Source organism: Sorex fumeus, unplaced genomic scaffold (assembly GCF_029834395.1).
Source record: "Sorex fumeus unplaced genomic scaffold, SorFum_2.1 ptg000014l, whole genome shotgun sequence".
Classification (NCBI taxonomy): Eukaryota; Metazoa; Chordata; class Mammalia; order Eulipotyphla; family Soricidae; genus Sorex; species Sorex fumeus.
The window spans coordinates 38,788,323-39,076,680 of NW_026606071.1; the positions used below are offsets into that span (position 1 = coordinate 38,788,323).

The following is a 288,358-nucleotide window of genomic DNA, read 5'->3' on the forward strand; positions in this document are numbered from 1 at the left end:
AAGGAGCAGAGCAGTTCGTTTGTTTGGATACATTTCCCAGGGACAATCCAATTCCGGTATATGTGCTCCAGATGTGAGTGGGCAATAAGGTAGATCTTTCCAGAAAACCAAGGTGGAGATTTTTCCTGGCGGGTTTTGTCCAGTTCATTATTTGTATGCCATATGTTCTCTCAAATTCGCCCTTCTGCTCTATCAATTAAAACCTTTCCCTTTGTGTTGCTGTTATGAAATTGCAATTGTTTCTATCTCCAAGCATTTTCATTGAGATGTTTATTGTTTGAAGCAGCACAGCTCCTGAGCTGTACCCACAGAGAGAGGTCGGAGAAAGAGGACATCAATCTTACCGGCTGGCTTTATAGCTTCATTGTCTGCTCTGATTTTGTAAGAAAGCACATGGTGGTAGGAGAGAGAAACTGCCAGGGGGTAAACGTGTCCTTTGAAATGCCACTCTTGGCTGCCTGACAAGGTAGGAAGAAAAAGCCTATGGTGGGTTTGTTAAAGTTCAGGGATGGAAAAGACGCTGGGGCTGACTTTTTTGGCAGGGAACTGATTTTTCCCTTCTCATGAGAAGGTTGCCTTTTGCACAGGACTGGCTCCTTCATGGGAGAGTTAAGGAGCCCTTGTCAAGAACACACTCAGAAATAGAGGATTTTACTGCGTACGTGGTGCCACTTCAAAAGAGGGTTGGCTAAAGTCCAGGTCAGGCCAGAGATACACAGCGTGTCATGGATGAGTCAACTGGCCTGGCTCATTATCACCTCTGTAACCTGAACATGAAATCCAATTCCCAATGTCCAACTGACCCTCTAGTTATTGATAGTGGGCTCAATAGCCAACCAGTTCAGTGTTCCCTCGAGGAAGGAGAATAGGGGGCATAGTCATGTGACTGTAGGCGATGCACTCTGAATTCAGGTTACGTTAACTCTTCCATATCCCTTGCTTGTTGAGTTAGGTAGCTTTCTCCCTTTGCTTAAATCCCAGTTTCCCATCCAAATTTAGGATGAAGATGGTGCTAAAGAATGATCGTTTATGTACGGAGATCTGCATAGTGTTCAACCCATGTTGAATGCTCAATACCTCTTAGCTTTTGCTTTTATTTTTTTAAAAGAGATCTTCAAAAACAATAAGAAGATGAGATGCACACAAGGACATGACCAGGGAATCCAGACCACCCCCTCAGCAAACATGTCTGAGGGACGCTGTGTTGTGAAGGCAGAGTGAGGAATTCGTGGTAGGAAACCAGAAGTTTGTTTTCCTTTGATGCTCTGATACTCCTGAAGTTCCATTCCTTATTCATGGTGCTGACATGGAATCTGGGGTTTTCTATGTGAAAAGCCCCTTTGCTGCTGGGATTCTGGGAGGGCTGAAGCATAAGGAAACACATTTCTGACTACTTGAGCTAATTCTGAAGGTGGAGCGAGACCAAGAGAACCTTAAGGTGTCTGGGTGGTCATAAACAGGACCAGAGTATCTGAAACAGGTAGTTGAAAGGAAGCTCTGTAGACTTGAGACCCCTGTAGGCTGACCAGGAAGTGCATTTCTGTCTCCCCTCTTTGGATTCTGTAGAATTTGCAGATGAATGTCATGATCATAGCTAACCTCAGGTATAGAAAGATTGGTTCTTTTCTGATTGTTAAGACCTACTAATGGCAAACTAGAAAATCCAGCTGTTTCCTGCAAGACTTTCTCCTGTTACATCTCTCTGAAACCCCACCCATGTTTCATTGAGTGATACATTGGGTCTGTGCTGATGTGGCCACTCTCCTCCCACAGTGATTGCTGGACCTTGCATTGCAGGTATCTGAGCAAAGCCCTGTGAAGTGCGTGCACATATTCACCACCCCAAGCTCTGTACCAGAGCAACAGGAGGGGATAACTCAGTATTTGAGGAGCTGAACTCATGTGAGTTCAGCTGAAGTTTAGATTACCCATTGGTCAAGAGGAATCAAATCTCTGTCAGCACATCTTTCTCTTTTTTTTTTTCTTTCCTCCTGACATACTATTTTCTCCCTAGAAGCCAGCATTCCTATCCATAGGATGCATTGCAGTCTCCTCCCTACTTTCTGTGCCTGGGTCCTATGCTTCTAAGCATTTGCTTCTTAGTTTCCTCCATATTGACCTATTTTGGGGCTTTTCTGCCTCCTCAAAGTCTCACTGTTAATGAGAATCTTGCAAACTTGTTCGTACAGAGATAAAAAATCAATAGCTATGGAACTGGATGGAATTTGCTGTTCTGTTGAGACTTCCTAGGATGCTACTTGGCTAGTTGTCTATTCCTCATGATAGTCCTGACTCTCCTTGATCTCCCTATTAAGTCAAACAACTGGCCCCCATTGTTTCCTTGGGCTCACTTCAATGAGCTTCAATGAGGTTGTTCCCTCAACTCCTTCAATGAGCTTCCTGACTCGCATCAACACAAGGTTCTGGTCACTTTGGCAGCATCCTCAATCCCTGCATCTCTCTGGATGCTGGGACTTCCACAAGCTCTGCGTCTCTGTCTTACCAGTTCAGAGTCGAGTGATTATGGCATATCCCTTGGTTTACCCCTTTTCTTTGATCAGATTCACTCCCATTCTCATGGTGTCTCTCCCACAGACATCATCCTCAAGTACTCTCAGAGAGTTTTGCTTTCATGCCTTGGATTATGACTTGCCCTCTTCATGGGGTTCCCATTTTCCTTCTGTTCATCCAACACCCATCCCACCCTTGGTACAGAGCCCCTATTCTCCTTGCTGAAATCCTGGCTCCCCTCCATCCCTCTCCCCATCCTAGCGATCTATCTGGCCTTTGGGTGACTCTCATCCTTCTCCACATTTATCACTGGCAATTTATCACACACTGGCCTTTCTTGTGACATTTCTTGTACAGCATTGAACTGCTATTTATCTCCTGTGTGTTCTTTCACTTGCCTTGCATTTACGTCTGACATCTTCACGCTCCCCAGGAGCGCAGAGCTTATCTTTGGAGTTCACTTTTATTCCCCTCAGTGCCTTGTTTGCTTGTCATAGCTGCCCTATAACTATTTCTGGAATATCAAGATTTCACCTGCAGTTGAGCCCTACATTTCTTTTATAATGGTGGACTGAAAGGCCTTGAACCAGATAGTAACTCTTGTAGGAAAGACAGCAGGTGTGTGCTTTGACCCTCAAGGTCTATGAAGACTCTTTAAGTTATCCTATGACAATAAGACTGGCACATCCCAAGGGACAGCATGTGATGCTAGACTTGGTGCTGTTTCCTCTACCACAGTATTCTATTTAATCCCCCCAAAAGTCCTAGGTGTTGATTGTAATGATAATTTCAGTTTTATAGATTCTCGTATAAATGGAGGTGCAGAGGGATGATTTTTCCCAAGATTTACAATTCAAATGTGTAATGTGAAATGATTTGAATCCTGTGGTCAGACTTCAAGGCTTGATATTCAAACCACTCTTCAGAGCATGCCCTGACCATCTATGCAAATAAACAGTTCTTCTATTTGTACATCAACATCCCATTTTCAAATAATTTTCACCATCAACTCTTACTTAACAAACTCCTCACCCTTACAAAAAATTGGGACCCTTTCACTTTATTCCTGTTCTTATTTAGATATGGTTCTCATTGCCTTCCATAATCTTCAGAATTTTATGCTGCTGTGAATCTCTTCTCTTTTTTTTTAATTTATAGAGCCACACCCAGTGATGCTTTGGGGTTACTCCTGGCTCTGCACTCAGGAATTACTCCTGGTGGTGCTCCAGGGAGCATATGGGATATCAGGGATCAAACTCAGGTTGTCTGTGTGTAAGGCACATATCCTTTCCCGCTGTACTATCTCTCTAGCCCAAATCTCTTTCTTCTTAAGTCTGTGTCTCTTGCTTGACCCTGCTTATTATGTCATAGACACTCATGTTTATTAGGAATGTCTTTAGCTATGAGTAACAAAATACTCAACTTACAGTAGGTTAAATAAATATGTTTCTATTTCTTAATAAGACAAGAATTCTGAAGGTGGGTGGTGCTGCTGTTGGCTTAGTGGCTAAACCACATCTGGCCTGGCCTCTCAGCAATTCTCTCAGGCTTGCCTCATACTTGACAACTCATGTTGGCAGGATGGTGGCTGTATTTCCAGACGTCTCAGTCCTTGAAGGCAAAGAGATGGAGCACTTATTTCCAGCACTTCTACTCTGTTTCTTTGGCCAGAAGATGTCTCTTGGCAGTTTGATCCTTCAGGGATGGCAGAGAAAGCATGCATGCAGCTTGGAGTATTGAATTTCTAAAGATCAGGGTTATGTTAGTTAAGAAGTAAGGTAGGGACAGATAGAGAAGAAATAACTATATGCTCAAACCCTTGTCAAATCCTAGGTAAATAAATCAATCATAAAATGAAATAATTTAAGTTATGCAATATGTAAATGAATTATTTGGGGAGGGGGTGTGCAGGGAGCTTCAAAGCAGTGCTAAGGGGCCCTGGAGGGTTCTTCCAAGGATCTTGAACAGTGAAGCCAAACACTCAATGAAGGAGCCTGGGGAATGCAGCGCTGTTGAAGTCCTACATGTCGGATATTACCTGAGTCTCCCCATCAATATTCAGGAGCCTCCAGGGTCACACCTAACAATGCTTGGGGTGACTATCTGATGTCAGGTATTGAACTGGAAGTGGCCACCTGCAAGGCATGTGCCCTAACCACTATACTATCTCTCCGACCCAATGCACTAACAAATTCCCTTTCCTTTCCCTCTGTTGGTGGTACTATGATGCCTAGGGAGTCCTGCGCATGCCCGGTAGCAGTGCTCGGTGGGGTCTGTGCCCTGTGGGTTGTAGGGCTCACTCAGTGCTTGTTGCAGGTCCTGCTGCTGGTCAGAGCACTGGCCTCTCTTTTTAATTGACCTGCTTACGCCAGCTGGGCTGTTCTGTGACTGGAAATCACTTGTAATGCTTGGGAGCCGACAGTAGAGCTGCCAGTATTGCATTGGGCATTTGGGGACAGTACCAGGGACCAAACACATGACTTTATATGTGCAAGGCAAGCACTCGCCTCTGAGCTATCTCCCACGCCACCCAAATGCATTTTTTAGTGTTAAAAAAATCTCATGTAGCAATGAACACAGGAAAAAAAACAGCAGAAAGAGAAAATGTCACCTAACCTATTTCTCTTCCCTGGAGAGAATTATTATCTATGTGATGAGCATCCTTTCAGATGTATATTTACGCAAGGACAAGTATTGCAGACATTTACTACAAATATACCCCCACATGTTCAGAGATTCATATAGATTTAAATCTAAATGTGACTTTGCTTTACTTCCTCCCTCTCCTCCCCAGTGTGTCTTCTAGGTTTGGATGCAGTAATTTTCTTTGATTATTATTAATTTTGGGGGGAGGATCACACCCATTGGTACTCAGGGCTTACTCCTTGGTCTGCACTCAGGGATCATTCCTGGTGGGGTTTGAGGGACCATCTGAGGTGTTGGGGATCAAATCTAGATTGGTTGTGTGTAAGGTAAGCACATTACCTGCTGTACTGTCTCTCCAGCCCCTGATCTTTCTTTCTTTCTTTCTTTCTTTCTTTCTTTCTTTCTTTCTTTCTTTCTTTCTTTCCTTCCTTCCTTCCTTCCTTCCTTCCTTCCTTCCTTCCTTCCTTCCTTCCTTCCTTCCTTCCCTCCTCTCTCTCCCTTCCTTCCTTCCTTCCTTCCTTCCTTCCTTCCTTCCTTCCTTCCGTCCTTCCTTCCTTCCTTCCTTCCTTTTTTAAAATAATTTATTAGCATCTCTGGGAAATGTTTCCACTCCAGCATCATGGATGCTCTTTGTCCTTTGTCCCCATGCCAAAACATTCCATGTCCTGCATGTGCACGTGCCATTGCTAATGCAATCTTGCCCTGTATTTGAAGGTTGCAGCTGTTTCTCCTGGACTAATAAGGCAGCATTCGAATGAGGAGAGTGCTCCAGCAAGGTTCTGTGACTTTCTTTGGTGCACACACCCTGTGAGAGGGCACACCGCAAGCCAGGTGTCAGGACTCTCGCCCTGTCCATTTCCCAGGGCAGCCATCTGGCAGCCTTGTGGGACTCCACGAGCAACACTAAGTGGGCTGTCACAACTCCCTTGGCAATACCAATTGGTGTCAAGATCACACAACCTAAGCCTCTTTCTTAACCATCGAGTTGCTGGAGACACAGAAACAGCTTCATCCAGAAATCAAACAAAAATACTACCTCTGAAGTTTTCTCCCCTGAAATGATGTATAACAAACAGCTATGATTTCTCAGAAGAAAGTGACTTCGATTCTGTCCCGGAGACTGTTTTCTAGTTAAAAAGGCGACAACAAAGCCGAATTCTTTGGGCTTCATGCCCTTCTGAAGTTCACAGTGGGAATGATCATGCCACATTAGGGCAGTTTCAGCGAATCTTCAAAGTATTTTTTTTTCCTTTTTTTTTTCTCTCTCCTTGCCTTGGAGATGGGGGAAGATTTGCAAAATGGCTCATGTTTGAAAGTGTAACACCTCCGTTAACACGTGGGAAAGGCAATGGGATCACATAATGGTGCATTAAAGCCTCTGAAAAACCAAATAAAAGCTCAGCAGATCTGTATTTTCTGGGGGTTGGCAGAGAAAGAACCACCTGCCAGAGCTCTCTGGCAGTTCTCATTGTGTGTCTACTTAAAATGAAAGCAAAGTCTCAGCCCTCTGTGCAGGAATGCTCTGATTACCTTTAGGGATGAAATGAGCCTTGGACAGCCAAAGCCGTGGTTTGTCAGCTGTTCCAGATATTAGCCAAGGTCAAGGGAAGGTGAGTGTGGAGAGGCAGGAGAAGGATTTCTCTTGACCTCAGATGGTACATTAAACCAGAAGGAGGAAGTTCTGTTGCAAGAATAAGAACACACACACACACACACACACACACACACACACACACACACACACACACACCCCACATCCTTTCCCCTTCTGTTTCTTTCAAAGGCAAGGCTTATTTACATAGACAAAATGTTAATTTTCTCAGAAGTAAAAGCTGCTGGCAGACGATTAGGTAAAATTCATGTGTGCATGATTAATATTGAACGCCCTCTTGCTCCGGTAGAACTTTAGTTTTTCGAAAAGACATATGGAACTCATTCGTGCTTGTATTACACGTATCTCTGTGTTCATATAGATGTTTGACTCTGTGTTCAGTGAAATGTCATAATTTCTTTTACAACAGATTCAGAAGAGAAAATGCTGCTTAGAGCAGAACGTTATAAATGGGAAAGGAAATGAAAGCGTGTGTGTGTGAGTGAAGTGAGAACCACGAAAGTGACCTGTGTATCAAAGAAGCAATTTCATATAGGATGGAAAACTTTTAATAAAAACTGGAAGGCCAGGAGAAAATTTTAGAAATGGGATTTCACCATTGATTATATGGTGTTCTCAGGATTGGGGCTGCCAAATGAAGCCCTGTTGATGAATGTTTGCTTTTATATCAGCATTTAATAGAGGAGTTTCATGTGCGTAGGAGCTACTGGCCTTGTTAATTCATTTCTTACAAATAAATCATAGAGGCTCAGTTCGATTTGGGGAGACACAAATACTAGTTTCTCTTGAGGGCCAGTAGGAAAACAAAACGTCAGAGTCATTTTATGGGTGAGTCTCGATGGATGCATTTAGAAAATTATATAAAAAGTCCAAGAATTTTTTGGAATTTATTTTCACAGTAATTACCCTGATATCAAAAAATAAATCAAATAGTTCCACTCTCAGAGCATTCTCTGATTGTAGAGTGTAGGATTGCATAATTTAGTCAATGGACATTCTTAAAAACTGAAAGGAAGCAAACTAATGTTGGAATAATTTGGTGGTCACTGGTAATTAACTGTCCTGGTAGATTAGATAGTTGTGACCCCACAGAGGCCTGAGTACTGGCCAGACAGGTGGATAAGTGGAAAACAGAAGCCTTAAGAGCAGAGAGTGGTCTTGGAGGTATCCAGTCTTCTCATTTCTTTGTTGCTAAAATTGGTGCCAAGCTTTGTTTCTTAATTTTCTGGTCAACTCTCTTTTGCTGATCTGATCCTTTCTCAAGTTTGTGACCTCTAAATACTGGAGAGCACCCTCCCTCAGCCCCATCCTTCCAATAATTTCTCCTTTCTTCCAACACTTACCCCCCCCACAGTTGATCTTACCCAGTCATATAGCTTTAGTACCATTGTCTACTGGTGGCTCCCAGATTCATTCTCCAGCTGGTACATCTCAGCTCAACTCAGACCCACATTCCAGCTGCCCACTTGACAATTGCAGTTGTCTGGTAAGCTCTTCCAACTGAACATTTCTGGACATGACCTTATAATAACCTCCTGTAACCAGCTGTACCAGCAATATTCTCATCCCAATTAATGCAATCTCATCCTCCTAAAATCTTGGCTCTATTCCTAACCCCTTTCTTTTGCTAACCCCTTCATCCAGATCATCAATATATCCCAATGACTCCTCCTTTTTAGTTGCCACGTTCCTGGGTTGAATGGCCCTTATTTATGCCAACTTACTGGCCCTGCTGTATTTACCCTCCATTCTAAGTCAGCAATCAAAATGATCTTCTTAAAATATGTCACCATTGTTTTGCATTCCATTCAGAATAAAAGCTAAAGTCCTTATTGGATAAGCCCAAGCTTGCTCCATGTCTCTTATATCTCTTTCCTATTTTTCTTTCTAATCCATTTCGTGTGACTTTTATGGGCTCCAGAACATACCAGGTGCACTAATGATATGAGGAGTTTGCACTTAGGCTACTCTCTTCCTAGATGTTCTGCCCTAGATAACTGCGTGTTTCACACTCACTCACTTGAGCTCTTCTGGTCCCTTACCTGACTTTACTCTAGAAGACTGTCTAAGTTTGAAGCTTTGTCCTTATAGTCAGTAGCTGTATGACTCTGTGAAAGAAATTTAGATGACTTAAATTTTCCATTTCTTAAATTGCAGTGATAATAGCATCTTGGTGAAGCATCAGGATTCCAGGATGGTAGGTCAAAATGGTAGAATATGGGTACACATTTATTAGGGTTCAGTTGAACCCCTATCTCAAATGATATGGATTGATTGGTCAAGTGAAATACAAAGGACATGGTCTGTTTATTCTAAACCTTAAACTGTAGGTTGTCAATACAATAAAGAGCATCCCAGATGGTCACGCATGACATTCCAAAATCTGGACCCTTTTGCTTGTCTACTTTACTATCTTTTATAGTTTGTCTGCTTTGCAAATCAGACTTTGACAGTGAGTATCTTGCTGTTTTTCCCAAGTTAAGTGATGATATCCTTTGAAATGGATTGCTCTTTCTTGAATGTTTTTTCTCTCTCTATTCCTTGGGATCTAGCACCTGTATGCCTTTCTTCTCCACCTTATTGTAGATGTCTGTATTTCTCCCAGTCAGTTTTACCTTCTCCTGTGCTATTTCTGAGCTGTCAACAAATTCATTGTGTGTCATAATGATTGATTTATATCTCCCTTCTTTACTTGACCCTGATTTCCTCAAGTATGAGGGTGGTATCATCTTCATTTTGCCTTCAATATTTTAACCCTCTGATGTCTAATAGTGACTGAGAAATATTTGGTGGCTGAAAAAATAAATACTCCTATACCATGGAAATTTATTTTAAGGCAGGATTTTTATTTGCTTGATTTTGATGTCACACATGACTCACTCCTGGCTCTGCACTCAGGAATCAGTTCTGGTAAGCTTAGGGAACCATATAGGATGCCAGGATCCCAAGGTCAGCTGCATGTAAGGCAAGTGCCCAATCTGATGTACTACCTCTCTGTCCCCTTAAGACAGCACATTTTGGCAGAATATCCTGCCCCTGCACCAGGCCGTCATCACTGCATCCCCTCAGAGTGGGGTAGATTGAGTTTCCCTCCCCTCTCCAAGCAGAATTCCGTCAGTCGAAAACCTCCACAATCCAGCCACATCCATCCCTGCTCAAGGCCACTCTCCACATGCTCAGATGAGCCTCACGCATGAAGGAACCGGCAGAGGAATCCAGGTATGCGGGACCCGTGGCTGAGATCTCCAAGTCTGCTCGGATTGGGACTGGGCCTCCTCCCCCCAGATCCCCAGTTTTCCAGTAGCTTGGCAGTCACACCCACAAACTGCCCTCAGCGCCATGTAATCTCATCAATGGCCAACATCCAGAGACGATAAAACAACCCTCCCCGAAGAGAGCAATGTAATATTTCCTGGAGTGCGTGGTTGCATCTGCGGCTGTGTAACCTCTTAAACACTAGCCCACTGATGTACCAAAGGTAACACATATTTGTTTGATTTTAACATACTTGCTTGTATTCTCGTATATGGGCTAAAATGGCCCCAGAATGAAATACAACAACCTTCACACACTTCTCTCTTACTGTGATGGGAAGATGCTCACTTGTGGAGTGGGCATTTGAATATTGTCTGTAAGAATTATTGTGAACTACTTTATGAAAATAAAATGCACAATAATTGCAAAAAAGAAAGACAGCACTTTTTTTTCTTTTCTTTTTTTAAATTTTATTGAACCACCATGAGATAGTCACAAGCTTTCATGTTTGGGTTACAATCACACAATGATCAAACACCCATCCCTTCACCAGTGCACGTTCCCCACCACCAATATCCCCGGTATACCCCACCTCCCCTTTCCCACCCTCCCCCTGACCCCATGGCAGACATTATTCCCCATACTCTCTCTCTACTTTGGGGCATTATGGTTTGCAATACAGACCCTGAGAGGTCATCATGTTTGGTCCTTTATCTACTTTCTGCACACATCTCCCATCCCGACCAATTCCTCCAGCCATCATTTTCTTAGTGATCCCTTCTCTATTCCAGCTGCCTTCTCCCCTTTGCTCATGAGGCAGGCTTCCAGCTATGGGGCAATCTTCCTGTCCCATGTATCTAATATATTTAGGTGCCAGCCTCATGTTATGTTGTTTTATACTCCGCAAATGAGTGCAGGAAAGACAGCACTTTTATATAAGTGGTCCAGGATGACATCGCAGGCCACTAAGAAGACCTGCAGACCTTGGAGAGGTGGTGAAAGGAATGCTTTCAGAAATCAAGGTGACTAGAACCTAGCAATTTAACAGGGCTGCGAGAAAAGGCAGCAGTGGGAAACAGAGCTACTGACATGAATTTGATCTGAGAGGATGGCTTCTTGCCTTTTGGCCTCTTTATGGTCCTGATGGTGTGGCTGGCTTTGGTCCCACGGATGACTGTAGGAAGCAATTTCCTGCCAGAGGGTGAGCTGGAGGCTTGCAGAGCTGAACCCTCGTTCTGAGTGATGTGCCGCAAAAACCCTGGATGGCAAACAGGTTCTCACAGCTGTCCTTTTAGAGGCCCCAGGCTACACTGGCTTAGGAACAGAATCTCAAATGATTTTTAATTCAAACAAAATAATGGAGGATAATTCCCGTGCACAATGGTGCATTCTGGCTTGGCTTCAATGCCTTTGGACCTCTGGAAACACCTGGGTTATCAGACAAAGAGAGGCTGGTGGCTGAGGGTGAATTGGGGTAATTGGGTCTGAGGGTTGTATCCGAGAAGACCCTGCCATGGCTGGTTGAAATGATCCAACCTGGTTCCTTTCTGTATGGACCATTGACCTTCAGTCTGCAGAGGAAACAGGCTGGTCTGGGGGAGAAAGCAGATTGTACGACATAGCTGGGCTTGGCTCCAGTCCCCGGGAATGAAGCGATGATTGTAAAAAGGATAAAGTGAAACGACACTCATATTCTGCTCAGTTAGATTCTCGACTCTTCTAGGTGTTTCGTGACCAGAATGCATACGCTTAGTGAGTAGCCAGGCGATGTGTCCTGCAGCTCTGTGAACAGTGCTCGACTCGTGGGCAGCATTCAATTAATTGTGCTTTATAGTCACAGGAAAATGATCCAGGAATTCAGCTGGTCCAGTCTGTGGGAACCCATCTAGGATAATAAGACCAAAAGGACAGAATTCTGCTGGCTTTCTATTAGAGCTTGCTTGGGAGAAATGGGGCTACCCAAGAGATTCAGGTCTGGTCTGGTTTGTTGGCCCTTCAGGTATATGGGATCATGCACAAGGGGATAACTGTGACTTTGTAACACACTGGCAGGAAGGGATATGCTTAGATCTGACATAAATTTTTGGTGAGAAAGTCCCAGCTTTCCAATCTTGTCTCAGACACAGTCTAGGCAAGATTAGGCAAAATTATGTGGAATTTTCTCCACCTCTAGTACAGCATCCAGGACATCATCCATTGGGTGGTTTGCTGTTGGTGAGAGGGCAAGGGGTTCAAGGAGTAACTCACCTTTTTCTTCACTAGAGATTCCCTCAGGCTTTGTAGAAATCGGCTTGCTCTGTTTTGAGGATTATAGCAAGGATTTCCTAATATACACAAGACTTTACAGCTTTTAAACTGCTCTGGATAAGAAGCTTCCCAGAGTGACAATTGACTCATGGCACTTGCAATGAGACCTTTCCAGAGTGCATTTGTCTGTTTTTTTTTTTCCCCCAGGAGGAAGACTTTCTTCACCACATCAGAAAAGGAAGGGCAGCAAGAGCTATGGAAGCCGGGGACCCAGGGATGGCAGAAGCCCAGGGATTAGTTTTGGGGTCGGACTACACTGTAGTTTTAGGGTCTGATCCTAAAACTCTGCCTGGTTCCACAGGTCTGGTCAAGGTCATTTCCCAGGAGAACATGAGAGTCTTTAGGGAGAAAAATATTTGAGGTCTCCCATACAACTGATGTTGGTAAATCATCTGCTTCTGATATAAAAAGTGCCTGGAACTTTACCCTAACTTTATATATATATATATATATATATATATATATATATATATATATATATCACACCCAGCGATGCACAGGGGTTATTCCTGGCTCTTCACTCAGGAATTACTCATGGCAGTGCTTGGGGGACCATATGGGATGCTGGGAATTGAACCCAGGTTGGCCGTGTGCAAGGCAAACACCCTACTCGCTGTGCCATTGCTCCAGTCCCAGACTTTATATATTTATTTTCTTTTGGGGTCACACCTGGCGATACACAGGAGTTACTCCTGGTGCAGGCACTCAGGAATTACTCCTGGCCGTGTTCAGGGGACCGTATAGAATTATGGGAATCAAACCCGGGTTGGCTGCATGCAAGGCAAATGCCTTACCTGCTCTGCAATTGCTCCAGTCCCTACCCTAATATTTCTGAAGCTGACCACCCTCTGGCTTTGGATATTAGCCAGTCTTTCCTTCGTGGATCCAAGGGTCAGGGAGATTGCAAAGTGGGGCTAAGAAGACAGAAGCTCCTAGAGACCCACTTTGTCACTGTCTAAAAGGGCCCAAGGGGAGGAGAGGGAAGATGTAAATGAAGGGAGGAGGAGTTTGCCTGTATGGAAGAGTGACGCCTGAAGCCGGAACCCATCAATAGTTCAAATGTTCACAGTGAGTGGGGAGGTTCTCATGAAACTCCCAATTCTCTTGGAAATGAATCGAGAGTGTCAATAAGCTCACAGGATATTATTATTTATTGGAGTGACCTTTGTTGCTAAGTAACAGCATGATTTTCAGACAGTATTAAAAATTATAATTGGCATGAGCTTAAAATAATGTGCAGGGCACTGGAGATATTAAGCGGCGTGGTGAGCATGTAAATTAGCCAGAAAGTTTCGGGGAAGAGGGACAAGGGGGTCAGTGCAATTGTCAGATAATACTGATATACTTCAAATTAATTTCTAATAATTTATTGGGGGGTTGGTCAGCATAGAATCATGAAGCTTCCAGAAGCTTGTAGAAATTATAAAGTTAGATGTCACACTAGAAAGATGAGACCTTACCCAGGCCCCCAAAGAATTAAAACCAATAGCTGGGATTCAAGGAATGACATTTTCTAAGTTCAGAACTTAATCGTATTACAAGTCCTATTTTCATGATTTTTTTTGCTGGGCAGAAAATTCAGTAATGACAGAGGGCCCAAGAGTGTCTCTTACCCCCAGGCTGTCCTGCCTGGCTGCAGTGTTTGAATTTTAACCAGGGTTAGAGCACATTCAAATGTCAGCAACAGGTTAAGTGCTGAACTGATCATTAAGCTAGGTGCAATTCCTTCTCAGCAGGCTGAAAATCTAAATAAGCCAGGTCGGCAGAACACCAGGCAAATGAAGATACATCTTATCCTTTCACCCCACTGTGAAATGGAATCTTAATGTACAGCTGCCCCGGTGGGGAGGAAAGTAAACTCTGGCCATGGAGTTAGAGTGGGCACGGGGATGGGGTGGGTGCCTGCAAGGAGCAGGAAGGGAAGTTGAATGGGCTTAGTTGCCTGTCACCAGATACAGACACTGGGAAAGGGAGAGCAGAAAATGTATCTGCTGATGAATTCTTTTGACCTCCTAAAAACCGAGAGATGAAACTGAGAATGGAGAGACTAGGGCTTTGGGAGAAGATAGATGTCATCTCATCCTGGACCGATGGGCAATTCCCCCTTCTGCTGTCCCCACAGATAAGCTTGGGTTGGGAGTGGAGCTGCAAGGGGCAATGGGAAGGGTGGCGGTAGTAAAGACAGGGGGTCATTTCAAATCTTGCCTACGGGGATAGCCAGTCAGATAGATAATAAAAATGGCTAGGGCTGGAGATAGTAAACCTATAACAGGGGCCCTGGGGAGGGAACTTCCTCTGACTCTGTACCTGTGTCCCAGCAGATGACAGAAAGCAGCAATTCTCATACATGTGGTCAGAGACACAAAGAAGCACAGAGCATCGGGGCAAAGGGGACTTGAGATGCAGCTGTGGGACCCCATTGGCAGTTATTAGAGCAGCAGACTTCAGACCAGGAGGACCGTGGAAGGCACAGGGCATCTGGGGGTGGCCAGGAACAGGATGGATGGAGCCGGTTCACCAGTATGGCCAACTAGGGGATAGGATGAGTGACATACAGGAGGCAAAGAAAGAGAGAGCTGGAGATCAGGGAGGAGACTCAGACTTTCTACTTAAACTTTGCAGTAAAGGTACATTCACATCATAAACATCAGTGCCTTGGATGCTCATTGTACACACACCACTCCAGGAGTTAGCCAGGTTTGCAATAACAGGGTAGCTTTGCAGAGGAAAAGTCCCCCGCCCTCTCTCTCTCTGGCAGAAGATGCTCCATGGATTCAGTTCCCTCTCTTTTCTCTTGGGCATAGATATAGCTCACATTTCCCCGTATTGGCAAAGCATCAGCTCACGACAGGAAGAGAGCTCCATCACCCAATGGCGTCTTTGGATCAGGATTTTTGAGCCACATAAAAGCACAGTGGGGGACATTATTATTAAGTACTAATAAGAGCTAAGATTTATTTTTCAGTGACTTTCTTAAGTAAGCTGGGTCTATCTCTGTGTCTAATTAATGAGCTTGGAGAGGCTGAACTTGGTGGGCCGACAAATCTGCATTCACAGCTCAAGCCACCACTTACTTAGCTATTTGATCCTGGCAAGTTACTTAAATTCCTTAGAACTCGATGTCTTCCTATCTAAGACAAGGATGGGAATGGACTTGCCCCGGAAGGTTGCCATGAGTACTAAACCATGCTGCTCAATGCCTGGCATGAAATCAGTGCTCCATAAATCTTTTGTTCCCCTATATAATCATTAGTGATCATTATAGAACACAGAGACCACAAAAGTACTCATTGGAAAGAAGAGGATTTGACAAGTGGAATACTAGCTCAGAGCTTGTTTTGTGTCCTCTGGGGTTTGCAGATCTGTACTGTTAGCTTAGGATAGCCAAGAAATGCTTGGAAAGTGCTGGAATAAGGCAGTTTAGACTTCAGATGGTCAAGGAGAGGGTGCGGCATAGGGCAGGGCTGCAGCAGTAAGCTGGTGATGATTTTATCAGAGAATGATTCTGCTCCTTGGAACTGCCCTGATGTTGAAATCAGACAATTTGATTAAAACCTAGGCCTGTCAGTTACTAGCAGTCTTTTTTTCTTACACATTTTATTTTATTTTTATAAAATTGTTCATGGTGATTTATTACATTAAATATTCCAACACTAATCCCACCACCATTATTCCTTTCCACCACCATCATTTCCTATTTTCCCAACCACCACCCAAGCCTGCTCCAATAGCAGGCCCGAAATGATTCCCTTTTTTCTTTCTGGGTCACACTTGGCATTGCACAGGGGTTTCTCCTGGCTCATGCACTCAGGAATTACTCCTTGCAGTGCTCAGGGGACCATATGGGATGCTAGGAATCGAACCCGGGTCGGCTGCGTGCAAGGCAAACACCCTACCCACTGTGCTATGACTCCAGCCACCCCAAAATGATTTTTTGTATTGCTAGTTATGAATAATTTACTAAAAATGACCAAAAAAGATTTCCTTAGAAGAAAGTGTGTGAAGATTGTTGTATCTCATTCTGAAGCCATTAAGATATTGTATAAGAGATTACTAACCTGCTGTTACAGGTTAAATCTCATGTGTTAATATTTGTTTTCGTCGAGATTGGAGTTACCAGCAGTCTTACCATGCACAGGTGATTTGATTTTCTTTGAAGCCTAGGTCATTTTGTCTCTAAAAGGGATGATGATTCTTTTGCCACTCAGAGGAGCTACTTATAAAACAAATGAACCACTGACTTGGAGCTATTCTGAGAACACCCAACATGTAATTTGAGATCGATAGAAGATTACAGGATTTTTTTTTTCCTTCCTGTTTTCTCCTTTTGTGGGTGTTAGCTCCAGCCAAGCACATTTAACATTTTATTCTTCAGTTTCTAGGGATTTAAGATAATCTGCTTTAAGTCAAAGATGTATTTTCCCAGCATATAATGATGCGTGCTCCTTCTAGAAGTTTTGGAATGCAAAACACACAGAAATGCAAAGGAAATGAGTGGAAACATAATGACAGCAACAGCAAACTAACTGTGGTCAAGAAATTCTATGCAGAGGTGTTCCCATTTGCGGTGCCATTCCCCCCAGACTTTTGGATTTGCTCTTGTTTGGGGGCCACACCTAACTGTGCTCAGAGCTTACTCCTGATTCTGTGCTTGGGTTTCGCTCCTGGCAGGGTTTGGAGGACCTTTTGGGATGCCTGGGATCTGACTTGGATTGGCTACATGCAAGGCAGCTGTCCTGCTGTACCATGTTCCAACTATCATCCCAGGCTTTCTATCATTAGAGTACATTTAGAATCATTTTTATATGCTTAGTTGTTTTTTTCTTGTTCTCTATTTTTCTTTTTCTTTCTCTCACTGTCTCTTCTTTTCTCTGTTTCCCTCCCTCCATACTCCCTTCATCTTCCTTCCTTCCTTCCTTCCTTCCTTCCTTCCTTCCTTCCTTCCTTCCTTCCTCTATTTCTTCCTTCCTTTCTTTTTGTTCTTCATTTCCCTCCCTCCCTCCCTCCCTCCCTCCCTCCTTCCTTCCTTCCTTCCTTCCTTCCTTCCTTCCTTCCTCTATTTCTTCCTTTCTTTTCGTTCTTCATTTCTCTCCCTCCCTCCCTCCCTCCTTCCTTCCTTCCTTCCTTCCTTCCTTTCTTCCTTCCTTCCTCTATTTCTTCCTTCCTTTCTTTTCGTTCTTCTTCATTTTCCTCCCTCCCTCCCTCCCTCCCTCCCTCCTTCCTTCCTTTCTTCCTTCCTTCCTTCCTTTATTTCTTCCTTCCTTTCTTTTCTTTGTTTTCTTCCTTCCTTTCTTTTCTCCCTCCCTCCCTCCGTCCCTCCCTCCCTCCGTCCCTCCCTCCCTCTCTCCCTCCTTCTCCTCCTCCTCTTCTTCCTCCTCCTCCCTTTCTTTCCTTCCTTCCTTCCTTCCTTCCTTCCTTCCTTCCTTCCTTCCTTCCTTTCTTTCTTTCTTTCTTTCTTTCTTTCTTTCTTTCGTCTTCACTTCCTTCCTTCTTGTGAGGGCACATCTAGTGGTACTCAGAGCTTACTCTTGGCTCTGTCCTGAGGAATCATTCCTAGTGGTGCTTCGGGGACCATAGGCAGTGCTGGAGATCAAACTGGAGTTGGCAGCATGCAAGGTAAGCCCCTTAAGAGCTATACTACCTGTTCATTTCCTAGATTGTTTCTTAGTGATAAATAACACTTTGAAGGAACCATCTTTTTGATTTTCTCTACTGTTTCCTCTTCTGCTTTCTGTCCCAGGGAACTCAGTTCCATGTTTAGCTCAAATGTCCTTTTGCTGTCTGACTTCTAGTTGGTATTGGCCAACTTCGGAACCAAGCAACTGAATAATCTAGTCCCTGAACTCAGTTCCTGCTTCGACTGAAGGACACAGTCTCACTCAAGTGAATTCTCTACAGGTTTCACCTTCTTTCTATACCTCTTCATCCTAGAATGTAACAGCCACCTGATTCCTAACCTACTCTTTTAGTATTCTCTACACCTTCCTCAGCTTTGAAAATATTCCTTTGTTAAATCTCTTCTTGACTATTTTGAGTTTGTGATCTAAGCCCTGCTAGAACCCTGACTGATGAAGCATCTTTATATGCTGTCGCTGTAATGGAATGTTGAGGCTCTCTTTATACGCATGTCTTACCTAACTTTCTGGTACATTTCTATAAGCCGGTTAAAAAAATCTCCGACCCTCAGTTTCCTCCCCTACAAATGAGATTAATAATAATATACAATTTACAGGGTTGTTGGAGGATAAATGTGATAATGGAGGAGAATTCTTTCTGACCTATAAATTGCCTTACACATATAAGACACAGGTTTTTAACACACTACCTCCTTAACCCCGAGGGGAGCTTGAAGGAGTCTGCTCTGGTTTCAGATTGAGGTTTTGCAATATTAATTTCTTGAAACATTCCGAAAGGCTCCAAGTAGCTCTGCTTCATAGATTTCTTTGCCTCACCACCATAAACTTCACATTTTCGGCTTCTCTAGTCACTAACAAGTGACCTTAGGGCCTGTTCTGTTTTGTCCACATACTTGGCAGGCCGTTACTTCTGGTCAGTATTTAACCAGGCTATGGATTTCATGGTGCAGCAGAGCAAATATGTGGTCTGAAGCCTCGCTGACCCAGGAGAAATCATGCACCTCTCCAAAGTGAGCGAGCAGCCTCTCTGGAGCTCTGGGGCTCATCTCATCCACTGCATTCCACACCGATCTGTTTAAGAAGAAAATCCATTCATGGACGTAAAGTAAAAATTGCCTTATTGGCTTTTTGTCTGAATTTTTGGCAGAGCAGAGACAGATTTCAACATTTATTGCCCTTTGAGTGATTTCCAGCTTTGTTCCAGGAAAAATACAATTAATCTTGCCACCGCTGCTCTATTAATCTACAAAAGGGCCGGTGTATCAGAGATCAAGCAGGGTCGCACACTCCTTTGTCAGTGCTCATCTTTTGGGTGGAGGTGAGGATGATGCAGTGCCAGGCCAGCCTCTTAGCCACTATTCATAGGAGTGCTTGTAGAGCCTCCAGAAACTTGGAAATGGAGGGATTGGGGACTTTGCATCCAATTGTATTTTGTCATCTTAGGGAACACATATGGGAAAATAGATATGTGTGTGTGTGCGTGTGTGTGTGTGTGTGTGTATGTGTGTGTGTGTGTGTGTGTGTACAGGAAGTACTGGAGCTACACTGTATGAACCAGGGGGGAGTGTGAGCACTGGCTGACTAACTCATCCTTGTCCGCACTAAGACTCTGATTCTGTGACTGGAGAATGGAGCAGGACTATGGTCCTAAGAACTGGAGTCAGGGCTGTTGACTCTCTCTTTAGGTGGTATTTGTGTTCATGGAGGTATGCTTTAACACAAAATCTTGTCAGCTCCAGACCAAGCCTAGAACTCTAGGCCACTGGATACGTTTTCTCCCTTGAGACAACTTTGCAGAACGAGGTTTAGTTTCTCTCTACTGGCCACCGGACAGAGTGTTTGAGAGCCTACTTTGTCACAGAGTAAAGGGTGAGCTTAAACAAATTGCTTAATGTCTCTGTGTCAGGATGAATTTATCTGTCCCATTGCCCTGGTTTTCCCTAAATACAAAATTTTTGATTTATCTATTCTTATTCTCTGGTTTCCACTCAAAGCCCTTTAATGAATGCCCTGTTCAATGGAGTCATTGTAAGTGCTCATTTCTGCCTGTGTCTATAGCCAGGCGACTTGTGCTCCCTTGGTAACCCCTAATTGTCTCCTGATCCTTCCACATGTGCCCTGCAGCCAAGTGCTATCCTCAACTTCCCTCTCCACGGGGTCTGCCACCCTTTAATGCTTCCCAATCCTCAAGTGATAAAGTTCAAAATGTTAAGTGGGTGACCCACAGGCATTGATCTGGCTCTTCAGTGTCACCCCGTGTCATCTACTCTTCTCTTATTCTCTGAGATGGCCACCTTGGCCTGAATCCAGTGGGACCATGGTCAAAGCACTTTCCTCTCCAATAGCTCATGGGCCAATTTTCCACTGGGAGTCAGAAACTTCTGCTCCCGGATCTGTAGCTGAGTTCCCTCCTTTCACTGCATAATTTCAAGAGATCTTCCTTGGGGTCTTCTCCCCAGTTGTGAACTGCACCAGACTATCCCAACTAATATTTTATCCGGAGCCTGGTGTGTAGTGGGTAGACCTAGATCAATATTACAGGGAGAAAGGAAAGGAAGGAGGGAGAGAAGGGCGGATACTCAAAAGTTATTTTCAAAGAAAAATATTGTCAGTTTCTGTTGAATCTATGAAACAGTGGGTGCACCAGACGTGTCTCATTTCCAGGCTGGTGAAGGTCAGATAAGGGGCCATTCTGGATACTGACCGAAGGAGGAAGGTGTCTTTCTCATCTTCCACTGCTGCCTTCCCTTTGATTTCTGCTCAAAGTGGTAATGCCTCTGCCAGAGGCAACCTATAATCTAGTTCCCTGATTGAGGCACTGGTAGGGGTTGGGCAGAGAAACACACAGGTCAGCATCGGGCTCAGAAATCATAAGTTCAGCAGCAGACGTTAATGGAGAGGATGACCCCCTGCTGTAGAAGAGCATAGAAATCTTCCAGCCCAACGTTTCTTCAGTCAGTTCTCAGCATCTTCTGGGAATTGTGCAAAAATACTGACCCCAGGTCCAGTGCACCCATTCTAATTTCAGGGGTCCATGAAAATTCTGATCTGTAAAGTCTATGGGAGGATTTAGACCTCTATATTACTAGCAAGGCTCCCTTGGGCATCAGAGTCTCAATCAGGTTTGGGATCTAGAGCAAACATCTTCGGTTCTACTGGGTTTCTAGAATAGCTTTGATTGTCCTATCAATGTGAAATCCTCATGACAGATTTTTGTTTTACTTTTTCCCATTCAGAAAGATGATCCCTGGGGCACAAGATCAGTACAGTCGGTAAGGCAAAATTTACCTTGCATGTGGCTGACCCATGTTTGATCCTTGGCTTCTCTTCTCAGGTTAACTGAGCCTGCTAGGACTGATACCAACACTCACCTCAAAATAAATAAATAAATAAATAAACGATTCTTCAGGGGCTGGAGCCATAGCTCAGCTGGTAGGGTGTTTGCCTTGCATGTGGCCAACCAGGGTTCGATTCCCAGCATCCCATATGGTCCCTTGAGCACCGCCAGGAGGAGTTCCTGAGTGAATAAGCCGGAAGAAACCCCTGTGCAACAGCGGGTGTAACCCAAAAAACTAAAAAAAAAAAAAAAAAAAAAGATTGCTCCATCTGTTGTTCTCACACCATATTTAATTTTTTCCAGGGATGCTCACCACTCCTATCTCATTGAATTTTCATAAAGCCTCTAAGGTCCATGAGACTTCCACTGTGCCCCTCTGTGACCTGCGGGGGTACTGAGGCTGTGGAGACTGAGGGGGACTTACAGAAAGGTCCTATAACCTATTGGTGTCACTGCAGTCTCCACACTGGCATTCATCCCTGGGAGATGCCTACATTTGGTACCAGAATGCCACACACCTTTGGTTTATATTTTATAATATTTAATTTCTCTGGTAGACGCTTGCAATTAGACTTAAGAGAAATGATTGATGGCCTTTTCTCATTTTTAAAAAGGGCACTTTACAGACACATAAAGGTAAGAAACTGCTCCGGGAGGTTTGATGGCAGATGGTTCTTGGCAGCAATTGCTTTTCTTTTATGGCAGTCTGGAAATTTTCCTGGGTAATAACTTTCTTTTCTTTTTAACAGTCATAAAATACAGAGGTTCTAGATAGTTGGATCATTATCAAATGATTTTCCAAAGACAATCATAAATTGTCAACACCACTGAGGTAAAAACAAGAGGTTGTCTACATCTGGAAATCTAATATCTGAGTTTTGGAATTTTCTCCTTTTGTTGGGAATGCTATTTGGCTACCTAAGCTGTTATTCCTTAAATAGCGATTAGATTGGAGAGCTGAAAGAGAGAGGTCTAGGAGAGGTATTTCTTCCACTTGCCCAAATGGTCGTATTTCTCTTGTGAATGGAGAAATGTGCATTTGGTCTTGCACTCCCTGAAGACGGAAAACAAAGCAAGCTTCAGTTTAAGCTAAAAAGGCAGAATGTTTTAGCGGGACACTAGCATTGAGAGAAGTTGATGGGACTGTAGCTAATGCCAGCTACTTGTGTTCAGTAATTCACTTGATGAATAGTTTGGATCTTGTTTATAGGATAACATGCCAGGCTATGATACGCACTGGAGAGTAAGATGATAAAGAAGTGGATGTGAATTACGGCGTCACAGAGGAATGGCCTTGGATAGATGCCTTGAGCTGTTCCATGTCAAGAAAGCATCAGTACTAATTTATGGAGTATTTACTTTATACTGGGCACTGTGCTTTATAAACATGAACTCTCTTCACCCTCACAACCATCCTGAGATGTGGATGTGATTGTTAAGCAGGGGGATTTAGATCTATCAGTTCAATTCCTAAACCCGTGTGTGCCCTCAACAGGGTGGACAGACCCCCTTCACCCCCTCACAACAATCATGGTGTGAAGCCATGAATGAATGAAGTCTCTGCAAGTATGGTGGGACTTTTCAAAGAAGACACATGATCTACCAAAAGAGTTTATTATTAGTTTGGTGTTTCGGTGACACTCAGCAGTACTCCAGGCCCACTCCTGGCTCTGTGCTCAGGGATCACTTCTGTGAATTGAACCTAGCTGTTTGCAAAGCAAGTGCATTACCCACTTTATTAGCTCTCTAGCCCTGATACACCAGAGGGTTTTAAATAGTTTGTATCTGGGCTCTTAGAGAGCTAGTTTTTTACAGAGTCCTGGGATAGGTAATTGGTTCAACATCAGTTGGGAATGGTAGAGGGTGGAGATCTTGAGCCAGCGAAATCTATAAAATTTGTTTGGTACAGACTGCTCATTTCAGGAAGATAATGGTGGAGATAGGAACGTAGAGAGGTGTACTGACCAAATCAGAACACACCCAGAAAGAGTTAACTAAAGTAAAGGTAAAAGGTAAAGGCCCTCCCGTTGATCGTCGATTTGCTCGAGCGGGCCCAGTAACGTCTCCATTGGAGACTTTGTTGTAAAGTAAAATTAGAGATTAAAAGAAAAAGTCCATTACTGTAACACCCTTAGGCTACAGCCAGACTTCCTGAATTTTTCATGTCATGGCACCTTGAGAAAATAGAGACATTTGGATGGTAAAATTTGGTTGCCTGAAGGCAATGGCCAGGGTTCTGTGTGCTTCAACGTCTGCTCCCCCCAAGTAACCCCCATCCCAATTTCAGACAGCTGAGCCCATATGTGACCAAATCCACATGGTCTCTCTTTCTATCTCCTTTCTGAAAAATTGAATTGCAGGCTGGCAGAACTCGAGAGATTATCTTCAGTGTAAGGGTAAGAGAGGAACCTGAGCTGTTGGCGAGTTACACAAAACCTGAACTGAGAGACGTAGCAGCAGGCACCAAATTCAGAGGTGAGCAGGTGGAGATTTCCTGCCTGCTTGCAAATTGTCCTTTGCAGCCTGCGAACGCCTGTGTGTGTGTGTGTGTGTGTGTGTGTGTGTGTGTGTGTGTGCGCGCGCACTGCTAGATGCCCTTCCCCTCTCCCACCTCCCCCTACCATTCTCACCTCTCTCATTTGCCACTTTGAGATGGTGGTTTCGACTTCTGATTGATAAAGACGTGTCCGACCCTGTCTCTGTCTGTGCATGGACTTGTCAGATGGGGCACACACAACTCATCCTGATAGAGCTTACTCCAGGCAATTAAACGTTCAGGTGACAGCCGCCTCACAGAAATATGATTTCTCTTCAGACTGTGGATCTGGCCAAGAGTTATCTCATCGACAATTTGGGTGGTAAGGCCTTAGGTGGAGGGCAGGGTAGTAATTAGTCAACGATTCAGCCTGGCTGCACTCATATGATGTAAAGTGTGAGGGGTCTCTTGTCACACCTACACAAGAAGGGCAGCCCCGCTCCCATCATGCTCTGCAGTCTGAGGCAGTAGCACGAATTCTGGAAGACCCAGGGGCTTACTCAGCTGGGGCTCCCATAGGTGGAACTCAATGAAAGCTTGGAGGAACAGAGGAAATGTGGACTTATGTACCAAGTGCTACTGTTCTAGTTTTTAGAACTAGAAACCCCTTGAGACAATCATATGTTTTTAGTTTATATGATCGCAGGCAAGCAATGATCTGGATTATTTAAAATGAGATGTCATCTCCCTTCCATTTTAACAAAGTTTGTTTTCTTCCTGGGTATGTGGATTTAGTCACTGTCTTAGTATGAGTCCTATCAAGTCAGTGACCTCTAGAGGGGTGGGTTTTTCTTCCTCCTCCTTTTCTCTGTTCCTGACTTCCTTCGTCTCTATCCCTCTCTCCCTCTGTTCTTTCTCCTTACTCAATCCCCCTTTCTCTTCCTTTCCCTCCCTCCCTCCCTCCCTCCCTCCCTCCCTCCCTCCCTCCCTCCCTCCCTCCCTCCCTCCCTCTGTCCCTACTTAACTCCCTTCCTTCCTTCCTTCCTTCCTTCCTTCCTTCCTTCCTTCCTTCCTTCCTTCCTTCCTTCCTTCTTCCTCCCTTCCTTCCATAAGAAATTTATGGGCATTTGGGGTCTGAGAGATAGTACAGGAAATAAAGCACTTGCCTTCAAGGAGCCTACCATGTTTCACACCCCAGAACCATATATAGTTCCCTAACATCTCTAGGAGGGGTCCCTGAGCACAAATCCTGAGGGAGTCCTAACTACCTCAGGTTCCTAAACAAAACAAAACAAACAAATAAATAAATATGTAAATTTTTGGACATTTGATCCTTGTACTGCCTAGGAGGAAGGTAATATCTAGTATTAACTTCCATTTACAAATGAGAGAAGAAAGGTATTGACCAAAGAGAAGTAGTCTGTGAAATAAATTATGAAAACTCAAAAATCTCATGTTTGCTGAATTTCTGCGAAAGTCTTGCGTATCCTCTGGCCATTTCTGTATGATAAGCCATTTTAACTATCAGGGGATAAAAATAATAGCCTCTAGCATGTTTTCATTGTAGATATAGGAACGCTATCCACATGACACTATTATTGTGGATCATGACCTTCCACATTACTGTGGCTCATCTAATCTTGACTAGGCTTGGCTGGGTAGCTCAGTGATCATTACTGGCTGACTCAGTTACTGTAAGATGTGGTGAGCCAGATATCTTCTCTTCTGGGTAACTAGCACTCATACTCCCCTTGGATGGGCAGGCTAGCTAGGACAAGTTGCGTACATGGAGACGAGAGAAGTGAAGAGAGCAGGCAGAAACCTGTGTGTATTTGAAGATTTGGGCTTGGAATTGCTGTGCTCCTGTGTCTACTATACTTTTTTTTTTTTTTTTTTTTGGCCATTGAATCACTTGACTGAGTTCGAATCACAGGGACTGAGGAGTGAAGAACTGTGTTGAGAATCCAACCAGACAGAAGCTCATGTTCTTTACTTGGTGGAAGTGTAAAGATAGTTCAGGGATGCAGGTGAGAGAGGCTTCTTTTGTTGGCTACACACTAGGATATTAAATGAAAATGAGATACAAACATTTATAAAAGCAAACAAATTAATCTTCCTACTCATTTACAGAAATGCCTCTCATATCCATTCTCCCACATAATGCCTTTTTTTCAATGCTTTAATTTCATGCTTTAATTGTTACCTTCACTTATCTAGTCAATTAAAAAAGAGAGAGATTAAACCATGGAAAACTCTATCATCGTTGAGTAAGATTTTCTCTGGGAAGGGGTGCATGTAATTTGCAAGTGGGTTAGCTGTGGACTCTCTTAAAATGACGTATCCCGGAATGCTGTTGGTTTTATATAAATGTCTCTCTGGTGCTAAATGGGACCATGTTTAGGATTGCCTTGTATAAACGAAAAAGCTGCTTATAAAAAAAAATCAGAAGACAGGTTCCTTTTGCCTGGGGAGGTTTTCAGAAAAGTTTTTTTTTGAGATGAACTAGAAAGATAGGCTGTAATCCCAACTGGCTCTTTTAGCTTGTAGAAAGGTTTATTTAAATGTGTTTTCTGGGATAGGCCCATGCTCTGAATACAATGTTGTAAGTATTAGCCTACAGGCAAATTGGAAAAAAACTAAACAAGGCCCATTTGTGGAAGGACAGGACAAAGCAAAATTCCTTAAATGGATTTTTGAGGCTGCTGCAAATTCCTTTGTCTGTCTTGAGCAAGTGTGTTACCCTCTAATGAGATGGTTTTGATGTTTTCACCAGGTTTGAGTGCAACATGTAACAAAGCTTTCTTTCTGCTCCCCTTACCCCCCCGCCCCCCCACACCCCCAAGAAATGTCTTTCTGTTGGGCTAACAGCTGATAGCCAAATGATTAGACCCAATTGTTTTGATTTATACATTCCACATCTGCAGGTGGATTTTATATTCTGAAGCCTCAGGGCTCTATCCCATGAGGTGACTGGATCCACTGCCTTTACATTTTTTCTGCCTTTTCTAGAGTGGGTTGGAAACCTCCTGCTTCAAGCGCTGGGGAAGAAGGCAGTTGGGATAGAGAAGAGACCATTATGACAAAGATGGTTGGAAATGATCACTCTGGATAAGATAGGTAAAGGAACAAATGGGATAGATTTTCAGTATTGCAAATGATAATGCCCAAGAGTGAGGGGAGCCAGAGGAAAGAATGAGAGAGAGAGAGAGAGAGAGAGAGAGAGAGAGAGAGAGAGAGAGAGAGAGAAAGAGAAGAGAGAAGAGAGAAGAGAGGACAGAGAGAAGGAAAGTGTATCTGCCATCAAGACAGGCTGGGGGCCGGGTGGCAGGAAGAACACTGGGGTCATTGGTGGTAGGAAATGGACACTGGTGGAAGAATGGATGTTGGAACGTTGTCTAGCTGAAACGATCATGAAAGAAGCTTGGTAACTGTGTATCTCACAGTGATTCAATTAAAAAAATCTAAAACAAAGGAACAAAAGTGAAAGTTTATTGTGCAGTTTTTAAGTAAATGGGTCTGGGTTCTTCCCTAATGTCCAGGCCTTTTACCCACGTGTGGCATCTCTCATCCAGTCCCACGTTGCACTGTCCAGTGTATGGTCTTGTCCTGTCCCTCCCTCTCAGCTCACCTCCACTTACCTCCAGTGTTTGTGACCTGATCTTGTCCCAGTGCTGCTCTCTAGCTAGTGAATGTTTTCCTAGTCTGAAATCATGTGACTGGGTCTTTCACAAATTATGCCCCATTGGGAGGGGTGGGACAGGGATTTTCTTTTTATCTGCTGTCATCTCCCACCCCTAGCCATCCCATTATCTATTTTGATCTACTACCTTTTCAGTGGGTTGGAGCGATAGCACAGTGGGTAGGGCAATTGCCTTGCACGTGGTCGACCTGGCCGATCCAGGTTCGATTCTTCCACCCCTCTTGGAGAGCCCGGCAAGCTACTGAGAGTATCTCACCTGCAAGGGAAAGCCTGGCAAGCTACCCATGATGTATTCGGTATGCCAAACACAGTAACAAGTGTCACAATGGAGATATTACTGGGCCTCCTCGAGCAAATCTATGAACAACGGGAGGACAGTGACAGGACCTTTTCAGATTTACATTGGCGGACTAAATTCCCCCAATGCTCCCCTCTTCCACTCCCTCTGAATCAGAAGTGGGGGATTGGGATGAGGACTTCTTAGTCAAGAGAACTTCTTCCCCTCTTTCCTGCCTCCAACCATGACTTACTCCTTTGCACATGCCCCATACATAGAAAGTCCTATGCACACACTTGTCTCATCTTGACCTGAGTCATCATGTTTTGAGGAGCTTGTGAGTTGCTTGCTAACAGGATGTGACCTTTCCTATTATTTTCTCCAGAAAACCATTCACTTACAATGGAGCATCCACGATGTGAGGGGCCCCTCTGCTAGTGCTGTGGTCCCAGTTTGTTGATTTGGTTTGGTTCACAGCGGGTGGTGCTCAGTGCTTACTCCTGGCTCTGTACTTAGGGATTACCAGTGGTGAGACTCGGAACCATAGGGGTTTCAGGGAAGGTACCTGGGCTGGGCACCGGCAAGGCAAGCACCTTACCCTCTGTATTATTGCTGTGGCCCCCAGGGACCCAGTTGGGAATAGGAAGATTAAAACCTGTATTATCATAGAAGCTGGAGGAGGCTTTAAGTTTAAGAAGGGGGTGAAACTAATTCATCTCTGGTGTCAGGTTGCTTGTGCTTTAGTCTTCTTTTAAAATGACATACTAGAAAAGATGGACATGACTGGAAATAGACTCTGATGGTGGCATTATGTAGCATAGCTGCAGGTATATACTGGTATATATTGATCCTATTCCTCATGGCAAAGCCTGGCAAGCTACCCATGACATATTTCATTTGCAAAACACAGTAACAACAAAGTCTCACAATGGAGATGTTACTGGGCCCACTCTAGCAAATCAATGGACAATGGGAGGACAGTGCTACAATGCTACTGGTCCAATTATTAGAAAAGTCATTGGAAAAATAGACATGAGGCAAGATTTGAGTCTCTGCCTCTAGGAACTTGTTAAGCTTTGCAATGGGGGAATACTCTGCCTTGTATGACTCCAACTATTTTACCATCCACAAACTATGTACATATATATATGTATGCATATATGCATAGGTGTTGCAACTATCTAAATGTATGTATGATGTTTATATCAAACACATGCATATATTTATATTTATACACATATTCACATATGTGCTTAAAGGTATAGGAAAGTACCTATGTGTACTTATTTATACATGTACCTACGAATATGTATAACTTTCTATGTGATTTTGTATATTTGTATATATATGTACACCTATGTATGTGTATATATGAATATTTATTAGTATTAATACTGATGTTAATAAGTGTATGATGTATTTATATAAATACGTATATATTCTGTTTTATGTATACATGTGTGTATATGTATATATGTATCAGCATACCTCAGATATTACAGTCTAGCTTTCAACCGCATAAAGCTAATATTACATTCAAGTGAGTCACATGAATTTTGGCTTCCCAGGATAGCTGAAACTTATGTGACTTTTTATGTGACTACTATTGGATTTCAGTCTATTGAGTATTAGTGACATTATGTATAAAGACGTGTACATGCTTTAATTGAATGGTACTTTATGACTCAAAACTGTCAGCCATCCTCTGAGTCATAAACTTTAACAGAGACTCTTCTTACTACATCTGCAAAGTGCAGTAAAGCACAGTACAACGAGGTTGGTCTGTCTGTGTACCTGTATATGTATCTCAGGAATTCTGACACTCAGCGAAGCGTGTCACCAGGCCTAACATTCTAGTCCTAAAAAATTCTTGCTCAGCAACACCCCAAACTCTCTCAGTCTCAGTTTGATTTCAGACAAAAGGGTTCTTGATCTACATCCTCCAAGAATCTTTCTATAACTTCTGCCCTATGGGAGATCACATTCCCAGGACCCAGTGATCCTTTCATGAACAGATTCACAAGGAATGCCAGAAAAGCCAAAATACCCAATGAATTATTTGTTTTCATTTCCCTCCGAATGGCCATATTTTATCTCATCTAGATCAGTAAATAGTTTTCTCCCTCTCAACACCTGTGGACCAGCATTTGACCTGATTAAATTTCAGCAGACCAACGCTGCTGTGTGGACCAGCAATTAAAAACCATCATTGACTGATGTTACTTAGTTTCATGCCATGGAAATTTCCTACAGTTGTGCCAAATTCCAGCAGAAAGTAGAGGTCCATTGTGATAGAGCCAACTCCCTACTTCCCACTGGTGACTTTGCTCCCAGAATCCAGAGATGCTTGACTTATCTCCCATATGGGATGGTTTTCTCAGGGCCGAAGAATACATTCTGTGTCAGTAGGTTTTGTTTTGCTTTGTAATTGAGGTTTTTATACTTAATTGGATAACATAACTTACTCTTTTAATCTCTAGAATAAAGATAATAGTCTTTATTGTCTTTATTAGTAGTGGAATTTCCTTGCAACGATTTAGTGAAATGATAGTTGTGAAAGAATTAAGCCTAAACAAGAGACATAAGAGATGCTCTACAAATATCATGTCTAATGTAGTGACAAAAAAATCTTTAAATGCTTCTATACAAAAGATGAGAAAATCCAAGTTTGACTCCCTAATATGACCTATATTAGCACAACCATGACCTTGATTTAATACTTGGCACATAATACAAGGTTCTTGTATTATATGATACAAGGATACTTAATACATATTACAAAAATAGAGTATTCTTGCTAACTTAAACTTACTTTGTCTTCATTTCTTCATCTGTAAAATGAAGTTAATATTCACTACCTTATAGGATTGTTGTGAAAATGAGATGATGTATGTAAAATACTTAATAGTGCTGGGTGTTGGAGTACACGGAGCTTAGGTTTATCAGGTTGCACCCATCACAGTGCTCCCGAGTCACTCCCATTACTTTGTCTGTCTGTAACCTCTTCTATGCTCTCTTCCCCAACCAATTTGTAAGGTCTCATCCTGCTTAGACACTGAAGCTGTACTGTAAGTTAATATTGCCTTTCTCCTCTCCTTATGTCTTTTGGGCAGTTTACTTTAATGCAATGTCCTTTTGTGTGGATACAGGAAGACAATTAATTAATATGCTCCGTAACTTAGGAATTGATTGGCTTTGAATATTATTCACTCCTGGGCATCTGCCTTCTCAACTTAAGCCTCAGTTGCCCTCACTTCCTAGCACCCCAAGGGCAGGGTCCCGACGTGGGACTGGATGGAACCAGGGCAAGCCGGTAAGTTATGTGCTACCCTGGCATCGCGATGGGCCAGGCCAAGGTGCCATGATTCTTAACTATAAGTTAAGAGGTTGATCATAGGCAAATGATGTCATGATCCAAAAGTAACGACGAGACTAGGGCCCTGCTGCTAGGAATAGGAAAGATATCTGGCCTGAGCACTGCAGTCTGAGATCGAGATGGCCCTAGGAGAGCAATTCTATAAGCTCAAAGTATTTCTTACTGTGTCCATACAAAATGATTAATATTATGTATGCTTATATGTTGGTTGGACAAGGAGAGGAGAAACACATCCTAGAAGCAGTTTTCCTGTGTGTCCTGACTAGCTTGGATGGGACTGCTTTCTCCCCTTCAAACTGCCTTCAGTAAATGATTTCAGTATATTGAGGTAGTTTCTCTTATCTCACAGGAACCTAGCTGGCCTTAGGTATACAGATCCCAGGTGCTAAGCCAGGCCTGGTCTTTGGGATGTAGATGCCTGGCTCTAGGCTGGCTGATTTTGGAGATGTAGATTCCAAGCTCTAGCAGACTGGTCTTTGTTGTGCTAATCTAAGTGCTTGTAGTTTGTAAAAAGGTGAGGCCAGGATTACTGGCCTGTGGATGTAAAGAAACAATGTATGTTTGCTGCCTCAATGTTCTTTCTGTAACTCCTTTTGATGACATCACTATATTGCGCCCTTTAGAGGTACTATGATCTATATAAGGGAGATTTCAGGGCTCTAGGGGGGACACATGCACCAGAGAACCTGGGAAGATGGGGCTGAGGACAGAAGCGGAGAGAACAAAGGTGCATGTGCTTGAGGACTCCTGAAGCCTCCATGACATACATCTCTTCCATGTAATAAACGGCTGCTAAGACCAGCCAGCTTGGCCTCGTTTCCTTCCTTCGCCTGACCATCGCCATCGACCTCCGTGGAGTGGGGAAATGACCTGACCGCCGGCCCTTTTTATTTTTTGTGTGTTTACACACTGGGGACAGTAGTTAGCTATTCTCATTCCTCTAAGTTTTTGTCTTCTTTTATATGCATACTTACTTATTGTGATCCCATTTCCTGTATAACTTGATTCCTGAGATTTTAATTTGAACACATTTGCAAGGAGGCATCCATTTTAATGGTTTTGTAGAATGTCCATCAAAACGTTCCAAGTACTGCCCCTGTATTTGGGCATTTAGGTTGTCCTATATTCCCCTCCATTTTTAAAGTAATAGAGATAGATTTACAACTTAATGCACTGAATTTTACTTTATTCATGTATTGAAAAATGGCCTTAAAATAAATTCCCAGAAATGGATTACTGCTTTATTACATATATTTTGGGGGTGGGGGCTCCCAAGTAGTGATCAGGTGGCCTGGGGTCCAGTCCTGGTTATTAATAACATCTGTGCTGGTAGTTTAGTGTTAGTTCCTGAGGAGACAGTGCTGCTTAGGCTCTGCAGTGCTAGGGATTACCTGGATCACTCTGGTGGTACTTTGGGTCACAGAGCTACCTCTGAAGTGCTTAAGGGATCAGATGATGCTGGAATATCAAACTTGAGTTGGTAACATGCAAGGCACATGCAGTAACCCCTGTACCATCTCCCTAGTCCAAAAGAGGAATCAATATCTATGAATCATCTATTGCCATATAAAATGGGTTGAGCCAGTTGCTTGGTTCTTTTAGAGGTCAGAAAATTTGAAAGAGTTTTGGTAATTTAGGGCTGGAGTGATAGCACAGCGGGTAGGGCGTTTGCCTTGCACGAGGCCCACACAGCCAACCTAAGTTTGATTCCTCCGCCCCTCTGGGAGAGCCCGGCAAACTACCGAGAGTATCTCGCCTGCATGGCAAAGCCTGGCAAGCTCCCTGTGACATATTTGATATGCCAAACAGTAACAACAAGTCTCACGATGGAGACGTTACTGGGCCTGCTTGAGCAAATCGATGAACAACGGGAGGACAGTGCTAGTTGTTAATTTAGTCACCAGATCTGGGCTTTTAAGTAATCACCATCAGATCATAGTGACACAGAGAGTGAGCAATGTATGTTTTTGCCCTCTCTTTCTAAGCTGTGTGACTCTACACTTGTCTTACTTACTTACCCTGTTTGTTTCTGAGTATATTCTCAGGCTGTTTTCTGTCCTGAAAGTTCTGTCTTCAGATTCTCCATCCTGGTTTCCTGCTTTGAGCTTTTCATACCAACAATATTAGGGATGATGTGAAAAATCTCAGAATTTCTGGCCAAAGTCTCATTCACCTGTTACAAGGAGGATCCTGAAATTATACTTTCAGCTCTGAAGAATCCCTCCCATGCTTCCAGGAGAGAGAATAAGCTCTTAATTTGGTTTTGGCATGGCACATCTGTCTCAGCAGGTATAAAAATAGTTCCTCCTGACCACCTAAAGCAAATACAGAAAGGCCGGGCTGGAGCGATAGCACAGCAGGTAGAGCATTTGCCTTGCATGCGGCCAACATGGGTTCGACTCCCACCATCCCATAGGGTCCCCCAAACACCACCAGGAGTGATTCCTGAGTACAGAGCCAGGAGTAATCCCTGTGGATTGCCAGATGTGACCCAAAAAGCAAAGAAGTCATGAATATCTAGAAATTTTATTTGGGGCTGGAGCAATAGCACAGCGGGTAGGGCATTTGCTTTGCATGCAGCCAACATGGCCGACACAGGTTCGATTCCCAGCATCCCATATGGTCTTCCGAGCACTGCCAGGAGTGATTCCTGAGTGCATAAGCCAGGAGTAACCCCTGAGCATCGCCGGGTATGACCCAAAAAGCAAAAAAAAAAAAAAAAAAAAAAAAAAAAGAAAGAAAGAAAGGCCACTAAACCCAGAATGATGAGTGTGATGAGTGCAGGCTTTGAGGCCAGCTTCTTAGAGCCTACAGGGTCAGACTTCCCTGATGAACTGCCATTGCTCCAGAATACGATCTTTACAAACACAGATGGGATCCAGCAGTTCTACACTCTGATATCTATCCCAAGAATGGAAGACATTACTTAAAAAAAAAAAACCAACAACCCTCCCCCTAAACATACAACCTTACACACACCTAAGTACGCTGCAGCACTGTTTACAATAAACAATATCTGGAAATAATTGAAGTGCTCATCAAATTACTGGATAAAGGAGCTGTCGTGTATATACATAATCGAATGCTTCTCAGTTAAAGAGTAAATCTTGCTCTTTGCTGTAGCCTGCACAGAACTGGAGGTTATCTGGTTAAGCAAAGTGAGTCCAAATGAGAAAAGCAAATACTGATGATCTCACTCTTCTGTAGGATATAAAGAATCAAAGGAAGGGACTAGGTAGACGGCTGTTGATCTGGTCAGGAGGTGTGTTGCACTAAAATAACATGCCTAAAACATGAGGACTGATTCTACTGCAAATAAATGTTGTTTCTAGGAAAAAAAGAACTTAAAAATGTGGAATAACATTTGAAAGATGACCTAAACGAGCATATGCTAGAATGTTTATAGAAACATTATTAATAATACTTCAAAGTGAAAAAGACAGAGATATCCATCTAGGGAGAATGGATGAAAAAAGTTGTAAGATATTCATCCAAGACAGTTTTATTCAGGATTGAGAATGAACTGAGGCTACATGTAATCACATGGATGAGTCAGATAATGATGATGATGAGTGGAAGAGTTTGATAGAGAATATGTTCTCTAGAAATCCTTTCAAAATCACACAAAGCTATCCTGGGGATAGAATGTGGTTGAGAAGAGTATGGGAAGGTTATTTGTTATCTGGTAATGTTTTCTGTTTTGATACTGACAAAGTATTCCATGGGCTCTACACTTTTTATTTTGTTTTGGGGCCCTATAACCAACAGTGCTCAGCGTTACTCCTAGCTCTGTGCTCAGGGATCACTCCTGGCAGGGCTTGGGGCACAATATATGGTCCTTGGGATTGAACTCAGCTAGGGATAGTATAAGGCATTGTCTTACCTGCTGTATTGTCTCTCCAGTCCCTCTTTGAGTTCTTCATTAAGTCTGTGCTCTTTTCTGCAAAGGGAGTTGTCAAAGAGTGTTCTAAAATGTAGCCTCAGTGACTATCTACTCTTTATTTTCCACATTTTAGTAGTAAGGTAAAGGTAAGGTAAAGGCCCTCCCGTTGATCGTCGATTTTGCTCGAGCGGGCCCAGTAACGTCTCCATTGGAGACTTTGTTGTTACTGTGTCTGGCATATCGAATACTCTCGGTAGCTTGCCGGGCTCTCCGAGAGGGGCGGAGGAATCGAACTCGGGTCGGCCATGTTGGCTGCTTGTAAGGCGAACGCCGTACCCGCTGTGCTATCGCTCCAGTGGTAGGGCATTCGCCTTACAAGCGGCCAACATGGCCGACCCGAGTTCGATTCCTCCGCCCCTCTCGGAGAGCCCGGCAAGCTACCGAGAGTATTCGATATGCCAGACACAGTAACAACAAAGTCTCCAATGGAGACGTTACTGGGCCCGCTCGAGCATTTTAGTAGTAATTTTAGGATATTTTTGCCACCACTTCTCACTAGTTACATGGAAAGGAGATGGGCAGTAAAGGCCCTCTTACTATCTTCTCTTGGTCTTGGCTCTTTACAAGAGCAGTGTTGGGTCTTAGGCTTCTACTTCCAGAGCCTGGCAGATCGAAGTTGATAGATAAGTTTAGATAAATGATTGGCCTGAACAGGTAAAAAGCCTCTCCTGAACATAAGTAAATAAGAATTATATATATATGGGGGTGGGGGAGGGGACAAAGTCATAAGGAAACAACCAGAAATTTCCTTGCAATGTGCTTCATAGTGGCTGTAGGTATGGTGGTTCTCTGGCAACAGACTGATGGCTCTCATGAGTTTGATAAACCAGAAGGAACAAGTCCCTTATTATTCCCATCAGGCTGTGAGGAAGGAGAACGGGGAGAATTTTGGGCTGGAGCCTGTGAAGCAGCAGAGAAGGAAAAGGGATCGCTTGATCAGGCTGCGGTAGAGGCAGGCTACGCGTGTATCCTGACGTGAGGGCAGTGGTGAGGAGTCTGGAGACCAGTTCTTGAGGCCAGTTGGCAGCATGGGAAATGGAAAGTTGTTGCATGAGAGTGCTGAAGGCGTGGGGATTAATAAGGGCAGGGTTTGGAAATCTTGAGAGTCATATAAAATATCTAAGGAATTTGTAAGTATTTGAAGCATGTTTGTTTGGAATACCAGGGTAATTTAGCAAGAATTTTACTATGAGGCACTGTGCTAAGGGATTTTTAAATACCTCATCTTATTTACCTTCTTAACAAACTTTGGCATAGATTGGTTTATACCCATTTTCCAGATAGGAAACTGAGACTAAACAAGATAGAAATTAAAAAAAAAGATTTTATAGTGAATGAAAAAAGTCTGGTTGTAGATTCTGGCTTTTTCTGATCCCAAAGGTTTGCTTCTTATGATGTTGTTTTATTTCCCAAATTCTGCAATAGAATTCCAGGTTTTAGGTGGAAATAAGAAGATCAGAACTTGGAGGAGGACACTGCTTGATCGGGATTTGAGTTCTTAGAAAGTGATCAGACTAAGGTTGGCAATACGATAAAAATTAAGACAGGGAGACCAGAAGAGGTAGGGTACAGCAGATAGGGCACTTGCCTTGCATGCAACTAATCTGAGCTTGATCCCTGACATCCTGTATGGTCCACTGAACTCTGCCAGGAGTAATTCCTGAGTGCAGAGCCAGGAACAAATCCCGATAATAGCTTGGTGTGACACCCCCCCCACCCGAAAACAAAACAAAAACAAACAGACAGCAAAAATAAAAACCTTTTTTTGTTGTTGTTGTTGGGAATTCATCACCCACCCACAAGGCAGTTCTTGAGTATGTCTGTGGCAGGTCTCATCATGACCAACAGGAGTGCCGAGGAGATGGATGCATGGAACTCAGGTTCTTAGCAGTAGTGCAAAATGTAGGTACATGGGTTGAAAATTATTTACAGCAAGCTGAATTAATACTTATGCATTTATTTTTAACAATTCAAGTAGACCTGTTTCAAAGCCCAGGGAAAAGGTGGCCTTCAGGAAAGTTATTAAATAGGATTTCTAGCAAATTGAGTTAATACTGTTTTTAAAGAAAAAATTCAGTGGAACACTGTTCAATGCCTGGGGGAAGGTAGTCTTCAGGTGGGATTTAAGTGGTCTTGGGAGGAATAAAGGTCAAATAGAATAGGGCTACTCTGGGCTTACCTTGGGAAACTGCTCCTTCATTGGAAGCAATCTTGGGGATGTCAGACAAATTACTCCACCCTTGCCTGCTATAGAGGTGGTGATGATAAGCCTAAGGTAATTAAATTACAGCATGGTGTGACAAAGGCTGAGTATAGGTAGAGCCATTCACTTAGAGGGTTCAGTATATCAAAGCGTGTGCTGGTCAGTATTTTTCCTATTCTAGAAACTTGTGAGGGATCTGACTCTTGTTCTTACTTTTTTTTTTTTTTTCATTTTGGGACACACCTGGTGATGCACAGGAATTACTCCTGGTTCTGTACTCAAGAATTACTCCTGGTAGTGCTTGGGAAACCATATGGGATGCTGGGAATCTAACCTGGGTTGGCCGCATGCTTGGCAAATGCCCTACCTGCTGTGCTATTGCTCCCTGACTCTTGTTCTTTCTCAGATATTTTCTGTGCTTTGGCATTAGATTTAGTGAGCTGTCCCTCATCATCTCTAAGACTCCTAAATGCATAAACAAGCTAGAGAAAATTTCAGTTGTGTATACATCCCAGATATTGACTCATATAAAGGCAAATATGACAGTAGTGAAGTTTCTTTTCTAGATAATTAGTTACTGGTATGAAGGAACACTTTATCATTTCCTTTGAATTCAAATGTTTGAATTCAAAATTTGTTTATCTATGGTTATGATCAACAAATGTTGGCCAAATAAATTCATAAGTCAGTGAATGAATAAATAGTTCATCCTACATCATTCAGCCCACCATGGCCATATATACATGGCTTGCAACTGGTGAAAAAGTCTGGCAATATCTTCAAATATTCATGCCAATCATTATTTAATCCTGCCAAAAATGCTTCCTGTTAGGCAAGTAAAACAAAGCACATCTTCATTTTACAGCAGTCACCATTTCTCTTGAGAGAAATGGAGTTATTGTAATTCCAGCTTAGTTGAAATATGTAAGGCTTACTCATCTTGTGCATAAAATTGATAACTTGTGCATCTGGGACTGTCTATTTCTTTCCTATTAATCCATTTTAGACTTTATAAGTCAACTGAGCATTCAGCTTTTGAAAAGAGGTTCTGAAAAATTATTTTGCATAAGTACTAGTAAATACTGGCACGGGTTCTTGGCAGGGGATGGAAATATTCCATTTAGTCTCTGGTGACTCCCAAGGGCAGAAGTGGCGGCTGGAGAATTGGATGGGCTTGAGTGGTAGCAAAGCGTGTGCTGGTCAGTTGTAAGTTTTGAATTTAATTTCAATTCATGAGGATGATGTATTTAAAAGGTTCACAAGAGAGAATCAACTAGATAAAGGCAGTGCAAGTCAGTAGTCAAAATAATTACTAGTGGGGAAACTTGGCATTCTTCTTTAGGCTCAAGTAGTGGACAGTGGAAGATTTTAACGATGCCATTAAGTTTATGTTCAAGACCTGGAGAATGGCCACACTTAGAATCTTTTTATAAATTGTAGCTTATAAGCAGAAATCTTAATTTTTTAATTGAATCACAGTTATGTATACAGCTGCAACGTTGTTCATGGTTGGGTTTGAGTCATATAATGTTCCAACACAAGGCCCTTTTCCAGTGTACATATACCACCACCAGTATCCCCAGTTTCCCTCCCTCCACCCCCCCCCGCCTCTATGGTAGGCACTTTTCTTCTCTCTTTCTCTCTCTTTCTCTCTCTCTTTCTCTCTCTCTCTCTCTTTCTCTCTCTCTTCTCTCTCTCTCATTTTAGGCCTTATGATTCGCAATACAGGTACTGAAAGGTTATCAGGTATAATGACTTTACCTATTTTCAACACTCACTTCCTGTCCAATGATCATTTCCAACTATTATTGTCATACTAGTACCTTCTATAAGAGGATTTCTATAGGCATGAGATGACCTGCTTATTTGAAATTCCATTCCATTTTAAACTGTGTCTCTTTAGAAACGGTCTGACATTTTATTTGCTTGAAAGATATTTAAATCTTTATTAGTTCATCAGCAGTGATGATGTTTGGAAAGAATATGACTGCCCAGATTTTGAGGTGAAGACTGTGGATCAAGGAAACAATCCAATTTGTCTCCAGTACCAGGCTTCTCCCTCTGTAATGGCTCTATCCAAAGAATTGATAGACTGAGAGTCTGATGGGTTAGATATGTTTGGTCCTGTCTGAGTATCTGATATTATAGGTCTATGTTAACATGGCTAAGCAAGGACTAATGCAATTAATCCTAGAATTGAAGACAAAAATTTTAATCTTCATTTGTATTTATTTTTATTTATTCATTATTTTATTTTATGTATTTATTTATTTTATGGCAGAGCCTGGCAAGCTACCTGTAGCGCAGTCGATATGCCAAAAACAGTAACAATAGCGGGTCTAATTCCCCTGACCCTGAAAGAGCCTCCAACATGGCAGCGTTGGGAAAGACGAGTAAGGAGAGGCTGCTAAAATCTCAGGGCTGGGATGAGTGGAGACGTTACTGGTGCCTGCTCCAGTAAATCGATGAACAATGGGATGGCAGTGATACAGTGATAGTAGCACCTTTCTCCCGTTGTTCATCCATTTGCTCGAGTGGGCACCAGTAACGCCTCACAACAAATTGTGAAACATGTTGTTACTGTTTTTGGCATATTGAATATGCCACAGAGAGCTTGCCAGGCTCTGCTGTGTGGGCGAAATACTCTTGGTAGCTTGCCAGGCTCTTCGAGAGGGGCAGAGGAATCAAACCCGGTTCAGCCATGTGCAAGGCAAATGCCCTACCCGCTGTGCTATTGCTTCTTAGTTGATACAGTGATACAGTGATATATTTATTTTTATTATTTAAGTAAATAATATTAAGCATGGCTGTGGCTGGAACCAGAGGTCCTCAGCTCCTGGGGCTCTGTTTGGGGTGGGGAGGGAAACTCAACCCACTCTCCTCCAAGGGGTCCCGGTGAGGACAGCCAGGCGAGGAGGCAGGAGACTCTGCACTGTTATCTTCTGGGAGCTGGGTTTTATAGTTTTTGGACCTTGGTCATTGATTGGATTACACGTCACCAGGGGCAGTTGGTGGGTATAACGTCTACATACTGGAAGATGGGGGATCTTCATGCATGAAGGAACTGGCAAAGGAACCCAGGTGTGTGGGACCTGGGGCGTAGGTCTCCAAGTCTGCTTGGATTGGGACTGGGCCTCCTTCATCCAGATCCTCCATCTTCCAGTATGTAGGTGTTATACCCACCAACTGCCCTGACACCGTGTAATCCCATCAACAGCCAAGACCCAGAGACTATAAAACCCAGCTCCTGGAAGTGCGTGGCCACACGGCATCTTATTATCTAGTCCTTACTCTGGAGAACCTGGCAAGCTACCAAAAGTATCCTGCCCCACACGGCAGAGTCTGGCAAACCCCCTGTGGTATATTCAATACGCCAAAACCCAGTAACAATGATGGGTCTCATTCTCCTGACCCTGAAACAGCCTCCAATGTGGCACTTTCTAAAATCTCAGGGCTAGGACAAAAGAGATGTTACTGGTGCCTGCTCGAGGAAATCGATGAACAGTGACAGTGGTACAGTGAAGTAAATAATATATTTATTTATATTATTTATTTATTTAATTTGTGTTTGTATTTTTGGCCTAATAGGAATTAATTTATTTGATATTTTCTTTGAAGTATTGACTTCTCATAATTGGCCTGACCAGTAGTTATTGCATCTATGGTCTGATATAAAGTAGGTTCACTTTTTTCCCTACTTCTCAAAGGGGTTTTGAGAAACTATTCAAGTAGCTATATATATATATGTATATATATATATATATGTATATATATGTAGCTATGTAAATCTGGGTAAGAATTACAGGTGACAGAAATGGAGCAATTGTTTGAAAATTATGAGCATGATCTTTAATTGGAATATATAGATAGCAAACTGAGAAAATTTGGCTTTGAAGTCAATATTCCAGTAGGATTTTGCCAGTTGGGTTCTAGAAAAGAGCTACAGTCAAGTGTGTGGGAGTGGACTGGATCTGGGGGGGTGAACAGGAATCTAAATTAGAGCCAGAGTCTTTGTACTGGGGACAGGTCAGTCTGTGTCTCTGAAACCATAATCGTAGCCTTAAAGTCTGGATAGTCAGACACATGCCAATATTTTTCAGTTGTCTAATTTGCTAAGAAAAGCAGAAACATAGGTAGAAGTCCTTAGGGAATCTGAGAGAGGGTTTGAAATCAGTTCATCAGAATTAAGGGAGGCTGGACTCTATGCAAAGCTAGAGTTTGAAGTCAGAGTATTTTATGGACTGACGTATGCCCTGTATCTTTAAATATATCTGTTTGTCTATCTTTCCTTGTCCTGGACCTGTTTGGGGAAGCCATCTGAGAATCAGGCAACTCTGAGATAACATGGTTTGGTGAAAGTGACATTCCACTGTTTCTTTCCTTGTCCTGGACCTGTGACATTCCACTGTTTCTTTCCTTGTCCTGGACCTGTTTGGGGAAGCCATCTGAGAATCAGGCAACTCTGAGATAGCATGGTTTGGTGAAAGTGACATTCCACTGTTCTCAACCACATGCCCTGTAGCTGTGATTCTTCTATGGGTTCTTCTATTAAAATCTCTGGGTTCTTCTAATAAAAAGGAACAAACTGGTAACACAATACCAATCTCCAAATAATGCAGAAAGAACATTCTTATTTACTCTGGCTTCCCACAGCTGCCAAAAGGTTCTTAGTATTTGTCAGGAAAACAGAAGAAAGCAATATTTTTGAGTCCTTTGCAAAAATTTCCTTTGAAATGAACATTTTCCTGATTTATTAAATTCATCACCACTGCCAAGCAGCTACTTCTCATATAATAGAACTTTGCCTCAATGAAGGTTCTTAAATATGTTGGCTTTCAAGAATTAGCTGTGAAGAAAATATGAATACATTTTTTCCCATTAACATTGAGGTCCATGTCATATGAGTACTTTCTGAGAATATTAACATTATAATATCACCCTGAAAGTTTTCATTAAGGAAACATCACTCTTCATATACCTACAGCAATTAATTATTAAATACTACAATAAGCTATTCTAACCTTATTCAAATAAGCTCTGAAAATATCAACTTAATGTTAGCTTATTCAGGAAAGATTCCCCAGGAATTCAGAGAACATGCAGTCCTTTGAGAACATGATTTCAAACATCTGATAGGGTGAGAGTAAGAATTGTTTTACAACTTTGTCTTCTGACTTGCTGGTTTATAGCAGTCTGGACAAGACTTTTAATTATCCCAAGCCTCAGTTTTCTAATCTATAAAATAGAGCTGATGGTAATTCACAACCGATAAGAATGAGTAAGATCATTAAATGAGTCTCCATGAGCAAGAAGTAACTGCATGCCTGCCATTGCCGTCCACTTAGCTTTAGCTTTTTATCAATATTTTATTTTCTGTGTTATATATAGAGTTTTCTGTTATATATAGAGTTTTCTATTCAGCTTCACCTGAACAAAAACTTAGCTTTTAAATATCTCTGTGATAATCTATAACTTGGGCTGGAGCGATAGCACAGCGGTAGGGCATTTGCCTTGCATGCAGCCAACATGGCCGACCCAAGTTCGATTCCTCCGCCCCTCTCGGAGAGCCCAGCAAGCTACCGAGAGTATCTCGTCCGCATAGCAGAGCCTGACAAGCTACCCGTGATGTATTCGATACGCCACACACAGTAACAACAAAGTCTCCAATGGAGACGTTACTGGGCCTGCTCGAGCAAATCCATGAACAATGGGAGGATAGTGGCACAATCTATAACTTGTGCTTAATAAGAGAAGCTTTAATGGTAGATTCATTTATACATAGCTAATCATCCTTCATTGGCTCACTTATTAACAAACATTGGCTGAAAGTCTCCTAGGTGCCAGAAGACTCCAAATAACTTGTGTGAACTTGGAATAAACTTGACAAAGCTTTGTCCCTCATGGAACTCCCACTCAAGTGAGAGAAGTTAGTTGGTAAAGAAGAAAAACATTTTGCATGTGCTCAAGTAGTGGCAAAGGCACTGAGGCAAAGACTAGGAAGGAAGAAATGAGTCTTGTTCTTCAGTGTCTGTATTCAAAGTGTTTAGGGACTGAGGATTTGACATTTTTGTGGAGATTAGAACAGTGAGTCGTGTGTGTGTGCCAATGCACAAGGACAGTATCCTAGGTACTTGAAAATCCCATTGGAATGAATTTGGAAATTCTGATTGATGGGGAGTAGTTTATGAATGAAGGCTTCAGCAAATTCTGTTCAGTTCTTTTAGTTCTAGACACATGATTCAAGGTCTGAACCCCGAGGTCTGAATAGAGGGGTATGAACTACCGGCTCAAAAAAGTCTGCCATCCCAAGTGACAGTTTCTGACTTAACTTTTGTCCTCCAACAGTCTTTTTACAGGAAGCACTTTTTACCCCCTCAATTGGAAGGGATCTTTGAACTTGGAGAGGTATGTAGATAGGGCTCTTGAAATCCAAACATCAAGTGGTACTGTGGTTGTTGTCGGCAGAGAGTAGCACTGTAGCACTGTCCTCCCATTGTCCATTGTTTTGCTTGAGCGGGCCCAGTAACGTCTCCATTGTGAGCCTTGTTGTTACTGTGTTTGGCATATTGAATACGTCACGGGTAGCAGAGAGTATCTTGCCTTTTTTTTTTTTTTTTTTATAATATCTCCTTCTATAAAATATCTAGAAGGTCTCTCTAAGATGTGGAGACTTTGGGGCACTAGAAACAGCAAGGAGAAGCAGCAGGATTCAAACAGCAGTTCAAAATCAACGAATGAGCTTAAGAGTCACAGAACCAAGATTCAAAGCAGAATTGAAGCAGTTATGGTAGCACTATAGCACTGTCCTCTCGTTGTTCATCGATTTGCTTGGGCCCAGTAACATCTCCATTGTGAGACTTGTTGTTACTGTATTTGGCATATCAAATACGTCACGGGGAGCTTGCCAGGCTTTGCCATGCAGTTGAGATACTCTCGGTAGCTTGCCAGGCTCCCCGAGAGGGGCGAAGGAATGGAACTCGGGTTGGCTGTGTTGGCCGCGTGCAAGGCAAATGCCTTACCCGCTGTGCTATCACTCCAGACCAGTTATTGTAAGAAAGGAAAAGTAGGCACCAGGGGGTGTTTGGGAGGAGAACAAAGCTGGGGTAGGATGTAGGGATAAATTTATTCACAGAACCCCAGACTCAAATAGAGTGTCTACTGTCTGGGGGTTGGGTGAGGATATTGCTATTTAGTCACTCTTATTTTTCATGAGGGTAGTCTTGGGACTCTACTAAGACGTTGAACAATTAAAGGGAAAGAAAAGATTGGGGTTAAATTGTTTACTTGGTGGGAATGTGTGTGAAGGCTCTTGGGAGTAACTTAGATTCAGATAATTTAGAAAGGATAAAGTGAATGTGTACTATTTTCTCCAAATAATGCTAAATATTGTGGGGCAACATATCCATGGCACACATAATGGTACTTGGGGATGACTCTTGGCTTTGGGCTCAGGCATTACTCAAAACAGCACTTAGGAGATCATATATGGTGCAGGAATAAAACCTGAATCAGCTGCATACAAGGCAGCTGAATATTTGTGCTATCTCTCTGACCTTCATATTCACATTTGAGAATGTAATAGAATCCCCTAATTTAAAATATAAAGGCCAAGTGGTCTAACCATTGGGACCCCTTTCTAAAATAATTCTGAACTAAGTTTCACTATTTATAATGTTAACCATGAGGCCATTACTTGACTCTTGCGAAATGATTTATTCCCTGTAAATTGTGCAAAATCCCTGTCCAATCTGATAATGTGGATGTAAGTACCTCATAAATGATCACAGAAATTAGAAACACCAGACTCTTCTTGTTGCAGGGAAAACACCATGGGAATAATGAACTGGGATGGAGGGTACAGCACAAATGTACCAAATCAGGGTCTTACCAGTGTCAAACCCAGATGAGTTGACTCCTTACTCACGTTTGGAAATCTGGAGTCCTCAGATTAGGTTTTGTCACTTGTCATTGAGTTCATACAGGTCAGGTCCTGATTCTCAAGTTCAAAGGTAAAGGTAAAGGTAAAGGCCCTCCCATTGATCATCGATTTGCTCGAGTGGGCCCAGTAACGTCTCCATTGGAGATTTTGTTGTTACTGTGTTTGGCATATCGAATACATCACGGGCGGCTTGCCAGGCTCTGCTGTGTGGGCGAGATACTCTCGGTAGCTTGCTGGGCTCTCCGAGAGGGGCAGAGGAATCGAACTCGGGTCGGCCATGTTGGCTGCATGCAAGGCAAACGCCCTACCGCTGTGCTATCGCTCAAGTTCAAGAGACTGATATAACCAGGTCACCAATGGTTTATTCAAATGTCCTCCCATCCTTCACAGGCTAAACTCCTTTGAGTTTGTACTAATATTCAGTTTGTAATCTAATGAATTTTATTGATAACAGATAACCTAGTTTGGGATAAGAACTGGTAACTAATCATTTGTATTGCTTAGGTTTGAAAATTTAATCAAGCCCACTTCCTCCTTTTGTTGATGGAGAAAAGTGGTCCATGCAGGTTAGGTATCTTTCTGTTGAAACTGGCGTTTTAAGGATGTGGAGGAGAAAGCAGTGGGGAGACACCCACCATCTCTCTTCTCCCCCCACCCTGCAATGTTTTTACCATTTCTTGGGGAGGCCTAGTTAAAGAAACTAATTTTAGATCTCTTTTACTAGCCATTGTTCTCCAATTAAGTGGCTTCAAAAATGCCTTTACACAGCCTCATTCAGACATTTATAAGGTGTTGGTTTATTTTTTAAAGAATACAATTGAGGAAATAAATTTAGTTTGCTTGTTAATATTTGACTCATGGTGTACTAATTTGTTTAAATTCCCTCATCTGCCCTCATTGCCATTTGGATGCCTACCTGCCCACTAGACTTAAAATTTTCCATCGATCAAGAGGGCAAAATGAAATGTAAAAAAAAAAAATCTACCAATTACCTCTTTACTATAAAAAAAAGTGCATAGAAATCCCCAGAGAAAAAGAAATGAACTACTAACACGCTTTAAACGTGAAGTTAGATTTCCCTTTATTTGCCCCAGGAAACACAAGGGACTCCTTTGTGTGCTAATTTAATAATATCCCAGAAGTCTACATCTTTGTGCATATCCAGAAATATGGAGGTATATTGCTTCTGCAGAGGGAGACTCCTGCTGAACTTAGTTTTGATGAAACATCCAAAGGGAATATGGGGACAGGAGAGTTATCTTATCCCTAGGGTTTGATGGATTAGTGTGGCAATGCCCGTTCCCTCAATAGTGGGTCAAACAATGCTAATCTCTTTCACACTCTGCTTCTTATTAACAACAGCAATTTTATTGTATAGCACCAATTCTAAAAACACTCTCACGTGGAAAAAATTATACTTAATTTCTTGAAGATTTGGAAAGTAGAAATAATCATTTCTTCATTGAATGAGATGACTGAAGTCCAAATAAAGTTATCTAGCAGATGAGAGAAAATGCTGCACTCAGTCTGATGTCAGTGGGCCCCACCCATGGGTGACTTATGTGAAGCAGAAAGACAGTCACTTTCTCCCCAACCGCCTCTGCCACCCGGGACCCAGGGTTACTGGGTTTTTGTCTTGCCTCTCAGAAAGGAATTTCAGGAGTAGACAAGCAGTGAAGTAAATAGATTTAATTTGGAGGGTTTTTTAAGGTGTGGAGGAAGAGAGAGAGAGAGAGAGAGAGAGAGAGAGAGAGAGAGAGAGAATAACCCACTCTAGAGAGAACCCGGGCTTCTCCAAGGGCGGAGAGAGCCCCTACACACATGAGCATTAGACATGACAAGATGATTGTACAAATCTCAAGAGGGGAGATGAGGGCACCACATGTACTCAGGCACCGCATGTGCTCGGCCATGTGGGCGCAAGCAGCACATGGGATAGGGGAGTCCATGCGTGCACTTCCTTCGTTCAAGGTGGCCTTTATAGGGTTTCTCCAACTGCCCCCATGTGGACTTGTACCTAGGTAAAAGTCCATTGCTAAGTTGGTTACCAGGGGAGTTGGGAATGGTGATGGTCTTCTTTGGGCTGAATCACTAAAGTTAGGGTATTTGAGGAATTTTCTTCATGGGGAGGGCTAATTTCCACAGGGTCCCCTTGCTCCTCAAGGTCTTATCAGGCCTTAGTTCCTGCTTTTCCTGTTTTCTGCAAGATTGGCTTTTGCCATTGCCTTGGGAGGAGGCCTTCTCTATCCTGCCTACATCAAGACCCAGTTTTTCTGCCTCTGAACCTTCTTTTCTTGTCGACATTGCTATGTGTGTTGGGGGTTCCTTGTGCGATGAGGAGTGAAAGCACGTTCTTTAAAATGTTGGGAGGCCGTACAGAGTGTAGAATGTTTGCCTTGCACACTATCGACCCTGGTTCGATCCCTGGCACTCCATTTAGTCCCCAGAGCACAGCCAGGAGTGATTAGTGAGTGTAGAGCCAGGAGTCAGTCCTGAGCATCGCCAGGTGTAAACTTCCCTCAGGAAACCTAATTTAAATTCAAATTCACAGAAAAGATAAATCAAGGTTTTGTTTGCTTTACAAAACAAAACAAAACAAAATGCTTTAATTCTCAGGCTGCTCGGTGTATTTAAAATATAATCCAATTTACAAGCCACTTCTGATATCATTTCAGAAAATACAGCCCCAGCGTGGAGATATGTTGTCTAGGGGACTGAAATTGGTAGGGGAAACTATTTTTGTTTTCTTTAATGGAAAAACCCGGCAGATCTCTGAATAACCTCTTGGGGGCGCCATTTGACCAATCCCTTTCTTGTGAGGGTGTGACTTTTGTTAAAGACCAGAAACTTAATTGTCCTGATGCAAAGAAGTTCAATTCTCCTGGGAGTTGTTTATCTTGTTCTAGGAATGATGGGATACTTCAGGAGGGATTTGAGTCTCTTTCATGTTGCTGTTGCGAATGCTGCCTTTTGAATGCTGCTGAAAGAAGGTATTTCAGTTGTTCAAGTTGGATTGAGTCAGGGACTGTGGCATTTGATAAAAATCAGGCAAGATCACTGCTTTCCCAACATGAACCCAATGGTAGATGAATAAAGAAAACAGAGAGAAGATATTCCACTGGGGTGAGCTGTCTTGAGACACAAGCATTTTAGCCCTGCTCACACAGCCACATTAGGGAAACTGGCTTCTTGAAGGTTGTAATTAAAGCTTTGTCTATTCTGTAGGAAAGAGCCCAGCTCAAAAAGCAAAGATTAAAGGAATAAATTAATTTTTTTTCCGCTAAGAAGTACAGAACAACTGGTCCAACTGGTCTTGCAGCATTTTTCTTAGTTTATATTTTTGTGTGTAATTTTTTTTTAAAAAACTTAAAAAGTAGTTCACAATATTTGATTACATTTAATATTTAAATACCAGTCCCACCAACATTACACCTTCCCACTACCATATTTCCATCCTGAACCACAACCCTGCCCCCAAACAGAATGGAACTAATGTATTTTGTATTGTTTGTTATGAAGTAAAGTAAAGTAAGTAAAGTAAAGGCCCTCCCGTTGATCTTCGATTTGCTCGAGCGGGCCCAGTAACGTCTCCATTGGAGACTTTGTTGTTACTGTGTTTGGCATATCGGATACATCACGGGGAGCTTGCCAGGCTCTGCCGTGCGGGCGAGATACTCTCGGTAGCTTGCCGGGCTCTCCGAGAGGGGCGGAGGAATCGAACTTGGGTCGGCCATGTTGGTCGCGTGCAAGGCAAACGCCCTACCACTGTGCTATCGTTCCATTTCTGAAAATGCTACAAAGAAGTTTTCTTAGAGGAAAGAGTATGAAGATTGTTGTATTTCACCCAGGGGTAATTAAGCCCTTCTATAAGAGATCACTAACATGTTGTTAAAGGTTGAAACTTGTGTGCTTATATATATATATATATATATATATATATATATATATGGAACGCTTCACGAATCTGGGTGTCATCCTTGTGCAGGGGCCATGTTAATCTTCTCTGTATTGTTCCAATTTTAGTATATGTGCTGCCGAAGCAAGCACATATACTAATATATATATACTAATATATATATATATATAACATTTATCTGTAAAAAAATATATCCCTCTAAGATTGGTTGCCTCTTACTTTGAACCCCATCAAATGTGGTACAGTACTCTTTGAAGTATGAGTGGTGTAAGGTATGAGCTGTCACGCACCCACATTTGAGACCATGTGGTCTGGGAATAGGTTCACTCCTGGATGAGGCTGAGGCATGGGCCGAGCACGTGGAGAGCAGCTATGGGCATTGTGGCAGTTGAGTTCTGGAGATTTTGGACTGCAGGGGTTGGGTCCCTTGGAGCAGGAAGGGTTCTCACTTTCCCCCCTCTGGGGCGCCCCAAATGAAAGAGCCTGGCATGGGGTCTGGTCGCATCGTTATGGCATGTGTTCTGTTATGCTCCCTCCTGGGAGAGAAGGACAGCATTTTCCTTGTTACGTGAATTCAACCAACCAGCTGGTATGGTATCAAAACAATATGGTCTTGAAAATTTCTGGATGGCTTCTTCTTTTGATTTTAAAGATGCACTGGTGATTCACCCCCATTTCTGACTTTACCTTGGCTCCTACAATAATCTCTAAGTTTTATAAAGACACCACTCAGAGGTGTCCTTGGATTTCAGGGCAGCTAAATTAAATCTTACCCAAGTATCCTGAAATGGATCAGTTTGCTCAGTGATTATCACAATTTCTTCACTTCCCAATTTTCGCTTAAAAGGATCTCATCTGTGAATCTGAGGACCACTGTGGGTGGGAAATCCAATTACATCAATATTTTATTTTCAGAAAAATAGCATGCAGGAAGGTCCACTGAGACCCATTCCATTTTCGGAGTTCAGTACAATCGAGTGCTAATAAATAAACCATTGGCATATAATCAACTGTCATTTATTTGAGTGCGGAATGATCTGGTACAGTAGATGGGAGCCATTCAATAGCATCGACAAACAGATAGCTCATAGCCTTAAATTAGTTAGCCTATTTTCTGTAATGAATAGAGACTTAATTCGAGTTTCCTTATCCTGGGAACATGAAACAAAATTATATCATACAGTGAGTAACGGTTTGAAAAATTTTAATTTAGTTCAGCACCACAGGTTCTTCTAATTACTGCTGACTCTTCACACAGCAGATACAGTGACCCTGAGCCCAGGAGCAAAACAGCTGCTTCTCACCTGCAGACTCATTATCGAACTAATTATTCTTCAAATAATTTTATCATACTCACACTGAACCTAATTCTGGACTTAGAATATAGGTTTCAGTTCTTACGAGGGTCCTCTCAAGTCATCCTCCTGATGTCTTCCCCAATCCATGTTGGATTTGTAAGCACCAAGGGCAAGAGATTCCTTTGGTTTCCTATCTTGAAGTGAACTGGCCTTCTGCATTTGCATTTCCAAGTCCTTTATGACTCTAAAAGAGAACTTATTAAAACCTTATATCACATGTAATGTTTGGCTGGGGTGGGGTAGGTTTGGGTGGGAGATGGTTTGGGGTGTTGAAGATATTGTAAGACATTTAAGACCATCCAAATACGATCTCTCTCGACACATTCCACATTTGAAGGTGTCATTTCACATTGAATTAATTTTCTTTGAGTTAGAGTTGGCTAGTTTATTACATAATATATTTATAGCCCTTTAATTGAACCATGCAGTTATTTTGAGATGTTGCAGCTTTCTTTTTTTTCTTTTTTGTATTTGGGAGCCAGTGTGTCCATTTTCTTTAGCTTTAGAATGAATTCCTTTGCCCTTGACATTCTCTTAGGCCTGCCTGAAGTATGTTTTCTGACTCATAGGTATTGCACCGCTTCTGTAAACATGCTCATTGTGGTTTTAGAAAAATATAGGCTCATGGTGTCTCTGATATTTTATAGGATTTCTGGAAAGATGGCACATGGTTGACTCTAACTTTCTAGAGCTCAGCTACGTCTCTCAGGTTTTGGTTGAAGACATGCAGAAAGATGTGTTAAGTTCAATAGCACTGTAACTCCCCACCCCCATTGGATGAATAGGGCAGATGTGGGGGGACTTAGAAGAAGGGAAAATATTTCCCAGTACTCCTCCTGTTACACAACATAGTGTTGACTGTGGTACTGCTGTAAGCAGAAACACTAAATAGAAGAACTTCTTTACAAAGCAGGTTTCTATCCATCCCATATATACTAAAGTTTTAGGTCATGAAGAAATTCAGGATACCTTTTAACATAATGGCTTAAGAAATCTCCAATTTTTCATCCCTAATTCAAATACTCGGAGAGCCCGGCAAGCTACCGAGAGTATTCGATATGCCAGACACAGTAACAACAAAGTCTCCAATGGAGACGTTACTGGGCCCGCTCGAGCAAATTGATGATCAACGGGAGGGCCTTTACTTTACTTTACTTTACTTACTTCAAATACAGTATTTTCGCTGCCTAAAGCACAATTTTGAGCTGTCGATAGACTTTTCTAGGTTGATGAAGGATCAATGTCACAAATCCAGTTAGGAAGTCTGAACTGGAACTAAGACTGGGTGATAAACAGATCTACTCTTCAATGACCAGAAGAAAGAGACTCCAGGCTGAATGTTTTAGGGAGAAGCCGAGGCCCACGCTCCTGGGGTGGAAAGGGGCCTAGAAAAATTAAGAACAGAAATAAGCTTAGAAACAGGATATAAAAAATGGAAGTAGATCGGGTTAGTGGGCAGAGTAGGGTTGTGCATATTGTTCCAAATAACTGAAAGGAATTGAATGTTATACAGTTATACAATGATCAAGTACCCATCCCTCCACCAGCACCCATCCTCCACCACCACGGATCCCACCATCCTACCCACCCCTCGTCCCCCCATCCCACCCTGCCTCTGTGGCAGGGCATTCCCTTTTGTTCTCTCACTCTCCTTTTGGGTCCTGTGGTTTGCAAGAGAGGCATTGAGTGGCAGTCATGTTTGGTCTATAGTCTACTTTCAGCATGCTTCTCCCAATCTGGGAGGATCCTCCCAACACCCTTTATTTGGTGCTCCCTTCTCTATCTGAGCTTCCTTTTCCCCTAGCATGTGTGGCTGGCATATTTCTTAACTACAAAAATGTCTTCATTCATAGAAAAGTCTATAATGTGGACTGGACAAAAATAGGCATGTATATTAATAAATAGAAATTTAGAGTTCAGAAATACACCTTTTTATTTGTTGTCAATTTATTTTCAACTCTTGTTGAACAAATTCAGTAGATCAAAAAAAGAACCACTTTAACAAATGATGCTGGACTAGTCACATATTCATGTGGAAAACTATGAATTTGGAATCTTTCCTTATCCCATACATAAAATTTAACTCAAAATGGATCATAAACTGAAATATAAGTGCTGAAACTATAAAACTCAGGAAAAAATCATAGAAATAAATCTTCATGACTGGATTCGAGAATGATTTTTTAAACCTTTATACCACCAAAGTCTCCAGTGGAAAAAAAGAAAAAAAGAGATAAATTAGATTTCATCAAAATTAAAAACTTGTCAAGAATGTGAAAAGGCAACCCACAGAGTGGAAGAAAATGTTTGCAAAGCACATGCCTTAGAAGGGATGAGCATCTAAATATAGCAAGAACTCTTACAACTCAATATCAAAATGACAAACAATCCAATTAAAAAATGGGCAAAGGATCAGGATAGATTTTTCTCCAAAGATAGTATACAAGTGACCAACCCACACATGAAAGAAACTTAACTTTTCTAGCCAGACATAAAAATGCAAATCACAATGAGATCCCACTTCACACCAGGATAGCTATAACGAAGATGACACAGAATAACAAGTGGCAGTGAAAATGCAGAGAAACGGAAGCCAAACCCGCAGACATTTGTTCACTGGGAAAGTAAAATGGTGAAACCCCTTTGGAAAAACAGCTTGGCAGTTTCTCAAGAAGTTAAAGAGAGTTGTCATATGACCTGGCAATTTCTCTTCTTGATATCTATCCAAGAAAAATGAAAGCATATGTCTATACAAAAATTTGCGCACAGATGTTCATGGTAGCATTGTTCATAAGCACCAAAATGTAAAAGTGTTCTCAGTGCCCAGCGGTTTGTGGATACAAAAAACAAAATGAGCCATAATCACACACAGGAATACCACTGAACAATAAAAAAGAGTGTGATGCATGCCCCAACTTGGACGGATCTCAAAAACATTGTGTTGTGTTAAAGAATTCAGTCAAAAAAGACAACGTGCGGTAATATTTCATGGGGAGACCAAGAGAGCTAAGTAGATTAGTGGTTTTCTTGGACTGGGAGTGTGGGAGTAAAAATGGATAGTAACTTCCAATGGGTAGGGTATTTCTTTATGAGGTGATGAAAATATTCTAAAATGGGATGGTTGATGATGAGTACAGAACTCTGAAAATACTAGATCCTACTGAATTGTGCCCTTTATATGGGTGGATTTTATTATACACTTATTTGATTTCATTTAGGTTTAGGGCCATACCAGCTTTGCTCAGGGCTTACCCCGGCTCTGTGCTTAAGGATCCTAGTAGGTCCTGGGGATCATATATGGTGCCTGGGGATTGAACCCAGGTTGGCATATGCAAAGCAAACACCATAACTACTCTACTATCTTTCTGACCCAAATAGGTGAATTTTATGAAATGCGAATAGGGTCTGTTCTAAGGAAAAATCACAGAACCAGAGAAACTATAAGTTAGAAGTTGCTTCACCAGTCAAGAAAAGAGGTGATAGCGATTTGGATTCAAGGATGGTAGGAGATAGAAAGAAATGAGTGGGTTTGGGACCTCTAATACTTCAGCAGGAGAGAGTGATAGGCAGGAACAGAGTCACGAGGGCAAGAGTAACCTCAGAGATGGAGCTGGCACATGCCTCAGTGCTCCTGTTTCTCCTCTCTTATATCTGCCATGGAGTTTTCTATAGACACATCTACCAGGATCATCTGACTTTAGATTAGTTCATGGCACAGGGAATGTGAGATCAAACTACAGGTATGTGCTTGGTGGGTGATGTGGCATTTATTTTGCTAGGAAAAAAAAAGAAGTGGGCTCATGAGTCTAGGATTCATTACGAATAATGTTTCTGTATTTTCTCTTCAATTCTGGAAAAGTTGGCTATTTGCAGGGCTCTTGACGAGTAGTAATCCCTTTAGTCCCACATGTTCCTATATAGGTCAAAAGCATCTTTCTTCCTCATAAGCATTTCCTCTTAGTGTCGAGGGGCTGCTTTCAACTCTCAAGCAGCTTTTCAGAGGTATCATCTCTTTTAAAACTGGATCTGAAGGTGAATGTTCTGGAGAGACTGAAATCACCTGGGTAACCATTATGAAAGAAACACATGCGTTTAAAGACCACAGTGCTTCGGAGATGTGGAATGTTCAGTGCAAAATTCAGTCCAAGCTGAGAACCTTTATTTTTGCCCTCTGGATTTTTTTTCTAATGAGAAATATGAGCAGATATTTGAAGAGGTGGAAATTTTATATTCGGAAGATTTTTTTTTTTTATCAGACCTTGGCTTGAATATTATTCCCAAGACACTTGTGAAATGCAACCATACTGAAAGAAGATGCTGGCTTTGCTAAAAATGGCAAGACCCTTGTTTTAATTCATTTAACTTTGAGTACTGTCTAGGGCACGGACCCTGGGGAAGAGAGCCACTGTGAGTTCATACAAGAGACAATAAGGCAACCAAAATGACTAGTAAAGCATTGGAGTAGATCTCATTTAAAGATGGTTGCCTGGACAGAGTGTAATATTTGACTTACATGAGGGTAGGCTGGAAGGAGGAAAGTACTCAAAATATCTCCCTTTATATGTTTGGATGCTCAGTCACTTAAGTGATGACTGTGAGTACTACCTAGTGGTTATAAGCACTAGCTCTTTGTCCATATGGCCAAGAGTTAAATCCCAAGTTCTTTGCTAATGATATCTAAGTTAGATGGCAAATCACATGACTGGTCTATGCTTTTGGTTTTATATAAATGGAGCGATAGCACAGTGGTAGGGCGTTTGCCTTGCACGCAGCCAACATGGCCGACCCGAGTTCGATTCCTCCTCCCCTCTCGGAGAGCCCGGCAAGCTACCGAGAGTATCTCGCCCACACGGCAGAGCCTGGCAAGCTCCCCATGACGTATTTGGTATGCCAAACACAGTAACAACAAAGTCTCCAATGGAGACGTTACTGGGCCCACTCGAGCAAATCAATGATCAACGGGAGGGCCTTTACCTTTTACCTAGTTTAGATTTTATAGATCATAGAGACAATACTACCTCACTTGTAGTAGGGCTTTGAGGATGAAATGAGATTATGTGTGTGCAAATCTCTTACAACAGTGCTTGAAACACAGTCCACGCTTGATAAATGCTAGCTATTATCATTTATTGGGTGCCGGTTATGGGCCAGTGGATGTACTAGATGGTAGTGATGATGAAGCTGATAAGACAGAAAATGTCCCTGTACTTCACAGAGCTTTCAGTCAGTTAGAATCTTATTTACACAAACATCCTCAAGGCACATATGGTTCAGAAGCAAGTGATATCATTCCAGAACTGTTGGTACTTCCACCCCCTGCCATGATAGGGAGTTTATTTATAACAAAGATGTGAAGCCTAAATGCATGCCCATAAAAGTTAAAAAGTGATTCTCAAATGTGGGCAGTGCCATAGCTGCCCAAATGCATTCCTGTGACTGATGGGAGTCTTTAGGAGTGGAAATAAATCTGTAAATCGCTGACTTTAAATTATAGAGATGTACAAACTGTTCCAACTTGCCTGTTCTTTGGGCGTGGGGGGGTTGGGAGGGTAGGGCTCTCCCAGGAGAGGGGAAGGAGTGAGTCAAAAGGGAAAGAATTTCAAGGGGGATGACAGTTTGGGAGGTAAGCTTTGGGTTTTTAATCTCCTCTGTTCCAATGTATTGTTCCCATTTAATCCCTACTGGTGATGGGGAGTTAGCATCACTGTCCACTCATTAGCATTTTGTCATAAGAAGGTGACCTTGTTAGCCAGAGGAGACTTAATTATCTGGAACACCAGGAAGCAAGCCTGTTCCTCTTGAAGGCAAAATTACTGTGGGTGGACAATACATCATCACCTCCCAATTGTGGAGTGATAGTTTTCAGAATTTTGACCAATAGCCCTCTTCCAGAGGGACTCAAGGGTCACTCAATAGAAAAAGTAATTATTTTTCTGACTCCATATATACTTTTCATCAAATATTGGTCCAGTACCCCCCTTTTTTGGAGAATATCCTATCTTCACACACCTGTTATGTTGGGGGAAGGATAGAAAGGTTAATTCAAATCTTGATTGAATTCTGCTGGCTACAACCTACTATCTTCTGCCAGTCCCAGTCCAGAGAAATTGAGTCAATTACCTGTGATTACTCTCAACTCCCTAAGGAACTAGAATCATCCCTAAGAGCAGTACTTAAAATATACCTACACACAGATGCACACTAATGTCCATGCCTCATATGGAGTCTGCACTCATTCTGAGACAGTCTGATGCTTATATACATGGGAGTCCTTTGCACATTTTTTTCTAGCTACTGATAATGAAACTTTTGGGGACACCTATGCATCTTATCATACAAATGGAAGCAGAAAATAATTAAATTCTGCAACCAGAAAACTTCTGGGTTTAATTATTACTCATTACATGACATTGGGCATACTCTAACACCATCAACATTGAAAAATGAGGATAATGATATCTGACTTGGGATTTTTATGAGCGTTATGAGATGCTTTTAACATTTCCTGATAGAGTTTTTTTCTTCTTTTTGTGTTTTTCCTTTGGCCACGTCTGGAAGTGCTCAGGGATTACTCCTGGTTTTGTGCTCAGGGATCACTTCTGGTGGGCTCAGGGGACCATTTGGGGTACAGGGGATAGAAACTGTGTCAGCAGTGTGCAAGACAAAAGCCCTACCCACTGTACCATCACTCCAGGCCCCTCCTGATAAGCTTTGAAGTTCCCCATGAACGAATGTCAAGGATTGTTAGGAAATGTCTCACAGGATTTCATAACCCAGTTTCTCCCAGCATATTCAGGGAGGCTGAATTCAGGGGCTCATTGCTGGTAGGCTGAATTGAATTATTAGTAAGATCTGGTTCTGGTAATATTGTACATTTTCTTAAGCTTGCTTCTTTTACAAAGGTAGTTTGCTACAGTGTAGTTCAAGTGATCTATCTAAATTATTACTGGAAAATGTGAATGTGTGGTTCCAGCGTATTAAAAATCACCCATTACTCCTCATTGTGCCCTGAAGAGAGTTCTTCCCCTATCTTATGGCACTGAATTCCTTTTCTGTCTTTGTCCTTATGTACTGAGTTTAGTGGTTCCTTCCTGCTTCCGTTCTTATCTATCCCCTTCTGCCATGTTAATCCCAACCCCAGAAACACAGGGTATTTGAGTTCATTCTTTAGTGCAGTCAGTCATTCATGCTTCTCCCTCTAGCTAAAGGTCCTTGGAGCAAACGTTTAGCTGTCTAACTCATTCTTCAGGGTTCAACTCAACCATCATCTCCTCTAGGAACCTTCCCTAAGACTCAGACCCAGTTAGTGAGCCCAGCTCAGTTTTCCCAGAGCCCTGGGCTTGACCCTGTTATAAGATCACGTATGCTTGCCACAAGCCCTCAAAATTATCTCGTCACTTGACTCAGCTCTCCCTGGGGGCAGAAACAATACCATACACTGTAGCTCTCCTGGCATGTAGCACCCCCTTTCATACACTAAGGAGATGCTCAATAGAAATAGAAACTGAAAATCCATCAATTACCGTCCAATCCAAATATCCAAGAATCTCCAAACCTCAAAAGCATGGGACTTTGAATTTGGGGAATTGGTTGTACAGACACTGGAAAAGTTGAGGCGGAGTGGGAAACAAGGGGGCAAATCAGAGCATAGCATGGGCGGGACATTGCTGCTCCTTCTAGTGTTGCCAGAACCAAACAGTTGGGATCTCTAGATAGAAGCAAGAACCAAGGAGGGACTCCCTGGTCAGACCTGACTTCCTTACAGTGATGCCCAGAAACACAGAAACAGGCTCCATAGGTTCCTGCCACCCTCCCAATCTTCTATTCTCTTCCCATTTGTTCTCTTTGATGAGAAGTTGGATATCAGCATAGTGAGGACAACCTGGAAGTCAGCTTCTTCTTGATCCACAGCAGAACAGCAGAGGGTGATTGGAGGGCCTGGGGACTGAACAGGCTCCGGAGACCACTTCACACTGGACACAAGTAGAGGTAGAAAAAAAAAAGAAACTACCCACAGTGTCGTGAACGTAAGCTTCTCTTCCTTTCATCAGACAGACATGTCCCGTAATCACCGTCCAGCCAAATGATGAACCTCATTGAAGATGCTGGTCCCAATACACTGTCGCCTAATATAGGTGTGGAACAGGCTACACTGACTGGGTTTGTGAGATGACACTCCATGAGGTTTCACAACAGAATCACCCCAAGATGCCTTTTTTCAGTGTGTGCTCCCTGGGGAAAGGATGCAGGGCTGTCTCACCTTTGTATTGCTGAGACTGCTGTAAGACCATGACATTCATAGACGAGGTGGTGACTTGAAAGGGTTCATTCCCATGGGTAGCAGACATATATGCAGAGGATTCAGCATTGCCCTCACACCTCTCCTCTCCTTCCCCACAGGGACCCGGGGTTCACAGGAGTGAAAGTGGTATTGTTATGGGAGGCGGAGAGAAGAGTTTTCAGTGCAGATAAATCATCTGTGACAGAGAGACAAGCACAATAACCCACCCAGATGTGACACTTTACTAGTGGGAGGGGCAGGAGAATCATAAAGCCTAGTTAGAATATTCTTACTTCGTGTATGAAAGGGCAAAGTAATGTCTAAAATCAGTGAAAAACTGAAAATGGATTCCAAAGAAATCATGTGAGGACTCTTGCCTCAGTGAGTTATATATTTCAGCTTCAAGGAGTCTTTTTCATGGAATGAACATTTTTGAACAATCACATTAAAGATGAGCTCTGACTTCTGCGTAGTCATCATCTAAATCATTCTACAGTGATAACACAATCTTCAGGAAAATGAGGTGTCCTAGAAAGCTTATGCTCCATGAATAGTTCGATGAACATACATCTAGTGAGCTATTTCATGACTCTGATATTCCCTGGAACTATTTTACTATTACGGGTAGGTTTTTTTTTTTTTTTGATACAGGATCATTTCTGGCTTTTCCCCTTTGTATTAGAAAAGACATATTTTTAGTGAGTGTGAATCTTGGTTATTATAGAACTCCCTAATAGTTCTTTTTAAAGTGTTAAGTCCTTTTAAATGGTTGAATTGCTAACAATACCCATCCCTCTTCAGAACTGGCATCTTAAAGCATTCACAGAAGGAAAGAAGGGAGAGCATAAAAGTAACAGAGTGTTAGTTACACCAGGGATTATTTAATTGTGTGGATGCTGAGTACATAAAATATCACCTATTGTGAAAATCCCTATTTGTCATTTAAAAATACACCAATCCCAGAGAACTCTATTTTATCTCCAGCATGGTACCTTTAAGAACTTGACAGTATTTTATGTGCTTGTTTGCAGGCCCACTGTCATTCTCTACTTGCAGGGATTGTGAGTGGGGGGAGGGGGCATTTGGTTTTCTTCCCCTGTTCTATCCTCAGCTCCTTGAACAGTGTGTGGTACATAGAAGTGACTCTTTTGCTTTCCTTTCTGTGTTATTCTCGAATGAATTGGATGAAAAAAATGGCCTACTTTCTTGGCTGACACTTTCCCGGGAAGATGTTGGGTAGATTTTGCCCCACTTCACAGAGATGGTCAAACCTTCCACAACCACTTCCGTGTGCAGCCACTGAAAAGAAATGGGAGCCTATTAATTGCAAGCTGTTTTTCAGTGTTGCCAAAAGGTCACTGCTATCAATTATGACGTATATTTGAAGAGAAGGAAGTCCTGTCTATATGGCAATATATTTCACAGTGTCTAATTTGTTTGCTGTAATAAGGCCAGGCTCAGTTATTGATGAATCAATCATCCGTGTCTTGTATGTTGATGGCACCACCTAAGTCTCCTTCGCAAGAGAATGGTATTGCATACCGAGATCGGTGCTGGGCCGTATATTATTAAACTCCATAAACATGTTGAACATTAATTGCTACTGCTGTGCAAGAAAGCATTTTTTTTTCTTTTTGTAGTAGAGAGTTAAGTAATTTATCCAGGATGACTCAAGCCATGTCTCTAGGCAGCCAGCGAAATGCTGCTAAATCAATCCATATGGCTGGTCTCTGCGAGAGAATCAATGGTGTGACCTGCATGGGTGAGTGGCATAGGGCGTCTCAGCCATGCTGAGTTCTTTCTTGTTGCAAATGGACAAGCCCTGGAGGTTAGATTGCCACATACCTCATGAGGGGAAAAAGTAGAAACAATTACAGGGTCAATTTAAACAAAAAATAAATGCTCATCTCTATTAATTCAGATGAATTGAACTCTTCCTAGATTTTCTTTTCTGTGGGTGTTCTCCTTTCAGTATCCACATAATGATCTTAATTCTCGTCTCACTTTTCCAGAACCAACTTAGAATTGGTTCAGAGGAATGAACAGCTTCTTATAGGCAGGACTTGAGGCCAGGGGCCAATTAGTTCCCCAGAGACCTAGCAGATAAAGTTGATGTCATACCTTGAAGACTTTCTTTCTTTGTCTGAGATGCTGACTTTAACTCTTAGACTTGAATTCTTTTTAAGATGCTGTTTCTAATATTTGATTGCATTAAAAATTCTTTCAAGGGATAAATCTATGAAGAATGTGATCAAAGTAAGCAATTCTTCTCCCAGTTCTTACATTCTATCTAAGTCCCTGATTTGCCAGCAGCCTGGTGTGTTTGTAATACACTGAAGAATGATAAAACCTCCCTTAGTTATGAAGGCTCACCTGTGTATTCTAAACAAAAAGACATCTTTCATGGCAGAGTCAGAGTTTAATTTTTCTTGTGAACCCACAAGTGAAATTTCTGCAGAGTAGGATACTAATGAATACTCTGACACCAAAAATTGACAACTCTTAGTTTTCAGCAGAAGTCTAATTGAATAGTCTCTTGGATTTTCTTTCATGGGAAGTGAACAAATGAACAATATAGAGTGCAATACAGTTGTAAGCTTCTTGCGTTAATTTCTCAGTCATTGACTTTCTATCAGCAAGCAGGAATTGGAAAAATCAGAAGGAACCACATATTTACTCTGTCTTATAGAAAATACTTGTTATTTTCTGAATTCTTTCATACAATCCTATTCTGATAGCCTCATTCCCTCTTGTAATGGAAGGAGGATATTTTCTCGGGGATTATTGTATTTGACTCTGGTGGTATGGACAACTGCAGTGACCCTAGTTCCTAGATGTGACCATGTGATCATGGCCTGATGAATCACGGTGCTCCTTTCCCTTGGTCCCAGTGACCAGCCTGGACATTGGGCATGCCTGTGAGGTTTAAACCAAGTGAATGAATTTTTTAAATAAGATTTTATACAGAGGCACATTCTCTCTCCTGTTTCAGATTGTTAGCTGTGGTAAAGTTGATTAACCTTCTTCTCCAGCATCCTTGGTCCATGCTCACTAATGAGAAAGTTGCTATAAGGAAAAAGGGCATGTCATGAGGTCAATATATGCAAAGCAGTGTGTGTGTGTGCATGTGTGTGTGTGTGAGTGTGTGTATGTGAGAGATGGAGAGAGGAGAGAGAGAGAGAGAGAGAGAGAGAAAGAGAAATAGTGACTATTCTTTCCCATTATTCCTATGAACTCCCTGGTAATGTGGGCCCATTACACTTCAGCAGACTGAGTTATTTTTCTGTTCCTTGGAACTGGACACGTTCAGAACTAATATATACAGCTTCCTTGAAGCTCCATTCACTGCTTTTAAAGTCTCAGATTCTTATGAGGCCCTGTATTTCCGAGAAAATGGAATGACTCTGGGGCTTAATACGACTGTGGAAAAATTTTAGGCAGCTGTGAAGCAGATACAAAGAAGGAGGCTGGAAGGTGCATTTATGCTCCAACCTTAGATATAAATAACTTGCTATTTCTACTGGCAAATGGTATTCTTCTGTCAATTCCTTCCTCTCTTTGGACACACCTTTCTTTTGATTCCTGTTTATCTTTTCCTTTCTATGTACAAATACCAACACTTGCTTCTTTATTTTCTTGCATGTGTGTAATTTTTGTGCCCCATAATTTGAGAGCTATATGCATAAATAGCAGTTATCACCAGGTCATGTTAACTTTAAGATGTTGGCTTAAAAAATGCACAATATATCTCCTCTAACTCTAGGAATGTGGGAGATGACCGGCTGTGATCATTTGATAATTTAGTGTTCAAAATTTTGGTTTCTCCTGCTGATCTCTGACTTCTACAGATTTATGACCATGGTTTGGAAGATTATATGGCTTCTCTGCAGAAGTCTAGGGTCTGAGCTTCGGCTTATATTATGTTCTTGGAAACATGAATCATGGCTGGGAGGTTTCAAGAAGCGAGGAGGTGACCCGCTTTTCTTCCCTTTACCTCCGCAACTCTAATCACCATCTTTCAGATTTTTCAAGGTCCTGCTCAGTGTGCACTGGATTATTTCTTGGCTTTGTAGCCATTTTTTGGTAGCTAGTGAAAAGGAATGCAGAGGAGAGAATCTTTCCTGGTGATTTTAAGTCTGAGGTTTCCTATTTAAAACCTTTGTTGTTGGGAGGATGGGGGGTGTGGAGGGATGCTGGGATCAGGGGTGGTGGAGAATGGGCACTGGTGGAGGGATGGGAACCCGATCATTGGATAACTGAAACTCAAGCACAAAAATCTGTAAGTCTACAGCTGTACCTCATGGTGTTTCACTAATAAAAATTAAAAAAAAAACACCTTTGTTGTTCCAAGCAGAGTTTCATGATAACATTTATTTGGGAGGGGAATGGTGGAGAGTGAACGGAGTGTTAAGTCTGAGAAAACTCACTTACAATATCAGCTTTGCTCTCATGAGCTCAGGAAGCCTTGGACCTGTTCCTTCTATTGTCCAACTCTCAAATCTGTGAAATAAAGGAGATAGCAGTACCCGCTTTATAGAGTTGCTGTGTGAATCAAAATTAAAATGAGGTAATAAATATTAAAGCAGTCTGAGGAAGTGAAGGGCTCAAATTCAAGCCTATGTTCTCATCAAGATGCCAACTTTAGAAATTGCACCTTCTTGGAGTGTAATACAAAATAAAAATCAATTCTGTTTGGTGAAAGATGTTTATTTGTTTAAAAAAAGTCTTGCCAAGAAATAGCACTTTGAAAAAAAGGGGAAATGTATTGATCATCACTGTAGAGTTGTAATAATAAAAATCTATATGTCGTACTAGTGGGACAGATGAAATCTCCAGATTGAACTGGTAGGTGCATTCATGTTATGAAGTGATCATTCTGTTTGAAATTTGTCAGTAGGTATGTACAGTTTGACACATTTAGAATTGTTGACTTAGATTCTATAGTTTCAGAAAACTCACCGTTTATGTATAAACTCTTACAGTTATGGCCATTGTTAAAAAGGTTCTCCACAGAAAGACCTTGGGATATTAGTAGTGTTTTGTAATACATAGTTCTACACACACACACACACACACACACACACACACACACACACACACACGACAATAGAGGGGGTGTTTTGAAATTTTTGTAATATGAATTAGGGTCCTAATTGGAGAAATTTCTCTTTTGGATTCCAGCGATACTCAGGGTTTACTCCAGGCTTTTCACTCAGGAATTACTCCTGATGGTGCTCAGGATTACCATATGGGATGCTGGGGAGTGAACCTGGGTCCACAACATGCAAGGAAAACACCATACCTGCTGTACTATTTCTGTGACCCCCTAATTAGGGAATTTTCATATCCCAGACCCTGCCTTTGCCTTTCCCTTGAAGATTGCCACTTCAGCAATTTCCTCATCTATGTCCCATAATAAAGCTAAAGTAAGATATAGATGTTTAGAGGTACCTTAAAGGTGCATGATGTCTTCTGTTTTGTTTGGCTTAATTTGGTTTGATTATCTGACAATTTTTTTGCTGACAAATAAATATCTAGGTACCATTCACAGGATACAAGGAAACTCAATTCTTTCTATGCTCCTGATATGATGAGATATCAGGCCTCAGAAATGTTCATTGGTCCAAATGTTCTCATATTGTCCTGACTGCAGAGTCCAAGTTAGACTTTCAGGATATAAGGTTCTTAGGTGACGAGTGGCCTGCCCCGGCCCAAATTTTGAACAGGTCTATAGACTCTCTGCCAAGTATTTTCCCATCTAACAACACTGGGCTGCTTCAGAGTGTTTCTCGGGGCTCTGAACAACATACTTTGCAAAGCCTAACCCCTACTCTCCATCTCAGCTCTTCTATGGGGTATATAGAATAGATCTCACACGTGTTCTAATGCATTTGGACCACATAGTCTGAGAGAACAGACTGAACTGCAGGATCTTCAATATATGAGGAAAAAACTAGAGTCAACATTTCCATGTCCCCCAAGAATCAAAGCCCAGTGCAAAGGTCACTGATAGTGTCTACAAGCAAGCGGTTGGCATGAGGAGCTCTTAGAGAGCCCAGAGGAAGGTGAGTTCTGTGCCTTTAGAAGTGGGATGGTTTATGTAAATTATATAACTAGGGATGTTCAATGAAGTGTGAAAACCAAAAATGAGCTGCCAAGAGTTAGAGATTAAGAGAGAAAGAAGTCAGAGCAGAAGCAGCAACAGTCTTGAACCTCAGGATACTCAAACTTTCACACACAGGGTATAGGGACAGCCTTGTAGAAACCCAAAGCTCCTCTCCCAGAGTTTTCTAACTCCAAGCTGGGAATCACATGCTTGAAGATTCTGCAGATGCTTAAGAAGCAAGGATGGTACAAGTGTGATTACCATCTAGATAACAAACAAAAGTCCCTTTTCTACCTATGCTATCAGTGTTCTTTGTATCAGGAGGAGCTTTTCCTTGCAGAGTCTTCATAGAGGGAGGAAGAGTGTACCCTACTCATCTCATTTAAAGTGTCCTGGTAAGTCAAAGACACTTTCCGTTGTGCAACAAACCATAACATTTCTATGGCACACTGCAAGTGGAGTCTAGAATTCCCACACAATTGCCATCATCCCTGGATAACTCACTATCGCTTGTGTGAATCACCTGGTCTCCTGCTATCTCCCATCTGGAGTGTTCTCCTTTCCTCTCTCCTGTAAGGCTTTGCAGGAGAATGGATACTTGCTTTCAGCATGGCAGAGGACACTGGTCTATTGGCACCAGTTGGGAGTTCGCCATCTATAGGTTGTGAAATCTCAAGCCATGACAATTCCAGCAGCCTGAGGACCACCTCTTTGACCATTATGAGAATTCTGCCTGAGTGCTTTGTTTTTCCATAGCGAAGGATGCTCCTGAGGATATGGTAGTTTCTAGAGACAATGATTCTCATTGACTCTTTTGCTAGGAATCCTGCTCATCCCATCATCCCACATATCCTGAGCTTCCTTGTTAAGGAAAAATAGAAAACTTACTGTTACCTGGACTGGAGTAATAGCACAACAGATAAGGCATTTGCCTTGCATGTGGCCATTCCAGGTTTGATTCCTCCGCCCTCTCAGAGAGCCCGGCAAGCTGCCAAGAGTATCCTGCCTACATGGCAGAGCCTGGTAAGCTACCCGTGGCGTATTCAATATGCCAAAACAGTAACAAGTCTCACAATGGATACATTACTGGTGCCCGCTCAAGCAAACTGATGAACAATGGGAGGACGGTGTTTCAGTGCTACAATGCTACTATTACCCAAAGAAAACTCAAGTACTCTTGTTTCCCTGGGAGTTCTCTAATTCCAGGTGGTTAGAAACTAGATGATGGAACAGAACATCGGAAAGGAACTTCCTTGCAATCCTCAGGAATTACTATGAACAGACACTGAGATGAGAAGATGAGCACACATCTCTTTTGTTCCTGACTGGTGGCGATACTTTAATTTCAAAAGTGCAGTTTGGGGCTGGAGCGATAGCACAGCAGGTTGGGTGTTTGCCTTGCATGCGGCTGACCCAGGTACCATTTCCAGCATCTCATACGGTCCCCCCTGAGCACTGCCAGGAGTAACTCCTGAGTGCAGAGCCAGGAGTAACCCCTATACATCGCCGGATGTGACCCCCCTCCCCCCCAAAAAAAGTACAGCTTGCCTAAAATTATACTTTAGGTTTACACTATCCTCAATTCCTTATAATCCAGTGAGGATATTCTTAATCATGCCTCGATGAAATGAGGATCAGTGAAATCCAAAGCTGACCGCTGGCATGGATGAGGCATATTTTAAGAGCCACTTCTGTTTCAAGTGAATTGGCTTCCAGAAACTGTGGAACTTGGGATCAAGAAAGGCCAGGAAGACTTGAGAATTGTCTACTTAGTGAATTAAGTGGAGATCCTACAGGTATTTTAAATGTATCGGGGGGTTCGTTAGGGGTGAGAGGAACATTTAATAGAGGGAATAAGATCTACAGAGTCTCCTGAGTGAGTGTTACTAGGCTGGGTTCTCTGAGATGAACTCTGTCAAAATGAGGAATGGAATTATCTTTGAGTATCCATGAGCACATGGGATCCAAGAATCAGAAAGCTGGAATCAAGAAATTACCTTTGTGTTACCACCTCTCTGTGATGTCCAGGAAGCAGGAGGATGGACCCTGGAACTCCTCTGCAGAAAGGCTCACATTTCCTGGATTGCGCTTACCAGGAGGAAAGCAGCCAAGAAGGGCAGGTGTGCAGTTTTCATTCCCCTCTGCTTTTGAAACCTTATAAGATTTCATCGAGGCTTCAAGCATCCCTTGCTGTAGGAGACTCTGAGGCCAAAGTTTTCAGGCTCTCCAACTGAAAGATGGCACCATAGAGCTTTAAGTGGCTGCATCACAGCAAACACTTCTACTGTTGATGGACTTTGATCATTGATTTTATAAATTTTCAAAGCTACACTCTCATTGCAAAAAAACATATTACAGAGAGAGTCACTCTGACAGTGATAGAGATAATCACCTAATTTTACAGGTAGAGAAGCTATAAACCACACAGATCTTGGCAAAGTTTGGGCCAAACTCTTCGTTGCAGTTCACTTCTAATTTAGTGTCTTGCATGTAAGCATTGTGGGCCTAAAGTGAGATTGTCCTGAAAATTCATGGAAGAATGATGTAAACTTTATATTAATTTTATTTGGAGAACATGGAATTTAATTACATGTTACTGTACATACAATAAAATCGTATGCATGAAAAGACACATGGGTCTTTCTTCACAGCAACCAACACGTGGAACATCCTAAACACGCATCAACAGATGACTGTATAAACAAGCTTGGTTATATACTCAGTAGAATTCTACTTAGTGCCATTAAAAGAGACAAAATTATGCCATTTGGGAAGAACTATATGGAACCTGAGGTTATTATACTTAATGAAATAAGTATGGAAATGATAGAGAACTGCTGGGTGATTTTATTCATATGTGGAATATAAATAAAACAAACTGGCAAAATGTTACAATGCTAATTCCTAAATTCAGTAAAAACTATGGTTCTGAGAGAGAAATGTGTGTGAGTGAGAGGAATGGGTGTAGAGATCTTTTAGTGGTAGCTGACACTGGGATTTTGGTGGTGGAATAAACCTTTACACCTATGAAGAAGTTAAGCTATCGCCACTGAGTTCTATAATATTGCCAACTAATAGTGAATCAACAGAAAAGGGGGAAAATCAAAAGATCTATGTTCTATGCATTTGTGTTATGTGTAAGAGATTTTCTGCAAAGGTAAATTGAGGCAGGCAGTCTTAGGATTTTCTTCCATCATCTCCTCACCCCCTCTGCAATTGGGGATCATTCTGGAAAAAATTCTGTGGAGTTCTATAGAACACTATATGGCCTATCCTGCCTCAGATATTGTTCTAATATACTTTTCTTCAGCAGCAAGTAGAAATTAGTTTCATTTCCATTCAAATGCTACTTTTTCTATTAAATCTCATATAACCTCAGTTGTAATTAATTGCTTATTAGTTGGTAGTACCAAAACCCTGTATTTATTGCTGGATTAGAGTCCAAATCACAGCATGCCTTGTTTTATTGTCAACCCTATAGTCCCTGTATCCTTTACAAGTATGTGAATTCTTTCTGAGGAGAAAGTGGAATTTGTTCGTGAATCCTAGGGACCAGCCCATTGTCTTTGCACATGTAATGATGGAGTGGCAGAGACTGTGAGGTTTCTCATCAACTTGCTTTTTGGGCTATAGACACTTCTCTGCTCCCTGCAGGTAGGCAGGGTTATTATATGACAGCATCTTGTCAGTGATATGAAGGACAATGACACGTGCCACTATGAGAAAAGGTCAAATATGACCTTGAGACTGCATGTTGAGATGGCAGAGTTCCAAAAAGAAAACAAGACACTTACCTAGAGAGTCGATCCAACACAAAGAGAACTTTGCATCAATCAGCAGGAAATAACTTTTGCTACATTCAGCTACTGAGACTTTGGGGTTGGCATGTCCCCCTCCCACACACACACACACACACATGCTTGTCTTTCCTGATGAGTACAGATGGTTGACAATGTGGGATTGCAGAGAGAGCCTAGATATCTATAAATGAATCATATGGAACGATACCATTTATTTGCACCTTTCATTTTCTTTCTTGAATATAACCCCACGTAGAACTTGAGAATTCTGAAAGAGAAAGTAAAGCAAGTTGTTTAACTTTGCAGGGATCCTGGTAGCGATTGGGCAGGAGTTGTTACCTGCCCAGTTGTTACCTGCCCAGCTAACAACACAACCCAATTCAGATGTGTTTTTAGCTAGCCTAGAAAGGACAGAGTGGGGCTGGAACAAGAGTATAGTGGATAGGACGTTGCTTTGCACGTGGCCGACCCAGGTTTGATTTCCAGCATCCCATATGGTCCCCCAAGCACCACCAAGAGTAATTCCTGGGTGCAGAGCCAGGAGTAACCCCTGAGTATCGACGGGTGTGACCCAAAAAGCCAAAAAAAAAAGAAAGGACAAAGATCATTTGGAAATTAATATCCACACTAGATGAGAAGAGACCGTTTCTCATTTGGGAGTTGTCCTTTTGATATTTTAGGAATGTTTGCAACCCTAATAACTCCTTGTTTCTACCTTGGCTCATTTCATTGCACTTAATCTGCCTCTACGTATTTTCTATATAATACAGCAAGATTCTGGTTTAGTCAATGAGCTTTCCCTCTCAGTCAAACAATCTTATTTATCACATGTATCTTATTTACATGTGATAGACAGTTTAGTGTACTTATAAAAAATGTATAGTTTGTTTTGAATGCATAAGTTGTAATGACATATATGCAGTTTTAAAGATCATTTTTATTAGTGTAGAAACAAACACAAGATTTTAGGTGTTTTCACTGACACTATCTTTTGCTGGAAAAGTCTCAGAATATTTGGCTGACATTAATGGGATTTCTATTCTGGATAAATCTCAGACATGACCTTTATCCTTTTCATACATCCAATTTCTCCTCTACAACCTGGGAACAGTATTGTCCTTCAGATTGTGTGGAGATATGAGAAAATCTAGCTCACTGCTTGGCAATTTGTAGGTAGTTAATAAATAATAACAGGAAATCATTCTGTGCATGTACAAATTTTATTGTTTAAGAATATACATATGTTTTAAAATTTATTTCATTCTGACAGTGGCTTTCTAAAAAGGTCTTCCCATAATTTTGTTGCAGAACGAAGTGGGGCTCAATTTTGGCATAAAGTCACTGATTAGAAGAGGACAGAGCTGGGGTAGAAAATCAGGTCTTTCTCTTGGTGCTGTAACTAGGAGGCACCTTGAGACAGTCTGGATCAATAGCACAGTGCCTGGCATAAAGGAGTTCAACGAGTGGACCCTATGATTGTATTACAGGTACCAGTGGCCATCAGTCATGTCTCCAAATTTATTTATCTTCAAGTGATTCATTAGGAACCCTTTGGTCTCATTCAAGTGACTTCTGTACAAAGAAAGCTGATGTACTATTTGGTATATACTAAGAAAATGCTATCTATAGGTAACCAAATCCTTGAGCAAACTAGGGAAACGTTCCCGAAATCTGCTAAAAACAGTTATGCTGTGCATAGTTACTCACTCCACCAGAAAGCTATCCTCTGTAGATTAAAATGTTCGAAAGAAAATACAGCCCTTCTCTGGGGTGTAACAAGAGAATCAGAGACTTGTCCTTGAAAGTTAAGATGCATCACAAGCTCAGAAAACTCTGTTTCTCCAATATGCTGGAACACCTGCATGTAGACTGAGTTCAGGATGAAGAATAATAACTATGCGCCTCAGTACTGATCCTCTCCCAATACTCAAATTAGCTCCTCTAATAACTGAAAAGCCCACCCTCCTTAGTACCTGCTCTTCAATATATAGCTCTCTTCGGATATAGTTATTCATTTCAATTAATGCAAAAGCAGAGGGGATTGAGCTGCCCATTCATTTGGCAAGGGATTTGGGAATAGGATCAAAGTTGGTTTTCTTTCAATGGGGTCCCCAGTGAGCTGTTAATTACTTAGGTTTCAAATCAGATGGCATTTGAAATAGAATATTGAATTACACCTGTGTTTGAGGGTCAGTTTATCTTCTGATATGAAGTTAGATTTGTGGCAGGAAGGAACAGGAGGAAATGAAGTTAGTTTTCTTCCTGTGTTTGATGGGGGAAGGTCTTTGTTGCTGAAATATTCCTTGGGGCTTTGCATACTGGGTTAAACCAATGGGGAAAATTATGTTTCAGGAACTTTGGGCAAAAGCAGACCTCCAATTATCCCTCAAACAGATTAAAAAAGTGCAATCTTAGACTTGTTAATATGAAATATGACTGGCATAGTAACACACGCTTTGGTTTTGAGTATTTAAGGTGAATTGAAAACCACTTTGGTGGGAAACTAAGCTGTGGAATTAATCATGTTTCTGATCTGAGCATTCCCATATTTATCATAAAAAAGATTTCATTTTGTTTGTTAATGTACACTGGACAGAGGATGAGGTCCTATTCTGGAATATTTCACTTTCTCACGAATCTGCAAACATTCCTTCCTCCTCTCTGCCTGGGTAGTGCTTGCTCTTCACTCCATCTGCCTACCATGTTCAGTTCCAAGTTCTACTTTTCTTTTGTCTTTCCCTGTAGGTTTCAACTCCAAATCCCATCCTTTTACAAGTTTTTCCTTTGGCAGATTCTGCTCCATCACTATTGAGTCCTATTCAGCTTTGATCAAGGTTTGATAAGATCACTGTATCACTGTCATCCCAGTGTTCATCGATTTTCTCGAGCAGGCACCAGTAACGTTTCCATTCGTCCTAACCCTGAGATTTTAGCAAGTGCCACATTGGAGGCTCTTTCAGGGTCAGGAGAATGAGACCTATTATTGTTACTGGGTTTTGGCATATCGAATGTGCCACAGGGAGCTTACCAGACTCTGTCGTGCAGGCAGGATACTCTCGGTAGCCTGCCAGGTTCTCCGAGATCAAGAACTAGAAAATAAGAGGTCTCGTGGCTGCAAATGCAGCTGCATGTGCTTCTGGGAGCTTGGTTATATAGTCTCTGGGTCTTGACCATCGATGGGATTACACAGCATCGGGGGCAGTTGGTGGGTGTAATGCCTAGTTACTGGAAAATGGGGGATCTGGGTGGAGGAGGCCCAGTCCCAGTTCAAGTAGGCTTGGAGATCTCAGCCCCGGGTTCTGCATACCTGGGTTCCTCTGCCTGTTCCTTCATGCGTGAGGCTTGTTAGAGTGTGTGGAGAGTGGTCTTAAGCATTGCTGTGGCTGGATTTCAGAGGTTTTCAGCTGCCAGGGCTCTGCTTGGGGCAGGGAGGGAAACTCAACTCGCCCCCCTTCAAGGGGCCCCGGTGAGGATAGCCAGGCGCGGGGGCAGGCGATTCTGCCATAAGTCAAGAATTAATCTTATTTATCCATGGAACTTAGAAGGCATTTTGCCCATGTCAGCAAGAGGGTCCTGGGTTGGCACACATACCTAGTGTATTTAGTACACCACCTCTGGCACACTGAGCTTAGCATCTCTGATTCATTTATGAATGGATTCATCTCTGATTCATTTATGAATTTATGATTGAGCAAACCATAGCCAACCTCTTCATTTTCACAGTGCAGTGGTCAAACCTTTAGGAGACTACAATAATCAAGTTGGTTGCCTCTAATTGAAAATATAATTTCATGATACTGGGCAGTAACTGCAAAACTGTAACAAAAACTATGCGTATAAATTCCACCATTTTGAGCCGAGAAAGTTTTGACAACAAGTGTGCATTTGGGAGCTGGGCTATTACCACAGTGAAACTGCTGGAGTTTCTCTGGGTTTCAACACATGTGAATTTTTAAAATTTTGTTTATTTTTTCCCTCCTTGTGCCTCTTGCCTCCTTGGCTTCTGTTTCTCTCTTTTTTATATTATACCTTTTGCCATTATATCTGTCTCACAAAAACTGCTGACGATTTTCCCAAGAGTCAGCTAAGAAATAAATACAAGCTATCTTTCTTTTTTATCAAATTCATAATGGCCATTACTCGTAAACCCAATGGCAGCAAAATAAAACTGACAATGGCTAAAACAGCTCATGGTAGAATTTGTTATTGGTTAAAAAGTTGACAGCAAAATGAAATCTTCTTGACAAAATTTAGACGAACAAAATTTGATCTGGGAAAACCGAGCTTTGTGGAAATAAAGACAACTTAAAATGGCAGAAGTCATAACGGTTACAATTAGATAGGGCTAGAAAAACCTGATTTGAAAAATATTTTTATAACATTTCTCAGGGAAAGGATTGATGCTGACTGAATAACATCAGTAAAATAAAAATAATGACAAGATAAAAGCATTCACATTATTTAATCAAGGGGAGCTACGGCTGGGAGAACTCAATCAATAAATCTTAAAGTACAGAAAAGACAATTTATTTGTATTGAGGAATGGACAGCTGTTCTTTTCCACTGATAAGAGAAAGAGAGAGAAGGAGAGAGAGAGAAAGAGAGAGAGAGAGAGAGAGGTTTGATGTGGAGCAAAGAGCTTAGAAAGACATTTCTGTCAAAGATAGCTAGGAGGTCCTTCAGTGAATTACCAGGAAGGCAGGTGGTTATGGGATGGGACAGTAGAATGGTGCATGTATGCATGTGTGTACATTCATTCATGTGTCTATGCATACATGTATATGTGTGTGTGCATGTATGTGTGTGCATATGTGTGTACTCTTGGTAAGGGGCACAAATGAAATAAAGAATTCATTTTGATTTATTTTATGAATGAAGAGAACACAGTGAACTGATTTTTCCTTGGGATACTTCTTTAAGCCCGTATTTGTATGATTTCATCACATTTTTCATTTCTCCCCCCAAAATCAAGAAAAATTATGCTACTTAAAAAATGAATAGTAAGATTGAGAAGCCACTATACATCTCAGCATTAAAACCTGTGATTTTTGTTTCAGTGCTTTAAAAATGTTATGGTCCCATGACTTATGTTTTATAACTCCAGTATTTTTTAAGAATTAGTTTTATGTTCATGGAATGCTATGAATAAAATGGTCAGTGTGATTACCATTACGCATCGTTGGCTTCAATTTAGAATGAGAGAAGTTTTCATTCCAAAGGTGAAAGAATCTAAAAGATGAGGAAGTAAATAGAAAAAGTTTAACTGTTGACTTTATGAGTGAAAATATACAGACCATGTAGCAAAGAATCTTTGATGAAAGCCTTATATGTGATGAAAGGAAGATGCAGAAAATTATATGGCTGGTTTCTGAATGATAGACTGCAATAAAGGTGGAGCAGGATACTAGGACATAGAACAGAATGGAGTAGAAAAGCGGAAGGAAGTTTCCCTGGACACCCCAGAGGATAGAATTATCTCTGATTGTAATAGGAAAAGTTTTTAACATAAGTAGACACAAAATGGTGACTGTTGATAATATGCTGAGATTGTGTCCTTTGGTGAATGGGAAAGCTGTTCAGATTTCTCTGCCTCTGGTATGTGAGCAAGTGTTATTAGGAAGGCCACAAAATCTGAAAAGAAAAACACCAAAGCTATTTAAATATGGAAAGAGACTGTTGATTAAAGAAAGTCTCAAAGGGAATTCTAGGTAATTTCCATGTCATTGACGTTTTGGAAATCCTGGGAAATACTAGGAAATTAACTATCAGTGTGAAGCCACCATAAACTTCTCAGAAAAGCAGTAATAAGACATCAGCAATTTTAAGTGGTTAATAGATTTTTTTTCATTCTAAAGCACCAGGAATTCCAAGCTAATCTTGCTATCTCTCGGTCTTATGCTAGGTACTGCTGATATAACCTTCTTTTAAAATATAAGGTTGTGGTAGGAATATTAGTCTTTATTTCCAACAGTCTGGGAGAGGAAAGAATTTAAGTCACCTGTCAGTATTCTATGAAGCAGCCTACTTGGTAAATTCATGATGTTTTGCACATGTTGTAGATCCCTTCAGAGAGACAGCAAGGAAATCAAGTAGCGCTGGATGAAACTGTTAGTGTTATCTATTAAGATGCGTAGTTACTAAATGAACCCTCAAACCACTGACTATTCTATACCTGTTTTTCCCTTTCTATGTGGTTTTCTTGGATTTAATATAAGGATTAGTAATGAAATATTTTTAATTTTTTTTCTTTTTCTTTTGTTTGTTTTTTGAGTCACACCCAGCCGATGCTCAGAGGTTACTCCTGGCTCTGCACTCAGGAATCAATCCTGGTGGTGCTTGGGGGACCATATAGGATGCGGATGCTGGGAATCGAACCTGGGTTGGCTGCATGCAAGGCAAACGCCCTACCCGCTCTGCTATTGCTCCAGCCCCCATTTTTAATTTTTTAAAATATAAAAATGTTGGTGTTGATGACAATGCTTGTGTTTTTAATGACATCATCATTCAGCAGATTGTCACTGTCCTCCCTTTGTTCATTGATTTGCTCGAGCGGGCCCAGTAACGTCTCCATTTTGAGACTTGTTGTTTCTGTGTTTGGCATATTGCATATGTTATGGATAGCTTGCCAGGCTTTGCCGTTTCGGGCGAGATACTCTCAGTAGCTTGCCGGACTCTCTGAGAGGGGCGGAGGAATCGAACCCGGCTCAGCTAGGCTGGCTGTGTGCAAGGCAAACGCCTTACCACTGTGCTATTGCTCCAGCCATTCAGTAGATTCCAGTCATTCAGTATATTAGACATTTTATTTGCTATCACTACTTTAACTCCAAGTCAAAACTCTGACCTTGTCCATCTCTTTGTGATGGCCTTTCTCAGCATTTTTAAGTCCAAACTCCTCAGATGACTGTTTATGTCATGATGCTTTTCCTCAGTAACCTTTGTATAATTAATGTTTGATCTGAAAGAAAAAAAAAGTAAGAGAATTGACCTTAATCAAGATATTTCATAATATATTTTCTTACGTTAATTATGCCAGAGTCCTGGACCATCAAGCTAATATTCTAAATATAGCATTTATAAAGCGGCTTATTGTAGTCATTTAATTTTAGTAAGTCCAATCAGAGGTGACTTTCTGAGCTTAAATTTATTTGATGGATTAAATATTTTTCTCTGTACTTCATGCTGAATAGATTTGTTCGTTTGTGGACAATTTGAAGATAGTTTTTTTTTTCATATAAAACCAATGTTGACAAGTCAATCCATCATTGATAGGATTATAACCTCTGAGTATTTTTGACAATGGAGCATCCTTGGTTGGTTTTATTGTTGTCTGCTAAAGCAATCTCCACTCTGGAATATTTTAATCATGTAGGAAAGAAAGTTTTACCACCAATTCTGTGCCTCAAACACAAGATAAGATGAACAGACGTCTGCTGCATTAAAAAAGGACATAGGCATGCATTAAATCCCTTATGTCTTACTTTTTAATGATGCAATTGTGAATTATGTTCTTGTTGCATTTGTAATTAGAGGCTGCAGCAGATGGCACAGACTTATTTTAAAGTGATGTGTCTATTAAAATAAGCCACACTGCCAAATGATTGTTCACTGTAACAGCATCTTTACGCCCCTAAAACACTCCGTTTCTTTGTTGATGTGCAGTTGATTACCACAGCTGATTACATATGTGCACATATTTGCTCGGAAATGTATCAGGGATATTTGATATGTGCAATACTTTATTTCAAAGTGTGTGTTATCACAATTATAGATAATGAAGCTTTCAATGAATTATTCAGCCGCACCATCTACAAAGGGAATGTACTGATTTCCCTTTTCAATAAAATTAGGCATGAATCTCTCCAAACCATTGAGGCTAATTCTCTCTACACAGTGGGAAAAGCTTTGAATGGAAAGGGGGGGGGGATTTCTGGGTATTGAAAGATTCTCTTATGTGTATTATATTCTTCTAAAAAATGGTTTTGTCTAGGGGTGAACTCAGTCCATGGAGAGTGGAGTAAGAGTGAGAATACTGGGTTAAATTGGGTTAAAGAGATAATATAGTGGGTAAGATGCTTGCCTTGCTTATGGCCAGCCTCGATTCAAACCCCAGCAAACATATGGTCCCTTGAGCTCTGTCAGGAATGATCTCTGAGCATAGAGTCAGGAGTGATTCCTTTATCTTCAGATGTGGCCCCCAAACAGAACAAAAGAGTAGAATGAGGACAAAAACTGAGCCAGAGCCAGATAACAAGGAGATGTGCATTAGAATAGATTTGCTGTGATAACAACCCTTACATATCACTGGATTACAACAGCAGGGATTCTTTTTTATCTCTGTTTGCCATAGAGCATAAAAGGGAAACTTTTTAAAAAAATTTTTGTTAGTGAAAGTGATAGCACAGCGGTAGGGTGTTTGCCTTGCTCGCAGCCAACCCGACCAAGCTGGGTTCGATTCCTCCTCCCCTCTTGGAGAGCCCCGCAAGCTACCAAGAATATCTCACCCGTACGGCAGAGCCTGGCAAGCTACCCGTGACGTATTGGATATGCCAAACACAGTAACAACAAGTCTCAAAATGGAGACATTACTGGGCCCGCTCGAGCAAATTGATGAACAACGGGAGGACAATTAGTGAAACACCTTGAGGTACAGTTGTAGACTTACAAATTTTTGTGCTTGGGTTTCAATTATACAATGATCAAGTACCCATCCCTCCACCAAGTGCCCATTTTCCACCACCACTGATCCCAGTACCCCTCCCACCCCCCATCTCTCCCATCCTACCCTTTGTGGCAGGGCATTCCTAAAAGGGAAACTCTTCATCCTACTCCTTTGGTAACCAATAGAACAGGATGACGGATGCTGCATCTCAACATGGGCTTCTAAAAATCACTATATTATGTGGAAAAGAGATGGTAGTTTACACACTAGTTTTGCAAACATCTCTATTTGCCACATGATACACTCACTAATATTTAATTGACCTGATCAAGTCAACTTCAGTTAGACCACATAGGGTATAATTCTGCAAGACTGTGTCATCCTGAGATAGTTCTTCTACCTGTCTACCATGACGACTCTATTTCTATTGCCCTAGTTCTAAAATATCAACAGATTAACCTCTTTATCATGAACAAGTAGGAGGAAGACTTTTATAAAGAGATTATATAATATCTGGTGAGGCAGAGAAGTCCTCCAATTTAACATTTCCCAGGTGTTAATGCAGAAATAAGAATTCTTCTGTCAACAGAGTCCAGGAATTTCCAGGTACATTATCCAAATTAATTTTCAGATTCCTTAATATGTTAATATCTCTGGACCATTATAGCATGCGGAATTTTTCAGTTCTAGAGTATCTTTTGGGGGGAACTTCTCATGGGACAGTATTCTGTGAGAACACACTTAGGGTCATGCTTCTCAGGACCCTCTCATCATTTGCTGCTTATATGTTTGGTTATTATTTTGATCTAGAAGTTGAAATGGTAGATTGTCTGACGATAACACAAACCTGACCTCCAGACCTCATTTTACCCATTTCTTCTATTTGACTATTTTTAAGTTATGCCATTTATAATGCCAGAAGACCTATGTAAATATTTCTCTTAGTTTTTGAGCTGTTCTAGTAAAGGATTGAACCATATGAAGTGGTTATAAGAACTCTGAATTTCTAGCAATTGATTAGAATAATAGATGTCTCAGGACTTGCAAATGGCATCTGAAGTGGGGGAAGTATGTGAGACTGGATACCTTCAACAGAAAAGTTGTTGGAAGTGTGAAGGTTGTTGTTAGCATTAGATAAATAGTGTCAGAACTGAATTATGTGTTTGATCACCTAGATAGTTTGGAGAGTTGGGATCGTTGGTATTGAACAATTCTAGAATTGTTGGTGGTTAACATCTGAAGGTTCAAAGAGCTTCCATAGTTTCGTCTCCCCAGTTTTCACCCATTCCTTCAATTGAAATGATAGAAACATGAATTTGAGGGATGTGGGGTCAGAAGGGAATACATATACATATACATAGATATGTACACACATTCTGTGCAAGGCAGTGTGCAAATGTTGCTGCTATTGTGTTGTAATTGTGTTGCTGTTGAGATAATTATTAGGCTAATAAAATGAAAACAATGATAAAAGAGCTAACAGTTGAGCATTTTAGAATTATTTTTGTACACTAGTAGAAGTGGTAGCTATGATTATTTTCATTTTATAGATGAGTTTGCTCTGATTCATTGACTTAAATTGTCCAGAGAAGAAATAAAGCAAGGATATACATCTGGGCAGTTTGATCACATCCTTAAACATTCTGCCACTGTAACAATTATTCCTCACATTTTGGTTAACAGATTTTGATACACAAAGCATTGGTAGAGTTAGACAGTTAATGTAGGGATATTTTAGGGTGCCTGCCTGCAATGCATGGAAGCTCAGCTTGATATTTAGTATCACATGGCTCCTTGAATATGATGTAGTATAACTTTGCTAACCCTGGAGCACCATTCGAATGACCCTAGTGGTTCCTGCCACCACAAAGCCCTGAATACCATTGCATCCTTGGACCCTAGCATTCAATTGCAAGAATGTGTTGGCAGAGTTTTTTCAGGAATAGATCCTAGAACCAAAAAGCATGGCTTAGGAGCATGCCACTCCAGCCCCCACTAAAAAGATATCCTCCCCGCTTTTTTAATAGGTTTTTTTTTATAGGTTCTCCAGCAATGTGAGTTATGATCTCACATTTAGAAATAAAGAAATTAAGTCTCCAAAAATTAGTTGAATAGTCTATGAAAAACATGTAACTTGGATTCTGTTTTGCTCTTTCTTATTCTGTTATTTTTTCTTTCCCTTAGTTTTATTCCTTTTTCTCTGTTTATTCATTTTTTTCTCCCTTCTCCCTCCATATTTCAATCTGGATTTGCAACAGGTAAACAACCAGGAAATAATTTATTGGGACAGTCTCAAAAACAGTGCAGAGAAATACTAATATAAACTGTCAATGATGTCACCTGAGCCCAAAAGAAAATTAATGCAAATTTCATCACATTCCATCCAATTTAATACGTTTTCACCCAATGCATTCTGTGTGTCAGGTCTTTGTGGCAAAGACTGTCCAAAACAAAACACATACATACATACGTGCACATACACATCCCAAGGAAAGATCTAAAAGTCCAGTGACTCAACCACTGCTCAGTGAACATTCCTGAGTGTGCTCAGCCATGGTCAATGTGATCACACAGTTACTCTTTTTCCATCATACGTCCCCTACTTTTCTTTAACCAGCCTTTTTCTAATTAATAAAAGAGCAGGGGAAAGGGACTAGATGGGAAACTTGACGGGAAAAGAGAGCAGGAGACCTTGAAAAAAATGTAACAGGGGAGAGAGGTTGAGGTGCATGAACAGGGCTCACTGAATATTTGCGGTATTAGCTCTCTTGCACATATTCAGACTCATGCAAAAAGGGCACATGAGGCAAGAAGGGAATGGCTTCACTGCTTCTGCCACATAGACAAAGGGTATCTTGAATGTAATAGCAAGCAGCTGTCCTTTCGCTCAAATGTCAACATGAAAGGGAAAGCCCTGAATTTCAGCATTTGCCACCACTATTTAATGCGAGGTTAAGTGGCAGCTGTTTTTCATCCTGGGTCAGAAATTGTATGTGAGAGGCAGGAAAACCCCAGGGAGCAGCGGGAAGCTGGAACATTCAAAACACCAAAGAGCCTCCTAGCTGTGGTTCTTCTGAGTTCCAGTCTTTCACGTTAGCCACGAGGTTGCACTTTTCTAATTAGACGAGTCACCTCCAGGTTGAACAGTTATTTTAGAAAGGCTGCACCTGGGTCACAAGCCATCAGGTGATTTTGAAGATGACTTTTGTTTGAGTCGGCCTGTGTTTATAAACAGTTGACTTTGAGTGCCTTATTAAATATGTATGAAATCTCCAGGTAGGGCCTTTGTCTGGAAGATGCTTGGGAATATGCTTATGGTGCTCTAGAAGTTTACGTGGGTTTTCTGGGTGCAAAAGGGAGTCCATGGATGGTTTTAAAAAGTAATATTAACAGTTATAGACCACACCTGGCTATCCTCAGGGCTTACTCCTAGCTCTGTGCTCAGGAATCATTCTTGAAAGGGGAGTATATGGCATGCCAGGGATCAAATTCAAGTTGGCTGCATGCAAGGCAAGTGCCTTACTCATTCGTTGCATTATCTCTGTCTTTTCCTTTTGGATTCTTAATGTTGCCTCCCTGCTGATGTTTCTGAAAACCCTGCAGGCATTTGAGGAGGAGTCACTGGGAGTATCTAGCAGATTTCAGTAGGCCAGAGAGGGCTAAGCAAGAGGGTTAAGACTTAGCTCGTGCTAAGATGTGATTCATGTAAGGGCTATTCATCCAGCATCTGGACTTTAGCTCTGGCCCTAAAAATGCTTATATTCTTGACAGAAGGAAAGAACATTAGGTACTTAAAGTCTTCATTGATAGAAAAAGTTAAACCATTCAGCTTTCTGAGCATTATTGAAGTTGGTGGAGTTTTAGTCAGACATACAGAGCTGCTTGCCAGCCTGTATTCTTTTATATTTTTTAAATTAAAAAAATTTTTTTTAGTGAATCACCGTGAGATACAGTTACAGAATTACAAACTTTCTTGCTTACATTTCAGTCATACAATGATCAAGTATCCATCCCTCCACCAGTGCTCATTCTCCACCACCAATGTTCCCAGTGTCCCAAGCACACTCCCCTTTACTCTCTCTTTCTCTCTCTCTCTCTATCTCTCTCTCTCTCTCTCTCTCTCTCTCTCTCTCTCCTTTAGGGTACTGTGGTTTGCAATGCAGTTATTAAGTGGCCATCAGGTTTGGTCTATAGGCTACTTTCAGCATGCATCTCCCAGTCTGTATTCCTTAAGTGGCCGCTGTATTTTCCTCAGGAAGGACAAACCAAGGTGGATTCTCAGCTAAAAGGAAGAAGGGAACAGGATAAAGCTGAATACATATGTTGAGCTTAAAGACTTGATTTCATTTTAATTTTGGCTTTGCCAATAATACATCACTTTGGGAAATTGCTGATTACCTTTAATTTTGGCTCCCCGTTTGGAACATGTGGAAGTTGGTGAGATGATCTCCCATGCCCTGCTCAGCATTAAAATTCTCTGATGCCAGGAATATGGTTTGCCTATCAGTGAGAAGTCATTTAGCTGACATTGGAAAATGCTTCATGCCAATGAATCTCCTTTTTTCCTCTCATGGAAAACAGTCAGAAAAAACAGTTTCATATTATGCATTATAAATGTTTCCTTGTCACCCCTCCACTCTCAAAAAAGAAAGTGTCCAAGATTCATTTGTGCCTGAGAACTGTACTAAAATAAACCAATTTTTTCTATGAAGTTAATGATCAAGATTGAACTTGTGGACTAGTGACCTGTTTCTTAATTTATTACCAATAAGACTAGGAAGCAATAAGAAGAGGTGGGTGGGTTCTGGAGTTGTTTTCATGTTTGTGATTTTTTTTAAAGCAGCCCTATGTGAAAGTCACTTTGATCAGAGCAAAAAAAAAAAAGAGAGAGAGAGAATTGGTTTGGCTGTTTTCATACTGCAGAGCTCCTGATGGCATTCTGGCATTCAAGAAAATGGATACTGCTTGCTGGACACCATCTTGGCTTGAATTATACCCAACCAAAATCCTCCTCAACATAACCTTGCCCTCCCTCCCCACTAGACCTTAGTTCTTTTTTACTGAAGTTCTAACCTTGAATCACTCAGTGGCTTCAGTCAGTTCTCAATCTCAGCTCTCCTTGGGAGTTTGGGTTTTTTTAGATGGGATGCCAGAAATTCAATCTGAAAGACTCACACACTTTTGGAAAAACGGTTGGGTCCTATGACAAAGAATAGTCTATGAATGCAGCTTTCAATAATCTCAGAATCCAACTCACTACTCAGTGGGATTATTTCCTAGAGGGTCAGCACTTCTGGCACTAAAGAATTTCAACCATTAAGTCGGGTTCGCTCTACCTGTGGTGATTCTGTGTCCTAGGTTTTCTTAAGTTCTCCAAAAATATGCATGGTAATCATGTCTAGAAAAATAACAGGTGGCATGGTTGATGTAACAATAAAGGATACTTATAGAAGAGGAGATGTCATAGGGGTTAGGAGGTGACTAGACTGGTTTGATTCTTGGCACCACATGGTTGCCTTAGAAACTCAGTTGTGGTCTAGTAGTCCCTGGCAATGCAGGCTGGGCATCATGGACTCTGCAATCTCCAGCCTTTAAAGCCCGGTTTCTTATCTGAGTATCACTGGGAGTGGCACCCAGGCTCCCTGAACAATTAATGGAATTTCCCCTTCAAAAAGTTTACATAATTTTACATTATTAGGATGTTTTTCATGTCCAAATTGACATTCATATATAAGGGAAAAAGTTTTCTTGTTGAGCAGAACATGACTTTCTGGTTTCGGAGAGAGGAAATCCTGTTTATAAGTCTGTATATCACTAAGAGAAAAAAAAAACAGGTTCAAGTGGAGGTTAAAAAAAAAGGAAAATAAATATATTTCAAGAATTGACAAATTAACAACATGGCTTATATATCTCTATAAGAAACCAGATAAAGAAGAGTGATGAAAGCCCAGTCACTTTGAATGACTATTTACATGTGGATTAGTGACTTGATTGTATGTTGAGCTTATAGTTAATTAGATTCGCTTATTTTCGTGTATTCCTGATCAACCTATGTAGATCCAGACAGACAGTGAGGGTACTTTTGGATAGCAGTGTGTTAACCTGGATGGGACTCAGTGTCAGAGAATGAAGTTTCAAGCACTGAAAAGACCTGGGTTCTATTTGGATGGGGTATGTGGATGGAATACCCCATGATGAAGTAAAAGAACTAACATGGACACAGTCAAACAATATCACTCAGTGTTAGGTTGATAGGCGGCCTTCGGAGAGCATGTAAAGTTACCATGAGAAATTCTGGAAGGCCTTCTTAGCAGAGCTGAACTCACAGCACACTTTGGAAAGCAAGTGGCAGAGCCAAGGAGGTGGTTTCAGGGAGAAGATGGGAATTGGATATTGGAGAGGTTAAAATGTAGAAAGTGGATATAGATGCTGAAGGAGAGGTGGGCATTCAGGTCAACTTAGGAATGGCCAAGGAAGATGGTGATGTCCTGTGAAGATGTTCTAATAGATGAGAGGGAACCTGGGGACACTGGTGCGGGAAATGTACACTGGTGATGAGTGTTGGAATACTGTATGAATGAAATTCAATCATGAGCAGCTTTGTAAATATATATATATATATATATATATATATGGTAAAGGTAAAGGTAAAGGCCCTCCCATTGATCGTCGATGTGCTCGAGCGGGCCCAGTAACGTCTCCATTGGAGACTTTGTTGTTACTGTGTCTGGCATATCAAATACTCTCGGTAGCTTGCCGGGCTCTCCGAGAGGGGCGGAGGAATCGAACTCGGGTCGGCCATGTTGGCCGCTTGTAAGGCGAACGCCCTACCGCTGTGCTATCACTCCAGCCCTATATATATATATATATATTTTTTTTTTCTTTTTGGGTCACACCCAGCAAACTCAGGAATTACTCTTTTTGGGTCACGCCCAGCAATGTTCAGGAAAGGCTCTGCACTCAGGAATTACTCCTAGCGGTGCTTGGGGAACTTATGGGATGCTGGGGATCAAACCCAGGCCGGCCACGTGCAAGGCAAACACCCTATTCGCTGTACTATCACTCTGGCCCCAATAAATAAAATTTTAAAAAATAAAGATAATATGAGGGAAAAAAAGAATTCAGAGTTTAAGATTCAGATTGAAGATTCATTTTCTTAGCTGAAAAGATGGAAACCATGTGGGAAAGAGGGAGAGTCTCTCTAGCCCTGTAGAAAACCCACAAACCTGATATAATTGGACTCACCTTAGAACTTTTCCTTTGTTTGCTTCTGGGTCTAGTTTTGAGGGCATATTCAGACTTACTGTTGCTGAAACTGCAGTTCCTCTCTTTCTGTGTCAGTTCCCTTGACTGAACTCTGCCTGGGAATTAGAACCAGCAGTGGAAGGTCCATCCTCTTGGTGGACGTTGCAGCCAGTCAAAAGTATAAGTTGTAGGATCTCCCTCACCGGCCCTTTCATCTCTCTCTGGGGGCCTCAACAGGCAGATTGGCCCGAAGCCCAGGACCTGTTCCCAGGGTCACATCTGCCTGCATTGACTCGCCTGGGAAACCTCCCAGTGGGGCCCAGAAACCAATTCCTATTCCTGCACCAGTCATCTGCCTTTCCTGGAGAGAGAGGGGAGGGCAGGTTTCATTTATACTGACACAGGGAAATGGTTTCATGTCCTTCTGAGTAAATGTTTCTGCACAGTCAAGGGTGGGGCTAGAGTGAAATACAAAAGCCTGGAACTGTGTTTCTCACATACCAACCTGTGAAGTCCCCAAGGTGAGCTCACTCCTTTTAATGACACCTTTGCAGTAGCCCAGCCCATCTTCTTTGGAATTCTGGGTCATCACCCTTCTTTTTTTTCTTTCCTTTTTTCTTTTTGTTTTGGGGACACATCCGGACATGCTTAGGATTTACTCCTGGCTCTGCACTCAAGGATCACGCCTGTTGGGATTAGGGAACAAATGAGATGCTGGAGATCGAATCTGGGTTGGTCCTCTGCGTTCATCTTTCCAGCCCAGGGTCATCATCTTTTGTAGTTGTGCCTGGAAATCCACCTCTTTTCCTGCCAGTCGGAATCAGATGGAATCCCTTTACGATCCCTTCAGATAGAACATGTGTAGATTTGTCTGTCATTAACCTGCATCCGATTGATGCATGAATTTCAATTCTAATTAGAACCGTTTGCTAGAGAATTACAGATAAAAACGCATGTTCTTTAATGCCGTTGGAGCTGGTGGCGACGATGTAGATTTTATTTTCTATTTTATCGTTCATTTTAAAATTCAAACGATAAATGTGAATTACTTTTCTGTCTGACTCCTCCGGTGCAGGTTATTGTTATGCTAATTCAGGTGTGTGTCTTCTGAAACCTTATAAGTACATAAATCTTGTGTTCTTTTGAACAAATTGGGTGGTTAATCCTTTAATCAGTTATTGAGAGATTGCTACAAGCACAGAGCAAAGGCCAGACCTCTAAGCTCAGCAGCTTGAAGGTCATCATTGTTATGCATTTGGTGTTTTGCCTTTGTTCCCACCCCCCCACCCCCACCTTCTATCAAATAGCAAAGTGAGTCTAATCCGAGAGAGATGCACTTTGCTTCAAAGTGAAGAGAGGGAACCATAGGGGAGAAAGAGGGTCTAATGATTCAAACAGTGGGTAAGGTTGCAGATGGATGGAAGCAGTGTTTTACACCTCCCCATTTACTATCCAACCCCCAGCTCCCTGCTTTCCTCCTCGCTATTTGCAGAGAAGAGATTGCTATCACCAGCAGTTTGCCTGTATTTGTCATTTAGCTTTTCCTTTTTTTTTTTCTTAACAAAGTATTTATATGTACACTGTGGATAACTTTGTTAGCATAAGTAAGTGTTTCTTTCCTTGATCTGTCCCTGGAAATATTAGTTGAGGCTCCATGCATTGCTGGAAAATGACAGGGTAAATTCAAACTCATTATCACCCATAGGCTGCTGTTTCTGACTGCAGTGGGGGAGGAGGTGGAAATTCACAGGAGCAGTTAAGGCTGACAATGGAAGGCCCAAAGGACAGTTTTCCAGAGGGTTCTGTGCCAGAGGCTGTACTTGAACCCTGCACTCCTTATATGAGTAGATAGAGACCTATGACCAGTGTTCTGAGGATAATGGCATGTTCCCTCCTTTGCTTACAGATTCTTTGAAGCTGACAAACAATCAAATAAATGTGAGAAAGACTGGTAAGGGCACAAAAGGCAACATGTTTAGCAGATGGGAGAAACCAAGTCATCCCCCAATACCACTCATGCACATGGAGGCTTGTCCATAGCCAGGATAAGTTCTGAGTTGATTTATTTTTACAGGGACTGTGTCTTCCTTTCTGAGACTCCAGCTGACCAAAGCATATCATTTTTGTAGCCTCCTTTATACCAGTCTCATCCAGTAGATGATAGGGAGGACCTTTAGGGATGCTTTTACAGTGAAAAACTCAGCTAGAAATAGTATGATTGCCATTGACTCCCCTGGAAAAATGAAGACAAGGTGCGGAAATTGGAAGGAGAGATAGAAACCAAAATCCTGAGATCAAAAAAGAAAACAATTTCCTGCAAACCTTTTCCAAGTAGATGAGCAGAATCCAATTCAGAATCTAAAACACTCCTGAAATTCACTGTAAAATGAGGTTTTGAATTTTCGTGACCTTCAGGATTTTTAATTTTTTTGCTTCCTATTTGAATAAAGTCATTCTCTCAAATCGATCTCAATCTAGATGACTTTGTTTGGGTTGGCCCTTGTCCTCCACACTGGGCCAGTTGATGTGATAATAACCCTTTGCTCTCCAGGATTTATGTTGAGTGGAAAAGAATACTTATGGTGTTGGGTCATAATATAACAAAGGGAAACAGACAGCAATTTCCTATGCTGAAAGATTCAGTCAATTGTTTTAGGAACATAGGTCCATAATGATGGTGATCTGATTGCCATAGTTGTGATCATAGGAGGAGGATGAACTCCTCTGTTACACTATGACACACTGGCTATCACTCTCTGGTCATTGTATAGAGAACTCTGAGACTCACACCAGTTAAGTAAGTTGGGATCAGCATTACAGGGGAGACTCAAGTCAATAATTGTCACTGCAGCACTTGGTTCAAAGTTGATCATGTGACCTAAGCTAGGCCATTGGCAGTTTTTAGGAAAAATTGTTGAGAGATCCTCATCTGGGAATCCTGAAATGTTCATGCAAATTTGAATCCTCTTAGGGAAGAGAAGTTAGAAGAAAGTTTAAACTGAGGGAAGTCCAAAAAATGGCGAAAACTGGGTCTCAGAGGACATGATTTCAGCACCTGGAGATAGCTGTGTCTGCAGCCAAATTCTTCTGTCTTGTTTAGTTACATAAAATAATATATTCCTTTTATAGTCTAAGAATCTTTATTGGAAAAGATAGTTTCTTTCATATTTTCATCAAAGGAGTCTTTTGACCCCCTCTTTGTTATATAAACAAGGACCTTGGACCTGTGACATTTCCTTGCCAAAGAGAATGCTTCTAAACTCTACTGGACTTTATATGAGAATCTCTTTCTGTGTTTCAGACTTGATATGGTCTTAATGCCAGTGGTTCATTAAAGTGGGAAGTGAGCGGGGGGAAGGAAGACTCAAGAGTCACCCACCTGGAGGAAATACCTGTCTTGGGTCAGGACTAGTAAAGTTGGCTGTGAGCACCTACATGGCAAAGATATTCATGTCCTGCCAGTCCCATGAAACAGCCGGCCAACTGTCTGAATTCTACTTGTTCTGCCTGGTGTGGGAGATTATCTCTGCAACCTGATTTCTCCGGGAGTCATGGACTCAGGGATTGCTATTTGCAGGGAAAGAAAGTCAGTCCTAAACTTGGCACAGGTATGTCTTTCCGAACAGAAATTTCAGGAGGAGGTAAAATATGAAGTTTTCTATAGCAAGATGTTTTTCACTAAATAAAATTTACTTGGAAAGACATGAGGGAAGAGGAAGAAAGGAATATGTATTCAAGAGAGAACTCAGCTTGTTCTGAGCAGAGCAAAGGAAGCAAAGTAGACAAAGTAAACAAGCAAGTCAGATGCATGTTCAAGGGAGAACATGGGCTTGAAAAGTAAGCCTTGAATGGCTTTCTTAGGACATTTTATATTATTTATCCAGAAGCGCTGGAGCTATAGCACAGTGGGTAGGGCGTTTGCCTTGCACACGGCCAACCCGGTCAACCCTAGTTCGATTCCTCCACCCCTCTCAGAGAGCCCAACAAGCTACCGAGAGTATCTTGCCCGCACGGCAAAGCCTGGCAAGCTACCCATGACGTGTTTGATATGCCAAACACAGTAAAAACAAGTCTCACAATGTTACTGGGCCTGCTCGAGCAAATCGATGAACAACAGAAGGACAGTACTACAGTGCTATCCACAAGGGTATTTCCAGGAGTTCTCTGAATATGTAGAAGTTAATCTGGATGTTGGCACAGGTGAACTGTTGATGATTCCTTCATAATCTCTTGGTGATCTTTTCATAATCTCATAGATTCTTCTGTAGTTTCTCCATTTCTGAGGGATCCTCCCTTCTCTGGGTAGGTAGGGTCTTGGATTTCTTAGGTGGTGCCTCAATTTTTTTTTCTCTCCAAAGAGCTCAAGATTTGTCTTCAGATATGATGTTCATGCTTTGGCGCTACTTGTGGGCTAGGCAATCTTCTTTTGATTAATAAGATTTATTTTCTTTTATATTTTGGTTTGAGGGCCACACCCAGCTGTGCTCAGGATTCAATTCTGATTCTGTGCTCAGGATCACTTTTAACAGGGCTCTGGGGTCTATATGGAGTTCTGGGGATTGAGTCTATATTGATGGCATAAAAGGCAAGTGCCCTATCTCCTGTACTATCTCTCCAGTTCTGTAGGCAATCTTTTCTTAGGTTTTTTTTTTTTTTTTTTAACTCCCTGCCTATCTTCCTGCAGCTGTCTCCTTGGCTCTATTTGAGAGTGTCTGTCCTTTGATACCTATTGAATCCCATTCCTGTATCTGTCTTTGACGTGGAAGAGACCAGGTCTTTGTATTGTAGTAAGAAGGGTGCTTGCAGACCAATTGTCCATTATTGCAGCTGATCTTTCTCTCTTCCTTTTCTGGGTGAGTAAAGAATTGTCCATCGTGTGCCTGTCTATGTTGTATTTTCCTTTGATGCTAAGGTGAAGTGGACAGAAGTGTTTGGAGTACTTCACCTGATGGTAGACAACAGATGTTTCTGGCTTGACATGCTTTCAAATGCTTTTTGGTCCTGAAACTGAAAACTTAAAGACTATTGGGCCATGCTAGTTCCCTTGTCAAACCTTTTCTGAATCTCCCAGGTAAACCCAGAAATTTCTTTTCCACTCTTCTCACATATGAATCTACTGTTATTCTGATTTCATGTGAATAGTGGTTAACTTTTTATTTCCCTCCCACCTCTCTGTCCTTCACAAGACTGAAAAATTCTTCAGTTTGAATAATAATGCTGAGTGTGTGTGTGTGTGTGTGTGTGTGTGTGTGTGTGTGTGTGTGTGAGTGTGTGTGTGCTTAATTCTAGCCTGTAGGCCTAAACCGGCTAAAAAATGCAAAGTAATCTTTAGGATTTAGACAGGAAATTCTTTAGGTAGCCTTAAGCATCAAGGTATAGGTTTTCCAACCCCTCGCCAATATAATATAATAATTCCTTCCATGCTTCTTAAATTGTAACATGCAAACAATCATCTGAGGGTCTTGTCAAAAAGGTAGATTCTATTTCAGAAGGTCCAGGGTGGGACAGAAATTCTTATTTCTATAAGCCCTTTGGTATTTTGAGAAACAAATTACTGAGTATGAGTCTTTAGTTTTCTTCAATAAGATGTCAGGTTAGAGCATGTAGGAACATTTTGATAAATCCCTTTCTTGTTAGGTGGTGAAGATGTGTTTGAAAAGAGTTAAACTCAAATCCTCTCTTTACATCAACATAGATTAATTTATTTGATTTTTTAAAAAAATATCTTTTATTGAGGTAGCATTGGTTTACAAGAGTGAAAATGTGTATATGTTTTAGGGGTAGGTTCATTGTTACCTACCACAATGTGTTTATCATCAGAACATCAGCAGTGCCTCCACCAGAGGCCTCTGACATCACCCCACCCCTAATCCCTCCTGTTTTGGTAACCCTCAGCTCTGAAGTCAGAATTCAAGGGTTTGAATGAATACAAATTCCATTTGTTTCCATGAAAATGAGTTCTTCTTTTGATTTGTTTCTTTATAAACCACAATAGAATGGGATCAGCCAGTACTTGTATTTCTCCTTCTGACCTAGCATGATTCCACTTAGCATGATCCCTCCAGCTCTATCCATATTGTAGCAAGAGTAAGATTTTGTCTTTTCTGACTGTGCATTTTTCATCACTGATAGTTGAGTAATATTCTACCATGAGTATATAGCACATCTTTATCCACTTAATTTGTTGTCAGTACTTTGGTTGTTCTACATCTTGGCAATTGTAAAATAGAGCAAAAACATAGCTGTGCATATATAACTTAAAATTAATTTTTATTTTGGGGATAGATACCCAGAAATAAAATTTCTGGATATATAATAGTTCTATTTTCAATTTATTTTGAGCATCTCCCTACTTTTTTTCCCCAGGGTCTGAGTCAGTTTTCATTCCTAACAGTGAATAAGGATTCCCTTATTTTTCATCTCTCCACTAGCATGTATTACTTCTGGTCTTCCTGATAATCAGAGTCCATTCTCACTGGTAATAAGGGATTACATTTTCTTGATAATTAGTGATAATTAGCATTTATAATGTGCCAACTGGCCATTTGTCCTCTTCGAAGAAGTGTCTATTCATGTACTCTTTACTTTTTCTTTTTTTTTTTTTTTACGTGGGATTGTTTTTTGTGCTTAAATTTTGTACTTCCATATCTTGAATATTCTTTCAAGTGTATGGCATGAGAAAATTTACTTCTACTCAGTATTTTATGTTGTTGTTTGTCCATGCCTGGAGGTGTTCAGGGACTGCTTATAATTCTGGGCTTGGGAGTTGCTTCTGGCAGTGTTTGGTTTGGGAAGTGGTGTAATATGGTGTCAAGGATAGAGTTCATTTCTCTTGTATGCAAAGTATGTTTTACATGCACTTACATGAACTATCTCTTTGGCCCTGGGTGAATTCATTTTATTGTTTGTTTGTTTCTTTCATAGTACAGAAGTCTCTAAGTTTTATATTTATGTTTGCTTTTGTTTTTCTTGCTAATAGTGGAATTACTGAAGACACTTCTGGAACCCATATTATGGAATGCTTTGTATGTTTTATGTACTTGGTCTGTTTAAGGTCTCTAATACTTTTTATTAGACTATTTTGTATAGTATGATATAGTTGTTCATTTTTTTATGTGACTACCAGTTTGCTCAACACAATTTGCTGAAGTCTTCAATTTATATTCTTAACTCCTTTATAATAAATCAAATGATAACATATATCTGAGAATCTACTTCTTGACTTTCAATTCTACTCCACTGGCCTGAGTGTATGCTCTTCTGACAGTTAGTACCACATTGTTTTGATTACTGTAACTTTCCAGTTGGGAAAGCTATAAAGTTGGGAAAATAATGATTTTTTTTTCTTAGTATGCTTTGGCTATTTGAAGGATTTTGTGGTTTCTTACAAATTGTAGTAATGTTTGTTCTATGTCTTTTAATAATGTCATTGAAGTTTTGGTATAGATTATATTAAATCTGTATAATGCTTTAAGTAGGATGGTTATTTCAATAACGTTCATTATTCCAGTTCACAAAGATGTAATATTTTTCCGGTTTCTTGTGTCTTTTTTTATTTTGATGGCAATTTCTAGTTTTCAATATTTAAGTTTCTCCCCTCTCATTAATTTCATCCTAGTTAGGCACTCAATTCTTTTTTCAATACAACAGAACTTATTATTGTTTTCTTGATTTCTCTTTTCTTTACTAATTGTTAATACAAATGTAAGATTTTGTTTGTTTATTTTGGATCCGAGAGTATCCTGCCTGCACGACAGAGCCTGGCAAGCTCCCCATGACGTATTTGGTATGCCAAAAACAGTAACAACAAGTCTCACAATGGAGATGTTATGGGTGCCTGCTCGAGCAAATCAATGAACAAAGGGAGGACGGTGCTACAGTGCTATTTTGAATCCACACCTGATAGGTGCGTAGAGATTACTCCTGATTCTGCACTCAGGGATCTGTCCTGGCAGTGCTCAAGGGACCATATGGGAAGTTGGAGATTGTACCCAGGTCGGTCACTTACAAAGCAAGCACCCTACCTACTATACTAGCTTTTCAGCCCAAGAAATGTAAGAGCCTTTTTACTTTGAACATAAACACACAGAATGACTAAAAGCAAAATAATCAGAGGATACTATACCAGCAGCAGGCCAAAGCAAACTGGTTTACCTACTAGTATTGGACAAAATAGATTTTAAATCAGAAGCATGACTAGGTAAAAATGGCAAATTGAGTTCTTACCTTATATATTAGAAATCTTCAAAAAGGCAGACAAGTTAAAAGGAAAAATGATAGAAGGAAAGAATGAAGATATGATCAGAAATCCATGAACTATAGAATAAATATGCAGTAGACTCTGTAAACCAAAAGTTGGTGGTTTCTTTTTGAGTAGAATAACAAAAAAAGAACTTCTGAAGAAGACAAAGAGAAAATATATTACCAAGACAAGAAGTAAAAGATGAGCAAATCATAGAATTCCTATGAACATTAAACTTAAAGTAAGAAGAAATTATAAATAACCTTATCCAATATACCTTAATGTTTAGAAGAAACAAAAAAATTCCTAGAAATATATAACAAAACTAAAAGAAAAAATATCTGAATTTTGTTGTTGTTACAGCGGGTAGGGCATTTGCCTTGTACAGGGCTGACCTGGGTTCGATTCCTCCGCCCCTCTCGGGGAGCCCGGCAAACCACCGAGAGTATCTTGCCCACACAGCAAAGCATGGCAAGCTATTCGTGACGTATTCAAAATGCCAAAAACAGTAACAACAAATCTCATAATTTGTTGTGAGATGTTACCGATGCCCGCTTGAACAAATGAATGAACAACTGGAGGACAGTGCTATATATATAATTATAATTTTCTATACAAAGGAAACTCTGTCTTGAGAAGGGACAGAAGTAATTTTTTTCTAAATATCTAAGGAAGAGTTGATGCCAAATTTTTAGTTTTCCAGAGAATGGAAAAGAAAGATTCTTCTCAACTTGTTCATATAGAGCATGAAATTTGTGCCAAAGTTTGATCAATACAAATAACAAAACTTAAAGATTAACCTTTACTTTGTATATATTGATGCAGAAATCATGAACAAAATACTAAATAACCAAGTGCAATGATTACCAATATATCATGTTAATACATAATGCCAACTCAAATTTATTTTTTAAATTATTTTTTATTTACTTTTAATTTTTTGGTTACACCTGGCAACGCTTAGGCTTTATTTCTGGCACTGAACTCAGGAATTGCTCCTGGTGGTGCTTGGGAGACCATCTGGGATGCCAGCAATCAAACCCTGGTTGGTTTGCAAGGCAAATGCATGCAAGGCAAATATCCTACCTGCTATACAATATGCCAAATACCAATAACAATGATGGGTCTCATTCTCCTATCCCTGAAAGAGCCTTGAATATGGCACTTTTTAAAATCTCAGGGCTAGGACAAAGGAGACATCACTGGTGCCTGCTCGAGGCAATCGACGAACAACAGGATGGTCGTGATTGTGATCGTGATACAATCGCTTCAGTCCAAGAGGTTTCTGATTGAACCCTCCACATTACTGTGTTAGATTATATGGATTTCATATATATGTAGTCCTCCACATTATTGTGTTGGATTATTGTTTCTATTGTGTGTGTGTGTGTGTGTGTGTGTATATAATTTTCAGGATTAAATTAAAATGAGTCAAACAAAATGGTAATTTTTAAGTCAATCAACAAGTACCTTTTGAACTCTGATTTGAGTCTAGCTCTCAATTACGTATAACAACTTAAAAAATAAATACAGAAGAGTTCAAGGAAAACACATTTAAACTGAAACAGGATTGAGAATTTAGGAGTAGTACCTAAGTTTCTCAAACAACTGAACATCTTTCACTGTTGTCTTGAGATTGCTCAGCTTGACATTGTAGAATAATAATAAAATTCTAGAGTCTATCATTTATTCATACCTTGACACAAATTAGCTTACTCTGCCTTTTCAAAAGAAATATACTAAATAAAGCAATGCAAATTTTATTCTGGTGAGATAGCTAATCGTAGAACAATGGGATAGCTCTAGAGGAAATCAAAGTAGAGCCATATCAGGCAGAATTATGTATTTCTTTAAAATGATGCTATGAATGCAAACTAATTTTCAAAGCATGTTAACCAAATATTAGCTAACATAACCATGTTGACCAAAAAAAAATGACACCAAATATTAGATGAGGTTTACTTATTTTGAAATTTTCTATCTGGACCATATGTATCACCAGTGATTTTGGAGAGCTCATTGATATCCTGGTCCAATTCTGCCACTTCATTAAAAAAGGAAACCATAAGTCCAAGTAGTATTTGACCCAAATATACCCCTAGAGCAGGGTGGGAACTGGAGTCAGTTTTTTGGGGTTTGAGTCCTATATCTAGTAGCTTATCAGCTGAGTGAGTATCTAAGTCCATTTGGCTGTCTCAGTTTCCTTATTTATGAAAGAAGTAGAGTGGTAAACCATTGGGAATTTCAGCGAATTTCTATGTCCTTCAATAAAAAAGATTTGGTCCCTTCTTTGAAAAATGAAATAAGTTGTAGGTAAAGCATGGATAGAAAGCACCTACCCATAGCAAATACCCAGAAAATATACATAGCTATTATGATATAATCACTAAATTGCCTTCCATGGTATTATTAGTGTTATTGTAAGGCAAGTATATAAAGAATTTTCTATTCTATAGTTTTAACCTTAATCCTTAGTTATTTTTCTATGAACTTTTCTCCTCAGACTCTATTACTTAAGTATTGTGCCTCTCTGCTCACAAAATAGCATTAAACAATTGATAGTATGACTTACAATGTCAGTACCTTTGAGAGAAGATTCAGGATAATTCATTCCCATCCTACCTTAGAAAGAATCAACTTTGGAACTTTCCCTGGAACAGGTTTACTTAAGCCCAAGTTTATTATCAGCACCTTTATATTAATGATCCATTCTCAACCATTCTTCTCTCTAATTCCTTCCTTTTGGTTCCTGAAATGGATACAATAGTGTATCAATTTATGATCCTGTTAGATCATAAAGCTCCAAAATTTGGAGCATTTTCTTTCTTGTAAATGGGGCAATATATCAGGGTTGATGGGCTCAGACTTTCTCAGGGATATTTTTTTCAGGCCAGTGTTTCTCAACTTTGTTGCTGTTAGTTTGAGGGCCTGAAGCATTGTAGTGGGGTCTGCCCTGTGCATTGTGGGGGATTCAGCATCATCTTTGACCACCACTTACCAGATAGCAGTGGTACTCTTCTCTGCCAGGTTATAATTTCTCTGAATAGTATCAATTGTTTCCTGGAAGCTAATTTTGTTCAGGTCTCTGGGACCAAGACTTCTACTTCCATATAGACATCGTCATCTGCATCCCCCACCCCTACCTTCCCCTAAACAAAAATTTCTGTTTTTACCCTTTTGGATCGGGGAAGAACAATTTTTTCCTGGAACAGGCACTAGTGGAAGACAGAGCTTGTGATCCTATATGAAGAAAGTGACTTCTTGATATCCATCACCCTAGTTGGGAGCTGTGGGCTCTCAGATTTTAGTCTGTTTTCTTGTTGTTGTTGTTTGATGGGGGCCACACCCAGTGGTGCTCAAGGATTACTCATGGCTCTGTAATACATGGATCATCCTTGTATTACCCATGGAATCTTATGAGGTACTGGGGTCCTCATGAAGGCACAGGAGAAGCACCCTCCCTCTGGCCCTGGGCATGCAGACTTTGTTAACCAAACACCTTTGTCAATCCAAACACCTACAAACCCAAACAAGGAAAGTTCTATTTGTCCCTCCTTCTTCCCCTTCCCCAATCTTGTTTTTCTGCAAATCTCCAGAACCCTCATCTTTGTTTTGGAGCTCAATATCCAGGTAGGCTTTCTCTAGTGGTCTCCTGTCAGCCAAGGGAATATTATGTGACCCCAGGTGTATTTAAAATCATAAAAAGTTAAAAAGGTGTTTAAAATTGTCATAAAAGCACACAGTTACTGTGACTGAACTACAAAGAAATTTACTTTGAAAGTGTTTCTTAGAAAGTTTTGTTAACTTCTGGTGTTACGGAGTGACCCATAGATAAAAGAAGTTAGATTCAAGGCTCTATAGACCAGGTAGCACTGTAGCACTGTCCTCCCATTGTTCATCGATTTGCTTGAGCAGGCACCAGTAATGTCTCCATTGTGAGACTTGTTATTATTGTTTTTGGCATATTGAATACTCCATGGGGAGTTTGCCAGGCTCTACACTGCAGGCAGGATACTCTTGGTAGATTGCCAGGCTCTCCGAGAGAGATGGAGGAATCGAACCCGGGTCGGCTCCATGCAAGGCAAATGCCCTACCTGCTGTGCTATCGCTCTAGCCAGGTAATAAAGCTTAAATTATTTTAAAATTTACTATCAAAAAGTTCATCGGAGTAATAATATTCAGGAACTAGCTTAGAAATATTTTCTCAGGCATGCCTTATATAACAAAGCTCACCAGAATAAAGTAGGTGTGAATTTAAATTAAGGGCTAGGGAGTTAGCTGAAGAGGGACATATCTAGAAGTTTCCTTTGGGGGACCCAGCAACTTGGACACCAGCAGGCCTGAGGAGCACCCTATGTCTGGGCCTCGTAACCAATCTCACACTGATTCACATTGCCAGGCCGAGAGTTCTATTGAGGCAAATAATAAAGAAGTTTGCTGAGATATTAAACAATGCCATTCTTCTCACTAAATGATTTGGAGAAAAAGTATTTTTTTAGTGAAACTATATTATGCAAACATATAATAGATTTATTGTGACTATTTGAGTCAGCTTGACATATTTAAGAGTGTTCAGCTCTAGTTTCTAGTAAGGAAAATATAGGCTAATATAATCTACATACATAAATGTTCTTTGGAGTGAGAACTCACTCTTTTTCAGATTTATAAAGGAACCCTTAAATAAAAAAAATTGAGAATTACTACTTTGAGGCAACTTATCTCTTTGGCTCCTATCTCAAATCTGTTACACAGATGGGTGATGTTGTTGAACAATAGACTAAATTCCAGACACTCCATTATGTCTTGTGATGGAACTTAATTATTGCTAGCTCTGGGAGGTAGTTATAATCACATTCATGTTTCTAGTCAAGGCAATAAGTTCTGAGAGATAGAAAAACGTCTGCATCGTCATCCGCAGCTAGAAAGTGTAAGGCAAGTGACAGGAAGAATCTAAATTTAGGTGTCTGTCTCCAGAAGTCTCCCTCTTAGCAACTTTACCACCTAACTCATATGAAAAATAAGCAAACAGCACAACAGAAGGTAAGTATCTTTTTTTTTATTTTATTGAATCACTGTGAGATATAGTTACAAGCTTTCATGTTTGAGTTACAATCACAGAATGGTCAAACACCCATCCCTCCACCAGTGCACATTCCCCACCACCAAAATCCCCAGTATATCATACCCCCTTCCCACCCTCCCCCTGCCTCCATGGCAGACAATATTCTCATACTCTCTCTCTACTTTTGGGCATCATGGTTTGCAATGCAGATACTGAGGGGTTATTACATTTGTTTCTTTATCTATTTTCAGCACACGTCTCCCATCCTGACAGATTCCTCCAACCATCATTTTCTTAGTGATCCCTTTTCTACTCCAGCTGCCTTCTCCACCCCCCTCACCCCCCATGAGGCAGGCTTCCAACTATGGAGCAATCTTCCTGGCCTTTGTATCTATTGTCCTTGGGTGTCAGTCTCATGTTATGTTATTTTATACTCCACAAATGAGTGCAGTCCAGAAGGTAAATATCTTTTCATGAACATATTCCACTAGGGCTGGAGCGATAGCACAGCAGTAGGGCATTTGACTTACAAGCGGCCAACATGGTCGACCCGAGTTCGATTCCTCCACCCCTCTCGGAGAGCCTGGCAAGCTACCGAGAGGATATCGCCTGCGCAGCAGAGCCTGGCAAGCTACCCGTGACGTATTCGATATGCCAAACACAGTAACAACAAGTCTCATGATGGAGACGTTACTGGGCCCGCTCGAGCAAATCGATGAACAACGGGAGGACCGTGACCATGACCGTGAACATATTCCACTACCCTTGAAGAGCTTTTAAGGTTCATCTAACAGGCTTTGTTTCTATTTGGGCTCTACTCATTTCTCTGCTCTCCCAGCCCACCTCTGGTTGCTGAACGAAGCTGCTTCCACCCCGTCTCAGGCTGCATCCTGGCACATGAAGATCCCGAGTATGTTTTAGTTCTTAATCCACACTCAGTGTGGGCACCATTTTTAGCACAGTTTGTTTTTTTCCAAATGTGTATTTCTTGGTTCTCCAGGGAATGCTCACCTCTCTATCCAAGGCTGATCCTGAATAAGCACATTGAATGTGAGGATTTGATGGGTTGTGCAATCAGCAGCAAGTGAGACCAGAGTGGACATTAATATGGCACTTCTCATTGTCACAGTTGCACAGGAAGCAGGAAGCATCCTCTTTGGGGTCCTTACAGAGCCTGTACGGGCACCTGTAATGAGAACAGTCAGGCAAATACAAGGCTTACCCTATCATTCCTGTACATAGTGGTAAAGATGAAGTCAGAGGGACCTTCATTCACTAGGCTTCCCTTTGGGGGGAAGGCATTCAGCATTTCAAAGGACACCAGCTTAAAAATTCCTCTGATAATATGGAACACTGTAAATATTTACTTAAGCTTCCTTCACTCTCCACTGTCCTTTCAGAGGTGAGGAAATTGTTCATGAGGCCCAGTTTTCACATATAATATTCAGAGGGAATATAATGAGGAAAGTGTAAAACTTGTGGCACTGCAGCTTAACTCTCACTAGACATTGCTTTATTTATTTTTTTTAATTTATTTTTTATTAGTGAAACACCATGAGGTACAGTTGTAGACTTACAAATTTTTGTGCCTGTGTTTCAATTATACAATGATCAAATACCCATCCCTCCACCAGTGCCCATTTCCCACCATCTCGGATACCAGTATCCCTCCCACCCACCCCCATCTCCCCCATCCCACCCTGCCTCTGTGGCAGGGCATCCCCTTTTGTTCTCTCTCTCGTTTTGGGTGTTGTGGTTTGCAAAAGAGGGAATGAGTGACAATCATGTTAGGTCTATAGTCTACTTTCAGCATGCTTCTCCCATCCTGGGAGGATCTTCCCAACACCTTTTATTTGGTGCTCCTTTCTCTATCTGAGCTCCCTTTTCCCCTAGCGTGTGTGGCTGGCCTCCAAGCCATGGAGCAAAACTCCTGGTACTAATCTCACCCACTCTTGGGTGTTAGTCTCCTATTTTGTTACTTTATGTTCCCCAGATGAATGCAATCTTTCTATGTCTCTCCTTCTCTTTCTGAACTCATTTCCCTTAACATGATACTTTCCATAGACATTGCTTCTTTGTGAGTGAGGTGGCCTTTGGAGCTGAGAAAGAGAAAGTGATGATATTTTACTAATTTGCTCAAAGTTACAGCATTAGCAAAACACTTTGGAATCAGACAGAACTCGATTGAAACCCCACGCTTGGTAGTCATGATTTGTGCAATTTGTGCATGCGCTTTCTATCTCTGAGCCTCGCTTTCTCTATCAGTAATTTGAGGGGAGGATTGTGGTGATGACTAACAATATAATGAGGGAACTCTGAGCAAAGTGTCTGACACGTAACAGAGGCTTCATAAATTTAGATATAGTGAGGACTGGAGAGGTGTTTTATAGTAGAACACACATCTTGCACATGTGAGTCTCTGCGTTCTATTCTTGTGAAAAATAAAGGCTAGAATAAATATCTGATTACCCAGATTATTGTTTTGTAGTCTTATTTAATCTTATGACCATTTCTTTACCTTCTGGGACCAATGATAAGTTGGCCATTCCCATTCTGTTTCTGTCCACCAATGTGTAGTCAAGTATTAAGCTTAGATATATGGGGTGTTTGAGTAAATGAATGGACAATCAAACAAATGATAAGATGGACAATTTAACAAATGATAAGATCATGTCAAAAGGGGATTTTTTTCATTGATCATTGAATTTACAAGAGGAAATGTTAACTTGATCACTTGATCACTTGACATTACCATTACTCATCAATTTGCTCGAGCAGGTGCCAGTAACGTCTCCATTTGTCCCTATTGCGTGCTAGTGTAACCCAATGCTGTCTGCTCCCTCCAGGAACACAAAGAGCCTTAAACCAATCATTCAGGATCTTGACGAAGAAGTCTGACCATCTTGTAAGTGGGCGGCCACGCAATCTTTTGACGTCCCATGGAATCCAGTCAGTAACAGCTCTAGTTCAGCGGTCATCTCCAAATTGCATTATGTGTCCAGCCCATTGATTTTTGACGCCTGGGCAATCAAGACAGCATCCCTGATTCTTGATTGTCAATGGAGGTCAAAACTCCGGATTCTTTCTCTCACTTGAGTGAAGCGTGATACTCCAAGCATAGCTCTTTTGATTCCTCTTTGGGAGACCCAAATAGTGTTCTCATCCTGTTTTCGTAGGGCCCAGGTCTCTGAGGCATATGTTAATGCAGGAAGAACAGTGGAATAAAAGAGATGTGCCTGGAGCTGGAGGTACTTCATCCTCTTAGCTATTTCTTCAATGCTCTTGAAGGTGTTCCAAGCTGCTCTCTTCCTCCTGCACAACTCAGGTGCCAGGTCATTCATCATGTTGACTTCTCAACCTAGGTAAACATAACTGTTGCATTTGGAGATGCTCATTCCATTAGGGGTGAATGGAACATCAGTCATGAGTCCAGTCAATTTTTCATAAACATTGTCTTTGTGAGATTCAGCTGTAGTCTGACCTTTCCACACTTACGAATGAAGTCGGCCAACATTTGTGCTGCTTAGCTAATGTTTGGTGTTATTAGAACAATGTCATCAGCAAAGCAGAGGTGGTGTAATTGCTGACTGTCTATCTTCATTCCCATTCCTTCCCATTCCAGTTGTAGCATGACATTCTCGAGGGTGGTATTGAAGAGTTTTGGTGAAATGGTATTACCCTGCTGAACCCCTCTCTTGACATGGATGATCACTTCCTTGTAGAATGGTGAGATCCTGGTAGTGAATCCGCAATACAGCTCATGGGGGATCTTGATGTATTGACATTGACCGCCCTGTTTGGCTAGGGCTTTGATGACCGCTTCATTTTCAACAGAATCAAAGGTCTTCTTTAAATCAATGGATGTTAGAAAGAGCAGCATCTTGAACTCCCAAGAAACCTCAATTATTGTGTGGATATGGTCGATTGTGCTGAATCCTTTTCAGAACCTGGCTTGTTCTCATGGTTGTCTTTCATCTAGTGTTCTGCCAATCCTATTCAGGATGACTCGAGTGAACAACTTGTAGACGACAGACAACAGGCAGATCAGGCGATAGTTGCCAATGTTGTGGATGTCTCCCTTCTTGTACAGTAGTACATCACTGCTGGTTTTCCATTGGGACGAAAACTTGCATTCAGACAGTTAGCATACGAAGAGCTGAGCCTGTGTATTGATGAGCACTGACAGCAGGTTCTTCAGGCATTTGGGTCTGATCTTGTCTGGGCTGGGTGCTGTTCACTTCTTTACTGATGGAATGGCATGTTGGATTTCAGACGGGTGAACTTTGGGAACGACATATCCATCCTGCAGAATTTGGTATGTGGGCTTGTGGACGTGGCTATTGAAGAGTCCGAGAAGAAGTCATGTATAATCTTCTCCGTTGTCCTTCTGGAAAATTGTGATAGATCCATCAGGATGTCAGAGGGTAATCATCTTGGTCTTGTAGTTGGCAAAGGACAGGTGGGTGTTGTGAATGCTTTTCCCGGCTTCTGCTGCATCTGACAGCACTGCTGCTCTTCTCTCTTTGAGGTCTTCCTTTATCACTTCTCTGCACTGCTTTGTGAGGTTGGACATTCGTTTGTGGTTGCCTGAGGCTTGCGCCAAGCCACTTTGGTGAATGAGATTGAGAGTTTTCGAAGAAAGGCATCTTTTTGTGGCAGAACCAGGTAAGTGGAACTCTGTGACCTTGGAATCCAGGCTCAATGGGACCTGGAAACAGAGATCTTCTGCCTGCTCCCACCAATCTCCCATCACCCAGGGATCACACCCAGAAGACCCACCCTATTGATACTAGATAAATACTTCATCATGGTAATGTTAAAGTATATAAATAATACATGAGCAATAGCTGTTGCGTGCCCACAGTGATGGACTAGGGGAGGAAGGTTCATGGACACTAAGGTAGTCCTGGGGAAGACCTCAACCACCTGGGCATTCACATATAATACTGTTGATGGCACACTTCTTGGAGGTCTTTTAAAATGGATTTACACACAAGATAATTCTAGGCTAATAGTGAATTGGGAAGTTTATTTTACCCTCCCAAATCTGTTCTATGTTATCTGTATTTATGTGATTAAAGAATAATTCCATGGGACTGGAGATGGAGTACAGTGGGTAGGGCACTTGCTTTACATGCAGTCCACCCAGGTCCAATCCCCAGTACCCTATATAGTCCTCTGAACAATGCTTCCATTAAGTCACTCAGGGATCCAGGTCATTGTTTTCAAATCCTTGGAGATTTCCTCACTTCCAACCAGCCAAATGCAGAAAAGAATGTAAAGAAGAGCTAGATGGGAGGGCTTCCTGGGCCAGATTCACAGTGCCACTTTTCTTTATTTCATTGGCTAGAATCCAAATACATGTATGAGATGCGGCTGCCCCTAATTGGCCATGGAGAAATAGGGCTTCTGTCAGGACAACTTCCTCCCTATAACAATTATGTCATACAGAAAGAGGCCATGAGCTTTTAATGAACCACACATTGCCTTTGTCACACGTGTTTTGCTGTTGTTTGTTTTTTCGTTGTATCTTCCAATGTTTCACTTTAATGTGAGGCCCTGAGGATGTGGTGTTATACCAGGGACTAATAGAATCACACCCAGTGATGCTTGTGCAGGTAGAGTAACCCAAAGCCACAACCTGAGGCTCTCCAAAGTTCATATCATGTCAGGGAGCCAACCCTGTGCTTTCACCAACTTCTATTTGCCAGATCTTTTAAAGAGGCACTATCTTTGGGAGAGGCAGGTTAGGGGGAATCAGTTTTCCAGAGACAGGTGACCCTGCATAGGAAGGCTTTACTGCAGAAGAGGTTGGCGTGCAAGGTTCCCAAGGTTCACTGAACCTGTGGGAAAAGTAACTGGAACAAATCTTTGGCCCAGGGTGATTAGAGTCATGGAGAGAAAAGAGACTGTAGGAGGGCACTGGAGAAAGAAGAAAAATGTAGTCTCTGACGTCACTGTTTTTGCAGAGGATAAGAAATGGCCGCCCTAAGGGGAGGCCAAGTGGTCCTTGTGGGCGGCCTTGGCAGTTAAGCACTTACTAGTCATTTGGGGATCCATTCAGATGCCACAGGCCATGGAGTAAGAAGGTCTTGGTTCTCCCCTCAATACTTTTTCTTTTTCCAAGGAGAGTCAGGCTCATTATGTCTCTAGGTAGGTTTTTATAGTTCTGGATTTGAGCCTAAAAGTTGCATGTGGTTTTCAAATACTTATTTTATCACACTCCACGATTACTTCCATTATGTGTGGCTCACATTTGAGTCTTTTCAGACTTAGTGGGGATATAAAAGGTTTAAATAAGCCCAATATCAGATGTGTCTGGGATTCCATTTCTTGCATGCGCACTGTAAATAAACGCTGATGAAAAATATTTTAGTTCCAAATTCTGCCACCCCAAATCCTACAAATATGCACATTAAAGCCCCCTAATCCCATAAAAGCCTTTTCACTTGTAAATAACACTATCTTGTTTTCCATCTCAAATTTCTTCTCCTGTAATTACACAATATTTGGTTTCCCCTTTTTAGGCAATTCAAATTAAAACTTATTTCATTTCATAATTACAAACATTCATTTTGAGTAAAGACTAATCTGACGGGAATTTGGTTCCAGTGATATTGTAACCCAGACTTGTAATAGCAAAGCAATTCATCTCCTGACTAATGTCTTGGAATCTTTTAGACTCTACTTCAGCTAAACATTTGCATTTGGAAAGTTTTATTCTTTCCCCTGTAATAATAATGCTTTGTTAAGAGCTCCGTGTGATTTGATTTTTTTTAAAAAATGATTTAAATCAAAGACTTCAAGATATAAAGAATTTAAAGTGTAAGCTGTTTCGCCCTCTTAGTTTTGGGTTATTTTATAGCTCCCATAAGTTCCATGGTACAATGTTGCTTGGAAAATGTTCATTATTAACTCCAGTTTCATTTCTTTCTTAAAAATAGAGAAAGAAAATATTCTTTGTACAGGTATCATGATAGATGGTAATTGTGAAATATAAGATAAAGAGAATGTTATTTCTAGTACAGAGAGTGACGAAAAGAAGCAGGAGAACTGGACCTTTGGGAGAAAGAAGCTTGTATTTAGGAAAAGAATGATTATTAGCTAAAAACGCATTGAGAAAATGACAAATGAATACTAACAGGGTGATCACTATCTATCCACCACAGTATTACATTTACAAAAGTGTTCTTAAACAGAGTGATTTAGCACAGTGATCTTATTTTATTTAAGCAACAAAACGTATTGTCTATCCGTTGCAGAGGCAGAAGTCCAAATTCAAAGTGTTGACAAATTTGATTTCTTCTGAGGACTTTGAAAAAGAATCTGTTCCATCTTTCTTTATTTCTTTTTTTTTTCCTGGTATTTGCTGGCAATACTTGGAATTTCCTGTAGACCATTAATGGCCATGATTTTTCACAGTTCTGGGTGTTGTGGGCTCAGAAGGTCAATGTTTGCTTGTAGGTTGAATCATGTGAGTGAGTCTAATGGTGACAAAGGTCAGAGACATGCAAAGACTATTTGAAAATGTGGCCTTCTGAAACAATCGGGGTGGGTTGGGAATCCTCTCTTTAATGGTTTCAGTGGGCGTTTGGGGGTGGGATTCTTCCCCAGTGGTTTCAGACTTCTGTGGTTTCCCCCAGAATCAGTACCACAAAAGACCCAGCAGAGAGGTCAAAGATTTTTCTAATTTGCATTCCAAAGTCCTGTAGAGTCCACTCTTTCTCATTCTGTTGGTTTGAAAGAGAAGAACAGGAACACTCCAGGGCTGCAGATTAAAGAGGAAATTAGGGGCTGGAGGGATAGTATAGTGGGTAGGGCGTTTGCCTTTCATGCGCCGACCTGGGTTTTATCCCCACCATTCCATATGGTCCCCTAAGCACTGCCAGGAGTAATTCCTGAGTGCAGAACCAGGAGTAACCCCTGAGCATTGCCGGATGTGACCCAAAAAGCAAAAAACAAAAACAAAAAAGGAAATTATCTAAGAGGGAAATATGGCTCCCACATTGGGACCCATTTTTGCAAAGTCTCCTCTACAAGCCCAAGCAGTTGATGGTTTGCATACTCATTGTTTTAATAGGTGAAAGGACTATATCCAATAGACGTGGGCTGGTATTCTGAAGGATTTGAGTTGAAAAGAGCTAGGAGGGAGTAGATTCCTTGTTGTGATGCTACTACTTCTAACTGAGTGATTGTGTGCTCGGTTTCAAAAGTAAAATGTGGGACTTGAGCGTTGGCTGACTGGTTGGTAGTTCGTTTAATTTTCTCTTCTCTCCTGCATAATATGATCTCTTCCCTTATGGTGTAAGCACAGTCATAGTTTTGGTTGTAGTACCAGTCATCATAGTTCTATCATCCTAATCTCCTCATAGACTTCAAAGTCCTTTACTTCCAGTCATCATTTGTCATCTAGTCCTCTTTCTAGTTCCAAAGTTCAAAAGTCTCTAAAGTCTCAGTTTTCATCCTCCATCTAGTCCTCGACTTTCTAGTCTTCAATGCCTAGTCCCTTCTTTATCCTTACAGCAGTTATATAGAAATCATGAAGGGTGGGGATACACAAAGGTGGAGTTGAATATTACCACAACAACAGAGGGAAAGCCACTCCTTCAGGAGATTAACTCACTGACAAAATCTCATCTGTGGTTTCAGTACACCAGATTACTAGAGTACTAGGAGATCCGATCAAGGGTGGAATTCCATCCAGGGTATATTGCTTTCTCTTTTCCTCAGCTAGTAATACATTTAAGAAATCATAGTAAGTTTACTTTTTACAATATTTATAGCAATGTAATTTTTTATGAACATAGTAAGCTTAAAAGTTGGCTCTTCCTGGGGACATCTCGCTATATATTCCAGAACATAGACCTCAGGCCGGATTAGTCTTTCCTAACCCCAGTAGGGTCCTTATTCAGTTACTTCTTTTTGGTCGTGACAGATTTTGTTCATGACTGTGCTCTTAACTTATAAGTTAAGTATTACGGTGCTTTGCATGGGAGAGCCTGGCAAGCTACCCGTGGTGTATGTGATATGACCAGAACATTAACAGTAATGGGTCTCATTCCTCTGACCCTGAAAGAGCCTCCAATATGGCAGTGTTGGAAAAGATGAGTAAGCAGAGGGTGCTAAAATATCAGGGCTGGGATGAATGGAGATGTTACTGGCACCTTCTCCAGTAAATTGATGAACAGCGGGATGACAGTGATACAGTGATACAGTGATTATGGCATTCAGTCTGGCCCGTTTCGATGCCAGGGTAGCTCCAACTTGTCCTGAGTCCATCCAGTCCCTCATCCGAATCCTGCTCTTAGAGTGCTAGGTATTAAGGGCCACTGGGGATTAAGTCAAATAAATATGGATACCCAGGAGTAAATATTATTTTGGAGTCAATTAACTCCCATGTTACAAAGCATAGCATGAACTGTCTTCCTGTGTCTATACAAAAAGAATGTTGCTAAATAAACCATGTAAATAGACCATGACATAAAGAAAAGAGAAAAGTAATATAGGATTATTAGTACCTGATGGAATTGGGTGTGCCTCAGTTGAACTATTGTGAAGAGGCTCGATAAACCTAAGTTCCCTGAGGGACGAGCAAGGACAACCCAATGTTATCCAAAAGTGTGTGTTATATATTTTAAATTTCTTCTTCTGATTACTCTTGTAGTTTGACTTATCCCTGTTTCAGTCAGAGGGAAATATGGGAAATATTGAGTGCCTGTCCCGTGCCAGGTACTACTTAACATATTTTAATCATGGAGTATCCTTGTTGAAAGACTGTTCATATTCAGATCTTCAAGTGATTTTGCCATTTCCAAGAAATTCTTTAACTTTTCTGAGTCTCTGAATTCTCATGTGTCACATAGTTAAAGAGCCTTGTTCATGAAGAAAAACAAATCTCCTTACATTTTAAAAGATCAATTTATTAATCTTTGAACTCATTACTTGTTGAATATTTAAGGAAGAACTAAAAACCTTATTTTGATAACTACCCTTTGTACAGAAAACAAGTAAAAAATCATGAACTTAACAAATGACATTTTCTAAAACATCCAGTGATTACTAGTTAAATCAAATATCTATAAATATTTAATTAAAATAAGTCTGATTTATCATTTTTTGTAAATGTTTAAAACATGTTAGAAGATAGTTAATACTCAGAATATTAACATGTTTACAGTACTAATCAGGACTCTTACAGAAAAACCTGGTCTAGAAATTGGTAATATAACCTCTTCCCCCACTCCTCCGATTACCTCTATTTTTCATTCCATTTCATTTTTTCCCGGCAAAATGATTTGGTGCAATTACTCAACTGGAGATCTAAAAGTGACCCTACCTGACCTTTTGAGGTAAGGGGTTCTTGTTCTCCTTGATGTTGACATCTCTTGTGTATCTCCTTCCCCCTCTACACAAACACCTGTTTTTTCACTCAGAGCCTCTGCTTTTTCTCTTTTTGAAAGTGTGTCCATATGCATGATTGCTTGTTTAATATCTCCACATCTAAGCCAAAATACAAGCTCTATATAGGTCAGAGTTTCATGTTTATTGACTATTGTTCTTGCAGATACCAAAATAGTTTCTGCCACATAGGAGCTTCTCAGAAAGATTTGTAGAATGGACAGATGACAAACTTCCAGACCAGGAGATTAACTAGCCCATGAAAGACCAGAATCTTTTCTGTAGATATTCAGAATTGGCAACCTTGAATAGGTTCTGATCAGTTAGTTGTCATTCCTTTTAGGGTAAACTGTTGAAATTATTAGCTTTGACCAAATTAATTGCCCATACTTTTGATATCCAATATTCTTTGTGAAAAATACTGATTTGTATTTTATTTTTTGTAGAACTTAGTAAGTCTGGTTTTGCTTGCTCTGAACTGTCTCTATCAGTCACATCTAAACTTAGGTCACCTTGAAGATATAATTTTTTTTTTCTCATTGACCATTAGGATGTATGCCATAAAAGCCTGTGCCACAGGGTAGAAAGGACTAAGTAGAATAATCCACATAAACAATACCTAGCAGATACAGAATTCTCAGTGTGATAATTATTGTTAACAATGCTATTTTCCAGGGCTGGAGTGATAGAATGGTGGGTAGGGTGTTTGCCTTGCACGTGGCCAACCCGGGTTCAATCCCTGGCATCCCATATGGTCCCCCAAGCACAGCCAGGAGTAATTCCTAAGTTCAAAGCCAGAAGTAACCCCTGAGCATTGCTGGGTGTAACCCAAAAAGAAAAAAAAACAAAAATAAAAATGAAAATAAAATAATGCTATTTTTCTCTTCTTATTCTTGCTAAGAGAAGAGCCATTAATTTTCTTGGTAGATGTTTACAAGGAATTCTTTTGACCCAGTATAAATTACAGGGTATGTGCTTTATTTATTTGCACCTATAGAACCAAGGGGCATATCTTTTATAATGAGGTGCTAAGCAAATATAATAAAATGAATAATAAAGATTCCTTCCAGTTTTCCCTTTTTGCATAGCTTTTTGACCTACAGATTATAAGAATAAAAAACATATAAGAGTCTAAGATTTCTTATTCTTTTTTCTTAAATCTGTGGGGCCATACCTGACAATTCTCAGTGGCTTATCAGGGTCACTCCTGCAGGCTTAGGGGTCATGTAGTTCCAGGAATTGAACTCAGGACCTTGCCCAGGCAAAATTGGTGTTCTTTAACCTGGGCTATATCTCCAACCCAAGACTAATATTTCTTGAGCACATTCTATGTGTTATAAATTCTTCTGGGTGATGTATAACCATTATTTATTTAGAGCGGCAATTACTAGCTAAAACAGGAGTGTTTTTTTAAGATAGCTGTTTTTACATGCATTTTATGGATAGGAAACTGCAGCTTAGAAGGTGAAAATTACATAGCTAAAAAGACTCAGAACAAGGCTTAGAACTCACACAGACTATTTTTCCCCCAGTATACCTTGTTTTGAAAGAAGGACTGTTCTTTGAATATTCTTATGGCTTTATCACTAGAATTATCTTTTCAAACCGTTCAATGAGCTTATTATTAAGTTCTGGTTAAATTTTTTGAATAAATTTTTTCCAAGCAAAACTTGTATCCAGTATGACCAGGTATCTATAGCCAGATATATGATGTAAATGGCATTTATTGATTGAATTAATTATAAAAATCATTAAAATATAACAATGAAAATCTTATTATCGTAACCTATAATTATGTTAGTACTTCAAAAAGATACAGACCTTGAAATGGAAGTCATAAGTATGCACATTTAAAATGTAATGGATATTGTAAAATTATCATTCAAAAGAATTATAATAATTTGCACCTCAAAATGTTTTTGCTTATATAGATATCTTCATCTTTTAAAGTTTCTAACAATACTTTTGACAGATACTACTTTGTGTGCCTTTGTTAAGGAGGCTCTTTTTTGTTAAAAATGTATTTGTTGGTGATACAAATTTATGCTTTGTGAATTTTTGCTCACGTTTACATGAGCAATCTTTGTATATTTGTTTTTTATTTGTAGGAAGTTTTTATATTGAAGATATTAAGTCTGATCATTATATGTTACAAATATTTCATCATCTTTTATTTGTCTCAGCTTTGATTATATAACCCATTTTGCTAGCAAAATTATTTTGTAAATGTCAACTCAAGAGAGAACATAGTCTGTTATCAATGTTGTCTGATAACAATGGCATTAAATAAATGTATTTAATGAATAAAATTATATTTACAGAACTAAATTCTCCTCTGGGAGAAAAATGCCTATTTTAATATGTGGGTACACCTAACTCTCACAATCACGATCACGATCATCCTGTTGTTAGTCGATTGCCTTGAGCAGGCACCAGTAACGTCTCCTTCGTCCTAGCCCTGAGATTTTAAAGTGCCATATTCAAGGCCCTTTCAGGGTTAGGAGAATGAGAACCATCATTGTTACTGGTATTTGGCATATTGGGTACACCACGGGGAGTTTGCCAGACTCTGCCCTGTGGGCAGGTTACGTTCGGTAGCCTGCCAGGTTGTCCAAAGTAAGAAAGAGATAATAAGATGTTGCACGGCCACAAATGTGGCCGTGTGCTTCTGGGAGCTGGGTTTTATAGTCTCTGGGTCTTGGCTGTTGATGGGATTACACAGCTCCAGGGGGGGTCAGTTGGTGGGTGTGACCCCTGCCTACTGGAAGATGGAGGATCTGGGTGGGAGATGCTCAGCCCGGATCCAAGCAGGCTTGGAGATCTCAGCCCCGGGACCCGCATGCCTTTGTTCCTCTGCCAGTACCTTCAGCATGGTTGTGGCTGGTTCTGGAGGTCCTCGGCTGCCGGAGCTCTGCTCGGGGCGGGGAGGGAAACTCAACCCTCCTCCTTCCAAGGGGCCCTGGCGAGGACAGCCAGGTGTGGGGGCAGGAGACTCTGTGCTGTTCTCTTCGGGGAGCTGGGTTTTATAGTCTCTGGGCCTTGGCCGTTGATGGGATTACATGGTGCTGGGGGGGCAGGGGGGGCAGTTGGTGGGTGTGATCCCTGCCTACTGGAAGATGAAGGACCTGGGTGGAGGATGCTCAGCCCCGATCCGAGCAGACAGGATAATATGACTTTTGTTTGTTTTTGGGTCACACCTTGCAATGTGCAGGAGTTACTCCTGCCTCTGCACTCATGAATCCCTCCTGATGGTGAGCTCCTGGCAGCCATCTGGGATGCTGGGTACTGAACACAGGTTGTCTGCTTGTAAAGTGAGCACCCTACCCATGGTACTATCTCTCTGGCCCCTGGACAATACAATTTTTTATCTGCCAAAAATACAGTAATATATTATAAACAGCAGAAATTTTTGTTTGGGGGGCTGACAAGTTTGCATCAAAATAGAATGAAGAGAAGAATATTTTAAACAGTAATATTAAAATACGCTCAGGTCCTGGAACTGATTTATAAAGAGAAAGAGAATACTCTCTTGCCTGTGGCCAAACAAACCTACAGGAACATTTCCTCTCACAGGAGCTTGTGTCCTCGTACTCTTTTCTGTCATCTGTCTTTGTCAGCACGTGGGGCTACTTGCTAAGTATTTTAGGATGATAATAGAGGGATAGAGAGAGAAGCCTTGTTTCCACTAGTTATTTTCTGTAAAAATATGAACAATCTATTTAACTCCTCAGCCTCAGTTTCTCCCTCTTTATAATGGGAATAAAACCACACCTTCATACGTAATTATGACGATTACATGAGATAAGTTATATAAAACCATTTTTTTAAACCCTCTACATTGCTCTAAATTTTGTTATTTGATTTGTTTGTTGTGTTTTGTTTGGGCTTTAGGTTACACCCAGCTGTGCTTTGGTCTTACTCCTGGATCTATGCTCAGGGATAACTCATAGTTGTACTCAGGGATTGATATATGGTGTCTTGAGATTGAATCCAGGTCAGTCACACTGCAAGGCCAGCACCTTGCTTTCTCCAACCCCATAAATCCTGTTATTTGATATGATCCCATTGGTATAGGTCATTTAGTATTAGTCTATTCATAATATATCATTTTCAAATAATAAATTCGTTCAGTTAATTTTTTCCTTTTATTAGTGAATGAGGTATGAGAAGAAAAGATCCAGATTCTTCTTTGATAGCTTTTGTATCAACTAATTATGCATTGCATTTATATAAGGGCTTGGAGCTTGCAAAGTGCTTTCACTCACTGAATTATTTTATCCATCCATTCATTTAGCCATTGAACTACAGTGATGATAAATGAGACAGGGGCCTTGACCTTGTGGTCAAGAGAGAATAAACAAGTACGGAGAAGTGAACTGTGTTCCATTTGTGGTACTTGCAGTGGAGGAGTTAAGCGTGGGTGGGAAGGAGTATGTATGTGTATGTGTGGTATGGCTCAGACAAGTGTTTAGAGACATCTCTGTGAGACATCTCTGTGATTAGAGATGTTTCTGTGAGGAAGTCACAGTCACGGTGGGCAATGAACTCTCGGAACAAAAGCAAAGCAAAATGTGTTCAATACACAAAGATGTGCTTGGTCAGGCATGCGTGCAAGACCAGACAGTGCCTCAAGCTCAGAACTGAGAGACATCTTGGTCTTCATCCTAGAGGCCTCTCTAGACCATGCTGAGGAGGTTGAGCTCCATTCTAAGTGCAACATGAAACTACTGGCAGATTTTGCACCAGTAAATTCCCAAACATTGAGAGGATCACATAACAGCTTTGTGAATGGATAGAAGTGGGTAAGAGTAGAAGTGGGGAAACCACTAAAGAGGCTGTTGCATTAGTCAAGGGAGAAAGAATATTTAATGATGATGGAATTTAGTGAACAGAACTTGTGAGGCATTGGGGGCAGATGCATAAACTCTTCACCCATTAAACTCCCTCCTGTGTGGGGGGCTTCTGGGGTTGAAGAAGGAAATTTCCTCTTACCCCTTTCTAGGGTGGTTGTATTCTTCATTTCAGTGGTTTTGAAAGTTGAATACAATTATACTGGGGATTTATTTCCATGGAACTATCTTAAACCAGAATCTACTCTGAAATTATCTCTGAGGAGCATCTAGAATTTTGGATTCTAAGCTTTTTGTGTTGGCGTGCAGACTGCTTCCTTATCCCTATGTCTTCACATCACATGGTTTTTCCTCTGTACCTGTCTGCCCTAAACTGGACACCAGTCAAATGGAATTAGTGTCCAGGCTGATGACCTCACTTCCCATCTTTCAAGACCCAAATCTTCAAATACAATTATAATATAAGGTACTGGGGTTCTGACATCAACATATACATTTGTCAGGGGGGCACAATTGAACCTATACCAGAACTTAAAGCAAAACTTGTATTTAGAGTAAAAATCAGGATCTAGTTCATGTACTTCTGGTATGTGCATTCATTCTAAATATTATATAAAAAGACCTGGTTTCCTTGCATAATTAGTTCTAACTGTGATGACTTAATCACTTAATCACTTAACTTCCCATTAGTCGTCGATTTGCTCGAGTGGGTGCCAGTAACGTCTCCATTTGTCCCTGTCGCGTGCTAGTGTTGCCCAATGGCATCTGTTTACTCTGGGAACATTGATTTGCTCGAGCAGGCCCAGTAACATCTCCATTGGAGACTTTGTTGTTACTGTGTCTGGCATATCGAATACGTCACAGGGAGCTTGCCAGGCTCTGCCATGCGGGCGAGATAATCTTGGTAGCTTGCCGGGCTCTCCAAGAGGGGCGGAGGAATCGATCTCGGGTCGGCCATGTTGGCTGCGTGCAAGGCAAACGCCCTACCACTGTGCTATCACTCCAGCTCTGGGAACATGAAGGGCCTCAAACCGATCATTCATGATCTTGACGAAGAAGTCTGACCATCTGGTAGGTGGGCGGCCACGCGGTCTTTTGACATCCTGTGGAATCCAGTCAGTAACAGCTCTAGTCCAGCGGTCGTCTTTAAATCTCATTACGTGACCAGCCCATCTGACTTTCGACACCTTGGCAAATGAGACAGCGTCCCTGATTCTTGATCGTCGACGGATGTCAGAACTCTGGATTCTTTCTCTCATTTGAGTGAAACGTGATATTCCAAGCATAGCTCTTTCTATTCTTCTTTGGGAGGCCTGAATAGCGTTCTCATCTTGTTTTCGTAGGGCCCAGGTCTCTGAGGCATATGTTAGTGAAGGAAGAACAATGGAATCAAAGAGATGTGCCCGGAGCCAGAGGTTCTTCATCCTCTTAGCTATTTCTTCAACGTTCTTGAAGGCGTTCCAAGCCGCTCTCTTCCTCCTGCGCAGTTCGGGTGCTAGGTCATTTGTCATGTTGACTTCTCGACCTAGGTACACATAGCTGTTGCATTCGGAGGTGGTTGTTCCATTGAGAGCGAATGGGGCATCAGGAACGAGGCTGTTTCTCATAAACATTGTCTTCATAAGATTCAGCTGTAGTTCTACCTTTCCACACTCACGGTCAAAGTCGGCCAGCATTTGTGCCGCTTGGCTGATGTTTGGTGTTATTAAAACAATGTCATCAGCAAAGCGGAGGTGGTGTAGTTGCCGACCATCTATCTTCACTCCCATTCCTTCCCATTCCAGTCGTTGCATGATGTTCTCGAGGGTGGCACTGAAGAGTTTCAGTGACATGGTATCACCCTGCCGAACCCCTCTCTTGACATCAACGATCACTTCTTTGTAGAATGGTGAGATCCTGGTAGTGAATCCACAATACAGCTCACGGAGGATCCTGATGTATTGGGCTTGAATGCCCTGATTGGCTAGGGCTTCAATGACCGCTTCCGTCTCAACAGAATCAAAGGCCTTCTTTAAATCAATGAACGTTAAGCAGAGCAGCATCTTGAACTCCCGAGAAACCTCAATGAGTTTGGTTACTGTGTGGATATGGTCGATGGTGCTGAATCCTTTGCAGAACCCGGCTTGCTCGCATGGTTGTCCTTCATCTAGTGTTCTGCCAATCCTATTTAGGATGACTCGAGTGAACAACTTGTAGATGACAGACAATAGGCAGATCGGGTGATAGTTGCCAATGTCATGGATGTCTCCCTTCTTGAACAGTAGTAAGGTCCTGCTGGTTTTTCATTGGGACGGAACCTTGCATTCAGACAGGTAGCGAGTGAAGAGCCGAGCCAGTGTTGATGAGTACTGATGGCAGGTTCTTCAGGTGTTCAGGTCTGACCTTGTCTGGGCCGGGTGCTGTTTGTTTCTTTACCGACAAAATGGCGTGTCGGATTTCGGAAGGGAGAACGTTGGGAACGACATGTCCATCCTGTGGAATTTGGTATGTCGGCAAGTGGACATGGCTATCGAAGAGATTTGAGTAGAAGTCATGGATAATCTTCTCTCTTGCCATTCTGGAGGATGTGGTGGATCCATCAGGATGTCGGAGGGCAGTCGTCTTGGTCTTGTAGTTGGCTAAGGACAGGCGGGCGTAACGAATACTTTTCCCAGCTTCTGCCGCATCTACCAGTACTTCTGCTCTTCTCTCTTTGAGGTCTTCCTTGATCGCATCTCTGCACTGCTTTGCAAGCTCGGACGTTAGCTTGCGGTTGCCTGAGGCATGCGCCAAACCACGCTGGCAAATTAGCTCAAGAGTTTTCGAAGACAGACTTTTTTTGTGGCTATCTCTCTCTTGGCGTTCCTCGCACATTCATGGGGGTGCTGAACCAGTTGATTGTATTCCTCATCAATGTTGTCAACAATGGCATCTTGTTGATGACTTAAGTGCCCCTCAATAGATGCATATCACTTCCACTAAATCTTTCTGTAGAGCTCCCCCCACCCCCAGGTTTGCCTCTTCCTAACATCCATGTGATTTATATGTGATTTGTATTTTCATTCTTTAAAAGGAGCATTTTAACTTCTCTTGGTGGAAATGCAATGAAACAAACCTGAGCTACTGTTGATACTCTGCATTTTGCGAGTATGTGAACTCTCCACTTTCTCTGTGGTGCCTATTTTCAGGAGTCATTTTCTATGCACATTTTGTAGTTGTGATGGTCAGAACAACCTCCTCCTCCTTTGGGACAATCAGATAGCCAGCCAGTTACAACTTTGTCAAAGAGGATTCACCTTCCTCTCTGCACCCAATTTGAACTCATTAATTAATAAATATGGGGAAAGATGTAGCCAAGGAGAAAAATGGCACAGGTTGGTGGAGAAGAGAGTGTCTCTAATCTCAGTTCTACATGCTCATTTACAGGCAGCAGGGTGGTTTTGTTTCTCTTGTAAGGGGATCTATTTGTAATTATATAAAAGTTAATTGGAATTTCTATAGCAAAATATCTCATATACATTTTGGATGCTGTAGTTAACAAAGCTTTGAGGCTAAGAAAGGCCATGTAGGTTTACCAGTTGTTTGTGAATAATACAGAGTCCCGACCATAAAAAAGCTCTTAGTCTCCCAGGCAAATTACTATGATCAGAATTAGAAATGACTTTTGACAGCTTTATGAATCATGGTCACGGTCCTCCTGTTGTTCAGCGATTTGATCGAGCAGGCCCAGTAATGTCTCCATCATGAGACTTGTTGTTACTGTGTTTGGCATGTTGAATACGTCATGGGTAGCTTGCCAGGCTTTGCCGTGCAGGCGAGATACTCTCAGTAGCTTGCCGGGCTCTCTGAGAGGGGTGGAGGAATCGAACTCAGTTCAGTCATGTTGGCCGCTTGCAGGCAAACACCCTATCCACTGTGCTATTGCTCCAGCCCTTTATGAATCAAAATATGGAATTTGTTCTTTTTTGATTTTGGTGCTATGCCAAGACCTGTGCTATGGCGAGGTTTTGTATGGTGACAATGGCATTGCAATTCTATCAGAGAATTTCTCTGGTCCCTTATGGAGGCCCTGGGACCTTTGATTCTCACTACATTCTGCTAAGCAGAAAGACTATTGGCTTTGGCCATAGATGTTGACAGAACTACAATGAGTTGTTTGCCCTGTGCTCTACATTTGAAAAAACAGAAATAATGACTTTTTAAAAATGAATTAGATCATAGAAGTGTTTGAAATATATTGTGGAATGTATTTCCTTTCTTACCTCAGATCAACCTCCCTCTATAATTCTTTCTTATAGTTTTTATCTCCATTCAAAACTTTTTCAAGATTACCTTTAATATTTAATCATAATATCTTCAGGTAACTTAGGTGATTACTTAGTACTATTTCTAAACTTTTTCTCTAACTGTTCAGATAAATGGTTTATAAATTTTTATAAGGGGTTAAGTATACATACATGGCAATGATTTGGTGGTTTTATCCATAGTATGCTCCTTTACCTAATTATAAAGCTGGTTTTGACTGATAGAAACTTTGGCATCATACTTTTCATCATTAGAGTCATTGTCATCATCTCCTCTTATTTCTTCTATTTGATGATGATCATAATTCAAAATCATAATTGTTTAAGTAGTTAATCTATTAATGGGTCACTTAGAACACGTGAATGATTCTAAGGGCAACTGCTTTCATAATATCAAAAGTGTTGAGTTTAATAGCTTGTCACTGACACATTCCATATTATCACCATCAATCTCCAGGTCTTTATTGTTGATGCCATCACTTAATATTTGGCTGCTCATTGTATTCTGATAAAAATGACACATACACTGACTGTAAACTAAGTGAATGTGGACATGGTCTTAACTTCTAAAGTTTTTTTAACTTATCATAGCCCATTTCCTCACCTGTAAAAAGTATAAGATTTTTGGATATAGATATGGATATAAATATGTATGCAATTAATGGTATATATTAATTCTGATGCAATATATTATAAATGAGTGCTTTTAGTTAATGTCGTGGCAGAGTCAATTATTTTTTTATTTTATTGTCATCAAAATTATTCAAAGCTTGATGTGAATATTACACAAATCCCTGTACTTTTAAGAGAAATGTTCCTACCCAACTCCATGTTGCTGACATCCAATAAAAATGAGTTTTTGACCCACGGTTTCTATGTCAGCACTTGCCTCGAACTTGCTCAGTATCACCTTCTCTTTTTACTTTTTCACATTTGCTCTCTTCCTTGTCTTCTGGCTTCTAACTTCTTGCAGTTCCAGATCCATTCTTATTACTAAGACCAAGAGGCCAGATTTTTTTTGTTTTAACCTGAGAAATGTCTGACCCTGGTTTACTTCATCTCTCATTCTTCCACTTCTTTGGCTTTTGCTTTCCTGTAACTTGTGCTAGGCTCTGAGCGTTCCATGGGATGCTCTAATGTAGCCATGGGTTGCCCAGATGTAGCCATGGTCTGAATTTGGACATTTGAAAGTCTTTGCTCAGTTAAACTGTCTATTGTTTCAAAAGAAATCTTTTCCATAGAATTCTACCCTAAAACCTAAATCTTCTCCTTCATTAATGCCCCTCTTTTCTCTACCAGTTTACTCAAGCAAAACTTCTGAGATCAATTGGCTTTTTCCATTTGGGGAGATCTTCTAGCAATTTTCTCCTCTTGTAGAATTGGCAATATTTGGTGCATTTTCACCCTGTTACTCCCTGGCACTTATTTTCATGAATATTGCTTTATAGGACCTGACCTAATCATTGTGAAGATTGTTAGTCCAAAGTGTAAAGCACACTAAAGTACATTTGGCTTAACAGCCCTGAGTCTATGCCAAAATGTCTAACGAGGAGAGTTAAGTTCCGGCCGAAGCCTCAGTCCTCATATTGGCCCATGAGTCTCACCAGTTAAAGAGTTGAGCCAATCTTAATTTTAATTAAAAGTTTATTATATAGTTGCTTGATGCACACATTATTTCTTATTAGTTGACTTCCATAATTTAACATGAAGTATAATTAACATGAACACTTCAGCCAATCTTTATCAAGATCAACTTAATAATTAAAACGGCAAGTCTAGGTTTTTACACTAGAAGCCTCTCACATAGAAGCTCTTTTTTTTTTCTTTTTGGGTCACACCCGGCAATGCACAGGGGTTACTCCTGGCTCTGCACTCAGGAATTACTCCTGTCGATGCTCAGGGTACCGTATAGGATGCTGGGAATCAAATCCGGGTTGGCTGCGTGCAAGGCAAATGCCGTACCCATTGTGTTATCACTCCAGCCCCTCACAGAGAAGCTTCTTGATAATAATAATAATAATCAGTAAACTATGGTCATGCTGTCTGTACCTCTTGGGATTCAAATACACATATTCCAGGCAGGGAGGTGAACAGGTAGGGAGCTTAAAAAAGAAAACACACACACTTTAGGAAAACAACCCAACATTTATTTCAGGGTCATTCATCAGGCAAAAAGACTGCCTTTTAGCTGCTTCAGTGCTTTCTGAAACCTTTCAAGCTATAAGGAAAGTAATTCTGGTTTGTGTGGCTAAAACGCTAGAGAGGATGATTGGTTTCATTAGCCAGGGAGGAGTGATAATGTGCCACAATACTTCTCCAGTTATTGGGCACTTTATATTAATAACTCATGATGGCTGGAGTGTTTAGGTATATATTTCAAGCTCAGTGTAAAATACCATGCTATTAAGAATTTAAACACATTCTAATTTAATTATGGTCAAGAACCGATTCCAAGCGTTCCTGTGTTTTTGTTGGCTAGTTTGAATATTGCAAATTTTGAATATGGAAAGATTCATTTTCTTTTACTCTTTGCTCCTTTTATTCTGGATAGTTAAAATCCTTAATCATTTAAAACAGCACACAGTTGGAAAATGAAGTGCAACTGAAGTTATGGAAAATTCTAGTTGTCTTTTATACTATTTTGTTTTCCACTTTTAAACATGCCAAATTTTTTCCTGCCCATGATATATTGATTACTCACAAGTTCTTTTTACCTTCTTTGTGTCCTTAAATGACTTTTCCATTCTCCCCAAAGCTATACTGTTGTCACATAATTTTTTGGTCATGGCCTAAAATGGGGGAAAATATATTTATCCTGTTGAAAATTTCGGCAGAGACTATCATTTAGTTATTTCCCAGTAACTAAGTAGATGACAAATAAAGACAGAGGTAATATTCAAGGTTTTGTGGAGAATTGGAGTGGGGTCTGTGTAGTGACTTAACTGCAAAGGGAGAATATTAGACAAACTAAGGACAACTGGTAATAAGTGATCATGGGCTCATATGTAAAATCATTTACATAAGACTATTTCTTTGCTATCCTGTAGTCCAGTACCTTACCATGAATTCTTTAAGCTATCCCCTTTTAAGTGTCTTTGATTATCAATTAAACTTGCATAAGAATATTTTGAAAGTTAAGGTAGAGAGAGAGAGAGAGAGAGAGAGAGAGAGAGAGAGAGAGAGAGAGAGAGAGAGAGAGCAGAATCTTCACTGAGAGATTTTATTCATATCAGAATTTCTTGAAATTGTTGGTCACAGCTATTCAACATTTAGGAAAGAACTCACTATCTTCTGTTCCACGGTGACATTTGTGGGGCTGATGAAAGTGTAAATCTAATACCTACGCATAGATTTCATACCTTATGGCAGCTCTTCAAGCCGATGCCTCCTAGCTTTCCGATTATCTTTAGTCATGAGGATTTTGCAATTCCCAGTTGTAGTAGAAAACAGGCTCCCAAAGTGTGAATCGTGAGTCCTGAGTATTCAACAATTCTTTGATATGGAACAATGGAATATCGAATCTCCATAGTAGAGAAGTGTATTCTAATAATTTTGTATGGCAGTCTTGAATTTGGAAAGCCTTTGCTATTTCATTTGGAAAAAGAGCAAGGACACTAATCCAGTTTTCATATATGAAGTATAAAATGAAGCAAAAATTGTTTACTTGGATTATGATATCCAAAGAATCCAAAGGATTTAGATAAGAACTTAAAGGTAGAGCAGAATTAACTTTTTGAATTAATTCTTTTTTCATTGTCAGAAGATGCTTAAGGATTTTCCAAGTTTTGTGACTTTGAGTGACAAAGAATTTTTTTAATACATGTGAGGCCAAAGGACTATCCCTCAGAAAACAACTCCTAACTCTGTTATTCTATCTGGGCCCCCTCACTTTATTTGGGGGGGGTGAGGAAGATTTGGGGCCACATCTACTATTCTCAGGATTTATTACTGGCTCTGTACACAGGAATCATTTCTGGACGTGCTTAGGGACCATGTGTGGTACCTGGAGATGAACCTGGATTCACTACATGTAAGGCAATCACTTTTTCTATTATACTATTTTTCTCCCCTTTCTGCCCTGTCACTATTGATGTTCCCTTCTGCCTGGGTGATTAGAGATGGGCATTACACATGTTGCACGATATTCAAGACTGTTGAAAGATTTATAATAATGTTTTTTCAAATAATATTTTATACATCCAAAAATTTATTTTTGATAATGACTAAATTTATATTTGAGGATTATTTATTGACATGTCTTCTTATTCCAATCTGCAGTGAGAGTCCTTCACAAGCAGACATTATGGACTAGTGTTTGCTCAAGGCGAACTCATAATACTGAATAAATCAACTAATAAATAACTTGGTGATAGGGGAGGGACCAGAGAGATAGTACAACAGGAGAGGCTTTTGCAAATACTATGAGGAGTAATTCCCAGTGCTGAGCCAAAGTAACCCCTGAATATCATTGGGTGTGGCCCCCAAACTACAATAAATAAATTAGTAAAGGAAATAAGGGCTAGTAAGATAGTACAATAGTTAAGAACTTCAATATGCCTGACCCTAGTTCAATCCCTGGCACTATATATGGTTTCTCAAGCACTACCAAAAATGATTTCTAAGCACAGAGTCAAGATTAGTCCCTGAGTACCACTGGATATGACCCACCTCCTATCCCTGCAAAAATAAAAGAAATACATCATCTGGGTGAATATGCCCAGACCTGAAGTTACAATGTTGGTGGAGAGAAGGGATTACCACATCTGGACAAGCTGGAGTCTTCTTTATGCCAACTGAGACTCAGGTAAATTTTAGTTATTTTTGTCTTAATGTTTATATATTTTTTTCTACTTTTTTCTAGTTTTCTTGATAATCACTTCTAGTTTTTTCTCGGAGACTCCAAAGTACTTTATATTTTTAATAGAAAAGCACTATTCCATCAAGCTATTACAGGATGAGTTTCTTAAACTTAATGTCCTGTTGATTATTGGTGTGGGATTATTGGGTAAAGGAAAGCATACATTGTGGCAACTTGCTGTCAGTTATTTTGTTGTGATTTTTGAAAAATGGCACAGATTTACATGGTGACAAAAATAGGGGAGTGAACCAATTTCCAATTTGAATTTACCAGCACGCCCCCTCCCAGAAGCCACTTTCCAAGTATTACCTCCCACATTGCACACTCCCCTGACCACAAACACCCACAGCCCTTTCCGGAGGCTTGCCTCTTTAGGACACCAAGATATTTAGGGGGAAGAAAAATGCCCCAAATGTTTCCCAGATGTCGGACTGCGCAGCATAATTTGGCATCAAAATGATTGGAGCTTTCATTTTTCAACTAGATGTTTTTTTTGTTAGAATGCAAACACAACTTTAATGTAGTAAGGAAATTTCTCCTTTTCCTCCCAAATAGACTTGGATTTTTAAAGTATTAATGAGCATGTACTCTGTGCCAGATATAGTCTTAGAGATTGCAAAGCTTGAGTCGGTTAAGAAGTCAATATGAAGAAGTTTAGGATTTTATAAAGACTAAGAGTAGGTATGCGTAGTGCCTGTTTGGGCGTGAGTTATAAATAGCAGCTACTCAAATTTTCAATAGAGAAGATTATGTTGTGTCTCTCACACAACGATTTAATTTGCAAACTTGATAAGAATAAGTATACTCTGAACAGTGAGTCAATTGTCTAACAAAGTGTTTTTCACTAGTGGGAGGATATAGGATAACACTGTTTTGTCCTTCCTGCATAGCCTCAGGTAGTTTAGGTTTATTGGGTTTCTCCCATCACAGTGCTCCCATTCCTCTGTGTTTATTTGTAGCTTCTTTCTTTTTACTCTGTTCACTTGTAAATATTGTTTTTCTCTTCTCCCTAAGTCCTTTGCATAGTTTATTCAGAGCAATGTCCTTTTTGTATGAACACAAGAAGACATGCTTTTGTAATGTGACTCTGGGCATCTGTTCTCTCACCTAAGCCTCAGCTGCCTTTACTTCCTAGTGCCCCCAAAAGCAGGGTCCCGACAGGAGGGACTGGATGGAACCAGGGCAAGCGGTAAGCTATGTGCTACCCCGGCATCAAGATGGGCCTGGCCAAGCACCATAATGTTTAATTATAAGTTAACAGGTTGGTCATGGACAAATACGGTCATGATCCAAAAGTAATAACTAAATTTGTACCCTGCTAGGGTTAGGAATAATCTGACCTGAGCACTGTAGTCTGAGTCTGTGGCAAGATGTTCCCAGGGGAGCTGCCCTATAAGTCTCAATGTTATCTCTTAGTGTGTCCATACAAAAATAGCTAGTATTGATATGTTGATAGTTATTGGACTGAGGAAAAGAGAAAAACACCTTAAGGAGGTATTTTGCCTGGGGCAGTCAGGAAGGGCTTTAGAATACCTGTTAGGTGGACCCTCAGGAAGGGCTTTCTTATGTTGATTTTGCTACCTGACTGGGTGCAGTGTCAGCCCAGACAGAAGGGGAGTTGGAGGCAAGAGAACTGGAGAGATGAGAGAGCAGGGCGGCAAGATGGAGGCCAGAGAGGCAGAGGGGAGACAGGAGTGAAGGAAGAAAGGATTGGAATAAACTGCAACTAAGACCAACCAGCCAGGCTCTTGTTTCTTCCTTCGTCTGCCCTTGTCCAACAGCTGTCCCGATCCAGGCCACACACAGGGGCTCAAGAGCACTGCACGCGAGTGGCAAGACAGGGCCATCCAGAGAGCCCACAAACACAGAACCTTCAGCGTGCACAGTTTTTTTTTTTTTTTCAGGAGGAGAGTTAAATGGAGACAAGGAAGGAGCCAGGTCATGAGAAGACAAGATAGAAATGAGTCTTCCTCTTTCTCAGGGGCCTTACTCCTCTCTATCATTCAGACTTGTGCTTCTAGAGGGGGCTCAGTTCCAAGACACACCAAAAACAGTTGTATCCAAATCACTATGCCAATGTTGATCTCGAGGCTAACCATTCCAGTGGCATGATTTGAGGCCAATCTAGGGTAGGTCACTGGGTAAATGTTTTTAAATGTTTTTCAGTGATGTTCTGAACAAGCTGTTGCAAAAGTCACAGGAGAACTTATAGGCCTGTACCTCCAAACAATGTTTTAGAGACCTTATGATGAAATAGTTGACCCTCCTTCTTTCCAGCACAAAATATCAGGGACACTTAGGAAGAACAGAATGTGTTCAAGGTGATGCTGCTTAAGTGACAAGAAAAATAAGATCCTTGCTGCTCTGCACCTCTAGGGCTCCTGTTTTCTTTTCCACCACACAATGCTCCATGTTGGTTTCCTATTCAGAAAAAGGCAGTAAATGTGGGAAAGAAGTGTATCATTATCTGGAGTTCATTCATTGCCAAGCAACTACTATTGCTTTGGTTGTACTCTTGTGGTAGATTACAAGATTGGTCACAAGTATTTACTCCTTTTGTAGCCATACAACTTATCATGCAACTTTAAAATTTCTCCTAGCAGTATGCGGAATTTATTTCAACACCCCTCAACTTTGTATTGACCGGGTGACAAGGCATTGTATCATAGGGGCAGCCAAAGACTCATTGGGTCAATACAGGATCTAAGTTTTAAAAAAGCTTATGTGGGGCTGGAGAGATAGCACAGCAGGTAGGGTGTTTGCCGCATTCGATTCCCAGCATCCCATATAGTCCCCTAAGCACCACTAGGAGTAACTCATGAGTGCAGAACCAGGAGTAATCCCTGTGCATCGCCAGGTGTGACCCAAAAAGAAAAAAAAAAAAGCTTATGTGCTTCTGCCTTCTGAATCATCTTGCAAACAGGCCTGGTTCAGGTATGAAAAGTCAGAATCTACAAGACATCACCAGATAATAAATGAAAAATATCGGTCAAGCTTAATGAGGTTAACCAGTATTGACCTTCTCCAAACTCTCCTGACACCTGACCTCAGACATTTAAATATACTCAGATGTTAGCCACATGCCTAGGTCAGCTGACTGATCACAGTGATCATATGATGATCACATGATCACTCTGTTAAGTTGGTAAGTTCTGAAGGCGCTTTTTAATCAACAATTACAACAGAGCTAACTGTATGCTGTTAAGTCTAATTCTTCTGCCTTTGAGCTGGAATCCCAAGCTATATACTTTCCGCCTGCTTACATGGCAAAAAGTATATGGTACACCTTCATTTTGACTTAGTGTGGGTTTTCTGTTGAGCTCCCAAATTAACCAAGTCTCTGGTATCAACATGAGTATGGCCATGGTGTGCCCTAAACAGAGGCAAGATCACAAGAGGACATAATGAGCAACTCGAGCGGGCCCAGTAACGTCTCCATTGGAGACTTTGTTGTTACTGTGTCTGGCATATCGAATATCGAATACTCTCGGTAGCTTGCCGGGCTCTCCGAGAGGGGCGGAGGAATCGAACTTGGGTCAGCCATATGGGCCGCTTGTAAGGCGAATGCCCTACCCACTGTGCTATCGCTGAGCAACAGTGACAACCAAAAGATATGATGCTGAAGTCCATGGCACCTTACTAAATTACGTGAAGGTATTTCTCACGGACCCCAGTGGTTTGATCTAGTTAATGCTGGGGATATAGTATTTTGCTATGGACTGAATTGTGTCACTTTGAGATTTAACCTTAGGAGTTCCAACCCATAGTATGAACAGTATTGGGAGCTGGGATCTGTGAAGGACAATCCAGTATAGATTAGTATAGATTAGGACATGAAGCTGGGATCAATCTCTCAATCTTTTCTTATTTTCCTCTCTCTCTCTCTCTCTTTCTCTCTCTCTCTCTGCACTAACAGTAAAAGGCAGCTCAATGCAAGTCAGGAAGACAGTTCTCTCCAGAACCTGACCATGCTAGTACCCTAATGTAGGCAGTACTATAAGATAATAAATTTCTGCTGTTTAAGCCACCCACTCTATGGTATTTTATTATGGCATCCCCCAAATGAATCCACAGCTGTTTCTAGTTAGACAGATGTTTGGCATTGGTTCAGGGTAAAATAATATGAATGATTAAATGCATTTTTTTTGCCCCAGATGTTTTGGTAATGTGAAGATGTAGCTAATTTGTGCTTGCGGAAAAGGCCCATGACTATCCTGGGAAATAGCTCCTGGAAAAAGGTGGGAATTCTGAGAGGATCCAGAGGAAGTTCCCTTCCCTTACATGCCAAGAAAGCATGTTACTTTTTGGAAAGAGGGTAGTGAAGCACCATATGCAAACACTAGCTTCTTAGAGACCGAGGGAGTGCACCTATCCCCCTCTGTTTAGTTGCAAAAGGATTACATTAAACAAACCCTCCAATTGGTAGGGTACTATATTCAGCTCTTAGACACTACTGAATTTGTGCTTGAAAATTGTAAGAAGTCATGACTGTCAAGGTCAAAAGAATGAGGAACAGAATGCCAAGAAATGAAAAGTGGTGATAGAACTTGTACTGTAAAGGACCCCTGGTGCCAACTTCACATGATAAGAAGTGATCTTAATATACAAAGCATTGACAACCATTGCTCTATTTAAAAATTTCCTCTACTTTTCCCCAAGCAAGAATTTTGTTAGTAACACTTCCAACTTTCTCTTGGAGAAGAAGGTTTGCAGGCCACCCAAAGAGGAATTCAGTAGCAAAGAGTCGGCAAAGTTTTCCTATAAATACTAGGTAGTGCATATTTTCAGTTTTTGTGAGAATATGTGTTGTAACCACTCAACATGGCTGTTGTCATGAGAGTTGTCACTAACAGCACTTAAGTAAATGAATGTGACTGTGTTCCTAAAACGTTTTATTTACTAAAAGAGGTGGCAGGCCAATTTGGCCTATGTCCCATATTTGGTCAATATCCACTCTACTAGGGTAAATGAATCAATGTCTTTATGGTGTTTTACGCAATGCCTGAAAATATGGTAATACCTTAGGGCTGTGAGTATTGGTTTTGTCTGCCTGGAATAGAGTAAGGTGGCAGGAGATATTTTGGAAGAACTGGGTTAGTACTTAGTGAATTAGAGATACAGTTAGATGAAAATAAGACAGGATATCAGTTAGGGGAAATTATATAACCCAACACTTGGGAGATAATTGTACTGAAGAAGTCTTGTCAGTTTGATACACTTTGACAAAGAATTACAGATGACTTACAACCAATAAAAAATGGTTTCTCATAATTCTGTTGGCTGGATTTGAGGTTGGGGTGTCAGCATGGAAGGTTCTAGAAAGGATTTTCTTTCCAGGTTTCAGACTTCCAAGTTCTTTCTATATCTTCTTATGGCAGAAAGTGGGTTTGAAGGGTCTCTGATATTCCATACTTTTAAGGACACTACTCTTCTGTCCTAATTAGCTCCCAAAGTTCTTACCTGTTCTTCTGTTTGTTTTTGTTTGGGGGTCACACCCTGAAAGGCTCAGGACTTACTCCTTGCTCTGTATTCACTCCTGGCAGAGCTCTGTAGACCATATAGAGTACTGGGGATAGAACCCAGGTTGGCTGCAAGGTGTTTGGGGTGGAACCTGGGTCAGTCATATGCAAAGCAAGTGTCTTACCTGCTGTATTATTGCTCCGACCCCAAAGTACAGACCTCTCAGTATTGCATTGTGGGTTAGGATTTCAATATATGAACTTGAGTATTGATGCCACATGGTGTGTGATTTTCCGGTGGTGCCAAGAAATAAAGATGTCCAGTTTCATCAGGAAGTTGATCATCAATGCATTTTTATCAGCAACGTTTGAATATTAAGACTCTATTCCCTACAGAACCCCGCTGATTAGGAGGCTATTTATTATGTTGAGAAGGCAAAGCAAATACACTTCAAAAACTAAAGCAAAATATCATCCTGCATGCAATACTCACACTCACTATCCATACCAACATTCCTACACAACTTACAAATCTTTTCACTCACTCCTGGTTGCCTGGGCTTTTTCATGGCTATATTAGCTTAATGCAGGTGTGTGAAAAACATTTGAACATGATGAATTGTTTCACCAAGAGCCAAAAGGTAAATGATGAAAGAATTGGATAAAAAACATGTTAACAAGATATTTTATATTAGCTCTAAGGAGCTAGATCAATTACTATGATGTGTTACATGTTCAGAAGTCAGGAAATTCTAAATTATGATTCCCAGTATGAACGTAACTCAGCCCCTTTGCACATGCAATATTTTATATGGCTGCGTATGGTGTTAACTTTAATGCTTTAACATCTATTCTTAATGTGGTGACTATAAATTTGAATTTCTTGACTTCAGAGGTTAAAATATTGAACAATACCACCACATTGACCTACTTAATGCATACAAATATTTCGTGGTGTAATATTTTGAAAAATAAACCCCCTACACAAATACTCCTGGGCTTTTGTTTTGGTTTGGTTTTTGTTTTTGGGTCATACCTGGCAATGGTCAGGGAATACTCCTGGTTCTGCACTCAGGAATTTCTCCAGGTGATGCTCAGGGTACCATTTATGGGATGCTAAAGATTGAGCCTGGGTTGGCTGCATGCAAGGCAAGTGCTGTACACATTATACTGTATCTACAGCCCCAAGTCTGGTCCTTTTGGTTATCCTGTGGGAACAAAGAGAATGTGTTGTTGTCACTGCTGAGTCCCTTGACTCTATCCAAGTCATTTGAATTAAGTGAGATGAAAGTTTCTAATTTTCACTTTTTTGTGGTTTCTATTCCAAATCGCATTGAAGAAGGATTTTTCTTGAACTTTGTTGCACCATTTATTTTAAGACAGGTTTGATTACATTATACATGGCATGGGATATGCAAGACAAGTGCCAAGTTTAAGACCAGGCAACACTATTCACGTGGTACTAACTGTAATTTCCCAGCGTTTAAAATCCAACATGAGGGATAGATTTATAAAGTATATAAAGAAAGTTCAGCATGCCTTGGATATAACCACATTTTCCTATTAATAAACTGTCTCTTTGATATATTTCTTTGCCGCTGTGTACACGTTGTTTTAGACAAGGCGTTTTGAGCCATAGCAGAGCAGGTAGGGCGTTTGCTTTGCACGCAACCGCAACCAACCCGGGTTTGATTCTTCAATCCCTCTTGGAGAGGCTGGCAAACTACTGAGCGTATCCCACCTGCTCAGGCAGGGCCTGGCAAGCTCCCCGTGGCATATTCGATATGCCAAAAACAGTAACAACAAGTCTCACAATGGAGACGTTACTGGTGCCTGCTTGAGCAAATCGATGATCAACGGGAGGACAGTGCTACTGTGTACACGTTGTTTTAGGCAAGGCGTTTTCTTGAGTTCCTCCAGAAATCCATCACTACTCAAGGCTACAACTTTCTTTAGTTTGAGAAAATAAGTTGGAAACAGCTGTTCTGGCCACTGCTGGCAAGTAGCAAGACGAGGCAGGAGGGAGTCTGTGTTCTTAACCACCTTGCCATGATAATTAGTCCCAAGTTTCTTGTTTCTGTTTCGGGTACTCAGGTACACTCTCCATACATACACCAACACAAGGACGCGGGGAGCATGGATCTCATTTCATAAGCTCAGGTGTGCAGGAAATGTAGTTTTTCATTTTTCCCCTTTAAATTGACTTTAGTTTAATTCCTGGCACACATCCTGCCAGGCTGTATTCTGTGCTGCTCACAAGATCCATACTTTGAACATAAACTCACAAAAAGGTTAAAAGGAAAATAATCAGAGGATACTATGCCAGCAACAGACTAAAGTAAATCAGTTTACCCACTAGTCTTGGACAGAATAAATTTTAAATCAGAAGCATAACTAGGTAAAAATGGTAAATTGAATTCTTACCTTATATATCAGAAATCTTCAAAAAGTCAGACAAATTAAAAGGAAAAATGATAAAGGAAAGAATGAAGATATGATCAGAAATCCATGAACTATAGAATAAATATGCAGTAGACTCTGTAAACCAAAAGTTGGTGGTTTCTTTTTGAGTAGGATAACAGAACAGAATTTCTGAAGATAACAAAGAGAGAAAATATATTACCAAGATCATCATCACTGTCACTGTCATCCCGTTTTCGTTGATTTACTTGAGTGGGCGTCAGTAACGTCTCTATTCGTCCCAGACCTGAGACTTTAGCAGCCTCCCTTATTTGTCTTTCCCAACGACAGTCTCTTTCAGGGTCAGGGAAATGAGACCTGTTATAGTTATTGTTTTTGATATATGTAATATGCCACGGGGAGCTTGTCAGGCTCTGCCCGTGTAGGCGGGATACTCTCGGTAGCTTGCTGGGCTCTCCAAGAGGCATATAAATAAATAAATAAATACACACACACACACACACACACACACACACACACATATATATATATATATATATATATAATTACTCTCTATGATTTGTTGCCTACTGTCTGAACCCCATCAAACATGGTATGGTAATTATGGAAAATTGTAAGAAGTGTCTTATCATGCATCGTATGGCCACAAAGCTGCCACATGGTCTGGAAAGTGGCCTGGAGCATGGAGGCAGTTGGGTAGTAGAGGTAGGCTGTCGGGGCTGGGTCTCTTGGGGCAGGAAGGGCTCTCACCCAACCCCCTCTTTTCACTTTTACCACAAGTGAAAACAGCTTGGCGCAGAGTCCCAGATAAAAAAAAGTTCCAAGATTATAAAAAAAGGACGTACAGATCATAGAATTCCTAAAACCATTAAAATTATAGTAAGAGGAAATTATAAATAACCTTATTCAATACACCTTAATGCTTAGAAGAAACAAAACATTTCTAGAAATATATAACAAAACTAAAAAAATCTGAATTTTATGTTTTTATTTCAAAAATTATATATAATTATTATTTTCTATACAAAGGAATCTCTGTCTTGGGTAGGGTCAGAAGTAATTTTTTTCCTAAAAATCTAAGGAAGAATTAATGCCAAATTTTTAGTTTTTCAGAGGATATAGAAAGGAAAGATTCTTCTCAACTTATTCATGTAGAGCACAAATTTTGTGCTAATGTTTGATCAATACAAATAACAAAACTTAAAGATTAACCTTTTCTTTGTAAATATTGATGCAGAAATCATGAATAAAATACTAAATAACCAAGTGCAATGATTTATCAATATATCATGTTAAGACATAATGCCAAGTCAAATTTATTTTTTTTTAATTATTTTTATTTACTTTTAATTGTTTTTGTCACACCAGGTGGTGCTCAGGGGTTATTTCTGGCTCTTTACTCAAGAATTCCTCCTGGTGTTGCTTGGCAAGTTATATGGGATGCCAGGGATCAAACCTAGGTTGGCCACAAAAGGCAAACGCCTTACCTGTAATAATATCTCTCTGGTCCAACTTGAATTTCTTTCAAGAATGTAAGGACAATTCAACATTAAAAAAATTCAACAATGAGGTTTATCATTAACAAATTTTGAAAGGAATATTATGATGTTAATTGTAAAATTTAACACTTACATTACTTAAAATAGATGTTCTTAGCAAATTCAAAGCAAAACAGGGAGTTCCTTAATCTAAAATTTGACACTTGATCACCTGGAATCCCATTACTCATTGATTCATTGATTTGCTTAAGCAGATGCCAGTAACATCTCCATTCATCCCTGTCGTGTGCTAGTGTAGCTCAATGGCGTCTGCTCGCTCCAGGAACACGAAGAGCCTCAGACCTATCGTTCAGGATCTTGACGAAGAAGTCTGACCATCTTATAGGTGGGTGGCCATGCAATCTTTTGATGTCCTATGGAATCCAGTCGGTAATAGCTCCAGTCCAGCGGTCATCTCCAAATCTCATTACGTGTCCAGCCCATCGGATTTTTGATGTCTTGGCAAATGAGACAGCATTCCTGATTCTCGACCGTCGACAGAGGTCAGAACTCTGCATTCTTTCTCTTACTTGAGTGAAGCGTGATATTCCAAGCATAGCTCTTTCGATTCCTCTTTGGGAGACCTGAATAGCATTCTCATCCTGTTTTCGTAGGGCCCAGGTCTCTAAGGCGTATGTTAATGCAGGAAGAATAGTGGAACCCGGAGAGATGTGCCTGGATCCGGAGGTTCTTCGTCCTCTTACCTATTTCTTTGATGCTCTTAAAGGCATTCCAAGCTGTTCTCTTCCTCCTGCACAACTCAGGTGCTAGGTCATTCGCCATTTGAGTTCTCGATCTAGGTACACATAAATGTTGCATTCGGAGATGTTTGTTCCATTGAGAGTGAATGGAATGTCAGAAACGAGTCCAGTTCATTTTTCATAAATGTTGTCTTTGTGAGATTCAGCTGCAGTCCGACCTTTCCACACAAAGACAAGTCAGCCAGCATTTGTGCCTCTGGGCTAATGTTTGGTGTTATTAGAATGAAATCATCAGTGAAGCAGAGGTGGTGTAGTTGCCGGCTCTCTATCTTCACTCTCATTCCTTCTCATTCAGTTGTCACATGACATTCTCGAGGGTGGCACTAAAGAGTTTTGGTGAAATGGCAAAACCCTGCTGAACCCCTCTCTTGACATCAATGATCACTTCCTTGTAGAATGGTGAGATCCTGGTAGTGAATCCGTAATACAGCTCACGGAGGATCCTGATGCATTGAGTTTGAATGCCCTGTTTGGCTAGGGCTTCTATGACCACTTCATTCTTAACAGAATAAAAGGCCTTCTTTAAATCAATGAAAGTTAGACAGAGCAGCAACTTGAACTCCTGAGAAACCTCAATGAGCTTGGTTACTGTGTGGATATGGTCAATCATGCTGAATCCTTTTCGGAACCAGGCTTGCTCGCATAGTTGTCCTTCACCTAGTGTTCTGCCACTCCTATTCAGGATGACTTGAGTGAACAGCTTGTAGATGACAAACAGGGAGATCGGACAATAGTTGCCAATGTTGTGGATGTCTCCCTTCTTGTACAGTAGAACGGTCCTGCTGGTTTTCCATTGGGATGGAAAACTGCATTCAGACAGTTAGCGTTTTAAGAGCCAAGCCTGTGTATTGATGAGTACTGATGGCAGATTCATCAGGTCTTTGGATCTGACCTTGTCTGCGCTGGGTGCTGTTCGCTTCTTTACCGATGAAATGGCATGTCAGATTTCAGAAGGGAGAACCTTGGGAACAACATATCCATCCTATGGAATTTGGTATGTGGTTATGTGGATGTGGCTATTGAAGAGATCCTAGTAGAAGTCATGAATAATCTTCTCCGTTGCCCTTCTGGAAGATGTGATAGATCCACCAGGACTTCGGAGGGCAGTTATCTTGGTCTTGTAGTTGTCTAAGGACAGGCAGGTATTGTGAATGCTTTTCCCGGCTTCTGCCTCATCTGCCAGCACTGCTGCTCTTCTTTTCTCTTTGAGGTCTTCCTTTATCGCTTCTCTGAACTACTTTGCGAGCTCAAACGTTCGCTTGTGGTTACCTGAGGCTCATGCCAAGCCACGTTAGTAAATGTGCTCGAGAGTTTTTGAAGACAGGTGTCTTTTAAATTTAAACTTTATCTATAGAAAATCTATAGTAAATATACTATTTAATGGTAAATGCTAAGTGCTTTTTGAAACAGATACTGGAAAAAGATAATAACAACTATCACTATTCCTGTTTAATATTGTTCTAGAACCTGTATAAGCAATAGACAAAATACATATATCTATAAATATATACATTTAATGCTAAGATATGGTTTAGTTTAATATTTAAATACATTCTTAAATTTAAACATGTTCTAAACTACTATAACCAATTTAATTTTCAGTTACTGAAATTTCAAGTTTTCCATAAAGTAGCAACAAAATAATCAGGAAATCACTTAAAAATATCCTTTTAGTATGGAGTCCATACTAAAAGTTGACAATGCCAGGTATGTGCTATCTCATAAGGAATTACTAAAAGACAATATAGACGACTAAATGCCATATTTATGGATTCAAAAATTTAATATTATAAAAATTTCCATTGAGTAATAGAAAATATGACACAAAGAAGTTACTTGTTTTTGATGGAAATTGACAAGCCATATTAAATATATATATATGTATTTTAGAGAGAATATATAAAGATAAATACATATATTATATATGTATTTTATATATAATACATATATAATATATATGTATTTATAAAAGAGAACTAATAATCTTTAAGAAGAACAAAGCCAAAAGATTTACAATATGACAAATCAGATTTTATTACAAATCAGAGTGAATGAAAACGGTGTGAAGTTGGCACAAGGACAGAGCAAAGAGTAAAAACAGAGTCCAAAACAAATGCTCCTTTATGGTCATTTGATTTATAAGTGTCACTGCATTGCGGTGAGGAATGGAAGGGTTTCTCAATAAATGGTTCAGTTGCTTAACCATTGCAGAAAATAAATGGAGTCTTCACCTGTATTTGCACTTCACATAAAAAGAAATCACATTCAGAGGGAACATTAAACGTAGGACCTAAAAATAGAAAGCAAAAAGTTAAGCTAGAAGACACATAGGAGGCTATGAATGTTTTCATGATCTAAGGGTAGCAAATGCAAATTTTTCCAGACAGAAAACTGTGTTTAAAACAGAAATATGGAAAGTGCGAACATGTGTCCTCCTGTGGGCAAGGAACTTTCTGATCATTTCTTTTTTATTTTTATAGTGAATTCATTTTTAATCTGATGTGGTGTACTTTCTCTCTTTATATCCATTCTTTTGACTATATTCCTTTTTGAAAAAAAATTGAATCACCATGAAATACAGTTACAAAGCTTTCATGATTGAGTTTCAGTCAAAATGATCGAACACCCATCCCACTAAGAGTGTAGATTTTCCACCACCAGTGTCCCCAGTATCCATCCTGCCACTCCTATCCCATCCCACCCCCTGCCTCTGTGGCAGACAATTTCCTTCTTACTCTCTCTATTTTTTTTTTGCTTTTTGGGTCACACCCGACGATGCACAGGGGTTACTCCTGGCTCTGCGCTCAGGAATTACCCCTGACAGTGTTCAGGGGACCATATGGGATGCTGGGAATTGAACCCGGATCAGCTACGTGCAAGGCAAATACCCTACCTGCTTTTTTTTAACCGTATGGTTTGCAATAGAAATACTGAAAGAATATCATGTTTGATCCTTTATCTACTTTCAGCACACATCATTTCAACTCCATTCTATGAGGGCACCAGTTCCACTCATTACCTTCATGGTCTAGTTGTCTCCCAAAATCCCAGTTCAAAACCCCATCACATCAGGAAGTAGATTTCAGCATATGGTTTTTGGAGACTAGGGAACATTCTATGTGCAGTAGGAGGGAGAACCTTAGAGGAGCATGGAGAGAGTAGGACAGAAAAGAGATTTGTGACCCAATTTCACAGTAGACACCTCTTGTGGTAGCTTCTCTGTTCCCCCACTCTATGTTCTTTTCCAGTTGCCTTTGGGTAGATATACTGATGTTGTCAGGATGCATAAGACTGAATCATTATGAGTTCAACATTGTAATGACCTTAAGGGATCAAGAGGTGGGGTCTCTGAGTAGTGATACTTCCCAAAAGAGAGTTGTAAGCTTTCTATCAACAAAAGCAGACCCATGAAAGGTAAGAACAGAGAAAGAAATGGCTGCAAAAGGAGCGAGAAGTTCCTGATCATGCACAGCTGAAATAGGAAATTCATGTGAACACTCAACTGGGCCGATTAGAGATTCCCTCTGGTCTTGCTGTGGCTCATGGGTCAGCAGGGACCAACACTCAGGCCCAGAGACCCACCCTTCCCTTCAAATAGCTTTGAAGAAACATTCCAAGCTCACTGTCAGTTGACGCAAGCCAGTCTCCTGTTCTTCCATTTTAAGTGGTTCTTACCTCTCCCCTGCACCGTATATTGCATCAAGGGATATGGTTATTGTTATTGTTGTAATATAGGTTATGCCAATAAGTTATAAATTATGTCTCTCTGATTTCTCAAAAAGTGCCTTGAGGTCACTTCCAGTGGGCTGGCAGTTCTGTACAAGGATCCACGGATGTGTTCTTTAGGCCCTGTAGAGCTAGGGACCACCAGGGCCACTTTGGCAGTGCTGAGAACCTCCAGGGTTTAGGAAGTCATGTGATACTAAAAGATTAAACCTGGGTCGGACACATGCTCCCTTATCCCTGTACTCTCTGGTCTGATAACTTATAAGTCTAGGCAATTGACTTACCTCTTAAAAGTGAAGCTTGTCCAAGTAGAAGTATCAGTACTCTCGGGATTGAATCTGATATTAAACATTTGGAGCATAAAAGTCGTTGCAGGTACTGTATATAGGGAGGCCACAAAGAAAGGGACCAGCCAAGTAAGTTCCTATTTGGGGCACAGGTAATTACCAGCTCTGCCTTGTCTCCAACCCTGAGGCCACACCTATATATGACCTGCACAGGTTGGTAATTAACCTCTGCCACTCTGAATCTCAGGGGAATCATAGGACCTAGGCTGGAATGAACTGGAAGTAGCTAGTTACATCTAGGAAGATCCAGGCCAAGACAGGAGAGGAAATTATGCACAAACTGATGATACTGGGGGAATTCCCAGAAAGGTCAGAAGCACAGGTGAGAAGGAGGGTAAGGGACCTCACATAAGCTCTTTAGCCTGGCATAAATCCCTGCAGACTTACCAGAGGTTCATCTCTTTGCATCCGAGTTCCAATTAAACTGCTACAGATGTCTGGGGAGCTCTGAACCTTGGGCAAGGGAAAGTTCTTGCTCCTTATAAAGGTAAGAAAGAAAAGACCTTAGGTTCGAACACTTCCCTAAGGTCCCGGTTTTTGTCTTAATCTTGAGAATTCTCTGGCAAGACAGATTGCATCGAAAAGCAGAGAGATTTGTAAAGCAACATTCCAACATTCCTTGAAACGGGTATCGGAGCTCTCAAGGGAGACTCATACTCTAGGGTAATTGAATTTTAAGAAGTAAACTCAGGGGGAGGAATATATATATATAAGCGGTTGGGCGTGATTAGCATGATTTAAAAGTTGCACATGCTTATAAGATTCAGCTTGCTCCTGCATTGCATTTATTATTAACAACTCATTATGGAGCTGTTGGGGTTGTGAGTTGATATGTATTTTGGGCTTAATTCGAGGAAAAGTGAAAATAGGGTCAGGGTTCTTTGAGCATGCTCAGTAACTGGAACTGGGAGCTCAAGGCCTTTTTCTTCAGCCACATTAGATGGTGCTATTCGTTTCTACCCTGTCTCTCTTGCCTAGCGTGGGTCTGACCCTATCAGGGCTGTCTGTCAGATATCACTGTGACCTTCTATTCATGCCTTATTAATCTGTGCTGGGTCGAAAGAATGGAAAACAGGATCACAGAAGTGGGAAAACCTTGAGCTGAGATTCAGGGCTTGCGGATGAACTACTAACATTTCTTCATCTTTTAAAGGAGGTTTTTAGACATTTTCTCTAATGACTCCACTGCCATGAAATTTTAATATCACAGTTAGATTGCATGTAGTCTACATGCAATATATACATCCGTGCTTTATATACAAAAGCATAACATCTTCTCTGCCCCCTCAACAAGGAATCAATTTTTGTCCCTTTGGGGGCAATATCATCCCATGGAGAAAATAATTTTTAGAGAGAAATTCTTGATATGCTGGATAGTCCTCAGGGCTTGGCTATTTCTCCACTTTTCTTAGTCTTGTGTGTTCAATTCTCCCCTGAATTTTGTGAGGTATTGCTTTATCTTTTAAACACAAAAGCTCACTTTCTGCTACTTGCACTCAAAATAACCTTAAAGAGAGAAGCAAAAATTGTCAGCTAATAAAGATTTTGAAGAAATTCTAGAGAACCCCCCTCCCCACACCCCACACACACCTGCCACCAAGCTCAGGAAATTTATGCCATACCACTGTGCCACTTCTTATCAGATGTGTTTTCATATAAACAGGTTCATTTTTGTATAAGAAAAGGCAGATATTGTGTTTTTTTTTAATTCAAATTGAAGAGACTCTGAATATCAGGTTTAAATCTACATGTTACAGAAAAGACAACAGGAAATTGCTTTGAATAATGCGAGTTACCAAGTTACCATTTATGTCTGAATAATTTAAAGATACAAAACCTATTTTAATTTGCATTTTACACTTGTGTACCAGCTATCCCACAAAGTGCTGAAGAAGTAATAGATTCATAGCTGAATTTAATTTTGCACAGAAATGTAAAAGCTGGGAGAAATAGAGGATTAGAAGGATCTTATTTCATCTTATCTCATCTCATGCACTGTTATACCATCAAATCAAATCTGAACTTGGGGAATGATCTGTTGTTTCTCTTAAGGAGCTTATTTAAACGTGTAGTATATTTTTTTTGCCTTGGAAATTTATGTTAAGTTCTTTCTGATATGACTTCTGGATAGATGTTTATTTCGGATATTTGTTGTGTATGTTTTTGATTTTCTAACAGAAGGAATTTAAAGACCCTACTTTTTGATGGTTTTTAAACTTTGTATTCTATTCTTGATGGTCTAGCTCTCTTTTAGCATTTTTTAATTGTACATTTTCATTGATGTAAGATTGTATTAAGCAAAATTGACATGCTTAGAGATCTAATTTATGAGTGAGACACACTTGTATACCCTAGCAGGTATAAGGACCTTTAAGGAATGGTGCAAAATTTGAAGATAACAACAGTAGAAATAGCAGGGCAAGATAGCTAGGGAAAAAAGATTATTTCTGGTAAAACTGCAAAAGGAAGGCAAGGCTTCTTATCAATGCATATTACCTTGCTGGTACTATCAGAAAAACTCAGATTGGTTTAGGATTACGTTCTTGGTTGAGACTGAAATAACAATTAGATTAGGATTAAGTCTGGGTTGTGGTTAGGCATGAAAGAAATCTGTCATTTTTCCTTCTGTTTTTAATAACTGCTTTATCACATTTTTTCCGGAGTACATATAAACCATCATTGTATAGACTACAGGAATCACTAAAAGTTAAATTTTGAATGGGGCAGACAACATAACATAACTGCAAAAAATTAAAAATCTGAATTAAAAAAGAGTTTTTTTCCGTCCCTTACCATGGGATTCATCCTTCCCACTTTTCTTCTGGTAATCACTTATTTGGTTGAGTTTTAAAAGTTTAAAGGTTGAGTTTAAAGGTTGAGTTTTGTTTTATCTAGTGCTCTCATTTTGGAGGTTTGTTTCATTTATGTTAAAGTTCTCTTGAATTTGCTGAAAATTTCCAATTTTTCATTTCTGGCCATTTTGCCTACAATATATGTACACACTTTTCTTTACAATTTCCATCACTTTCAATAATATCCTCTTGAAATCTTTAGATTATTTTCTCATTTCTCTGCCTTTATGCATTTTCCCAATTTTAAGTAATCCTTAACAGTCATAAAATGGAAAGAGAATCAGGTATTTTTCTTTTGCATACCTGGTTGAAATAGCTTCTATTACTGGGTTTTCACAAATAGTTTTCCTTACAGGAAGCAAGTGGATAGTTAATCCTTTATTAAGATACACATTTGTTGTTGCTGTTTTTTTTTAGGACACACCCAGCAGTGCTGAGAGCAGAGCTATTCTGAGCTAATACTCAGGGGTAACTCCTGACACTTCTAAGGGGACCATGTGGATACAACCAGGGCTCCTGCATACAGTGCATATGCTTCAATTCTTCCAGAGCCTTCTCCCTGGCCCCGATCCACAGATGCATTGAAAGGAATGTGATTGTTCCATCCTGTGAAAGAAAGAGAGTCAACTTTAAAAATAGTGTTTAATAATGTAAAAGATTAAAATCAAATCCTCCATTAATTGAGGGCTTTCCTGGGTGTGAATTATTGTGTGGGCTTTGTAAGCATATGATCCAACTTAGTGTCAGGACAATTCTAGGATCTAAAGTTCTAAATTCCATCACCTCAAAGGGTCGCTTTGAAGAAACTGAACCCCAGAAAGGTTGACAGTGAATAAATGTCACAGACTAGAGGATGGTTAAAAACAAACACACATTCAAATTGAAATAAAATAGAGGTCTATATAATGATAAGGCTGAAGTTCTTTTAATTCAGGCAAACATAGTTATTATTATTATTGTGTGTAAAAGTTTGAAAATAATAAGTTAAAGGTTCAGAGTTGGGCTGGAGAGATAACACAGTGGATAGGGCATTTGCCTTGCATGCGACCAGCCTGGGTTTGATTCCCAGCATCCCCCATGGTCCCCCAAGCACCGCCAGGAGTGATTCCTGAGTACATGAGCCAGGAGTAACCCCTGTGCATGTTTAAGAGACATACATGTTCATTAGCAGGCAAGTTTCTTGTTTGGTCTTGAATAGAGTGTTGATGCATTTGTCACCAAATTAATGACGTAGACAATGAGCAATTCCTTGGAGTCTATTTGGAACCAGGTAACTAGTGGGTGACTATTTATTGCGATGCTCTTGGCACTTGTGTGATTGACACTGTGGCATCGCTTCAACTGAGTGAGGAAATTCCTAGTTTGTGGAGGTGACTGTGAGGATGAAAGGAAACATTCAACCCCTCCTTCCTGGCCTTGCAGGGGCTCCCACACCCACCCCGCCAGTGGCCAGAGCTCCTGTCTTGTCTTTTGCAAGCTCAGCAACTGCTTTGAGGACTGACAGCAGCTGTCAGCTGAGGACCCAAGAGGGTTCTCTCCACCAGTGATCAAACAGTCTCTTCACTTCCTGGGTTGGTGAGGAGGAGCACTCTTCTGGCTAGGATGCAATCAGGAGCCCTTTTCTAATCAAATTGGCCCTGGGTCCTTCCCAGAGACAATTGGAACTGATGTCTGTTTGCACCATCAGTGTTTACTTTGGCTGGTATCTGTTTGCATTGTCAACCCCAGTGCCTGAATCAAGATCCCAGGGGAAGAGGCCTGCAGCTCCCGCAGCAGAGAGCAGACTCATCTTCTACCAGGCCTAGAGATGTTTTTTATTTTTGCTTACTAGAATAAATGACAAGATCCTACAGCCACAAGGAGAACTGGCTGGGGAGGCCTGTGAAGAGGGAGAAATCTGAGAGTACAGGTACATAGATAGGAACCTTAGGTGTGAGTCCTGGTTTTCCAAACATGTCCCCAGTTCCCTGGGAGCCAGGCTCTCTTCCTGTATTGTCCTTTATGTTGGATGTTTACTTATTTATTTATTTATTTTTAAGAGATCAGTTTAATGATATTCACACAATACTGCTGGATAATGTGGGGAATAGAAGAGAAGCCAATGTCCTGAACTGGAGACAGGCAGAATATTTGAAGCGATTTTAAATTTCTGTGGCTATAAGCTAGCATACAGTGAAATGATTGGTCATGATAAGAAGACACTGCAAGTTTCCTCAGGCCAACAGCTTTGTGTCTTCGCTGTGGTATCTGCAGAATCTCAGAGAGACTGAGGCTCAGAGTAAGAATTTTGCAAATTTGTGAGATAAGTGCATGAATCTAGGTAGAAGAAGATGAGTCAGTAGCTAAGGTAGTTAAGAGATTACCTTAGCTGGCTCTGAATTTTCAATTCTGGGTCTATATCTCACGGTGTGACACGTGGCTAGGTTCCTAAACCGTCCAAAGCTGTACAGGTCAGAATTTGAATGTAGGTCAGAGACACAAAAGCTAACAAGGTCACAGAACCTTGTCATGTGGAGATTAGAACTGTGTCAGGTGTATTTGAAGGGTGCCATATTTTATAGCTATATTTGGTATTCACTGCTAAAGTCTTGGTTGGGGTTGATTTTATCTGAAGATGAAAACTGATGGATTGAAAAAAGACTGCAAACTTGCTCCCTGATCTGCCACTATCAATACGTTGATGATTTGGGAAACATCATTTCCGCTCTTCAGATTACCAGTTTCTCCTTTATAGAAGAGGCTGTTGAAGATGGTCTCCGAGACAGCATCCAGCTTTTAAATTTAGGGCAAAGTTGCAAAAGCAAATGCCTGCAGGGATCAGGAAACTAAATAGTAACTTACCCACCTCAACATGCTGGGGAGAATGGTGAAAACTTGGTTAATGGAACACTTCTGCAAAATACTGCCTTGGGGTATGTGTGCCCAGCAGGAATATCTGTTTGGAACAGATATTCCAAAGTCCTCAGAGAATCTGGGCATCCCCAATGTCTAATGAATTCTCACACTTTTGGAGAGCTGGTGAAAGTCAGTTTTTTTTCTACTTTCTTTTAGAGGCTGCTTTGTGAAACAACATATTTTGTGATTATCATTGGTTCTGCTGCTTTTGCAAGATGCAGCAGAATAAGTAGAAACCAAGGTCTACTGAGAAAAATGAGAGTCTTCAGGGTCAGTTTTAATAAGAGCAGGTTCACATATAGAATATTCTAGTGTAGAATGGATTGGCTTCTATTTTACTATCACAGCGTTCTACAGAGAGGTGGTTCAGTACCCAGCAGCCCATAACATTACTTAGAGAAAGGAAGAGAACTGATTTAGAATCCTATTCCTAATTGAGCTAGAAATATTTAGATTCTCAAGGCTGGAGAGATAGTACAGAGATAGTAAGTCACTCCACCTTGTATATAGCCAACCTGGGTTCTATACCTGGCATCCATATGGTCAGTCTCTCAAGCTCACCAGTAGTGATCCCTGAGCTCAGAGACGGGAGTAAACCCTGAGAACCACTGGGTATGGCCTCCAAATCACACACACACACACACACACACACACACACACACACACACAGACACTTTTGAGGCTCTTTCTTTATCAGAATTTCCAATCACTTTCAGAATTTTCTTTTAGTTAACCAGTGTGTTAAATATTACCTAGGATGCCTACAAGGGAACTAAAGCAACTAAATGAACTCTGCTCATGGACGCTTTGAAACCAACTCTAAATACATGGTTCTCAAACTGGGATGCGTTATGATGTTTTAGCAATTTAGTGTTAGTAGAAATGCATACCTGTGTGAACACATCTTTATCCTATGAGTTTTTGATATGCCTTATGTAGGATGGGAATGTGAGATCTTAGTTTTCCTCCACATTGTCAAGCACTAGAATTGTGGGATTTGAGATCTTAGGAAAGATCAAATATTTCACTGACTCTCTCTGTCAAGGTTGGACCATTGAAAGTGAAGTGAGAATCAGTAAGAATGGCTTAGGGGGATGGCCATCATTTCTACAGATGGAAAATTGTGCTTGATTGACTTCATAGAGTCATCAGTAAGAGTTCCACTAGTATGATGCGGTCTTTTGATCATCCGGCAGCTGACCAAATCAATTGATTTTTTTGTAACTACAGCTTTTCATTTGGCATCATAAAGATACAACCTAAATAAAGCATTAGCCTCTAAAATGTGTTTAAATTGAATTTCTGGATACTTTGGCATGTGTCCAGTTTTAAATACGTTCTGATCTAACTATCTAATCTCTAATCAAAAGGATCTGAGTATATGGAACATTCTCATTAATAATGATACCTTAGACATCCATTAAGTCTGGACATTAATTTTATGGAAATTCTTCAATACATCTCCATTAGAATTTTTTTCTGCACAAAATTAGTAATAAAAGCTTTTAATAAATGTCATAAATATCTATGTTCAATCAGAGTATTAACCAAATTAAAGCCAGACCAAAATAGAAAATAGTTACTTCTGCAAGGAATTGACCTTCAAAAGACTTTTTGAAGAAAGCTATTATGCTCTTTGTTAGGACTTAAAATGTGTTTGTTATAAAGGATCATTAGGTAGTGGGAGAAAATTATAGTTTTATTTATTACTCTGAGCATTCCCTAGTTTTATGTACCTAGTGGCTGATGCAATAAACTACGATTTGTTTGTATTGCGAAACTTTGCAGGCTGAAATGTTAAGGTTTGAACCCCTCCTTTTTTGGATGGGGTATGGCAGTATTTGGTAGTGCACAGGAGTTATTCCTGTCTCTGTGCTCAGATATCACTTTTGATTGACCATATACAGTGAAAGGGATCAACCTTGGATTGGTGGTGTGCAAGGAAAGTGCCTTAACCCAAGTGGTATCTCTCCATCCCCAGGTTTGAGTCATCTTTTCTGAGTTCCTGAGCAAATTATTCACATTTCTTGAGTCTGTTTATTGTCTGCAACTTCACAGCTGGGTATCTATCTCGATAACAAAAACATCATTTGGAAAGGCCTATGTACACCAATGTTCATTATAACAGTATATACAATAGCCAAGATCTGGAAACAACTCAAGTGCCCAACAATAGAAGATAATGAAATTGTGGTTTACATACACAGTGGAATACTACTCAGCTGATAACAAAGATGAAAATTCTTGTATTCTGTTGCAACTTGGATGTAATTAAAGAAAATCGTGGTAAGTGAATTAAGCCAGAGGGCTAAAGACAAATATTAGATATTCTTGATCTTATCAGAGTATAAAGATACAAAACACAATAACAGACGATCCCCAATGGAAACAAACTCTGACATATGGTCAATAGAACTGTGATATGCGGATGTCAAGAAGGAGCTGGAGGGGGAACTTGGACTAATGGTGAAGGAAACTTAGCACTCTGATGGTGGACCTGGTGTAGTAGTATTGCAAGTGTGAAACAATTATAATGGTTTCATTGTAAACATTATAAAATAAATTAAAACAATAAAAGGTCAATGAAATTTAGAAGGAGTTGATGAAATGATGCATGGAGAGTGTCTCATACTGTACTTGGCCTATAGGTGGTACTAAATTAATGGGGGCCATTATTATTGCTATCTAGAATTGAGAAAGATTTAGGGTATCCAGGTTTCAGTGTTAATAAAGGGTCAGACCTGGCTTCTATTCTGATCAGAATATCTGAGCAAATACAAACTTATTCTATCCTTGGTGCTTTTTCCTGCCATGTTAACTAAATTACAAGTGAAAAAATATATGGGCCCCAGACCTTTTCTTTCCATTAAAAGCTTTGGGTAGAACTACAATATATTTGGGGTGAGAATGATAGTACAGTAGGTAGGGCATTTTCCCTGCACACCGTGGACCCAAGTTTGGTTCCCAGTGATGTAGGCAGGTAGATAGGGAAAGGCTCTCTGCAATGAAACAAAGTCTCATAGAAGAAGAATTCTAGGACCGACCCAGCCCCAAGGTGATTCCAGGACATTCCAAGTCAGATGATTCTCGAACCCCCTTTCAATCCGGTTAACTCCAGCGACCCAGCCCCAAGGAGATTCCAGGACATTCCAAGTCAGATGATTCTTGAACCCCCTTTCAATCCGGTTGACTCCAGCGACCAAGCCCCAAGGAGATTCCAGAACATTCCGAGTCAGAAGGATCTATAAGAACCAGCTCGAGAGCCCACTTGGCGCTCTCTCCACCCTCGGAGAAGCCCGCGTTCCCTCTGGACGCGTTACTCTCTCTCTCTTATTCTCCATTCCCCCGCTTATCTGCTTATCCCTTTCTCTCCCTCTCCAAAAGCCTCCAAATAAAACCTATTACTTCACTGCTCGTCTACTCCTGAAATTCTTTTCTGCGAGCGAGACAAGAACCCCAGAAACCTCGGGTAAGGCTTGGGACTGGTCTCTCCTTTCCTGCAAAGAGCGAATTCTTGCCCCAGCCTGAGTCCGTGGCTCCCCGAGCAATCGGGTGGCGGGGATTAACTCCCGTGCCGAGAAGATCAAGCGGACTTCAGTGTGGCTTGACGGCCACCTTGTGGGGCTGGCGGGGCTTAGGCCCGTGCCGAGCAGGTGCTCAATGCAGACTTTACCGGTCCTAGCCTACCCAGGGTTCCGGGTGGCAGAGGTGGGTGGGGAGAAAGTGGCTGTCTTTCTCCTCCCCACTTCACATAAGTCACCCGTGGGGCCCACCGACATCACCAGCACTTCATATGTTCCTTTGAGCATAACTAGGAGTGATTCCTGAGCAAAGAGTCATAAGTAAACCCTGTGCACCACTTGCTGTAGCCTCAAAACAAAGGAACAAATAAAATACTGCAACCTATTGTTTGCCCCTTTGACCTGGCCCAGAGCAAAAGCAAATCTAGCACTTAAGACATAGAAAGATTGCATTCATCTGGTGAACATAAAGTAACAAAACAGGAGACTAACACCCAAGAATGGCCGAGATTAGTACCAGGAATTTTGCTTCATGGCTTGGAGGCCAGCCACACATGCTAGGGGAAAAGGGAGCTCAGATAGAGAAGGGAGCACCAAATAAAGGGTGTTGGGAGGATCCTCCCAGGATGGGAGAAGCATGCTGAAAGTAAACTATAGACTAAACATGACTTCCACGCAATGCCTCTTTTGCAAACCACAGCACCCAAAAGGAGAGAGAGAACAGAGGGGAATGAATGCCCTGCCACAGAGGCAGGGTGGGATGGGGGGATGGGGGATGGGAGGGATAGTGGGATAGTGGGTGGTGGTGGGAATTGGGCAGTGTTGGAGAGATGGGTATTTGATCATTGTATAATTGAAACCCAAGCACAAAATTTGTAAGTCTACAACTGTACCTCATGGTGTCTCACTAATAAAAATTTAAAAAAATAAGAAAATAAATGTGTATTAGGAGATCATCTGGTGAACATAGAGGAGATAGAGGCAGATTTGCAGGCCTGTTAGTAGCCTGGTAGGTGCTTGGGATGACTGTATTATGACCCATAGTTTTATTCTCAAGTTTTACATATATGACTCCTGAATTCTTGACCTTTTAGCCAACGACTATGATTTTTGCCATGAACCTGTGGAGGTTGGGTAATCATCATTTGAAAATGCTCTTTAAGTCCTCTAGTCAAGAACTTTCAAAATTATTTGGTAAAGGCAACAGATTTTATTCTTTCAACAAAATCCGATGAGGAAATAGAAATGCACAAAAGAGAGAAAAGAGATAATTGCTCTAGTTTTAAACAAGAGTGAAAGGAATAGGTGGGTGAGGGTTTCACTTCATCCTTGCTCCATCCCCTGCAATTTCCAAGAAAAATAGAAAAATCATTAATTCTAGTTTGATCTTCTCTGGAAATAAATTCTGAGAGGATAATTGATCTGCTCAAGGTCACATAGTTAATTAATGGAATAGCAAGTGTAGGGCACAGGTGTACTTACTGGAGGGCCGCATAAGGATCATATTATTTGCTCTTCTGTTGTAAGACTACAACATCAGAAAAGTCTTTTCCTTAATCCCCCATGCCTCTGCTTACAAAGTCCCTGATATAATCTCAGGTCAATGCCTTTGATGCACCAGAAGTCTGGTTTACACATGTAAATGCAGGTATGGAGAGAGAATGCTAATATCAACAGCTGCAGTGCACAGAGGAAGCATTCAAGGCTATTAGCCAGAAACCCCATTATTTTAGATGCCTCTCGCTAACCATGAAAGTTCTATCAGTCCCCAGCACAGGATTCCATTGGTTTTGTTAGCCATCTTCATTTTCCAAGCCCTCTCTGTCTTTCTGACTCCTGTTTGCTTTTGTGCCTGGCTTCAGTAGCCTATTGGCTCCTGAGAATATGATCACACATCTCTCTTGAAGAAGATTCTAGAAGCAGCAGGCTCGTATGTGACGGGGCTGATTAGACAGAGCTCACTGGTTCTGTAAGGGAAAAGCAACACATTTCACAAACAAGATTGGGTGCATTTTGCTAAAAGTAGAAAACCATGGAAAGTTTAGAACAACGCTAAGCAAATGTGTGTGTCGGCGGTGGGGGGGTGATGTGGGGGGAGGGATACATTCACAGTTGACCAAATTTGATATTTTACACTTTATTTTCTATATTCTCTTTTCTTCCTTTTAAAAACAACTATAGGCTTAATTTATCAAAACCATTCCCTGATATAAAATAATTTAATTTTCACACTTTATTTTCTTTTGTAAACAGAACTGTTACAATTTGGCTTGGAGGGAAGTCTTTGTCTATATATCCCTGGGATATTTTCTTGGTGGGTGGCTATCTGGGTCAATGAAAATGTACACTTTTAAGACTTTTGATAGTTACTGCCTATTTCACAATTTAATCATTCTTTTGAGCTAAGATATGTTTCATTCAATGTCTTCTATAGGTATTCATTTTAACCTATTACTAATGCTCTAATAATTCTTGTATCTTATGATATAAACTCCTATACTAAACGTAGCTTAAAAAATAAAGTGACAGTTTCAAAATGATCCTAAACTTGTCTTTCAAACATAGACAATAGGAAGATTAAAACAGTTTAAAGGAATGCAATCATTTTTCTTGCTTTATTATTATTTTCTGAGAGTTTTATGAACTGCATTATCGAATACTTGATCTGTAATCTGTTCTTTTGCCAAGTACTTTAAGTTATTATCTGATTTAGTTCTCAAAATAGCTAAAAAGTGACATTTGACAAATAAAGAAATGGAGGTCCACTGAAATTTTCCTTTGCTAAATGTCATACAGCTAATGTGATTGGCAGAATAGAGACCCCCCCCCCCACCCAAAGATCACAACCCTCTCTCTGGTATGTGTGAGCATAGAGGATTAAATGAATATTTATGGTTAAGAGTTTATTCTAGATTACCTGGGGGTAGGGACTAGTAATAACACAGAGGTCTTTAGGAGTAAAAAGGGAAGCAAGAGGATCAGGCATAGGAGGATGAGCACAGAGGTCACAGGGGTGCAACTGCTCCACGGGGCCAGGAACCAAGGGAAACTGGTGGCTTCAAGAAGCTGAAAAAGACAGGGAATAGATTTTTCTTTGGGAACTCTGGAAGGAGAAGTGAAATGACTTTCCCAGGATCATCCAGCAAGTGTTAATGGTCACCCACATCATCCCAAAGCCTACACTTTTTCAGCATGATATGCCTACCCAGATAGCTTAAACTATTAACTGAGTCTCAAGATTGGGTTTACCCCAAGCTGAAGCTCAGTACTGACTTCTAAAATCTTTAGGTGAAACTAATTTGGGTAAAATGCCCTCCCCTGGGAGAGACGATTTGGTCCTCTCAAGTGTTGCTCTTAAACTCAGGGAATCCACAGTACTCAAGTACTCAGATTGGTTTGTGGAAGTGACAAGTGGGTAAGTGTGACAGTCTGTGACTTCCTGGCTGATCTGAATCATTCTTTTGGTTTGAGAAAACTAGTTTTTTGTTCTAAAGTTGACAATGATTAAGTTTTTGTTTGTTTGTTTGTTTTCAGGGTTGGAAATATGATTATTGGAAAGCAGAAGGAAAAGGGAAGAAAAATCCCAGCTGGGCAGAAACATAGTATTGAACTAAATTCAACAATGATGAGTTTTCTATTGCCCCTTTTATTTCCATAAGAGATAGGTCTACACTTTATTATGATTATTTTTAAATTCCATTACATTCACATCTGTGGTTACTCTCTTATTTTTCTAAATGTAATTATCCAACTAGGCTCAATTATGGAAAAGAAATTATAAAAATCTTTTGCTGCCAACAATTTGAACCTGGCCAGCACATTCTTGGTGGTTTGAAAGTTGGGTACAGTTTCCCTTTATTCTTTCTTTTCCCTTACCCCTATCCTCAGGATCTTTTAAACTTGCTTTTTAAGTGTGACTGATATTTGTTAAGGTGGAACTCTAATGCCAAGGGGTCTCTTTGTATAGATTTTTCAGGAACAGGTATTTTTGATTTTCATATTCATTTTAAATTTGTGTTAAACAGAAAATGAAAATACATGGGGCAGATTTTATAAATTATGAGTTATACACAGAATGAAGTAATATTTTAAATCCAAGCTGGGATTTGGTATATGGTATTAACTAGCTGATGTAATACATAATCAATCTATTTTTAGTAAGAAAGAAAATAATTGCCACAATTCTTGGGAAAATTGGCTTAAGCTAAAAGGGGCCTAGGTTTGAACCACAGCAAGTGAAGGGTAAGAGTCTGTAAATTGTTTTGAGTTATTCATTTTTGCTTATTCATAGACCCATCATTCTGCTGGTAAGATCGCCCTGCATTCTTACCAAGAGTGTGAATGGTCCTGAGTTTTGAGAGCTGACCATAACTGGTGAGCTGAACCATGTAGTTACCTTACACCCCAGAAATTTCACTCCTGTAACAACAAATTTCACTCCTGTTAGTATACTATAACAACTCTCGCAAAAGTTGAGCAAGGGTAGGACTAGTGGTTTGCAGGACCATACCAATACCCACCATCCATGCCCTGCCCTCAGCATAGCTTGGTGTGATTCTGAGCATGAATGCTTAGCAAAAATGACCTCCAGTCCTCCTGAGAACTCCTTGGGAGCTTTCCACCTCCCCAAATCCCCTTGCCATCTTAAAAAATGTTGACCTGAGAGACAGAGACAGAGACAAAGATGCTTCCTGCTTCCTATTGACTGTGTTGGCTGTTTGTAGTAGCAAATATTGGAAGTAATCCAGAGGAAGGGTTTTGTCAAATGGTTCTATGGATGATTCAATTACAATAGTCATGGACACTATGCTGAATTTCTCTATGATAACATTGACTAATTAAATATGATTTGAGTGTAGAAAATAACAAAGTTGAAAGGAAGATACTCAACAGCAAGGGAAGGTCTTTTGCCTTTGCTCACATTTTACAAAGGAGCTGTTTGTCTGCAGTCGAGCACTGTAGCTCTGGGACTCTGGATCAGATGATTCCTGTCCCCCCCTTTTCTCTGCTCCAGTGTTCAGTCTGTAGAATGGGCTTCACAATGCACTGACTTCACAAAGTTCGTGAGGTTTCAATGTTATACGAGAGTGTCCAACCACAGCAAATGCCACATTATTTAGAGATATTCCTATGTGTGGACTCAGCAAGCTGAAAAGTAGATGTGAAGTTCTGAAACTAGATTCATATCCTGTAAAATTCTAAAAATTTAGGGACCCTCACAAAATGGCAAGGTATCAAAGCAAATGTGCTCATAACGTTCACCCGGAATGTGCAAACACATTGAATGCCAAGCAGGATGCATAACTTTTAATTGAATCTTACCAGCAGGCTAGAGTGTATGGAAAAATATTTCTTTGGAATGTAGAGAACCCAGTAGCCTTCCTTTTCTGCACCCTGGCTTCTCAACACTTCCTGGTTTCCTGTTGTCAAAACTTGTTTGTCACAGCCACTGCCAAATACCTGGGGAAAAGTTAAACAGAAGCAGTCAAGGATGGCAAATGCTTGGGAGGACCCAGAAAACTGGTAGAGTGTGTCCTGGTTTTGGACTTTGTCTCCATTCACAAAGACCTTCTAGACCTGGATCAGTGGTGGCTCAAGGTGGTTGAAATCATTGTTGGTTTGGGCGAGAGAGTCATGTGATATGTTTCCTTGGCTGGGTCTATCTCGGCATATTCTCTTTTTCAGTCTTAGTGAGAAAGCATCATCCCACTCTGCTCCTCCCGGACCAGCTCTTGCATCCCACACACATTGTAGGTATAAGTGACCCTCTATCCAAATTTCAGAAGGTCCTCTTATCCACACCCTGGTTTCTTTTGTTTTTGATTTAGGGCTGGAGTGATAGCACAGCGGGTAGGGCGTTTGCCTTACAAGCGGCCAACATGGCCGACCCGAGTTCGATTCCTCCGCCCCTCTCGGAGAGACCGGCAAGCTACCGAGAGTATTCGATATGCCAGACACAGTAACAACAAAGTCTCCAATGGAGACGTTACTGGGCCCGCTCGAGCAAATCGACGATCAACGGGAGGGCCTTTACCTTTACCTTTGATTTAGGGGCCATGCCTGACAGTGCTCAGGGCTTACTCCTGGCTCTTCGCTCAGGGATTACTCCTGGTGAAGCTTGGATGCTTAGAATCAAACCCAGGTCAGGTGAATGAAAGATTATGCCATCTCTCTGACACTCATACTCTGATCCCTCCAAATAGGTAGTGCCAGGACATTTGTTCCATTCCCACCAAGTTAGAGTAATATGACTATAAAATGTTTACTGACTTTAGTTGTTTTCCCCTTTAAACTGATTCTCAAATTTGAAATCACATCAGGCAAACTGTTAAAGCTATCGATGCCCCTGGTTTGAATTGAAATGAACTACGGTAGAGCTTTGCATTAGGACTTTATGACCCTCTTCTGGTCATTCTAGTATGTTCCCCATTGAGAACCACCATCTTCTATAGGGTGCCAGGGACTATGATTCTATTACTATCACAGTTTAAAAGGGGATACACCTTAACATACTGCTGACTGGATGTGGAAACATCCTCTCAGAGACCCACCTTTATACTCCAAGAGCTGATGTGGAAACATCCTCTCAGAGACCCACCTTTATACTCCAAGAGCTGATGTGGAAACATCCTCTCAGAGACCCACCTTTAATACTCCAAGAGCTGTTTTGAACTTCGTCAGTTTTCATCAAGTTCAGCATCCTGAACACTGAGGACAAAGAACACAGAACTGGAATCTGATAAAAATCTAGCTGATCCATTATTGCGTGATTTGTTCTTTGCATTAAAACTGTGAAAAAGTCACATCTATTTTTACCCCAAAATACGCACACACACAAAAAAACCCAAACACAAAACAACAGCTTCATTGGTTGACTCATAAGAATTACAGCTGATCGAAAAATTACAAATAGTGCATACGCGCACACTCCAAAGTGGAGAACAGGAACAGTGATTGGGGTGGGGCCTCCGTACATTTCTGGTTTCTCCAGGACTGCTGCGGTTCTATTGGGGTAGTGGAGGTGACAAAGTCCACTGGTTGATCCTTGTAGGTTCTGCTGAGCTGTTGCACACTCTTTTGTTCATGTAGATTTCGTTTAGCAAATTGCCTTACTTTTGATTGTTTTTCTCTTCCTGATTTGGTCTGTTCAAATGCTATTCCATCTGCAAAAGGTCACGGATCCACCCAGGTGCCAGCAAGGCTTCCCCTTGAGGAACTGAGTTATTGATGCCCTCCACAGGGGTGCCCTGCCTCTGACATGCTGCAGACTCAATTACTGGAACTAATACCAGAATCGCTATCTTGTCATTTTGTAGCCCCTGAGTTTCGCTGTGGCTTCCCCAAATGTTTCAGATGCTGGTAGCCCTGGGTGATGCCTACGACCGGTCTATTCCTAAATGTATACCCCAGGAGATCCGGAGATGTGGGATGGAGAGCTCTGGGCCTCAGTGTGTGCTTTTTGAATACTTTTTGGCATTATCCAAACTCTGTCTTAAACACTTCTTAGAATGTGCAGCCAATTAACCATTGCAGACTGGGGATGTACTCATCATCACTGAGCCGAGCTGTGTTGGAAAGAGAAGTTTGTTGTTGTTTATTTATTTTCGGGTCCTTTGAAAAATTTTCTGTATATGCTCTCGTGCGTGTTGAAATACTATTTGAGAAATGTATCTTCCTCTCTCAAAACCCAAAGATTCCACTATAACCTGAAAACACATCTTCCTCCCAGATGTGTAAACTTATCCCCTCCTAAATACGATGTCGCCCTAAGTAAATTTCTACTTTTGATAGCTTTGAAAATGCAAATGGTCAGCTCCTTGATCCATGCGCAGATGACTTAGAGATTGAAGAGAGAACAGCATCTAATGGTTTAATTCTGTTTGAAAGAAAATAAACTACCCCAATCGACCAGAAGTGGTTACTTCAAGCACAACTCTCATTTGTATTGAAGATAAACTACCATTTGGAGTTTGGTTTCATAAAATCAGAGAACTAGGAAATACTTGAGAAATTACTGTGTCTGGCCTGACTGAATCCCTTTCCAATCTGCCCCAGCGATGAACTCTATGGGCCAGTGAGTGCTTGGACAGGGAGCCTGTGCAAACTCTACATCCAGTCCCTGGAGTTTGTTCTCCCTCTTCTTTGTCTGACTTCCTCCATCCTCCCCACCTCCCCAGTCAATACCTTTTACTTGTTTTCTGGCTCCTTTTCCTAGAGCTTTAGCTTTATGGATCCACTCTCTACCTTTCAATAGCTTCTAGCCTAAGGCCTCCTTTCCTGGCTTCTGAGCTAATTACTTATTCCTGTAGTTAATTATTTTCTTCATGGTGAGAAACGAAAAGTGCAGCTCCTGACTGCTCTTAGCTGGGAGCTGTCTGCCTCCAACAGCCAGACCATGGAGTTCTGTTGGACAGAAACAATTTCACAGAATATCACTCCCAGACAATCTCCTTCTCCGACCATGGAAGAAGCAAGACAAAAAAATCAACAGCTCTGTAAATACATTTGTTCCCAGTCAGAAGCATAAATGCCGTCCAAACCAAAGTGACTTTGCAGTCTCCTTTCTGAGCTAACATGAGTGACAGCTGTTCTTTACCCATAATTTATAGTTCCCGTTTCACCAGAGCTACTAGAAATAAAAGATCTCCAAAGGATAGAAGCAATTCTGCTTGAGGACTGCCCCTCCCCCCATTCTAAACAACATTGCGTTTCCTTAAACAGGTCTTAAGATCACCGAACTCACATTTTTGTACTAGATCATCCTAAAACTCTTTCATTGAACGTTTTTTTTCCCTTATTTCTGTGCCTCATGTCATTTCCTCATTGCAAGGAAATGACAATGAACCTATTTAATGTACGGTGCACTTCTGGTGGGTTTTGCTCTGAAGGACTCTGAAATATTCATTCCTTGACAACTCTTCTGGACGTGATCTAGAACCTTCCTAATTTCCAAAGGTAGTCTACATAGTCCTGGATGGAGAATTCTGTTCTAGGAGCAGATCTGGGGAAGAAAACCTAGTTTATTCCATTCTCATTTTCATAAAGGAACCTAGTAGCTTCCGTTTCCTCCATTTTTCTTCTCTAAGGCTATCTTGGCACAGCCGTGATTAGCTTCTGTCTTCTCAAGCTTGGTTTTAGTGCTTTTTCTGTTTTGCCTTGCTGATGGCCAAAGGAAGTACAACTCTCAAGTCTAATGCACCTCTGAGCACTAAATTCAATTTACTCTCCATCTCCATTTAATTGAGTTTGGTTTCCATTCTCTCCTTAGAAAATGCTTTAACCTTCAGATGCTGGGCTCTGTCCAATGCACGGGCTACCCACAAGTGACTCTTAGCTTCGATTTTAAAAGCTCTGTTGGGTCCTTTTGGTGGGGAACATTCATTTCTTGGGTGTGGGAATCTTTCTTAGTCCCTACTCTTGCTAAAGCTGCTGTCTTTTATTTTCAAGTCAGATTTGGCAATTATCTCGAAGGCTTAGCTAGCCAAGAGAGGTTATTTTTTCAAATTTTATTTTGCTTACTTTCAAATTTATTACTTTTCAGAGTTAAGAGTTAAACTTTCAGAATGGAAACAAAATGAATTCTCTTACCTGAACTCTTTCTGCCGTTCTTTTCCTTGAGAAACATCAAGTTTGTAGTGGGACAGGTGCATCTCTCAGGCGCTCACTCTCGCTCCCATCCTTTTATTCTTCTTGACTTTGAATCTCTAATTGTCTCGATTACAAAAGAATCCTTTAACTACATTGTAATTTTGCCATCTGGATTTCTATCAGAGCCACATTTCCTCTTCAAAGGCCTTTCTTAACAAATACACATTTGAAGAGCAGAATGTTTGTTTATTAAGATCACACAAATAAAATCAAGGAGTTTTTAAACAAGCCATAACTGAGCCCTGCTATCAGAAGAAACGGTTTTATTACTTTCATATTGCATGCAGACATGTTTCCATATTTGCCACAGAGGGTAGGTATCTATTGATATCTTCTTTTCCCGTTTAGCATTCCAAAATAAACAGTCCCATTGTTTTCAGATGGTTTGCATTATACATAATTTCAAAGAAGCAGTCTTTTATATGATGTTAGTGTATCATAAACCTGTTTGGGACATTTCATTTTTTCAGTTTGGGAGTTTTTTGTTTGGTTGGTTTGGGTGGCGTAGATAAGATATCTGTAAATATCGGTGTGCCCTCAGCTATGTGCTTTCCTCTGGTTTTCTTTTTAAAGTTTCTTCTCAGCACTTGGATAACAGTGTTGTAGCTCTGAGACTGGAGACATTTTCATGGCACTCTTAACAGGTCATTCTGTTGCTTCCCAAAAGGTTGGAACCACCAACACCAACAAAGCCTTTATCTCTGAAATTTTATCGGATATGTATCACTGTTTCACTGTCCTCCCGTTGTTCATTGATTTGCTTGAGCGGGCCCAGTAAGGTCTCCATCGCGAGACTTTGTTGTTACTGTGTTTGGCATATCGAATACCTCACGGGGAGCTTGCCAGGCTTTGCAGTGTGGGCGAGATACTCTCAGTAGCTTCCCAGGCTCTCGGAGAGGGGCGGAGGAATTGAACCCGGCTTGGCCGGGCTGGCTGCGTGCAAGGCAAATGCCCTACCCTTTGTACTATCGCTCCAGCCCATCGGATATGTATACTGTCATAAAAATATTCGCACCTGTAAAATAAAGTGTTTCACTTTATGCATTTTTCTTAGTAAGGGGAAATGATCATTTATCGTGTGTTCACTATTCTTGCAATGGTTCTTGCCATGCATTTGCTATTTTCTTTTTGCAATGATAATTTCAGATTTTCATGGGAAACTAAGAGAAAGATTATTCTTTTGCTCCATCTCTGTATTTGTGTAATTTAGTGAATTAAACTTATTCCCAGGCTATCAAAAAGTTCAGACTTCTATGAAATTTGGGGAAAAATCTGAGGATTGCGAAGCAGAGATGGTTTAATCTTTGTCTACTGCAGTTCTCTGATATGCTTTTTTGTACCCAGTGTGAGCCTGATTCTGCTCTCCTAACCTTTGTGGATATTTTGGCTTTTGATCCTGTAATAATTTTATTCTTTACTGATTTCCTTTAGCTATAATATTTATATTGGGCACCTGCCTTCTCTTCATAAATTGAGAACAGTGTGAATGCAGTATAGCAGATTTTCTTTTTATTTGAAAACGGGCCAATGGAAAGATTTCTTTTCTCCAAAGCAAGTGGGAGTAACCTTTTGTTGGGAGAGGAATTTCACTTACTGTGAGAAACTTACATTATAGTTTCTACATATTTAGAAATATTTCCTTTTAGTAGAGAACAACGATTCTTTAACAACGTAACCGTTTCTGAAAAAATAATATTCTCTGAATAACACCCTTTTTTCACTTTAAAATGGAAATCAAGGGTTGGTGGACAATGAAACAGATTTTTTCAAAGTGACACCATCCACCTTTGAGAGACTATTCTGTCTCCATATCCAAAGGCTACCTACATGTCCTCTTTCAACTAGGCATGTTAAGAATAGTTATTGGAAGATACATAAAGATAAAACGCTGGAATTGTTACTGTATTCTCCATTCACCTGCCCCTCAGTTTTGCAGGTGGGGAAGTGGGAACTTGATCTCATGAAAGATGTCTCAATGGAAGGTATTTCCAATGGTCTCTTTTGAAATTCACATTTGGGGGAGGGGGCATAGAGATAGTATAGGGGCTAATACACTTGCTTTCCCCAATCTCACACCACATGTTTCTCCAAGCACTACCAGGCATGATCCCCAAAATAGCTCTCAACTCTTCTCTCCCCCCACCAAAAAATAAAAATTTCAAATTTTCATTCAGAATCAGATTTCCTTTTTAAAAGAAATCTCCCCTCTCCTTTACATAGCTCAGTTTTGTTCCCCAACCCATCCCATAACACCTAGTACAAGAAGGAGTTTGTGATGGGAATGGGTAGATGTTGCTAGATCCTTCTGAATTACTAGGAGACGTTTCTGGCCCTGAGCTCAAGGAAATTCTGGTCTCACAGTGGTGTTGAATGTGGCTGGACTCCCCCAGCCTGGGGGGGAGGGGAGATCTCCATGTTGATCCTCACTGCTGCTCACACTTTGCCAAGATTGGGGGTGGTCAGTTGATTTTATTTCTATTTATTTATGTTTTTGCTTTTTGAGTCATACGTGGCAATGCTCAGGGGTTATCCCTGCTCTGCACTCAGGAATTACTCCTAGTGGTGCTCAGGGAACCATATGGAATGCTGGGAATCGAACCTGGGTCGGCCTCATGCAAGGCAGATGCCCTACCCACTGTGCTATCGCTCCAACCCTGTGGTTCAGTATTTTATGGGACCTACAAATTCCCTTCCTGCTTCCTCAATGATATGCTCAGTGTTCAGGACTCCCAAATGCCCACTCAGTCACAGAAAACTGCTCAGGTAGCCACCTTACCCATTTATTTTTATGCTGATGTTTGATCTTCACATAAGAAGTAGTGCCAGGTTCCCTGAAAATCAACCATCCAACACAGAAACTTCTACTTCTTCCCAGACCAGCTTTAGCCCCAAGATGAATGGGTGAGCAAAGCAGCTCATCCTTGTTGGATTCTCACTCTTTGGTTTTATTTTTTTCCCCTCCTCTTACAATATGCTCCTGAGTTGGAAAAAGGTTGCACTTTTCCCTGATGACCTGGCAAATGCTGCCCCTCTGGTATAGTCTTTGCTTGCTCTGAAGGTTTATGTTTTTGTGCTCTGTCTGAGCAATAAAAATATGAGAAGAAGGGAAATCCAGTTCTTGGAAAGAGAAATATATTTGAGGAGATCACCAGATTATCCCCCTTGTTTTAGACTTTTTGAAAAAGAGAGGGAGAGACATAGAAAAAGTAGGTGATGATTAGCACTCTAGCACTGTCCTCCCATTGTTCATCAATTTGCTACATGAGCCCAGTAACATCTCCATTGTGAGACTTGTTGTTACTGTGTTTGGCATATTGAATATGTCACGGGGAGCTTGCCAGGCTTTGCCATACGGGCGAGATACTCTTGGTAGCTTGCTGGCCTCTCCGAGAGGGGTGGAGGAATCGAATCCGGGTTGCCTGGGTTGGCCGCGTGCAAGGCAAATGCCCTACCTGCTGTGCTATTGGTCTAGCCCTAGGTGATGAGTAAAACTGATGAAACAAAGGAAAACATGAATTATGTAACATACATTTTTTGGGAAAAGTAGAATTTTTTCATGGCAAATTCATAAGAATTTCTGAAAAAGAATTTTATATAGCAGTTCTGGTGAATGGTTAGAAGCGTGCCACAAGAGTGTGTGGGTTTGACGGGCAATTAGAATAGAGAAGGGACTAGTATAACAATATAAAAAGGCCCTCACGTTGATCGTCGATTTGCTTGAGCGGGCCCAGTAACGTCTCCATTGGAGACTTTGTTGTTACTGTGTCTGGCATATCGAATACTCTCGGTAGCTTGCCGGGATCTCCGAGAGGGGCGGAGGAATCGAACTCGGGTCGGCCATGTTGGCCACTTGTAAGGCGAACGCCCTACCGCTGTGCTATCGCTCCAGCCCTATTATATATTATATATATTATATATAACTATATTTTTTATTGTTATATATAATATATATAATATATTATTATTTTATATATATTATTTTCAACTATTATATTGTTATATATAATATATATTGTTATATATTATATATAACAATATAATAGTTGAAAATAATTGTTTTGGACAGGAATTGAGTGGTGAAAATAGGTAAAGGAAACTTATAACATTTCAGTATCTGTATTGCAAACAATAGGCCCAAAATGGGAGGGAGGGAGGGAAAGAGGGAGAGCGGGAGGGAGGGAGAAAGGGAGGGAGGGAGGGAGGGAGGGAGAGAGGGGGAGAGAGAGAGGGTGAGAGAGAGCAAGAGAGAGAGAGAGAGAGAGAGAGAGAGAGAGAGAGAGAGAGAGTGCCTGAGGCAGGCAGGGGAAGAGGCCGAGGGAAACTAGGGACATTTGTGGTGGAAAGTGTACACTGATGGAAGAAGGGTGTTGGAACATTGTATGACTGAACCCAGTTATGAACTTTGTAACGCTCTTTCTGTGATTCACTTTTAAAAAATGTGCTATTTACTCCAATATAAAGTTTTTTTTTTTTTTTGCTGTCGTTAAAGAAAGAGAATTTTATAGTTCAGGAGGGAGTGTGCGAACTGCTCATATGTTGAGATGTTGACTAATATCTTCATCCACTATTACTGGGCTCATAAATTACATCCATTCTCTTAGATTTTTATCTTTTCATTGCTAGTCGTAGGGTGGCCTAAATGTTTCTTCTTAGCTCTCACCAGTATGAACTTCTCCCTGTACTTAAAATATAATCTATCTGTTCCAGACCCAAAGTTCAGCTCCACACTCAAGTCAGTTGGGGGAACATTCAACATGTCTCAGAGAGTCCCGGAAGCTACCGAGAGTTTCTCACCTGCACGGCAAAACCTGGCAAGCTATCCGGGACGTATTCGATATGCCAAACACAGTAACAAGTCTCACAATGGAGACATTACTGGGCCCGCTCCAGCAAATTGATGAACAACGGGAGGACAGTGCTACAGTGCTAAAGTCAAATAAATTAATAGAAAAAAATTCTTCCTCCTAAAACTAGAACTTATTGCTCTTAGCTTTCATACTGAATCCCTTTGCAGACTTTTCCACCAGTCTTCTAAGAGTCTTCGAATCTCTCTGTATTTCCCAAATGACTGAGTTCCTTGAGGTTTTCCCAGGCCTTATTAATATCTGTGTCTATTAATTTCAGCTCGGCACCCCGCGTCGTGCCAAGCGCAGTGCAGAGTCACCCCACATAACTCTTTCGAAATTAGATAAAGCAAAGCCTTGCTGATCTGATAATTTGGCTGGCTTTTAGAAAAATCATCTAATGCAGGAAAAGAAAAAATAAATAAAGGGAGCAAAGGTTGCACTTCCCATGAGTGATAAACTGAGAAGTGAAATGTAAAGTCTCCGTTACATTTCAAAGCAAATTGCTAAGGCAAATGGGCCCCAAGCACATTTCTCATGGTCTGTGTCATTCCACAGTGAAATTTCTAGAGGCTGCCATAGCCAGGAGTGGTCCTTTTCTTCCCCTGAACTCCATCCCACTAGCATGTTTGGTTTGATAATGGTTTTCCTGCACTCTACTGTCAATGGACCTTTAAAGTTTGTTGTTTTAAATCATCCTCCCTTGACTTCTCTTTGTACAAGATTATTGTTTGCATTTTCTTATGTCTTTCTTGCGTGAAGATGTGTGAGCCAGCTCAGCCCCTTAAGTAACATCCTTCTGTCATCCCAGGGCAAAGCTCCAGGTGATTTACAGCCAGCTCCAAGAAAGTCCTCCCCCTCACATCCTCTTCCCCTACTTTGTGCTTGGACCTTTGGCTCCTGTCTTGTTAGTCTCTGATTTCTTCCTGCTTTCTCTGCTTCTCTATTTGGATGCCTGCCCACTTCTCCCCACCTCCCTGCCCCTCCCCCCAACGCTGTCTGGTCCTGCTTCTTCCTCATTTCTGCATCTTGTGGCATTCTGAAGGCTTTTTCCAGGTTCCTGGCACAGAAGACCCTGCCTGGTCTTGGAGGAGAGATTGCATTGAGGACTGAATAAATATTTGTGTGTGTATGTTTTGTTGCTGTTTTGTTTTTTTAGGAACCACACCGTGCCGTGCTCAGGGCTTACTCCTGGCTCTGCACTCAGAAGTCACTCTTGGCAGGGCTCTGGGAACATATAGTGTGCCAAGGATCAAACCCAGGTCAGCCGTGTGCAAGGAAAAACACTCTACCTGTTGTCCTACAGGTAAATGTTTGTTAACACTGAGATATTATCTCCATTGTTCTTGATCCCATTGATGGAGTTATAGCTGTTATTTTTCAGTTAGAGAAAGGTTATCATTGTTCTTTAAAATTTAAATGTTTATTAGGTTAATTGATCTGTCTACAAGTTAAAGCATCACGATCACGATCACGACCACCCTGTTGTTCGTCGATTGCCTCGAGCAGGTGCCAGTAACGTCTTCTTCGTCCTAGCCCTGAGTTTTTTTTTTTTTAAAGTGCCATATTCAAGGCTTTTTCAGGGTTAGGAGAATGAGACCCATCATTGTTACTGGTATTTGGCATATTGGGTATGCCACGGGGAGTTTGCCAGACTCTGCCGTGTGGGCATGTTACATTTGGTAGCCTGCCAGTTTGATCAAATTAGGAATGAGATGATAAGATGTCATAAGATATCATGTCAGCTTCCGGGAGCTGAGTGTGATGATCTCTGGATCCTGGCCGTTGTTGGAGTTATACGGCAGTTGGTGGGTGTAACTGTCTAGTTACTGGCAGGTCCAGTCCCAAACTGTGCAGGCTTGGAGATCTCAGCCCCGGGTCCCACACACCTGGGTTCCTCTGTCAGTTCTTTTATGTGTGAAGCTCATCCAAGTGTGTGGAGAGTGCTCCCAGCATGGCCTTGGCTGGGCCTCGGTGGTCTTCAGCTGTTGGGCCCTGGTGGAGACAGTCAGGCATAGGGTAGGAGACTCTGTCTTGTTCTCTCCCAGGAGCTGAGTGAAAGCATAAGTTAAAGCATAGTTATATATAAATATATATATGCTGGTTGCAATATTTTGCTGTTTTTATTAAGCATGACTTGGAAAAAGAAATGATCAAGTCTCTTGGAAGTTTTGACTGTTACCTTGGGCAAACTATTGACTTTTGATGAGATTTATTATTTTTTTATAAAATGAGAATAGGAACAAAAGTAATAAGTATGCCACAGAAGTTTTGGGAGATTCAGTTGATAATATTTGTGAAAGAGGGAAAGGGAATCATTAAACTTAAGCTTATATATATACATATAAACATATACATTCAATACATGTAACGTATTATTCACATAAAATATGATTTATATATAAAGCTGATATATACACATATAAACATATACATTCAATACATGTAACGTATTATTCACATAAAATATGATTTAAACTGAAGTCCTCTAAAAAGAATATTTTCCACTTGCCCAAGAGATGTAAAATTTGAAGAGTACTTTATTACAACTAACCCAAACTTTAAATACCTTGAACTGAAGTGAGCACTTCTTCCAGCCTTACTGAAAGTTTTTAGGGCTGGGAATCTGAGGATTTTGAGTCAGTGATTCTCACCCTTTGATTGGCAATATTTACCCACTTATGAACTTGTTTCCTTTCTGTGACTCTCCTGTACTGTTGATTGGCCCCTGTCTTTGCTATGTCCCTGTTAGAATACCCTGGAATCCCAGAGGGGACCTTCTAACCCCCAGTTATGAAACATTACCCTAAGGAGAATCTGTTTCTTGTTTTCCAGGGGCTATGAACATCTCTTTTTTGGGAAAACCCTCTTTCCCTGTAACAGTAGGATGTGTTGGAGAGATTCTGTCCACTGCACAGATTTGTCTGTTCACTCAACACTCCCCAGAAACATAGTGTCACATAACTATAACCAGCATATTTGTTGGAACTAAAAACCTCTTGGCTTTCACTACTCTGCTAATTTGGTCCTTTACATGATTGATGTGTCTTCTCTTGCTTAATAGTGGAATAAACTTGTTTTCTTCTTTAAAAATAGTTTCTTGATTTTTGTAGCTATTTAATTCCAGTGGACTTAAAATTTTTTATTATATTTTATTATAATATTATATATTATATTTTTTATTATAATATCCACTGCCACTTGACCAACTCAAGCCTGTCTTTCTCCAAGATCCTTTGTTGATTAGTGTCCAAGTATTTTTCTTTCACAAAATTTATTAAAAGAGTACTTGCCTTCTTCCTCCAACCCTTCCTGCGTTCCTCCTGTTGCAGGTAGAGAGCTAGGGAGTAATGTAAATTGAGACATACACAGTGTCTCCAAAAGAAAACCAGCTCAAAGGCATGAAGGCCTTTGAGATCTAAACCCCTTTTTAGGAGACCTGAAAACATTTGCAGTGCAGAATTCCTGACCAAGAGCATGGTCTGAATCCCCTGGAATGAGGCTATGATGAGAACATGGAAATGGACCACCAGAAGTTCACTGTTTTTTCCCTATGTAAATTCCAATTAATTCCCATTTGCATAAGAATTCTAGGGGTCAGGGGAGAGGGGGTTGGAGAACCCATATATCACCTCATCCCAATGGTATTGAGTGCTCTTTCTACTCTGAAGAAGCCCATGTATTCTCCTGAGTGCAAAAGTCTTTTTCTCTCTTTAAGTTTCCCAAATGAATTTATCTTACTTCACTGTTAATCTCCTTCTTGAAATTCTTTTGTATGAGACTGGGTGGTGGCTTGGAAGAAAAGAATTTGCATAGAGGCTAGGACTGATTTCCTTTTTCCTTGTAATGAGTAGTTTCTCACTCCAGTCTGAGTTGGATGGCTCTCTGAGAAATCTGGTAGTGGGGATTAATTCTCACACTAGACAGATCAAGTGGAATTCGTGTGCAGTTTGACGACTGTTGGGTGGAGCTGGTGAGACATAAGGTCTATGCTGTTGTTTATAGTAGATTCTACCAGTCTTGTCTGTCCCAAGCATTTTCTCGATGACTAAGGTGGCTCGAGAGGAAAGTGGTAGACTCCCCTATGGAGGCTGCCATCCTCTCCACTTCACATAAACCACCTGCAACGCTCCCTTCTGTCAGTACCTCAGTGTTCTCCGGGGCTAAGGAATTTATTCTTTGGGTGGGTCACAGAAGAATGATGCATCAAGTGATCCCATCTTCCTTATGTGTATGTCTGGGCTTCTTCCAGCAGGTCCTTCGCCTTATTGCCACAAGATAGCCAAGAGCGCAATAGAATTCTGAGTTCAATTAATTGGGCTCTTTCTCTCTCTCTGGAGACTTTGAAGCTTAAATCTAATCCTAGAGACAGGAGGAAATGGGGTGTGTGGGGGGGCAACTGCCCATTCATTCCACTAGTGATGGCAGCGCTTGGCTTTCAAGTAGCTCTTTTTACTATGGCACTTGGAGTAACTGTCTCATGAAACCTTTTATACTAGCCTCTGGCTCTCCATATGCTTATATTGTATTTATTTTCTGCTTCAGTCACTGTTACAGGCAACAAAGAGGCCTAAATGATACATCATTGCTTCCACTCAATTACACTTGCCATTCAATGCGATGCATGGGGATTTAAGAGCTTCCAGGGTAATTGTCTTTCCTTACCTCCTCATCTAGATTCTTCCTTGACAAGGAGGGTCTCTTTGTATTTTTCTTTGTATTCTCTTTTGAAGTTCTCCACTGTTGAGATCTAAAATGGTGCTCAAACTCCAGGAGTTTTTGTCAAATGGGGGATGATAGAGAGCTGGGGGCCCCCTAACTCTGCATTTCTCTGTCTAGACCTCAGCAACCTGTTCTCAACAGCTGCAGAAAAGAAACTGTATCTGTGGTTGCATGTTTGTTCCTCTCGGTGGAAAATGAAGTGAGTAAATTGCCTCTATCAAGCACACAGGAAGTTTGATGCAAAATCCTAGTGCTTAATTGGGTTATAGTTGAAACTTTCATTTCTTTTCTTTTCTTTTCTTCTCTTTTCTTTTCTTTTCTTTTCTTTGGTATTTGGAACTCATTCACTTGTACTCAGAGCTTACTTCTGGTTACACACTCTGGGATCACTCCTTGCAGGGCTTAGTGGACTATATGAGGTATTGGGAATTCTTTGGTCAGGGTCCACAGAAAAGGAATATATATGTCCTACAGCTATACGATCTCTGCTCCTCCCATCCCACCTTTGATTTTGACAATATCCAGCTGTTGTCAGGGCTTATTATTGGTTCTGTACTTAGGGTTACTTCTGGTGATGCTTGGGGGACCATACATGGTGCCTGGGACTGAACTAGGGTCAGCTGTGTTTAAATGAAGTATCTTAACTCCTATTCTGGCTTCAAGCTTCTTCAAAGACATGTATTATATAAAACTTGTAATGGTTTATGTAATCCTATAAGGCGAAAATATGGAGCATTTTATTCTATAAAATTATGGGGATTTATCTTTGAAAATATATATTCTTTATCCTCTTTATAATTTTTAACTAAAACAGACTTATTTATTTTCTCCAGGGTGATTTCAGTAGAAAGAAGGAAGCTGTGGTTTGGTCTATCTTTGATTTTATATGTTTGGGGGCCATTACTGGTGATGTTCAGGGCTTTCTCCTAGATTTTCTTTCACTCAGGAATCACTCTTGGCAGGGCTCAGTGGCCATATAGGGTACCAGGACAGACCTCGGATCAGTCATATGCAAGACAAGCTTCCTACTTACTGTCCTATCACTTCGACTCTATCTTTGATTTTATTCTGTCTTCTCTGAATATTTCATTTACACAACCTATATATACGTTCACATGTAGATGAATTATCTGATAAGGCCTATTTTTCTACCCAGTGTGTCTTTACGGAGTATCCATTTACCAGCCTCTGAGGTTCCAGTGAATAAAAGTAGTATCTTTTATGACTAGAAGAAACATAGAGATATGTACTCATTCATTCTTGTATATACTTATCCAACAAATATTTATAGAGTTTATTATGTATCAGTTATGCTTCTAGATTCTAGAATCTAGGGGTGGATAAATAATAGAGACTAATGATTTAATCCAATGGGACTGTTGTAATATGGTGCATGCAGGCCTCAGTGAGAAAAATTTTCCAAAGGAGTTAGTACTGCAACTGAGTTTCCAAGGGTGTATATGATGGGAAATAGTATCAATGGAAGGAAATATAGATGCACTCATGTGGGTGGTAGGGAGTAATATGTAAATCAAGAATAGGAGAAATAGAATGTATTAAGACAAGGAGACAGGATGGATTATTTTATGGCTGTAGAACACACCCCCAATAATTTAAAAAATTTTAAATCTGACTATCGAAGCCTCTTGCTCCAAGATTTGATCCATTGGTGGGTGTAAGAAAACATCACCTGCTCTATTTGTAAGAGACATTTGATGTTTATTATTCAGGCTCTCTATGGAAGCAACAATTGCAGTTTGGGAAATTCTTTGTGTTAAAAGCAGCAGCTGTGTGATGTGGTATTCTTTCATTTCTCTCGTAGGCAGAGGGCGTTTTATTATTTCAAGAGAACACCAAGTATTATCAGAAGGTTCAGAGGCTGGGGAGTTAACAAACTTTCAGATGATTCACAAGCTGACTGTTACAGACAGTGACATCTTGATTTAACACTCCCCAGGCTGAGAAACAAACATGGTACTTAAAAAACTGAGCCTAAGATCATGTTCAGGTCACTTTTGAACATTTGTATGTAAGTTTGGATTTATTAAATTGGTTTGAACATTCCTATGTAATTCCAAGCTTAATAGTTGCTCTGCAAATGATCAAATATTCATATTGTTTCTTTCCAAATGTATTTATTATTTACCGGAGGGCAAATGAAATATTTACACGGATTTTTTAAAAAGAAAAATGTATACATTATTTACATCGCCTTAACTTTTTCCCCTGTTGCAGGTAAAATGGCAACACAGAAGGCTGAAAGACTCCCAGTGACGCTCTCAGGTTTGAGACCACATGGAGGCTGTCTCTTAGGAAAACACCTGGTAGTAAACTTGTATAATTAAAACCTATGCTGGCGACCACCCGAATTTCCTTGGAGCCTCTACTTCCGCTTAGTTCTTGAGTCTCTAATGGTGGAGGGAAAGTTGGAACTGTTCCTGCCTGTGTCTCCTCTCATTCTCCCAAGTTTCCTTTCTCTGTGGGATGGGCAACACCTTAATTTTCTTTCTGGGACAAAGAACATCCCAGATGGAAGAGTCAAAGTCCCTCTACCCAGATAATTATCAAGTACAACTTGGAAATATTATTCATAAAATGTATTCTCCGTCTCCACCTCCTCCCAGGAGATTATATGGAAATAAGTGAGATCATCTATATCCTGTATTGCCTGATAATCTGTTATTTTTAAAAATGTGCCAATTGGCTCTGATTATCTACAAAATATGGAGGCTTTATTTATGTGTGTTTTCATGTGAAACATACTTGGATGGTCCATCATCCTCTGGCTGCCAATACTATCTGATGTTTTTTTGTAGTATTAGAATTGTATTTGTAAAAAAAAATCTGAGGAAGGAACACATACTACATTTTTGGGGTGTGGGGCAAGTGTCACCTGGAATAATTGATTTAATAGATATTAATTATTAGACTTATTCTTAAAATAACACTATACCTTTCTTCTAGGTCACATACCCTATATCTGCCTTATGTATAGTTGGTTTCATAGCCTTGGCAACTTATTTTGGGGAACTTGCCACCCGAGACTCTTAGAATCTGCTTTTAAATTACCCTGAAGAACACTGGTCAATGATTGGTCAATGGTGTGGGAGATAGAAGGTAGATAAGATAGAGGAGGGTCCATCATGACAATACTAGTTGGAAATGACCACACTGGGCAAGAACTGAGTGTTGAAAGCAGGTAAAGGGATATACATGATAAGCTTTAAGCATCTGTATTGCAAACCATGATCCCTAAAATGAGAGAGAGAGAGAGAGAGAGAGAGAGAGAGAGAGAGAGAGAGAGAGAGAGAGAAAGAGAAGTGCCTGCCATAGAGGCAGGCTGGGGTGGGGGTGGCTTGAAGGGGTGGGAGGAAATCTGGGTACATTGGTGCTGGAATATTACACTGGTGGAAGGATGGTTGTTGGAACATTGTATGACTGAAACCCAATCATGAACAATTTTGTAATGCTCTATCTCACAGTGACTCAATTTAAAAAATAGCTCCAATATTGAAACAAAAATAAATAAGAAAAAATTACCCTAAATATTGACCATTGGATTCAGTTCATATATATATATGTACACATATATAATTCTAAAGTGGGCTGGAGCGTTAGCACAGCGGTAGGGCGTTTGCCTTGCATGCAACCAACATGGCCGACCCGAGTTTGATTCCTCTGCCCCTCTCGGAGAGCCCCGACAAGCATACCGAGAGTATCTCACTCGCATGGCAGAGTCTGGCAAGCTACCCATGATGTATCCGATATGCCAAACACAGTAACAACAAAATCTTCAATGGAGATGTTACTGGGCCTGCTTGAGCAAATCGATGAACAATGGGAGGAGAGTGACAGTGATAATTCTAAAGTATATATGTATATATATAATTAAATATATAACATATAATTGGTAAGGTAAGCAAATTTTATAGGTTAGCACATTTCTACTTTAATATCTATAAAATAGTGTTATGGAGCCTTTCTCATTTAAAATCTGTGATATTAAGGCTATTAAGAATTTCTAAGTCAATCAGAAAGATGCAAGGAAGGTCTGTGATTAGTGCTGTGTACTGCTACAAAATGATCCATAGCTTCTACCCTTCTTGTAAAGTTTGCAGTTCAGGGGAGGGATGGGAAAGAAAATTTGATAGTCTAGTCTTGAGTATTTAATCAACATATGGGTTTTAGTATAACCACAGTATCAAGCAATATTCCTTCCTGGACTCAGAAACTGAAGATAGGATTAATTTATTAAAAGGGACATGGTAGAGATCATGAAAGAAGCCTGTGTAGTTATCCAAATCTCGGTTGATAGGGTCTTAACAATTGTCACAAAAATAAGAGTCTAGGATTGGGGAAAGAGCACCTGAGAATCTCTCCCTAGCGATTAATCAGTGTGACTTGAAAGTGACATTCCTCTCCTGTCTGCAATTGATTGGACTTATGCCAACATCCTCTACTATAAATATAAAGAGAGGTGGGATGCATAATCTTCATCTATGCCCCCAAATAATTGAGTAGTGTTTTGTGCCATGGTATGAAGGCTGAGAAATCTTCCTGGATCAATTAGACTTAATTCATTATTTACATTTAAATGTTTAGCCTAGCATGTAGAATCTGAATAGCACAAATAGGTGATATAATATTACATATAGTACATATGTAATGTCTGGATTTATATTCAGTTTCAGAGTGAACCTACTCAGGAGAAAGAATAGTGAAGGAGAAATTCTGGAAAATATAAAGGAAGAACTGGTCATTTATAATTGGCTTAGAAAAGGCAGAGGGCCACTGGAGTGATAGTACAGTGGGTAGGGCATTTGCCTTGCACATGGCTAACCTGGGTGGTCCATCTAGCACTGCCAGGAGTAATTCCTTAGTGCAGAGCCAGGAGTAACCCCCGAGCATTGCTGGGTGTGACCCCCAAAAACCAAAAAAGAAAAAAAAGAAATAAAAGGCAGAATAGGGTCAGAAAGCAATAGTAGAGTGTGTAGGGCTCTTGATTGGTATGTGACCAATCAAGGTTCAATTCCTGGCATCCCATATCTCCCCCATCCATGCTAAGAGTGATTCCTGAGCACAGAGCCAGTAGTAAACCCTGAACACTGCTAAGTGCTCCAAAAACCACAAAAGAAGAAAAGAGAAAAAAATAAAAAAAGAAAAAGAAAAGAAAATGCAGAATAACAAAGCCAAATACTTATAAGAAGTCTATGCCATGAAATATTAGAAATTGGGGTAAAAATTAAAGCATCTGTCTAATTAAATTATAATACGCCTTGGAGACAGATACTGTTTTGTCCCATTTTATAGATGAGAAAATTGAGGTTTAGGGAAAGTTAAATGAATTTTCCAAGGTCTCAGAGCTAATGAACAGCAGTGCTAGGATTTGAACTGGGAGAGCAGTAGGTTTTTATCCAGAGTGGAGAAAGTGCGAGTCAAAGTAAAATGATGGAAATGAGCGAAGCATATTTGTGGTCCAAGACAAAGCCCGTCCTGACGCCAGCACCAGGGTGGTCCGCAATTAGCTGTGTGCTAAAGTTAACTCTATTTCCCATCCTACTTACAGCCCGAGCAAATCTCCAAGACCTTGAGGGAAGTAGACATGTTTGTGGTCATAAGAGAAATAAAATAAGATTGCTGTCCTTGGAAAACAACTTTTCACTTTGGGAGATTTGACCTTTAGTTCCTAAAAGGCTTTTAGGGCGTTGCTGACCTAAGGGCTGACGCAGAATCTATTCCCAGCGCCAATTTGTAAACCTTCCCTTCTCTTCCCTTCTCTTGTCAACCCTTGATGGAAGTGAGTATGACTGAAATATCGGTAGAAATTTAGATTCAAAGTTTCTTTCCGCCTCCCTCCCACCCACCCCCAAAGAACATGATGAAGTTTATTTGTGAATGGAAACAGGTTTGAGTGATGGACACATATGGTAATTTAGAATCGTGAAAAACGCCATGTCCATCAATTTTTGAAATATTTACAGAGGATGATGTTGCTGATGTGGTTCTAAATTGGAATCCCTGCTGACTCTACATGTGTGAGTTACCCAGCCTGAAATTACTGGGCACCTGAATTGCTGGTTATTTCTACTCACAGGGCGAGGAGGAAAATTGGGAAAGGATGAGCATAATTCAGATAAAAGAGTAGCATAACACAACAAAATCCCCAGAAAGGGAATAAAATGCTTCCCCACCAAGATCAAACATGGAGTAATTCTAAAAATTTAACTCTTAAAAAATATGATGATTAGAGGTAAAAGGCTTGATTTCACTTTAATTTTTGGGCTAATGATAATCCCCAGCACATATTGAATTGTTGTTATGTGTGAGGAAAGTGGCCGAGCAAGTTTCTAGTAATTTTCTTATTTAATTGTCACATTCATTACCTTAGGTAGGTGACTGACCCATTATGGAGCCAAGAAAATGAGGACTTTGATGGAAAAGTAATTTGGTAACTGAACAAAGAAAGCATTAGGTTAATTTTCTATGTTCCAATTTTTCCTTTTAAAGGTAACCGTTTAGTGGTATTTTATGTAGTTAGCCCATATTTATTAAGTTCCTAGGGTGTGTCAAAGGCTCTGCAGCGTTTCAGAACAGAAAGATGAAGTAGAGACACTCCCAGACTTCAAGGACCCATAACACTCTGATAAACTCATAAACTAGTGATAATCTCAATGAACTGCACTAGGAGAGGCTCCTAGAGAAAGTTCTATGGATTCCAGGAAAGGAAGTGTCTTGGGAGAATTGGTATTGCAGGGTGAGGTGTTAGCCAAAGAAAGGAGGGAGGGGCATTTTGGAGAACGAAAGTAAAGATTAGTGGAAAAACTTGGGGCATATGAGGACCATTAAGAACTTACTTTCAGGGGCTGGAGAGATAGCACAGCAGGTAGGGCATTTGCTTTGCATGCGGCCAACCCGCGTTCGATTCCCAGCATCCCATATGGTCCCCTGAGCACCGCCAGAAGTAACCCCTGAGTGCAGAGCCAGGAGTAACGCCTGTGCATCGCCAGGTGTGACCCAAAAAGCAAAAAAAAAAAACTTACTTTCAGAGACTATAGTAATAACACAGCAAGTAGGGTTCTTTCCTTGTACACAGCCAACCTGGGTTCTATCCCCGGCATCCTATATGGTCCCCTGAGAGCTGCCAGGAGTCACTCCTGAGCACAAAGCCAAGAGTCACTTCTGAGTCCCTCTGGATGTGGTTCCAAACAAACAAACAACAACAACAACACACACAATTTTTTACTTTCACTTCAAGGTACAAAGGATTTTGGAGTGACAAAATCATACCTGCAGTCCCAGATGGCCTTACATGAAATGTAAGTACGATGAATCTTAACATTTTTCTGAGGCTGAGGGACTTCTGAGGAATTTCACTAGGGGTACCTTTAGGATGACCTCAGTGCATAATAGATCAAAGACTGAGTGATGAGGAAAAGTCTTTGGAATTTCCTGATTACTGAGTTTATCAAATATCCTTTCTCTTGTTTGATATGAATCAGGTCAGTACTGACATCCCTCCCTGTGTCATTGAATACACTGTGTTTGTTGTCTGCTTTCAGGGTTTCCTTGACTGAGAATACTCCTATGGGAGGTTACTGAAGGGGACTGTGTGGTAGCAGTGAGATTTAGGAGAGAGAGTTGAGTAATAAGGGAAAAGGAAAGTTGGTATGCTTTTGCCATACTGCCCAGGAACTCCTGTTTTTCTAGTAGCAGTCAGGGACCAATTGTCTCCTGTCATGAAAGAATGCAACAAGTGATTAATGGATGAGAAGGGGACATTAAAAAAACCAAATGTATGCTACAAAGTCACAATATAAGTTATAGTAAAAATTAAGTTTGGGAGCACTTAGTATCAGGACTCAAGGGCTATAAGGCATAGCATGTTCCAGAAAGTCAAAAAAGGCCTCAATAGGTTAAAGAGCATTATCTAAAGTGGGATCCCTTATCTTTTTCCTGAGTTAACATAGTTTCTAGTCCCTAAATGATTTTTTTTTCCCACACAAGTAGGATAAGAGATTTAGTGAGTTTGCAAAGAAAAGATCATTGTCCTACACAGGCTTGTCCAAGGTCACACAAAACCATCTCTGGAGGCTGATCCTGAATGAGCTTAGGATAATCAACTGCAAATTTGCTAGAATGTATATGAGGCTCACACAATGCAAATCTATCACTACAGCAAAGCTCTGCAGGCAAAATAAATTTAACAAAACGGGAAGAGATGTTAGACTTATAGACACAAGAATTATGGGTACCTGAGATATTATCTGAAGACATTCTAATATAAGCACGAAGTGGAGGTGAGATCTTGGCTTTTAAATCAGCATTTGCAATTGTAAAAAAACAAAGTGACGGAGCATCAGATACAAGGTCTTTTGAATGACCAAAGAAATGAACAGTTTCCTTGTTTTTGTGCTTAGAAAGCATACATACATTGAGATACACACTCATGGAGGCCCTCTCTCTCTCTCTTTCCTACAAAGTCCATCATTCTAGTCAGCATGCCAGGTACTGTTTACAGAGAAAATGCCTGTCCTGTTCTCCTTGTACACTGTGTTGGTCCAGATTTTCCTGAGTGCAGTGGTCCTATAAGAGGAAGCAGAGATGCTGGGATGCTGTGTGCTGACTGCACACATATGAGAGAGACTGCCTGCCTGACCCACAGTTTGCATTTTAAGACCATGATTCTACTAATCTAAATTAAGAGTCACAAAATTGTTGATAGCAAATCACCAGCATGGCCACATAACACTCGAGGAGGCCTACCATTGCGCTGCTATAGCATGGATGCCATATGTTTCTTTCTGCTCTGCTAACTTGGGAGTATAGAGAGAGTTCAAAGGCAATCATTTCATTGAATCAAACCGCAGGAGCAATGACTTATCAGAAGTGAAAGATAATCAACAAAGATAAAAAACACACAAGCCTGCATTCTGTGTATGTATGCAGTGATATGTAGGCATATGTGTATCAGTTTGATTTATTTCTTCTTTTCTTGGAAAAATTTACCAGCTCATATTCATTCCTTTGGTTTGTTTAAGGCAGCACATAGTACATACACATGTGACTATTAACTCTGATAAGAAATCCATATGTAAGGAGTGGGGAGGTAGGGAGTGGACTAGAAGTGATATCAGGACCTTGGAGGGAGATTTGGGGCACATTAGTTGTGGTTGTAAATTTGTATGCCAAAAGTATCAATATTATTTAGCCTGAATTTCTATTAGAACTTATTTACTGTTCACAAGGAATCATCTCCTCACTATAATTCCTCTATTCGTGTATCAGTGGGCTGTTCTCATTCTCTCCTGTACAGTGGTTTGTGTTCCTATGTTGCACAGAGTGGTTTTGTTTCTCTCCTCTCACTTAGTTTTCCTTGTACTTCTCATACTCAGTCCCTTCTGTTGCAAATATCAAAATTTCTTCTGTTTAAAAAAAATAGCTGAATGGTATTCTGTTGTGTATATACACCACACTTTCTTTAGCTAATCATCTAAAATAGGCACTTAAGTTTTAGCTTAGCAATCATTCACATCCAGGTGCATATAAGCTATTTGAATTACTTATTTAATAGGGGATTCTGGGTAGTATGTTAGTTTTATTTTTAAATTGAGAGCAGGGACCAAGATCTGGTGAAGGAGGGAAGGCCCCTATCTTGTGAGCAGTGGAACCCGGGTTTCAATCCCAGACACCACACGGATTTCAGTTCCCCAGACACTGCCATGGATCATGCCTGAGCACAAAGCCAGAAATATCTCCCAGGTACTGCTGACAGTTAATTATTTTGGGTGCAATTATAGTTGGAATTGTCTTCTCAATTTCTTTTTCTTCTCTTGTTTGCATATAGGAGTGCAAATGGATTTTGTATGACTGTGTAATCAATGATTTCTTTCTTTGTATCCCAGGAAACTTCTGCTCATTTAATATTAATAAAACAATGTATTCTTAGTTTTGTCATTGAGGACCTATAGTTTGCTATCATTTGGTCCTGACTAAGAATACCAAGTAGGGGGGTGAAGCAGGGGAATGATCAGGTGAACAGAAAGTAACATAGTGACATTGATGGAGGGTCACAAACACTTTGATGGTGGTGAGGTCAGCAACTGTGTGCATCAAAACCATAAATGTTAAAACTATTATAAACTTGTGAACTAAACTGGAATTTTTAAAAAAAAATCCTTTTTTACAGGAAAATATGGGTTCAATTCCTGCCATTTCGCCCACCCAAAATTGAACTAATTCTAAGCTGAAGATATATAGCTTCCAGAGAGAAGTGTTTGAATAAAGTAGTTGAATTTTATCTAATTCTTTTAAATAAAAGAGTTATAGATTTCTCTATCCTAAATGATTTGAACATTGAATATGAATGCTCAATTTAGCTAACAAGTTCTCCTTTAGTTTCCCTTTAAAAAAGTTTATTGTTTAACACAGAAGGCTCAACTAGGACCAACTAGCTCAGTAAATCCTCAGACAATGACTTTAGTAACACTATTGTGGGATATAACAATTATCACAAGTTGACTCTATTGATCTACTTTTTGATAATTCTATTTGTCATTTTGTTGTAACAAACAATAGGAAGTAAACTAGTTTGTGCCTGTTAAGGCAGGCATGGGAGGTAGATGGGGAACTGGGGTTATTAGCAGAGGGAAGGTCATACTGGTGGTGGGATTAGTGTTGGGACCTTGAATGCCTGAAACATCTGTATTATGAACAATTCTGTAAATCACAGGCAAAAATTTTAAGAAGGGTTATTGTTAGCTTGTCTTTTTTTTCTCTCTCCCTTTGTTCCTTTATCCCTTCCCTTCCCTTTCCTTCCTCCCCCCCACCCCTCCCTTCCACTCTCCTCCCCTCCCCTTTCATTTCCTTTCCCTTCCCTACTTTTCTTCCACACCTGACAATACTCAGGGCTTACTTCTGACTCTGATCAGGGACCACTCCTGGCAATGCTGTGGAGATCCAAACCCAGTTGGCAGTATGCAAAGCAAGAATGGTTCTGGTCCCTATAAAGTGTTTCTAGCTTTGCATACAGTATCGATTGAGAAGAAAGCTTCATTCATTTTTCTTAGAAAGAGTTGGTGGATTTATTTTCAATATTTTCTCTTAAAAGTAAACATCCTCAAAATTTATGTTTAAAAGACAAATTTAAATCTGTAGCTTTTGACTTGAAGACTGGTCATGTTACTGCTCATCAGCCTAATTTATTTTTTACAATTAGGTAACTGAAAAAATCCCCAAAGTATTATTAAAGGAGCACCTTCTAGAATGTATGGTATCATATAACATAATTAAACTATTTACAGAATATATTGCTATATATGAAAGGGTCATAGATTATAAATAACTGATTGCCTTGTGGTTTAGTTAAAATCAATAAAATTTTAAAAAGCAAAACAATAATATTTGAATAGATCCGACATACGAAAGTACACAAACTCTCCCCTCCCCTTCCCTGGCCCCCCAGATTGTAATAAGAATTTGCTGTTTCTTGGACTGTTTATCTTTTGATTGGATTAATTTTAGAACAACAATTTGTCTTTACTTCTTCCCTGTCTCCCTCTCACTTTTTTCTTCTTTGATTCTATCTTGATTGTTTGATATATAATTTTAAGTTCTGTTTATATGATAGTTTTGCATCATAAAATTACATAAATAAATAGTTATTCAATCTGACTGATGAGCTAATTCTTCTAACTGAAAAATGCTAGGGTAGATGTGTTTTTTTACCCGATGAGGTTATGATCCTTATCTGACTTTTCTCCTGCTAAACTTTATGCCTGTCAGGCATAGTTTATCAAGTTATTTTTAGTGGTGAACCACAGTCAGGTAACCATACAACAAACAGGACTATCGAATATATTCTGATTTGGCTAAAATCTATGTTTATGGATTGATGCTGCAAATTCTGGAGACATCTGTGTCTGATGTAGTACTCTGGTTAGTTTTCAGGTTTCTTTGAGACTTGGTTTTTAGCTTATGGTTTCCAGGTTTATAACAGGGCTCATTGTAGAGTCAAATTTTAAGGGATACTCTGAATAATTTGGTTGTAGTTAGCATTTGGAATCTTTTGGAATATGTGGGAAAGTCCAAGAGTGCCTGCTGACAATGAAAACACTCTTCCTGTGATTCAGAAATGAACCTTTTATAATAAAACTAAAGTTGTGGGCATGAGCATGTTATGCATATAACTCACACGTAGACTTCTCAAATTGAACTGCCTTTTCATTTCTTTTGCATCATTCTGAAGAAGTAAAATATATATAATACATATGTCTGTGTATAAACACATTATGTGTATGAGATCTATGAATTACAAATGGACATGAGTAGTATTAAAGGTAAATAGAAGTGTAAGGCAATGCAAACCATTCTTTTATTTCTCTATTTTCCATTTGCTTTCTGCTTATCCCTATGTTATCCCTCATTATTCCATGAAGTATCCTTTTAAAACAAGTCTATCTTAAATAAGCTGATCAATGGCTAAAAATTATTTACAACAGATGAGGAATTCAAACTGGTATATTATTGCTTCCTTTTATATTATAAAAGAAAGTCTGTCATCAACAGCTGACAATAAATCTACTTGATTTACAGAAGCAGCATCTCTATCATATCTTTGAAAATCACTCTAGCGGATATACCTCTGGCCACAGTTGTTGTGACAGATTGTGCAGTGGAAAAATATATATTCCCACTACAAATGCATAATACACATGCAATTATTTCTTGCACGTTCACTTTGTGTCATTTCGCAATACAAAAGTTATATGTAGATTGTTACATTTTTGCCATTGTATGAAATGCAGTAACTCTTGTTATACATCCCAAAGAATTCAAGACACACAATAAAAGGTAACTGTCCCCAAATCAGAGAATTTTTAAGTTGTAGATAGGCTGGAATCTGGGAGATTCAATAAAAAAACCTTACATTCTTAAGTGCCTCATTCTCTTCCACCACAAATTCACCACATGTTAACAATAACCTAACAACTTCCTAGGAAGGAAAGAAATTTGAAACAAATGATAGATAGGGTCTGAAGGGCAAACTCAATGGAGAGACCTTGATAATGATCTAATTATTACTATGGATTGTGGATTAATCCACAATAATTATCCACAATAATTCAAAGTCAGAGAACTATGAATGTCGGTGCTCAGTTTGCCCTAGGGTTGTTGATTTTTTCTACAAGTATCTCTCAACTCTATGAGTTAGAGGATAAAGTCTTCTTAAAGTTTCATATTCTGCAGATAAATTTCCTTGCAGTCTTTTACTTAATGGTGTGGAGCATCTAACACATTGACTAACGTCATTATAAACACAGACAACTCAGGACTCCAATGAGAGGAAATAAGGAAACCATCAGTGAAGGGACATTCAGAGGGCTGAGCCTCCAATTCATAGTATCAGTCTCCGTTTTTCTTTATTTTGACTCACTTTGTGATATTTGTTAAAAATAAAGGAATTTATGATGAGCTTGCAGATTTCCCAGGTTATGACTTGTTCAAGCGGTCAATACTCTTAAAACCAGAATTTCCTCCTAGTTGAAGCCTGCAGTTCAATGGAGCCTAGCATCCTGTGCTTACCTGGAGATCTCCTGTTCTACAGAGACTCGGGATTCCTTTTTCTCTTTTTTCTAACCAAAGGCTCTTGTGATGGGCATTTTTAATTAGGATACGCCTGATGCACAGAAGGGACCTACTCCTGACAGTCTCCTTCTCAACACATGTTTTCACTCTCATTCATCCATCTTACTTGTCAGCCTCCTTTTCCCCTTTGTGACTATGTTTGAAATGCTGTCCCACACATCCTTCCATTATAGAAAGGAAATTTGACACCTGGGGAGGCAATATTTCCTCTTACTCTTTAGCTGTGCTGAGGGCATGCTGGCTATTTCTCAAAAGACCAGAGTCAGCAGTATCAGAACATTAGTGCTTTGTAGAGGAAACCAAGGAATTTTTGTGCGTGCATGTGTGCATGTGTGTGTGTGTGTGTGTGTGTGTGTGTGTGTGTGTGTGCTGATGAGATGCAAATTGTACATTCTGTATCTCCCTTCAGCTAGACCATCATTTTGCCTTGAATAGTTACACAAGCACCTTCAAATCAATTAAGGGGCTGTGATGACACTGCTTTGACATCCCATTAGCCCTTGCCTTTAGTTATGTGTCTATTAGAAGAAGAAATAAAGAAAAAATTTTGATTTTTGCCATTCAAAGGAGGGATTTGAAATATTCTGGTATTAGAAATCAGAGAATTATGAATGGAGGTACTTGGTTTGCTCTATGACTGTTGATTTTCGCAGCATACACAGGGTTACATTTTGAGATCTGTGAGAGAAGGAACTAATGATTTATTCAGAGTAGAAACAGATATTATAACTGTTTAATATTTCCGATTAAATATTTAGTTGTGGCTATCACATGTGACTGTGTTCTAAGTACAGTTCTAAATGATAAAGACATGGGTTTTCTCAAAGAGAATCTTCTGCCCTGAAATTGTGTCTTCATCAAAAATGATGAAGCGCTTGCTATGTGCTCAAACCCGTGGTGTGCAGAATGAAAATGACAAATTTTCTGGTTTCTAGTCTATTGGAAAAGACAGAACTCTGAAATGTCTACTTTTATGCCTAAAGTTCTGTCATTCAACAGAGATAGTTATTAGACATGGATCTTTTTGAATTAATAGTTGATAGTTACTATTAACTCCAGACTTAATATTATAGGAATATGGGAACTGTGGTCACCCCACTTATCTGGGATTCAATCTTTTGAAGAACTACTGGAATACATATTTGTCAAACTGAGTATTCATGATGTATTGGACAAAAGCTAGAGTGGTTCAATTTATGCTTATAAACATTTATCAGAGGAATTGCTCTTAATTTTCTGCTTACTAAAGAGAATTGGATCTATTTGAGTGTTGTTTGAGTAGAGTGGAGACCTAAATAATGGCAGGATCGACTGCTTTATGTGATGTGATTTGAAAGCTGAGGAAAGGTCGTCTGAGTTTTAAACAAATCTTTCCTCCTATACCAGAGTATCTAAATTTAAATCACAAATGAATTGTTTTGGTTGTCAGCTGGATGAAGACATGAGTAAAGGTAAGTCTAAATGTCAGGTTCAAGTAGGGGGAGATATTAAATAAAATAAACTGTCCATATATAAAAAATAGACACTCAGTTCTTGCTGCCCAAGCTATTGCATATATAAAGTATAAGTCAAGGTAGAAAGTATGATAGAAGTAAAAAAAAGGAAGAAATATCTATCTATCTATCTATCTATCTATCTATCTATCTATATTTTGGGAATATAACCAGTGGTACTCAGTGCTTACTCATGGCTCTATGCTCAGAAATCACTTGGGACAGTGCTCAGACCTATGATGCTGGGGACCAAACCCAGATTGACTGCATACAAGGCAAACACCCTACCTACTGTATTATCACTCCACTCCAGTTGGAAGAGATTTTCACAAAGACAAAAGAAGTTCATAAAAAGGGGCACGTTGATTTGAGTCTATGTGAGTAGATTGAGTCTTAGTAGGAAGAAATTAATATGAGAGAGGAGATTTTTCTAAAGAAAAAAAATTTCACAAGATAGGGCAAAAACACTATAGCACTGTAGCACTGTCCTCCCGTTGTTCATCCCATTGCTCAAGCAGACACCAGTAACGTCTCCAATTGTGAGACTCGTTGCTACTGTGTTTGGCATATCGAACATGTCATGGGTAGCTTGCCAGGCTTTGCTGTACAGGCGAGATACTCTCAGTAGCTTGCTGGACTCTCCAAGAGGGGCAGAGGAATCGAACCCAGGTCAGCCAAGCATGTAAGGCAAACACCCTACCCGCTGTGCTATTGCTCCATCCCAGGGCAAAAGCAAGACACAATTAATCAAAAGTAGTGGGTCTCAGAGTGAGATCTAGTGTTTCCTGGGAAGATTCCTATAGCTATTTAGAGGGGTCCGTGATACTAGAACTATTTTCATGATAACATAAAATTCTTATTTTTTTTTACTTCTCATCCCTCATGAGTGTATAGCAGAATTTTATGGAAGCTACATTATTGTGATATTGTAAGAAGCTGATGCAAAAGCAGGTAGAAACTACCTGTCCTTAATGTGCCCACATATTAGATTTGTAAAAATGTAGAAAAATACCTCATCTTTTACTCAGTGCTTAATTGCAAATTTGTTATTTTAAAATATTTATATCAACATATATGGTTTCATTGTTATGCTTCAATAAATTAAGTAATGCTTCAACATTTTAAAATTTGTTCAATTTAATTTCCTTCATGACAAATTTTTATGAATATAAGCAACTCAACCATTGACTCTGGGAATGGTGCTAGCTATGAGAGCAGTCAAGATTACTGAGAACCTGATGCATTAAATATCAGAAAGAATTTTGTGGTATTCAATAATTTTTTGCATGCCTAAAGAAGTTCTGAACTCTAACATAGGAGAATTACTGATCTGCTTTGAGTATAGACTGGTGTGGTGTAGAGGAAGAAGGAACTTTGGAAGGTTTCACTTTGTGTTTTAAATATATATTTACATATTTTAATTAAGTTTGAAATGTTTTACAAAAGTACAATACTTATATTTTAGGGGAAAAGTGCTACTCTGTCAAATATATGACCAAAGTGTCGTCGTTCTTCCATCATTGTCTGTAGGACTATTTCTATTTTTCATTCCCTACTTGACACCCTAGTTTTGGCATATAAATAGTATAAAAGTATGTATACATAGCATAAAAGTGATATGTTAATTTTGTTACATGAGGATGTTTTAAATTACTTAATAACTGAAAAAAAAGATGCCCAGAAAGAGGGTCATTTATATTGGGAACTCCAACACATTGGTTTACACCCCCCAGTGGTACTCTCATTTGGGTAGTACTGATTTAGCTCAATTACACAGGCCCAGTATGGAAAAAAAAGCTCTCTGAACACTTTAGGTTTTTGCAGGAGAAACAATGAATCATAAAGATGAATCGTGTCTTTTCTTGTGAGTTTAATAAATATCAGTTTACAGGAAGGATGAAAAGTTGATATACGTAATTAATGGTGAGTGAAAATGCTGTATCAAAGACTTATGCAAAGTGCTGTATTTCAAAGTATATGAAGGGGGTGCTTTTATTTTAAAATTCATGAAGACCCATGTTTAAACTAAGTAACATTTTCTGCAAAGGTAATTAAAGAAACTGTCCTCATGCAGTTAGTGCCTCACCTCCTGTCAAAGAAAATGGATAAAGAAATTCTACAAATAATCCATTTAAATAGCACTGGGGAAAGAAATTTAACTTGGAATTTAATTATAGTAGTTTAATTAGTGTAAATTAATATATATTAAGCATCACTGCATTGTATTGCACTGTCCTCCTGTTGTTCATCGATTTGGTTGAGTGGGCCCAGTAAGGTCTCCATTGTGAGACTTGTTGTTACTGTGTTTGGCATATCGAGTATGTCACAGGTAGCTTGTCAGGCTTTGCCATGCAGGCGAGATTGTCGGGCTCTCCAAGAAGGGCAGAGGAATCGAACCCGGCTTGGCCAGGCTGGCCGCACACAAGGCATATGCCTTACTGCTGTGGTATTGCTCCAGCTCATATTAAGCATAAACGTTAAAAATTTTCAGAAGGAGTTTTTGCTTGTATAAACTGAGGGATGTACTAACATAACAGACTGATAAAGTGGCCATAGTCTTAGTCCCAAGAAAAATTTTCGTTCTCCAAATGGTGCAGAAGCTGACATGAACTTTGATGGGAATAGGAAGGAGGAACCTCTTGATTACCCTTAGAAAAGAACTTAACGAGAATCTCTTGAAGTCTTTTGACCTGATTTTGTAATTTCCAGGATGTACGTGTGCTGAAAGAACAACTTAAATAATTTATAAAGAAACAGACAAGTATAGACCATACATTTCACAAGGTAGTTGATTTGAATTGATCCCATCCTTCCCTTCCCTTCCCTTCCCTTCCCTTCCCTTCCCTTCCCTTCCCTTCCCTTCCCTTCCCTTCCCTTCCCTTCCTTTCTCTTTTCTTCCTTCCCCACATCTTTCTCTCCTTCTCCCCCAATCTTCCTTCCTTCCTTCCTTCCTTCCTTCCTTCCTTCCTTCCTTCCTTCCTTCCTTCCTTCCTTCCTTCCTCCCTCTCTCCCTCCCTCCCTCCCTCCCTTCCTTCCTTCCTTCCTTCTTTCCTTCCTTCCTTCCTTTCTTCCTTCCCTGACTGTACCAAGGGCTTACTCCTAACTCTGTGCTCAGGGATCACTCCTAGCAGTGCTCAGGGGACTATGTGTACTGCCTAAGAGCAAACTTTGGTCAGCCATGTTGAGACCAAGCACTTTACCCCTGATCCCATGTTTTGTTATCTTCCTGGCCCCGTTTTTTGGAATATTCTACAATGAATATCAAGAGTGAACAGTGAGACACTGTTGGAGGAGGAAGCATTGGGATGAAGCTGGATCAATAACCAGCAACGACTTTTCCGGGGAAGTAGGGTCCTTGGCATCCTTGAACCCTATTTTATTCCCAAAACCACATGGTCCTCTTAGCACTACCAGAAGTGACCTCTAAGCACACAGCAGAGAGTAGACTTTGAACACTGAAGGACTGAGTCTAAAATATTTACAGTTAAAAAAAGTAATAAAACTAAACTACATGAAAAATGTTCATCCTGGAACTAAGCTTTTCCATTCTGGTAGATACATTCTAACACTTCCTCCCTAGAACTCTACTGGGCCTGGACACTAAGCTTGGTGACACTGAAGAACTTCCGAGATCCACACATTTCACAACACCTTCCCCATGGGCTTGTTCTGAGGATGTACCAGCCATCTCTCGACTCAGAACAGATCCATCACCCTGTTGTCAGTGTGTGTAGGGATGCCAGGCTATCTTCAGGCTGACAGATTTTTATCATTGGCAGTCAGTAATAAGAGGTTAGAAAGGATTTCTCTTGAGATATTCCATTTTTTGAGAGACTTTTTTGTTTTCAATGAGCCTGGGTATTAAATATTGTCACCCACTTGTTGACTGGATAGCTGAAACACAACATCTGGAACAATAACTTTGGTGTTATTTAGATTTTGCTGAGCCGAACATGGTTTGTTCCCACAAGGTAAAACACTAACAAGAGAAAAAATTGCAGTCTAAGTGTCATTCTGTATTGAGGTCAGGGGGGTTGGAAAGTGTATATACCCCATTCTTCCAGTTTTTGAATGGGAAAGTCTATGACAGGGTTTGAGGAAGAGCATCATGTTCAATTTTTCAGGTCCAGGCTTCTCTAATATGCTGGACCAAGCTGCTCCATTCTGCCAGAAGGACATTCAGACACCAGAGTCCAAGGGCAGATGGAGGTGTAAACGCAGCACTGCTCTGTCAGAAAATCATGGAAGTCCTAGATCCTCAGTAGAGGCTGGTACCTGCACCATTCTTAGTTCCATGAGTGGCATAGACTTGGCCATGGACCCTTTGTATCCCACGTTCCCCAAGTTTCCTTGGTATTGTATTTGTTCATCTGTTAAGTGAGAGTAACATTCACTTCATGATTGCTTTGTAGGATGAAGAGACACTTAATTTTTATTGGTGACATTTACTGCGTGGATCAGTAGTGGGTGGGTCATTTGATATTTCTTATCTTGCTGAAATGTTACAGCTATTCCATATAGGGAGATGCAGCTGTTGGTGCGTTTTCAAAGATGTGGCAGTGACTCTGGGCAGGTTCAGCTTCTTAACTGGTATCACTTAGTCGTCAGAAGACTACTCTATACTCAACCAACTACTTAGGAGGCTTGTTGGGCACTGGGCGCTCCAGACAAGTTGTCTTTTTTTTCTCCTTGGGGTTGGTTTTTTATCTTTACCTTTTCTGCCAAGGGATAGGAGAAAAATCCCCTGGAGTGCCCTATGGGACCATGATCGAACCCGGATCTTCCACATACACTTGCTCCAATCCTTGATGTTATCTCCTGGACTCATCAAAATCCCTTTGGGTTTTTCTTGAGGGCTCTTAAGTGGAGTTCCAGACAGAATTAGCAGAAGGTAAGCTGTGATTCTTCTCCAGTGCACGGGCTCCTTCTGAAACTGGGGTGAATGAAACTGAGGACTCTTTTATGCCAGAATCAAGGGGTGGCTGCCCTAGTGCAGAGATGAGGACATTTAGTTCTGTAAACCCTCTGCACTCTGAAGAAATCGCCAAGTGTTTGAGATAATGCAGCAGGTTGGCTAGCGTGCTGTAAATTCCTTGGTTTCCTGTAAAACAAATGACTTGTTTTTTTAAGGAAGTTGACATCCTTCGAGATCATCCGCTTTGTGTGCTGTGGGTGTCATTGTCAACAGCAGCTTGTTGTGCCTCGTGACTTTTCCTGAAAAGCTTTCTTTCCAGGCAAGTGAGGAAGTTTAAGGGCAGACGAAGGACATGGCACTAAGAATGAAAAGCTCACAGGATTTCTTGAGCGATGAGATCCTCTCTGGCTCATAGGAAAACAGAAAAGCCTTTCTTGCTGTCAAACTTAAAATTTATTGAGACAAGTGGAAAACAAACACGTGAAAAATTATTGCGAGAGCATTACGCTTTGCAAAAGCCGCCTGCAGCAGCTAGGGGAGGAGGGAGAAGAATTTTGCAGAGAATGGGACTGGAGGAAGTGGAGCGTCCCAGCACAAACTGGAGAAGTGGACCAGTTCTAAACTGAAGGTATGAGGCTGGCCTGGTTGGTGGGAATGCCGACTGGTCCAGCCTTTCTTGAAAACAATATGGACAGTCCTTCAAAAACTAGAAATTGAGCTTCCATATGACCTCACAATACCACTCCTGGGAATATATCCGAAGGATGCAAAAAAAGCACAGTAGAAATGACATCTGTACCTATAGGTTCATTGCAGCACTGCTCACAATAGCCAGAATCTGGAAACAACCCAAGTACCCTAGAACAGATGACTGGTTAAAGAAACTTTGGTACATCTGCACAAAGGAATACTATGCAGCTCTTAGGAGAGTTTAAGTCATGAAATTTGTTTATAAATGGATAGACATGGAGAGTATCTTGCTAAGTGAAATGAGTCAAAAAAAGAGGGAGAGACATAGAAGGACTGCACTCATTTGTGGAGAATAGAATAACATAACATGAGGTTGACACACAAGGACAGTAGATACGAGGGCCAGGAGGATTGCCCCATAGCTGGAAGCCTGCCTCATGAGTGGAGGGAAGAAGGCAGCTGGAATAGAGAAGGGATCACTAAGAAAATGATGATGGGAAGGATTGGTCAGGATGGGAGATGTGTGCTAAAAGTAGATAAAGGAGGCCCCCCCCACGAGCGCCTCTCTGGCACGGCCATGGCTCCAGAAGCACAAGGACTTAAGGCAGAACCCAGAAGCTTGCAGCAGTAAAGTGAATGGACTATGTGTTAATCCATGGCACCATGCCTGCCCGGAGGGAAAAGGATGTTGCTCCCTTTTGCCTTTTTCCCTCTGGACAGCAAAATGGTGGCCGCCTCGGAGCTTTTTGGAAAGCCAGGTATGAGCTGATCGTGACAGGGGCAACTGAAACCTCATGGGAAGGGGGGTGTTCCGGGCTCGCCCTACCGAGGTCACGAGTTGCCCCCCCACGAGTGGCTCTCCAGCACAGCCATGGCTCTAGAGTCACAAAAACCAGTCTCATAATTATCTGACTCTCAGCAGAAATACTTCCAGGCTTAATAAGTAAAATATCAGAAATCCAAACTCGCGGGGCCGTGATCGCAGCCGTGCGTCATCATTTAATTCTTGTAACCAGCTATAGAAACAAATTATTTCAGAATGTCTTTTCAACAGGTCTGATTTGGGGGTGTAAACTCTACATAATAATAATTCATCTTTTGTCGAAACAATGAATCTAATCAAAGTAGATAGAGAATTAACTAGAATTCATCTGCCTCACAAGCATTGGGAGAGTTGGGAGGGAGGTATATTGGGGTTCTTCTTGGTGAAAAGTAAGTACTGGTGAAGGGAAATTTGTGTGATGATTGCATGACCAAGACATAAACCTGTAAGCTTTGTAACTTTTCCCACAGTGATTCAATAAATTAATAAATTTTAAAAAGTAGATAAAGGACCAAACATGATAACCTCTCAGTGTCTGTATTGCATACCATAATGACCCAAAGTAGAGAGAGTATGGGGAATGATGTCTGTCATGGAGGCAGGGGGAGGCTGAAAAAGGGAGGGTATACTGGGGAGATTAGTGGTGGGGAATATGCACTGGTAGAGGGATGGGTGTTTGACCATTGTGTGATTATAACCCAAACATGAAAGCTTTTTATAACTATCTCACGGTGATTCAATAAAATAATAATAAAAAAAATTCCTTCCCTGAAGCTTTCAGCTACTGAATCTGGAGTGTGTGCATATGGGGCAATTAAGTCTGTATTTAGCTTTCACAAAGACCCTGTGCCTATAGGGAATAGCTAATTTTCTGAAGCCCAGGTGGGAGAATGAGAATTCTTTTTTGCTGTTTGTTTGTTTGCTTGCTTTTTTTGTTTTTGTTTTGTTTTTGTGCCGGCCACTGAGGGCTATTCTCAGGGTTTTCACTTCTGGTCAGACCCAGGGGGCCATGGGGGATGCCAGGAATCTAACCTTGTTTAGTCACATGCAAGGCGAGTGCCTTCCTCACTGGACTCTCTATGGTTCTGAGAGAGGTTTATTTCACATTGCCTGTCCTATCATAGCACACCGAATCCTTAGGCTCAGGATTTCTTCTGCAGAGAGGCTGGTTGTCTAAGATCTCTCCTTGGCTGAGTTTAAGAGCACAATTTAACCAAAAACCCAGAGTATTTTTTTCTGTCTTAAGCAAGAGATAGTTTTCTGATCATTGGGTTGAGATTCATAGATAGTACTTTCTGGCCTAAGCATGTGTACGTGTTTGCCTCAGAACAAGTTATCCCTACTCAGAAAAACTCTATTATCTGATCTATGGACAGAGAGAAATGGAAGGTGTCATTCAAGTTCTTTTTTGGGGGGGAGTGTGGAGGGGTGGGGGATATTGGGCCATACCCAGTGGTTCTCAAGGCTTACTCCTGGTTCGGATCTCAGGGATCACTCCTGGTAGGCTGACTATATGGGGTGCTGGGGATTGAACCCAAGTGGGCCATGTCTTTGCTCTTGGGGTCACATCCAGGAATGCTCAGGGTATTCTCCTGGCTCTGCAATCAGGAATTATTCCTGACAATGCTCAGGGGCCATATAGGATGCCAAATCTGGTTTACCATGTGTAATGCAAATGCAGTACCCATTGTTCTATCACTCAGCCCCTATCCTATTGGCCCAGGTTTCATTCAAGTTCTAACTAATCAGAAAAGTCAGTGTGGTTTTCAACCAGCATGGTATAGAGAGGGAGTGAGACTGGGGGAGTCAACACCTTCCCACCCTTTCCCACTCTACTCTCAAGGAGGGGAGCAAGGATTCATCCTTTACCTGCTCTTCTGTTCCCTTATTTCCTTCAAATAGCTTTGCCTGCTCTATGGAATGCACAGTTCCCAAAATAGCCTCCCTGCTAATCCTCCCACAGTACACACTGCAGAAAGGTCAGACTTTTCTGACATTGCTTTGAGACTCATGTGCTTCCTCCTAAAATTTCAGTGGTAGAATGACCACAAAGGCACTTTTTACAAAGAAGCTCGAAGCCTACAGGAGATGTCTGCATTCTGCGATGTACAGACTTCTATAAGATTCTGTCTCTTACTCGCGTGTGGAAAGCTGCATTGATTTTTGTTCAAATTAAACTACCCTAATAGTATGTTATTGTGTAGGTCATGGCTGTATATTGTCGTTAGTTAAGAAAATAGTCAGCATGTTGTTCAGTTTCAAAAAGGACAGTGTGTGACAACAAAGGCTTGCAGGTAGCTGTTTTATACTAATAAACAGAAGGAAAAAAACAGAGAAAATAAAAAGGCAGTTTTGAGGAAGGGGTTGTATTGTGTCTCGTTTTTTTTTTTTCTTTTTGGGTCACACCCGGTGATGCTCAGGGGTTACTCCTGGCTCATGCACTCAGGAATTTCTCTTGGCGGTGCTTGGGGGACCCTATGTGATGATGGGAATTGAACCTGTGTTGGCCATGTTGGCTGTATGCAAGGCAAACGCCCTACCCGCTGTGCTATGGCTCCAGCACCTGTGTCTTGTTCTTGATTTAAGGCTCTCACTAGATCCAACCATAGGTAAAACGGGGAAGTATGGGGTGAGGCACACTTGAACTGTGGTTCTATATTTGTTTATTGAGAGATATGTTGAAGTTATAAATAAATCAATTTTATAGGATCATAACATACTGAATTTCTAAAGCTAGAGGGAATCAAAATGATTTTCTCCAGAGAACAGCTGTAGTGTCTTAGGGAATAGCTTTTCTTATTATTCTTTTCATAAATGCTCACATATAAGCAGAGGATTTTAATCCTGTTGCTAGCCACTTATGGGATATTCTTTGCAACCTGTCTGAGATTTCGGAATGACTGGTAACGCTACTCAGGGAAATAGAAAGCTGTGTTAGGCCAGGTAAATGGGAAATTAAAGTAATTAGCCTAAATATATCAAGATAATTTTATTAATACTTGGAATTATCAAAAATTGTTTTTGAGATCACTATCACAGTCCTCAAATGAACTGGTGTTATGCATGTACTTTGGCGATGGTATTTGTATTACCTTTCTATTTACAAAACAGAATACAATGAAAAGAACCAATTAAGTCACATGTCTGAAGGAATAAAGACCACATTTTGTCACTTAGTTAAACATAAAGAAGTGTTACATATAGATCACTGTCAACCACTAAAACTAATTACATATTTTCTTGGGTAATTTCATTGTAATTAAAGTGTCATTGAAGAATAAGATACTTTGTTAATGAAAAGATTTTTTAAAAATCATCTTACATGGGTTTATTATATTTTGTTGAAATGTGGTTCAATGTTTATTATCATAATTTTTGATTGCTATTGCTTAACCTTGAATGGTATTAATGCACAAATCATGAGCGTAAGCCAAATAATAGCTCACTAAGTAAAAAATGCATCACTGAAGGTGGTGCAATACCAATCAAAATTATGATAATAATAAACATTAAACCATGTTTCCACAAAGAAGGAATAACAACATAGTTTTGTCTTGATTTCAAAAGAATTCATGACACTAATTACAAAAGAATTATTAAAGAGGAGAAGAAGCCCCCAAATATTGCACTGTTTTCAAACTGAAAACAGAATGATAAAAACATAAAAAAGCTATAAACATAATTACTATTAATATACTACTTGAGTGGAGCGATAGCACAGTGGGTAGGGCATTTATCTTGCACACAGCCAACCTGGGTTCGATTCCTTCATCCCTCTCAGAGAGCCCTGCAAGCTACAGAGAGTATCCTGCCCGCATGGCAGAGCCTGGCAAGCTCCCTGTGGCGTATTCGATATGCTAAAAACAGTAACAACAAGTCTCACAATGGAGATGTTACTGGTGTCAGCTCCAGCAAATTGATGAACAGTGGGAGGACAGTGCTACAGTGCTACAATATACTACTTATAAAATAAAAATTCTGAATCAATTTTCTCATCACTTTCCTTATATAAAAAAGACTATATCTATGCCAGTTTTGGATATTATTATATAAACCTGTTCTTAGGTTTCTCTGTTTCTCTTTGCAGAATGAAATTTTCAGAACTCTATTAATGGGAGAAGAAATAGATTTTCAATTTGAAAGATGCACAGTGAAAATAGTGACCACTGTAGATGCCAATTAAATAAATTCGCATAAAAAGGTTACATTTTTTCATCCTGTTAAAAAAATGATGCCTGGTCTGATCACCAAGCCCAGATGAATTTGAAAACTCTAATGCTTTGGAGTTGACTCTTTACCATTCACTTAAATCCTTAATAATCTTATGCTTCAATACCCTACTCTGATTCCCCATTAAACTTCCAGCAATCTTTTCTTCCAAAAGAATATCTATTTTCCTCAATAGATATTCTACTGGGAAAATTTTGAAGAAAAGGATCTCTGCTGATTGTAACATGAAAGTCTTTTTTTTTTTTTTTTTTTTTTTTTTTTGCTTTTTGGGATACACCCAGCGATATACAGGGGTTACTCCTGGTTCATGCACTCAGGAATTACTCCTGGCCGTGTTTGGGGGACCATATGGGATGCTGGGAATCGAACCTGCGTGCAAGGCAAACACCCTACCTGCTGTGCTATCACTCTAGCCCCAACAACATGAAAGACTTTTGGTTTTCCAAAGATTCATCACCATAAAAACTTTTGCCTGGTGTGATATGGAAAACACCAACAGCCTGGAACCACAGGCTTTCTTTGCATTCCTACCTATCTCCTTTGTCCCTCTTTTTGTGCTTAGAAGTTGTGTGAATATCTGAATGTTCTTGCCAAGAGTATTCATCCTTTCTTTCACCATCTGGCTCTCCACTACTTGTACCTCAGAAGATAATCTTCCCTTTATTTGGGGGGGGGGAGGAAAGGGGCAATACTCTTAGATGTATATGTCATGCTACAAAGTATATGGGACACTTAATTTAATCCCAGTTTAGTGAATATTTTTGAATAATGTGAAAAGTGTAGTTCCAAGTGAACCACAAAATCTTATAACTGAGGGTTTCTATTAGTGGGGCAGGTTTGGGGATTCACTGATTTCATTAAAAAAAGAATACAAGGCAAGTGAAGGGAAAGTACATCTATTCAGAACCAGCCAGATCAGGAAGTTCATAAAAACACATTAATTTGGGTTTAGAATTTGTACCTTGATAAGCTGACTTTCTAATATTTTGCCATAAGAAAGATGGTCAAAAATCATTACATTTTTTTTTATTTTTAGCCAAAACTTGAGTCTTGGACAGCCATATTTTTGTTTAATTGTTAAGAGATAGAAGTCTATCTATCCCTTCCTGCTTTTCATCTCCAAATAAGCACATTAAGATTGGAGACTTTGTTGTTACTGTGTCTGGCATATCGAATACATCACGGGGAGCTTGCCAGGCTCTGCCGTGTGGGCGAGATACTCTCGGTAGCTTGCCGGGCTCTCCGAGAGGGGCAGAGGAATGGAACTCGGGGTCGGCCATGTTGGTTGCGTGCAAGGCAAACGCCCTACCGCTGTGCTATCACTCCAGCCCATTGGGATATAATTTTTTATAAAGTTATTTTATTAAATTTTTTTAAGAATATAACTTATTTTTGTGTTGTTATTTTTGTTAATTCACCATTTTGCATGAAACTAATTCAGACAGAGTTTTGGAGACATTTATGTCGGGTTCTGAAGTTTCTGGACTCACAGCTGATCATCTAGTCACTTTCTTCTCATCTCCTTGTGTTTTCAAACTTTCCTGAAAGCTGATTTGTGTTCCTGGATAAAAATCTTGCTTTCATTTCGCTGTGGGACGGTATTGTTTAAAACATTTGTCTCCTCACTTTGCTCAAATGTGTTTCCCTTGGCAGGAATCCTGAGCGGCCTGTGTTCACTTTGACGTGGGTGTGACCTCGGTTTTCCTTCAGCCCATTATTTGCATGGCCATACCAGTCTGGAAAGTCTTTCTCTTGCCTGAAGATCATAAAACGGCAAAGCCAAGTGCTCAAGGCACTTTCCTGAGATGATGATTTAAATTATTATGCTCTCCTGGGGTCCTTGAGAAATAGGCCACTCTCTGATCATTTTTGAGTACTTGCCAGCACGCCTGAAATAGGAGGAGAGGGAGAAGATGTGTCTGCCTTTCTAATTAGTTTTTTCCTCCAGTAAGTCATATTCCCTTCCTTTTAAGTGACGGAAAACATTAGAGTTCTTAAGAGATGTCTATTTCCCACTGGGGTTTACATCATAGCTTTATCTAATTATTTCTCAATTACGAATAATAATTAAACCAAATGGTGATGCAAACTGGAGCAGTAACAGTATATCTTTGGAAGAGCTCCCCAAAGGAATTACATACATATCACCAGAGTTGGAAATGCTTTGTTCTGTCTCAATGGTCAGTCTTCAAAAGGAAAAAGTCACATCCTTTCAACCACATCTGATGCCCCTTGGCCCTGACCGAGAGAAAATATTGGCACATCTAGCCTTCATCTATTTTGATTCCTCAGTACTGTGTATGTAATTACAATAATCACAGGCATGCTGCAAAAGCTGGCCATTGTTAACCAAGTCAACATTAGTGGAAAAAATATAAAATAATCTTGAATTTGCATCAGGAAACCTGAACCCTGAATCTACAATGATTGAATATATGTCTGAGCTTACCCAAACAGTCCTGGTTTAGTCTTCTTGTCTTGGCTTCCTTATGGGGTTATGTGTAGAAACTTTCTTTCACTCTCCAAAGTGTTTCTATTCAAATTCTTTTACAACTTGCTGGCTGCATGCAAGACAAGTGACCTACCCACTGTATTTTCTCTCTGGTCCCTTTGTTTGGTGACCATATCCAGTGGTACTGAGGGATTATACCTGATAAACTCAGGGATCAAATCTTTTCCAGCCTCAAGTAAGGCAAACACCTATTTATGATACTATCTCTCTGGCCCATTTTCATATATTTCCAAGCATGACATTTATTTCCTTTTTATGTGAACAAAATTGTTCATGGAATTCCAATATAAAAACTCCACTGAAAGCAGAACTGCTAAAGTTGGAATGAGGTTGCTCTATTTTTTCTTTTTTTTTTTGGTGGGGGGAGGCATCACACCCAGCAACACTCAGGGGTTACTCCTGGCTCTGCACTCAGGAATTACTCCTGGCTGTGCTTGGGGAATTACAAAAAACTATGCATGCTAAAAGTTGTGTGTTCCCCAAAAGGAGAGAGAACAAAAGGGAATGCCCTGCCACAGAGGCAGGGTGGGATGGGGGGGATGGGAGTGGGAGGGATATTATCCATGGTGGTAGAAAATGGGCACTGGTGGAGGTATTTGATCATTGTATAATCGAAACCTAAGCACAAAAATTATAAATATACAACTGTACTTCATGGTGTTTCACTAATAAAAATTTAAAAAAAATAGAAAAAAAATGTTGTGTGTTCATGGGCTCTCTGGACGGCTCTATCTCACCTCCCTTGTTCGGTGCTCTAAGGTGCTGTGTGTGGCCTGGATCGGGATGGTTGTTGGCCAAGGGCAGATGAAGGAAGAGATGAGGGCCAGGCAGGTTGGTCTTAGTAGCAGTTTATTACAAGGAACTTTATCCCATAGAAGAAATTTATGTTATGGAGGGCCTAGCTTCTCTCAAACACGTGTTCCCCTTGCTAGTCTCTCTCTGGTCCATCTTGCAGCCCTGCTCTCTCCTCTCTCCAACTCTCTTGCCTCCAACAACCCTGTATTCTGGGCTGACATTGCACCCTGTTAGGTAGCCAAATCAACCTAAGAAAGCCCTTCCTGAGGGCCCACCTAAAAGGTACTCTAAAGCCCTTTCTGACTGCCCAAGGGCAAAATACCTCCTAAGGTGTTTTTCTCTTTTCCTCAGTCCAATAACCATCAACATATCAATACTAGCTATTTTTGTATGGACACAGTAAGAGATAACAATTGAGGCTTGTAGTGCAGCTCTCCTGGGAACATCTTGCCACAGACTCCGGACTACAGAACTCAGGCCAGATTAATCATTCCTAACCCTAGCAGAGTCCAAATCTAGTTATTACTTTTTGGATCATGACAGCATTTGTCCAAGACCAAGCTGTTAACTTATAGTTAAGCATTAGGCACTTTGGCCAGGCCCATCTTGATGCCAGGGTAGCACATAGTTACCTGCTTGCCCTGGTTCCATCCAGTCCCTCCTTGGGACCCTGCTTTTGGGGGTGGTGGGAAATAAAGGCACTTGAGGCTTAGGTGAGAGAACAGATGCTGAGGAGGGAAATATCACTGAGAGTCACATTACGAAAGCATGTCTCCTTGTGTCCATACAAAAAGGACATTGCTCTGAATAAACTATGCAAAGGACTTAGGGAGAAGAGAAAAACAATATTTACAAGAGAACAGAGCACAAAGAAAGAAGTTACAAATAAACACAGAGGAATGGGAACACTGTGATGGGAGCAACCCATTAAACCTAAACTACCTGAGGCTATGCAGGAAGGACAGTGTTATCCTACAGGGGATCAAATGGGATGCCAGGATTGAACCAGGGTCAGCTGCATGCAAGGCAAATGCCCTACCCACTGTACTATCACTGTGACCCCCAGAATGAGGTTGGATGAGGTTAGAATACTCAAGTCCCTTATGCCTGCTGTTCACCACTCACCAGCATACTCAGGTTGTTTACAATGCTTTGTAGAGGGATTAAAGGGTTTTATTCCATCAGCTCTAGAGCTGTAGAAAGCGAGGCTCAAATAATTCGAATTTGCAGACTGGAGTGAAAATAGAGCAGATGGGGCATTTGCCTTGCATGAGGTAGACCTGGGTTTGATCCTGTACTCCATATGTTCCTCTGAGTCTCACTAGGAGTCATTGCTGAGTGCATAATGGAAGTGTAAACCCTTGACACCACTGGGTATGGCCCCCCAGACAAAATAAAAATGAAAAGAATAAGTTGGATTTTCTTAAGGTTAGATGGCTAATAAACAATGCAACGTGCATCTGGAAGTCTTGGTTTCTGACCTCCTAATCTGTATTTTGTTTCCATTGTGTGTCAGTGAAATTCAAAGGAATGGTCTAAATATTGCAAGAGATAAGCAGATGCTCTTGTGATGGGGGTGGTGTTGGAACAGTGTATGTATTAAACTGTTAAATTTTAAATCATGGTATTGCAGTAAAACGTGTGTGTGTGAAAACTGTTAAATTTTAAATCATGGTATTGCAGTAAAAAAGTGTGTGTGTGTGTGTGTGTGTGTTTGTGCACACTGGTGTGTGTGTGTGTGTGTGTGTGTGTGTGTGTGTGTGTGTGATGTAGAGGAGTAATCAAGAACTGTTCCCAATGTCAAACTCTTTCCCAGGGTATAAAACCACTCTTGCAGAAATAAACGGGGTCCCTTCATTATGGGGTTGCCCACTCTTCTCTACTTTGATTGAGCAGCTTACTGTACATCAGAGAAGAGGGAACTGAGAGGCATGTGAACAGAGAGGCAAGGAGAATAGGCATCAGCCACCCACTCACCATGCTCAGAGCACATAACCTCCTTTACTATCGTCCCTGTGTCCCCAATAACCAGGTCGGGGTTGTCTCTTGTTGTTGTCTGTTGGTTGATTTTTTTGTGAATTCTTCAAAGGAGACAGACATGGAAGGGAGTTGTCCAAGGTCATCCTGAATTTCTTTTCTCTCTGTATTGTGGTGACACTTATCCATAAAGCTTCAAGTTTTCATTTTGATGTGGTCATCACTGACGGTTGCTGAAAACCCCCTATAACCCATTTATGTGAGAGCCAGTCTGAAACACAGTTGTAGGTGTTTTTAGATCAGCTCAGTGGACATTGAAGTTTCCTTTCTCATAGATGCCTATCTTACACATCTCTGTACTTTTCTCCCATAGCAGCTGGTTTTATTCATTTATTTATTGTAAACTTCAGTTTGGGATACAATTAGAAGAGAATGTCAGCAAGAGTGAAATGAATAATGAATTTTTCTTCCAGTGGATAAATGTTGTCAGGGAAGGGGTTGATGGTTGATTGGGGGGTTTATTGATTAGTTTGGCTAATTTTTCCCCCTAACAGTCCTTCACTTGTAGAGGACAAAGATCTTTACTCGTTTACTACAGAACCGAAAGTGGGAAATTTTAAATTTGATTACCTATTTTTTTGATGTTGAAAAGGCTTAAGAAAATAATAATACTGACTATGAATTCCCTTTACCTGAGAGAAAGATTGGTATTCCCATAAGGAAATTGACTTATTCATGCATTTTTAAATTTGTCACTGGAAATATATGGATTTTCACTGATAAAAAAAAAGAACTAGGAGTTCCAGAGATGCTCATGGGATTGGATCAAGGTAAGGTAGCTGATACCCACAAGAGTGGAGGGTTCGCAGGCCAGGAAAATGTCCTCTTCCTCAAATCTAGCTCTTACCATTGTTGGACTTCAGATTTCCTCCACTGGAACTAGTTCAAGATTTGTGTATGTTTTATACTGCCCCCCCCAAAAAAGAAGAAAATAAACCTGAACTGAAAAATAATAGAAAGAAAGCTTCCAAGATTGAAAAGATTTGAAAAACCTGGAATAAACCAAGACAACTAAAGTATGTACTGCAGTATTTCCTGGGACCTTCACTAGTCTCACACAGAATGACCTTCAAGAACTGCTCTCATATGGAAACATAGAAAATACCTGAACTCAGGTAACAAGAGGAATTTAACTATTAATTAATAGGAATAATTATCATTTCATGCCCACCCCCCATCTTATAAAGTTGATCCTCCCTGAAACATAAATGGAGAAATTATCAAAGTAGAAAAACCTCAAGCTTTTCTGGTCAAAATGTCAATCAAAATAGAAAAGTGATAGCATCTAAATCCATTATGAATCAACTTAATTCCTTAGTTTAAATTCGTTTACCATATTAATTACAAATACTTTTTAAAACTCCCATAGAAGGGAGGTTGCTTGAAAGTACAATAAACTCTGATGCAGTATTTTGGTAGAAATGGTATCAAGGAGCTAAGCAAAAGCTCTGAAAAAAATGAGATATTGATGAAAGAGAGAACATTTTTGAGTTTTTAATATTTGCTTTACCAGCTTCAATCCTTGTAGCAAATATCAGTCTAAAACTAAATAAGAGAAAGGAGATGTTTAATCAATTTGCTTAAACACAAGAAAAAAATCATCCAAACCAGATTCTATCCTTTCTATATTAATTCAAAGCACAAGATCAAATAAATTCTAGCCACAAGTGGAAAGTTTTAAGTTTTCTCAGTATACAGATGTGCCTTTCAGTGTATGAGATACAAGGCTTAGTTGGTTTATGATTAGACTGATGCATGTGTACATACAGGTGTATAGATATGAACTCCCATTGGCAATTTATTTCAACAAGGCATAAAAACCCAGATGTGATCTGAAAGAGTTTGTGTTTCAGATTGAAGACACCAGCCCAGATGCCAGTGCTAAGCCCAGCAACGCTCAGGATTTACTCTTGACTCTCTGCTCAGAAATTACTCTTGGCAGTGATTGGGGGATGATATGGGATGCCCAGGATAGAATCTGGGTCAGCCACATACAAGGCAAATGTTTTACTTGCTGTACTGTCTCTCTGGCTCAGTAATATATTTGTGTTTTGTTAAACTATCAGAAATATTTTGTGAATAAAGTTTATGTTATCTTCTTTAGGAAGATAAATTCAGATCATCAGAGCACTTCTCATTTTTTGCCACACCTGGTGATGCTCAGGAGTTGCTCCTGGCTCTCCACTCAGGAATTACTCCTTGTGGTACTCAGGGAACCATATGGGATACAGAGACTGAACCCAGATTGACGACGTGAAAGGGGAGCTCCCTACTTGCTATACTATCTCTCTGGCCCAAATCAGAGCAAATCACAAATGTGAAATCTAGAGTTTGATCATAGCTTGTTCTTTTTATATAGATGGTAGCAATCTATTTGTTGTTGTTATACTCCTGCCCTGCCCATGGAAGTGGCTTTAAATTAGATTAGGTAAGATTAACTTTCAAGTATTCAGCAGCCTAATATCTCCCCCTTGGTATCCTGCTCTTTTTGTCCATCTGTTATATTGAAAGTGACCATCCCAAACTCAAGTGCTTAGATTTCTCTGAAGTGAATTCTGGGTCATAAAGAGCACCAGTGGCAGTGGGACTCAGTTTCTTGTCCCCTCCCACTGAGCTGAGATGCAGAATGTCCTCTCAAAGGATGCAGCCAGAGCAAAATGCAGGCAGGATCTGCTGACCCGATTGCTTCCACATACTTAAACACGTTGGCCCTTAGCCCAGTCCTGCACAGCTGGCCATAACAATCCTCAGTACTTCAGCAACTTACCCCAAGAGGTTTCCATGAAAGTAGGAGCTGGTAGGAAAACAAAGACGAAATTAGTGTCAACCCTGGTTAGGAATTAAATGCATTCTGAGGAACAGAAACTTTGGCAGGCACATTGCGATCTAGTCTTTCAGCAGCCAGAATGAAGAGGTTAGTGAATATTTGTACACATGTTTACGTTTGGTGAAAGTCTCATTTGATAAGAATGTGTGCATTTATTTGATTTTATGTGTGAATGGCTCCATTTAGGGGGGTAAGTGCTGTAGTTCATACCCAGAGGAACTCATAAATAAATCCATGTATTTTCTTGTAGTCAGTGACAAATTTCCATTGACACGTCAGTTATTGTAAAGTGTGAGATGCAGCCCTAAAAACAGGCATAAATCTAGGTCTTGGGATGCCTTGTCTAAGTGTTAAATATAATTCAGGTAAAAAAGTGTTTATTTATAGTAATGAATGGACAGTTTCTTTACATATTTAAAAAGTTGAATGCCATAAAAAATAAGAAAATAATCTACTATCCTTGGGTATTAGTCTCATATTATTATTAATATACCACCAAAAAAGTCCAAACATTCTATGTCTATTCCTCTCCATTTCACTCATTTAACTCACCATGATACTCTTCATGTCCATCTGTTTATAAGCAAATTTTATAACTTCATTTTTCCCTAACAGCTGCATTGTATTCCACTGCGTAAATATGCCATAGTTTCTTTAACCAGTCATCTTATCTCGGGCACTCTGGTTGTTTCCAGATTCTGGCTATTGTGGATAGTGCTGCAATGAACATAGAAGTACAGATAGCATATTTTGCTGTATGTTTTTAGCCCCCGAAATATATTCCCAGAAGTAGTATCGCAGAGTCATATGGAAGCTCAATTTCTAGCTTTTTGAGGAATGTCCATATTGTTTTCTAAAAAGGTTGCACCAGCTGGCATTTCCATCAACAATGAGGAAGAGTTCCTTTCTCCCTGCATCCATACTGTTATTGGTTGCTCTTATTCTTTTTGATGTGTGCCAGTCTGTGTGGTGACACTTACTGCTGTTTTGATTTGCATCTCTCTGATAATTAGTCATGTAGAGCATTTTTTCCCTGTGTCTTTTGGCCAGGAGCTATAGCACAGTGGGTGGGGCATTTGCCTTGGATGCAGCCAACTTGGAGGACCTGAGTTCAATTCCTCCGGCTCTCTCAGAGAGCCCGGCAAACTACTGAGAGTATCTCACCTACACGCAAAGCCTGGCAAGCTACGCATGACGTATTTGATATGCCAAACACAGTAACAACAAGTCTCACAACAGAGACGTTACTGGGTTCGCTCGAGCAAATTGATGAACAACAGGAGGACAGTGCTACAGACAGTGCTACAGTCTTTCGGTCATTTATCATCTTCTTTGAGAAACTTTCAGTTCATTTGCCTATGCCAAATACTGGGAAGAAGGCTGTTGGGATAGAGAAGGAACCACAGTGACAAAAATAGCTGGAAAGGAGTATTCTGGATAAGAAATGCATGCTGAAAACAGGTAAAGGAACAAACATGATAACCTCGCAGTACCTGTATTTCAAACCATAATACCCCAAAGGGGAGAGAGATGGAGAGAGATGGAAATAGAGAAAGAAAGAGAGAGAGGAGATAAGAAAGAGAGAGAAAGAGACAGAGAGTGCTTTCCATACAGGCAGGCTGGAGAGAGGGTGGCAGGAGGGAAACAGGGGACATTGGTGGCAGAAAATTGTACAGTGTTGGAGGGATGGGTGTTGGAACACTATATGACTGACACCCAACCATGATCATCTGTGCAACTCACAGTGACTCAAAAAATTTGAGAAAATAGAAAAATCATAAAATTATAGCTCTTTTGATATATTTACTTACCTGCCTTTATAATATTGTTTCCTAGTTTTTTTATTGCACTTCATTGTGTGCTAATGCTTTTGATCTATTTTATTCATAGAAAATAAAGATGAAATTTAGTTTCTAAGACAAATATATTTTCTAGCATGTTGAAAAGTTAGTGTCTAAACAATTTTTTGTTTTACATCTTGTCAATAACCATAGTATTGATAGTTGTTATCTTAAACTGCTAAAATTGTTATTAAATTTGGGGAAATTATCATATTCATTTTAAATGTGGCCATTTAAATTAATTTTTCTCTACAAATTACCTCCTGACTCTTTTTACTTAAACTTATTTCTTGCCATTAGCCATATTTTTCTGGAACAAGTGTCTTATCATGACCCTTTTGTCATAGTTCAGTAGATACAGTGGGAAGTATGAATTTTCCTGGAAGCCATTTCTGCATTGGGATGGCTAGCAATAACTTAATTACACATGACAACAAGGGCAAAGCTAATAAATGAATGTCAATAAACCCTAAATAAATGTATTCTTTAAGTAAAGATCTCCTTAACTATAGATTTAAAATGCCTATCATCCTAAACCCCCATTAGGGGTGATCAAAGTACCATCACAGATGCCTTGCCTCAGGAGTTTACTGTACTGCTTTCTATAACCCTGTCAGTTTATCTTTGGTTCATATATAAGCTGGAGTAGAAACACCATATGGATGGGGACCCCAACACTAGCCTGGGCTTCTGAGGATCCCTGAGCCTCATTTTTTGAGGGGAAGACTATTTTTAGACCACACCCAGCAGTGCTCAGAGCTTACTTCTTAGGGTCACTCTTGATAGAGCTCCTGAACTATATAAGGTGCTAGGGGTCGAATAAGGGTCTGTTACATGCAAGGAGAGTACCTTGACCCTAAACTATGGTCAGTTCACTGACCCGCTTAATAATCTTGGGAATACTCTTTGATATGCTACTCATCTATGGGGTTGACCAGATGTCTCAAATATTTGTGCTCTCAAAATGACCTGATGATTTGTCTATCTTTCCTAGATGATACAGCATTTATTTCATAGCATCTTGTAATTTTTGGTCACAAAAACATCTGAAATTGTTGTAATACTCATATCTGACAGAGAATGAGCTGAGTTCTAAGCTACCTATGGTCTAACTGTGAAATCTTAGACATGGTTGTGGGTCTATGTCTTGCTTTTCACCAGACATTGATCTAAATCTTCTAACTATATATCAATCAATATACATTTTAAATCAAACTGTTTATGTCAACAGAACTCCATAAAATATTTTTCTGCATGTCTTATGTCTGTGGTAAGTTTAGCACATTATGATAAAATGAAAATATTTAAGAGTGAAAGTTTGATGGAAATAAATGATGGTGTAAATTGGTTGAGAAATACTTTTTAATATGTTTCTAAAAGTGTTTGACAGTTTTATACCTGAGTCTCTTTCCAGCTTTGAACTGGGCCCAGGCCAGAGAGAGGCCCTGAAGTTTTACTATGAGTCACCTCTGCTAGTAGCTTGGTTCTGTAGAAAATGGTGGGATTCTTGTGTTTGGGAGAGTCATTGATGCCAAACTATTACACTCGTAGGCTAAATGATGATTCATGAAAACAATGGGTATAGGGTTTATTTAAAAATAAAATCATTTTAAGAACTTTAGTTTTGCATAATCCTCTCTGCTGCATCCTACTCTAAACCCTGCTGGGAGTGTTTTTTTTTTCCTACACAATTGATGCTAATAGCAAATATGTTGGAATTTAATTAATTCAACTTATATGTCCATAATTAATGTAAAAGGGGTCAACAGTCTCTCTTTTCTCAAAAATATCTAATAATGAAGTTCAAGTGCAGTTTAAGATGACCTAATTTTAAGAAATAGCATAGCTGAAGAATTACTTTGAAAAGTTAGAAGTGCTATGCAAATGTAAAGCATTCTCATTATTGAAGCATATATAAACCAACACTTAATTTTGTTACTGAATTACAAAGTGATAAGTAAATCTTTTGACATTTATCTTTCAGAGCTCCTAGAGGGATCCTAATGGTTCTTTTAACCGTGATGTCCTCAGATGTAGACCATGCCTAGTACTTATGGACACTTACAACTATTTGCTGAATAAATTAATGATGACTAATTGAATGTGTAGGCTTTTTCCCTTGTTCCCCCCAAATTTTATGTGATGAATTAATAATTCTTGAAATATTAAAATTTACCAAACCTAAGTATTTTCTAAGGAAAAATTTCTTTAGAAAGGTTAAATTTCTGATACTACATATTTTTACAGCTTTTGATACAAACTGCTTCCTGTAATTGTTTTTACTAGATAAGTATTTATTAAGTTCGTATATACTGGGTTAAAACCTGTGTATACAGTGATAAAAACAATAACCAGTTCTTGTGGATTTTATATTCTAATTAATAAGACAAGAGTAAAATATAACACAATTAATTAAGGGATCACGATCACGATCACGACCACCCTGTTGTTCGTCGATTGCCTCGAGCAGGTGCCAGTAACGTCTTCTTCGTCCTAGCCCTGAGATTTTTTTTTTTAAGTGCCATATTCAAGGCTTTTTCAGGGTTAGGAGAATGAGACCCATCATTGTTACTGGTATTTGGCATATTGGGTATACCACGAGGCGTTTGCCAGACTCTGCCGTGTGGGCAGGTTACGTTTGGTAGCCTGCCAGTTTGTCCAAAGTAGGAATGAGATGATAAGATGTTGTGCGGCCGCAAATGCGGCCGCGCGCTTCCAGGAGCTGAGTGTGATAATCTCTGGATCCTGGCCGTTGTTGGAGTTACACGGCAGTTCGTGGGTATAACTGTCTAGTTACTGGCAGGTCCAGTCCCAAACCGTGCAGGTTTGGATATCTCAGCCCCGGGTCCCACACACCTGGGTTCCTCTGTCAGTTCTTTTATGCGTGAGGCTCATCCAAGTGTGTGGAGAGTGGTCCCAGCATGGCCTTGGCTGGGCCCCGGAGGTCTTCAGCTGTTGGGCCCTGGTGGAGACAGTCAGGCACAGGGTAGGAGACTCTGCCTTGTTCTCTCCCGGGAGCTGAGTGATTAAGGGATATATATATATATATTTAAAATGATTAACTCAAACTTCTAAACATTTATGTCCTGAATTGACCATCAAAATATTTTAAACAACTAACAGATCTGAAGGAAGATATTACCAGCTGCACACTAGTAATTGGCGGCATCAACTCTGCCTTATCACCTTTGGATAGATCAATTAGGCTAAAACTAAACAAGGAAACAGCTTATTTTGAAGAAATGGAGAAGATGGGCTTAGTGCATATATATGTATATATTCATCTCCCAGATGTCAGACACACATTATTTTTCAGTTCTCTAAGATAGGCTATGTACTTGGTCACAGAACCATATCTCCGTAAGATTGAAAGAATAGAAATTGTAACAACTATTTTCTCAGACTGTGATGCATTAAAAATGGAAGTCAAGGCGCATATGCTGCCCGAGCCGATGTGCTGCTTGCACCCACGTGGCCGAGCACATGTGGGCTGAGCACATGTGTCCCCCTCATCTCCCTTCTTGAGATGTGTACTTTCATGCTTTCATGTCTAATGCTAGGATGTGTGTAGGGGCTTTCTCTCCGCCCTTGGAGAAGCCCGTGTTCTCTCTTGAGTGTTACTCTCTCTCACTCTCTCTCTCCCTCCATACCTAAAAATCCTCCAAATAAAATCTATTTACTTCAAAAAAATGGAAGTCGATCAAAAAATGAAGTGGGGAAAAAACTCAAATACTAAGGAATTAAAAAATTCACTACTGAACAATTAGTGGGTTGTAGGATAACACTGTTTTGTCCTTCCTGCATAGCCTAAGGTAGTTGAGGTTTAATGGGTTGCTCCCATCACAGTGCTCCCATTCCTCTGTGTTTATTTGTAACTTCTTTCTTTGTGTTCCTTTGACTTGTAAATAGTTTTTCTCTTCTCCCTAAATCCTTTGCATAGTTCATTCAGAGCAATGCCCTTTTTGTATGGACACAAGGAGACAGTATATGCTATGCTTTTGTAATGTGACTCTCAGTCATATGTTCCTCCTGGGCATCTGTTATCTCGACCTAAGCCTCAGCTGCCCTTACTTCCCAGCACCTCCAAAGGCAGGGTCCCAACGAGGGACTGGATGGAACCAGGGCAAGAGATAAGCTATGTGCTACCCTGGCACTGAGATGGTCCTGGCCAAAGTGCCTAATGCTTAACTATAAGTTAAGAGCTTGGTCATGGACAAATGCTGTCATGATCCAAAAAGTAATAAGTAGATTCAGACCCTGCTAGGATTAGGAAAAATTAATCTGGCCTGAGCTCTGTAATCTGAGGCTGTGGCAAGATGTTCCCAGGAGAGCTGCCCTACAAGCCTTAGTGTATCTCTTACTGTGTCCATACAAAAATAACTAATATTAAGATATTGATAGTTATTGGACTGAGGAAAGGATAAAAACACCTTAGGAGGTATTTTGCCCTTGGGCAGTCAGGAAGGGCTTTGGAATACCCCAGGTGATGTTTCCTTTGAACCGGGTGGCACCTCAGGAAAGGCTTTCTTATGTTGATTTTGCTATCAGACTGGGTATAGCATGGGCCCAGAGTATTGGAGAGTTGGAGAGGTAGAGAGCTGGGAGAGTTGGAGAGAGGAGAGAGAGCATGGCAGCATGATGGAGTGTGGAAGGACTAGCAAGGGGAACAGAGAGAGAAGAATGTAGAAGAAAAATATAGGAGCAGGCGTGTGAAGAGAGAGAGCCCAGTCTCCGAGATGGAACATGGAAAGATGAGTGGGAGAGACAGGAGAAGATGGGAATGAGGGGAGTGTGAGACTAGAATGGGAGGCTCAGAAGAGTGGGGCAGATGTGTGGCGAGAATAGAATAAAAGGCATCTGATCAATCAACCGTCTTGGCCCTCATTTTCTCCTCCATCTGCCCCATGGCCTGGGCCACCCTGGCTGAGTGAGTGGCTGGGGCACCCCCCGAACACAGGCAGCTAGGGGAAGAGCCGTTGGGGCCTCCCACTGGCTGCCCCATGGAGATTTTATACAGTGGGTCAAAGAAGAAATCAGTGCGAAAATTAAGATCCTGGGAATGAATGGGAATGAAGATGTAAGCTACTAGAATATATGGAACACAGCAAAAGTGGTATAAAGAGGAAAGTTCATAGCAAGGCAAACATTTATTAGAATGCAAGAAAAGACTACATAAATAACCTAAGAGCACAGCTAAAACAGCATGAAAAAGACCAATAAAAGGAACCAAAGCAAGCAGAAGGAAAGAAATGAGATTTAGAGTAGAAATTATTGAAATTGAAACTAAATAAAAAGTAATTCAAATGTCAATGAGACTAAAAGCTGTTTTTTGGAAAAAATAAATACGATTGAAATAACATTTTTAGCAAGACTCACAAAGAATGAAAACAAAAACACTGAATCAGAAATAAAAGGTAAACCATCCCAACAGATAACACAGAAATTCACTGGGTCATCAGAGATGACTTTGAAAATTTTATGCAGTGAAACAGGAAATTCTAGAAGAAATGGGTAGATTTTTGAACTCCTAAGTCCATCCAAAATTGAACCAGAAGAAACTAGAGAACCTTAATAGTCAATTACTATTGCTATTGTAGTAGTCAATTACTATTGACTATTAAGAAGATAATAAAATGGTAATCAAAAGTCTTCCCCAAACAAATGCCCAGGTTCCAGTGGGTTTACCAGAGAGTTATTCCAAACCCTTAAAGAAGATCTAAAACCAATCCTTGTAGGGCTCTTTCAGAAAGTTGAAGAAACAGTAATCCTCACCAACAACTTCTGTGAGGTTATGTGAATTTAGAAGAAGATGAGAAGATAGATACAGAATGATGTTGCTCTTGTGTGGAATATGAAAAAAGCATAGTAAGGGAATAACAAGTGTCCAAAGGTAATGTAAGCTGAGTGCTGGTCTTGAATAGAAAGTTTTGTTGGAGGGAGGGTGGGGGCAGGGATAGGATTGGGTAATCTGGAGCAATGGAAGAGGACAGTTGGCACTATCCCAGAGGGTAGGTGCTGGAATGTTTTATGAAGTCCTATTAATAACAGTATTTTTAAACCACTGTTCCTGAAAAAATTAAAAATCGAATAAATAGACTCCTATGAAGATAAAGAAATGAAGGCAGTTTTTGTAAGCTTGCATTACTGTTTTCAACCATTCATTTAACCCTTCCATTTACCAGAGTGACTATATGAAAACAGTAAGAGAAAATGAACATGCTCAGATGTTGGGAATCTAATATTGACTCTGACCTGGTCCAAATTTCTATGGCTTGTGGCACAAAGTATTAAACAGTGCTCTAGCTTAAATATGTCTCATAATTGCACCCTGGGGTCAATGAACACTTCCATGGTTGTTTTCAAAGTTACTAAAGGTATGATTGGAACAGAGATCTGCTCAGCCATGTGTATCTAGCCACCTATGGGGTAAGTTATTAAGGTAGGAGAGGAAATGAAAAAGATTGGTTCTACCACAAAGATGATACATATTCTACCCTCAAAAGCAACTGTCCTGATAGAATTGAAGATTGGCCAACTGTACACTGTATTAATTTTCCTATGAGGGCAGAGCATACAGAGAACCTGTCTCTGAGAACCATGTGTTTCTCCTTATGCCATACCTGATACCCACGTGACGCAGTTTCAAGAACAGAAACAAAAAATGATTCTTCTGTTATTCTCAATAAATCTTCTTGAAGAAAGTTTTTGTTCCCATCCCAATCATATGGAAGTCTACAATTTGGATGACCTGTTTTTCTCAAGACAGGAATATTTCCATGTCGTGAAAAATTTCTTTTTTTTTTCATAATATTTTACAACTCCATAGCATATCATTTTGTATAAATGACATACCTCCATATCCATTCATCTGTCATTGGAAATTTGAGTTATCGCTATATCCTGGCTATGTTTTAGGCCCTGCAATAAATTTAGATGTGCACACATATTTTTGAATTAATTATTTTGTTCTTGGCGTAGATGCAAGGAAATGGGATTACTGAATTATAAGAGGAATTCTAAAGACACTGGTAGAGGGTGAAGGATACTTTGGTGGTGGTGAGGTGTGGTAACTCTGCATCAACACCATAAATATAAACACTGTTAAATTTGCTACCTTAAATAGCAAAACAATAAAGAAGAGAGAAAGAAAAATGTAAGAAGATTTCTTTTTATTGAACTGGAAACTGAGAGTAGTTATTTTGTTAGAAATACTGGTCTGGGTCATAAACCCATTTGTCAAGGGGTACTTGTTGCCACTGCATAAAAGAAGCAGGAAGTAACAGAGAGAACATAAAGTATTATCTGGAATACATCTTAGTTCTTCCATGTCAGCTAGTAAAACTCAAAGGAAAACAGTGGCTAATAAAAAAGTGAGAATCCAACCATTCAGGAATAATAATATGGGTTACCCACAAAATAACAGATGTCAAACTGCTCCGGGTAGCTGAGTTTCTGGTTGAAAGCAAAGGAATAGGGAAGGGGTAGCACTGTAGCACTGTCCTCCTGTTGTTCATCGACTTGCTCAAGTGGGCCTAGTAACGTCTCCATCGTGATACTTGTTATTGTATTTGGCATATTGAATACATCACAGGGAGCTTGCCGGTCTTTGTCGTGCGGGTGAGATACTCTTGGTAGCTTGCTGGGCTAATACAAAAAAATAGTAACACTAATACAGGCATTATGATCAATTACAGAAATGGGAACTGTGGTATAAACTGTCACGTTCCTGAGGTACTCCCAGCAGCTGAGCAGTGACCCCTCTGTTCTGAGGGGAGACTTCTCCAAGCTTCTAACTTCTCATAACCAACATCTTCCCTTGGTTGCCTGGCCTAAAAGTTGTAACTCCTTTGTGTAGCTATTTTATCTTACTTCAATATTCTGTTTTGACTCTTTTCAGAAATTGTTTTAATATGAATGCTCTTTTATGAAAAGGCTAGTGTGGTTTCTATTTTGCAAACAAGACCCTGGCTATGCCAAAGACGAAGTATCCTCTTCTGTGGCCTTGTGCTTTGCCAGGACTCCTTGTGGGCAGGTGATTTTTACTGCCTGTTCATGTGACTTATAATGACCAATGGAGTGTGACTTGATGTGATGTGTGGCCATATCTGATAGCGAAGATATTTGTTAAAGATATAACACTGTCAGTGTCCTCCCATTGTTCATCGATTTGCTCGAGCGGGCCCAGTAACGTCTCCATTTTGAGACTTGTTGTTACTGTGTTCGGCATATTGAATACGTCATGGGTAGCTTGCCAGGCTTTGCCATGCGGGCGAGATACTCTCGGTAGCTTGCTCGGCTCTCCGAGAGGTGCGGAGGAATCGAACCCGGCTCGGCCAGACTGGCTGTGCAAAAGGCAAACACCCTACTGCTGTGCTATCGCTCCTTTTTTAAAATTGTGAAATGGATGTAGATTCACAAGCATCTCTATAAAAGAATACTGAGATATTCTGACAATACTTCATGCACTCTTCCCTCTATCCCTACCTTCCTTCGGGTGAACTTTTTTTTAACAGTTTTTTAATTAAATAAAAATTATTAAAGAACACAAAATTTAATTATAAATAATTTCACTTCCAGGACATTGTTATTACCCAGAATCCTTATTCGTATTTTCCTTGTTTGGAGCAAAGACTCTTACAGTGGTTCTGTGATTTATTTCAGACATTCGCTATTCCCTTCTGTCACATGAACAAGCATTTGGATACAAGCCTCACTTCATACTAGCACCATTGCAATTAACCTGCAACTAACCAAGAACCTATAGATGCACAGTAATTCTTTGCTTTTCCAATAATTGAAAAAATGAGGTCATAAGTTTACTTAGTGTAACTGATTAATTGAGAGGTACACAGAAAGGAGAGTGATTATTGTAGAGAAAGGAGTCCAAACGGGGCTCAGTGAAGGGATGTTGGAGCACACCTTTCCCTAGAGTGAAGATTCAGGGAGCTTGGAAGATCATCCACAGTGAGATGGAAGGAGATGTAGAACCTTGTAGTGGAACAAACTTGGTACTCATGTTGGTGATCAGGCAGCTAGTAGACAAAGTATAGGATAGTCAGAAATACATGGACTTAGCGTCATGTAGAGTGTCTGAAGGCTTGCATTTGCAGTGTGTATTCAATACCACAGAAAGTTCTGAACATTCTCAGACTTCTTCCTTAAATAAAGCTGAAACATTTCTCCATTACCCCAGAATGCCTTCTCAGATGGCTGATCTTCACATGTTTGAACCTGCTATGGTAGTGTCCTTCCAATTCTCTTTATTTCTGTTTAAATTGATCAGATTGCCTTGACGGGAGGTTCACCTAGACTTTTATTTTTGATCACTGTGACTTATACTACAAGTGCTGTCAATGATAGGGTTTCTTGTATACAACTTTCCAACACCACAACCCCTAGCAGAGTGTCTATATCCCTCCATCCTAGTCTCAGGGAATACTCCTGATGGTACCAAAAGTTGTTTCTGCCCCTTGAACTGATAGACAATGTGGATTACATTTCTATTTAACAGCAAAGGACAAGAAAACATAATTGCACCCCAACAGCAGCAAAGGGGTACTTCTCTCCAATGCAAGAATCATAATTTTGTGCAGGTGTTATCAACAGCTGCTATATATTTCTATAGAGACCTAGGTATGGGGGAAATCTTCACTGGAAGAATATCTTATTGCTTCCTGCTCCTGTAAAGTTCTTCAGTTTCCATTCCCTTTACCATTAAGGAAACATTGTATTCTATAGTAGTGTCTATTGGCCTCTTACCATCAATCACTTGATTGTCCCATGGAGACACTCATACAGAACACAGGAAATTGAACAAAAGCAGTTTGAGAGTCTATCATTTTCACTAAAGTCTCTATGTATTGAGCCTAGAAAGGGCTGAAGCAATTTTTCTGAGGTGTCCTATAAGGATCTAGTAGCACTAGCACTATCCTGAATTGATTGAATGGAACTACTTTGATTAAGTGTCCTGTAGGTTGATAAAAATACTGTTACCTCAGCAGAGTAATTCTCTACTGAGTTAGGTTCCTTGGAATCTTGTTACTCAAAGTGTATTCTTCATGTTTGCAGTAGCCAGAAACCCAGTACCCAGGGTGCTGCCTGAGTTCCTTGATTATAAGTCTAAATTTAAACAGAATAGAAAACAAGTTTTCTATACAAATTTAAGTTTTGGTAAATTCCCTTCTATGGCTTTAATAATTTGACAAACATTCTTTCATTAAATGGAAAAATACAATCAGGTTAGCTGAAATCTCTTTTGTAATTGCCCATCTTCACAATAATGTATGTTGTAGTACCTTAGCACTGTCTTCTTGGTGTTCATGGATTTGCTTGAGCAGGCACCAGTAATGTCTCTCCATTGTAAGACTCGTTATTACTGTTTTTGGCATATCAAATACACCACAGGGAGCTTGCCAGGCTCTGCCATGTGGGCGGATACTCTCGGTAGCTTGCCAGGGTCTCCAAGAAGGATGGAGGAATTGAACCCGGTAGATCGCATGCAAAGCCCTACCTGTGTGCTATTTCTCCAGCCCAATGTATGTTATGGTGAATGAAACAAAGAAACACAAATAAAATACCCACATCAGTCCACATTCTAGCTCTAGGGTTCTAGATAGTCTCATTTTAGTAATCACTGTATTATTATATAAGTAACCAAACACCATAATTAGTAGTCATATTGTTTATTAAAAGGAGTAGGTGACAGAACTGAGCTTACTGTGATGGGAGCAGTTAGGGTATGGGGGATTGAGGGATCCATCCTGTTTCATTTAAGACAATTTAATTGAAGATCGGTTTTTTGGCATAGCATCTCTCAACGAGAACACACTTCAGGCTGCTGAAGGTTCATTTCTGATGTGTTCTGTAAAGAAATTTGAGCAGATCATAGGAAATGATGGAAAATATCTAAGAGTGCCTGATGTTTTCCCCAGTTGCATTTTTCCTTCCAGGTCCCAATACAGCAAATGATGTAAACTTAATTGGTCTTTATTAGGAAAATTATTATATGGAGAAATCATTTTCTGACTCCATTTTTCCCTCTTAGAAATATTCCCTGAAAAAAAATTCCCTCTATCAATAAAAATGTAATTCATAAATAAACTCTTAGTAGGTCAGGGTTGGAGGGAAACCTAATTTTTTTGTTTTTTATGTAGTAGTACTGCTATTTATTCAGCCACTGATTAGCTGCTTGAATTTGGCATGAACTCCACCTTACTTTTTAAAATTTTTTTATAATTTTATTTATTGAAATCACCGTGAGAGCAGTTACAAAGTTTTCAGGTTTAAATCTCGGTCATACAATAAAACACCCATACCTTCACGAGTGCCCATTCTCCACCCCTAACAACCTTAGTATACCCCCATCCCAAACCCTACCCCTGCCTGTGGGGCAGATGATTTCCACACTACTCTCTCTCTACTTTGATCACATTCAATATTTTGACACCCTCCGCCCCTCTCAGAGAGCCCGGCAAGCTATTGAGAGTATCTAGCCCGCATGGCAGAACCTGGCAAGCTACCCGTGATGTATTCGATATGCCAAACACAGTAACAACAAGTCTCATGATGGAGATGTTACTGGGCCCACTCAAGCAAATCAATGAACAACAGGAGGACCGAGACCCACTGTTATTATTTGGTATTTTACCCTAACACTCAGATCTGCTGAAAAGGCAACTGTAGACAATTTATTTTCTATTGCTGGTTATGAGTAACATATGATGTCATGTGGTTGCAGTAGTGGCTGTGCGATTTTGAAATTCTGAAATTTTGACAATTAAATCCGGAGGGATTTCTGCCAAAATCTGCTGGGTTCCGAGATTTGTTCCCGAGTCTCTTGGATCATGGACGTTAAGCAGCTTGATCAGGAGCCAGAAAGGCCATTCGTGAACTGCAACTCAGGGTTTCCTTGGGGTGTGAAGGAAAGGGCCAGCTCCACCCCTATCCAGTGAGGCCCCGTGTGTCTCGTCACTGCAGGCCCAAACCTCACTGTCCAATGACCTCTGGTGAATGGCGACCACTGAGCCTCCTAGGGGGAGCAGGTGAGCAGGCGGAGCGACAGCACCCTTTCACCCCTGGGGTGGCCCAGTGACAGTAACTTACTGTGCGGTCTGGATGCATTTCTTCTAAAAAGCCTCTGGGTTTCAAGAATTGTTTCTGAGTCTCTGGGACCATGACCATTAAGCAGCTTGATCAGGAGCCAGAGAGGTCCGTTTGTGGTCAGTGACTTGGGGTCTCATTGGGATAGGGAGTAAAGGGCTGGCTCCACCCCAACCCCGTGAGACCCCATGTGTCTTGTCACTGTGGGCCCAAACCTGACTGTTCAGAGTGGCCTCTGGAGGATGGCGGCCACCGGGCCGCCAGGGGGAACAGACCAAGGCACGAAACCTATCCCCACCTTGTTTGTCCCAGAGACTGTTATCTACTGCAGGGACTGGATGCATTTCTGCCAAAAGCTTTTGGGTTTCGAGATTTGTTTCTGAGTCTCTGGGATCATGGTCGTTAAGCAGTTCGATCAGGAACCAGAGAGGCCATGCCTCCAATTATATAGCTGAGCTGGAGGTGGTTTGTGGGTGTGTCTCCCATACCTAACTTTTGGCCGTTTACTTTCTTGGTAAACTTTGCCCCAAGTTTTTGGGGTCTGGCCAAAGGCACAGCAGCAATTTTGGGGTATCTGGAAGTCTGAAGGTGCCATCAAGCTGCTGATGCACTCTCCTCACAGGTACAGATCGACCTGCTGGCAGCACCATAGCCCCAGGTAACCTACAATTTTTTAATTTATAGACTTTATGAAAAAGTTGCTATCCTCTGTAGTTGTTAAGTGGACAGGATATGAGATTTGGTTCCTCTGTTGTCTTCATCTATAGCTATTTCTGAATAAAAATATTTCAGTAGACAATCTTATTGACTGTTGAAGTATCATTCCACACCAGAAGATTAATATGATTCTCATTACTCTTCTGGTGACTGGTTTTGGGCTATGATTGTCTATACATCCTGTCACTGTCATTGTCACTGTCCTCCTGTTGTTCATTGATTTTCTCGAGCGGGCCCAGTAACGTCTTCATTGTGAGACTTTGTTGTTACTGTGTTTGGCATATCGAATACGTCATGGGTAGCTTCCCAGACTTTGCTATGTGGACGAGATACTCTCAGTAGCTTGCTGGGCTCTCAGAGAGGGGTGGAGGAATCGAACTGAGTTGGACATGTTGGCTGCGTGCAAGGCAAACGCCCTACCCACTGTGCTATCGCACATCCTAATTTGGTAGAATTAGACTTGAACTAAGACTTGCTTATAATGAATGTCAGAGGCCACATTCCCCAGCCCCCCATTTTCTTCCAAATACTAGTAAAGAAATAGGTATCCGAAAGGAAACCTGCCTTTGGACAAAAGTAATAATGGATATGGTGTAGCAGAGAGATCAAATTAACATGGGTTCTTTTGAAAAAGAAATGCTCACTGGTGGGAGAGGTAATGCAGAAGATAGGGCACTTGATTTGCATGCAGTGGACTTAAATTCAAATCCCTGAGAATGACAGTCCTTTGAGTACCACCAGAAGCAGTCCCTGAACAGAGAGCCAGAAATAAGCTCGGAGTATCACTGGATATAGCCCAACCAGCCCCCCAACATTTTAATCACTTATTTAATGATATTATTGAGACGTATTGTTTGGGCTTTTTTTCCCTTTAATATGTAGTCAAATAGAGTTTTTCAGAAAATAGAGTGGACTCTGGAACTTATTTGCCTGGATTTAATCATAATTTTGTTACGTAGAAGGCATGTGGACTTCAAGATAGTTAAAATTATGTTTCTCAGTGTTCTCTTCTATCTTTTAAATTACCATGAATTACAGTGTCACCAAGTTATTTATGAGTAAGTTTCAGACTCACACCGTTACAACACCAGCCCCTTTACCAGTGTGCACTTCCCTCTAATCCATGTCCTCATTTCCCTCTCAGCCCTCAATCTGACTCTGTGAAATAACTTTTCCCCTTCACAATTATCATAGTGTTCCCTTTCCTGACCTATAGACCCATTCCTACCCCAGTGGCAAGCTTCTTACTGAAGTGCAGTTCTCACGTTTTTTGTTTAAAATGCCTTTGGGCATTTGTTATTCCATGCTTCTTTATATGAGAGAGATCAATCTGTGTCAGTTCCTCTCCCTCTGACCAACTTCACTCAGCATACACATTCCCGATCCATTCACACAGCAGCAAATTGCATGACTTCATCTTTTTTATGGCTAAGTAGTACTCCATTGTTTATATGTACCATAATTTCTTTAGACACTGATCTGTCATTGGGCACTTGTGTTGTTTTTAATTTTTGATTATTGTGAATAGTATTTCAATAAACATAGGAACATTAACATCTTTGATGCATTGTGCTTTATGGCTCTTGGGATATATTTCAAGGAGTGAATTGCTGGGTTGTATGGAAGCTCAGTTCCTCGTGTTTTGAGGAATGTCCATAATGTTTTCCTGAAAGGCTTGGTTAGTCAGCATTCCCACCAGTGGTGAATGAGCTTCCCATTTTTCCCACATAAATGCCAACACTAGTTGTTGTTGTTGTTGTTGCTTTAAATGTGTGTATATCTCTGTGGTGTGAGGTGATATCTCATTGTTATTCTGATTTGAATTTCTCTCATTATCAGTAAGGCAGAAAGTTTTTCATATGACTTTCGGTCATTTGTATTTCTTCTTTGAGGACATTTTTCTTCATGTCTTCTCCCCATGTTGAATATTTTTTCTTGTAAAGTTTTAGCAGTGCTTTATATATATATTAAATATTTACCCAGAGACTATAAAAACCAGCTCCCGGAAGAGAACAGTACAGTCTCCTGCCCCCTGTGACTGGCTGTCCTCGCCGGGCCCCCTTGGAGGGGAGCGGGTTGAGCTTTCCTCCTCGCCCCGACCAGGGCTCCGGCAGCCAAAGACCTCCAGGACCAGCCACCACCATGCTGAGACCACTCTCCGCACACCTGAAGGTGCCGGCAGAAGAACAAAGGCAAGAGGGTCTCAGGGCTGAGATCTCCAAGCCTACTCGGATCGGGGCTGAGCATCCTCCACCCAGATCCTCTGAATTTCAGTAGGCAGGGGTCACACCCACCAACTGGCCCCCTGGTACCATGTAATCCCATCAATGGCCAAGACTCAGAGACTATAAAAATCCACCTCTGGGATTTAAAGTTGACATCTTAAAGGATAATAAGATGACATCTTATTATGACATCTTATTATCTCATTCCTACTCTGGACAAACTTGCAGGCTACCGAATGTAACCTGCTCACATGGCAGAGTCTGGCAAACTCCCCGTGGTGTACCCAATATGCCAAATACCAGTAACAATGATGGGTCTCATTCTCTTAAGGAGCCTTGAATATAGCACTTTCTTAAAAATCTCAGGGCTAGGATGAAGGAGACATTACTGAGGCCTGCTCGAGGCAATCGACGAATAACAGGATGGTCGTGATTCGTAATTCATGACCCTTTATTGGATGAGTGGTGGGGAAACAATTTATCCCAATTCAAAGGTATCTTTTTATTCTTTTGATTTTGGTTGGGCTGGAGCGATAGCACAGTGGGTAGGGAATTTGCCTTGCATGCAGTCAACCCGGGTTCAATTCCTCTGTCTCTCTCAGAGAGCCTGGCAAGCTACTGAGAGTATCATGCACGCACAGCAGAGCCTGACAAGCTCCTTGTGGCATATTCAATTTGCCAAAAACAGTAACAACAAGACTCACAATGAATACATTACTCGTGCCTGCTCAAGAAAATCAATGGGAAGACAGTGCTACAGTGCTACAGTGCTTATTTTGGTTATCATATTTTTTTTTGAGGTACAGAAGCTTCTTAATTTAGTCCCATGTGTTTTTAGCTTTGCTTGCACTTGCTTGGCCAATGGCATGACATTTTTAAAGATGCCTCTAGCTTAACTGTCATGGAAAGTTCTGTTTATGTTTTCCTCAGAGTAACTTATCGATTCAGGTTTTTAATCCATTTTGATTTGACTTTTATTATGGTGTTAGAAAGAGGTCTGAGTTCATTTTCTTTTTGTATGTGGTAACCAGTTTTCCCTACACTACTTGTGAAAGAAACTTCCTTGCTCTTCTTCTTATTTTTGCTCCTTTTCATAGGACTAACTGATTATATACCTTAGGATTTATCTCAGGGTTTCAATTCTATTCAGCTGATCTGAGAGTTTTTCTTATTCCAGTCCCATGGTGTTTTAATTACCACCACTTTGTAGTACAGTTTGAAGTTAGGGAAAGCGATATCTTACATCTTCTTTTGACTGAGGATTGCTTTGGTTATTCAGATGGGGGTGGGTGGGTTATTTTCCACATGCATTTCATTAGTATTTGATTTAGTTTTCTTGAAAAATATCATGGGTATCCTTATAGGGACTACATTGAATTTGTATAATGCTTTGGGGAGTATTGCCATTTTGATGATATTAATCCTCCCAAACCAGGAGCAGGGGATGTGTTTCCGTTTCCTTGTGTACATGTCTTCTTTCATTTCTGTAGTAATTTTCTTCTGTAGTTTTCTTTGTGTAAGTCTTTTGCCTATTTGTTAGGCTGATTCCTTGATAATTGATTAGATGCCTTAACTACATTGAGAAAAGTTACTTCAATTCCCATTATATTGAGTTTTTATTTTGAATGGGTACTAGATCTTGTAAAATGTTTCCTCTGCATGTATTGATATGTTCATATATTATTAACAAAATGAAAGCCTCACCAAGAGTGCTTTACCTACTCAGATTTTCACCCGGATTTGAAGGAACAGTATAGAGAGCTTCATAGATAAACAACCCAGGAATTTTCATAGACTTAGGATCAACTTTTCAAGAAGTATTGAAGAGACTTCTCTTGAATAAGACAGATCTCATGAACAAGTCAAATTTCTACTGAATGATAGCACAAAACTGCATGGTAATAATTTCACTCAATGTCAATGTCTAAATACACCAGCTAAGAGATATATAGTGGCAGATTGGATTAGGAAATTGAATCTAACCTTCTGTGTCTACAAGAAACACATTTGAATAGTAAGGACAAATACAGACTGAAAGTTAAATGTTGGAAGATAATATTTCAAGCAAATGACCCCTCAAAAGGGTTTGGGTGGCCATTCTTATATCCAATAACATAGACTTCAGGCTTAAAACTTGAAGGTCAGCCACATGTGCTAGGTGAAAAGGAAGCTCAGATAGAGAAGAGAGCACCAAATAAAGGGTGTTGTGAGGATCCTCCCAGGGTGGGAGAAGCATGCTGAAAGTAGTCTATAGACCAAACATGATCGCCACTCAATGCCTCTCTTGCAAAACACAGTACCCAAAAGAAGAGTGAAAGAAAAAGGGGGAATGCCCTGCCACAGAGGCAGGGTGGGATGGGGGGAACGGGGGATGGGAGGGATGCTGGAACCCGTGGTGGTGGAGGATGGGCACTGGTGGAGGGATGGGTACTTGATGATTGTATAACTGAAACCCAAGCACAAAAATTTATAAGTCTATAACTGTACCTCGTGGTGTTTCACTAATAAAAAAAAAATAAACAAAATGTTATGAGACAGAAAGGGCCTTTCTTTCTTTCTTTCTTTCTTTCTTTCTTTCTTTCTTTCTTTCTTTCTTTCTTATTGAATCATCATGAGAAAGTTACAAGCTTTCATGTTTGGGTTACAATCATACAATGATCAAATACCCATCCCTCTACCAGTGTACATCCCCCACCACCAATCTCCCCAGTATACCCCCCTTCCACCGTCCCCCTGCCTCCATGGCAGACAATATTCCCCATACTCTCTCTCTCTACTTTTGTGCATTATGGTTTAGAATACAGACACTGAGACATTATCATGTTTGGTCTATTATCTACTTTCAGCACACATCTCCCATCCCGACTGATTCCTCCAGCCATCATTTTCTTAGTGATTCCTTCTCTATTCCATATGCCTTCTCTCCTCCACTCACGAGGCAGGCTTCCAGCTATGGGGCAATCCTCCTGGCCCTTGTATCTACCGTCCTTGGGTGTCAGCCTCATGTTATGAGAAAGGGCCATTTCTTTTCTTTTCTTTCCTTTCCTTTTCTTTTCTTTTCTTTTCTTTTCTTTTCTTTCATTTTCTTTTCTTTTCTTTATTTATTTTTAAATTTTTATTAATGAAACACCATGAGGTACTGTTGTAGACTTACACATTTTTGTGCTTGAGTTTCAGTTACACAATGATCGAATACCCATCCCTCTACCAGTGCCCATTCTCCACCACCACTGTCTCCCAGTATACCTCCCACCTCCCATCCCCCCATCCCACCCTGCTTCTGTGTCAGGGCATTCCCTTTTGTTCTCTCTCTCTCTCTCTCTCTCTCTCTCTCTCTCTCTCTCTCAAGGGCCATTTCTTAATGATCAAAAGATATGTACACCAGAAGAACTCACAATTCTAAACATACATGCACCAAATGACAAACCAACAAAATAGTTTTAAAAACCTGCTAATAGACTTGAAGAAAGACATTGATAGAAACACCATAATAGTTGGAGACTTCAATACCACATTATAACCTCTTGATAAATCAACTAGATTAAAACTTATCAAGGAAATATTGGAATAATGCAAGAAACGGGGTTGCAAATTTATTTAGACTTTGCATCCCCCCGAAAGCCAAATACACATTCTTCTCCACTGAAAATGGAACATTCTCCAAGATAGACCACATGCTGGGCCACAAAACATACCTTCATGAGGTCAAGAGGATAGAAAACATATCAATTTTCTTATTTGTAAAATGAATATGAACAGTACATGTTCTTCTAGCATTATTCTGATATTGAATACATTAAGTCATGTAAAGTATTTTGGAACAGTGCCTGGATAATGATGCATGAAGAACATGTTGCTTGTTATCATTATTACTACTATTATTGCAAATCATAATATACAACTTTTCATTTGTTCACTCATTTTCTTGATAAATATATGTTGAATAACCAAGGAATGCATGGTTGATTGTTGAGTTGAGATTTGAATACACAATTATCTAGTATTTAAATATTTAAAACTTCCCTTCATTTCCCTCCTCTGTTCTACCATCCTTTTCTCCCTTCACTGGGCCTTCCTCTGTTCCTCTTCCTGAGAACTTTTATGATCAAATTCTGCTGTATTTAAATATATTTTAGGAGAATTTTTTTCTGGGCTTCATAGCATTTCTGTGGTTGGATGCAAAAAGATTTAATTTATGTGATTCACTCCCAAAGTGGTCATATCAGAATGCATTCTTCACCATCTAGAATATTTTGGATATGGAATTATTAGGTAAAGATTCAAGAATGACAAAGCAGACTGACTCTAGAGAAACTTAAAAAGGAACAACAGTAGAGGGAATTATGGTTAATGAAATACCTTTGTGCAGACGCAATGTGCTTTGAATCGAGTTATGTTCTCTGCCTTCTCTTCATTTTTTTTTTGTATGTGTGTTTCCTCCAAACTGTGTTCCCTTAAGCAAGTCCACTAAACAGAGCAGTTATGTTGGTCTGTGGCATCATCAAAGTGTTTGCTCTGTGGTGGTTGGCAATCGACCATAGTGGAAGAAGTAGGAATGAAGCAGAGTGCCCAGTTATTAACCTAAAACCCATTCCAACAGAGAATTAAAGCGTTTAGCATATGTGGTGCTTGGTAACTCACCTTCAATCCCTATCAGATGACAGGTCAAATTTCCTTGGATTTTGAGAAAATATTATTCGTTTTTTAAAGAAACTTCCTCTGGATTCCCATAGGGAATGTAGAAAACCATTCTTGGGCTACAGTCTCTTGACTGTATGTGTGTTTCTTTTTCTTAGGACTCTGGTGAAACCATCTGAGCCCAGTATACATGGCTTACACACCCTCTGCCTTTGTAAATAAGTTGTTGGAGCGGTAAGAAAATGTTATTCTGAGGGTGGAAAAGTACTGAATTGAAACCTAGAAATCATGATCCTCTAAGCCCTGATTCGTGCTACAGCATTTGGCATTATCCCTAGATGCCTGCTCACAGGTACTGAACTATATGTAGTAAAGCCGGGTGCTGCCAGGTTCCAATTTCTCCTTTATTTCTTGTGGTTCTGAAGCAATGGTAACACAATTGAGAGAACTAAGTGTGATACAGTGTGTCATAGAGTCAGTATGCAATTGGGACTTAATAAAAAGAACCCCAAGTCCGTGCTTTTAAATTTCCAGTCATCAAGGAATTTTCTGTCTTGGAGCATAAAAAGCTCAAGTTTAATTTTCTCATATACTATAAATGCGAAACAGAACTTCTATAGAACTTCATTTTTTTCGTTATCCATGTAAAAGCTCCCAACGTGTTTCTAGTTTCCACCTTCTATAAAGATGATTAATGCTAATCCTAGGAAAAAGGTAATTGCTGCAATGTTTTTACTACCCACCCTTGATATTTCTTGTAAATGTGGCATTAATTTTAATTAATATTAAAATATTAATCATAATTTCCATTGATATTGAGAAATTTTGCCAGCAAATAACATGCTAGGAAACTTTGAGAATGATTTGAAGGAGACAAATAAAAATAACGCTTCTTTTGAAATAATACAGTTGATAATATTCCTTGCTTAATATTTTTATTTACATTCAGGAGAAAAAATCCATAAAATAATATTTTAAATTTCTTCATTGTGCTAAACTTTTTTGTTGTTGTTGTTTTTTATGTTGGACCACACCTGGAAGTACTCAGTACTTCTCCCTCTTTGCACTAAAGAATCACTCCTGGTGGGCTTGATAGATCATATGGCATGCCAGGGATCGAACCTCAGTCAGCCACATGCAAGAAAACAATCCCATTCACAATTGTGCCCCAGAAAATCAAGTATCTAGGAATCAGCTTAACTAAGGAAGTAAAGGACCTGTACAAAGAAAACTACAAAATGCTACTTCAGGAAATAAAAGAGGACACGAGGAAATGGAAAAATATCCCCTGTTCATGGATGGGGAGAATCAACATCATCAAAATGGCAATACTTCCCAAAGCACTGTTCAAATTCAATGCAATCCCTATAAGGATACCCATGACATTCTTCAAAGAAATGGAGCAAACACTCCTGAAATTTATATGGAACAATAAGCCCCCACGAATAGCTAAAGCAATTCTCGGGAAAAAGAAAATGGGAGGAATCAACCTCTCTACCTACATTTTTTAATCATACAAAGAATGTTTTTGAGAAAAGCTTTGTCTCATTCTTTGAAAATGAGCTGTAAGAAAGGCAAGTAGGGTTTCACTCATGTAATCAGTATGTTTTATCTGCAGAGAAAACAGACATTTAAAGCATAGTGATTATTTTCATACCCTGACCATTGTACTAAGCATTGCTATGAGTGTAGGTGTGTGTATATTGTTTAGAATTATTATTATTATTGTTGTTGTTATTATTTATTATTTGGTGTTTGGGGGTTAGGTGCCAAGAAGTCTTAGGGTTAGTTGAAAGCTCTATTCTTATTTTTTGGAGAAATTTCTCTACTGTTTTCCACAGAGATTGACTAGACAGCATCTCCATTATTATGAGGGTTCCTTTTGCACTATATCCTGCCAACACTGGTTGTTTTCAATCTTTTTGCTATTCAGTTTCACTGTTTCACTGTCCTCCCATTGTTCTTCGATTTCCTCGAGCGGGCCCAGTAACGTCTCCACTGGAGACTTGTTGTTACTGTGTTTGGCATATCGAATACATCACGGGTAGCTTGCCAGGCTCTGACGTGCGGGTGAGATACTCTTGGTAGCTTGCCGGGCTCTCTGAGAGGGGTGGAGGAATCAAACTTGGGTCGGCCATGTTGGCTGCGTGTAAGGCAAACGCACTACCGCTATGAAATGAAATTTGTTGTTGTTGTTTTTTGCTTTTTGGTTCACACCCAGTGATGCTCAGGGTTTACTCCTGGCTGTGCACTAGGAATTACTCCTGGAAGTGCTGGGGGGGGTGGGGAGGTGGACGACCATATGGGTACACCACGTGCAAGGCAAATGCGGCAAATGCTTTACCCGCTGTACTATAGCTCCAGCCCCCCATTTTTTTATTATCATTTCCCTGATAACATAGGCTGATAAAGCTTTCTTTGTATGCCTACTGACCATACATATGCCTTCTTTGTGGAAGTGTCTGTTCACATTCTCTCCCCATTTTTTTGATGAGGTTACTAGATTTCTGTTGTTGCTCTTTAGCTATGAATGCTTTTTAATATTTTGTCTATTAGCCCTTCTTTGGGATGGAGCAATAGCACAGTGGGTAGGGCGTTTGCCTTGCCCTCAGCCAACCAGGGTTAGATTTCTCTGCTCCTCTCAAGAGTCCGGCAAGCTACCGAGAGTATCCTGCTGTCATGGCAGAGCCTGGTAGGCTACCTGTGACATATTCGATATGCCCAAAACAGTAACAAGAAGTCTCACAATTTGTTGTGAGACGTTACTGGTGCCCGCTCAAGAAATTGATGAATAGGACAGTGCTACAGCATTACAACCCTTCTTTGATAGTTTGGGCAAAAATATTTTCTCCCATTTGGTAGGATGTCTTAATTTTTTTAAGGGTTTCTTTTGCCATGTAAAATTGTTTGCTTCTGTTTTGGGCCACACTGTGCTTAGAGTTTACATAGCTCCATGCTCAGTGGTCACTCTAGACAGGGGCTCATGCAGTACCAGTGATCAAACCCAGTTGAGTCTCAAGCAAAGCAGCTATGTTAACTTGCTTGCTATCTCCCTCTGACTCCCAGATTTATGAGCTTCCTGTAAGCTCATTTTTTATTTTTTTGTTATTTTTGTCAATGAAAACATTGAAAAAACCTCTGAGGTTTATGTCCTGGAGAGTTCTTTCTGTACTCACTAACGCGTTTTGCAAATTCTGGTCTAATCTTCAGGTGTTTAGTCCACTTTGAATTAGTTTCTCTGTGTGTGTGTGGGTGGGGGTGGGGGGTGAGTTACAGATAAAATTTAATTTTCTTTTTGAATATGGCTCTCATTGAAAAGACTCCTTGCTATACTTCTTGCACCCAGATATTTGGTCATGCATTAACTATCCATAAATTTAAAGGTTTATCTCTGGATTCTGATTTGTTTCGTTTACCTGAGAGTCTGTCTTTATTTCAACATCACACTATTTCTATTGAAATAGTTAAAGAGTATAATTTATATTGGAAATGTAATATTTACTAACATGTTCTTTGGAATGAGGGGCTTGGTAGTAGTAGTACCACACCTGGTAGTGGTACTCAAAGCTTAATCCTAACTTTTTACTCAGGTATTGTCCTGGCAGAATTGAGGGATCATATGGGATGTTGGGATTGAAGCTGGGTCAGTTGAATGTAAGGCAAGTTCCCCACTTGCTGTACTATATTGCTCCGGCACCGAATATCCTTTTTGATCAAAAGGGTCTTGATTATTTGGAGAGTTTTATAATTACATAAAAATTGTAGTAGAATGTATTCTAAGTACTTGAAGGAATGTCATTGCAGTTTTGCTGAGAATTGCAAGACTTTGGATAGTAGGATGACAACATTTTGACAATGCTAATTCTTCCAATTTATAAAGATGATTATTTTCACATTTCCTTTGTCTTCTTCTATTTCTTTCAGTAATATCTTATAATTTTTAATGTACGTGGACTTCATATTCTTTGTTAAGTCAAGTCCTAGAACTTTTTAAGCACTATTTTAAATGGAATAGTCTTTTTGATTTCTTTATCTTCTAGTTCATTATTTTCACACAGAAATGCCACATATTTTTGTGTTGTTTTTCTATCCTACTAGCTTATTTTTTGGCTTATTATTTATGAGAGGTTTCAGTGGATTTTTTTAGGTCTTTCTATGTGTATTATCATGTCATCTTTATATAATGGAGGTTTAATTTCTTTTCCAGTTTGGATGCTTTTTAAAAAACCTAACTGCTGCCTGTAGACTTACAAGACTGATTAAATAATAATAAAGTGGAAATTCTTTCCTTCTGCCTTTTCTCAGAAGAAAGTCTTTGCATTTATTGTTGTTGAGTATGAAGTTGGTTTGTTGTAAAATGCTCTTACTATCTTGAAGAACATTAATCTTATCCATTTTTGTTGACTTTTTTTATTATGGATGGATTTTAACTGTTGTGAAAAGCTCTCTGTACCAATCAAAAATGTTAGCATATGATTTTTATCTTTCCTTTTGTAAATAAGGTGTATTACATTTATTCATTTGCATATATTGAACCAATCTTGTATCCTCAGAATGGCTCCCACTTGATTGTTGTGTAAGGTATTTTTGATATGCTGTTGGTAAAGCATCCACTCAAATATATATATATGTACATATATATGCCTATGTTCATTGAAGTGTTTGCTACAGAGCCAAGATATGAAACTACCCAAATACCTAATGACATATGAAGGGATCAAGAATTCTTGGTACAAGGGCCAGAAATAGTGCTCCATAGTTGGAAGCCTGACCCATGAGTTGGGGGAGAAGGCAGCTGGAATAGGTAAGGGATCACTAAGTCAATAATGGTTGGAGAGATCATTTGGGATGGGAGATGTGTGCTGAAAGTGGATAAAGGACCAAATGTGAAAGCCTCTCAGTATCTATATTGCAAACCATAATGCCCAAAAGTAGAGAGAGAGAGTATGGGGGAAATTGTCTGCCATGGAGGCAGAGGAAGGGTTGGAAAGGGGTGGTATAATGGGGACACTGGTAGTAGAAAAAGTGCACTGGTAGAGGAATGGGTGTTTGATCATTATATTCAACATGAAAGCTTTGTTACTGTATCTCACGGTAATGAAATAAAAAAATCTACAAAAACCAAACATGACATCCAACATATCCTTGATTTCATGTGAGATTAAAAAATTAAAATAGTTTTTGTTTAATTTTAGAAAAAGAAATTGTGGTATATATATACAATAGAATGTTATGCAGCCAAAAGAAAAGATGAAATTGGTGGAGGGGTGTAGGAAATCTGGGGATGGATGTAGTGATGGAACATTGTACACTTGAAACACTGCTATTAGTATTGTAAATCATGATGCCTTGATAAAAATGGAAAGAAAACAAAGATAAAATCATACAGTTTGCTGCAAGTTGGATATAACTAGACGGCATCATGCTAATAAAATTAGCCAGAGAAAGAAGTTCAATTACTAAGTAATCTCATTCATTTGTGGTATACAGAGAAACGAACAAACAAAAAGTGGGGGAGACGCAATACAAAATGATAATGAACCCTTGTCTCTGCATTACCTAACAGAATACTAATGAGAGGTGTAGTGAACAGGAGTGAATGCTGAGGTGGACTGGAATGATTATGAAGATATAGGTGGAAGGTCTTTAGTTCTTTGGTAATGGTGAGGTAATGTAACTTTATCTAGTAACATTATTGTAACCAAGTCACCTAAACTACAATATTAAATTTAAAGGACATAGAATCATGCAGTTTCTTGCCATCTCAATGGAACTGGAGGATGCCATACTAAGGAAAGTCAGTCAGATGGAGAGGGACAAGTACATATATATTTTTTTCACACATGGCTTATAATGAAACATGAGCAGGGCCAGTTATTAGACTCAGAGAGTTTGCTTAGAGAATAGAGTCTGCCAAAAAGGCTGGGTGGTAGGATGGTGGGAAGAAACCTTGAGATGTTGGTGGAGAGAGGTTGACATTCTGGTTGTAAATGTGTTGTTGGAACATTGAATTTTTGAAATTACGTCCTGTAAATCACAGTGATTAAAGTTAAAAAAAGTAGAGTTGAGAATTATTGAAATGGTGGCGAGGAGGTTGGATTAGCTTTGAATGTATTACAGGGATGTGCAAGGTGAGGAGGCTCAAGAGAACATGGAGAAATGATGGAAGACAAAAGAGACAAAAGAGAAGAACTAGGTTCCAATCTCTGCTCCTGGCCAACTAGATGGTTATCTGACCATGTTTCTTATCTCTCCCAGTCTTTGTGTATTAATCTATAAAGACAACAATAGTGACTATTATTAGGCTTAATTGAAGTGCAGAATAAGATGCCAGACTTCATTAGTAGCTAAAACAAAAAATTGGGGTCAAATAAGTATAAGTTAGAGATGGCACTGTGGCACTTTCATAAGCTTGCGAGGAAATAATTTGTAACTTTTCATTACATTTACTTATTTTTGCACTGTAACATCTATAAGACTCTTTAAGAAGTGAATTATAAGATGTGAGAATCTTAATGGCCCATTTGTATTATATTATGTTTTAGAAGTTCATTTTTGGTTTACCCAATGCTTAACAATAACAAAATCAATAGCAAAGCACAGAGTGACAAGATTTGGCAGATTGACTGTCTGTTCATCTGATTTGTGATTGAATACAGTTCTATCAGAATAAGAACTTATTTGTTCCAAGTACCAACAGAATCCTCTAAATACATCTGTAGTCAAAGGGAGGTAATTTTGCATAATGTGAGAAGATGACAAGAAGAGGAATGTCTGTGGATTTCTCTGTGCATGACTTTATTTTCTCTTCCATGCCCACTGGATGCTTGGTTATCATATGACAGAAATTGAGTTGCAAATAAAAATCAGTTGTGGGAAAGAGAGCCCTTCCTGTTCTTAGAAAGTACACCATATCAGGGTTGATCAGTACTGGAGTACTGGTTATCCTGTGCTTATTTTGTTTTATTTTTAATTTTTTTTTCAGTAAACCATATTTCCTTTTTTTTTTAGTTGAATCACCTTGAGCTACAGTTACAAACTTTCAGGTCTGAGTTTCAGTCACGCAATGATTGAACAACTATCTCTCCACCAGTGTACATTTTCCACGACCAATATCCCCAGTATCTCTCCCCCCTTCCCACCACCTCCCACCCCTCTCCTTACTTCTATGGCATTTATACAAGAATTGAATACTTATCGCTCAATCACTGTATATTTTCTACTACCAAGGTCCCCAGTATCCCTCCCCACCACCCCTTCCCACCCCCTGCCTCTGTGGCAGGTACATTCTCTCTTACTCTCTCTTTACTAACGGGTATTATCGTTTGCAGTACAGATACTCAGAGGCCCTCATGTTTGGTCCTTTGTCTACTTTCAGCACATATCTCCCATCCTGAATGGCCATACCATCCTGAAAGTGCCCTATCTCTCTGATCTCAGAAGCTAAGTAGGGTGGGCCTGGTTTGTACTTGGATGGGAGAACCTGTGCTTTTTAAATGGGAATTTGGGACCAAGAACACAGTACAGCAGATAAGATGCTTGCCTCATACATGGCCAACCTGGGTTCCATCCTTGGGACCACGTATCATACCCTGAATCCCGCCAGGTGTGACCCCTGAGCATATAACCAGGCCTCTCCAGATGTGTCCCCCAAATCAAACAAAAATAACCAAATAACCAACCCCTCCTCACAAATCTCTAAAGGGGAGTATGTGTATGTGTGTGTGTGTGTGTGTGTGTGTGTGTGAGTGTGTGTTTGTATGTAAAACGTGCATACTTCCAAATTTAACTGGAAGTTAATACCTCAGGAAATTGAATCTTATTCATTGAACAATACATGATTAAAATACAAATCCTAGTAGACTGAAAATATTTCATTAATTCAACAAGAGCTAAATTCCCTTAGCTCATGGCTTAAGTCTCTAGCCCAACATTGCGAGACCAGTTGTCAGCATGTCCTGAAGAGAGTCACAGCCCAGTCCTAAATGGGAAGGTCAGATTTCCTTAATTAAATGAGATGCATGTGAAAGCACTCAGCAGAGTCTGGAGAGTAGAACAAATGAAGTGTTGGTCTCCTTCCTTGTTTTCATCTTCCATTTTCTTTGTCCTTTATCAAGATGTGAACACTTAACATTAACAACTGATTTCTAAGATAATTTTTTAAGTCAAAACTTTGAACAAACATGAAAGCAACAACAACAACAGACAGTTTTTTTTCACTTCATGAGCTATTTTTGTAATCCACAAGATGCATTGGGTCATTTATGGTTTCCTGGTGAGTTGTTCTTAATTGGATCTCAATAAGATGCCATTTTCTTCAATCAACACCTTAGAGAGAAAATTATTTGTATCAATTTGCGACCTATTTTTGCTATTTGTTTTGATCATAATAAGCTATTCACAATTTGAAAAATGTATCATTGATTGATGAAGAACATTTATAAAAGCTAAAATTTAATTATACAACACAGCAAGACATATTTGCTTTTATTTTTCTGGGAAGATTTTTATGAAACAGTTTTTTTCTTTTACATAAAGATTGCCAGAATACTGTAGAATCACAAATAGATAAAATGGATAAATAATCCAAATTTCTTCTTTCCTCTACCTGGCTTGTAGAAAAATAACTAAAACACACTATCCGCACTATACTGACAAAGATAAAGCAGGTGTGTACATAGCAATAGCTAAAGAATAAATGTGTTAAAGGCCATAGTGGAAAAATAAAGGCAAAAATGCCAAAGACTCAGTAATCCATTTTTGTGTCAGACACATTCTCTTGAGCATTAAACATATTAAAAGTGTAGTTTTGTTCTTACAAAAATTGTGTTGTGAGAATCTCTGCCACCTTTCATTGATGAGAAAATTTAAACACAAATAAATTAACCAAATAAAATATCCAGTACTATATGACAGTTAGCAGCAGCCTGTATATATATAAATTCAGGTGTATTTACGAATCACTGTCACTGTCACTGTCCTCCCATTGTTCATCGATTTGCTCGAGCGGACCCAGTAACATTGTGAGACTTGTTACTGTGTTTGGCATATGGAAAACGTCACGGGGAGCTTGCCAGGCTTTGCCGTGCAGGCAAGATACTCTTGGTAGTTTGCCGGGCTCTCTGAGAGGGGCAGAGGTATCAAACTCAGGTGGGTCGTGTTGGCCGCATGTAAGGCAAATGCCTACCTGTTTTGTTATCGCTCCAGCCCAACGAGTACAACAAGTATGCTCTTTTATTTTTTTTTTCTTTTTGGGTTACATCTGGGGATGGTCAGGGCTTACTCTTGGCTCTGCACTCACGAATTACTCCTGGTGGTGCTCGAGAGACCATACGGGATGCTGAGAATTGAACCCGGGTCGGTGGTGTGCAAGGCAAATGCCCTACCCGCTGTGCTATCGCTCCAGCCCCCACAGCCACTATGCTCCTTAAACCACATGATGATGCTTCCCCTCTGAGTTTCTTGCTTCAGCTCTAGCAAGTTACTACACACTTCCTAGCTTCAAACAACACAAATTAATTTCCTTATATTTCTGGAATTCAGAGGTCTCAAATGGTTTGGCATATCGAATACGTCTTTTCAGTCTCATTGGACTGAAAAGTGTCAGCAAAGCTGTATATCTCTCTAGAGATTCAAGGAAAGGCCAGTTTTACTTGTTCTTTCCAAATACCAGACACTGCCTGCGTTCATCACTAGTGACTGTCTTCCAGTTTCAAAGCTAGCAAAGACCGATCCAGTTATTCTTGCATTGCCTGCTCTGATGTTTTCTCTTCCCCCACTCATCCACATTTAAGTGGTTTTGTGATTACAGGGGCACCAGTAGATAATCCAAGCTAATCTCATTTTAAGGTTAGCTGATTAGTGATACTGATTCATCTGAAATCTTTCTTCCCCCTTGTTATACACCATAAAATATTCACAGCCCTGGGGATTAGACTGTGGATATCTTTGTTGGGAGATCATTATTCTGCCTACTACTCCCCCAAATGAGATAATATGAGAATTTGGAGGATAGAGATGTTTTTTTGGAGAGGGAATGGGAAGGGCTCATGGAAAGAGCATAACATTGAGCTTTATCTTGGAAAACAGAAGAGAGACGATTCCCAAGGGCTCCTATAATCAAACACAGGCAGGTGGGCACTGGAGAGCAGAATATGCACCAGGTTTTTCTGCAGAAAGAGAGGGACCAGAAAGCCAGGAAAACAGTATATGGACAATCTACACATTTAGCGAAGCTCAGCATGAATAGTTACTAAGATAGCAGGGTGATGGTAGCCTAGAAAGGAATAGAGAGAGTTCTGGGGTATCATTTTTGCAACAAAATTAGCCAGAGAAAAAGTAGGCCAGTAAAGAGAGCAAAGTAACAAGAAAAGATAATTTGGAGGAAGGGCTACAGGATTTTGAAATTTGTTGGTACAGAAGGGAAGTGAGTGAGAAGAGCCATTGATGAGACTATTTAAAAAATGTATACTGCTGAATTGAAAAAACTGAATGGAAAAGTTGTAAAAATCCTATTTTTATAGGAACTTGTAATAAGTGACAAGATATAGGCTGATATTTAAAAATTGTATTTTAGAACAGTATTAATATGGTCACTCACATTTGATCATATTGCCTTTTGAAAAATGGTACTATACAGTTTTATTGACTGCCAGCAGTGACTCTCACCTGAAGTGTAATAATAATAACTAATTAATACTAGCAATAATACGAACAATAGCAACACCAACAACAATATAAAGCAAGTGACTGCATCCTCAGTCTCTTGTGGGTCAAACTTTGTACCAGGCATGTTTTTATGAATATTCATTTAATTCTCACAGAAAGTTCATGTGGTAGGGAATCTTATGCGTTATTCTAGCAATAGTGGAATAGACTCAGATATAAGTTCTCTTACTCAAGGCTGGCCCTCCCGTTGATCGTCGATTTGCTCGAGCGGGCCCAGTAACGTCTCCATTGGAGACTTTGTTGTTACTGTGTCTGGCATATCGAATACTCTCGGTAGCTTGCCGGGCTCTCCGAGAGGGGCGGAGGATTCGAACTCGGGTGGGCCATGTTGGCCGCTTGTAAGGCGAACGCCCTACCCGCTGTGCTATCACTCCAGCCCAATAGCACAGCGGGTAGGGTGTTCGCCTTACAAGCGGCCAACATGGCCGACCCGAGTTCGATTCCTCCGCCCCTCTCGGAGAGCCCGGCAAGCTACCGAGAGTATTCGATATGCCAGACACAGTAACAACAAAGTCTCCAATGGAGACGTTACTGGGCCCGCTCGAGCAAATCGACGATCAACAGGAGGGCCTTTACCTTTACCTTTACTTACTCAAGGCTGGAGCCAGAGCACAGTGGTAGGGTGTTTTCCTTGCATGCAGCCAGCCTGGCCGAGTCGGGTTCGATTCTTCCACCCCTCTTAGAGAGCCCAGCAAGCTACCAAGAATATCTCGCCTGCACGGCAGAGCCTGGCAAGCTACCCATGAGGTAGTCGATAGGCCAAACACAGTAACAATAAGCAAATTGTTGAACATCTGGAGGACATTGCTACAGTGCTACAGTGTTACTCAAGGTTAGAGATCGGGTAGATTTGAACTAGGAGGTGCTATGCTGGACCAGAACCACTGGGTTAGATTTTCACACACAGTCTATATCACTGTACTGAATGCAGTTACTGTGGGAACTGCAAATAAACCAAAACCTATGTTTTGTAAGTTATAGTCCAATTATCCAATTCTGAGTAGCCCATGGGAAAGTTCTGTGTATGAAAGTGTGTGTCACAGAAGAGAAGCATAATGCTGGAATCACGGGCCTGATAAAGTCAAAGTGTTATCAGTAGTTGTCTTCAGATTTAGGAAAAATTCTTATTTTATTTCCCTGCTTACCTGACTTTTCCAAATTTTCTCAAATAATTTTCTAAATATTTAATAAATATATGTTGTTTAAAAAATTAGAAATAAATTGCTATAGAAGATTAAGGGAAATATATATATATATATATATATATATATATGAACTGTGCTATAAAATGAGAAATATTCACAAACACGAAAATGTAATATCATAATATTTCAGTTTAGGGTTCTCTTTCACAAATACTAATAAGATCATAGGACAATGTAGCCAATGCCTGAAATAAACTATAATTAAATAAGATAAGAGAAGTCTAAGGGTCTAACAAGCCCAGAGAATGTTTTCTTTTGTGTAGGTTATAGACTAATTTCAATTTGAGAATCTGTAAACACCTAGCACAGCTCTTATCAACAGAATCAACTAAAAAGGATATTAGAGACCAGAAACTGTGTCTTTCTTTTAACAAAGGCCCTAGTTAAAAGGGATTACAGCATCATCACAGATTTACAAGGGTGGCTCCCACATTACCTAACCAAATTCTATTAGAATTTTGATCTTCCTAGCATTATTTTCATTTGTAGCTTGATGCAGTGTTTAGACGCCTTTGAAATAATTTTCATGAGCTGATTACCTCCTTTACTGGAGCACTATTAGTATATTCCAAGGCTGAACAGCTTGTAATTTCATGTTCTCAGTTAAAGTCTTTCAGTCCTACTTATTCTGTGTCCCTCTCTCATCACGCTTCTGAACCTTCATACTTCCTCCAAAATTGAGAAGCAACTTTCTAGATTTTAGTCACTAGTGAGATATAATCCATTCTCTAGAAGTATCTGTATTTAAATGTGATGTTTAAATGTGATGAACAGTTAAACTCAACTTGACAATTAAGTAAGTAAAAGTAAAGGCCCTCCCGTTGATCGTCGATTTGCTCGAGTGGGCCCAGTAACGTCTCCATTGGAGACTTTGTTGTTACTGTGTTTGGCATATCGAATACGTCACGGGGAGCTTGCCAGGCTCTGCCGTGCGGATGAGATACTCTCGGTAGATTGCTGGGCTCTCCGAGAGGGGCAGAGGAATCGAACTCGGGTCGGCCATGTTGGCTGCATGCAAGACAAATGCCCTACTGCTGTGCTATCGCTCTAGCCCTTTAAAAAAAATATGGAACGCTTCACGAATTTGCGTGTCATCCTTGCGCAGGGGCCATGCTGTATCGTTCCAATTTTAGTATATGTGCTGCTGAAGCACATATACTAAAATTGGAACAATACAGAGAAGATTAGCATGGCCCCTGCGCAAGGATGACGCAAAGTTGACAATTATAATGGTCTATATAATAAGACACTGATTAAACCTGGTTGTCTTACAAGATGGGAGGGTTAAACAAATGATATCTGTTGGAAAGACAGGATTGTGGTGCTTCTACAAATATATCTAAGTATCACAAAGCTGGCCCTGAGTAGGTGCTTAATTCTTATAATTTAATTAATAAACATTTTATTTTTAATTTTTGAAGAGGAGGCACACCTGGTTGTGCTCAGGGCTTACAACTCATGCTTTGCTGAGGGATCACTCCTGGTGTCCTTGGGGGACCATATGAGGTGCTAGGGATCAAACTTGCTTAGGCAGTATGTCGGACTCTCATTCCAAAGTAAAATTACTGACCCAAAGTCCAAATTTCCTGAGATCTGACTTTTGTTTGCAATGATATTTTAAGAAATGAGAGTTCTCTCTACCCTGTGTTTCTTTGGCTGCCTGTTCACGTTATTCCTCTCACCTTCACTTATCTTTCTCATGTTCAAGTCTCTGTTTGTTTCTAAACACTCTACAAATACACAAGGGCATTTAATCTTCCAATGCAAAAATGCCAGCCACTCTTGATTTGTGTCACCTGCAAAGTTTAGCATGGTAGTAACTTCTCTGCCATGCAGGCCACGGGCAGGAACATGGAGAATACCAATCAATCCTCTCAAATAAAAGTAGAGAAGAAATCCACTCAGGATGCTACTGCTCTGCTCTCAGGTTGACATAGATCTATTGATTATCCTCTGAGTACAGCCTCTGTAATAACACAGTGGATTACTCCGCCTATCTATCAAACATTGCGGTCTCTCAAGGAGCCACGGGTGATACCTTCAACTACTTTACTGGCACAGAACATCTTTAGTCTCAGGACAACAAGACATTTAGCACAATAAATTGATGGAAAATTATGAGTTTTTTAGGAGAGACTTATTTTTAAATGCTCTTTGGTACTGTTTAGAAGAGGTATATAATAAGAACTATTGTCAAATAAAAACTCCGTAAGGAGAGTTAGTCATCAACCCCTAATGCATTTCTCTGAGGCTGGTTATTTTATGCAGCGTTGTTCAAGGAGATTACTCACATTCTTCTGCCTCATCCCTTATACAATAGCGAAGGCCTAATAGCTCCTAGAGCTCTATGTGACTTTTCTGAGGATTAATGACTCAACCTCAGTGCTCCTTTGCTAGTAATCTGGATCCTCTTCTTTGACCTCACAGCCTCTATACCCTAAAGAAAAATGACTCATTTACCCCAACCAGATGTTACCAAGCTGGAATTTTTCAGTTTGCGTACCTTTCTGCTTACCTCTAGACTTTGTTTAAATAACACAAGTTTGAGATGCTGCTGTTGGAATGACGAGTTCTGTGCACTGACCAGATGTGGTCTTTTGAATTAAGGATAAAATTATGAATTGTGGTTTCTCATTTGACCCTAATTTAAGAACAATATCCCTGTGGTCATTATAAAGCCCAAGACAGAGTATAGGAGGTTTAAACTGTGTGCAACATTTTGTGAGAATATGTGTCCCACACAAGAGTTTTCATCAGCTCCTTGAGGATTCCAAATAACTTGAAGAATTATTACATCAAGTGTAACTGTTGACTTCAGCTCTTTATCCTCAGTCTCTTTATTTGGTATAACTTTCTGAAAATAGAAAATCCTTTCAAAGTTTACATTTCAGCAGTCATCGAGAGATAGGGATTCAGTTATGAAGTTCTACATACAGTTTTCACATTAGTGCAAATTATATGAGATGTTTCAGTGTTGACAAAGATGTAGAAAAATGGACAGTCACATACTCAGTGGTGGGAGTTAATACTCTAGGTGACAATTTGGCAAAAGTCATGGAGCATACATCTGATTGAATCAGTAATTCCATTCTGAGGAATTTATCCTAAGGGATAAAATTGGACAAGCATACAAAGCTATCTCAAGATGCTTATTGCTGACTATATTACAAAAGCAATACGTTTCTAACTTTACAATAACTAGTACTTAGTCCAGTCAATTGTGATGAATACATAAAATGGATTTTCACAAAACAATATTTATTGATGTGAAAAAGAACTGTGGTGAGTTATAATGCTAGTTATAAAATAATTTTCGTGTTGAATGGAAATAATGTTTATTGGTTACAGGTGAAAAGATGCCTGAATAGACACTGACAAGCCAGTAACCAAATAGTATTTATGTTTTCATGTATTTAGATTTTAAATAATTTTCTTTTCTGCTTATCTGAAAAATATATTAGAAAAATTTATAACATAAATTGCAGACTTGTGCAATAAAATAATTGACGTTTACAAAAATACTCAGTGAAAAAAGACTATGCTTTGAGAATAGACAGTAGTTTCCCTATAAAATGATTGAATTGATAAAATTTCATCTCCTTATAGATACTAATCATTCATTTGTTTCATTGTTGATTTTTAGAAAGACGACTTCTTTCTGAGAAACGCTCAATATGTGTATTTTGTGTTTAGTTATGAGACCTATTATCCATGATAGGGTCATTCTAGAATCACCAAAAGCTCCACTAAAGGTGAGAAGAATGACATGATGCTTTATAGTTTATCCTCTAAATTATCACTTAATTGGTCTCTGTCAAGAATAAGAGCTGATAATTTATTATCAAAACTATTTTGGTGCTCACTAGGTTCTTGAACCTATCTTAAGAACTTTTCAAATAGGAACTACTTAATCTCTAAGCCACTGTTGGGGTGAAGAGTTATTAGCATCCACATTTTACAGATGAAGAAACTGTACTTTGTGCCATCTGCCTTACAGATGGTTCAAGTAACTTGTCTGACCAAGCAGCTGATGAGTGTGATGAACATTTAAACTCAAGTTGACAATTATAATGGTCTATATAATAAGACACTGATAAAACCTGGTTGTCTTACGAGATGGGTGGGCTAAGCAAATGATAACAACTTTTCATACGAAAATAGCATGTAACCAGCAATATGAGATTGATATTTTTAATGGGTTGGGAAATGTTTGTAATAAAACATTCACCAAAGGAGATATAGTTGATGCAAAATAATTTCCCAAGTTTGTGGAGAAATAGTTAAATATATAAAATAGTGTGGGTAGGAAAAGAAGAAGGAACAAGTAAATAAAGATAATCAGATATTAATGGCAACTACTTCAAGGAAAAATAATATTTTGGGTTATTTAGATTTAATGGTTTTTTTTTCTTTTATCAGTTTCCAGTTCTTACAAACGAATGTAGTAAACAGTATGACTTGAAAGCTAAATTTGTGATTTTTTTTCTTCAAGTTATTATCTAGTAAGAAAAGTAACACATACCTGGAGAAATAGCACTAAGATATAAAATCTGGGAATGCAATTATAATTCAATGGTAACAAATTGGGAGACCCTGGGCTGTTTTCCCAGGGATAATGACATCAGTGGAAATCCAGTGAGTCCTTCCCATGTGGGAATGCACATGGATGTATATGTAGCACTGTAGCACTGTTGTCCCGTTGTTCATGGATTTGCTCGAGCAGGCACCAGTAACATCTCCATTGTGAGACTTGTTGTTACTGTTTTGGGTATATTGGATATATACAGTTGTTACTGTTTTTGGCATATTGGATACGCCATGGGGAGCTTGCCAGGCTCTGCCGAGTGGGTGGGATACTCTCGTTAGCTTGTCAGGCTCTCCGAGAGGGATGGAGGAATCGAACCTGGGTTGGCCACGTGCAAGGCAAATGCTCTACCCGCTGTGTTATCACTCCAGCTCGGATGTATATGTATAAACTCTTTATCCAGAGGTATAATTCTCTGTTGAACTTTAAACATAGTAGAAGAGAAGAAAATTGAAAAGTACACAAAGGAAAATACTAGAGTAAATAGCAATGGCCATTTCAGTGGAGGACTTTGAGATTTGCTTACAAAATCTCTACAAAAAAAAGTAGAACATGTAATTGAACCATTAAATATAGTTTGATTATTTTTTCTTATCTACCCTGAATTCAGTTCTAAAACTGAACCACAATAATCATTTAGTGAGGATTGTAGCACACCCAATGAATTCTCACTAAAGAATTACATGTACTCTTCTAACTAAATTCGAGAACTTCCCTTTCACTCAAAGGAAACTCCCTTGCTGTGATCAGAATGGAAGTCAGGATGAGGACTTAGATGCAGGGAAATTGCTCTGTTATAGGGCTGGGATGAGACCCATTGAATGACCTGGCTGAGAATCTAGGTTGTATGTATGAGCATATGATTAAAACATAATTCAGCAAAAGCATTAGATTGGAGGGAAGAATGGAACTTTGACAGTGAGATGTGGCCTGGATATTGCTTCTTTTCTCCTCTGTGTGAAGAGAGCTGTCCTGGAGAGCTGTGACAGTATTGCTACCACTATAAAAGCATCTCCTTTCTATAGAAAAATGAATCAGATCACTAGGTCCGCAGATTTCACTGGCTGCTTAAGCTCACTCATATTTCATGAGGATGCAGAGGCCAGTCTACCACATTGAATGGTAACACTCAAAGGCTCCAATTTCTCTTGTGTGGCATTTTAATATTTTATCTTCTGTCTAAACGGATTTGTTTTCTTTCTTTCATCATCAAGAAAACTAATTAAATTTCACACATGAACCCTTTAATTTGTCCCTTTGAAAATAAATCAGTGGTAATTAAGTTTCTTGGATGGCTAGACAGTTGTTGTTGTTGTTGTTGTTGTTGTTGTGTTATGTTTTCTTGTTTGGGTGCTACACCTGGCTGTGCTGAGGACTTATTCCTGGTGTTGATCATGGAACCATATGAGGTACTAGGGATTGAACCAGGGTTAGCGGCACGCAAGGCAAGTGCCTTACTTGCTGTTTGATCTCTCTGCTCCCAATATTATCTTCTAAAAGCCCTAATACCCACAACTGGTTTATTTGGATTATGGAGGCATCACACAAAACATTGGAGATACTGTGAAAGGAAGGCTTTGGGAAGAATGAATGAAGGCATTTCCACATTTACTTGACTTTAGAACTCTTTAAAGAAAGGGATTTCATTTAGCAACATAAGCTCTTAAAGGATGCTCACTGCCATGATCAGAATGTTCCTAAGGTGAGAATGGAAGTCAAAATGAGGACTTACATGCAGGAAAATTGCTCTGTTATAGGGCTGCATTTTGTTTAAATTAATTTGTGCTTATTGAAATTTTGTAAATATTCTGCTGTGATTTTGTAAACCAGAGAGATAGTATAGGTATTTAGGCACTTGCCTTGCATGCCAGCCAACCACCAGCTGAATTCCCAGTTTGCAGATAGTTTGCTGAAGCACTACTAGGAGTGATCCCTGAGCCCTGAGCACTGCCAGATATGGTATAAAAACAAAAACTTACAAAAAAAAACCCCTCAAATTCTTTACTTTCTTTCTTATGTTTGTGGAGAACTTACCCAAACTTTAGCTTTTCAAAATTTGAGTTAGGCTCTCAATTTAATCCCAGTGTCCTGATAATTATTCACTCAGTTGTTTTAATTTACTTTAGATGAATACACTCATTGTGGGTCTAAGAATACTCACACGACACATCCATAAAATATTCTAAACCTTATTCTGCAGTTCATTTTTCCAGGCACCCAGACAAGAAATCAAAGTATTGCTTTTATCTCTCTCCTTTTTTTTCTCTTCTAATAGCTAGTTCCTATGCCTCTTATGTTTTTACTTTGATTTACGTTTTTGCTGAATTAATGTAACATTTTTTATCAAAACCAATAGTTAGGTGCTTATATGAGCCTCTGTTTTATTAAGCTTAATTTAGAAATAACAGAATTTAGATGTTATGTGCCACTTAGATATGCCACATAAAAACCCATCTAATAGCATATTAACATTAGGGATAGCAGAATTTACATTAACAAACTCCCAGTTGTTCAGCATCTTGGTGTAAATGATGTTTTCCACTCTGTCTTTCAAAGTTATTCAGTAATACCTGTAGCCTGCTGAATTCCCTATTTATTTCTGTTTCCCAAGAGCCAGTTGTATTTCTTTAAATAAGCTCATTTTTCTCGTCCAAACTTTCAATTTTAATAGTATGGGCTAATGAATTAGAACTCTGTTGAAATATGACCTGGTTTATTTTTATGGGGGAAGATAAACCAAGTAGATGGTTTTTGAAATATTGGAAAATAGTGATTTGCTGAAAAATTTTATTTTACCATAAAATAAATGTATGAAATAAATGTATGTGTATTTATATTTTTATATAGACTTCCTGGTTTAAATAAAGTTTTAAATTAATTAAGCATCTCCCAAGCCTACCATGCTGATCTGAGGAATTTTAGTGTGTCTGGAAAGAGCAGAGCACAGTGGTTTCTAGCATGGGCTTTGATATTTGTGCCTTTCTTAAAACTTTTTTTTAGGGGTTTGGTCACCAGAAATTGCTTCTGGCTCTGACCTTAGGGATGACTCCTGGTGTGTTGCAGGTCAGTTGCAAGGCAAGCACTTTACTGTACTCTCTCTAATCTTGGATCTATTTCTAACTCACCTTCTTTTCCCTTTACATGAGGATAATACTAATTTATCATTGAGGATAACACTAATCTATCTCATTAGAGGATTCAGTGAGCTAATTCATATGATATGCTGTAAATAGTACCATCTTATAGTAAATGCTCAATAAATTCCTTTGTCCCCTGAGTGAAGTATCCTGAACCATTTATAGGCAAAGGTGAAAAATAAAGTTAAGGAACAGGAAGTAATTAGAAAGAATTGTTAACAATGATCCTGATGCTATGTGATTCACAGAGGTAGCAATTTAGCAACTTTTCTTTTCCTTAGAGAAGACCATAGCAAAGATAATTCTAACCAGTATAGTTAATATTATTGTATAAAAATCATATCACCATATTTGTGATACATTAATGACTTTTTGGGGGTCTGAAATTTTTTGATCCCTTGAAATATAGATAGGAATTAAAAATGGATCCTCAGTAGTAATCCTACTTTGACCATCAATGGCCCAAATGATCTCTGGCCTGTCACATTCCCTTTCTAGACAAAACTCTCCCCTTTGGGCCTTTGGAGTCAGTAATATCTGCGTGTCCATCATGTGAGTTATTGAATAAAAAAAATAGGTAGAAAAAAAGGGGGGGAAACTGGGGACTGGAGTAAGAATTGAGTTACTACATAACAACTGTAGGAGAGAATGTTCCAAATAAGAACATTTTGGGTGGCTGAAATCTAAGATTTAGTCAGTTATTTTCTCTCCTACATGTCATGTACCTGTTCATGACTTTAACTCTGGATTCTGCAATTCCCATTTATTTTAGGAAAGAGAATATTTGGGGATTAGGTGACAGGATATGAGGTAGAAAAAATAAGTAGGGTCTCTGGACTCTTTCTGCATCTCTGTGGAGAATTTCAATGCCCAGAATAGCTCTTTTGCCATTTTGGTCTGAAACTGCTTGGGGATTTAAAGGTGTTGAGAAGCTCCGCTGCCCGTTGTTCAAATAAGGTGTATGTCAGTGATGTCAACACAGTGTGTTGAGGAAATGTCACATCTGTCTGCAATTGGCTACCTCTCGATAACAGAAACACCCCTGGAAGCCTGGAGACCAGATGTTGCTTTCAATCAAAAGAGGTCAAGCGGCTTTAGATAAAGACTGTCTGCACCTCCCTTCCTGGGCAAACATGTAAGGTGATTTGGGTGGAATCTTAATTGTTTTAGCTCATATTCCTACTTTGCCTAGTGAATGACATTGCAGTCCCTAGAACAGAGCAAGCCCAGAAGTGATCCTTGATCCAAGGGAATGAAGGAGACAGCAAGAGCTATGAGATGCTTATTCTGAGTCACATGACCTGGGTTCCAGCCTGTTTTTGCCATTACAGATACTGAGGCTATAAATACCACTTGCTCTCTCTAGACTTCAGTTTTTAAACCGAGCAATGACAACATAATCCTAGATGGTTTGTGTTATCCTTTCCAGTTGAGCATTCTATAATTACGCAGATATGAGAAAAGTCTGGTCTTGGCGAAGTCTTCTAACAGCCACCTGGAAAATCAGTCCAACGATGTTTCCAAGGTGAAAGTCTCTTTTGGTATTTCCTACTGGTCCATGTGGGGAAAACAGTCTGCAACAGCTGGTCAGAAACATGTCCTGGGCCAGAGTGAAAATGAGTCATTGTGAACTTAATTATAAAGGACTCTCTAATTAAACCTCTTTGAGTCAATAAATTATCATATCCCTTAACTGACTTGTGAGCTGGGATAGTCTAGAAATTAATGTACATATCAGATGGGTTTTCTGCTTTCACATCTGTAAACTTTTGTGTTGGAATGACAGAAAAATGGAAAAGGAAAACACCTTTCTTTTTCCTATTTCTTTCAATTGAGTTTCATGCCAATAGCTGAGTATATGTTGACCATGCAGTAAATGGATTGGAATCCTTTGCTAAAGGACTCTGTGAAGGAAGAGACAGTTCAAACTTATTCCTGCCATTTTTTTCATGTCTAAGAATTTTCTTTACTGTGAACTTCACTTCCCATCTGGGAAAGTAGGGGACTTGTAACATTAGTAAATTAACCAGTGTGACAAGAATAAATGGTTTTATTCTACCTTTTTTCTTTTATCAGCAACCCACCCCTCTGTATGGGAGTTTCTCTGGGTTTTTGCACTGAGCAGCAGAGGAGAACTTAAATTCTTCCAATTATTTTTTGCAACGGAATGGAAAATACAGTAACATGGGAAAATCAAACCAGAAAAGTGAAATTTTAGGAAGAAAATTGTACTCATGTCAAGAATTTGGGTGGGTCAAAATGTATGCTTGTGGGCCCTGGTCTTAGCATGGAAAAATGGTCTTTACTTTATATATTTTAGGTTTATATTAGACTAATTATACTTAAAAGTTGACATTTAACCACTGTGATCTGGATGAAAGTCTCTAAGAAAGAAAAACAGTATTTTTACCTGGGTGAATGAGGTTTTGTACATAGGCAAGAGATTATTTTTGTTGGAAGAACAATGCATGTGTTCAACCTTAACTGGTTCACATGGGTGTCAGATATTTTAGTCCCTTTCCCAGTTTGGCTGATGGGGACAAAGCTTAGAAAAATATCTTCTTCTAGAGAAAGGAGAGTGCCTTCCTTGGTTTTTAGGCAGTCTTACAGAATAGTAGTGATATTTAAAGAACAAGCCAACTGAAATAGAACCACTAGCTTCAAATTGATAATGCCAGATCTAAGACACATTGTAGATTAACTATTTTGTATTATAGTTTACACTTTTAGTTAAAAGGAAATAGTGAAAAGATCTCTTTCTCTCTTCATGTGGCAGTGAACAGATTCAAGGTGACCCAGTTCTTATACTTGGACATGCATCCTAAAGGATCATGACAAAATGTATATGGAATTTGAGCCAGTAGTGGCCATTTTCTTAAGGAAATTACCAACCCTGAGTACCTCATCACGAGAGTAACAATAGAGCTTCAGTTGATAAATTTGTTCAGCATTCTCACAGGGGGCTTTTCAACAGGAAAAATGTACAAGAAGAAACATTAATAATTTGGGAGTGATTTTCTTTCTTTCTTTCTTTCTTTCTTTCTTTCTTTCTTTCTTTCTTTCTTCCTTCCTTCCTTCCTTCCTTCCTTCCTTCCTTCTTTCTTTCTTTCTTTCTCTCTCTTTTCTCTTTCTCTTTCCTTCTTTCCTTCCTTCTTTCCTTCCTTCCTTCCTTCCTTCCTTCCTTCCTTCCTTCCTTCCTTCCTTTCTTTCTTTCTCTCTCTCTTTTCTCTCTTTCTCCTTCCTTCCTTCCTTCCTTCCTTCCTTCCTTCCTTCCTTCCTTCCTTCCTTCCTTCCCTTCTTTCTTTCTTTCTTTCTATTAGTGAAACACCAGGAGGTACAGTTGTAGACTTACAAATTTTGGTGCTTGGGTTTCAGTTATACAATGATCGAATACCCATCTCCCCACCAGTGCCCATTCTCCACCACCACATATCCCAGTATCTCTCCCACCACCCCCCCCATCCCGCCTGCCTCTGAGGCAGAGCATTCCCTTTTGTTCTTGCTCTCCTTTTGGGTGCTGTGGTTTGCAAAAGAGGCATTGAGTGGAAATCCTGTTCGGTCTATAGTCTACTTTCAACATGCATCTCCCATCTTGGGAGGATCCTCCCAATACACTTTATTTGGTGCTCCCTTCACTATCTGAGCTGCCTTTTCCCCTAGTGTGTGCGGCTGGTCTCCAAGCCATGGAGTAAACCTCCTAGTACTTTTCTCGGCTATTCTTGGGTGTTAGTGTCCTATTTTGTTACATTATGTTCCCCAGATGAATGCAATCTTTCTATGTCCTTCTCTTTCTGACTCATTTCGCTTAACATGATACTTTCCATGTAGTACCACTTGTACATAAATTTCATAACTTCGTCTTTTCTAACCGCTACATAGTACTCCATTGTGTAGATGTACCAAAGTTTCTTTAACCAGTCATCTGTTCTTAGGCACTCAGGTTTTTTCCAGATTCTGGCTACTGTAAACAGTGTTGCAATGAACAAACAAGTGCAGATGTCACTTCGACTATACTTTTTTGCCTCTCTGGGATATATTCCCAGGAGTGGTATTGCTGGGTCAAATGGGAGCTCAATTTCTAATTTTTGAGAATTGTCCATACCGTTTTCCAAAAGGGCTGAACCAGTCAACATTTCCACCAGCAATGAAGGAGGGTCCCTTTCTCACCACATCCATGCCAACACCGGTTGCTTTTGTTCTTTTGGATGTGAGCTAGTCTCTGTGGTGTGAAATGATATCTCTTTGTTGTTTTGATCTCCATCTCCCTGATGATTAATGATGTAGAACATTTTCTCATGTGCCTTTTAGCCATTCGGATTTCTTCTTTGAGAAACTTTCTGTTCATTTCATCGCCCCATTATTTGATGGGGTTGGATGTTTTCTTCTTGTGGAGTTCAATCACTACTTTGTATATCCTTGATATCAACCCCTTGTTGGATGGGTATCAACAGAATTGGGTGAATATCCTTTCCCATTCTGTTGACTGTCTTTGTATTTTGGTCACTGTTTCTTTTGAGGTGCAGAAGCTTCTTAGTTTAAGATTGTCCCATTTGTCTATCTCTGTTTTCAGTTGCTTGGCCAGTGGTGTGACATCTTTGAAGCTACCATTAGCTTCAATGTCATGGAGGGTTTTGCCAACTTTGTCTTCAATGTACCTTATAGATTCTGGTCTGATGTTGTGGTTTTTTCATCCATTTTGATCTTACTTTTATACATGGTGTTAGGCAGAGATCTGAGCCCATTTTTTTGCATGCAGCTGTCCAGTTTTGCCAGCACAATTTGTTAAAGAGGCTTTCCTTGCCCCACTTCACATTTCTTGCTCCCTTATCAAAAATTAGATGATCATATGTTTGGGGGGAAATGTCAGTATATTCAATCCTGTTCCATTGGTCTGCAGCTCTGCCTTTGTTCCAGTACCATGCTGTTTTAATTAATACTGCTTTGTAGTAGAGGTTGATGTTTGGGAGGTTGATTCCTCCCATTTTCTTTTTCCCAAGAATTGCTTTAGCTATTGTTTCATCAACAATACTCTATCCGGCTAAACTCTCACTAAAACTCGAAGGAATGGTACATTATTTTCTAGATAAACAGCAGCTCAGGAACTTCATAGACCCAAAATCAAACCTAGAACAAGGGCTAAAGGGGCTACTATAAGACAAGACAAACCCTACAAACACAACAGACCCTTACAGAATGATGACACAAAACCCCATAACAATAATCTCTCTCAACATCAACAGTCTAAATTCACCAATTAAGAGACACGGAGTGACAAAATGGATTCAGAGACAGAATCCACATTCTGCTGCCTACAAGAAACCCATCTCAACAGGCAAACCAAACACAGACTCAAAGTTAAAGGATGGAAAACAATCCTCCAAGCAAACAGCTCCCTCAAAGAAGCTGGGGTGGTCATACTAGTCTGACAACATAAATTTCAGGTTGAAAAAGATTAGAAGGGACAGCTAAGGTTATTTTCTCTTCATCAAGGGACACGTACAACATGAAGAAATCACACTCTTAAATGTATATGTACCTAATGAGGGAACAGATAAATATTTATAATAACTGCAAATAGATTTTAAGGAGGACATTGCTAGCAACATAATAGTAGCTGGAGACTTCAACATTACCTTATCACCTCTGGATAGATCAACAAGGACAAAACTCAGCAAGGAAACATTGGCTTTGAAAGAAGAAATAGAAGAGAAAGGGCTTATGGACCTATACAGGGCTTTACACCCCCAAAAGAAAGAATACACATTCTTCTCCAGTGCACATGGGACATTTTCCAAAATAGACCATGTGTTAGAACACAAAACATGCCTCAATAGAATCAGGAAGATAGAAATAGTATCAACAATCTTTTCAGAACGCGATGCACTGAGAATAGAAGTGAATCACACAAACACAGAGAACCTTCCTTTCTTTCTTTAGTGTTAAATTCAAATAACTTCCAAGGCTTTGAATAAATAACACCCAGCACAACAAAAGATTAGAATACTATCTATTTCTTTTTTGGCATAACCTTATGTGGCCATTTAATTTCATTGTAGGTCCACTGAGTACTTTGTTGGACAGCAGGAGTACATTTGGATATGTCTGGTGGAAAGTACAACAGAAAGTGAAATTTTCATCTTGAGGAGAGTGTGGTCTTGGAGTTGATTTGACTAGCATATTGTACTGATATAATATCAGTTATTCTGGGGACAAAGTCCAAACTGCTTGCTAATAGTCCCAGATAGATATAGCCCCCAAAATAGTAATTGATGAGGATCCATCTTATGAAGACAAGACCAGAGTGTTTTTAAAGACTGCTGATGTCTTTTCTAAGAGATATACATGCCCTGTTGGTTGACCATGAGTACAAATTACTTCTCCATCAGTCCTGATACTTCCTTCCAAGTGGACGAGCATTTGCTTGTATAAGTTTTGGTTTTTCCAATTCCTGATGGGAGGTAGAATAAATTATTTTTCTGATTGGTAAATACATCATGCATAACTATATTTTCTCTTTCTTTCCTTTTAGGAATGAACTGTTTTTAGGGAGTCAGATCTTACTCTGCTCTTCTGGAAATCCTCTGTCTCAGTAGAAATGAGGATGTGACCTATTTCACCCAGGCTCAGTGATGTCTGGTTGAGACACTTGAGGACCCTCATGCCTCTGACAATACAATACATCTTGAAGGTTAGCTTTAGCATAATTAAATGTTTTTTTTTACTTATGGCACTCTTTGATTTTTATTTATGAAGTGTAGACTACAATCCATATAAAGAGATGCTTGCTGGTTAGGCATCTTTGAAGTACCCAAGTGCATTTTTTGTTCTTACATACCCTCGAGTGTATATTTGCAGGGTGTGGGGGTTAAGAATGAGGCTTCCTTCAGTAGGAACAGGATATTGACATGTAATATGCTTTGGATCAAAGACAAAGCTTAGTTGACATAATATGTCTGGGGATGGGGGTCATGAAAGAAAGCAATAATAAGAATGACCAGGGTTGTTTAAGGTTGGGGAAGTTGGTGTTTGAGGTGCATCTTGTGAAAATAGCAGGGATCTTTAGACTCCTTTTCTAGAAGTATTTGGACTGGATCTAGTACACAGAGAGAGAGAGGGCAGACCTGAGGTCTTAGCATTCTATCTGGTTCCTAGGATTTTCCTCAACCTCCGTGGAGTAATGCAACTGTTGGCTTTGTGATGGGCAGACTTTTAAAACAATTCAATTATTGGTAAATAAGTCAAAAGGTAACAGTAGAATTTTTTAAATATTATTATCATATTATAAGAATTTGGAATTTGTCAGGCATGAGTTTTACTAAAACAGAGAGAGGATGAAGCTAAATCAAGTTACTCTCAAATTTGTCTTATTAATCTTCAGGTTTTTAAAAATTGTTGTTAAATGAAGGTTTCATCACAGTATGCATTTGTGATAAACTAAGATATTCTCTTTTCAATGACCCAACCATCTGAATGGCATAGAATTTTCTTTTCTAATGTTCTGATTTATGATGCCATACATGGGGACAGATGCATATTTTATGGTATAGTTTTCATGGAATGTCTTTATTCTTATCAGGCTTATTAGTGAAATCTTCCTACTACTATCCAGATCTAACTTTAACTTAGAATTCTTTTGTATGTGCCAAAATGAGACGTTGCATACATTGCTTGGTATAAAGCATTAAACTATGTGTCATGGTTTAATCTTGAACATATTCCCTAGATTGTGCTGAGAAAAGGAAATATCTTATGTCTCATGAATTAACCCATACTGTTGATATTTATCAGAGTAATATGAGTTATCTTGTTCAGTAAAAGATTTTTTTAAAGTAATGAAATATGTAACTCCATGTATAAAAGAAAACATGTTTGGGAAATGTCAAAAAGTCACATTTATTTATTTATTTATTTATTTATTTGTTATAGCCACACTTTTAATAAGTAAAATTTCTCCTGTAAGAATGCTTCAAGATATCAAGGTGATAATTGCTATAGAAGTGTTAGATTTAGAAAGAAATGAGGTGATTTTGATTGCTCCTGTTACTCATGTTCAACAACCCAAACTAAATCAATGTAAGCCAGATGGCTAAAACTGGCCAACTACCTCAAATATTCTGACCACAGTCTGCTCCAGAATCTACAAGTCCTACTTCCTATGACTTCTCAGAGTTTGTACAAAGAATTAAGTCTTGGGGTCACCTTTAAAGAACTATCTCTGAATAAATGATTAGAGAGACAACTCTAAAGGTAGACGTAATAATTTTTTTTACCTGGAAGTATACTGTTCAGTCAGCGATAGTGCAGCGGTAGGGCGTTTGCCTTGAGCAGTTGGCCCGGACGAGGCTGGTTCAATTCCTCGGCCCCTCTTGGAGAGTCCAGCAAGCTACCGAGAGTATCTCACCTGCATGGCAAAGCCTGGCAAGCTACCCATGACGCATTCAATATGCCAAACACAATAACAACAAGTCTCACGATGGAGACATTATTGTGCCTGCTCAAGCAAATTGATGAATAACGGGAGGACCGTGACTGTGACCGTGATACTTTTTGGTCATCTGGTCTTATAGGAATGAGGCCAAGATAATAGTAATGAGGATTAAGGCACATGCTTTGTATGTACCAGCCCATGTTTTAGTATCACATGGTCCCCCAAGGATCACTGATTGTAGCTCTGAAAAACCCTGAGTATAATATCACCATTAGGCTTGCTTCTATTCCATATAATACTTATGGTCCTTTGTAACATGGCAGCATTAAATCATCATAGTTGACTGAGAGTATTCAGGAGGACCTTCAGATCCAATGAGCACTGATTAAGAAGGATTCTATCTCTGCCCAAACAGTGGAATCAGTACTCTGTTTTCAAACCAGAAAACCAGGTTTTTGCAATCTATAATTTTGTTCAGTCAACCTAGTTTGCCCCCGCACCTGGGAGTTCCTTCCCGGAGCCCCTTGGAGGGGAGCGGGTTGAGCTTTCCTCCCCGCCCTGACCAGGGCTCCGGCAGCCGAAGACCTCCAGGACCAGCCACCACCATGCTGAGACCACTCTCCGCACACATGAAGGTACTGGCAGAGGGACAAAGCCACGCGGGTTCCGGGGCCGAGACCTCCAAGCCTACTCGGATTGGAGTCGAGCATCTTCCACCCAGATCCTCCAAATTCCAGTAGGCGGGGGTCACACCCACCACCTGGCCCCCTGGCGCCGTGTAATCCCATCAGCGGCCAAGGCTCAGAGACTATAAAATCCAGCTCCCGGAACCGACATCTTATCAGAACTTTTTTTTATGACATCTTATTGTCTCATTCCTACTTTGGACAAACTTGCAGGCTATCGAATGTAGCCTGCCCACAGGGCAGAGTCTGGCAAACTCCCCATACCAAATATGCCAAATACCAGTAACAATGATGGGTCTCATTCTCCTAAATAGCCTTGAATATAATCTCAGGGCTAGGATGAAAGAGACGTTACTGGGGCCTGCTCGAGGCAATCGACGAATAACAGGATGATGAAATGAAATGAAAATGAACCTAGTTTGCTTATTATTGGAGTGAAATTTAAATAAAATATTAATAATATGGAATCATGCTTAGAGGAATTCAGATATATTTGATATGCCACAAAATAATTCTTCAGTACATAGAATCCAAATCTATTCTCTTTCTTAAATTTACTGGGACTCAAACACATTAACTTTTTTAAGTTTGAAGTGCTAATGGTGGTAGAGATGAGATTCAAATCTACTTTCTCCTCTTTATCTAGTTGACTATCTACATTATGTTTAAAGTGGCATTATTATTTCAGTAACAGATTTAGAGACAGTTAGATTAGCATCGCACTAGGGTCCTTGAAATATAAGGAAAATGACTGTGAAGTCTTTGTCAAATCACTGATGATTTTGGAGTGGAGGGGACCCAAGCTTCTAACATCTACAAGACAGATTAAGAATTGGAAGGCTTTGGTAATACATTGATTTCTGCAACATGTTGTGTTCCAAGAACATGGTGGAGGCTGGGTTGTTCTACTCACAATGTTAAAATCAATTTCAAGCAGTGCATGGTTCTATACATAATATATTATATTTAATTAATGTATAAAGGAAAAAATAATGATAGAAATGAAACAAATACATAAGTGTATGGATGAGCAAATGGAATGGTGTTCTGGTTACAAACTGGCATTTTGTAGTAGACCACTATACTAACTTGAACCCTAAAATCTTACAACAACATGGTTAATGTCTTCTGGATTATAGCTTTTAGAAATGCCTTAATCTATAAAATGCCATAATATGAGATGGACACCCAAAGAGAGTTGACATAAGGGCCAGGAATATTGATTGACCCACAGTTGGAAGCCTGTCTCATGAGCTGGGGGAGAAGGCAGCTAGAATAGAAAAGGGGTCACCTAGACAATGATTGTTGGAGGAATCATTCGGGATGGGAGATGTATGCTGAACGTAGATAAATGACTAAATATTATAACCTCTCAGTGTCTGTATAGCAGACTATAATGCCCAAAAGTAGAGAGAGAGAGAGCTATGGGGGAAATTCTCTGCCCATGGAAAGACTGGAAAGGGGGAGTATAATGGGGACATTGGTGGTAGAGAATGTGCACTGGTGGAGGGATGGGTGTTTAATCATTGTATGACTGAAACTCAAACATGAAAGCTTGTAAACGTATCTCGCAGGGATTCAATAATAAAATATTTTTTAAAAATGAATTTATCTTACACCGATTCATTATTTCTTTGCATCCGATGATAAGAATCCAGTATGCATAAGAACATTAAATTCAGAATCAGAAATAATTGAACATGAGTCTTGGCTGGCTTCTATTCCATATTAGTCAGGTGATTCTGAGTGAGGGCTGAAAGAAAGAAAGCAAAGTCCACGAGGAAGAAAGAATAGCTAGCATAAGTTAACTGGCAGGGATTTAAAAATAAACATACATTTGTCAATCCATGGGGATTCTTGGAAATGCTTATTGTCAGAATTCTTCGCACTGGACAGGGCTTTCTTTTGACTGACGAGACAAGAGCCTGTAAAAATACAAATCACTTATAGACGGAGCTATTGTGATGGGAGTGTGACAACACATTCATTTGTCCACACACACTGGGAGCTGGAATGTAGTCAGTTTCATGCTTTTCAATTTGTGGATTGTTCATTTACTTTGCTTCCCCTTTCGCCTTCCGTTTGTGGAGAGGAAGGCAGCAGTGATATCCAAATGGTACTTGTTTTTCTCTTAATTATCAAGTACTAGGAAAAGGTTCAGCAGAGAGAAGGACACCCTCCTTTGTTTGAATCTGCAGAGCACATTGCTGTTTCATTGCTCCACTGTGCTGTCCACCTGGCTGCCGAGTTATTTTATATAGTGGTTTATTCTTCATTCTTCTTGGTTTCCACTTCAGCTTTCTCTCCCTCCCACTCTCTGGATAGTTTATATATCCGGCAGTACGGATTGCAAGGAGAATCCTTAGAAAGTTTAATTTAATGATCTGAAAATGGCTTCAATTTATTTCCTTTTTGGGTTAAGCGTTTTTTTTTTCCTTTCTCTTTCCTTTGTGGTAGTTGTTGCTGCTGTGACAGGATTAATTTGGTGTGTTGATCGCACACAGAACTTGCTAGCTTGCACATTTCAGTTGTGATGATTACAAACAACTTGCGGTGGCTCTGAGGGTCCCTAATAGAAGAGGTCCATGAGGATGGCACCCTTCATACATGTCACTCGGTGCTGGGGAATGAAGGCTCAACCCCATTTACCTTGTGCTTGCAAGGCAGGTGCTTTATTACTGATCTATTCCGGAGCCATATCTATGTTTTTCTTATGAATTATGATAGGAAATCAAGATCCCAGGGTATTTATTAGGTATACTTAGTTTTTATGCCAGAGAGTCCTTTGGGCATCTGAATATCTAACTTTTGGCAAAGGATACCTTATCTTGCTTACAAATTCACTCGTCTATGTACTTTACTAAAATATAGCAGGAACATAAAGGGTCTCTTCTCTTGGTACTTGACTGACTTCACTGCAGAGCTTACTCTGCAAAATGGAACAATGCTAACTTGGAATTTTGGATGCGGAGTGGCTTTTCCTCTCTTGAAAATTCTCTAGGATTAGAGCTGCACCAAAATTCTGCATGCAGTCAAACCTTTCTCTAAACGTGCAAAATGGGAAACTTTTGTTTTATGGCTGATGGCATTCCTCTGGCTATACTCCCTCTTCATTGTCAGACTTTTGTGCTCTTTCAGCCATGGAAAACCTTGAGTTCCACAAGTAATAGCTATTTCCACGCAAGTCAAGCCCATGTGCCCCAGAGAGGGAGGACATCTGTGTCAGCCCTCACATCTAACAATGGCAGTTAATTAGCTGAGCAAAGAGGTAGCAGGAAAGGACCTTGGGAGCAGGCGCATACATCTCTGTCTTCTCTATGCCAAAAACATTAGAGGGGAAGATAGGGAAATTATTCAAGTATTTCACGCTGTCTACTGAATTTATATCAAACTCTAGAGAAGCCGGTTCCAGATCTGGTGCTTGTCTCATTTTCTTGACTTTTCCCCCACAGGATTGCTCCCCTATTGCATCCTAAGCTTATTAAGCTACCAATCATTCTCCTAATTCTTCCTGCTTTTTCATTCACAGTACCTCGCATGCATGTTCCATCCACATCTGACATCCCCTTTGGGCAAGGCACACACCTTGCTGATCCCTTTCAGACATCTGTTAGGGAAGATAATAAAAAGCATCTCTCTCATTGGGACTTATTTTAGGATTAAATAAGATGATCCATGGAAGGAGCTTAGCACTATTTCAGGCACATATGATCTTTTTTTTTTTTTTTGATTTTTGGGTCACACCCAGCAATACACAGGGGTTACTCCTGGCTCATGCACTCAGGAATTACTCCTGGCGGTACTCAGGGGACCATATGGGATGCTGGGAATCGAACCCGGGTTGGCTGTGTGCAAGGCAAATGCCCTACCCCCTGTGATATCGCTTCAGACCCTGATCTTGATAATTATTTTTATGTCTTCCTTTGTCTGGCTCATGAATTCCTACTCTTACCTTAGCAACCATATCACTTTCACTGTCACTGTCCTCCAGTTGTTCATTGATTTGCTCGAGCAGGCCCAGTAAGTCTCCATTGGAGACTTTGTTGTTACTGTGTTTGGCATATCGAATACGTCACGGGTAGCTTACCAGGCTCTCCCGAGCGGGCGAAATACTCTCGGTAGCTTGCCGGGCTCTCTGAGAGGGGCAAAGGAATCGAACTCGGGTTGGCCATGTTGGCTGTGTGCAAGGCAAATGCCCTACCTGCTGTGCTATCCCTCCAGCAACCATATCAGGCATACTTTATTTATTTATGTGTTTATTTATTTTTTGCTTTGTGGTTCTTACTCAACGATGCTCAAGGCTTAGTAATTGGTTCAGTACTCAAGAATTACTCCTGGAAGTACTCAGGGCATGGTGTGGCATGCTGGGGATTGAACCCGGGTCAGCCTTGTGCAAGGCAAACACCCTCCCCTCTGTGCTATGGTTTCGGCCCCATATCTTCTGCTTTGTAAACTCATCTGCCTGTTCAGGCAAATCATTGCATCTTCTATGGTTCCTTAGGCTTCTGTGCATATGTATACTATACTCTGTTGGAATTATCTAGTTGTCTTCTTTCCCAATGGGCTGTGACCTTTTGAAAATGGGAAACTTGTTTTGTTCGATTTTGCCATATTTCCAGCCTATAACACAATTCCTCTACAAATATAAACTTAATATTCATCAAATTAATATTTGAGAGCAAGTGAGTGAGTAAATGAATAATTGAGAAAAAGTTGGACCACGGCAGAATAAATTGAAATTCCTAAAAGTATAATCAAGCGACAGTCGGCTTTGACAAGTTGGTATTTCACATAACTGAGGAAAGTTCAAGGTCACACCAGCATTTGTTTTATGAGAATATAAATGTGTGAGTTAAGAGAGCTAGCTGAGTTAACCTCAATTTTCTAGCTAAGGGAAAGAGGCAGTGCAATAGGAGAATCTAAGTGTTATTAATGGTGAGGAAGAGTGGAGAGTACAAAACGTGGGAAGCCGGAGGAGTTTTGGTAGAAAGATCATTGAAACAACTGCTGTAGTATGGTAGCACTGTCCTCCCGTTGTTTATCAATTTGCTGGAGCGGGCTCAGTAACGTCTCCTTTGTGAGACGTGTTAGTGTGTTTGGCATATTGAATACGTCACAGGTAGCTTGCCAGGCTTTGCCGTGCACATGATATACTATCCGTTGTTTGCCGGGCTCTTCAAGGGGGCGGAGGAATCGAACTACGTGCAAGGCAAATACCCTACCCCCCGTGCTATCACTCCAGCCCAGAACAGCTGCTAAAAAGAGAAAATGTTTTCTAGAATTTGAGAAGAAATTTTTGTTTTCTCATATTTTAAGGGGGCACAGCTGAAGGCATATTTTTAGCTCTATGTTAGGGATCATTCCTGTATATGTTGGTGCTGGGGATTGAATGCGGATCAGCTGCCTTCAAAGCCAACACCTATTACCTCTCTAACAACCATGTTTAAAAGACACTAAGAAACACCTTTTCCCCCATTTCTAAAGCCCAATTTATCTGCACTTTCTATTAATAAGCTATCTCATCCTCTCCAGACTACTTAAAAATTGCTGCTTCTTTCATCACTTTTCTTAAATACACGACTTTTCTTTTTTTTTTTTTCCCCTAATGGCAAGCAGATACACACCCAGAGGTGTTCAAAGCTTCCTCTTGGCTCTGCACTCAGGGATCACTCCTTGCAGGCTCAGGGCACTATATGGGGTGCTGGGAATTTAACCCTGGTTAGCTGTGTGCAAGGAAAATATCCTGCTCTCTGTATTATCACTCTGGACCCTGATTTGATAACTTTTTATTTCCACTAACCCCCCCTTAGTCTAGTGAGCACCATCATCTCCCATTGTTTCATGTATTCTTGAATTTGATGTCTGAGAAAAGCTTTGTATGTACTTTATCTAATGAGGGGATGCTCATATGTCATTCCAGACTCTTCTGCTCAATTCTTCTGAATTTCATATTAGCCACATGCTCTAAGAACTAGTTCTTCCTGGAAAGAGAAATGTTTGTTCTGCCCTGCATTTTCTATAAACCACAAAGTCAAAATTTCCCCCAGTTAAATGCTCATGAGTAAGTGAGTTTACTGGGGACTTGGCACACAGCTTTAGATCTCTACCTTTCTCAAAACATATCAAAGCATTAACTTTAGTCACCTTCCTAAAAGAGGGCAAAAATTTCAACTTATTTTTAGTTATAATCAATGTTTCTGTATGGTATAAAAGGTGAGCAAAAGAAAAGTTATCCTCATGTTTAAAATAGATGAACTTTGGAGGAAATAATTACAAGGCAATGTACTTGGTTAAAAACAAATTCTGTAAATTGATATTATGTAAGTAAGTAAAATAAAATGGGTGATTTTCCCATAAACAGAAGGAAAATCATTACAGAAATATCAAAAGGTAAACAAAGCCACAGGATTAATAGCCATAAATGCTTTTGAGTTTATCAGAGCGTAAAGTTTTGCAGGAAGCTGGCTTATGATTGCTGATTTAGTAAATGGCTTTATAAAAAGTACCTCCCCAAATTGACTCATATCACACTGAGATGTCTACGAGCTAATGTTTATGGACTACAAGTGTAATATGGGAATGAAAATGTAAATCTAAATTATTCTATTGTTTTTATACAATACAGTATGATTTTCTAAGGTCCATTTTGACACAACACACATTTTTAGTAGCACTATTTCCTAGAGAGGAAATATTTGATGCATGGGTGGATTAACCGGTTTCTAGTAGCAGAAGATAGAAGCTTCTTATCCTTTCTGTTGTGAGTCCAGGTCCAGTAGAATAATTCTTGTGAGAATGGAGCCTATATATTAATGGCTGATCTTTGGAGTTAAGCATTGAGCTCTTTTTGGGGTAAATTTAAAGCATCCTTAAAAAGCCATTAACTCCTTCATTTCTTGTTTATTATATGAAAGGATCCTTTGCTTCTAACAGTAGGGCTTCATAGTTTTACGTGTCTGACAGTAAGGATAACATGGACTGAAGAGTGAACAAATGAATTGAAATATTATCTTAATGTGAAGTTGGTTTGGATGTTGATCCTTTAAAAGTAGCATTTGAGCTTTTCGTCCTAATACACCAGGACACTTTGGATGAATTTGATCACAAAAAACTGCTGGAGACAATTTGAAACAAAGAAGGCTTTCCAGCTCAACGACAAAATGAACCTCACAATAAGAGGGGTTTGGAAGAAGGATGCTCCCTGAGTTTATTAAAACCATTCCACCCATGGGAAAGCCACTTGATTCTGAAGTCAACTCTAAAATTTACCTGGAAATTGAAGTTGGGTAGGCAAATACAGAGGATTAAATTAAGCAATCTTGGGTCATGTAAAAGAACAGCTTATTCCCACATGCTTGACTTTAAGAGGATTGACTTTGACACTCAGTTGCAACGTGCAGAAAATAGGAAAAACACACGTGCACACAGTCACACACAGAAACACACAGAAACACATGAGAATCCTTAACTTGTAACTGCTGGGAAAACTTACTAGAGAGTCAAAGCAAGTTATCGGCTGGAAATTCATAGGAAGCCCAGAAGTAACATTAAACAGAGGCATGGTCTCTTAACAAACCATGATTTTCTTTTTTTCTTTTTTTAGTTCTAAGCAATACTAATAAAAAACAAAAATAACTTGCTGATACTTCAGAGTTTTCTAAGCACCGTTCCTTCCAGGGCAACTGGGCATTGGAGTACCACTATTCCCATTTTGCATATAGAAAAATTGAGGCTTCAGGAAGATCAATTCTTTCTCAAAGTTTTATAGAGTTGTCCAGGATCATAGACAGATGTTCTGAACACAAATCCTGGATTATAGCTTTCACTTTTAGAAATGAATTAAATATTATCCTTGTATGTCAAATTTGCAAAATTTGTTTTCTAGTGGTATCTTCTAAAGATTCTTTTTGAGGAGGTCAAAACTGATTTAGTGAATCTAAGTACTATTTGGATCATTTAAAAAATATCCCAAACTTGCACTTTCCAAGTAAGTTCCAATGTTGAGTGAATGTGGCTGGAACTTTAATTTCCATCTGGAACACATCATTATACATCACCATATGGGTCAGAAAACCAGGCTCATCATCTAAGCTAATATTGTTGTTAATTTTTTTCCCATTATGAGGGCTTGAGTCTCATTAGACCTAGAGGACAAAGAACATCATTAAAATTCAATGTTTATATATATATATGTGTGTGTGTGTGTGTGTGTGTATGTATGTATACTGTTTTCTATTTTAGGTTTGGCATGATGAATTTAGCAAATGACTCTGAAAAGAACCCCTACTTGCTTTAAAGAGGTAATTGAACTGCATTAGAGTATTAAAATACAATTAGAGACAAACTTTCACTATTGCTTTTATTTTAATTTTAAGCTTGTGATTCAGAGGATCCAAAAAGTCACAAATGAAGGAATAAAGTATGAAGGTATATATAGTGGAAAGAATGGCATCAGTGTGACAAAGAGAGCAATCTTTTCATTTTGTGCTTGAGCTTTTTAAGAGTTGCACAGGGTTAAAGAGTTTGAGGAAATTAAAAAAGGATATTTGAAGTCAGTTTTAAAAGAGTAGCTTCTGCCACTTATAATATTTATGCCATAACTGGGCACCAAATTTAATATGCAAAGGTCTGCTGATTGCACAAGCAATAGGCCTCTTGGATTTGCAATTAACCACTCACCCCTTGTTTTTCCTCACAACCCAAGAGGTTGATTATGTGATTGTAGGTATAATAATTAGTACACATGAAAAGAAAAACCCAGCAGAAGCCTCCTGAGTGTTCTTTTATTGAAAGTCTCAAATATGAGCAAATTGGGTTAGAAGTACTAAAGATGGTCCCTAGGATGTGCTCTTTCAAAACACTTTGTCTTTGTTTGTTGTTAGTATGTAATATGAATCTAATACAAATATATATCTCCCAACTATATCTTCTATTACATTTCTGCTTCTGGATAAAATAATTAAAACTTCTAAAAACTTGTTTGTACCATCACTTAGAAAAGTTTTATAATTATTCAAAAATATTACAAATTATGATTTCACAAGAAAGGGTGATATTCACATAAATGCCAACAGTAATGACTTGTTGAGTATGTGAAGATGTTTGAGGTTGGTATAAAAAGTGACTTACAAGTAGAAATTGACACATACCTCAAGATATGATATTTTAATGCATTTAAAATATTCAGAACGGATATGTGTAGCAAGTACCATTTAAGAAAAACAGAAAAGTTTCAATCAATACAATTAATAGCTTTCATATAATAGCCATATATGAAACTTGTATTTTACATGTTAAGAATGTGCATTATATAGATATACCTTGAAGGTAGTGTAATTTTGTGGAGGAAAATCAAAATAGAAATAATAAAATGAACATGAAAGCCAGAAAGGGAATCAGAAAGGTGAAAAAGTTGAGAAATAAATGGCAGTAAAAATATGCACATAGTTGGATGGAAGGGAAGGAAAGGAAAGGAAAGGAAAGGAAAGGAAAGGAAAGGAATAAATGATGTCATCCGTGTCCATATTGGGATGAGAAATTAATAAAAAAAAATTAATGATCTGAGTCAATAAAAAGACAGAAGGGGTAAAAAGCAGTATGTACCTAAACCAGAATGAAGAAAAATATAAAATAAGAATAGAAAGTAAAGTTGTAGCAAAGAAATATAACAGAATTTTAATTAAACCAAAAGCTCGATATAGAAAACAGTGATCAAAACATAAAATAAATATGAAAGAGCACGTATCTTATGTATTATGGTATATGATTAAAGTATAAAATAGGGTCTTATTGCAAAGACACTAAAGAATTCATAAAATAAAAATACAGAATGACTTCATAATTAATGTATTCAAATTTTCTAAATACTATTTACTATAACCAATTAAAGAAACAAAGCTTAAATAAATATTAAAAATATCACATTGCTAATATGACCAGGACTAAAATTCATTATTTTTAGGTGCTTTTTAATTACTTTTTAAAAATATTTTACCCAAATATCAAGCAAGAAATAAATGCAAAACTCTTTCAGAAGATGGAAAAAGAAGAAAAATTCCACCAGAGCTTATTTAAGAAATTAATATTACTTTATTTGAAAACTAGTCAAAAGCAATATGACAAAAATAACAAGCAGGGGCTAAAGTGGTAGCACAGTGGGTAGGGCATTTGCCTCACAGGTGGCCAACCTAGGTTCAATCCCTAGAATCCCATATGGTCCCCTGAGGACCACCAGGAGTGATTCCTGAGTGCATGAGCCAGGAGTAACCCCTGTGCATCATCGGATGTGACCCAAACAGGAAAAAAAAAAAAGAGAAAAAGAAAAATAACAACCAACATCACTTTAGAATAATACAAATTAATAAAATCTGGCAAATTAAATCAGCACTTTAAGTTAAAAATTAATCATCATGACAAATATTTTATCTAGTGACTCCAAAAATACTTTAAGCTCAACAAATCTATTTTATTATTTCCTAATTACATCTCAAAAAAACCCCTTATGATCATTGCAAAAATTGAACAAAAAGTATTTGATAAACTACCTGTGTTTATTATAAATTCTCTCAATGAATTATGAGTCAACATGACATTTCTTAACTTGATAAAGACATCTATAAAAAGTCTTTATTGAAATTGGTAGGACGTTTGCTTTGCACGCGGCCGACCAGAGTTTGATTCCCAGCATCCCATATGGTCCCCTGAGCACTGCCAGGAGTAATTCTTGAGTGCAGAGCCAGGAGTAATCCCTGAGCACCGCTGGATGTGACCCAAAAAGCCAAAAAACAAAAAGTCTTAATCAAATATTGTTCATAGTAAATTGCTAGAGCGGGTAGGGCGTTCGCCTTACAAGCGGCCAACATGGCCGACCCGAGTTCGATTCCTCCGCCCCTCTCGGAGAGCCCGGCAAGCTACCGAGAGTATTCGATATGCCAGACACAGTAACAACAAAGTCTCCAATGGAGACGTTACTGGGCCCGCTCGAGCAAATCGACGATCAACGGGAGGGCCTTTACCTTTACCTTTACCTATCAAAGTCAAGCAAAGTATTTTCACCACTATTGTTTTTAATTACATTGACAACTAGGCTTCAGATAGTTATCATTACATAGGAAAAGTAGAATAGATGACTAATAGGTAAGAAAAGTTATTATTTTTTCATTTAGAATATTTTTTACATAGGATATCAACGAGGCTCTACAGACTACTTTAATAAAAGTTCAATAAGTTTGTTATAAACCTAACCAATATACAAGTAATAATGGTATTCTACATGTAAAGAAGAAATAAGAAAATATAAATTAAAAGGAAGGGGCGATCTTACAGCACAACAAAGAAGAAAATCGGCTGGGGGCGCCATAGCTCTCGGAGAATGCTCCAAGTACCAAACAGAGCTGATATCACCGGGAGGTCCCAGATGGGGTAGGTGCTGCATCCCGCCTTCTCCAGATGGAACCCTGATGACCATGAGCCTGCAAAGGGGCCCCAGGACATTCTTTCCAAACCGCATGGCCGCTTAAGTGGCCATGCGACCTCTCCTTATATAAAGTGATCAATGGAAAGTAAATCATCCAATGTTCCTCCCTGAAAATAAGACTTAACTCTTTTGCAAACCACAACACCCAAAAGAAGAGAGAGAACAGAGGGGAATGCCCTGCCACAGAGGCAGGGTAGGATGGGGGAGACAGGGGGTGGGAGGGATACTGGGATCCGTGGTGGTGGGAAATGGGCACTGGTAGAGGGATGGGTATTCGAAATAAATAAATTTTAAAAAAAGGAAGGGACTATTAATAGTACAAACAAAATATGTGCCTTTGAGGAAACCCCACAAAAAGATGTGGGGCCAGAAAAATAGTGCAGTGGATAAGGTGTTTGCCTTGCATGCAGCAGATCTGGGTTTGATCCTGAGAATCCCACGTAGCCATGGAAATCCTGCCAGGAATGATCCCCTGAACTCCATAGAGCCAGAGTAAGCCCTGGACACTGCCAGGTAGGACTCACAAGAAAACAAACAAACAAACAAACAAACAAAATAAAAGCCATTTTGAAAAAGTAGATTGAAGAATAGTGCAGTGGAGCTAAAGATGAACCCTATTCCCTCCTTCGAATCCCTCCCTCTCCTCTACAGGCCACTCAGCTGCAGTGTTATTTATCACTGTCACTGTCCTCCCATTGTTCATCGATTTGTTCGAGCGGGCCCAGTAACGTCTCCATTTTGAGACTTGTTACTGTGTTTGGCATTTTGAATACATCACAGGTAGCTTGCCAGGCTTTGCCGTGTGGGCGAGATACTCTTGGTAGCTTGCCCACTTGCCTCTAGCCTCTTCCCAGTGCAGTTCAGGGCACAGTGCCTTCCCCATGCTGAGAGAACTTGGTGCTGGTGATAGACGGAATTATGACTGGGAGTTACCTCCACTTAGAGTCCCTGGAGGCAATTTATTTCTCTCTCCTATCCATGAAATATTTATTGGGTCTGTGGCAAATAAATGTTACGGGAGGGAAGGACACATGTTTTTATTAGAGAGTATCCAGTCACAGCATGCCTATTGCTTATGTATGTTGAAAGTACCCTATCAGTCATAACCCATCTTGTGAATTGAACAGCACAGAGCATGCCTATGATTTGTTTCCAATGCCCTTGCTGTAACCTGATCCTATGTCACAATTGTCCAGAGCCGTCAACTCCGATATTCCCATGGATGGTAAGTGGATGAGGATCTCATTTTGCTAATTCACTTTTATTATATGAATGCTTTCTCTGGCACCTGGGTTTCCTACAGAGAGATGGCATAATTCTTTACCGAGATTTGTTTGCGTTTTATTCAGCTGTTGGGTTTCTCACTGATTCTAGGGGGGGAATTAAATTTAGGTCATATGCAGAGTTTAGGATTGAGCCTGACCTGAACTCTAAAATTATGTGTCCACCAAGGCAGGGACAAGGGGTTATTATTGTCTATAAGTAGGAAATGCCCCCCAAATACATTGTCAAATACAGTGACATGTTCATGATGTGACTGAATACATATTGACTTAATTAGTAAAATGAAGTCATGCCATTTATGTGTTCAAGAACATGTACATTTATTTATACAATATACATATATTTATACATGTGTTAAATATACATATATATATGAAATCTGTACCTATATGCAGTTATGAGTCACACAAAACAATATTTACTTAAGTTACCTAGCTCACTGGTTTTCAGTCATGGTTGGATTTATGGAATAGCTATTTAAAGTCTGTTTTCCTTGTATGATTTGGGAGGGGCTTTGGATTTGGTCATTGCTCAAAGTTTCAATGTGAACCATCAACTCCACCAGGTATTATGTGCTCTTCAGGACTCACCCATGTGCTACTTTGACTTTCTTGGGTCACCTTTGCCCATTAATGTACCAGTCTCTGCATCAGATAGGTCTTTGCTTTGAGTGGTCCAAACTAAGTTATCCCAACTATTTAATATTTCTGAGTATACAGGAATCTAGAACTACATAGTTCTTTAGGTTCTATAATACTTTCAGGTGACTCTTATCACAGTTGGGATGTGACTTTGAAAATCCAACTCTCAGCTTCAAATAAAGTGGGCACAGTTCTGAGGAGTAGGTTACTTTGCATAATTCCTCCATAGGTTCAGGCTTCTTAGTCATCCCTGTGCTAGCGACTTATCCTGGTAATACTTTCTTTACAGGACACTTTCACTCACATCATTATTTCATCATCATCTTCTGTAGGATACAGCAGAATTCAGTGGACTGTATCATAATCTTTCAGTCCAGAGCAGACCATATATCCAAGGATGGTCCCTGTAGGCTATAATTATGATATATCCTCACTATGCAGTAGGCCCTACCACCTAAGGTTGGGCACTTACACTCCATTATATCATAATGATAAAAATGCCTAATGAATCATTTCTAGGAATTTATTCCTGTCTTTGAGCCATACACACTCAGAGCCTTTTAGGGTTGAGGAAGCACCTGAGATAGTTAAGACTGAATCTACAAGCTGATGAATAGGCAGGGTGGGAAATGGTTAAATGTCCTTGTCAGATCCTTTGGGTGTCCAAAGAAAATATTTAACCAGTTTCCAGATTTGCTTCTGTGACATTCTTTATTGGTTATTGGGTAATTCCCTCTGTTCCTGAGATTGTTTTTGAGAGTGAAGAGAGTTGTAGTGTGCCCTGGTCACTATGACCTTCTACTCCTTTGCTCTATTTCAAAATATTCTTTACATGTGCATTTAAATAAACACAGCTTTGCTGTTTCCTCCAAAGATAAGCGTTACAATTCCTGGATTGGTAGGTTGCTTGAAAAACACATCTCAGAAATCATCTGGTTTGGGGAAACATCCATGTTTTATAGGAATATAAACCCTCTTCGTTAGGAATTTAGCTGTCCAAGCAAAGATTATAGGCTTTGGCCCATGTGAAGAATCCTGTTTTTGTTTATGGGTACACATATAATAAAAGTTAAAAGTAGAACTGGAAAAGATAAACATCAAATCAAGATGCTCATTACTTTGGAGGAAGGAGTACATGGAATAATAGTAGAGGCAGGTTCATAGAGATTTAATTGCACACATTGACTTACCCAAATGTTTATCGTAGGCCCCCAAATAGGAATATAAAGATTAAAACAGTCCCTTGGGACTAGAGAGAAAGCAGAGTGGGTAAGGGCACTTTTCTTGTATGCAGCCAACCCAGGTTTAATTCCTGACATCCCATATAGTCCTCTGACCACTACCAGGAGTAATTTCTGATTGCAGAGCCAGAAGTAAGCCCTGAACATTTTTGGGTATGACCCCCAAATCAATATAAATAAATAAATAAATACCAAAATAGTCCTTTTCACTACCACCTTCCTCCAGACCAGGTGAGCCAAAATATGGGTGTCAAAAGTACTGTGCCTCTACAAGTGAGAGGCTCTGTCTCTCCCTGTGATTTCTTTTCAGGATTTTCAGAGCCACATGGCGACTAATGCGTATCTCTCTATATCACAACCCAGGGAACACACTCTTGTGTTTCCTGAGTGAACTAGAATGGCCTTGGCTGCCTCAAAGCGCAGGGTGTCAATATGCACTGATTCTGATTCTTATCTCCCACAAAACCTTACAAAGGCAGTGGTGGCTGGAAGAAATTATAGAACTCTAAATTATAGGCTGAGAAGAGAAACAGCCAATGACATTGAAAGTCGCTCAGCAAACTCTGTGCAGAACAAAAAGAAAACAAAACAAAAACCAGAAAAAAAAACAAACAACAAAAAAAATTGAGTCACATAGTTCCAGCAGGGGAGAAAGAAACATTGATCTGAATCTCTTAGAGTGTCCTGGAGAGAGGGTGATGGATTACAAAGGTATGTTGCACACTATAGCAGACTCACTGGGGAAACCGCCAAGATGGTAGCCCTGAAGACTCAAATACTACTACCTGTCTTTATTAACTCAAGAAAATGATGTTAGAGATACCATATTGAGACTGTTTAATGAGCTCAAAAAATAATGGTACAAGGACAAGAAAGCATGAGGTTGGAAATAAAACTACAATTAAGAGTCACAGAACGTAAGGGTTTGTTAGGTGACACTGAGTCAAAATCAATTCAATAGAAGGTCTTAGCAGTAGAGTAACTGGAGCTGAGGATAAAACCAGTGAGCTACAAGATAGGACGCAAGATTCCCCTAGAAATTAGAAGATGGGGAAAAAAACTCTTAAAATAAATGAACAGCACATAATAGAATCTGTGGGAATGAATTCAATGAGAACACTATTAAGAATCATTAGAATCCGTGAGGAACATTCTCTTTGAGGGCTTCTGAAGACACAACTCCCCAGGGCATCCTCCCCATGTGGTCGTCTCTGAATCAGGATGGATCCTGACAGAAAATGCCCAGCACTCTCAGAGGGGGAGCTTATGAGAGTCTATGAACAAGTGACAGTGGGGAGCTGATATCACCCCTTGGACTAGAGGCAAGAAATAAGGAGGAAGTTCTGCAATACAGAGATAAGGTCACATTTTTATTTTCTCTCTTTTTAAGGCACATGTAAAATGTTTTGAGTAAAGAAATCAGTTTTGGGTACTTCGAATGACTTTATCTTAGCTAATTCTATCTGCAAAGTATTATTTCACAACAGGAAATTAAGAGGGCAACAGATTTTTTTTTTTGTAGGGAGGAAGGGAAGAATGCGAACATCATTCATTCCATAAAATACTCTAACCCTAAATTCTGCCTTTAACTGAGCCCACTCTCCTTGTCTTGATTCTGATAGGTTGATTCCAACCGTCTCTCCAACATCTGATTGCCTGATCCCTATTCCTTCTCTTTGTATTTTTGCTTATCTTAACAATTCAGAATTTATTCATTGATCAACTTTTGGCATGGGTCTGACTACCGAGACTTTTAGGCTAGGATTGTGCTTTCAGAGAATCTCCCCTACCTGTAACCAGCACTAAGCCTCTTGCTCTGTATTGGCTTCCTGTTCATCCCAAGGTCAAAAAAGTCCCCCACGTTTATCTTTCTTCAAGTTGAAGTATTTCTGGGATTTATATTAATCACTTAATCACTTAACTTCCCGTTAGTTGTCGATTTGCTCGAGCGGGCGCCAGTAACGTCTCCATTTGTCCCTGTCGCGTGCTAGTGTAGCCCAATGGCATCTGTTCGCTCCGGGAACATGAAGGGCCTCAAATGGATCATTCATGATCTTCACAAAGAAGTCTGACCATCTGGTAGGTGGGCGGCCACGCGGTCTTTTGACATCCCGTGGAATCCAATCGTAACAGCTCTAGTCCAGCGGTCATCTTTAAATCTCATTACGTGACCAGCCCATCTGATTTTCGACACCTTGGCAAATGAGACAGCATCCCTGATTCTTGATTGTCGACGGATGTCAGAACTCTGGATTCTTTCTCTCATTTGAGTGAAACGTGACATTCCAAGCATAGCTCTTTCTATTCTTCTTTTGGAGACCTGTATAGCGTTCTCATCTTGTTTGCGTAGGGCCCAGGTCTCTGAGGCATATGTTAATGCAGGAAGAACAGTGGAATCAAAGAGATGTGCCCGGAGCCAGAGGTTCTTCGTCCTCTTAGCTATTTCTTCGACGTTCTTGAAGGCATTCCAAGCCGCTCTCTTCCTCCTGTGCAGCTCGGGTGCCAGGTCATTTGTCATGTTGACCTCTCAACCTAGGTACACATAGCTGTTGCATTCGGAGATGGTCCTTCTGTTGAGAGCGAATGGGGTGTCAGGAACGAGGCTGTTTCTCATAAACATTGTCTTCGTAAGATTCAGCTGTAGTCCTACCTTTCCACACTCACGGTCAAAGTCGGCCAGCATTTGTGCCGCTTGGCTGATGTTTGGTGTTATTAAAACAATGTCATCAGCAAAGCGGAGGTGGTGTAGTTGCCGACCATCTATCTTCACTCCCATTCCTTCCCATTCCAGTCGTCGCATGATGTTCTCGAGGGTGGCACTGAAGAGTTTCGGTGAAATGGTATCACCCTGCCGCACCCCTCTCTTGACATCAACGATCACTTCTTTGTAGAATGGTGAGATCCTGGTAGATAATCCGCAATACAGCTCACAGAGGATCTTGATGTATTGGGCTTGAATGCCCTGATTGGCTAGGGCTTCAATGAACGCTTCCGTTTCAAAAACAGAATCAAAGGCCTTCCTTAAATCAATGAACGTTAAACAGAGCGGCATCTTGAACTCCCGAGAAACCTCAATGAGCTTGGTTATAATGTGGTTATGGTCGATGGTGCTGAATCCTTTAAGGAACCCAGCTTGCTCGCATGGTTGTCCTTCATCTAGTGTTCTGCCAATCCTATTTAGGATGACTCGAGTGAACAACTTGTAGATGACAGACAATAGGCAGATCGGGTGATAGTTGCCAATGTCATGTATGTCTCCCTTCTTGAACAGTAGTACAGTTCTGCTGGTTTTCCATTGGGACGGAACCTTGCATTCAGACAAGGAGCGAGTGAAGAGCCGAGCAAGTGTATTGATGAGTACTGACGGCAGGTTCTTCAGGTGTTCAGGTCTGACCTTGTCTGGGCTGGGTGCCGTTTGTTTCCTTACCGACGAAATGGCGTGTCAGATTTTGGAAGGGAGAACGTTGGGAACGACATATCCATCCTGTGGAATTTGGTATGTCGGCAAGTGGACATGTCTATCGAAGAGATTTGATTAGAAGTCATGGATAATCTTCTCCATTGCCGTTCTGGAGGATGTGATGGATCCATCAGGATGTCGGAGGGCAGTCATCTTGGTCTTGTAGTTGGCGAAGGACAGGCAGGCGTTACGAATACTTTTCCTGGCTTCTGCCGCATCTACCAGTACTTCTGCTCTTCTCTCTTTGAGGTCTTCCTTGATCGCATCTCTGCACTGCTTTGTGAGCTCGGACGTTAGCTTGCGGTTGCCTGAGGCATGCGCCAAACCACGCTGGCGAATTAGCTCAAGAGTTTTCGAAGATAGGCGACTTTTTGTGGCTATCTCTCTCTTGGCGTTCCTCGCACATTCATGGAGGTGCTGAACCAGTTGATTGTATTCCTCGTCAATGTTGTCAACAATGGCATCTTCCCATGTTGCCACAATAGTACCAAAGAGTTCCCAGTTGGTGGTCATTCTGGGAGTTCTCTTTTTGAACTTTGCAGCCCTTTCTCCCCGCTCTGTGAAGTAGAATTTTGCATGAAGGAGATGGTGGTCCGATCCCGTTCGAAATTTTGGGACAACAGCGACATCAGTCAGGCAAAACCATCGATTGAATTAGATGTGGTCTATTTCGTTGTGGAATCATCCACCGGGAGACTCCCATGTCCATCGTTTAGATTCTGCCTTCTGGAACTGTGAGTTACCATGAATGGTCTTGGTCGACATGATGAACTCAGACAGTCTCTCACCCTGTTCGTTCCATTCTAGGCCATGGGTCCCGATGTGAAGTTCTTCAGCTGATCTTCTCGGTCCTATCTTGGCATTAAAATCACCCACAATGATCTTGTAGAAGGTGTGGTCTTCTTTATAGAACTTCTCTATCTCCATGTGGAACTTTTCGATTTCTCTTTCATCATAATGAGATGTTGGTGCATAGACAACGAAGATAGAAACTGCAGGCAGTGAGCCACGTCTATTCAAATGTAAACGTCCGATTCGGGTTGTTAGGCATTTGAATGAATCAATGCTCTTGGCCAAGTTTGTGTTGACAAGGACACCGATGCCTCCAACACCTCTTTTATTGCATGTTCCGAGGAACAATTCTTCTCCAGTGTCGAAAACGGCATGGTGAGATTCGTGCCTTCTTGTTTCGGTCAGACCAATGATGTCGTACTTGATCATTCGAGCTTGTACCATCAGGTCCTCGATGGATGCATCTGATGCTAGCGTACGTGCATTGAAAGTACAGATGATCATTTTTGTCTTCCTTCATTGTGGCAGCCTAGGTCGGCCTTGAGATTTTGTCAGCCTCTCCTTTCTCACCCTTCTCAGTGCTGCCATGTCGGTGAAGCCTTCAGGGTCAGGTGAATGAGACCAGTTGTAGTTACTGGTTTTGGCATATCAAATACACAATGGATAGCTTGCCAGGCTCTTCCGTGCGGGCAGAATACTCTCGGTAGCTTGCCAGTCTTTCCGAGAGGGATAGAGGCTTTTGGGGCGACCTCTAATCACCCTTGTAGGTGTTACCATATTTGAACCCTATCAAATATGGTACGACAATTCCGGAAGATGGGTATTTAGTGTCTTATGATGTCTTATGATGTGTCGCGCGGCCACTTTGCGGCCATGCGGGTTCGGAAAGTGTCCTGGAATGTGGCGAAGGCTGGGTAGTGGGAGTAGTGTCAGCAGGCAGCAGGCGGGCGGACGGCGCTGAGGGATTTATATTATGAAGCAGTAATATAAGATACTTTTGGGATCTGAAATGAACAGTCTTTATTCCTGCTTTTGAGGCCCTTGGCATCTATATAGATGTAAGAAGCATGTATGCATAAAAATAATCTATCCATAAATAAATCTCAAATAAAATATATATAAAATATTTATAAAGTCTACTTTCACATTATGCTTTATGCCACTTTCTGTCCATATGGTATTTGGACAGGTTGTCCTTATTCTACTGAATAGGAACTCTTCTGAAAATAAGTTTCTTTTTTAGAATAACTATGACAAAAATGGTAATTTTGGTTTGGTTTTGTATTTGAATCACATCTGTTGGTGCTAGGAGGTCTACTCCTAGTTCCTACTTGGAGGTTGCTCCCGGTGGTGGTTGGAGGGTCATGTCTTGTTTTGGAGACCAAACTGGAGTTAGCCACATATAATGCTCTTTAACCCCATCCCTTAAATAATAATTTGTGAAGTGTGTCTGCTTGCTTAGTTAGTATTTCTACTCTAAAATGTCCACATTTGATATCAAAATTCTTAAATTTATCATTGTCTATCTGAATTTTTAATTTACCCTGAAAATGATGGTCTTTTCATATGAGTGAATGATGACCTCATTAGACCAGAAATATCACCTGTTCCCTTCTCTTGTTCCCATCCTCTAGTCATGACGAAGTAGTCCTTGGTCTTGGTTAGCATGTCTTGGTTAGCACGTCTCAAATTCTCCCACTTTCAAACACCTGCTCTGTAATCCTTGGTCCAAATAACCATTATCTCTCTGATATGATTAAGGTTCCTTCTTGTCTTTTGATGATCTGAGAATTGATAAAATTGTCGAAATTTAAGGTATTTTTTTATATTTGCTTGTATCCAGGGCTCACTTATGGGTTATTTTCTCCAGGACTATGTGCCTTTTATATATTTTAATAAGAAAAACATATAACCCTAAACTACCAAACAAACATTTTCTTCCTTTATGGAGAAATGACAGAAAATCAGGAAATAGGCTATGCATTTTAAAAGTAACATTTAATGATTATGTGGATCGGGTAGGTAGATGTTCTGTTTCATTTTTACTGAAATATCTAAAGAATAGTTTATAACTGAATTCAGAAACTTATTGAGGAATTTTGAACCTTCAGATCAATCCTGGTGGAGCTCAGGGGACCACATACTATGCAAGGGATGGAACCCAGGTCTGCCCAAACAAGGAAAGTGTTCTGCCACTGTACTATCTCTCAGGCCTCCCTACTTGAGAAATTTTGACTTGAGATATTCATTTTTCCCATATATGAGGAAATGAAAGTTTTATGTCTCTAAGAGATTCTGAACCAAAACTTAGTGAGGACACATCAATCAAACAAATCTTTATTTGCCTTTGGGACCATGTGTATATGAATTTGATAAATATTTTAGGACTATTTATTCAAGGTTCAATAATACAGGCTGAGCTAATTCAGAGAAGAATAAGGTTGACCTTGTCCTAAAACAAATTAGGTTCCAGCGGCAGAGATGGAAATATACATTACTTAGTTTAATATACTGAATAGAGTTATTATGCATGTGTTTAGGTCATGTCAGAAGATTAAGCAGCTATTAATGTCCATAGATGAGAAATAATTAGCAAAATGACTCTAAATTGAAATTCATTTACACTTTCATAGTGAAGGAGAACCATTTGCCAGTTTAACTAAAATGTTATGATTTGATAACAGGTGTTGAAATAGAAAACTGTTAATAGGATCTGGGTCCCTGCCACAAAATGTAGAGGTTATGGAAATTTAAAACACAGTTTACATCTCCCCCCATGGCACTAAAACATCTTTGAAGGCAAGAAAATCCTTTCGCTTAAAACAACTAGTCATTAGCCTAAAGAAGTATTGAGTGAACACGTCTTAATTTTAAATTCATCTTCTCTGTGTAGATATGGGTGTGGACATTGATTTTTAAACTGTGGCATGTAGTTCTACTAGTCAGTATGTCTTTTTCTTTGTGCTTTTAGTTTTAGTTTGAACAGACTATTAATAGCATGCTTCAGTCAGCTTTCCTACTTGAGGAATTTTTTTTAATTGAGATAACAGCTTATATGACTCTTTGTTTTAGACCTTTTCAAAGTGTACTTTACCACATCATAACCACCAACTAAGTAGCAATATCCATCCACCACAGACCAATAAACCCCTTCCTCTTTCCATCTCTTCTCATCCTGCCCCCTAAGATAACCATAATTCTGCAGACTTGGCTCAGTGATTTATTTCCATTGGTTTTATTTGCTTATCTGTATCCTGCATTTGAGTGCGATCATCTTTTTTCCTTTTGATTTATATAACTTATTAGAAGCCTCTACAATTCCTCTGTGTTGTAACACAAGGCAAGATTTCAGTTTTTCTTAAGACTGAGACACATTCCCTGGTGTATATATAGCACAGTTTCCTTTATTTATTCATCTGTAGCATTTAGATGCTTTTACTATCTTCTATGCAGTAAATCATACTGAAATAAAAAAAGAGTTGTGCATATACATTTTAAAATCAATATCTTTTAGTTCTTTGGATAGATACCTAGGAGTAGAATTCTAGGTCATATAGTAGATTTGTTTTAACATTTTGAAATTTATTTATATTGTTTTCTATAAAGGCTAGACCAAGTTCCATTCCCACCAATAGTGAATAGTTTCCTACTTCTGAAAGCCTTTGTCAATATTTGTATGTTATTTAGACAATATTTGTCTAAATTTCTGACATTCTTTCAAATGTGAGATAATGTGTCATTGCCATTTTGATTCATATTTTTCTGATAGTAGGTGCTGATGAACAATTTTTTTATGTACCTGTTCATCATTTGTATGTCTTCTTTAGTGAAATGTCTAGCTGAATTAATATTTGAATCTAAGTAGCCCTGTAGCACTGTCCTCCCGTTGTTCATCAATTTCCTGGAGCGGGCCCAGTAACATTGTGAGACTTGTTGTTACTTGTGTTTGGCATATTGAATATGCCATGGGTAGATTGCCAGGCTCTGCCATGCAGGCAAATAAATATTACAAATAATAGTTGAATAGTTCCCCTATATCTTCCATAGATACATTTTAGAGAAATGTATTTTCTCATTTTCTTTTCAGTGCATTTTTGCCTAAAATTTCTGAAGAATCCTCTGGTGTTTGGATTTTACCTATAGCTAATGTGTAGTCAACCTGCCTTGGGATTTGTTTATTTCCACCAAAATCACTGATAAATATTTGCTTTTGACTCTACATAAAGATAATGAGTTCAATTAATTATTTATAGGATGTTTATAACAGTGGACGAAGTTGATTGACATTGTTCTATGACCATTTCAAATAAATTGACAATACTTTCAGTATTTTTGTCTTTTTATGCACCAACAGATTTACATATTTAAAGGAAATTTGAAAAATCCAAGGTAATTTACCTTATAATAATATTTTTGTATGACATGGAAAACTATAGCACTGTAGCACTGTCCTCCTGTTGTTCATCGATTTTGGTCCAGTGGACACCAGTAACGTCTCCATTGTGAGACTTTTTATTACTGTTTTTGGCATATCAAATATGTCATGGGTAGCTTGCCAGGCTTTTCCCGAGTGGGTGGGATACTATCGGTAGCTTGCCAGGCTCTCTGAGAGGGATGGAGGAACCCAGGTAGGCCACCTGCAAGGCAAACACCCTACCCGCTATGCTATGGCTCCAGCCCATGGAAAATTATAATTGGTATTAATATAAATCACAATAACTTCCTAACATCCTAATACAACATGATCTATTGATAAAGAACATTAATCTGGGCTTTTAAAGTCTTACTATTATTATTGATACTATTTTGGTTTTGGGCCACACCTGGCTGTGCTCAGGGCTTTCTCCTGGCTTTGTACTTAGGGTTCACTACTGCTGGGGCTCTGGAGACCATATGGGATGTTGGGGATCGAACCAGGTTTATCCACGTGCAAGAGAAATGCCCTAATCACTGTACTATCATTCTAGCCCCATTGGCTTTTGTAGTATTTTTTTAATCGCAGATGAATAAAGCATCATGGTATTACCAATAGTTTTTATAACAAATATTAGATAATAGAATACAGAAGGGCTGGAGCGATAGCACAGCAGGTAGGGCATTTACCTTGCACGCAACCAACATGGCTGACCCAAGTTCGATTCCTCCATCCCTCTAAGAGAGCCTGGCAAGCTACCGCCCACCTGTGGCATATTTGATATGCCAAACACAGTAACATGTCTCACAATGTTACCAGGCCCACTGGAGCAAATTGATAAACAATGGGAGGACAGTGACAGTGACAGATTACGGAAAATGTTTTTGAGGTGTTTGGTACCATACTCAGTGATGTTCAGGGCTCACTTCTGCTTCTGCTCTCAGGAATCACTCCTATGGGACTCAAAGGTCCATATGGGTTTCTGGGGATTGAACTTGAGTTGGCTACATGCAACACAAATATCTTCACCACTGTGCTATTTCTCTGTCCCTAATTATGGAGAAAATATTAAGTTTCTCATATTCTGGTTTCTTTTGTCATTAGTTTGGTTTTGAGCCATATGACGTGTCTGGGGGCCAGAGTGATAGCTTAGCAGGTAGTGCGTTTGCCTTGCACGCAGCTGACCCAGGTTAAATTTCTCTGCCCCTCTTGGAGAGCCCAGCAAGCTACTGAGAGTATTCAGCCTGCACAGCAAACCCTGGCAAGTTACCTGTAACGTATTCGATATGCCAAAAACAGTAACAAGTCTCACAATGGAGATGTTACTGGCTCACTCGAGCAAATCGATGAACAATGCAGGACAATGACAGTGATGCATTTGGACCAATGTCCTGCAAGTGAAAATGATCCTTGACTTTGCACATACAGGGTGGGCAGAAATGCTCCTGCTCTCCTCCTTTGATGGGGGAAATCCTGAATGCCATATGTCAACATGATGATTTAAAAGATGGTAAAGAGGCTTCAAATCAAGACCCTGGTTAAAGGTGAAACACAATGTACTACTGAACTATGCTGGATACATAGTGTGAGCAAACAACCTCTTCATCCAAGGCTGTTATAAAAAGTGCCTTAGACTGGGTGACTTAAAGACCAGGAATCTATTTTTCATTGTCATGAATTCTTACAAGTTCAAGATCAAGGTGCTCTTATGTTTGCTGTCTCTAGGAGATCTTCTTGGTTTACAGATGGCTTCCTTCACTTTCTATCCTCACTTGGCTGACAGGGTCTCTCTCTTTTCTGTATTTTTTCTTAATAGGACACTGATCGCATTGGCAAGAGTTCTACCCTCATTATTTAATTACTTCCCACAGACATTACACCACATCACATTGGGGATTAGGGCTTCAACATATGGATCGGGGCAAAAAACAACATATGGATTTAGGGCACAAACAACATATGGATTTGGGGGAACACAAACATTCACAAGAGTAGCATATAAACATGAACAGTGTGAAGACATGGATATTAGGAGTCAATTTATTTCCTCACCTTCTCTTGCCTTCCACAGGACACAGGTGACTTTGCACAAAAATAATGCTGGTGCCTGGCTTCTTTTAACAAATAATCTAAAGTGAAATGTATGTATTTCCTAAGAGGGAGGATGCATGGCATCTAACTTTATAAGTAATGTCAGAGGAAGGGGGTTCCTTCTCTATTTAGCTTATAATGATAATGTAATTAATAAGAAAAGCTAAAATAAGGAATTCAATGAACCTAACATATTTACATCTGATTTTATTCCTTTCTAAATATACAACACAGATGTAAAGACACCTGGACGTGCTGGGACTCAAAATTGTGACCATCTAATGTGGAAATTCAGCATATTAACATGTAGAAATGCAACGGGAGGGATCTGTTTCTCTGCAGCTGTTTCTGCTGCACAATTCATTGTCTTTGTCAATTAGAAACTCATCTTTTGCAATACCATTTCCTTCTCTGCAGTTGATTTGATCAAACATCCTATTGTTTAAGACAAAAAACATAGCTTTACCAAATCAGCCACAGTATTGTTCAAAACTCATCATTCATTACATTATTCTTCATCAATGCTTATGATATTAATATCTGCAATGAGGAACTGAATCTCAAATGAAGCTTTTCAAATCCACTTGACTAGAAGTAGTCTGTGAACAGTTTTATTCCCTTTTATATTTTTTTCAAAGGGAAGAAAAATGATTCAGTTTTGTATGGATCATGACAATACTAAACAGATGCAAATAAATATTAAAGTAATATATTTTATATTGGATCACAGCCCAAATTCTTTGCCCCAGAAAATTACATAAATGCTCTAGTGCGCATGTGGTTTATATTTAAGGTGTAATGAGCTGTTCAAATAGAGAAGGGCAGGCAACCATATTAAAAATAAACATCAAATTTTAGCAAAGACACATCTACTTAGTTTGCAAATAGCCCTAATGGTTTCAGTGTACTGTAGCTATGCCAGCATACAACATCTTTGGTTGAGAAGCAATTTCCAATTTCAAAGTCTCCCTATGAATCTGGAAGGGTTGCTATGTATAATTCTTTTAAGGAATAATTGTTCAACCACGATCATATAGCAAGGGTGAGTTCAGTCTGTGAGAGGGTAGAAATAGAAGTAAAATACAGTGACAAATGGCATGTGAATACTTAAGACTGTCTGACCAAGGACCCTAAGTCAGAAATCTGTCTCCATTTGTTTGCAACATGTATCAGAATAGCATCTTACTAGTACACAGACCCTGTTCTCTGGATTCTGAAACTAGTATGTTACAAAGCACTGTTTAGGAAACCTCTAGAGAACAAATAAACCTTTCTCTGATTAGTTTTAAAAAGCTGAAGATATATTTCACATGCCCATAACACACACCACACAATATACATAAGTGCATAAACATATCCCTTAGCATTTACCTTTTTTGCTCATAATGGCAATCTATCTTGCCAAGTAAGTGGTTCTTTGTAACCAGAAAAACCATGCTGATTCTCAGCCCATAGATAGGGTAGGGTGTTATCTTTGCCAAAGATCAAATGTGAGATCTAGGATTCCAGTTAATCCCTACATTCTATTTTACAGTTTATGAACTATAAAATGTTAACTCTCCTTAGGGTCTTCTGAATTTCAGCCAGTAAAATGCCAACAAATCTTGCAGTAAAACAGCAAATCCCATATTTTTACATTGCCAACAGTTCAGTCATTGACAGCTTCATTTCCCTGTTTACTTCCTGGAGACTGGGCAATGAGAATAGTTTCATCAACCACTTAGATTAAGTCATAACTAAGTAGCCAAAGACTAGATTGAGATGTAGGTTTACATGCTAGCAGATGAAATACTATAAAACAAAAAATTAGTTAGAATTACAGTGGTAGGTCATCTGAAATGATTCACCAATTAGATCCTCAAACTAACTGCTTACTTCAATATTTTGTTCCGTTGGTATGGTAGAGATAGACCAGGGTTGAATCTGGACTTTCTATAATATCAAAATGAGTTAAAATTCCTTCTTAGTCCCCTGTCTTTCTTATAGATGCTTCTTCCTAAAATTTAGCTGCTGTTTTTCACTTACCCATTATGTGAACCTTTTCCAAATGATCTGAAAACTCACCAGACAGAAAAAAATAAAAAAAAAAAACTATGAGAAACTCATAAAGACAAATTTTATGAATATATAACAGAACAGAAAGCTGGGTGTTGCTTAAGATGAATTTAACATCTGGAATTACTTGGACCCACTCTTTTTCAGGTTAGGTCACTGAGGATTTTGCAGAGAAATGGACTTGACCATCCTGGGGTTATTCCATGTCACACCAGACTCTCAGATGTCCTCTAATAGTTGCATTGTTTCCAGCAGGAAATTCCATTATTCACCCCCAACAGGGAAGAGCCCATGACCTTCTGAGATTTTTTTGCATTTTACAAAGGAGAGGAAGCTGTGGGAGTTTTATAAGGCACTGGCTGAATGCAGGGTGGGGCCATTAGGCAGGTGGTTGAAAAAAAAAATCTGAGAGTTCAGTTTAAATTAGAGGCAGAAAATGGAAAAAATAAGAGTATCTAGAAACTACTTATTTTATGAGAAATGTTGGAGAACTGATTTGCATTGAAATGATGAGGATAATAATAAACTCACCTGGTTATTTGGGAAGATGTAATATTTTTGAATTCATTTGCTAACATTTACATGGTCTTATTACATGTACTGAATGTTCTCAGAAAATACCTCCCCCAGCTTAGCCATTTTGCATTATTTCCAGCTAAGGACAATTGAACCCTTTAAGTTTTAGGAGAAACTTTTATCCATTCTTTAACTGGGAGAATGAAAATTGGGGTTATTACCTACATTTAAGCTTATTTCCAGAAATAACCTTTGTATTAGAGAAATAAAGACCAGGAAAATATATAATTATAGAGCATCTGTTTTTTTTTGTTGTTTTGTTTTGTTTTGTTTTTTTGTCATGTAAATCTCCCTCTTATCTACTGAAAATTCCAGGCCTGGAATTTTTCATAAGTCTGGAATTTTTCATAATTTTTCATAAGTCTGTTCAGAAGACCTTTGTCTTCTCCATTGAAAGTGGATTCAACTTTGTTTATGCATTTTGGCCATATGAAAAGAACTGAATCCATCATTTTCTCCTGCTTAGTGTATTTGATGTTTTTATTAATTAATCTCCTGCCTCCGCGCCTGGCTGAGCTCACCAGAGCCCCTTGGGGGGAGGTTGAGTTTCTCTCCCCCCACCCCCCGCCCCGAGCAGAGCCCCAGCAGCTGAGGACCTCTGGAGTCAGCCACGACCATACTGGGACAACTCTCCACACATCCGGACGGGCCTTATGCATGAAAGAACTGGCAGAGGAACCCAGGCATGCAGGTCCCGGGGCTGAGGTCTCCAAGCCTACTCGGATTGGGACTGGGCCTTCTCCACCCAGACCCCCCATCTTCCAGTAGGTAGGTGTCACACCCACCGGCTGCCGACAGTGCCAGGTTGGTCCCATCAATGGCCAAGATGCAGAGACTATAAAACCCAGCTCCCGGAAGTGTGCGGCCACATTTGCGGCCACACGACATCTTACTATCTTTCCTCTGGAGAACCTGGCAGGCTACAAAAAGTATCCTGCCTGCATGGCAGAGTCTGACAAACTTCCCATGTCATACTCAATATGCCAAATGTCAGTAACAATGATGGGTATCATCCTCCTAATCCTGAAAGAGCATTGAAATGGCTCTTTTAAAATCTCAGGGCTAGGTAGAAGGAGATGTTACTGGTACGTGCTCGAGACAATTGACAAACTGCGGGATGATCGTGATTGTGATTAATGAATCAATCTAAGGTGAATATACAGACAAGGGCAAATTTTCCCTCTGCCCCAATACTTTCAAATGTCTCTTTTCTAGTCATTTGAAGTTGTATGTTTATTTAAAAAATTTCTAAGAACATACAAATGTATCAAAGTTAAAAAATACTATTCTTTTTCACTCATTACATTTAATTGTCACCCCTTTCCCATTTGTAAAATTATCAAAAAATAAAAGAAAGTAATAATTCTATAAATTACTCCAGACAAGAACTAGCAACAATGTTATTCTGAGGTAGAAGCCTAGACTGGAACCCCTGAATCAGAATTTCTATATTAGACTAGACCTAGTTCTTTATTCATAAGCCAGTTAAAGGTAGAGAAACTGTTTGATACTCTAAAATATCCCTTCCTGGGATCTATTATATACAAGTAACAGCATATAAACATATCAGATTATCTATATCACTATAGATTAGTCTATATATGTCTATCTATAGATACATAGATAAATCTTTATTCCAAGTAGACATAGATATCTATAGAGTGAACATATATCTCCATATAGTAACCGATGTACATATGTGACATGTAGTTTTAAATATTTATGATTATATTTAAAATAGATGGAATTATCATTTTTTGTTGTAGCAAAAATTAGAGAAAGTAAAGATGTTTGTTAGTACGTAAATCTTATAGTGATCACAAACTCAAGCTCATGAAGTTTAGAACAATCTTACTTATCTATTTTTCAGCATTAAAAATTCCCTTTTGGTATAGTCGAAGTGACATCTGCAATTGTTTATTCATTGAAGCACTCTACAATAGCCAGAATCTGGAAAAAACCTGAGTGCCTCGAGAATAGACAACTGGTTAAAGAAACTTTAGTACAGCTACACAATGGAGTACTATGTAGCTGTTAGAAAAGATGAAGTTATGAAATTTACATACAAGTGGTACTACATGGAAAACATTATGCTAAGTGAAATGAATTAGAAAGAGAGGGATATATATATATAGAAAGATTGCATTTATCTGGGGAACATAAAGTAACACAATAGGAGACTAACACCCAAGAATAGTGATAAGTACCAGGAGGTTTACTCTATGTTTGGAGGCCAGTCATCACACATGCTAGGTGAAAAGGCAGCTCAGATAGAGAAGGGAGCACCAAAAAAAGGGTATTGGGAGGATCCTCCCAGGATGGGAGAAGCAATGCTGAAAGTAGACTATAGACCGAACATGATTGACACTCAATGCCTCTTTTGCAAACCACAGCACACAAAAGGAGAGAGAGAACAAAAGGGAAGGCCCTGCCACAGAGGCAGGGTGGAATGGGGGTGATGGGGGGGTGGGAGGGATACTGGGATTCGTGGTGGTGGAAAATGGGCACTGGTGAAGGGATGGGTACTTAATCATTGTATGATTAAAGCCCAAGCACAAAAATGTGTAAGTCTACAACTGCACCTCTTGGTTTGTCACTAATAAAAAAAAAGACAAAAAAAAAAAAAGAAATTCCCTTTTCAAATGCCAAAATTCTCAATAATATGGTCCACAATATATTTTATTTGTGTCCATTATGTATGGAATCATCTATATCCACTTTTCCAATAACTCTCTTATGGATTTTATATTACTTATGCACCATAATTTTTGGATTATATAATTTGTAATCACACAAGCAATGAACTACAAGTGTGAAGTTGGGAGTTCTAGAGAAGTAGTACAGCAGGTAAGACATTTGTCTTTCACCTGGCTTGTTGGATTATAGTTTCTAAATATTTTACCTTTAACACTGGTTTGTCATTTGTCCTCTGCCCTTTCTCCACAAAATGAGGTTAACTGAGTAATACCCATCACAATGCTCCCCAAACACTCCCATTTCCTCAGTATTCATCTTTAACTTCTCTTTTGTACTCTGCTTCCCCAATCTGTTGATCACTCATTTCCCCTACCAGAACCTGTGACTTGTAAAACTAATTGTTCAGAGGTCTCTGATTTTGCTTTTCTCTTTCCCTTATGTCTTTTGCATAGTTTACTTTAGAGCAATGGCCCTTTTATGTAGACATAGGGAGACAATTAATGCTTTACTTTTATAACTTGGCAGTTTATTGACGCCAAACAGTATTGACTCCTGAGCACTTGTCACTTGTACTCAATTTAAGCCTCAGTTACCCTTGGTTCCTAGAACCCCAAAACCCAGGTCCCGATGAAGGGACTGGATGGACCCAGAGTAAGTGGTAAGCTACCCTGGCATCAAAATGGGACAGGTCAAGTTTCATAAAACTTGTAAGTTAAGAGCATAGTTTGTGGACAAACTTTGTCATGACCCAAAGAGAAGTGACTGGACAAGGACCCTGCTAGGGTAAGGAAGGACTAATTTGGCCTGAGGACTATAGTATGGGATACAGAGCAAGATGTCTCCAGGAAGTTACCTTATAAGCTTTATATATCTCTCACTGTGTCCATACAAAATTACTAGGAAGATTATTAAGAAGTAAATTTAAGGTGGTTGTTTAAATGGTTATGGACTCAGGAAAGGAGAAATACACCTTTAAATAAAATTTCACCCGTGAGAAGATCTCCTAGCAGGATGAGATTTTTTTTTAAATTTTTGATTTTAATTTTTTTATTAGTGAAACACCATGAGATATAGTTGCAGACTTACAATTTTTTGTGCTTGGGTTTCAGTTATACAATGACCAAGTACCCATCCCTCCACCAGTGCCCATTCTTCACCTCCAGTGCTCCCAGTATCCCTCCCACCCCCCACCTCCCCATCTCACCCCACCCCTCAGGCAGGGCATTCCCTTTTGTTTTCTCTCTCCTTTTGGGGGCTGTGGTTTGCAAAAGAGGCATTGAGTGGCTATCATGTTTGGTTCTATTGTCTACTTTCAGCATGCATCTCTCATCCTGGGAGGATCCTCTCAACACCCTTTATTTGGTGTTCCCTTCTCTAAAAGGATACTCATAAAATTCTTCAAAGAAATAGATCAAACACTCCTGAAATTCATATGGAACAACAAACGCCCACGAATAGCTAAAGCTATTCTTTGGAAAAAGACGTGGGGAGGCATCACCCTCCCCAACCTCAAACTCTGCTACAAAGCAGTAATAACTAAAACAGCATGGTACTGGAACAAAGTCTGGGCTGCAGACCAATAAAACAGGGTGGAATATCCCTACACACAACTTCAAATGTATGGACATCTAATCTTTGATAAGGGAGCAAGAAATGTGAAGCGGAGCAAGGAAATCCTCTTTAACAAATGATGTTGGCGTAAGTGGACAACCATATGCAAAAAAATGGGCTTAGTCCTCGACTTAACACCATGCACAACAGTGGGATCAAAATGGATTTAAGATCTCAACATCAGGCCAAAATCCATACGGTACATTGAAGACAAGTTCGGCAAAACCCTCCATGATATTGAGGCTAACAGTATCTTCAAAGACAACACTCCACTGACCAACCAAGTGGAAACAGAGATAAACAAATGGAACTATCTTAAATTAAGAAGCTTCTGCAACTCAAAAGATACAGTGACCAGAATACAAAGACAATCTACAGAATGGGAAAGGATATTTACCCAATACCCATCTGATAAGAGGTTGATATCAAGGATATGCAAAGCACTGGTTGAACTCTACAAAAAGAAAACATCTAACCCCATCAAAAAATGGGGTTATGAAATGAACAGAAATTTTTCCAAAGAAGAAACCTGAATGGCTAAAAGACACATGAGAAAATGCTCTGCATCACTAATCATCAGGGAGATGCAGATCAAAGGATGAGATATTTATCTTAGAAGAGCTTCCCTGTAAGGAAAGGCTTTGGTATGTTGATTGTGCTATCTCACTTATATGTAATTGCTACTCCAATCCTTGGTGATTATTCTCAAAAGCTCAGGCTGTGAGAGTGGGCTGGGGAGAAGGAAAGTGGCCAGTGAGTGAGACTGGAAGGAGGCAGAGGGAGACTAGATTGAGGAGGCAGACAGAGACTAGATTAAAATAAAATGCAACTGCTCACCAACCAGCCTGGCCTATTTCTTCCTTTCGTCCATCACAGTTGGCATCTGGATTCGGAAATTGTCCTGATCACCGAATGCACTCAGTGAGAGAACCCATGCATAGTTTTAAACGCACATGGCTGACCTGGGTTTGATCTTTGAAATAAAATATTGTCCCTCGAACCTTTCAGGAGTTATCCCTGAGCACAGAGTCAAGAGTATGCCTTTAGCCCAATCAAGTGAGGCCCCCAAACAAAAAAAGCATACAAAAATGCTAAGTCGCAGGAAATCCAGTATCTCCCCCTATCAAAACTAGTATCTCCCTTCACTGAGTTCTGTGGGATTTACACAGTTCCAAACAGGTCAGATCTGTTTCCAGAAGTCAAGTTGACAATAACCAAGGCACAAAATTCATCCACTAGTGGCACAATCTTTTATGCCAACTTGTATCAGTTGTTGTGACTAGGAGTCATTGTTGAGCCAAATTTTTCCATGAAATCTAATCTACCTTCTTTGTATTGCAGTACTACCCTATCGTGCCTGAACCTGATCTGGGTCACACATGTATCCACAGGGAATGTGACCCACTCCTATGTTAGACACCCACCATGGGTTTGAGAGTTGTTTTATTATTTTCACAAGCTCAGCCATTGTCCATGAGAGACCATTGACTGTGCCTGGGTGACTGAGGTTGGAAGAATATTCACTCCGACCATGTGATGTGCTGGGACTGTGTACTTATAGCTCTAATCTATGTCTGGGAGAAGTACTGTGAGAGATACTTTAGCTCATTGGTCCTACTTTATGGATGATTTGGGAAGCTTTATGTTCTTTATGTCCCCCAGGGAATATTGGAACATTGTGGAGGAAAGTTGACATGGTGGTAGACTAATGTTGAAATACGAGATATGCACAATATGCAACTATCAATAACTTCATACATCACAGCTCTCTGATAACGAATTTTAAATACAGAAACTAAAGGTTTGAAACCACCTAAATAGAAGGATGTTACAGGTTTTCTCTTAAGAACTGCTTGAGTAAAAATACTGAGTTTTACTGGAGAAGTAATATGAAATAAGTTTGTTATATGCTTGCCAAGGGGACAGGCTGGTAGGTAGGAGGGAACCTGGGGACATTAGTGGAGGACAATACAAACTTATGGTGGCATTGGTATTGGAATATTGGATGCCTGAAATAATTCTATTTTGAACAAATTTATAAATAAGAATGTCTTCATAAAATTAAAAAACAAACAGTAAAATGAATTGTTTTTTATCAAAGCTTGTATGTAAACCCAGGGCCCCTTACCGTTGGATGGCTATTTAGTTGATCTTAAATTTCAAACCCTTAACTGATGAGCAAAGCCTCTCTCATCTGGTCTTGACCATACTTGAATGTCTGCACTGTAGGGTTCAGAAGTGTGAATGATGGACAACATATGTTATAAGCGAGAGGGGTCTGGATTCTCCATTCAGAGCACAATCTGAGACCATCAGACGCTCCTGCTGGGAAAAAGGAAAAGGGCCGCAGAGATTGGTATTTTTTCTTAAAATGTGAAGTTAATGGAACAGACTGATTATTATAAAGCATATCTTTTGACCTGTAGCATATTATTTGATAAGTTAGCATGAATTTTAAACTAGCTGCAGTAAACAAAGAGAAGTGTTCCAAGATCATTCGAAGAAAAGCTTCTTTTTGGAGAATCAGAATAATTTTTCAATTTGATATGGAATTCAGATACCAATAGAAGGAGCTATTGTTGGATGGTTCAGAGGTATGAATAGATGCTTTTTGGAGAGAATCTGTGAGCTGGGAGGTGGATTATGGAGCCATTTACAATTCATTACTACATTGTAGGTATTCATATCCCTTCCATTTTTATCACATCTTGAGGCCAAGAAATTTTTTAAGAGGTCATTAGCTTTCAGAAAACTATGAATTATGGTAAAAGCATTGTTCTTTCTCTGACTTTAATGTGCTCATTTAGAGAAATGTTACAGGAAAATACTTTTGCTTAAGCTCTGAATATAACCCTCCTTCAATCCTTCACATAAAATAACTTGTCATTAATGGCTTTTTGCGTTTTCTGTGCTCCTGGCTGATTACATAAATATTTTCTTAATTTTCAATAGAATCCAGAAGTGAAAGAAAAGGTTTTTTTTTGTCATTATGAATAGTAATCTGGGAGGCTAGTGCCTTAAAATACTCGGGTGAGGGAATAACTCAATCACCCTTGACCCCTGAATGCAGGATTAAGAATAGAGAGTAAAAGAAATCAAGGGTGTTGCAAGAAAAGGCAGATGGGAAATAATGAATGCAGGATCAAGGGCCTTGAGTACATTGGTGGTGTAGAGGAGTGGGTAGCTATATATTCAAACCACTGAATCAACAACAGTGAAAGAAAGAGATCAAAACCTCAACAACTAAACTTTAAAATGTGCTTTTCAAAGAGACAGCTGAGGAGTAGAAGGTGGGGCTGGGGTTGTGGGAAGGAAACTGGAGACACTGGTGGAGGAAAGTTGATATACATTGGTGCTGGGATTGATGTTGGAACATAGTATGCTGAAACCTTAACTATGAATTACTTTGTAAATCTTGGTTTCCGAATAAAAATCAACAGTTAATAATAGAAAATAGAAATTTCATGGAAATAATAATAATTTAAATATGAAATCTGAGGTATTGATGGTCTCACCAGAACAATTTAGCATTATTATAGAATTCTTGAATCAGCCAGAGAAGGCAGAAAGAATTTCATCAGAAAAGTGTCAAAAGAATGAAGTAATTTGCTTTTCATTCTAACAAGTATAAAATAAAATATTGCCTTGTTATGTTGGGTGACTTTTGAAAGATGTCTAGGGTAAGAAATAGTTGATGACCAATGTAATTTACCAATAAAATGTTGGGAAAATGTTTTAAGCATAACACCTATCAAGCTACATATTTATTTTCCTTTTCCTTTCCATTACTTAATAAGTAAAAAACTAATATTAGTGTAAGGAATGGTTGAGGATAGACTTACCTGAATAGCTTTCAATTTTATTTCAAAATGTTAGAATGATATTTCTCATGTTAGTCTCTACATAATTATTTGGTTGCTACTGTATGTAATTCTGAAATTTCATAGACTAAATATAAATCATTTTGAGGAGAGATCATAAAATTTATTTGAAATTATTTCCAAACAAGTATCTCCTGGTTAAACCACTATTGAAGATTATGATCTATAATTATCTTGCCTTAAGACTTTTTCATTTCTTACAATATGTATCTAAGGATATTTTTATAATAATGGAAACTACACTAGAATATATGTTATGGAGATGTTTTGCATCATAAATAAATAGTGAAATTGATTAATTCCCATTGATCTGTGACTAAATAAAATGTGTGTCAGAACTGGAGTCACACAGATAGGACTTGAAAGCCTTCCACGTTGGGCTGCTGTTCATATAGAAAGGTACCTATGTACCACTCTTCATTTTGTTCTGGGGTTCTTTACCCAGAGAAATATGAGATGAACTCAAAAGAAGTATATCTTCATGCTCAAAGATTTGGGGTTAAGAAATTCAATAGCCTATGCCAATGAAGGTAAGTAACTCTTAGTTTCCATTTAATAATCTAGAATGATAAACTCTCAGATGTCAGGTTGAATATTTTACATTCATTTCTCTCTCTCTCTCTCTCTCTCTCTCTCTCTCTCTCTCTCTCTCTCTTTAGTATAGTAGCATTGGTTGGGCTGGAGCGACAGCACAGTAAGTAGGGTGTTTGCCCTGCATGCAGCCGACCCGGGTTTGATTTCTTTGTCCCTCTCAGAGAGCCTGGCAAGCTACCAAGATTATCCTGCCCACACAGTAGAGCATGACAAACTCTCTGTGTTGTATTCAATATGCCAAAAACAGTAACAACAAGTCTCACAATTGGAGACATTAGTGGTGTCTGCTCGAGCAAATCAACGAACAACAGGAGGACAGTGCTATAGCATTGGTTAACAAGAGTATAAAAACTAATTTGTTTTAGGGATACAGTATTACCACACCACACCCACCACCAAAGTTCCACCACAGTCTACAGTACCTTTTCAGTCGTCATCCACCCATCATCTTTTTAGGATCTACAGTTTTTTTTATTATTATTAATTTATTTTTATTAAATCACCATAAGATAGTTACAAAGCTTTTGTGATTGGGTTTCAGTTATATGATGTTCCAACAACCATTCTTCCGCCAACATACATTTCCCACAGCCAATATCCCCCATATCCCTCCCACCATCCCCACCCCTTCTAGCCTCCCTCTGTGGCAGGCACTTTTCTTCTCTCTCTCAACTGTATAGTATTCCATTGTGTAGATTTACCATGATTTCTTTATCCAGTCATTTGTTTTTTGGGCATTCGAGTTATTTATAGATTCTGTCTATTGTGAACAGTGCTACAATGAAAATAGAAGTGCAGATGTCATTTCTGCTGTTTGTTTTTGCACCCTGGGGATATATTCCCAGAAGTGGTATTTCTGGGTCATATGGAAGCTCAATTTCTAGGAATTGACAAATTTCTAGGAATTGAAAAAAAATTTTATTTCGGGGAATGCCCATATTGTTTTCCAAAAAAGGCTGGAACAGTCAGCATTCCCACCAACATTGAATGAAATTCCCTTTCTCCCCGCATCAGTGCCAGCAATGGTTGGCTGTTCTTATTCTTTTTGATGTGTGCCAGTCTTTGTGATGTAAGGTGATATCTCATTGTTGTTTTGATTTGCATCTCCCTGATGATTACCAATGTAGGGTATTTTTTCATGTGACTTTTGGCCATTTGTATTTATTCTTTGAGAAAGTTTCTGTACATTTCTTCTCATCATTTTTTTGATGGGGTTGGAGGTATTTTTCTTATAAAATACTACCCATGCCTTATATATCTTGGATATTAACCCTTTATCTGGTAGGTATTGGCTAAATAATTTTTCCCATTCCGTGGACTGTCTCAGTATCTTGGTCACCATTTCTTTTGAGGTGCACAAGTTTCTTAGCTTAATATAGTCTCATCTGTTTATCTTTGTTTCCACTTGTGTAGTCAGTGGTGTTCTATTTTTAAAGATGCCTTTAGCTTCCATTAGATCACAAAATTTGTTAATAATTAGATGGGAGACAGTTGGAAAGAGAAGATGACTAGACTATCATATAGAGTTGGTGGAGAATCATGGATACATTGGTAGTGGTGGGGTGCCATAATTTTGTACAGCAATACCATAACCTTTAATACTTTTGTAACAAAACAAAAATATAATAGACACAAAATATAAAAATGAAAAAAAAATACCTTTAGCTTCAATGTCATGTAGGATTCTGCCTATGTTTTCCTCCATTATGGATTTCTTCCTTATGGATTCAGGTCTGATATTGAGTTAATCCATTTTTATCTGACTTTTGTGCCTGACATTAGGCAGAGATCTGAGTTCAAGTGTTTTGTATGTAGTTGTCCAGTTTACCCAGCATCACTTGTTAAAGAGGTTTCTCTTGTTCCACTTCACATTTCTTGCTTCTAAGGGTTTGTTTTCATTGGACATTGCCTCTTTTCAGGCTTTATATACCACGAATGAGTGAGATCATCTTGTATTTTATTTCACTTAGCATGACTTTTTTCAGCTTAATCTATAATGTTGTATGGCAAGGTTTCATCTTTTCTAATGGTGGAATCATATTCAATTGTGTATATATACTTCATCTTCTTTATTCATGCATCTGTCACTGGGCACTTGTTTCTAGATCTTAGCTATTGTAAATTGCACTGAATATAGATGTGCATATATCTTTTTGAATTAGCGTTTTTATGTTTGTGAGATAAAAATCTCCATGTTCCGTTCCATAAAGGCTATACCCATTTACATTTCCAACAGCAAAAAGAAGTTCATTTTTTTTCTATCGCCTCACCAGTACTTAT

The 288,358-nt window shown here is 40.0% G+C and overlaps 1 non-coding gene and 2 pseudogenes across 1 annotated transcript; 1 reads left to right on the top strand and 2 right to left on the bottom strand.

Moving 5' to 3' along the window:
• Positions 1–49,158: 49,158 nt before the first annotated feature.
• On the bottom strand, positions 49,159–49,265 carry LOC130021242 (U6 spliceosomal RNA). Its single transcript, XR_008792132.1, has one exon. It is a non-coding gene; the product is annotated as a U6 spliceosomal RNA (small nuclear RNA).
• Positions 49,266–233,489: 184,224 nt separating this feature from the next.
• On the bottom strand, positions 233,490–233,582 carry LOC130021255 (uncharacterized; annotated as a pseudogene).
• LOC130021253 (uncharacterized) lies at positions 233,568–233,668 on the top strand (annotated as a pseudogene).
• Positions 233,669–288,358: the final 54,690 nt, after the last annotated feature.